This window comes from Lissotriton helveticus, unplaced genomic scaffold (genome assembly GCF_964261635.1).
Source record: "Lissotriton helveticus unplaced genomic scaffold, aLisHel1.1 SCAFFOLD_575, whole genome shotgun sequence".
NCBI lineage: Eukaryota > Metazoa > Chordata > Amphibia > Caudata > Salamandridae > Lissotriton > Lissotriton helveticus.
Window position 1 is genome coordinate 7,325 of NW_027611986.1, and position 288,358 is coordinate 295,682.

A 288,358-nucleotide genomic window follows, 5' to 3' on the forward strand; every position below is an offset into this window, starting at 1 on the left:
AAATAAGTATTTTCCATTTACTCTTCATGGTGCCATACGAGCGACGTCATCAGTGACGCCACCGACTTAGCAACCGTGGTGATTTTTTTCTATGTATATTTGTGCAAAGTCAATAAGGACACTGGGGCTTGTGCCAGTTTATGTTGTTTTTATGCTGACTCAAAGATGTTGATGTTTATCACATGGTGGTAAGATCCACCCTTTAATGATTTTAACAAATCAAATAAAGTATTATATCACCATGGTGATTTAGTCCCTGTTGACTTAGACCCCTTCTAAAAAAGTTTTTGCAGAAAAAGGAAAACATTGTGGCTCTCTGTAAAGATTCTAATTGTGAAGGATATTGTTAAGCACTTCTGCATTAACATCATCAGAAAAAAACATTGGATTGAGCGCTCTAGAAGGAACTGATAGCATGATCGTAGTTGTGCCAAAGGTTGGTATTGCTGCTCTTGGATTTATATACCATCCCGCTCACACTCAGTGCCTGAGACTTTTCTCTCCTTTCCTAATTCCATAGGTATGAGGATTCGGATTGTAACATAATTGAGTTCTCTTCACCCTGGTTGAGTCCAGACCAAGTTGGAAGAGTCTGAGTGATCCACTGTACTGCAAGGCGTCTAGAACTTAAATTATGAGAAACTGACCATCTCTGCCCCAGTGGAAGGGTTCCTCCATAAGAGTGTAGTGTAGTTCCTATATTCCCAATAGGCTCTGCGCATTGGAATAATATAAACAGCAGTGTAGACGTAGGACGGAGGTTGACTAGGTCTCTACTGACTATATTAGACTTAATTAGTTTTGCCAGCTAGCTCAGAGGTCACTAGAAACGTTCTCGAATAAACAAGGAGGAGTTTAACTTCCCTGGATAGACAAGAAGGGATTAGCTTCTGACAACCATAAACATGACAACTTTGCTCCCTCAGAATAAGAGTGTATCTCTATAGTCGTGTGAAAAAAATAGACCGCTATTTTACTCAGTCAATCGTGCATACTTAGTTTCACCAGAGTGCAGAGAATAGAGACGGGCGTTTTCAATAAAAGGTGTTATTTATTGAGCAGTCTTCTTTCTCATGCAGGAAAAATGAATTGCCACAATTGCAATACTTAGTATAAAGTAAAGTGCGTACAGTTAAAGGAGTATTATAAAATAATACTGTAAAAGCATTGATATGGTTTCTTAGCCATATGATACTTTAAAATAGATAGAATATATACATACATAAATACTTTGACTAACGTACTCAACTGGTGCTTCTAAATACGCCTACCCCGGTGTACCTGACCTAAGCCTAATACGTGGGAAGGAGTAAGTAAGTAGCAGTTTAAGTTAAGTTTCTTTTTGCCAAGAATCTGAAGCAAGAATTTTCTTTAAGGGTTTAGTCAGCTCCGTACCTGGGTAATAGAAAGCAGGAGGTCTGGTATCTCTTTCTCAGGACTCGATATCCCAGCAACCCGCAAGGGCGGCTGAAAACACCGGAGCTGGATTTCTCGGCTGGAGAAAAGACAGCGTCTCTCTCAGTGCGTCAAAAGGAAGGGGCGGCGTCCGTGGGCTCTCGCATCAGCTGGGCTCTCGGGCAAGTAGATAGCTGCTCTGCTCCAAACCACTGTGTGTTTGCTTAAGGCAACGTTGGTATATTTATACCTGAAAGGTGCCGGGTTTGACGTAAGGTTGGACATAAGACGTCAATAAAGATGTCACTAAGAACTGGCCGTTCTTTCAGTGCTCACAGGAGTTCTAGGACAAATCAAAACAAAAGCAAGGGGAATTCCCAGGTTGCTCGAGGTTTGGTTTGTTTAAAGAACGCGTTGTACTTTCTAGGAGTCTAGGGGAGTAGCCTTGCCGTATTTGGACTGCATGGGCTATTACTAAATGTGGATATGATTTTTATGCCTTTATAAGCATATTATTTATTATAGCCATATAAGGGCATAAATCAGGAATATTGAATTAGGGTCCTAGATAGAAATACAACAAGAGTTCTCCATGGTCAATCTTCTCAGTGCTGTTGCTGGGTCCCGATAGCTTTTGAAGAACAGCTGGTAATGGAAGTTGGCAGTGGTGTTACCACTCTTAGTTTATTTGATCGCTGATCAGCATTTCACATAGTCTGCCGTGTCATTCTTCTAGGCAGGTGCCAGTAAGCAGATGTAGGAAAAATGGCAGACTGGTGAAGCTCTTTGTGAGATGAGTGAGACACAAGGTTGTTTTTTTCTTTTCTCCTTGATGCACTTCATGGCATTGTTATGGGGTACCTCAGGGTGCATCACTGACTTCCTGTGTGTTCAATATCTATAATATGGGCCTAGCAAATGTTATATAGGGTCCTGGACGTGCACACCTGGAGCGCACACGTGCTGTATTGCATAGCAGTAATTATGTTCTACTTGACAGAGTTGACGTTGATCAAATAGAAGCTGTGAGGGATAAATTCACTATAGTCAGGGTAAACCATAAATAATTTGCACCTTGTAAGTAAGTACCTATTGCAAAGGGGAAATGGTTGTGTGTTTGTCCAGGATACCACTTCAGCAACCTTCTGCTTTTTATGAACCTTAACGATATCCAAATCTGCTTACATTTGGATTGGTACGATGGTCAAGGTTTTCATCTGCAGAAGTGCGTGCGTAAGGTGTTGGAATGGATGGACCCGATTGGCTGCGGTTCAGATGGAGAAAACAGAGGTTCTGCTTGTGGATGGCCATAGCAACCTTTGGCCCTTCGATGGCCGTAACCACCTCCAACCCTTGGATTTGGGCCTTTCCAACAGTGTTTTTGAGTACCTATGCATTCAATTTAACATATTTATTATTATTATATTATTATTTAGCGATTTATAAAGCGCCTGGTGACCCGGAGGCATCCCCGCGCTAATGATACAAGTGGAGACCAGAGGGGGAAGGGGAGCTTATTTGGGGAAAAGCAGAGTTTTCAGTTTTTTACGGAAGAGGAGGTGGCAGGGTTCCAGTCGCAGGAAGCGGGGGAGTGAGTTCCATCCTGCAGACGCTTTTACTGCGAACCGTCTACCGCCAGTGCGTGCCTTCCTGAATCTCGGGACGGTGGCCAGGCGTTCGTTGTCAGAGCGTAGGAGTCTAGGGGCCTTGTAGGGGGTGACCATGTCTCTCAGGATAGAAGGGCCAAGACCATTGAGGAGTTTGTGGGCAGTGCACATCGCCTTGAATTCTACCCTCTGCCGCACTGGAAGCCAATGTAGGGCCTTCAGCGCTGGTCTGGCAGAGGTTCTGGAAGGGAGGTCCATAAGGAGCCGGGCTTGATAGACTTGACCATGGCAGCACAGCGCGATATAATTAGCTCTGCTTGCTTTTTTCATAGGAAATAACTGAGACCTACATTCCTTTTTTTACTCTAAATGGGAGGAAAACAGCTGTCTCTTCTGTTGTTAGGTAGCGACTGGATAACAGGACCTCCCTTTACCTGGGCTTATGCAGGGATTTGATTACTCATCTCTGGTCTATGCTAGTACTGCAGCCAGAATGACACTTGGTGCCCAGCAGTCCTGCTATGCCACACTTTTGCCATATTCCTATCCTTATTAGCTTCCTGTTGAGGACAGAGTCAGGTCAAAATTATAGAACTGGTGCATACATGTGTAAGTGGACTGGCTCCTTTTCTCAAGAAATCACTGGGAAGAACACACCTGCTCCCCATTGTCATTCAGCTGGTGTAAAGCTCAATGCAGTTCTGATGCCAAAGACCATGGGTCTCTGCCTCAGTGCACAAACCTAGCAAGAAGGGCAATGTAGCGATGCTGTATCCATTCTCACTGCCTGCATATGATTGGAGTGTACCTAATGTCTAGGGGTGAATGTGGACTGTTACAGCATCATGATATAGTTCTGTTTAAAAAGGTGAGTTCTGAACTCTTTCCTAAATCTGAGCAGTGTTTTCTAGATGATGACTCACTGAAGAGGACTGCCTGTTTCCTTGGCGGGCACAGCGGTTCTCTTTAAAATGATGGCTCTTCCCCCGACTATTATATATAGTTCAAAATACACCATTTCGGATACCGGAGACATTCTTCATCTCTGTTGAATCCGAACAACGCACGCTGCTGTGGGAGGTGGCAGCCCCAGGATTGCGCTCAAGAAACTCCAGCGATGGATATATGATGGGGGTTTGGCAGTTCCTAATATTAGACACTATTACTGGGCCTCCCAACTCATTAATATTAATGGTTGGGCTTGAGGGGCCGGCGTACAGAGTGGACCGGCTATCAATGGCCAATGGTAACTATCGGGCGGAATTGTACCGGAAACGCAGAAGTAACCCACTCCTTCCGGTACACACCTGCACAGTTATTGAAGTATGGCATAAGGCGAATAAAATGACCGGGTGGGAGACTAAGCTTAAGGAACAGACCCCTCTATGGGATGGAGACTACTTGGGCGAGCTGCGGAGACTAAAGGGCTCTCGGAAATGGAGCTTCATTGGGATTGATTTATTGGGAGATGTCTGGAAAAGAGGCAAAATTATGGATTTTGACACATTGAGGGAGGAGTTCCAAATGGGGAGGGGGGAGTTCCTCCGATACCGACAGCTTAGAATCGCACTTCACCATCACTTGAAGGTGGGCACCCTGATACCAGAGTATTCGCCACTGGAGGACCGCCTCCTTTTAGATCCCATGATTGACAAGGCTACATCTCTCACGTATACGAAGCTTATGTACAATTCCCCAGACTGCTTGGGCCCCCTATGTGAGGCCTGGGAGTCGGACGTGGGCCTGCTCGAGGACGATGATTGGGCGCCGAAGCTTTACAGAGCCCCAGAGAAATAGCCATTCGGGCACGCTTTAGGCTTGACCAGCTCCGTATTCTTCACAGATGATATGCCTTACGTATGGTTTTCATACGCGTGGGTAAATGTACAACAGATGAATGTGTCCGAGGTTGTGGCGAATCTGGGTCCTTCTTTCATATCTTGTGGACCTGTCTCAAAATCCAAACATCCTGGGAGGGTATTACCCGAGTGATGGCGAAGGTGGTGGGAGGGGACGTCCCGCTTAAGCTGAGGTGGCATATTCTGGGAGTAAGGGGAGATACGACCTGGCCACAATGGGCTAAGACTTGGTTGGCCTTGGCTGGGAGGGTGGCCAAGAGAAACAGTGTTCAGGCGTGGGGGGCAGTGACAACCCCCACACTGGCAGCCTGGAAAAAAGATCTGGATTAGTGTCAGGGTGCGGAGCGGGTAATATACCAGTCGGGGCTGCCCACGTGAAGGTGAAAAGATATGGGGGGAGTGGGCAAAATATTGAGGCCAGTGGGCCGTGCCCTAGGGGGTATGCTTGCAATTGCCAAGAGGTGAGATGTTTCTATGTTCATAGATGGCAAGGATTATATCAGCAAGCAAGTGTAAATGTTCTTTGCCATGTTGTGGGACGCCTGTAATAATGCTTATGCTATACTACAAACATGTAATTGATGATGATCTGAAGCTTGTTTTTATGGTCAATAAAAAGATTTTTTTTTTAAATCGGGGCAGTGTTGGTGCAGCCCTGTGGGTTTTGGGATGTCATTCGAGATCCTGGGTGTATAAACTGAGATGGACAGTTACCTTATTTTCTCTTTTTTTGTACTTCGTCTCCAGTCTGATGGTGTTATGGCTGCAGGTTTGCCAATATCCTCTGGAGATGGTACTTGTCAGCCAGATAGGCAGTGGTGCCAGTTGTAATTGCTTCTTCGTGCGGGCTGGCAAGGACAGCCAGTGGAGATCAGTTAAGGTTGGCGATGATCTGGTCTTATATTTCAAGCCCTGGAGGAGGCATGGTGCTGCATGCAAAATGAAATTACATGGGCCATTGTGTAGTCTCGGAGAGCGTGAAATAGGACATTGCCACCACCCAGATGTGAAAATAAGAGGGTTCAACAGCAGTTCTAAAGTTGCTTTCTGAGAGGAATGGTTTCACTTCCTTTGGTAGAAAGGCAACATTGTTTTAGAGGGTTCTGGAAGTGCTGCATATACAGCTTTTTGGGTTATTCTGCTGCTGAAGGAAGACGACCGATTGTTCAGTAGTTGGCAAGGTCCTCAAGGCCTAGTGTGGGTTTCTTCATGAATGGGAGGACCTGGTCTGTCTTGAGAGCTTTATGGAAGCGCCTGAGGGAAGGAGGGGTGAATGTGGGTGATAGAACTTTTTCAGAGAGCTTTAAAGAAGGATAATGGTAAAAAACATCATCTTCACAGGTGGCTTTGAGACAAAGGCGGATGTTGGTGAGGTCTTTGAAAAGATGAGCATTGTAGGATGCAGTGTTGAGAAGTGGTTGGTGAGTGGAGAGGTACAGGGCACTCTATTATTATCCAGTAACATGGAGTATTATATTATTAAAGAGAAGCACGTAACCATATATTAACAACTAGCTATATTATCTATAGCACTGTCCTGATATGCAGAAAATATAACTTGCACATTTATCCCACCTAGTAATGTGTACAGTAATTAAAACCCAGTAACACGGTGTGCTATATTAATATCCAGTGACAGTCCATGATCACATACCTGCAACACAGAGTACTATATTTGTACCCAAAATATCACTTCCAGCAATATAATAATACCGAATAATATTGCACGTGACACCATCCCACCCATGAAAATATACATATATGCCTATATATATATATATATATATATATATATATATATATATATATTGTGTGTTCTGGTTTTATTATCTCCGGGGATATTAAAGTGCTGTACAGAGGGAAGTGTGGAGCGAGGAGAAACATTTCTACAACAACACATGGGCAGTAAAGTATACTTTAGTGGAGAATAACTGTACGCAGCCCTATGCACTGTATATAGTTGTATAGCGCTTCTAATTCTCCGGCGGATTTAAGCACACTAAGTATACATAGATGCTTACTCCGGTTATTTATAGGAAACGGGACCAGAGGGCTCACCTTCCGGGGTGGGGGCAGGGGTTTCCCTGCCCTTTGCTCCTCCTGGATGCTGATCCTAATAGGCTTAGAGGATCACAGGTCTGCTCCCCCTGAGGGGATAGGAGGTGTTGAATGGGGACACCCCCTGCCAGCAGGGACACTTGGTATATCTCGGCCAGGCAATGCCCTGCCCCTGCTAAGTGCGGGTGAGTGGCAGCCCACTAGGGGCGTGGCTTTGACTTGTGACGTCACAGTCACCAACCAGCAGCCGTCTGTGGGTCATTGGAAGGTGAAGGGGGCGTGCGCGGGGAGGGTTCAGCGAGAGTTCACCCGCATCTCATTAGGCAAATGAGGCTGGAGCAGAAGAAAAATCCCACAGTGGGGGGTTGAAGGGAGAAGGAAGGCGGGGGAGATCCCACCTCCGAGAGAGAGAGAGAGCGAGGGAGATCAGAGAGGAGGCTCGGATACCAACAGTTCAACACTTGATCCCGGCTCAGGCTCTTCGCACGGAGGGCAGTGCACTGAGCTCCTGCCGCCTGACTCTACCGACCGACCGACCGACTGACTGACTGCCCGACTGCCCGGCCCCGTGCCTCCACTGCCCGTGCTGTGCCTCTTGCACACCCCTCCACCCAGGCTCCAGGAGCGGCCGGACCCGGCGCTCCCCCTCGCCCGTGGAAGGGTTCATTCCTGCGCGGGGGCGACGGTGAGTGTCCGCAGTCGGATCCAGCTGCTGCCGCCTGTCAGCGGAGGGTCTTGGTCGGAGGAGGGTCTGCTGGAGGAGGCTGCCCCTGGGCGCCCGCTGTCCCTCTGCTGCAGGAGGCTGCCCGTTGCAGGACTCAGCCCGTGCAAGAAGGCTCTTATTACCGGGGTGCAGGAGTGCCAACCCCTGTCCCCAGGGTTAAAGACCACCACCCAGGTCCTTAGAGTGACTACCCCCCTGCCCTTGTGGTAGGGAGCCCCGGTTTGCAGGGGACAAGAGGGCCCCCCTCTTCATATTACAAACCAGAACCCCGGGTTTACAAAAAAAAACAAGAGTATTTTATATTTCCCCCAGTTTTCGGAAAGATGCGGAGGGCCACTGGGGGGAAGCGGATCGGCCCTCCTCGGCAGGGAATGGAAGGCCCTTCTCCTTGAAAGTAAGGAAATTAGCTTGGATTGTCCGGATATCCGGGGACTGGAAATCCACAATAATCTGAATGGATTCGACACTGGATTTGAAAGAGAAAACACAAGCCGACCGGGGCCCACAGGACTGCTTTCGATTTTTTGGGTTGGCGCCGCTGTGGAAGGTTCTGTTTTTTGGACTCTCCTTTCCCTGAAAGGTCCCTCCCGAGGGCCAGGACGCCCGCACCCCCCTCCCCCCGGAAGGGCTCGGGGGCTCTGAGGATGTACGACAGCGTGGATGTGTCGAGCCCCAGCCCGTACATCATGATCGACTTCTACAGCCAGAACCGGGCCTGCCTGATGGCCGACAAGGGGATGGGACACCCCGTGCCCTTCGGGTCCCCCATTCGGAACCCGCACTGGAGCAGCTCCAGCCACTGTGAGTACCGGGGTAACTGGGAGGCGGGTGGGCACATGTGTGCTGGTGCCATGTGAGTACATCTTATTTGAAGCACCGTAGTGCTTGTCAGCGCCTCATAGTGTGAGTACCGCAGTTCCTGTGATCATGTCAATCATTGTGAGTACTGGTGACGTTTGGTGCTGATGGCCGTGTGAGTATCTCGCTGTCCGTGTGAGCATGGCTGCCACTGTAAGATCTAATGACGTTGACTATCTCGTATTGTGCGTACCCGTTAACAGATTTGCCAGTGTGTGTACTGATGGGCAGCGAGTAGCTCTCAATTGTCACCGAGTATTGAATACTCGTTGAGTACCTCCCTATCCTGTTTATGTGTGAGCTAGCCTTCTCCCATTGATGGGGCGACTGCATTCGGTGTTTCCCCTCAGTGTAGGGCCCATGATGATGGGTGAGTGCCCATATGCCACCCCATCTACAGTGTACCCCGTGCGCCTCCCGGGTTTCATTCTACATCGCAGCGCATTTTGTGCCTTACAAACGCCTGAAAGAATGTGTATAAGTGTAGGCTTGGTGAGTGTGTGGACAGAGGGCCCTGGGGTTTAGAGACATTCGTAGCTACCCCCTCCTCACTCTGTCCTGGGGCGTGCGCAAACTGCCCATCGGTATCTCTCACCACTGTTCACCTCTGACTGCTTTTCACTAGTGCCTGCTTCTCACACCGGTATCTCTGCCACTGCTCACCTCCGCATGCTGCTGACCCATAGAATGTGTATAAGTGTAGGCTTGGTGAGTGTGTGGACAGAGGGCCCTGGGGTTTAGAGACATTCGTAGCGTACCCCCTCCTCACGCTGTCCTGGGGCGGTGCGCAAACTGCCCATCGGTATCTCTCACCACTGTTCACCTCTGACTGCTTTTCACTAGTGCCTGCTTCTCACACCGGTATCTCTGCCACTGCTCACCTCCGCATGCTGCTGACCCATAGAATGTGTATAAGTGTAGGCTTGGTGAGTGTGTGGACAGAGGGCCCTGGGGTTTAGAGACATTCGTAGCGTACCCCCTCCTCACTCTGTCCTGGGGCGTGCGCAAACTGCCCATCGGTATCTCTCACCACTGTTCACCTCTGACTGCTTTTCACTAGTGCCTGCTTCTCACACCGGTATCTCTGCCACTGCTCACCTCCGCATGCTGCTGACCCATAGAATGTGTATAAGTGTAGGCTTGGTGAGTGTGTGGACAGAGGGCCCTGGGGTTTAGAGACATTCGTAGCGTACCCCCTCCTCACTCTGTCCTGGGGCGGTGCGCAAACTGCCCATCGGTATCTCTCACCACTGTTCACCTCTGACTGCTTTTCACTAGTGCCTGCTTCTCACACCGGTATCTCTGCCACTGCTCACCTCCGCATGCTGCTGACCCATAGAATGTGTATAAGTGTAGGCTTGGTGAGTGTGTGGACAGAGGGCCCTGGGGTTTAGAGACATTCGTAGCGTACCCCCTCCTCACTCTGTCCTGGGGCGTGCGCAAACTGCCCATCGGTATCTCTCACCACTGTTCACCTCTGACTGCTTTTCACTAGTGCCTGCTTCTCACACCGGTATCTCTGCCACTGCTCACCTCCGCATGCTGCTGACCGTGCCGCTGTGTATGTACCCCTTGTCCAGCGTCTCCTCGGGCAGCTCACACAGGGCACATGCTCACACTGCCTACAGTGGCAGTTTGAAATTGTAAAGTCATGATGTGTGTGTGTGCGTATAGGTGCATGGGAGACGCTGCAGGCACCGTTTCTAGTGATATGAGGGAGCATAGCAGTGGAAACCTGCTTACCAGACTAGACGGCCTAGGCGCTCCTCCATCAGCCTGGTTTCCATGTCACCCTTCTCAGCGTGTCCCCACTTTGCTATCCTCGGTCTGCCTCTCATTGCCCTCAGTGTCTCGTCGCCACATTCTACCCACCAACATTTGCTTCTCACTAGTTCCTCCCACGTCTCCTCACACGGCCCACCTCAGACTGTCTCACACGTCTAACAGCCGCCCTCACCGTACACCGCACACCAGTGCCTTTCTCACGCTCGAACCAACATCTGCACTTACTACTGTTAACCACTGTCTGTTCCACTGTCTCCTCGCACGTCACGCCGGGCTTCTCTGCCAGGCCCCACAACTGCCCATCTCTGCCTGCTTCTCCCTCTGCCCTCTAGTGTCTGCTTCTCACACTGCCATCGCTGCCCGTCGTCTGCTTCTTCTCACACACACACACCAGTGTCCGAAAGTCCGTCTCTTGCACTTTCCGCAGCGTCTGCCTCTTAAATCGCCCACCCTCCCTTTATTTTCACACTGCCCTCCAAAGCCCGCTTCTAACTTTGCCCGCAAGTGCTTGCGGAATGTAAACTCTGCATTAGTTGTGTATATCACTTATCAGGTGGAGGTCGTGGCTGGCGGTATGGACCCTCTGCTTGCAGGCTTTCGGGCAGCGGGTACCTACACGTGCGTGTGCTTGTATTGCACGTGGGCTTCAGGAGTTCTATATGGACACATAGTTACTGAACCCAAGAGCCTTAGAGTAGGTGTGAATGTGGAAGGGGAGCAGCACAGTAAGTGTTAGAAATAGAAGTGCGTGGCGGAAGTGGAGGCTGCCTGACTCCTCGCACGCACCCATTCAGTGGTTGGTCTCTCAGCTGAGTCTGCCAACAACAGTAAAGCCATTTATGTTAGGTAGGGTATTGTGTGTGAGGAAGACACCCCCTCCCTCCCGTGGCCACAGTTTCCCTCAGGTCTAGGTAGGGTCTTGGGGTCTGACTAGATCGTACCTCCCCCTCCACATCTGCCCTTGGGTCAGATGAGCTCAAAGGTCCCTCAATATAAGAGGCAGGGCGCTCTCTTGCTCTGTCCACGGAAGGACATGCCTTGCGGAGGAAGGGAGTGTGTTTGGGGAGGGGGCAGTTTGCCTCCATAGAAAGTGCCATTCAGTGGTAGTCCGTATTGTCTTATGCCCGTGTGTAATAATAATGCATAATATTTAGGGGTGCATTTAGCGGCTGACATGTGCTACCTTAGCACCGAGCAGAGGCCATGCTTTGGCCCGGGACGGTGTTGCACCCCCGGGAGGAAGGGAAACTGGAATGTACGGTACCGCGCCACATTCAGTAACATTTTCGACAAAAAAGGTATTGGGCGTCTAGTGTGTGGCAGGTTCCCGGGGTCCCACGGTCTTTGTGTGTGTGTGTGTGTGGGGGGGGGGGGGGGGGGGGGGGGGTTCAAGAGGGAGGGAGAGGGGGTGGAGCTGACACCAGGGCCCTTTTGCGAGACGGGAGGGCCTTTTCCCGCTAGTGACTCGTATGGTATCTCGGGACGTGGGCTTCCCGGTCACTATACTATGTCCATGCGCATGCTGTCAGTGCTGGTAGTATTTGCTGCTTGGTGCTGGCAGTAACAGCAGGAGTTTGCTGCTCAGTGCTGACGTTATGGCTAGTGTGTTTATCGCTCAGTTTCGTCAGCATTTCCAGTATGTTTACTGTACATGGCTGACTATTAGGAGCATGTTTACTGTCAGTGCAGGCCGAGTTCTTGCTGTTCCGCGCAGGCAAGACAGCAGTATGTTTACTGCTCAGTTCCATCAATATTCGTATTATGTTTGCTGCTCAGGCCTGGCAGTATTAGCAGCGTGTTTACTGTCAGTGCAGGCAGTACTAGCAGTGTGCTTACTGCTCGATGCAGGCAGTACTAGCAGTGTGCTTACTGCTCGATGCAGGCAGTACTAGCAGTGTGCTTACTCCTCGGTGCAGGCAGTACTAGCAGTGTGCTTACTGCAGATAGTACTAGCAGTGTGCTTACTCCTCGGTGCATACAGTACTAGCAGTGTGCATACTGCTCGGTGCAGGCAGTAATAGCCGGGTGCTTACTCCTCGGTGCATGCAGTACTAGCAGTGTGCATACTGCTCGGTGCAGGCAGTACTAGCCGGGTGCTTACTGCTCGGTGCAGGCAGTACTAGCCGGGTGCTTACTGCTCGGAGCAGGCAGTACTAGCCGGGTGCTTACTGCTCGGTGCAGGCAGTACTAGCCGGGTGCTTACTGTTCGGTGCAGGCAGTACTAGCTGGATGCTTACTGTTCGGTGCAGGCAGTACTAGCAGTGTGCTTACTGCTCGGTGCAGGCAGTACTAGCAGTGTGCTTACTGCTCGGTGCAGGCAGTAGTAGCAGTGTGCTTACTGCAGGCAGTACTAGCAGTGTGTTTTGCTGCTTGGTGCTGTATCAGCAATAAGTTCACTGCCCAGTGCTGACCGTTTGTCACAGTGCGTGTGTTTTGTGCTCGTTGGTGTGGTTACTTAACATACTTAGCAGTAAAGAGTTATGCTTGCCTGTTGGCGCTGACCGCGTTAGGAGTCTGTTTTCCTCCTGTATTGGCAGTGTATTTACTGCTTAGAGCTAGTCGTATTAGTAGGGTGCCTACTTCTCGGCACTTTACATTAGTAGCAGTCCTCTGCACTTTGCTCACAGTGTATTTACTGCTCAGGGCTAGAAGTATTAGCATTGTTTTTATTCCCTAGGGCATGCTGTATTAGCAGTGTGTTTACTGTTTAGAACTAGCAGTATTAGTAGTATTTACTACTCAGGGCTAACAGTGTTAATCAGCGTGTTTATTGCTGAGTACTAGAAGTATTTGCACTATAGTTAGTGTTCATTGGTTGCCATGTTAGCAGGTTGTTTCCTACTCACTTCCGGCGGTATTTCCAATGTCACAGTATGTATTTCCTGCTCAGTGAAGCCAGTATTATCATTGTTTACTGCTGAAGGCTATACTAGTATTAGTAGTGTGTTTATTGCTAGGTGCTAGCAGTATTTGCATTGTGAATCATGTTCATTGAATCAATGTTTGGACAGGGGGCTTATTTCACGAAAACCCTAATTTTAATTGAAATTGATTTTATATTATTTGGGCATTGCTTGATAAATTGCTTTATTAAATGCAATATGTTAACAATACGTCGTGAGAGCATGTTGAGCTAGCTTCTTACATCCTTTGTCTGAAATATTGCAGCAGAAAAATATTAGACCGTTTTCTTAGATTTATTTATCAGAATTGCTGACCTTTGACCTAGAGATCTCTGCCAACTTAACAAAAGTTGTGTAATAGTGCAAAGAATCACTGAAATTGCAAAACGTTTCATGTAGTTGTGCAGAGTAAAAAATAAACTTTGATTGACATATTGCAGAACTCTTGCCTAATGTACACAGTTGTATCTGCCCCTTGTTCAACAAGGGGGGCATGCTTAATGAATATGAATACAATATTTATTAGCCACAGATGAAGAAATGGTGTTCAGTCAACTCATTGAGTACATCTAACTTCAAGTCTGTTTCATAGAGTGATGTATTCATTGGTTTTGTTTCTTTAAAGTTACGTTTTTATAGGCTATGTGGGGAAATAAATCAAAATAAAAAAGGGATTCAATTTGAAAGCCTAACAGGACCGCCCCTCTCCCACTGAAAGTATTAGTCCATTGCATAGATACTAAGAGCAGTTCTAAGTAGCAATGGCCTCTGTGAAAGTAATGTTAGTTTTGTACCTAAATTGTTTTCTTGATTGGTGGCCTTACCACAAAACAGCGAACTCTGCTGGCAGTGAGAAAAATTGTTACTTATTTTCTCATGGTAGAAATTAAAATTCATAATTTTCTGTTGTGAGAGTGGGGAAAGTTAATCCTGCCCCATAGGACCACGTTTCCAGTGTCAACGTTCTCAGGCCAGGTCTCACAGATTTTTACTTTCTTACAGCCATTATTAGTTGGATAGTTTAACACTCGAGCTTCTGTAATCATAAAGCTGAGGCCAAATATGGTTGGGTCCCGGGCTCCTGTCTACAAGTTGTGTTTGATGGTCAAATGTGCACGAAGGAGTCTGCCTGAAGTACTGTCATGCACTGGTAATGGTGGTATTCAATTATAAAATTCAGCATTCTTTGTTCGGTAAATACAGATCATAAAAGACAAGTACACATAAATACCAATATTATCATTAAAACATTGTGCAACACTGACAATGCTATACATTGAATTGAAGTAATGGTAGTAGTTTGAGCACGTGTAAAAAAACAAGAAGATTTGAAAGGAGGGTCTAAGGGAATCTTTAAAGACCTGAACACAGTTATAGCCCCCCTAAACAGAACATATAACTACAAAAGAGTAACTGTGGGTCTAAGCAAACAACCGTCTAATATGCCTAAGTGTGTCCTGACTTGTTGCCTGTGTGCATCCTATGTCTTATCCTGTTGTATACCATATTGACACATAGGATGCACACAGGCAACCAGTCAGGACATACTTAGGCATATTAGACATATTAGACAGTTGTTTGCTTAGACCCACAGTTACTCTTTTGTAGTTAGTAGTTTGAGCACTACTTGTAGAAGTTCTTGGTTTGGCAGTACTATCTCTAATAGAGGAACTAGTAACACCAGTAGTAATAATAATGAAGCTACTCCTAATGGTAATACTAGTGGCAGCAGTAGTACTTTACTACTCGATTTGGGGTGCCGCTCGATCAGAGAGCAGGCACAAATCCGACCGCTCCTACTATGGGCTCGGTTATGGCGAGTCCCAGAATTAGCAAAGTATGCGGATGGGCTAATGGAAGTAATGTCGATGTCGGGTTGGTCCAAAATCAGGTGGCTCAAAGATGTTAAATTTTTGCATGGCGAGCTGGGCCTTGGGGATGCCTGGGAAACGAGATCCGCTCCCCCCAAAGCGGTCTTGAAGAATCTTTATTGGAGTTGGGTATCCAGTAAAAACAGTTCGGACTCTAAACATGGCAGAGCAACTGTTGACTTTCTGAGGATCAAGGATGTGGCAGTTCGGGAACCCTACCTTGATATTATTTTGAAGCCCACTGACAGGGCTTTGTATTTTAAATTCAGGGTTGGAATCCTTCCAGTACGTGAACTGACTTCACGCTGGAAAGTTCCGTTTCAAACCTTACCCTTTTGCCAAATCTGCGAATCCTGATGTCAGATACTCGGTCACTGTATGTATGTGGACTGTCAAAATTTTTAAGATGGGCTTGGTCCATTAGATCAAAAAGGCTTAATGTAATTATTTAATTAGTGACTTTATATCCAATTTTATGCAGTCTTTTTATTCTAATTGTATAGTATTTCTAACTAAATTGTAAACTGAGTATTGTATCATTTGTTATCAAATTACTGTATAATGTTATGCTTTTAAGATATGTTTTTATCGAAAGAAAGCCTTCTACCTACTTACCTACCTACCTGCCTACCTAGTACTTTACTCTTACTAAGTTAGGGGTGCAAGCTTTAGCAAAAGTAGTTACGGTGTGGTTGATAGTGGTGTTTCAGAACTTTTAAATTAACTCTTCAGGTTTAAGACAAAAGGGAGTAGATAAAATGGACTGACTGTGTTTGGAGCAGATTTATTTTTGTTCGTTGAGAATTTTTCTTAATTTATTCAACAGCTGTAATTAAGATAACATTTCTGTCAGCAACCCTGTTGTGGAAAGTATACAGAGACCTCCCAATCAAAGTGTCCTTCATTTTGGGTAGAAACCCTAAGAAAAAAGAAGAGCAATAAAGAAATAGAAACGCAAGATAGAAAGAAGGGTAACAGTCAACGTTGTGATATCTTGAGAATTGTAAGTGAATCCGGTTTACCTACGGAATCTTGTCAGTCTCTGACCTTAGTGGCCTGTCTGAAACTATGGGCATTCTGTATGTTAAGGTGATAGTGTCTAGGAGGGGAAAAGACAAGAGTGTACCCAGCCAATCCAGGCTCAGTATTCTATGCAAATTCTGGGGAAGGGGGTGTGACATTCCCATCAGAAATTGTGGGTTTCGTCCTCCTTTTGGGGAATTGGATGAAGACTCCCCTGTGCAAAACACATCTTTTTTTTCTTTTCTCTATGGGGAATTATTTTCCTACGATTCAGAAACCACCTTCCTCTCCACCTTCACCAGATTTGTGGGTGATTCGTTCCCCTTCTCACCCTGGGATGGGATTCACGCCAGCCATTGGCTGAAGTAAAAATCCGACCCTTTGCAGGGTAGCAATGGGGAATGGTAGGTGTTTGTGTATGCCACCTAACGTATTTGTATCTTGGTCTACAGCAACTTTCAAGGTTAACCAGACATTGGAATGCCTTAAAATGCCCATTTTCACACCACTTCAGTGGGGTTTATGGGTGCGGAGTACTCCTTGTGAGTTCCTGTCATTGTGTTGTAAATGTACATTTATGACCAAATTTACCTTTTGTGAGAAGGGCCCAAAATTGTTAGGGGCCTAGATGCAAGTCTAATCCTGTATCTTTGATCTTGCCCTTCTCATCCTATAAGATTGAGAACCATGGCCCACCTTATGCTTTTACGGAGCATACCTGGCAGGGGCTCCAGGGATAGTAAAAAGAGAAGACGGAAGCGGAGGCATCAGTGCCGCGTGCCTTGTGAAGCTGTGCGCAGAGGAACAACCGTTTACTCGAATGAAGGCCTCCAGGGAATCATCTAGCGCCATTCACACATGGAGAGCTAATTAGAATTCCTCCATCGCGGATTGAAAGAAAGGCTTTGACACATTGTCAAACATCTCTCTGTGTCAAAACAATCACAGCACAAGGGACTGTGGAGCAACATTGTTTAATACTTGGAAGAGTGTTGTGTTATCATTTGATAGTCTGGTCTCAACACCGCCTGTTCGCAGTGAATGAGAAGACGATTGGATGTCGCAAAATGCACAGATTTGGTAAAATGTTTCAGTTGTATTTAGATATTACTATAACTCCCTTCGGCTGCAGTTCTATAATTCACCGTTTTCATATATATTGCTGAAATAGTGGCAATTCCTGGTCTTTTGATTAGGGGGGTCACTTACATTTTTTGAGAGCAGAGTAGGGGGCCCTTCTGATACCAGATTCCGCCAGGTCCATTATGTCTGAGTCTTTAAGATTTAGCTGAATGTGATTGGGGTGATCCGTCACAAAGGTTTGCGCAATGATTCCTTGAAACAATGATTGTTTCTTCACTAGGTTGTCCGGAAATCAATAAGATCGCTCACGTTCTTATACTTACATACATTTTTTATTCCATTGATAATTTCATCATTACTTCATGATTAAATTCGCTTCAATCCATTTTACATAATTATGCGGACAAATGAAATTTTTACTACACCCAATGCATTTCAGGTCGTGCGTAGGACCCTTCTTCAGGGGTATGGACATTGGTGCTTAATGATTAAACTGGGAATAAGGATGAGATGAAGTAAATATTTAGAAACATTGTGCTATAATTTGAAGGAAGGTGCTTAGCCTCGGACTTTCTGATTTGTTCCTAAAATGTAAGTCTATTTTTGCATGGACCCATTTGCAGTCTCCTTTTACTGGTTGATCTGCTGCTTTTTAAATGACGTTGAGTCTAAATGTGATCTCGGTGAAATTTCAGTGCATTCATTTTCTGTGAAACACAGACGTCTAGGCTCAATGTTTTTTCTGTTATAGACCAGGATAATTTTGGTGCAGGTAAGAGTAAAGATACATTTTTGACCAGTTGGGTTATGAATTTCCCTACTTCAAGGGTGAGGCTTTACAGAGTGAATGAAAGTCTTTTGAATTTGTTTGGTCACTTGGCTGTCTATTCCGAGTGGCTTGTAAGTCTAGATGAGGGGTCTGGAGTATCCTGAGATCTTGATGAGTGTCTTTTCACTTTCATTCCAGAAAACTCAAAAATCAGAAACTTTTGTAGATCTTAAAAATGTATCTACTTTCTACTGACCAATTGATCAATTTTCCTCCTTCAGTAGAAAGTAGGATAGGACCTCCTTCAGTAGAAAGTAGGATAGGACCTATCTTCGTAAATTTTCAATAATTTCACTCCCTTTCAGGCAGGAACAGTAGTGCAGGATTTTCTTATGTTTCACTTGATGGCTAGGGCTCTTAACATTAAAGGATACAGTCTTCAACCAAGAAGAGGATTAGAAATTCACAGAAGTGGGGAATTACATAGGATTATAGAAAATGTCACATAGATAACCCCTCCTGTAATTGCTGGGGCACAGTATGCTTCTAAGAGTGATGTTGGCATTAACAAGCCTACGCCGGTTAATCCTGGGGAAAAAGGGATAGAGGGGTCCATTTGGAGCCCCCATTTGTATCTCCCGAGCTCCACTGACCAAACGTTTTGAGGCGGAGTAAGGTAATTGGAAAGTAGGGAGCCCATCCGGCGACTATTCTGCTTCCCTGTGTTCTGAAATGAATGTCAACTGTTTGGATACAGGCCCCAAATATGATTGATAGATTTTAGATCTATATTTATAAACCTATTGATGCCTCACATTGAGATGGGAGATCCTCGCACAGTTGGCATGGCTCAATGACGTCTGGCTCACAATAATAGGTCACCAATGCGATGTCAGGAGTTGGAGAAGGCTGCATGTTTACAACAGAAAGTTTTTGTGGTATCTATCAAACTTTACCGATCAGAAAATCTGTGGGTGAAGCAGTTGTGTTAGCCCGTAAAACGAAAGACGTTTTTATCTTCTCCATCCCACAAATGAACACTCAAATATTGTGAGGAAAGTTCTCTTTCATTGAACCAAGGGAAGAATTAAAATATATGGCGAATCAATAGCCAAGGAAGATGGTAATAATAAAAGTGATGTTATTACACCCTGAGAACTGAAAATATTTGGTTTTTTTTCTGCTAATCCTTGTTGTGGTAGTAGTGAAATTATGAGGTTGGATGTAGTGTGCACCTCAGTTTTCTACATTGAAAGAGAAGCGGCAGTATAAACACATTAATGGGGATGCGTGCCTTTTTTGAAGCCACGGTGGAAGGATGAGCCATAGTTTCGCACTGCGAAATTACCATGATTTAAACCACGAGTTTCAAATCTCAGGTTGGGAGGAGGTTTTATCTTGAGTTTATGATTGTGGGATCTGGTAGACTTAGGGGATCTGGTACTTGGTGATCGCTTGGAAGGGCCCTTTAACACCATCCGCGCTAAGCGTTTTCCCGCTGTGCGCTAAAGATTCGCAAAACCCGCGGTTCATGACGAGCTCAGCTCGTCATGAGCGTACGACAGGCGTACCTCGTCATGATCGCCGAAGGGGTTAATATGTGGGTGTGTTTGGGCACTTTTTCTTTCAATCTTGTATGGACTCAGACTCGCTGAGTGATACATTATTTGTGATGCAAACCCCATTTGTATTATTCTCGGCCTGATCTCAAGATGGCCGCTAAAGAAGACCTCAGATCTCTTTACTTGCCGTGGCCCTTGGGTGATGTCAGTGTGCCCTGCCCGCACAAAGCCGCCCTCACTAAAAACCGAGGCACAGCTGGATGCGTTTTTTTCACACCTCTCCTTACTTGGGCCAACATGATGTTCTGGTAGTCTCTTCCGGTGGCCCCCCACCCCACATTCTATTGCTTAGCAGTGAATTCGCTGCCCATACTGTAGGCCTCAAGTACTGTCCGGTTTTGAATGATTATTGTTGGTTTACTTTCTGCAATCACAGCCATCTGAGCAAATAATTACTTCACGCAGTATTTATCTTGCCAACATATATACACATTTGTGTTCCACACACACAGACTTTCAAGGCACCCCATCTCCCCCCCAGCCCCCCATCTCCCCCTCCCTCCCGAGCTGTTGGTTTTATTCCCTCTGAATGTTTATAGGTTCGTTGCTGCTTGTTGTACTTTCTGCGTGTGCAGGGGCCCGTGCTAGGGAGTACAGTTCCTGTTGGGTACAGGAAATGTGCCCTCCCTCCTGTAGAAGAAAAACCGGAGGGGTTTTCCAGTGTATTCGATTGGGGGCGTGGTTAAGCAGTGACCCCTGTTATTCCCCTCTGGCCTATTCACAGGAGGCGCGCGCTGTAGAGAGCATTTGGCGATGCAGAGACAGTCTTACTCTTGCAGGTCACCCATTCACTGCGATGGATGTCAATCCAAGAGATACCCCAATGGTGGACGGCACTAGCATTTACATATTTGTTCTCCTTTGCCTGGTCTACTGCATCTGCCCTGTGTCATTTGACATGGAATTTTGAGGACGTGACCTACATAAACATGTAACGTTGAACCCTGGACACCAGTGCATTTTTGTGCGCTCTAAGTGGGATTTGCAGATGGCGTCCAGTGCGAATTTACCGGAGTCAAAACTCGATAGATATTCGAAAGACTTTAAAATCATCCATTTTGGCCTCAGTTAGGTTTTCAAGTGCATGCACCGAGATGCAGAAATGCTTGTGCGTGTTGGTTTCTGGTGACACGGTATGCAGCAATGATGGCTTTTGTTCTGGCAAGAAAGGTGTACTATGCATCCGTCTGCAGTTTATAATCGCATCGTTGAGCCCGACGTTATCTAACGTCTACATGAGACCGCTGGCTGAGATTGTCCATCCATATGGGATTAAGATCATTACCTATGCGGACGATACTCAGCTGGTGGTCTCTATGGCCCAAGAGAACGGCTCCTCAGCCAGGGTGGACCTGGCGGGTTGCCTGGAGAAAGTCAAAAGCTGGATGACCAAGTCTTGTCTCAAACTCAATGGAGACGAGACTGAGCTCATGTTGCTGGGCCGATGTGCTCCAGCCTCTATCAACTCGATCTGGCCATCCTGTCTGGGTCCATCACCGGCTCCGAAGGATACCATCAAGAGCCTCGGAATGTGGTTAGATAGGTCTCTGACTTTTGACTATCAAGCAACTAAATTGTCTGCCATCTGCTTTGGTCTCCTTCGGCATACTTAAAGTTCTCCGAAAGGTGTTGGATCTCCTTCCCACCGAAGCCAGAAAAACCATAGTCCATGCTCTGGTGACACCCCATTTGGACTATGGGAATGCCCTCCTGATTGGGCTCAGTCAGAAGGGCTTACATCAATTACAATGCGTGCAGAATGCTGCCGCACGACTGGTGCTCGGACTTCCAAGAAGAACCTCTGTTAAGGCTGCCCTGTTCAAACTCCACTGGCTTCCAGTCAAGGAGAGAATTAAGTTTAAAACCCTCTGCTATGCCCATCGCATTGCGCAGGATAAAGGCCCTGAATACCTAAAAAATCTCCTTACTATACATCGCCCGATCCGGAATCTAAGATCATCTGGCATGATGCTATTCAAACTCCCCCGAATCATCAGAGCCAAAATGGGAGGAAAATCCTTTAGGTATTTAGCCTCCCATCACTGGAACGCGCTCCCGCTCCACCTGCGAATGGAACCATCCGAATTGAGATTTAGGACAAAACTAAAAACTTATTTGTTCCCCAACATGTAATCTCACTCTGAGCTCTTTTGCCATAGCTCTTCTGGATTCCAGTTTTGTATTAGCAGTTAGCGCGGGGACACAGTTTTGTGCAGCCAGGCGCTTTATAAATGTTTTATTATTATTATTCTCCTTAGAATTATTAGAAAGATCCTTCCCTTGTTACCTTTTGAAGCAAAACAAACTGTGATACAGGGCCTGATCCAATCCCGTCTGGACTTCGGGAATGCCCTGTATCTAGAAGCCCCTGATTTTACCTTGCGTAAATTACAAATAATTCAAAACTGTGCTGCCCGGACGCTCCTGCAAATCCCTCGTAGGCTATCTGTTAAGCCCGGGCTGAAAAGCCTACATTGGCTCCCTGTTAGGAGGAGAATTAGTTTTAAGTCCCTCTGTCTCGCCCATCAGGCATTCTGGGATACTGGCCCGGCAATCAACCTCTCTCTAATCACCCCTTATCACCCTAGTAGACAGTTGCGTTCAACTCACGCCATTTTGGCAATTGTGCCCAAAATTAAGAGAATTAGAGCAGGAGGACGCTCTTTCTCCTTTAATGTGGCCAAGATGTGGAATGCCCTCCCCCAATATCTAAGGTCCAACTCGGAACTGACCTCTTTCCGTAAGCAATTGAAAACGTTCCTGTTTAACAAGTAGAACTCCTTCCTGGCCTATATTGTCTCATCTAAATAGCACTTCAGTCTCAGCGCTTGGACGCCTCAGGGCAGCTATGTGCGCTTTATAAAAACCATTTTCATTTCATGCATATAGCGCCTCCGAACATGTATCTGTTCGCAGTTGTCTCACCTGGGCTCAGTAGCTGCTTGTAGTGATGTTTGGTGATGGTGAGCCGCAGAGGAGCAGCCTGGTTTGTATTGTGTTGGAGACGGGTTCACACACTGCGCCGCCTGTCTTGCTTTGAGTGTTAAATGGTGATTACATCTTCCCCACTCCCTGCTCTCATGCCTCATGTAGGCTCAATCTGTCAACAAAAATTACACACTACTAACTTTCGCACTTCTTTCTGCAACTTTTCTTTGGCTTGGTAGTCCAGCCACAGTGTTGCTTTGTATAATAGACACAGTGTTAGCTTTTTGGCCAAGGCCGCTCCCCTGCACCAGACAGACTCGTGCTGGACTTTGAAAAGACTCGGTTTTCACACCTCGGTACCCTGCACTTTATCAGTATTGCTTGCTTCTCTTACACTATTTTGCGGCCACATCTGAAGCCGTGTATGTGTGCAGTGTCTAGGGAGGAGTATACATCTGTATATCAAGACGCACGTTTGTCTATAGGGAGTTTGTGGTGAAAATTCAGTAGAATGTATGTCTCTTTTGAGATGTTTTGATGAGTCGATTTCCAAATATACCGAAATGCATTTCTGACCGTGAATGCTACGCGCCTTCATGTTTGCATGTAACAGCTCCCATGTGATGGTCTGTGTAATATTACAGTTGCTCTCCGATTTTCGCAGCATCATTCTTACTGTATGAGGATTAATGCAGCATCGTAAGATACGCGTGCGTTGCTTCCTAGCCCTGCATACGCATCAATAGTTTCCTTGTGGCCTGAGTTCCAGTGATGAATCGGTCAGCAGCTCCATCATTTATAAAAGGACCTTGCTTAGAAATCTTGAGCTCTTGAAGGGTGTTTCCGTCTCCTGGTGCTCCTAACCCAGAACCTGCGATCACAGCAGATATTAAAGGCGACATGAAATCCGATTTAACATGGTGGGCTCTGAAAGTAAAGCTAGAAGGCAGTTTCAAGCAAACTATTGCAACATTTTCTTGTTGGAGGAGTAGAAAAAGCAGTTTTCTCCCAAAGCCGTGCATTTGGCTGAAAGATAGCCCCAAATTGGCTCTGTCTGCATCCCTTCAAATCGCTCCCAGTGGAAATGTTTACTTTTGTGAGTCCTTGGGGAGTCGCTGAAGGCTTTTAGCGTGGTTTTTTTTTGCAGAGTCTCGGCCCATGAGGCTTATTTGAAGCTGCTGTTCGCCAAATGGAGGTTATCTGCTCCCAGCCCAGCGTGGAATGTGAAACATGTGAGGCCACTAAGAGAAAAAGATCCTTATCTGACCCAAAACATTTGGAGATCTTCCGATCTCGCTACCCCTCCCACGGCCCCAGCCGGGCTCCATCCATCTTTAGTCGTGTTTTCTTTCGCTCTCGCTCCATCACTGTCTAGAAATATCTATCCCCCGCCTCCCCAGGCTTCCCCCTTCCTTGTTTGTGTCTCCTGCTCTGCCTTGGTAGCGCTCCGGGGGTCCATGAAAAAATATCAGGCGGGGGCTACTGGACAGACTGCTGGACCCCAGGGGTTTGCAGAACCAAGGCACGTTGTTGACAGACATATAATAAAGATATGTATGTTGTCTTTCGGGGCGGTCATAGCAGTCCGTTATCTGGGTGCATTAACAGAGGTACACTTTGAATGTTGGGTTTAGGGAGAGGTGACTGTACCTATAATGAAAAGGGGGTGCGCTGCAAGAGCGGCCTCTTGTGGCGACCTGGGGTAGCGCCAATGACCAGTTACTTAGTTGATGCTAATCTCACTTAGTCCAGCAGACGTCAACACCATTATATAATTTACAAAAATATTAAGAGCAGAATACGAACTGACTTTTTTTTACCAACTACAATTATATATTCTCCTCACAACAGAGGGACCAGCAGTCTGATCGACTGTATACATAAAGCATTGAGAGAACACTGCACATGCAAACTGAATTATTTGTGTAATTATGTTGATAGTATCTTTTCGCCCCACAAGGACACTCGTTTTATTGCATTTAAGGTGGGTAAAATGCTAAGTAGCCTGTGCCAGGATTCAAACCCCTAAATGTGCGGTATTTATTTATTTGTTTATTTATGCGTTTTTATGTAGCGCGGACTTTACCCGAAGGCGTCGGAGCGCTTCACAATAGGAACAGTAATGATACATGAGTAGAAAATTACAAGTGAACAAATTACAAAAGCAGACGTTAAGTTACATGAGGTAAAAGTGACAATTGTTGGCAAACAAAATACATGAGGTAGCAAACAGTGCATTACAGGAGGAAAAAGTGACAAGTGTGCAGGTTACAAAAGAAAACAAAGTATAATTAGAGGTATAATACTGCAATATATGCTAGACACTTGGGCACAAGAGCAAACGTTACGTAGGCAATGGTGGCACCTGTGCAGGTGTCAAAAGCCAACAAAATGTGAGAGGTAGCAGACAGTGTGTTACAAGAGAAAAGTGGCATGTGCATGTTACAAAAGAGTACCAAATACGGGTACAAGGATAATAGTGCAATAAATGGCAAACACCCCAACCACAAGAACACACTGGGAAGGCACTTCCATAGTCATGGAGAATAGAATTTTCAATAATGGGAGGTCTTCCTTCAGATAATAGAGAGGGCGTGAAATTACTTTTGGAGGTGTCTTTAGAGGAGGAGAACTTTGAGGTCCGTTTTGAAGGCCTGGGGGGAGGTGGTGGTCCGGAGCTGAGGCGGAAGGGAGTTCCAGATTCTCACCGCGTTGCCCGAAAAGGATTGGGCCATCGATCTTTCCTTCTTGAAAGTGGGAGGTTCAAGCAGTAGATTTTACGCATTACGTGATGGTCTAGAGCCTCCAGAGAGTTTCAGTTTATTCGCCAGGTAGCGAGGAGAGGAGGAGTGCAATGCTTTGTGGGTGATACAGGCAGTCTTGTAGATAGCTCTAGCCTCGATGGGAAGCCAGCGGAGGGTGGATAACATCGGTGTGATGTGGTCGCTTCTTTTGGCCACTTAAATGAAACAAGCTGCTGAATGGAGAACAGATTTAAGGGGGGACAAGTGGGATTTGGGGAGGCCAGTAAGAAGAGAATTGCAGTTGTCCAGTCTGGAGAGGACCAGCGATTGCACCAGGGTTTTAAGGTCCTGTTCCGGGAAGAAGCAGCGAATTCCCCAAAGAAGGCGCAGTTGGTATCGAGCAGACTTTGCAGTGGAATTGATGTGGGAGATTAGATTGAGTTTTTTGTCGAGTATGACACCAAGGGATTTTGCGCTGTCGACAACAATGGGTTTATTGTTAAGTAGATTCATCTGATCCATCCAAGATTGAACCGGGGGAGGAGAGAGTGAAGAGGAGAGGAGGAGGAATTCAGTTTTGGAGGGATTCAGAATCAGTTGATGAGTTGACATCCAGTTTTGAATGGAGTCGAGAATGGAGCTTAGAATGGATAGATCGTGAGTGGAGGCAACCTTGAGGTAGATTTGAGTGTCGTCTGCATAGAGATGATAGTGGATCCCGGATTTACTTAGGAGATTTCCCAGTGGTTCTAAATAGAGATTGAACAATGTGGGTGCAAGTATAGAGCCTTGAGGGACACCTTGAACTACCGCCACAGGAGATGAAAGACTGTTCGCTATTTTGATCATTTGGGATCTATCGGAGAGGAAGGAGGCAAACCATTTAAGCACAGTGCCCTACAAGTCCATTCTCTGTTGAAGAGTGTTGAGGATTGTGTTGTGATTGACAATGTCAAAGGCTACAGGTGGCTACGTCACTGAGCTTTCTTAACCAAGCAGTTGCACATGGCCACGTTTTTTGCGTTGTACAAAACAAGTAAGATGAAGGAGAAAGAGGAGCCTTTAGCTTGGGTGTAAGCCAGGTGCATCCAGGAGAAGTGAAAAGTCTCAAGTTGGCGCTTTCTAGAGGGTCTGACTCCTCTATATAAGCCCAGTAGAACTGGGCACACGTCAGACATGCCAGGTGAGGTTACTGACATCAGGCTGAGACTCAACCTGAAGTCTCTTTCGACACTCCTCGTGAGGTGGACACCTAGCAATAGAAAGTCTACTCACACCTTTTTAGACATTTGTTTACATATTGTCAGTTCCATAAAGTTTAATTAGTTAGATGACAATTTGTACACGCCACATCTACACACATTTAAGGTTATTGTGGAAATAAGGAGTGTTAGAAAGGCAAATCTGAAATATCTTCACTGGGTAAGTACTCATCCCCATAGTTAATTCTTGGTGTATCATTAAGAAGTGTGACATCTCAAACTTTGCGCGACTTTCAGTTGGCGATATTTAATCAGTCATCTTAACCACCCAGTTCAAGTTATAGCAAGTTCCTTGGGAGACCTCTTGCAGACACACTACACATTTTCAATGGATTTGGAGCAGGCATCTGAAAAGATCACTGAAGGGTACTTACCCTTTTGTTTCTTAGATGTTTTTTCCTGTGGAAAAGAGTCACCTTTCATCATGACTATGAGCCAATCTCTGCTTTCTTTCAGAAAACGGCAGGTTTTCCTCCAGGGTATTGTAATTGCCCTTATGTAGCGCCCACTGCCACTGACGAGGCATTGTAGTTCTTTGTGGTGGCCCGGAACCCAAGGGGTTAGAGCAAGTTTGGTAGAAAATAATTTGTTTTTTTTCCTCATTCACTGAAGGTTAATTGGGCTGTGTCTGTGCTCTCGAGACATTCCGTATTTACTCCAGTTTTATGACAGAAGAGGACTAGTAGAAGTAAAAATAACAGTGGAAATGCAAGTCATTAGTGGAAAAGGGTGATATCTGTCCATGTTAGTAGTAGTAGATATACTAGGAAAGGTTTGAAACTAGTTCTAAGAGTTTGAAAAGCTTAGGATGAGCTAAAGAGAGGAGAAAGTGAGATTTGGGATCTAAGAATGAGAGCGGATGCAAAACGTAGGCCGCGATCAGGAGGGTGGTGGACTGTGTGTGTGTTTGTGTGTATGTAGGTAGGTATATGTGTGTGTATGTATATGTGTGTATGTGTGTGTGTGTATATGTATGTGTATATATATATATAATGTGTGTGTACGCGCACACACAGATGTACCTACTTACACAGTATTTACATATCCAGACACACATATCCTTGGTGCACAAATATGCATACATGCCATGTGCTGCCATATACAATGTTTATGTATGCAAACACAGGTATATTTCGGTAGAGAGAACTGTGCGCTCTTTTAGTGAAACTCAGTCTGTTGAAGTCTCTGGGTGTTTTACTTTGGGTGTTCCTCTGAGATTGACTGGATCACCTACAACTGGAGTTACCTCTTCTGGGATACATGGTTTGTTGTGGCCTGTAGCTTAAGCTGAAGGGTTCTGCTTTTTTTGTATCTTGGTCTCTGTACTGCTGTAAGTTGTTCTTGTTGAGCCCTATTATGTAGGAAAAAGACAGCGCTTAACCAGACAGTCCTCCCTGGTGACCATGAGTTATTATTTGCAACAATATTGATGAGCAGCTGCTCTATTAAAGTATTTTAAAACCCATCACCATGCCTGAGTTTTGGATTTAAAACGCATTTTGAATTTCAATATGTGTGCCTCTGTTCCGTCAGTGACGCTGCCGAAAAGACCTGAAAGACATAAAATTGGATCATTGGACATTCAAAGTTGTTCGGAACAGGGGCCCCAAAATCCTTAAGATGTCCCTGCACTCAGTCCTCAGTGCTGCCGTACACTGTCATGTGGTGCACGCTCCGAGGGGTATTCAAGGTCATTCATGTTTGTTACACCCTTTGTCAGAGAGATGTGCCGTCCTCGATTTTCTTCTTCACTGTGAAAGGTCGTTCCTGGTCATGGTTGCGTGTTTGCCCTGAGATGCCCTACCCAGCATGTGGAATGTAGAAGAACTGCTGAATTTATCATTCAACCATTTAGATCACCGCCTTTTTACAAAGGTGGAGGCTTTTTTTTCTCTCCTAAAGAGGATTGGTTTAGTTTGAGCTAATTTAATATTGCCGCGTAAAGTGGGTGGGCTCTAATCCTATCAACCCATGTAATTTTTAGGCACATTTTGTAAAAATAGAAAAGGTTGGTGTATACGTGCAGATAACTGGATTTATTTGCCTGCATTTTAATTTGAGGATATAACGCTATGAATGTTTGCATTTTTGAAAAATGATTCAGACATTTTGTAGGCAACTACATTTGGCCAAGGTGTGTACATTGTTCCCGGTACACTGCAAGCATGGCATATGGCCATGGACTGTACATTGGCTTTCGACAGACCCCCTCCTTGATGGAATGGAACCTGCACCCCCCCAACTCCCCCCCCACACCCCTAGCGCCTTGAGACCCTTACGGGTGAGTAGTCGCGCTTTAACAAACTCCTGATTGATTGATTGATTGGCTAGGTATGCTGCGAGTACTACATGTGGCCATAGACTACACACTGACACCAGTACGCTACAAGCGGTTGTATGACATTACAACGCATGCTAATACATCGCATGCCATTACATCGCGGTTTTTTACAACGCAAGTCGTTACAACGACGCGTTGGAGGGCGCTGGACTTATGAGTAGTATAATTTACTATTCCAACTCCAGTCTACATACAGTAGGGAAGGTGTTGGATAGTAAATTATACGATTCCTTGTCCTAGAGCGCCATCCAGCGCAAGTCGTTGTAACGACTTGCGTTCTAAAAACCGCGATGTAACGACCGTGTTGTAAACGATGTTTCCCGCTACAAGCACTGCTTGAAGCCACAGACTGTACTTCGTACGCCGCTAGTACCACATGTGTCCACATGCTACTGGTCCAGGTACACTGCAAACACTGCATGTGGCTATGAGCTGTACACTGGTCCAGGTACACCACCTGTACTGCATGTGGCCGGGCACACCAACAGTACTGCAGGGGATAATGAACTGTACACTGGTCCAGGTACACTGCTAGCACTGCATGTGTCCATGAACTGTACACTGGTCCAGGTACACTGCAAGCACCGCATGTGTCCATGAACTGTACACTGCAAGCACCGCATGTGTCCATGAACTGTACACTGCAAGCACCGCATGTGTCCATGAACTGTACACTGCAAGCACCGCATTTGTCCATGAACTGTACACTGGTCCAGGTACACCGCAAGCACCGCATGTGTCCATGAATTGTACACTGGTCCAGGTACACTGCAAGCACTAATAAACTATAAACTGCAAGCACTGTATGTGTCAATTAGCTTTACACTGGTACAAGTACACTGCAAGCACTGCAGGTGTCCATGAACTGTACACAGTACTTGGCAGTGGTCTGTGCACTGACTGAGAAACCCTGCTATAGTTCCAGTACCGTTGCTTGCCTCCTGCCCACAGCTTTGCTGTACTGCTCCTATACGGTGTTCCTGTTAGTCTGTCGCATTGGTAGTCTTGTCACCAGCTCTGAAGCTTGGGGGCCGGAGTGGGCACAGCATAGCGAAGCCGGAAGTGGACTGAAGATGGTGGTGTGGATGCGGTACCCCAGTCTCTTAGTACTTACGGACAGTTAGTACTGGTTTCACTTTTAACTGTTTGAATGATACATTTTAGCACGCTTCCCTACAATAGTTTTAGCACCGATGCACCAGCAAAGTTCAACCCACAAGTATTGTTGTTGTATTATTTGAGCTGCCAGGAAAAGATGAGCCTTTGCGCAGCCACATCTAATACGAGGCAGGGCAAAGGGCACAAGCCGCCTTCGCTTTGCCCACGTACCCCGGCAGCATTTCCCCCCCAGTGCATCTCAGAGGTTGAGCTCCGGACAGAAAGGCTGGTGTTTCCGGAGAAATGATCCCTCGGGCCCTTCTGCTCTCTCCCTCCCCCACGTACCCACCTGATAGACGTAGAATTGTCCCCTTGTCTCGGGCCACACAAGCTGCCCTGAAACCGCATCTCAGAGCTGACACTGAGATCCCTTGAATACGTAACACGACGTAGGGTAACCTAAGTAGGCTTTATCTACAGTGGAGGAACCCAAACTGAGAGGAACAAAGCCGCCCGGACAAACCAATAAATATCTGGGCGTCCTTGAAGCAGAGTGCCTCTGCCTCGAGCAGCCTTGTGCACGCTGGTCTTTTTTGTATGAACGCTTCCATTGTGTTGCCTTTAGTAGTATAAAGGGAAGTAATTTGGGATTTTTAATTATTGGCGGCACTTGCATAGTCCAAAATTCACTCTCCTGGGAAGGCCTGAAAATATAATTCAACTAGCGTCAATAATCCGATTAATTTAGGCTGCAGTGGTATTCGGGTAAACTTCAAAATGTATAATTCAGTTATGCCCCAAACTGTAATTTTGGCGGCTCAGAACCTGCAATCCGGGTAGGCCTGAAAATCTGATCTGTGGGTGGATCTCAGTCTGCTGTGCTGGTAAGTCTGGGTGTGCTATGTGGGTAGGTGTGTGTTGTGCAGGTAGAGCTCAAGCTACTCTACTAGAAGACCTAACTCGGAGAATAGGATAGGTCTTAACATCTGTTTTTGGTAGGCCCCAAAGTGTGTTTTTTGGGGGAAACGTCAGCGTAAGTGTTTTGTGAATTTTTTTTTTCTTTTTTTTTTCTTTGGTAGGCTTCGGCCTGTGTGTTTTTAGTAGGCCTTCTTCTTGCTTAGGCGTCTGCCTCTGTTCCGTGTTTATGGAAGCCATCAGGCTGAGTTTAGGTTGTGCCTCAGTCTTCGTTTAGGGTAGACTTCAGTCTTCGTTTTGAGTAGGCCTCAATGTATGTTTTGAGTAGGCCTCAGTCAGTATTTAGGGTAGGCCTCAGGCTGTTTTATCTTGGCCTCAGTACTTGGTGCAGCCTGTATCTTGGTTAGCCCTCAAAATGTGCTTCGAATAGGCCTTTATCTGTCTTGGGCAGGCCTCGATCGGTGTTCTTCATACGCCACGATCTGGGTTCTGGCTTAGCCTCTGTCTGAGATCGGCGTAGGCCGTAATCATGTATTTACGAGCCTTTTGTGATGGTGGCATGTGGGTGAGGTGTGAGTAAACAAAAGAAAGTAAGAGGGTTCCAAGAACGGGGCGGCAGGAAGGAGCGGCTAGGCAGCAAGACAATGGCGTGAAAATCCTTGAAGAATCCGCGGCTGGCTCTCACTCCTCTCCTCCCCAGCACCAAGGAAGTTCTTAAATTATATAGAAGAAAGGCGGTAAATTATAGAAGGCGTCCGCTCCTTCACTTTAATGGCTCCTTTACCACAAGTGCAGCCTCTAATTTATTCAGCATGGCCGCCCGGGGGGATATTATGGCGTGCTTTCTGCTTCATGCCTGTCACTTGTTAAAAATGCCAGCGCTCTGTCATCGGCGCAGGGTGTCTCCCAGTGTGCTCCTGGCACCGGCCCTGCCTACTGCCGCCTGCTGGCATCGGGAACCCACTCCGGCCCTGGGAGCCCACCTCTCCCGCCCGCTCCTTTTATCATCGCATTCCTCTCTCTGCCAGCTACAGAGATTAGGCACCGCAGGCTCTGGGAGGGGAGAGAGGGTCGGGGTGATCGGTATACGTGTTCCTTGCAGCCCTCTGTGTCCTGGGAGCTCCGGCGGTCCGGCTCTGGGTGCCAATGCTGCCATTTTCTTGCATACCAGCTCAGATGAACACCGCCCCGGCCTGCACCTACGTGCTGGTACTAGGGTGGTACACCTGTTCCTTGCAGGCCTTTCCGTGTCTCGTCGGCTTCAAAGGGCACCCGTGCCGGCCTGCTCTTGCCCGCTGGCACTAGGTGCCCATACATGGCAGCTCCAGAGGGGCAGCTGCCTAGACTGTTTGCAACCTGCGATGGCGCTCTCTGGAGTATCCATCTGTGTCAAGTTGTCCTATTTATAATACGTGGGAGCCTGTAATGACAATATATAAGCTTCCAACTTCCGTATTACAGGTGAGTTGTGAGGTCTCTATTCACCGTAATAAGAAAATGACGTAGCTGCTCAAATGTAATGACTTATTACAGGTGAGTTGTGACATCCTAATACCAGCAGCCAAGTTAAATGTCCGGTTATGGAGCATTGTTGCAGCTATAATTTAAAGCGAGAATACGAGAACTGCGTTTTCATATTGATGATCTGTTTTTTCTAAAATGAGCAGTGATCAGCAGAAAGGGTGGATTTAGGCCAGCATGTTTATTTTTTGCACATTGTTCAGGAAAGAAAGATCCTCAATATAGGACTATTCGTTTTGAGCTTTTTATCAGATTCACTTTAAACCGATTTGAAAGTTTTAGCAACAAAATACTCCTTTTCAGTGTCTTTCATTTTGCACTAGATTCTTCTTTTACTCTTCGTGTCTTGGACCATACTCTTTCTTTCATATGAAGGAGTAACACCCAAGGATTTGAGAGGTTTGTGCGGAGAGTGATCCTGTGACCATGTAATATACGCAATAAAATACCATCTGCTGGCCTTTCAATGGAATTGCAAATAACCTCCAAGATTTAGGACCTCACAAAGGAACCTCGCCTTTAGCCGTGGTACTGTATATGGTCAGGGCACTCCTCAGTGTCATGCAACATCTTAATTCATGGCAAGGGTTCTCATATGTCCTAAGTCTCCTGGGGTGTCAGAGTGTCTCAAAATATTGAAAGAAAATGTACACTCGGTTCTGTATCGATGGCTGGAGAGTTAAGAGAACCATCGAGATATGTAACAGGAAGAAATGTACAAAATAGTGCACAGGTTTAACATCCAGGTTAATCACACAGCATTTTTTCAGAATTTTCATTTTGCTAGATGCAAAAATTGTATAACTCAAACTTGTATATTTCATTCTAAATAAACTGTCATGGTTCGTGTTTTGGAGAATCATTCAAGGTGTCCGGTCCGTTTCAGGAACTCTAGTTTAGTGAATAGGAGTTCCGGAAACTTATAGGATAATCATTAGTGGAATCCTATTAAAACAATATGGCTCTTTAATAATTTTGAAAGTCAGAAGTTGGATTTTCCCCATGTCTTTTTACTCCTTCCAGTAAATTGAATACCATTACATATTGCAACAGTAATATCTGTTAAACAGCAGAAGTGTGATGTGACATTCTGTGTATATTAAAAAAAGATAATTATACCTATGGCACATCTCACCACCACCCTCATACTGCTCACTTCTCCACAGCCTTCCACCCGCTCACCTGTTCTATGCTGTCCTCCTGCCCACTTGTCCAGAATCCTCATGTCGTCCACTGGAATTACCTCACATGCCTGCATAACGAGCATTGGCAAAACCAGTAGGCCTGGCTTGGGCTGCTGACCTTTTGAGTCCTACAGTGCTTACTCTGTGTGTGAATGTTTTTGTGTGACACAAAAGAAGCCTGGTAGCAGCGTAGGGAAAGCTGCGGGCCCTAAGTTAAAGCAAGCATTGGCTAAAAAACAAGATCTACTTTGAAATGAAGGAGCACACAGTGCTCAAGTAATCCAGGGGAGTGAATATTTGCAGATGGTGCTAGAGCAGAATGCAGTAATTGGCGGTCAGTTTTTTGATTTTGGAAAAGGTGATGGACAGAGTTTCTGAATGATGCAGAATACTCTTACCAAGTCAATAGATCATGGTTTTAATCCATCACTGTTTTTTAGCTCACTGCACCATCCCAGCTCAGAACCTGGCTATATGCAAATTAGTCTGTTCCTGTCCCAGTGCATGATGGGAACAGGGCAAACCAAACTACCAAGCCAATTCTTATACTGGGAAGGAAACAAGCTTCCGGGGACCGGTTTCTGGCATCACAGCCTTCTTCGCCCGGCTTGCTTGAATCCTGATGGTGCAATGAGCAAGGGACTCACGTCTGAGTATACCCTCCCACACATAGTGTGGATAAAATCGATTTTGGAAAAGGTGATGGACAGAGTTTCTGAATGATGCAGAATACTCTTACCAAGTCAATAGATCATGGTTTTAATCCATCACTGTTTTTTAGCTCACTGCACCATCCCAGCTCAGAACCTGGCTATATGCAAATTAGTCTGTTCCTGTCCCAGTGCATGATGGGAACAGGGCAAACCAAACTACCAAGCCAATTCTTATACTGGGAAGGAAACAAGCTTCCGGGGACCGGTTTCTGGCATCACAGCCTTCTTCGGCCCGGCTTGCTTGAATCCTGATGGTGCAATGAGCAAGGGACTCACGTCTGAGTATACCCTCCCACACATAGTGTGGATAAAATCGATTTTGGAAAAGGTGATGGACAGAGTTTCTGAATGATGCAGAATACTCTTACCAAGTCAATAGATCATGGTTTTAATCCATCACTGTTTTTTAGCTCACTGCACCATCCCAGCTCAGAACCTGGCTATATGCAAATTAGTCTGTTCCTGTCCCAGTGCATGATGGGAACAGGGCAAACCAAACTACCAAGCCAATTCTTATACTGGGAAGGAAACAAGCTTCCGGGGACCGGTTTCTGGCATCACAGCCTTCTTCGGCCCGGCTTGCTTGAATCCTGATGGTGCAATGAGCAAGGGACTCACGTCTGAGTATACCCTCCCACACATAGTGTGGATAAAATCGATTTTGGAAAAGGTGATGGACAGAGTTTCTGAATGATGCAGAATACTCTTACCAAGTCAATAGATCATGGTTTTAATCCATCACTGTTTTTTAGCTCACCGCACTGCACAGCAGAAGTGTGATGTGACATTCTGTGTATATTAAAAAAAGATAATTATACCTATGGCACATCTCACCACCACCCTCATACTGCTCACTTCTCCACAGCCTTCCACCCGCTCACCTGTTCTATGCTGTCCTCCTGCCCACGTGTCCAGAATCCTCATGTCGTCCACTGGAATTACCTCACATGCCTCCTCACTGCATAACGAGCATTGGCAAAACCAGTAGGCCTGGCTTGGGCTGCTGACCTTTTGAGTCCTACAGTGCTTACTCTGTGTGTGAATGTTTTTGTGTGACACAAAAGAAGCCTGGTAGCAGCGTAGGGAAAGCTGCGGGCCCTAAGTTAAAGCAAGCATTGGCTAAAAAACAAGATCTACTTTGAAATGAAGGAGCACACAGTGCTCAAGTAATCCACGGGAGTGAATATTTGCAGATGGTGCTAGAGCAGAATGCAGTAATTGGCGGTCAGATAAGCCAATGGCTGAAGTGGGCTGACCCTGCCCCTCGTTTTGTACACTGTTGTGGGTAGAAGCACATGTGAATGACACAGCAGCAAAGGAGGAAGGGGGCAGAATGAAAGCAAGCCCTTGTAAGTTTGTAAAATATATTCCTATGAAAAACTAAAGGTCTTGGCTAAGGCCAGAATGAAAATGGAGGTCTCTTCATTCAGGCTTGCTCTGTGTGATAGTTCTGCCCCTGCCTCAGTTTGCCTTTGAAGCAGGATGAGCAACGTGTAGAGAAGTCTTTTTTACATTCGTAGATAATATCACATTCCTCTGGCGGTGCTCAGAGCTGCATTACATTCCGCAATATCGATGCTGGCTGCCTTTTAGCTGCTTGTTATGACGCGATGTCGCAATGTGTTTTCTGTCCCCTAGTTACCTCGCGCTAGTCAGGCCCAGGGGAAAGGTGCCAAGAAGCCGGAAGTGATCGTCATCAGCCCCTGGGCACTTGTTCGAGACAAAGAAAGAGTGCACTTGTGGGTCTTTTAATAATTGGCACAAAGCAATGTGCGAGATAGCTCAGCGTGCTATAGTGTGGCGGCAGGGGTCAGCGGGGTGGTCCGAAACCGACCTGCTTTGTTTGTAAATTGGGACCATTCACATTAGGAGAGCCCTTGAACTGATGTCTGACATGACTGTCGCTGTCTCAGTTCTGCTGGCCTTTCAGAGACTTAGTCCCATTCAGTTTATATAAGCCATGAGTACCTTTTCTGACAAAGGGGGAGGAGATGCAGGAAAGGTAATGGGGCCAGGCCAGCGGATCTCCATATTGTCGACACCAATTTCTTGCCAAATTGTAATTAAGAGGAAGAAGCTTTTTTTGCAAAAAATATCCACCCAAGCCACATTTAGGAGAATTTCTCATTCTTCGGAGCCAATGACGTGATATTGGGCCTGCCAGTTCCCTTGGTTTCCTAGATCTCAGCATCCATGTCGGAATTTTGTATGATGTATAGAAAAGGAAGTCGTTTTGTACGCAGGGGTTGTCCTGAAAATCTGTCTTGGGCGGGATTTTCCTTGGCCCACCAGGCAGGGGCCCCCGGCGTCCCACTAGAGAGGCAGCGGAGAGCGGTGTGAGGAGGCGCTGCTGCAAGCGGTTGTTTCCTTCCTCAAAGTTAATAGAGTCGTTCAGATTCGGGAGCCGGCCAGGAAATGGCGTGTGGCTTGGATCCCGCCTCCCGTCGTCCGGAAGAAAGATGTCCGATTCTGTGATCCCTCTCCCCCTCCCTGCGCAGTGCCGCAAGGTTGCCTGCATTTACAGTTCAACGCAGAGATGCCTCCCAGGCGGGGCGGCGCATGGACCCTTCTCGTCCTTACCAGACACCCACAGGCACTCCCACCCCTGTTGGAGCCCATAGACGCCTTCCCGGACCCTGCAGCCACTTCATCTTTTCGCTGTGCCATGCAGACACCTAACAGCCCTGTGCCCATAGCAGCCAAGTTACCCAGGTCCGTCTGTGATGTACTTCTCAATCTCAAGTCCAGATTTTTGTCCTTTAATTCTAGGACACATACTCTTGTTTAATCCATTATAAAACAGGACAACAAGCCCCAGAAATCAAAGGAAAAACACCTGGACCGGATAAGCATATCAGACATGGACCTCGACAACTTGTCAGCTATGCACAGTGCCACACAGTCAAAGAAAGCAATGACGGACTATGTATATTTGGATCAGCGTGACAATCGCTCATTTCTTCGTGTCAGGAAGAAACTTAAACTTCTCAATAAATACCCCCCCCCTCCCCTCCCCCACCAACATCTTGGTTGGCATGATGCTGTTCCCCCACACCCTCCATGTAAATTTGAGCATCGTTGCCTCGGGGAAAAACTGTGCCTCTGCTCTTCCCACCCGTGTAACTCTCTATCGTTTACATACCCTACTATCTTATCATATACTCCTTTTATATATTGTTACTATGTATTCGTTTACTCTTTATGTAACTCGAATAATTGCTGCGATTTCATTTACATATTCCACTGCATATCGTTTCCTTCTTTTTATAATGTTTCAATGTAATTTTATTTACTCTTTATAGAGCCTGTGTAATTGCCGTTGTACTAACTCTACAAAAGCGTTCTGAAACCCTCGAGTCAAGTTTGCGCTCTACAAACTCGATAAATACATCTTTGTATTTGGATCTTGGTCTTTGTGTGCAGTGGGATGGGGACTATTGGCAGTGCTGCTGTTAAACAGACCTATTTCTTCACTGTTGGTAGATGGGGCTTGAGTCCACCCCTTTCAACCATTCGCCTTCTTTGATTAGCATCTTCCAGTCGTTAGCTTGAACGTTTGCCAATCGTGTCTTGGCCCGGCACTGTGGATTATTCATTTCACCTGATGTTGTTGGCTGTTGGGTGTATCCTACTACCTCAGTCTGACTGCCTGCTTGCATTTCTTTTTATGAGGGACGGCCTTAATTATTGTCCACTGTCTGCTCCTGCTGACTCCCTCCCATCTGTCTCGCTTTAATGCAATAATGCTGCATGTTCAAAAACAAGTCTTGGCAAAGCCAATAGGTTTGGGTTTAGAGGTGTTGGGCGTCCTGAACATGAATGTATTGAAGGTGTTGGGGAAAGGGAGGCAAACAGTAGCATTCCTGCCGATTATGATAATGGCGGATTTGAGAAATATGGATAGCCTGTTGTTTATGGCTTTTATTTTGGAAAGTGTTGAGCGCCCCTGGATGATTGATCCTTATTCCCTTTGAGAAATGTTGCTGTTTCAGTTGAGAGCAAACCCTCCCCCACCTCCCAACCCCCCAAGGGTGATTATTTTGTGTCGACTTGAGAGACCTGGGGGAGATGTTGAATTGCTCCCTTCAGGATGGTTAGTTTTAGAGGAATTGACAACCGTCACTGGTGTTTTTTTGTTGTTTTTTTGCTTTTGAGAGGTGTTGAGCACCCATTGATCCTTAGGAGATGGACTTCACGGTTAGTGGTGGTAGTTTTGTTGGCTGCTACGGTGCCACTCTGTCAGTGGTGGTCATTTCTTTTGGAAGTTGCAGCTATTCTATACTCTGGGTTACTGTCAATTCTTCTATAATGGTATTTTAACCTGCTCACCACACGCATGGAGAGAATTTAAGGTCCTACTCGTTAGCTCTTCTTAATCTTCCCCGACACACTTACATTCCCTCCCTACTTTAGCTACTTGTACCCAAACGTCTTGCGTTGAAGGTGCTTGACCTTCTACAACCGTCCCACCTCCAAACTTCCCATTACTCCACGCTCCTCCTGAATAACTGTGCTTGCTGAGGCTGGTGGTGGAAGTGGGCAGGATTTATGGGGAACGGCGTGCCTATCAAGGCTTTAAGTGGGCCGGGTCTCACCGTTGCTGAGCACCGGCAGTTTTTAAAAGGAGGCCTTAAAACTGGTCTCTATCGGGCTCTTGTTTTGTGCCCTGGCACGGGCGGCCCGTTTTTTTCCGGACTGCAATGACAGCTGGCACATCTATGTGCGCCTGCTCACCTCTCACTAGTGGAGAAGTTATGGCATGATGTCATTGCAGGTGAGAATTGTGGGGGAAGGAAATCATTTAAAGAGCCATTTTCTCTCTGGATTTCCCTTCTCTTTTTGAAACTCCGAAGCAGCAACATTGTCGTGGTCCTATATACAAGCCATAGTTGTTTCTTATTTATCCTATGCAACTAACAACCTATTGGCCAAACAAAGACCAAGCCAATAGTCCAAACTTGTAGGTATGATGATACTTGTATCATATATTTAGAAACAATGACAGAAACAGCAGAATACAAGTCGGATGGCACACTAAACTAAGCACTGATTTTTAGCTGACGTGTTTTTAAGCTGACGTGTTTTTAAGCCACGCCCTTAATTACATAAGCCACGTGGCGCCCCTTTGAGAGACCTCCCAGTATTTTCATCCCACTTAAAGCCCTGGTGCCTGTTCTTTTTTTTTCTTAAGAAAAACAGTTCTCCTTTTTTGTATAAATACAACTGTCCCGGGATAGTCGATTCCTAGAGTTGGAATGCTTTATATGTGAAACCAAGGGAGGGGCAGCCAGCTAAATAAGTCTTCTTGAACAGGGTGCCTGCTTGCCTGAAAGAAATGTAGCTGTACACAACTGGTTAACTGCAAGTGTAAACATTACTTGGTATTAGTTTTAATTTATGGAACCACTTCAAGCTTCCTGATGATACAGATGTATTCTTTTTGATTGGCATTGCAAGGGAGTTACCAGGTGAGCTGTGAAGTGTGCTTTTAAAGGACAGTTACAAGAATGGCTCTATGTACAGTCTGGGTATTAAATCTATATTTTGGAAGCACTTTTTACCCTAAATCTTCTTGGGCATTTCTCAGAAGCCTATTTTATACTGTTAATGAAAGTTTAAAATAATGACTTGCATGTTCACAGTGCTTTCTGTCACAGACTGACTCCTCGTCGCACTTAACATACACAAGTTCCTATTCTCCACTGCACCAACCCGGATTCAATTCTGTGGCTCTCTGTTTACAGACACAGACCTCTGCAGTGCATTAGCTAATAGACATTTTCCCACTGATTGGCTTAACTACACCTAAAATAAGGCATAACTACACCTAAAATAAGGCAAGTTATCTGAAGGTAAAAGACCGAAGAAAGTAATAGAATATTTTGTTTTTTTGTAGCCACGCCTTTGACCCCGCCCCCATTCTCACTCACCCCTTCCATTGCGCACAGCATCACAGTTCCCATACATTTCCTTTTTTTTGCATTTTTGCACTTTGACTACTGGCTGAGGCGAACGGGGACGCACAACGCTGCCTGGTGATGTGTCTGAGCTGCTTCTCTCCCCACCACTCTTTCCGGAGTCGGCCAATCCGTCATACCCCGTTCGAAGCTCTTGCTCGCTCCTCGAGTGTCTACAGATCAGCCTCCCTCCTAGACACAGACTGCAAAGAATGGGGAGAGGGCGGGGGCAGGGTTAGAAGGGCACTTGAAAAGGTCGTCTGGTAGGGCAAAAACATCCAAATAGGAAAGGTCATCTTGTGGGACAAAAACATTCAAATACTTCGCCCCCTGACCTTTCCCTCCTTTCTAAGCCGTTCTCCAGGGCAGGGCCTAGAGTAGCAAAGGGCAGGGAGTTTGCCTCAAGGAGGAATTGTTTTCATAAACCACAAATTGGTGCGCTAACATTCCGACAAGGCCTAGTGTGGGGGCAGCGACATTCACACCATGCCCTGGTGTATCGAAGGTACATTCCCCCGATTCAAGGAAACACGGCTCCCAGGACCTCTTTCGCCGCAATGTTACTGCTTCCGGGTCGAGCACGGCTGACGTGTTGCCGTCTTCACGTCAGGCCGTCTTGGAATGTTAACTTCGCCCGAGTCAGGGCCGTTTCAAAGGCGAGTTTAACCGATGGAGTTACAACGCCCGTCTGCGCCATTTGTTCCTTCAGCCCACTTAATTTTTCATAATGGGGAGGACAGGCGCGGTGGGGGCCAAGCCCTCCCCCTTCCATTGCTCCTCTCCAGCCTCCTGGAAACGTTAACATGACAAAGGGCCTTTATGCAGCCTGCTCCCTTTGTGCGTCCTTCTTTAATGCCCTGTGCCCCCACGCCGCGCCCCCTCCCGTCCCCTGTGACAGCTGTTGCACCACCCTCCCTTGGCCCTCCTGCCTTGGACTTGGGAAGTCTCACTTGTGCTGGGGGTGGTGGGGATAACGCTTGTTAGGTGTCTTATAGAATATCAATTTGCCTACGGCTGTTCCCTTCAGAGATCGGGTCCTTCGACCCCAGCGGCTCCCTCACATCATTTAAAATGGGCACTTCTTTCCACTGTGTCATGCCTGGAAAATTACTATCCTCCTAGTGAGGTAACTGTCTTCCCACTCCCTCCCTATAGCTGAAAAAAGCAATAATAATTTATTTTAGAAGTTTACTATGCCCACCTCCTGAAAAGTGTATCATAGATCGGCGTGGGGCCTGGGGGTAGCATACTTTCATACTTATGAATGTGGCTGCCAGACACTCAAATATAGTGAAAGAATGGGCAGATTCCCATAGTGATTTGTGTTAGGCAAACTTCCTTCCACACTCTTGCTCCAGTCATAAAAGTCACATTGTACCCCATTCCAAACCTATGCCAGTTGTTAACTTTATTAGCCGGAGCTGGTGGCTTGGTCCTTGAAGCGGTTTAAAGGGCCCTTAATATCCGTTACAGCCCGAGGAAAATGCTCTCTAATGCTATATTATATATTGCGCTAATGCTAGCTGAGCGAGCCCCACTTCGCTGAAAGCGCTAACGTTTTAGGGACTGTTTCTATTGTATATCTTATTATAGTATGATGGGATTCAAGTTTGTTTTAGTGTAATAAATGTACTTTGTGCAGTTTTCTCTTTTTAACCTGTGATATTTCTGCTTCATAGAGCAATCAAATTGTCTCTCCTGTCTGCCTAGGTTGGATTCTATTCTATATTTTTTGGAGTGCCTGTAGTGAGGGGCTTTGCACAGTAGGCCTAAAGAGTACGCCAAATCTGGCATGGCCATTGATTGAAATGTTAATATTTCTGGATAGAGGCTCTGGGCCATCCTGAAGGAGGTGTCGGCCGATAATAAGAGACCCCCCCATCATGAAGCAAGCAAACAAGTTTCTCTTTTTGCTGTTGACCTCCATACTGTGGATTTTGTGGACCTTGCCCTGGCTTGAACTTTTGTCTTCAATTTAAGGGAAGGGCTTCTGGAATTATGCGATTGTGCGGCAGCGGCGATTTTCTCATACTCATAAATATGCTGATGATGCTACATAATCCATCATCTGCCACAAAATCTGCAGATTTTAACAAAAAAATGTGTTTCTAGCTCCACCAGTTGAAAAGTTACTATAAATGCAACAACACCTTGCTGTGCAGTGCGAGGACCTTTCCAAAGCTGGACTGGTCACATTTCTGTTACTTATTGATTTATTTAAGTGTTAAATTGGTACTAATGTAATGCATCTAAGGCCCAGAAAGTGTTACAAAGTGTAAACAATGATAAAAAAAATGAGGTAAAACTGTTACAAAATGTGCCGCATTATGTTGCATAATTTGGCTTTTCTTGCCTCATAATTTACTCAACCCTGCCACATAATTTTGCCCACTCGTGCTGAATAATTTCAGTGGCCCTGTTTATGGGGTTACTCCTGAATGGCCCTTCTGTGTTTGCACGCAGTTGGCGAATAAGAAAGTATTGCCATAAGTTTGGGTCGTAGGACTGTCTGAGCAGCCCCTCACCCTAATCCTAGTCTCTGGGGAGACTTGAATAGCCCCCAGGCCTCTCCAGGCTGCCCAGTCCCCTTACTTACCAAGGCACACAGCAGTGGACTTCAGCTTTGCCAGTGTTTACCCAGTACCCTCTGTCATGTTCTCTTTATAGGTTGTTCTGCAGGGACTTGGGCTAGGTATTATATAAGATGTGACCAATACTGAGGAAAGGAACCCTCTAATTGTTTTGACGAGTTTTAGGTCAGTGTGTTTAGAATGATTGAAAATGTGGTTTTATACCTTTTTGCCCAGACTGATTTTTGTTAAACCGGAACATCTCCGCAGTTCTGACCAGCGCGTGATAGGGCCTTGAATCTGTTGAGAAAAGGCGGAACGCTCAGCGGGATTCGAACCTGTGTCCTGTAGGTGGCATAATATTGCGACTAGGGATGATATCCCGCCAAAACCATAGAAGGGTGCAGCAAGTAGCAGCCTTTTTCTGAAGGGCATCCTAATTATGTGACCGCCCTCTGACCTACAACTCGAGGTCACCCCGGACAAAATGCGCGAACTTTGACCGATTCCAAATCCTTTCACTCATTGTTTTTTGTTGTTCAGCAACTGCCGACCTTTGACCTCAGTGACAGCCTCGCCCTTTGGGCTCCATGATCCTCCGTGTTTTGAGTTGCCTCTGGACACTTAGGAGAAATTAGGGCGTGAATTTGGTGCCCGTGAAAAACGCCAGTTTGGACGGAGGCCTTCGTAGCAGTGGGAACTCCTCAAACTTTTCACCAGTGTTGACTCCCGGCACTGCCAGCCAGTGGCTGCTTGCCCCTCTGCCGACCAGCGCCTGCTTCACGCAGTACCACTGCCTTTCACGCTGCTCAGAAATACCGTTCCCCTCCCACTGCTCGTGATACTTCTCCCAAATCCTGACCCTGCTACCACCCCTCCCACCCTTGCCAGCACCCCCTAATGTCGCACTGCTAAAGGGGGGAGGGGGGGGGTGTGTGTGTGTGTAATAATAATAATAATAATATGGAACCCTGCAAAAAACACCTTTGCTTTCCATATTGCATACAACTTCAGCCAAGGCTCCACCCGCGCAGGAGTGCAGTGCTTGCCACATTTCCTAAGTATTTCAGAGACCTAGAGAAGATGGTAGAGGACTGTAGGCCATGACTCCTTTGAAGCCGTACACTGCACTGGCTTGTGGATATTTGACCGCAGGATCGCGGTGCAGTGCTGGACTCTTAAGACATCTAAGACTACCATCTAAGGCGTTCTGACTTAAATATTCCTATGATTGACAGCAGCGAATTGCAGTAAACTTTTTGGGAATTTGTTTCCTTGTGCCTTACGAGTGTGTGGCGAACCGGTGGATTTACAATCTTGCCCCGATTAAGCCTTTTTAAGGTGAAACGCGTTGGCTGCGTGCTTATAGTGTGGTTGAAGAAACGTAAATAAAGAAGAAAAACTACCACTGTGACAAGGAGCTAGGAGTTTTTGATTTATGCAGACTGTTTCTCCATACTCAGTTGTGTTTGTGCCTTTCTTTAACCCCGCCCCAACCTCTTCTGGCTATAGATTCAGTCCAAACCCGCTCTGTCACAAGCATCAGTCTTCTGCAGATTTATGAGCCTGGTAATGACAACCAAATACAATCATTAAAAAATGGCGCGAGTGCTGCTTAATTGAGGACAACCCTTTGTAATGGAGTCCGACATCCTGCTTGGCTGAAAGTCGACCCTGTGGCATCTTCTGGTGCACATTTGGCACTGGAGCCTCTTCCGGGTAATCCAAGGATGCTGGGAAGAATCCTTTTCTTGTCGGCAGTGGCATCGGGTCACCCAGACTGTGCATGCAGCCATTCCTCCTTCCGGAATTAACAGAGGCGCGCGGCAAGGGCTGTGTGGACAGTTCGCCCATTGAGGCTTGATCAGTGGGCCCATTGTAGCTCAGCAGGGCTGGAATTTGTCTCTTGGGTGGAGTTTGGGCCACAGAGGGCACGGCATCACTTAGCGCTCCGTCTGCAGCACCCCTCCTCCCAGCACTACAGACAGAAGTGGTCATCGAAGAACACTTGAAGCTGCAGTGTTGTGAGGAGGGCAGAGCCAAGGGATTCTGCCCGGGCTGGTCTTTACGCTGATTGGATGAGCGCCTTGTACAGTAGATGCCCTCACTTGATGAGCGAACAGCCGATGCATTGAATCGATTATTCGAGTGGTTTGTATCACATTGCAAGACTTCAGGACTTCAGAAGATGACCATTAAAACATAGATTGTAGTCTGGTTTTCCCCTTGCTTCTCGATGCCCATCTTTGTCATTTTGAACAGTTGGCTGTAGTGCTTAGAAGTTCGTTTGGCCGGCATCAAAATCGAATGATGTGATCGATTCTGGCCGTGTCATTTTTTGCCATATCACGCCCAGTATTGTAGATATATGGCGCATTCCCAAATCTAAGGATCTTGGATGGCCTTACGGTTCTGGGATTCTGATCTGAAGTGACCTGTGGGTATGTTTTGTTCATGTTTCGCATAGTTTACAAGTGCATCGTGTTGGGTTGGGGTACGCAAGGTTGGAGTTAATGAATTTTATTGTGTAGTTCAGGAATATGTTGTACAGTGGACGGCTAGATCCACTTCTGGGCCTGTGCGGCGTGTTACGTTCATAGATGCATATGCTGAAGGGCATTCCTGTTGGTTTAATTTTGCTGGGGTTCAGGGTTGTCTATTGCTCGGCATCAGGGGGTGGGCTTATGGGCAGAGTGTTGTCTTAAGGTATTTGTATTGTGTGCGTGTAACAGGAGTGGAATTACGGTTGAGATTATATATGTATTCGCTAAACGTATAGCTTCGTGCCATGCGATGAGTCGCCCCTAGGGAAACCGAATATCCTGCACAGCGAGATGTGCTATAGCCACTATGTGCCTCAAGACCATAGCCTATTAAACAGTCCATATCCAATGAGATGGGAAGAATAAAAACATTGATGGGTGAAATGCTTGCATTAATCAGAGCCACCAGTAAGTGCTCGGAGATGTATCCAAGGCCATCCGTTTTTGTTTGCCCACCATGTCACTTCACACCGGAACCAGCCGTATGTAAACTAGCCTTGAGGTTGTTCCGGTATGAACAATGCAGCACGAATTGCCAGGCTAGGCCATCTCTGAGCGAGAACATATCCAGGCCGGCTTCAGCCTAGATAAGCCTCGCCAGGGAGGAACAGCTGCAGTCCTCTGGTACAGTGGGCACGGTATGCCCGTGTCACTTAGGGCGTTGCTGTGAGAAAAGCAAAAAAACGATGATTGTAATGAAATGCCACCACACCTTGGCGTAGGCGCCATATTAATTTATGGCTAATGGAACATTAGAATTACTTTGACACTCCTAAACGGAAGGCATGCACTGTGGGCGCAGCACCATAGCTGACGGTGCCATGCCCAGGGAATGCAGCTCTCTGGTACCCACGAGATGTGCTGTGGCCCCAGTGGAAAGTGCTGAACCCAATTGAATAGGACGGTAGAGCAGGACACATGGTAATCTGTAGTTACCGACACACCATGCCCTATGAGATGTGCTGTGTCCAGGGGGACAAGCCATGTCCTCACTAGATACTGATGTGACGCTTTCTGCCCAGGTGTCATAATGCCGTGCCCACGGTGCCATCCCACGCATGGGCAGGAGAGGCTGCACCGCTCTTGTTTATCAAAGAGGATAGATCTTGAAACTGGTGTAACCTGAGGGTCTGGGTGGGGCCTGACCTCGCATAGTTGCATAGATTTAATATCCTTCTGGAATGGTTCGCTTCAGGCGCCACTCATCCGCCATCTCTTTGAGCTTTTAAATCAAACCAGAAGTTGTGCATCCTGAGGCACCTTTAACCCATTCCTTCCCCGAGACCCTAAGCATTTCTAGGTTCCCATCTGCAGTTTTGTGTTTTGTAGCGAGTTTAATTGCAACAGTTCTGAGAACAGAAGAAAGAAAACACTTTTTACAATGATAACCTGTTATATCAGAACATTCTTACACTTTTAGAAAAGGAGGAGAACAAGGCGGGCATACCAGACCTGGTAAATGATGGATTATGTAGCAAATTATGCAGATCCATAAATATGCGGGTGAAAATGCGGCCGCAGAATTGCATAATTTAAGTGGGCCGGACTTTGACAGACGATTGTTCTCACAACATATAGAAAACCATCATATAACGAAAGGCATGGGGAGAATTGGCTACAATCTGCCTTCTTGGGAAGGGGGAGAAGATCGAATGTGTTTAGCAAATCAGAAATTACCAATGAAGATATATATATATATATATATATATATATATATATATATATATATATATATATATATATATATATGTACATACACGCAAAATCCGAGCTTAGGACAGTTTGCATTGAAGTGAACAGAAGGATGGTTTCAGAGATTTAGTTACGGTGACTATAGTGGAAAGTAATCTTCCAGTAATAGGCTTTTCAGCTGGTTTGAGACTAAATCGTTGGAAGGGACAGTCATGATGTCTGAAGGTAGAGCGCTCCCATACAAATATTGTTTGTGTTCTAGATTCCTTCAGGGTTGGGATTTCGACGCAGAGAGTGCCTGTGGTTCTCAGTTGGCGCTGCCCTCCAGTGAACAGGAGTTTGTTTGAAGTAGTTTGGGGAATTCCCATGTAGTGCCTTATGAGTGTTTACAGACATGTTTGAATACGTTCTTGCTTCAGTGGGAAGCAGATTCCTGGCGATACAAATGGGCGAGATGTGCACAACCTGTATAAAATTAGGTTCTGGGATGTATTGCTTCACCCCTCATAGGAGTTTGAGCTGGTACTGGGCTCCTTTTGCGCGGTTATTGATATGTTGTCGGTATAGGTGTTTGTCTCGGAAGAAGTCCATAGATTTGATTCTGAACTGTTTGGGTTGCTTTGGAGTATTTTTTCTTTGATCAGATATGTGACAGTTAAGGGGGTGGCCATTGGAGGATTTAGCTTGAGATGGTGTTGAGTCATCTAGGGTTTCGTTTCGTTGGGGAATTTGCTAAACCAGTACATAATCTTATCATTAGAGATGACGTTTTCCGATAGAGCTGATTGTCACCAGCGTAGAAGGATAGACAATGCTCGACTGATTAACAACGGAAGCATGTGGTTCAAAAGTATATATCGACTAAAGTGAGCAAGAGTTTGATGCTACGTGGGACTTGATGTAGTTTAGTTGTGTGTCTGAAGTTGCCATCTTTAAATATTTGACCACGGTTTTAGGAGCGAATAGGAGGTAAACCTACTAAGCACTGCCATTTAGGCCAATTCATACCTTAATCGTTTTCAAGCACGAGGTGTTATTCAGTATGTCATGGGCTGCTCATAAGTCCAGGAGGATGAGAACATACAAATCTCTGGTATCCAGGAATTTTGAGGCAGCATAATTTAATTTCAAGATTCAGGTTTCAGTGCAGTGGCCTACACTATAACTAGATTGAAGTTTATCTAGCGGATCATTATCTTCAAAGTCTACTTTGAGTTGAGATTCCACACAGCTTTCCAGAATTTGGGCAAGGGATGGTAAATTAAAGATTGGCTAGTCCACTTGAACAATCTCCAGGTTTTTTTTTTAGCCAGTCCGGGGCTGCTGAAGTCTCCATGGAGATTTGTCTGCAGTACAACCAATAGAGCAGCACTGATTTACTTACCTTCTTGTGTAGAGCGGATGGGATGGACTGTTGAGAAGAGAGTGGAAGGCCTTGTCTTGGCGATGGCCTTGATTAGGCTTCTTCTGTAACAAAATTAAATGTGGACCACAACGTTTTTGACTTAAATATAAGGGTTGTGTGCTTCAGGTCCTTTGGTCGTGGAGATAGGAATAACTATGTTTTGACTGTTCGTGAAGAAGGAGAAATCCTTGCTTTTTGTATGACTTTGCGTTCGCTTTTAAATCTGGCATTGTGGATTTTTAAACTATTCCAAATAGTTTTTTCATCCAATTCTTGGCTACATTTACTTCAGACATGTTTCTTGAACTTTTCTGTTTATCCTGAGTATTATAATAATAATTATTATTATTATTATTATTATTATTCTTTTTTTATTTTTTTTATTTTTTTATTGTTTGATTAATTAAAATCTTACAATGAGGCAATATACATAATCAACTATAATAATCCAATACATAAATGTAGAATAGATATAAACAAGAATAAACAGTGCAGTATTTTTAACTGAGTCAAGTTTGATAAAATCTATTTCATATTGCTATTTACATTTTAATATATATCATACAGTACTTATTGATTTTAATGTGTGCTCTTCTAATTTTGATCCTATTCTTACAAAAAACTTTGCAAAAGCAGAATTCATTAGTATATCATCGAAGTGTAGACATATTATCAAAGCGTGCCTACATGTCTGTACTCCTTGAGCATTGAAAAGTTTCCGGAGTATGATTTTTCTTTCAATTTTCAGTTCTGGGCAGAGACATAGTAGTTGAATAATGTTCTCCTCTCCTGATCTACATAGCCTAGTTCAAGTTCGGATATTTGTATAGCGCACTGCTCACCCAGAGGGTCTCAAGGCGCTTGGGTAAGGGGTTCATTATTTGTCGAATAGCCAGGTTTTCAGTTCTTTTCTGAAGGAGATGTGGTTCTGAGTAAGGTGGAGGTGAGTGGGGAGTGAGTTCCAGGTCTTGGCAGCAAGGAAGGAGAAGGATCTGGCACCCATGGTGGATTTTCGGATGCGCGGGACAGCGGCGAGGGCTTGATTGGGCGATCTTAGTTGGCGGGTGGGATTGTGGAAGGACAGTCGAGTGTTGAGGCATTCGGGTCCTAGATTGTAGAGGGCCTTGTGTGCGTGGGTGAGAAGGCGGAATGTAATTCTTTTGTTGACGGGGAGCCAGTGGAGGTCTTTTAGGTGTCCGGTGATGTGATCTTGGCGGGGGATGTCTAATATGAGTCTCGCTGATGCGTTTTGGATGCGTTGTAGTTTTTTCTGTAATTTTGCTGTGATTCCAGCATATAGTGTGTTACCATAGTCCAGTCGACTTGTGACCAGCGCGTGGGTGACAGTCTTTCTTGTCTCGAGGGGGATCCAACGGAAGATCTTTTTGAGGATGCGAAGTACGTTGAAGCAGGAGGATGAGACTGCGTTGACTTGTCTGGACATCGAGAGAGAGGAGTCTAGGATGAAGCCATGGTTACGTGCATGGTCTGTGGGTGCTGTGCCCAGAGCGGAAGGCCACCAAGAGTCGTCCCAGGCAGAGGGGGAGGATCCCAGGATGAGCACCTCCGTTTTGTCTGAGTTGTTTTAGGCGGCTGTGTTTCATCCAATCGGCTACTTCTTTCATGCCTTCGTGAAGATTGGTTTTGGCGGTGTTAGGGTCCTTGGTGAGGGAAAGGATCAACTGGGTGTCGTCGGCGTAAGAGATGATGTTAAGGTTGTGTCGACGCGCGATGGAGGCGAGTGGACTCATTCATGTAAACGTTGAAGAGGGTGGGACTAAGTGAAGAACCTTGTGGTACGCCACAGATGACTTCAGTGGCTTCAGAGTTGAATGGGGTAAGTCGGACTCTTTGAGTTCTCCCAGCAAGGAATGAGGTGATCCAGCCCAAGGCTTTTCCTTGTATTCCGATGTTGCTGAGGCGTTGTATAAAGGTGCTGTGGCAGACTGTGTCGAAAGCGGCGGAGAGGTCGAGTAAAATGAGGGCCACTGTTTCACCGTTGTCCAGTAGTGTTCGGATGTCGTCAGTCGCTGCAATGAGGGCGGTTTCGGTGCTGTGTTTGGCTCGAAACCCGGATTGAGATGGATCGAGGGAGTTGTTGGATTCAAGGAAGAGCGCGAGCTGGTTGTTGACGGCTTTCTCGATGACTTTGGCCGGGAATGGGAGGTAGTTTTTAAGTTCAGAGGGGTCTGCTGTGGGTTTCTTCAGAAGGGCGCTGAGTTCGGCGTGTTTCCAGCTTTCTGGAAAGGTGGCAGAGTTGAACGAGCAGTTGATGACATCACGGAGATGGGGTGCGATGATGGAGTCTGCTTTGTTGAAGATGTGGTGGGGGCAGGGGTCAGTTGGCGAGCCAGAGTGGATGGAGTTCATTAGGCGGATGGTATCTTCAGTGGTGATTGGGTTCCAAACGGTAAGGTTGTTGGTTGGCGGAGTAGGATCTGAGGTGGGTGGGGAGGGTTGAACGCTGGGGGTATTCTCGAAGCTGTTGTGGATGTCGGCAATTTTGTTGTAGAAGAAGGAGGATAACGCATCGCAGAGGTCTTGGGAGGGAGTGATGTCGTTAGATGCTGCGGTGGGGTTGGTGAATTCTTTGACGATGTTGAAAAGTTCCTTGCTGTTGTGAGTGTTGTTGTCGAGACGATCCTTGAATGCTGATTTCTTGGCGGATCGAATTAGTTGGTGGTGTTTGCGGGTGGCTGCCTTGAAGGTGGACATGTTGTCGGTGGTTGGGTTTTTTCTCCATGTTTTCTCCAGGGTGCGGCATAGCTTCTTGGATTTTTTTAAGGTCATCATTGAACCAGGGGGCCTTTTTGCTGGCTGATTTGATGTGGTGTTTTTTCAGGGGTGCTAATTCGTCAGCACTGTGGGTGATCCATTGCTTGAGATTGGTGGCTGCTTGGTTTGGGTCCAATGAGAGGGTGGGAGGGTTTTGGTTGAGTGATGTGAGGAGTTGGTCGGAGGTGATTTTGTTCCAGTTTCTCCGAGGAATAGGTTGTGGGCGGTTGTGGGTCAGGGTGGTTTTGTAGCTGAAATGAACACAGCTGTGATCCGTCCAGTGGAGAGCTGTGGTGCGATCGAAGGAGATGTGATTGCTGGAGGTGAAGATAGGGTCGAGCGTGTGTCCGGCTACGTGGGTGGGGGTGTCAACAAGTTGTTTGAGTCCGAGATTGGCCAGGTTGTCCAGAAGGGTTGTGGTGTTGCTGTCGTGTTTATTTTCAAGGTGGTAGTTGAAGTCCCCTAAAAGAATGTAGTTCTCGGAGGCGAGGGCATGTGGGCTGACGAAGTCGGTGATGTCATCGCTGAATTGACTGCGGGTACCTGGAGGTCTGTAGATGAGGGTGCCTCTAAGTGTGGTCCTAGGGTCGGTGTGGATCTGAAAGTGGAGATGTTCAGCGGTTGCAAGATTATCATCAGAGCTGGTCGTGATTTTGATGGTGTTCTTATGGATGATGGCGATGCCTCCTCCTGTTTGATTGGTGCGGTCTTTACGGGTAATCTTGTAAGCGTCCGGTATGGCTATGGCGGGTGCTGATGATGTGTTCATCCATGTTTCTGTAAGGAAGGCGATGTCCGGTGACGCAGAGTCGAGTAGGTCCCAGAGTTCCGTTGCGTGTCTGTGGACCGAGCGGGTGTTGAGTAGGATGCACTTCAGGTGGTTAGAGTCGGGGCTGTGTGTGGAGGGAGTGGATTTGGTGAGGGTCCTGAAGCAGTTGTACTTGCAGGAGAGGCAGGCGAATGGGCCATGGGTACGTCCTGGGGTGGCTTCGCAGCATTGTGGTGCGCGTCCGGGGTTGAGGGCGAGGAGAGTTGCGGCATCATATGTGACTCTAGTGGGCTGGGTACGGCGGGGGTCAGGGGGTCTGGCGCTGGGCGCGGTCCAGGCACGGATGGGCGTAGACGGGCTTACCTTTGGCACACCTTCGGCGCGCATGGGGCGCGACCGCTGCGCGGAAAGACATCAGTCATATATAGATGGGGGGGGGGAGGGGCGAGGGCGGAGCAGCTGGGAGGCGGAAGGCGGGGTGGATATCCGGGGAGGGAAGGCTAAACAACAACAAGATACTAAACAAGATGGCAGTCGGCCAAATTCTATGCAGTGTTGGGGCACAGAGAATCAATAACACGCTAAAATACTTGTATTGGGGCACACAGAATCAAAATAGTGAAATGCAAGGCACCACAGACAAAGCTCAGCGTTACAGCGCGCTATTGAGGGCTAGCGCTATGCTGGTATGCTAATTGGTACGATTGGGACTAGCGCTACGCTGCTAATACAAACTGCACAACTACTAAGGGGATGGAGCGCTATGTAAATAAATTATTCTGCAATTCGGGCGCAGCTCAAAGCAGGTCACGATACCGCAGTGAGGTCGGGGAGGCAGCTTGAAGAGGAGCGACCGCTTCTGACGAGTCAGGACGGTCGCCTACATAATGTATCCTCTTCTGACTTTATCCATGGCGTGAGATTACATAGGCCCGGTAATACGGCAAAACAAGCTTTTTTGAAGATTTGTTTATTTTTCAACAACCATGGAGTTTCTAAGTATGCTTGTACCTTCTGTTTTTGAAAACCCATTCATTATTGGCTACTCGTGGTTTTTTCTTTTTGTTAGTATGTCTTTATGCCTTACCAGCGAGATGATTTGTTATTTTATTGATTGTTTTTTTATGATTCTGGGGTTATTGTAGTTCCCCAGATTGGAATCACAGCAAATTATTCTAACACTGCATTTAAGTATTTCCAGGCCTGTGATTTCCTGTTTTCACTTATTTCCTGCAATAATAATTAAGACATTTGGTTTTCATGGTCATTTTTTATTCTATTCCATACTTTAATAAATTGTCCTTTTCTCGCATACAGCTGGTTAGTTAGTCCAAACTCCAGCCTTACTTGTGCTGAGGATGCATTATTAGGCAAATGAAGGAGGGTTTTAAAAGTTTTTGAGACCGCATTATTAATGGTCACAGCGTCTTTCCCACTTGGAGCCACACTACCATTTGTTAAGGTAGGCAGCAATTTTGCTGATATATATCCTTTAAGAACCGCGGTAAGTCAGATTATCCTGAGTAGTGATAGGGTTAGTGGTGCAGGGTTCTGCCACCAGATCCTTTCTCTCTGAGGGTTTTCTTTTCCTAGTCGAGGTCCTTCGAAACCGATTGGTAAGATATTTTTAAAATTTCTGTATCTTTCAGGTTTTTGAGGCAGTCTTGTTCATGGTCTCTGACAGGGTCTCTGTGTAATAATTTGTGAGATCATTGATCTTGTGTGTTGGGTGGTGTTAAATAGCCTATGGCCACATCGGTGGTTGGATTGATTTTTGTCTAGGTTTCTGAACTTCTTGACCCAATATGTGGTTGGCCGTGGGTTGTAATTTTCATAGAGGGGAGCGAGAAGAGGATGATGGAATGGTGTGTACACTGTCCTGGAAGTATGGATCAATCTCTTAAGCTATCAAAGGATCCAATGCTGATTCATTTGTGTGCATAGGATTCAAGCAGAGTTGAGTGAGATGTTACCGAAGTATGAGGTGGGAAGAGAAACCGGTGGGTCGTTCTGATCACATGGGTATAGGTTGAAGTCAAAAAGGAATGTGTTATCAGCTGCAATCTCTTTTTCCCAGCACTTAAGTAAATTGTTCAGTGAAAGTCTTGTTTTTCCCCGAGGAATGTAAGTAAAAAATTGGAGCGGTGGAATGCGGAGTAAAGTTTAAGAAGCAGTGCTGAGTTGAAAAGATAAACAAGCAGACAAAAGATAAAAATGGGAAACCGAGAGGGGGAAAGTTTGAGAAGAGCAGAATATTAAACGAGAAAGAAAATCTGAATTAATGAATGTGGTAATAATAAGGAGAAATTTATTAGAAACCAGCACAAAGTAAAAGGCAATAGAGAAAGTTACCTTGAACAAATATTTTTTTTAAAAAAGAGTGCTGGGATACAGGGAGAGGAAAAGAGTAAAAGAATAAAAAGATTAAGAGCGTAAATTGAGAGTAATGTAAAAAGCTAAGTGAAAAGTTGCATTAAAAGGAGGAGAAACGTAAAACTAAATGAAAGGGTTGCACTGACACATGAAAAGTATTTTGAAATACTGCTGTTGGAATAACCTATTGATCCAAGACTAAGCGGTGAGGGCTTAGCACATGTGTGCACTGGTAAGTGTTCTTTATTGTCCAATTCAAAATATGCTCAATCCTTAGATCACGCTCTACTTTCCTTTGGTGAACCGCTATTTAACCACCATAGTTACACAAAATACCAATTGAGAGAAGGAGCGTCATATGACTCGTTGTAGTCAATCAATTATTGAATTCTTAAAGGTCCAGTCCAGACGCAAGAATTCAATAATTGAATACAACTAGTAGTAATGTGACGCTCCTTCTCTCAATTAGCATTTTTGTTGGAATAACCTTTGTTTCTGCATGCTGTGATCTCTTGGGATTGCTCACAGCGGTTGGAAAGCAGGAAGGCTGTATATGAGCTGCTTCCCCGGGGCACGCTTGTGCAGCAAGTGCCCACTGCACCACCTGAGCCTGCCTCGCTGGACACAGCCACAGCCACCCGGGGCTTCGGACCCTTCTGGCGGGAGTCACGGAGCTAATCCCGGGAGTGCTCTGGCGGCCTTCCTGACCATGCCCAGGCCCAAGGCTGTTCGGGTGGTCTGTCTGGCCCCACCAATACAGGCACCCCGAGCCGCGCTCATCGAGGGCCCTCTCTGGCCGTACCTGCCCTGTGGGAATAGCTTATCGAGTGCCCTCTCGGGGCCCACCTCCCCAAGCACTCCGAGTAGGGCTCGTTGTCTACCCTCTCTTGCCCCAACCCCCCATGCTGCCTCGATCAGGGTTCCTCGAATGCCCTCACTGGCCACAACACCTCAGGCAAGGCTCAAAGCGCACACTCTACGGAACCACCACTCCCGGGAGCCTCCGGGGGGGGGGGGGGGGGCTGCTCGAGTGCGTTCTCGGGCTCCACCGCTCCACGCACCTCGGGCAGGGCTTGTTGCTTGCTCTCACTCGCCTCCCCGCTCCTGGCCGGCTCTGGGAGGGTTCCTCTAGGACACGCTGTGAAAGCGTCACTTCCGGGTAACTCTGACAGGGCCATTAGAATCCCATCGCTGCCGGCACTGTACCTTGTCTAAACAGGGCCCCTCCCCGGAAGTGCTCGGGGTGGCACCTCCTACAAGGTCCCTCTCCATCCCGTGCCCTTGGTCACCATAGAGAGCTCCTGCAAGGCATTCTCCATTTGCATCCAGTTAAAACTGACGGATTACCAAGCGTCATAGGCCCTCTTTGGCCTCATTATGTACACCTAGTCATCTCTAGGCCCTAGCAAAGGCGTTTTGACTGTCGCTCGCCACCTCACTCACCACTCTGTTGCTTACCTCTTGCCATAGCTCATTGAGCGCCCTCTCCAGACCGTGTCCGTCATCTTTGGACCCGGCTGTCCAGTCGCACCTCGGAGCAGCGCGAGGCTTTATCCAATGACCTGACCATTTAAGCAGTCACCAGTGAGCGCTCTAGGCAGAATGGTCGGATTTTAGGCACTTTGCTTGCAATTGCTGGTTTCAACTTCAAGTGAAAGGAGTCATGGGCCAAAATTATAATAAAATATATTTTAAGGGTTCGTGAAATCTGGAGTGTGCAGTGTAGGGCATTGCAAGAGTTTGACACCTGACCAGCCTGTTGTTAGGGGCCATCTTTGTGTGATGCTGGACATGGATCGGGACGTTTTCTGTTGACAGGAACACAATCACGTCTGAATCAAACAAAGACGGTTCGGTTTGATTCTGGTTTTCACCAACAACCAGTGTACGTTTCTTGGTAGCATAATGTATATGGCTACTCTCCATTCCGGCTTATGCCCTCGCCAGTTTACTTTTTTTCCTGCCGATTTGCTGTGTACTCAAACCTACTTATCTGCAGCGTAATACATTGACACTGTTTAACCCCTACTGCCCACTCTCCTGGATTCCTTTCTATGGCTATTTTTAGACATAAGATTATTGTGTAATTTCCAAAGACTTTAGAGTCGAGCCGCCAGGGATCTGTCGGGGATTACCTAGGACCACGTGAATTACTCTTTGTGACAAGTGGTGTAGTGTTTTGGGAGCCTTGGGTCGTCTGAGGATAATGAGTGATTTTATCAAGATGCACAGTGTTTTTTTCACATAGCAAGCTAGAGTTACTTCCGGTTTGGGTGTGGTACTGATATGAGAAGCGTTGCTCGGAACACGGCTGCGGAAGACAACAAGCCTTGAGGTGCAGCCAAATGTGGCACAAGACCTATTCTGTGTCCAAATGGCAGGGTTGTCTCATGGGTCAGCCGCTGTGCTTTAAGAGAATGTGGGACTCCCTGGAGTCGGATTGAGAAAGAGAAGCAAGCTGTGTCTGGGAAGGGAGGGGGGGGGGTGGAGACACCCTTTGTTAGGCAGATAATTCCTTAATTCCTAGTGAATTCATTCACGGGTGACTCACTATCTGTGTTCGTGCAAATTCTTTAACTCTAATGATTAGTGTATCTCCATCCACGCCTAGCAAGAGCATAACATGCACATTCAACAACATTCCAGATAATTCTTGCAGTTGATGAATTAATAAAAAGCCATCAAGCTAACATGGACAAAGAGGAAGTGATTCTTGGCATGTTTTGCTCACATTTGTGGTCACCAGAGGAGTATCGTTCTCACATGATCAAGAAGACACTAGACACGCTTTAGCAGTGAAACCAAAACGCTCTGAGCTTAGTAGTGCACTGCATAAGCAAAACAGAGAGGAGCTCTGTATTAATGTAGGGTAAACTTTGCTGTGAAGCTGTGGAGGCCTAAACATATAAAAGGATTGATTCTGCATAACATACATAATAAATGTCTTTTTAAACCTGTATTCACCATAATCACTCATTGTCTGACCGCATTCTTTTTTTTGCACCAGGGCTGTCCGCAATACTTCCCTCTATATCATGTGTAATTAAAGGTTGTGCACCTCGTATCTACTTAGACAATATTTCTCAGTGTAGTGGGACTATACATAGTCTATACTAACAGCACATCACATTCTCCTTTTCTACCATCTCTTGGGCATTTCTGACACTCATCAGAATTCGACATTGGATTGCCCTCAGGTACCCTTTTGTGCTCCTCCAAATTGGAGATAACGTGCTTTTCACCCACTTCTGCACACATTGTCTAACCTAGTTGTCTCCACTTCCCTACTGAGATCTTGAAATATATATTTATACTTAAAAAATTCCACGTGGATGCAATTGTTTTACTACCATCGTCTCTGCAGTTCAGTACCAATGAAGATTTAAAAAAAATCGTAACGCCATGTCACATATCCCAAACCAGTAGGACACACATTTTATAGTAATTAGTCTATTGGATTATTGCAACAGACTGCCTGCGGGCCTCAATTTGTATTCCCTGCTTGACGATATGCGGAAGTTTGCTACCAATACTTTGCTCTACTTTCAAAGACTATCAACAACATTTTGTCTCAAAACTGGGTGTCTCACAGCTTAAAAACGGATGTTTTTTTTAAAAACGGAGCGTCTAACAGTTGTTGATTCCGTGCTCAAAGTGGTTCATGGCACATACGCTCCCTTGCCTGCCTTGACTTTCTACTCGTTAACCAGGAATCAGCTGTCCTCAAACAGAACTTGCTGGCCACGTTTAAACTACTTAGTGCGGTGTCCAGCCTCCTGTCACTCGTCTTTGCTTTATCTGTCCACTCGTCACAAAACTGCATCTTTGTACAATACTTCTAGGCCCACTCTTGTTTGTTTACCCATATGCCTATGCTCTCTACTGCTTGGTGTCCTTCTGTACGACATTACTGTGTGAAATATTAGACCTTACATGTCGAACAAATGGCGCATTGTTTTTTTATATTTTTTATTGAAGTTCACAGGATTAGAGCATTACATTATCTACAATACTTCTATATCTCTGACAACAGTACATATCATAAGAGCATTATCCCCAAGTCCCTCACCTCCCCGACGCTGCTCATACTTTATTACAGGAACATTTCTGCTATATGTATTTTTAGGTCTCGCCTAGCGACGCATCGCATGCGCTGATTGCCTTCGCGATATCTATTGTCGTGGATTTCTGTTCGGAAGGGGGACAGGAAATGTACACGCATACGGACAGGTGATGTGCATGCGGCGATTCAACACAGCGCGCGCCTGGCACGCTTTCACTTTGCATGCTGCGTTTCAACACAGCGCGCGCCCGACATGGTTTCACTTTGCACGCAGCGTTTCAACACAGCGCGCTCATGGCGCACTTTCACTTTCCAGCGCTCGCATGGCGCGCTTTCACTTTTCCTCCCTCGCCAATTCAGCACAGCGTGCGCATGGTGCGCTTTCACTTTCCCTCCTTCCATCAGGGATCCTCCCCGAAGCTCCCTGGGACCATGCACCGGTCAGTAGTCTCGGAGTCGGCTCCCCATTCTTTGATTCTGGGCACGTCACTAATCCCCGTCTCTTGTGTTTTTGTTGTGTATCGGAGCTTTATTCTGAGTGCCATTAACACAAGTATAATCTTACTTTGGTTGCTTTGTTTGGTTTTAAAACAAACATGTTACATGTTTTTTCAAGCGTCCTATGGTGTTTGATTCTAACAGGTTCGGGGTTACTTATGAGATCTCTGCGTGCATGCAGTTGTAGTTTGTTTAAGGCTGCAGGAATGGAGAATCGCCACCTTCCTTGAGGTCATGTGTTCTGTGAGAAGGCTTCAGAATTCAAAATTTGCAAACATACGTGACAAGAATTCTCAATTCTATTAAGGACAAGGAGGCGAGGATTATGCTTTCTCATTTCTTTAATGAAATGCTCAGCAGCCAATAAAAGTAACTAAAAACTACATTTCCCATGAACATTAGGGAATGACCATAGAGACTACAGTATAAAGGGTCCCAACATTAGTCCTTCTTCCTCTTTCTTTGGGGAAACAGTTCAAGGTCAAAGTACAATCCAATGTAGAATAACAAGAACAACTCCAAACACGCCGCAGAAATCCAAAGGATCTGGAAGCAGGCAGTAGAAGAACTCTGGGTCCGTGAACCAGGAACAAAATGAAACTCAGGAGGAAGTCGGCAACCTCTACTTCGGGTCTGAACCTGAAAGAGACACAGAGCCGTAACATCCAAAAATTCAAGAGAGTCAAAAGCAATCCAGGGGGGGGGGAAACAAGGAGCAATAGATTTGCAGTAACATCAATCAGATTGCAGAAGATAACCATGCAAATCAAATACAATGGGTGGGATAATCCTCGCCTCCTTGTCCTTAATAGAATTGAAAATTCTTGTCACGTATGTTTGCAAATTTTGAATTCTATGTCAGGACAGGAGGCTCCGATTTATGCTTGTTCAAAGCTGTTCCACCACCACAGACGCAACACTATCAATAGGTTTATAATAAAACGTTTTGAAAACTGAATCAGAAGACCAATCTGCGGCCTTCATAATGTCGAAAAGAGTAACACCCATGGAAAAGGCTTTAGAAGCCATAGCTCCCCGTGCAGAATGCGCACCAAATACAGAAACATCAATGCCCGCTTCGGACATAAGCCAACGCACCCAGCGCGCCAGAGTAGCTGGAGTGACAGGGCGAAACGGCTTCTGTAAGGCAATTAACAATTGACCTTGCATATCTGAACGTAAAGAAGCAGTACTTACCTCATAATCCTTGAGGCATTGCACAACACAAAGATTGGGATGTGCGGGAAAAGACGGGTAAGTAATGAAAGCAGTATTAGACTTAGTCCGTCCGGAAAGGCGAAAAGAAACACCCTCAGGCGTGAAACTGCGACCCGCAAGATCTAAAGCGCGGACATCCGACACATGCTTACAAGAGATGAGGCATAGCAACCTGGTCAACTTAGCGGACAATTGTTTACGGTATAAAGACGGATTGGAAGGCCAGGCCTCCAAGAACCGCAGGACAATGGAAACATCCCATAGAGACACATACTTAGGAGTAGGAGGCTTCGAGAGACGAATACCTTTAAGCAATTTGGAAATGAAGGGGTGCTCACCAGCAGGCTTGCCATCAATCTGGAGGTGGCCAGCTGAAATAGCGGAACGAAAATTGACTGTCCTATAAGCCAGACCTGAAGAAGCCAAGGACGCCAAAAAGTTAATGATCAAACAGATATCCGCTGAAACTGGATCAACCTCCCGTTGAGCACACCAATCACACCATCGCTTCCAAGCACCTTTGTATCGTTTGTGAGTATTGGGAGACCATGCCTCACTAATGAATTTGGAAGCGTCGCTAGAAATGCCCGGGAGCGTCCAGCGATCCCCGAGATTCGCCACGCCAGCAGCTGGAGAGAGCCAGACAGAATTAGGGGACGCGGATCTTCGAGAGGATCCAGCAAAAGATTCCACTTCTGGGGAAGAAGGAGGGGAGGTTCGCAACACATTTCCAGGAGAACCGGGAACCACGCTTGAGCCCTCCAGAGCGGAGCAATCAGAATCAGATCCGCTCGAAACCGTTTGGTGTAAGCCAGGACTCTGGGGAGCATCATGAATGGAGGAAACGCTAAGCACAGAGTCGACGGCCAAACCTGGAGAAAGGCATCCGTGGCCAGAGCCAACGGATCCGGTCTCCAACTGTAAAATCGCGGAAGTTGCGTGTTGAGGCGAGAGGCAAACAGGTCTATGTGACACTGACCCCAACGCCGAAGAATGGAACGGAACACTCGAGGATGCAGCCTCCAGTCGCTGAAATCCCGAAGATGTCTCGAGTGCCAATCCGCTATCTGATTGTGTCGACCCGGAAGGTACTCCGCAATACCAGTGATCCTCTGCTGCAGACAAAAATGCCAAAAATCCTTGGCTATCTCCGCCAACACTTTGGACCGAGTCCCGCCCAGCTTGTTGACATAGCGGACTGCGGACACGTTGTCCATCCGGAGAAGAAGGCAGCAACTGATCTGAAGCGGAGAGAAACACTTGATCGCAAAGGAACCCGCTAGAAGTTCCAGACAGTTTATGTGGAGAGACAACTCCTGAGGGGACCAACGACCCCCCGTCGAGACAGGCCCGCAACGGGCTCCCCAACCCCACCGACTGGCATCGGATTCTATCACGAGTTCCGGCGACGCACCGAATAGGGCCCGACCATTCCAGGCCTCCATGTGGTCCAGCCACCATTGCATCTCCCATCTCACTTCCTCTGTCAGAGGAATCTGATCCGAGTACCCGAGACCTCTCCGGAGATGTTGGATCTTTAGACGCTGCATCGCTCTGTAATGTAGAGGACCTGGAAAGATCGCCTGAATGGAAGACGCCAACAGACCGACCACACGTGCCAACGACCTCAATGACACAGTCTGTCTGGAAATAATAGATGTCAATTCCCTCTTGATATAACGAACCTTTTGGCCGGGCAAGAGGAGTTGGCAAGCAACGGAGTCTATCTTGAATCCCAGAAAATCTATAGACTGAGTGGGAGTCAAAACCAACTTCGGAACGTTGATCAGAAACCCGAGAGACTGCAAAAGACCTATGGACCACTCCAGATGCTGCAGCAGTCGGATCGGACAATCCGCCATAAGGAGAATATCGTCTAAGTAAATAATCAGTCGGACTCCCCGAGCTCGCAGATGTTCCACAACTGGTCTCAGCAGTTTCGTGAAGCACCATGGTGCTGACGAAAGGCCGAACGGGAGAACCTGATACTCTTACCAAACTCCCTGCCACCGAAATTGAAGAAAACGACGATGAGGCTTGAAGATCGGAATGGACAGATATGCGTCCTTGAGATCCAAGCGGACCATCCAGTCTCCTTCGCGCAGGAGATCTCGCAAGAGATGGATGCCCTCCATCTTGAAGTGCCTGTAGACCACTCCGCTGTTGAAGTCTTTCAGGTTGAGAACCAGGCGAGATCCGCCTCCTTTCTTCTCAACCAGAAAGACTGAACTGGCAAACCCTGTCGGATGACGGTCGGTTGGGAGAATTGCCCCTTTATGGAGAAGAACATTTATTTCCTGGGAGAGACAATCCCGATCGTGAAGGGAAAAACTTAAACAAGGGGGAGGACGGGTCTGATGCATAGGGTGATAGAACTCTATTTTGAACCCTTGTACAGTTTCTAGCACCCATGCATCGTTGGAGATCATACGCCAATTGTCGAGGAAAAACTGTATCCTGCCCCCCAAAATCACATCGCAAGAAGGAATCAGGCTCACCTGCAGAGTTGGAGTCCTGGTAATGACTCTGTTGTCCTCCGGAACGACCTTTACCATACTGTCCTTTTCCTTTACGGGAAGGGTAGAAGTTTGCTCTGGTGGAGTAGCCGGAGTCGCGTCCACCACCACGCTGAGGGGAAGCACCCCGCTGGGACTGTTGTTGTGACCCACGGCCGAACGAGCGTCCACGATTTCGTCCGGCCCTGGCAAAAACCGGACGCATAGCCCGGCGTAAGGAAGCTTGCGCCTTGTCAATGCCACTAAAGGTGGAGACAAACTTTGTAAGTTCCTTCAGGAAGGGCTGGCCGAATAAAAGACCCTGTGCATCAGGGCCAGACTCAGAGCTGGAAAGTTCCGCAAGTTTCGGGTCCAATTTTAACAGAATGGAGCGACGCCGCTCAGCTGAAACCGCACAATTTGCGTTACCTAATTGGCAGATAGCCCTCTGCGCCCATTCTATCAGTTCGTCAGGATCAACAAGTGCCGAAGCCTCTTTTGCTTGAAAACCTAGATCCAAATTTTTTGTTAGAGGACCAAGCATATCCAATAACTTGTCTTGGCAAGACCTCCAAGACCGGTCAAGCCCCTTTTTCGGGTCTTTCGCATACTTTTTTTAAGTAGGTGACCATCATGGGGTCAACTTCCGGTGTTTCCGCTAAATGATCCGCGAGGTCAGGCCTTGGGCACTCAGAGCGGAGTCTGGCTCTAACCGCGGCATCAAATGGCTGACGGACATGAGCCTGGACATAAGCCGCAACAGCAGGTGAGGGCAACCATGAAGATGAATTTGGGTGGACTATATCAGCCGGCTCAAAATTCAAAACCGACGGACGTTCAGGGGCGTCAACAAAATGCTCCTTGCGAGCACGCTTTTTGGGAGGAGGAGAATCCTTTTCCGAAACAGAAGTATGACCATCATCCGAAACGTCGGTGTCCTGTGGCGCAGAAGACTTCGAAGCCTGAGCCGCCAATGTTTTCGCCAATTTCTGGACGTCAGATTTGTGGGGATTAGAAGGTGATTTGGAGGATTTCTTGGTCGAAGGCAACCAACCCTGTTGTTGCGCATACTGATTTAAATGACGCTTAAGTGGGTTAATGGCACGAACTAAAGCCCTATTAACAGAATGTTGGACACCCTTGTCCAATTCCTCCACCAAATTATGCTCCAAGGAATCGTCGTCCTCATCCCCATAGTAATAGTCATCATCTGCGTCATAGTAGTCCGCCATAATACACAAGTGTATATAATTAGTGCCCACAAGATGACTAATGAAAGAATATGGAGTGTCAAAGACACAATGCAAGGGGGAGCGTGAGAACCCCACAGCAGGCCAAAAGCAGGTTGAAGAACCAGTCACTATAGATAATAAAGCGTGGAGGGAGATTAGCCTGCTAAGCAAAAAACACGCTCTAGGCAGAGCCTATGCTTGAAGTTACTACCGAAGCCCTTTCCCAGACTCCAGCGTCACACGGGGTTAATTTTTCAGCAGGCTGTGGGCATGGGCGTGAACTACACGACCTTTCAATTAAACCGGCGCTGAAGAAAACGAAGAGCCGGAAATGAAGCAGCGCGCATGCGCGAGACTGCTGCCTGCGAAAGTCTGCCGGCTCGAGAGCGCTCGCGCTCTCCGCGTGAGCCAGGAACCCCTACTCCCGCTCCACAACCGTTCAAGGGCAACACACCGGCGCCCGAACCAAAGGAGGTGCACACACGCTCCAGACAATGAAAGGGAAAACGAACGGCCAAAAGTAAAGCGAAGCGCAATGCAGACTGGCCGGAGCCTCGTAAAGCAAAACGCAATACAGACCGGCCGGAGCCGGAGCGCAGCACAGAAGCAGCGAACACAGTGCGCAATACAAAGCAACAAACACAAGTAAGCGCTACCACTGTAATATAAAAGTAGCAAATATACAGCATATATAAGGCAAACAGAGAAAGTCACTTAACTGGCTGCGGAGCAGCAAAGAAAGAGGAAGGACTAATGTTGGGACCCTTTATACTGTAGTCTCTATGGTCATTCCCTAATGTTCATGGGAAATGTAGTTTTTAGTTACTTTTATTGGCTGCTGAGCATTTCATTAAAGAAATGAGAAAGCATAATCGGAGCCTCCTGTCCTGACATAGAATCAGAAGTCACGTAGTGCTACGTGCAGTTCCCCGACAAACTAAGTGACCCTTTTCAATGGCAGTGTTTGATTCCTTAAGGTCGTTAATGTTTTCTTAAGCTCATTTGATTTATCTGATATTTGTTGCTGTTTACAGCTGAAGGTAAGTGGGTGTGTTCTCAACAAATGGTGGTTAGTTTAGTGTTTTGTGGGATCCTCAAAGCTAGAATTAGTCTGCCTGCTGTAGTTGTTGACTTCAGTTTACGTGGTTATGTTTCTCTAATGTTTCAAGTCCTGTGGTTGTTTCCTGGTACGTGTTCGGGGCCTATTTGTGTTTCTGGGGTGTGCGTGTGTGTGTAGTTTCAGGTGCCTCTCTGCCAGGTTCTGTCTGCCTGTGTCTAACGATTCTGTTTGCACAAGGCCTTGATCTGGCAGCCCTGTGATTTCTTGACACCTACCCCACCCCTCTTCAGGAATAACCCAGTCGCGTCCACTGTCATTCAAGGGAGTCGTATGTTAGGTTTGGTATCCTGGAACATAGTACTTCATGTAGTAGAGGCTCCTATTTTGTTACATACTTTCTGCTTTGCCAAAACTCTTCGAATTTGGTATAATCAGTCTCTTATTTGAAACATGAAAAGCCGCACCTGATAGGGAGTTTTATTGAAACGTGTTAACCATTCCAGTTTGTTTTACTATATTTGCCTTACCTTAACTTTTCCCACTTTATTAAAAAATGTGGGATTGACGTTTAGGATGGAGATAAACTATGACAGAAACAGAAAATCTCTGCAAGAGAGACTGAGCCGGTTTACTGACACTACATGCCTAGGTGTAAGAAGAGATTGTTCAAAATAGCCGTAAAACGAACTCCGCTTTAAAGACTCTACCTGCCAGCAATCTGTTTAGGAAACGTGGTGACTGCCCTTTCTGTGTTTGATTTAGCCCAGAAGCACTGACCTTTAATGTTGTTCTGAAGTTAATATTACAAACCTGAGTACTATTCATTTTGTGGAGCAAGTATCTCAACTTCTCCCAGAACATAATACCTCTGCCCACCCCTCCTTTTCCCCCTCAATTCTCAGGTAAAACATCCATGATGCATTTCAAACGCCCCTTTGTGATCAAATCACACCCACATCTCTCTCTGGTATAAGCTATATGGTGGAATTCTTTTTTTTTTTTTTTTTTTTTTTTTAATCCCCACCACCACCAAGATTTTAGCAGGAATTTACAACCTAAAATGAAGGATGGCTGATTTACTTTGTAAGTGCCATGCTGAAAAAATATTCAGCAGGAACTATTTATTGCAGTAGTCTACACACTAAAGCTACTAAATGCTCTTGCCACCATCACAACCTGCAACATAAGTTATACATCCACATACCTACTACACACATACATACCAGTACTTACATGTCAAATACATATACTATCCACAAAACAACACCATTAAGCAACATTACATTTCACCACCAATAATTGCATTTATATAGCGCTTACTACCCCTGACGAGGCGTCAAAGCGCTTTTTCGGTGAATAGCACGCTACTCCGGGACTCATAGAGGATAAGGGTTTAATTAGTATAGTGAAACATACAAATACATTTTAAGTGGTGGATAGGTTAGTCAGTTATTTGGAATGATAGCAGAAGGATAGAGGAAGACAAAGGTTTGTATTTATATAGCACTTGTTGACGCACGCTATTCAGGAAGCCTACAAAGAGCATATGTCTCATACCGTACGCACACCATTTCTCAGTTTACTATTCCCTTGACTTGGCTTCTTCGGCTGTTGTGGCAGGCAGGTCAGACAGCATCTGTGCCCATGCAGCCAAACCATCTCCCAGACGCTCATCTCTCCTCACATGTTTCATTCTGACTTCTTCCGCCACCGCCCACTTGAGCACATCGCGCAGCCCGTCGGCATAACTGAGGGACTGCGGTCCCATCCATTTCAGAGAAATACCCCATTTTGCAAGCACAAGCCCAACAGTAAGTAAGTTTCTTTTTCAAATTGGACAGAATCAGTCCCACCAGTACCTACTGCCTGTGGGGTGTGTGGCACCTCCTCCAAGTAGGGCGCTAACGAAGATCAGCTTCACACCACATGTACAAAATCCACAGCAGGAGCTTCACATCTAGCACACTGGTCTGATTGTGTGGTGTATATGTTGTATAGTCTTGGGTGAGAAATACGCCTGGTGGGTGTAGTTATATTGTATCAGTTTGAAGTGTGGGTTGGAGCATGGTGCGCACACCCATGTGGACCTTCTCCAAATCCCGCGGGGACACAGTCTCACTTAACACTTCCTCCCCTTTCCCATGGGCACTATCCTTGGCAAGTCCTCTCTCAGCGCGCAATAGAAGTGCGATATCTGTCTGCGACCTCCTGGCATCACCAGTAGTGTTAGCGCCTGCGAGGTTGTTATCTGCTCTTCCAGAAAAACAAATAGCGCTTGAAATTGCATTTGTTTGCAATTTCTACACCTTATATTTAACAGATGTTACTGGTACCAAGTGTGGTGATACTCCACAGACCTCAAAAGCCTACAATTCAGCTTCAGCTTTGCTGGCATCACAAACCGGATTTACAGATTAGACTTAATGTCAACATATCAGAATGTCAATGTTGATCCATTTAATAAGAACATATTGTGTTGGGAGAAGTAACCTCTCCTGTGCTCGAAGACGGATACTTTAAGGGTTTTCCTTAATGAAATATTCTTTTGTTTTTTCGTGTTTTTTAATGTAATATGGGGAGGGGTGTGCTAGGTACATGGTGAGATGCCGTTCCAGATTATTGATGCCTAGTTTGAGAAAGCCTTACCTACAAATTTTTTGACATTACTGTCAGTATTTTGGTGTTTTTTGGGCGGTCTTGACATTATTTGTTTTTATGTCAGATGTAGAAGGACAGTGGCCGCTAGAGTCTTCTTGTGGGGGATGCAGCCCGCCTTGAAGATGTTGCACTCTTTCAGCCACAGTGTATTTTGTTGCCAGTGGAGGGATTGAACATGCCAAGAGCATTGGCGTGATGGCGAGAGTGAAATGAGCTTTGAGGTTTATGGACGTCCGACCAGCAGCAAATGCAGAGTCACGCGAGGGCATTATTTATTCACTGGCGCTATTTTCGAGCTACGGGATTTGTGCGGGATGAGCCACCGTAGTGGCCCATGGCCGCTTGTCCGTCATCGCTGATCATTTTTTCCCCTGCTGTAGGTTCGACAGGGAGCAACCTGCCCCGTGCCACGCTGTCTGAACCATTCCACGCGAGGGCCTTTACCTGTAATCGGTGAGCTGTCAGCCCAGCAGTCGCCCGACTGTTTACATTGCCACTCCCCCAGATTTACTTGACTTTTGAGATTTAGAGACCACTGCCCTGTCCCTTTGCCACCGTGGCGTGCTTATAACCTTCGCAAACCAATAAGACGAACATTTATATTTCGTTATTAGGTAGTTAATATATTGTTTATTGACCGACGAGCATTTGTGAACGCATTCAATATTTTTTGTGAAGAGGTCACATTGGGGACTGCCACGAGCTCTTGGCTCTGCGCGATTTACGCTTGTTTTGAGCATTTTGAATCCTGTTGACGGAGTAGTCTTATTTTTTTTCTTTTACTAGACACGGACATTGTTTAGTTAACAGGGTTATACCGATTTCTCGTAGAGCACATTAAGCTAAAAACAGACCCTACTTTTGTATACTGGTTTTGGCACGACGTCGCCATTTTAACAGCACGCATGGACGCATCCGTATACTCTACTAGATAGATGACCATGATGTAGCCACTTTACTACAGTAATGTCCGAAATCCTTGTAATCTGCTGCTGGTGTCACACAGTTTTGACTTCTCCTAACTCAGAGCGCTAGAGCTTGCCTGCAGCGCCACATAGCTGAAAACGCGGGTAACGCGTGCTCTTTCTCAGTTTCTAGATAATCATAGTAACTTTCCCCCCTTCTAATTAGAGCTTTATGACGGTCACTTGTGACAACGCACCGCTGTAATGTTAAGTGTTAATATTGCTCCCCCTCAATTATACAATTTAATTGATCTCAAAAGGTGTTTTGGTAGGATGTTTGTACTGCCGTGGGCAAGCTTTTCTGTATATTTTTCTTTTATTTGTATTTATCTAGTACTTGTAGAGCGCAAACCAGACCAAAACAAAAAGGCGCCACCGTGTTTTACTATTTAAAGACCGACAAGTAAAACATTATCAGCAAATGTAGGCATAATAGAAATCAGTTCTTTATTAGTAAACAAATTGCATTATAGTGAAGGTAAATCAAATAATAGTTTTGGTAAGGCGGAAAGCGTGACCAGATCAAAGCACTTACCAGCAAATATGGCCTGGGAGAGTGGTTATCTACATTTTTGACAATGCTGATGTCAACGAAATAATTCTTATTCATTATAGAAATCATGTTAAAGAGAACAGTCTCATCGGAGTAGTTCTGGAGTATACGAGAAGCGTAGTATGCAGCTGGTGTCGATTATATTATGTAGTAATAAGTGGTTGTGAAACGTTTTGAACGGGAAAGAATTGAGAAAGCTTAACGCGAGTTGTTTGCGTTTCCATGAGACTTCCGCTGCTTTCCATTCCTGTATGTGTTCTATCTGTTTAATGAAAACCATTGAACTTGCGAAGGACGCTTTTAAGAAGAAATTCTAGTTTTGCATTCCCCCCCATTTTCCTTTCATTATTTACCTGTACCTTCAACCTAAAATGTGCCTTCTAATGAAGCATTCCACTTACACTTTTGTAGGCCTCTGGCTGGTAGTCAGGCACTTTGATGTTATAATAGGTTGGTCCTTTATTTTGATGCTGGTCAAAAAAGGTTTCTTAACATATACCAAGGCAAAGTGTCCTGCAGATGTTTACCAGCATGTATAAAAATTATAGATTTCTAGATGGCGTAGTGCATCGGATGAATAATAGGCCTTGGGTAAAGTCACTAACAAGCAGATAGATCCACTGGCCCTAATGGCTCCTGTCTTTCAAAGGGAAGTTCCTTTCGAGAAATGTATCCCCAACCATGCCTCTATTGTAGGAAGAATAATTGTGACGTTTGTCGTAATAAAACTCCAGTTGCGGGTGTTCGGCATGTACCCAAAGAGTTCCTTCTACTCTGTCGCTGCAAATTGTCACAGAAGATATCTCTCAACCAGGAAGCCATCCGTCGACCCAGAAGGTGGGTTTTGGCACAGAGACCACACCACACCGGTAGGACATCTGTTATCATAGAAAGCTATTGTAGACCAAGATCACCTTACTTGGCCTAGAAGTTCTCAGTTGTCTACAGAAGCTTCGGTTGTTACGCACAAGAGTGTTCTTTCGAAGGCCTCCCTCAGCCAGGAAGACCTCTGCGGGATAGAAGACGTTAACCTTTGACAACCACCAAATAGGAAGTCTTCTTTTGGCCGGGAACTAATACATCAGTTGCAGAAGTGTTTGATGGCCTTGCAAGTCTTCGTTGACCACTGTGACCTCTTTTAGCCCAGGCAACACCAGTGTCCTCAAAGATATCCTCCATTTGACATTCATTGTGAGTAAAGACCTGCATTAGCCATTTTGAGACTGTGCTCACTCCAAAATCCAGGGACCTCAAGGATTCTTTATTGAACACATTCCAAACCGTTTTGACTTTGAACACTTCTGAGTGTTGGTTCTTGTGGATCGATAGCAAGCCTGAAGCTGTGTTTTCCACTAACCAGTCTTCTAGTAAGTTACTTTTTTGCCATCCTGCTGTCGTTTCAGCCCCAAAAGATTGTACTTGATAGCCCCAAAACTTCTGTGTAGTGAAAGACTCTTCACTAGTTGTCTCCTTGCCTCAGCTCTTGGACACCCCTCGTGGACTGACTAGAGGAACATATGACGTTACAACGCATGCAATTACAATACATGCTTTTACAACTGAGCCTTTACATCGCAACTACCATTACATTGCATGATTTTACAATGCATGCCATTACAAAGCATTTTTAAAAACTACCATTACAACGCATAATACTTTTAGGGCAACAGTAGGGTAAGTGTTGGATAGTGTAGGGGTAAAAATTACTATTCCCTCTCCAATGAGTGCAACAGTAGGGAAAGTGATGGATAGTGTAGGGGTAAAAATGACTGTTCCCATGTACACCAAACCCATACCTATCCTAATACTAAAAAAATCTCTATTACTTACCTTATAATGCGTTGTAGTGGTATGCATTGTAGTGACATGCAATGTAAAGGCAGTTGCGTTGTAAAGGTAGGTTGTTGTAATGGATATTTCCCTGCTTTAGGATGTGCCACAATCTATGTAAATGCAACAAGTTCTTTACCACATATTAAGCAGGTATGTTAACACACCTGATCTATAGTCTGTACTGATTCACAATAACTACTATCGCAGGACAGCATTTCAATCACAAGTCCATAACTAGGGCGAAACCGGTTCTGGATTGCTTGTGTTCAGGTTCAGGGAGGACCTCGCTTGGCAGTTTGGGCTGGATCGTTCCTATTGGAGCAGGGTCAAGACTGATTTGCATACAGCTTGGTCCATTCTGAGGTGGCATGGTTTGCAAAATAACAATGGATTGGGATGCGGATCGAATAATTACCAGTGGCTGAGATTAATTTAAGCAGTCCATCCATCACTGTTTTATTTATAGTATTTTAATCATGGTAATTAATGCCTATGGACTTAACTGCGTTGTGAGGAACAGTATCACTTCTTTCACTGGATTATCATTCAGATCTTGAACAAGAATAGTTGTATTTGCTGTTGCCGCCATTTTGACTTGGGCAGTACTGTTATTGTGCTTGAGGAATGCAGTATTTGGCACCTCTTGTTGCGTATGGTGTTTTTTTCCTCTGATTGATTTACCACAGGAGAAAATTAGTGCACATATACTACTACTAGGCATATGTAAAACTGGCCTAGTTTACATTATCTTAATTTAGTGAAAAATGACCGCAAAATTATGTGTAACTGCACAAAATGTGCCTCACACGCAAACAATTGCCCGAATGGTCCGTATAGTTAAAACAAACTTGACAATGTAATTTCGAGTTCGTCACTTGTGTTAAAAATGCTGCTGCTTGGGTTCAGATGTGTAGGTTTGTGCAAAAAAATTACCTAAAGGGTCTGCTCGTGTAAAAAAATCGTTTTGTAATGTTTGTTGACCATGCATGTTAACCCATTTACCGCGGCGGACATTCTGCCGCGGTGCGGGCGTTCTAATGGGTGGGTGGGGCAGCATCGGCCAACGGTCGTGTGCTGCACCCCGAAGGTAGTGCTCGCGTCGGCCCGAGCACGGAACGGGTTAAAAGAACTGCTGCTCGCATTGAAAGTACAGCAGTTTGCATTTGAATTAATAGGTTTTCACTCAAAAAATAACCGAATGGATAAAAAAAACTACTTAAGATGCTGCTCGCATACATTTTTTTTCTTCTGATTGCTACGTTTATTGTTAAAAAATGTCCCCAAAATGACACGGTGTGGCATAATGGGTGTAATCTCGATAATTTAGTGATAATTTTGCTATGCCCAGGCCTAGCGACTGACCACCCCTAAAACATAAAATATCTTTATGCAGTAATTCAGTCTGTTCTGCAGTTTTTAGGTTTCGCCTGGCGTCCGCTGCGCAGCAGCGTTCGCGCTGGCGAAATCTGTTGATCTACACTATGTGGCAATGCCCCGCCTTAGTCTACCATTGGCTAGCTCCATAAATGGAGGCTAGCCATTGGCAGACATTGTTGTCCGTCACTCTTTCCCCCGTCCGGACGCGAATCGGGGGCGTTCCCGTGCCTTTTTTAAAGTCCCGCCCCCTTGTTTCGTCACCCGCCCCTTTTTTCGTCACGGCTTTCGTCACCCGCCCCTTTTTTCGTCATTGCTTCTTTTCACTCGATTTCCCGCTGTAACGTTTTCCTTGGCACGTACGATGGATGCTGTAGGCTTTCGTTGTTTTTCGTGAAACCGCCATGGGTTTTTAGTTGAACCACCCAGTGCGCTGTGATTGGTTCTCCCGGCGATGCGTCATAGCGAGGACGCGCTGTGGTTGGCTGCCGTCGGGAAGACCCCGCTGACATCACTGGGGGCTCGCCGAGAGAGCCGCGACCTGATTGGTCCTCGTCACCCGGGTCGTTTCTCAGAAGCTGCCGGAGCCTCGTCCAAAGAAGATTGCGGGGAGAGGAGACCGAGTCATCGATGACCCGACCCCGCCGAGGGATCTCCAAGTGAGTTGCGCACCCCTGGCCTGCCGTCCCAAATGCAGAGAAGCGCACCAGCTTCCCGGCGCTCGCTGGGGGTGCTTGGCGCTTCTGTGCCTCAAGTGGTGCATTAAAGGCTGGTGCATGGAGTTGTCGTGCTGCTTCGACACGGCACCCTGTCCGATCCTGCTGAGATGGTGCTCCCTCCATCTTACGTTGCTTTCATACATATTGCATAGATCTGGTCGCCTTGTACGCTCTCCGTACCAGATGCCATGTAGCGTATGCAAGGGGTAGAGATCTGTTTTGATTATTGTAAATACACCAGGCAAAATTATACCCACCCCTCACAGACTCCGACGAGCCGGATGTCCACACGTGGCTGAGAGTGGCCGGCGCGGCTACCAAAGGGAGTTCAATTGGATTTTGGCTAAAACAATGTTGACTTTGCTGGGTAACCATAATAAAGAGTTCCCAGCCCTGTGGACAGGCTAGACTGCTTTACTGGCAGCACGGTAATATGCAAATTAAGCGCTGGGTGCGAGGCTCCTTTTCGGAGAGCACTGTGATCAACAAAGATGTCAGAGAGCTCTGCATGTGTGACTAAGTACTTTCATGCGGTGATCCTGGGCAAATCACTCCTTTCCCCTCTTTTCTTATTGACAAAAGCCAACAGTGCTTAGAAATCTGGCAGGCTGTATGAAGAACTATGTAAAACATACGGGAGAGATCACTCCGTTCAGGCTGGAGGAGCTGTAGGTAGCTGCAGTGTGTTATGATTATCTGATAGAGCCTTCTATCGCTAGTAAGGCTTCGAAAAGCTTTCTTAGCGTGATCGCTGTTTTCATGCTATTTACGGATTCAATGAAAACTATGCTGCACCGGCCTATCTATAAAGCTGCAGGGTGTTGTTTAAGGGAATGGCGGGGTGCAAAAGCAGAAAACGCATTATTTTAGTGATTTCATTTAGAGTTGTGTTATGGTGCAAAGTACTCACTCACACACACTCTCACTCACTCATTCACTCGCATACTCACTCACACACACACACTCACACACACTCACACACACTCACACACACACACACACACACACACACACACACACACTCACTCACTCACTCACTCACTCACTCACTCACTCACTCACTCACTCACTCACTCACTCACTCACTCACTCACTCACTCTCTCTTTCTTTCTCACTGCTTGGAGTAGTCCAACAGTGTTAATGGGAGCAGGGGAAGTGACAATTCCCCCAAAGAGTGGGTCACTTTGGGGAGTGGGCTCAGGAGAGACCCCAATGCCGTGGGCTTCCAGTTTGTCAAGCTTTGCGCCCGGGCTGTGTGGGTGTGTGGGGGAGGCTCTGTGTGGGTGGGGCTCTGTGGGGGGCTCTCTGTGGGTGTGTGTGTTTAGCATTTGCGAGAGATTATGCTATTGGTATTGTAAATAACAATGCCATTTATTTATCTGTTTTCAAAACCAACACATAAATTAAAATATTGTCATTTACAATGCCAATAGCTCTAACTTTTGTAAAGGCGAAACCGTTGCATTGTAAATGCTTGTTTTCATTACTTTTGTACTTTAAACGAGGACACATCTACGGTCTGAACACTATTACAACATGAAGTTTACCTGGCATTTCTTTTATTTACATTCTAGAAACCCAGGCTCCGTGCCAATGTTTTCGCCATTACACCTACCATAATTATGTCTTGGTTGTACACTAAGCATTTAATTATAGCATGCGAGGTTACTGTGTGGTATTTGAGGAGTAGAGCCATTCAGCCACTCTCTTCCAGTAAAACGTTTCCCACTGTTATGACTGGAGTCTGGTTTGTGGCTTTGTCGTCTGTTCATGTATCTACATACACTCCAGGCATGTACGAGATGCCCATTTGCTACATCCACGTTGAGACCTTGTCCTCCCCCTCTTCCTGCACTGCAAAGTGCCCCGATGCACTGCTCTGCAGCGCTATATATAATGAGCTTGTAAGTAACTAAATCTCTCCTTTTCCTTGCAGCCGCCTCCTGAGCCGAAGCTCAGAGAGAGGCCTCGAGCCGGGGAGCAGCAGAACTGGGTCAGGCTGAAAGCCGATAGTGCTGGCACAGCTGCGGCTCCCAGGCTGCCTCTACAAAGAGCATTATGCAGCCTGCTTGCCTCTGATATAATTTCCCCCCTCATTATTATTAGCAGGGTTTGTTTGTATTTTCGGGGATGGGAAAAGCTTCTTCCAGGCTCTGGATTTAGCCCAAGACGAGTCCCTGGAATGAAGTTGCTTGGACGTCTTGCATCACAGTTGAAGCTATTGGGGAAGACACCTATTCCAAACCCCACGCCCGCCCCATCCTCTCCTGATTTTTTTTGAGAGCGAGAGTAGTTCGTGACCATTCAGTGCTTGACCTCTTAATGAAGTTGTGGTTTTTAGAGGTTCCGCCCACCTCCTCACTCCAGGTCATTAGGAACACACGACCTCCGGTCCTGAACGTTTCACACACGAAACCTTGATTTCAAGTCCACAACACCCAGAGTGCATTAGTGTAGCCCACTAAAGTCTAGAACTTGAAAAAGTGTCGATAATGACCCCGAGAGAGGTGTTCCTCCTTATTGACATTAACATCTCTCTATCATCATTTCAGGCCCTGGCCTCTCTTTAGGGATCCCCACTGACGGAAGAGTCTTTTTAGGAGTCTGTTTATTCATTCCCGAATGCCTCCTCACTGTAGACGCTGCGTTTCGTTTTTTTCAGTTTTTTTTTTTTAATTAGGATAAGGTATTTTCCTGATGGGTACCCTCTTCTCCCGCTCCATGTGCTCCCTGTCTCCGCTATCAACATTATGGCCTGTTGAACAAACCCCATCAGGACCTCTGTAGATCGTGTCTAACTACCCAATAGAGTGGAGAGTTATGGATTTGATAGAGGTTAAGTAGGGTAGTTGTCGCGGAGTGTTACCCCCCTCCACGCAACACTCCATTCCCTCCATCCTGTCACTACAGCAGATACTGCTTGAAGTAGGCATCACAAATTAATGTTACCTAGTAACTCCTAGACCTCCTGGCATCGGGCTGGACTGGGAACCAGAAGCAGCCCTGGCCATTTTGTTGGACCAGCCCTAGGAGGGGGGTGGGGGAGGGTTGATGTGTGAAGCACTGCTGCTTTTGTTACTGGGGGTCAGTACAAATGAGGATGGTCTGAGTATGACAGATTTAATATACATATATATATAAATTCAGATAGGACCATGTTCACCTTAAAATTTAAACCAATCAAAAAGAGAATTTGATTATTTGTATTTCTTTCAGGCGTTTTATTCATTCATAGTCAAAATAGTGTCGAGCAATTTATGATAAAGACATGTAATTGTATCATCATTACATACTGTATTCGAAATCGGTGCTCTCTGTGAAAAGGGAAGGGTAGGTGAATAAGTGAGGGGGACAGAGTAAAGGTGTTGTGACATAAATAGTTGCATCCAAGTTAAAAATGAAAAAAACCTCTACAACCAAGCTAATGGGCAAAGGTTCCCAATTTAACATCACACATAGATATATGAGAATACATCTCTCAATTTTGCTCCTATGGTGTGTCAAGGAAAAACGGCGTATTTCTACGTTTCGACCCCTGATACGCAAGAAGGGTGATTCACAGCCTCATGTTGGGGTCTTCGTCAGGAAGAGGAAAGAGAGCCTATGAGGTAAGTAAATACATAAATCAGAATTTTGCAAGCGTGAACAGGCATGGTGATAATTGTCAAAATGGTGATGTGGATGGTTACCTACATCAGCCGACGGTCAATGAATGTGCCGTCTGCAGGAGGGGCTTTCAAATGCTCCAAGGGAACTGAAATATAATAGAATAGGTGCCGTCAGGGCCCTATATTTTACTAATTAAAAAAAATTTGTAACGGGGGCGAGTGAATAAAGGAACTTACTTGGTGTGCCGGCGAAAACTAGGCACAGGTAGATCAGTCCTCGATGGGGGTGATTTATCTAAAAACAGAAGGGGAGGGTGTTTTGAGCATGGGATTGCCGTGATGTTAAAACCGGTCTATGGCCAATATGCACTAAATAATAAACAATTGGTAATATATCAATTACCTTACAGGGTTGGAATGTCAATGCCACCCTGTTATCCCAAACGCGTGTTCACTCGCGGTGGGGTTCTCAGTGCCGGTACGTTTTACTAAAAGTAAATATAAAGCGGTACTCGGTTAGAATTATAAGATCCGCTATTCCGGAGCTGCAGTGAGTGTGGCCGATCAAGTGAGTGGCCCGTTTGGGCAGTACATACCTTTTTAATGTGAGCACGCATCAGCGCTATTACTTCCCGGCAGCCTGCATCCGAAGAGACTCGCGGTGCAGGCGCTCAATGCCAGTGAAGGCTAGATGCAGAGGGGGCTCGGCCCGGCGGTCCAATGGGATCGTGGCTGGGTTCGCGCGTTTCCAGAGGCTTTCTTAAAGGGGTAGTGTCCCTTTCTGTGGAAGAGAACTGGCTGTTCGTCATCGGATCGAAGGCGAACATGCCAGGGGAGGGGAAAAGGGCTCCAATGATGTCGCAGGGTAATTCCTGGCATGTTGGGGTGTGGCATTACCATCAGTGCGCGCCGTTCTACATATGTGTTAACCAGTCACGGGGCAGAGAGATTGCGTCTAATTGCATAGCCTGATATTAAACAATGGATCACCAAGCATTTAGCTCCATCAAATTAACATGTTTAAGACCAGACATTATGTACAAAGATATTAATGCCGGGAAGTAATAGCGCTGATGCGTGCTCACATTAAAAAGGTATGTACTGCCCAAACGGGCCACTCACTTGATCGGCCACACTCACTGCAGCTCCGGAATAGCGGATCTTATAATTCTAACCGAGTACCGCTTTATATTTACTTTTAGTAAAACGTACCGGCACTGAGAACCCCACCGCGAGTGAACACGCGTTTGGGATAACAGGGTGGCATTGACATTCCAACCCTGTAAGGTAATTGATATATTACCAATTGTTTATTATTTAGTGCATATTGGCCATAGACCGGTTTTAACATCACGGCAATCCCATGCTCAAAACACCCTCCCCTTCTGTTTTTAGATAAATCACCCCCATCGAGGACTGATCTACCTGTGCCTAGTTTTCGCCGGCACACCAAGTAAGTTCCTTTATTCACTCGCCCCCGTTACAAATTTTTTTTAATTAGTAAAATATAGGGCCCTGACGGCACCTATTCTATTATATTTCAGTTCCCTTGGAGCATTTGAAAGCCCCTCCTGCAGACGGCACATTCATTGACCGTCGGCTGATGTAGGTAACCATCCACATCACCATTTTGACAATTATCACCATGCCTGTTCACGCTTGCAAAATTCTGATTTATGTATTTACTTACCTCATAGGCTCTCTTTCCTCTTCCTGACGAAGACCCCAACATGAGGCTGTGAATCACCCTTCTTGCGTATCAGGGGTCGAAACGTAGAAATACGCCGTTTTTCCTTGACACACCATAGGAGCAAAATTGAGAGATGTATTCTCATATATCTATGTGTGATGTTAAATTGGGAACCTTTGCCCATTAGCTTGGTTGTAGAGGTTTTTTTCATTTTTAACTTGGATGCAACTATTTATGTCACAACACCTTTACTCTGTCCCCCTCACTTATTCACCTACCCTTCCCTTTTCACAGAGAGCACCGATTTCGAATACAGTATGTAATGATGATACAATTACATGTCTTTATCATAAATTGCTCGACACTATTTTGACTATGAATGAATAAAACGCCTGAAAGAAATACAAATAATCAAATTCTCTTTTTGATTGGTTTAAATTTTAAGGTGAACATGGTCCTATCTGAATTTATATATATATGTATATTAAATCTGTCATACTCAGACCATCCTCATTTGTACTGACCAACGGACCCAGGTCCTGAGTTTTAAGGGCCTACCCCTTTCATACTCACATTTGTTACTGGGGGGGCAATATTACAGCACTGTTGCAAAACCGGCCCCACCTTTCCAGCCTCCTGGGTAAACACCCAACGCCCGCCGTGACCAATCCGGCCCTGACTGACATGGTGGATATCTTACAGTAGATGTGGTAATAATAAATCACAACTTTTGCAGTATGTGTGTGTTGATGTAGATGGTGTGTGTGTGTGTGTGTGTGTGTGTGTGTGTGTGTGTATATATATATATATATATCTATATATCTACCTTTTGTATAAGTAACCTTTTGGCCTTTTGTCTCCTCAGCAATAGAGACTCAGAGTACGAGCTCGGAAGAGATTGTGCCCAGCCCCCCGTCGCCTCCCCCTCTACCCCGCATCTACAAACCCTGCTTTGTGTGCCAGGACAAGTCATCTGGGTACCATTATGGAGTCAGTGCCTGCGAAGGGTGCAAGGTAAGTGATGCCATTTGGCCAGTGCTTAAGTGGGATGAAAAGTGAGGGGACGGGGTCTCTAAAAAGGACTTGTACAAAGAAGTATAACTGGACATCCTATCAAAGAGGGCATAGCTTACTACATATAAACTCAAATCCTGTGCTTCACAAAGGGTGCATGCTACCTTACCAGTATTCAGGTGCCCCTGAATTTCCTGTTATTGCATCCAGATCCACTGCAGAACAACAAACATACGCATAAAACAAGCCCGACATATTGACTTTGCCAATGCTTCTTAGGGGTATCGGCTAAATAGGTAACAGCAATGACTTTAATGTGAATAATTAAAATGTTTAAGTTCTGAAAATTTGAATTAAACATTGCCAAGATCTGTGTACTGGGTAGTGGCCTACCCACTGTCTTAATCGCTGCCAATCATATCATTCTGTAAGACACTTACACCCTCCTCCTCTAAACACCTTTTTGACATCCTTCTTCTGAATATCTTGCGTCATTTCCTTGACTTCATCACTCTGTTCTTCTGCATGTACTTCCCTGTGTTGACTCCCCTTCTCTATGCCCCCTCTCTCTCACAAGCACACACTTGCTCTCTTTCCTCACCTGTAAACAGCATTTTTGTTTCTCTTGACACTGGCAGTATTTCAACCACTGTGGCCAAGGATCGGATATGTATGTAGTTTGAATGCCTTGGTGACCCACTGGCATACATAGTGAGAAGCTTGCATTGCTTTCAGCCTCAACTGCAAAAAAGGGTTGGGCAGAACTCAGAGAATTTTACTCTTCGGAATTCTGCGAGGATACATAACAACTTCGTGAGATTCAGCGGAGTTCCGCGAGCGGCGGAATTCCAGTCTGTCGCCTACTCATGCTCACTTTTAGCATTGAGAGCTAATACTGCCCTGTAAAATCGGCGCATACTGCACCAGGCGGTGCACCAGAGGGCTCTGCTCTTTCTGCCACTTGAGTAGGTTTTCTTCTCGAGCGGTGGCTTACGCAGGATGAGCAGCAACTTTCTTAGCGCAAGCGGTATTGGCCTGCTGCGACTGACTGCCCGCATTAAGAAGTCTCGCTGGGAAGCGGTCTAGTGCTCGTATTTTCTTGCTCGTGCGCACCAACTTAATGCTGACGAGCCGTGCGCAAGAAAAACTTCACTATGCAGCAGTTGGCAGAGTTTTTGCCGAACTCCGCGCTCTAAGCTGAGCGCTGAGTGGGTAAAACTCTGCGAAGTCTGCTGGCGGAGTGGAGTATTCCGCCCACCCCTAGAGCTCTCAGCTTGCCCCAGCATGAACACCCACCCACAATCTGAATGGAGGCCACCAAGAGGTCTCTCAGTTCACTGTATGCTCGGTTTAGGAGTCCTATTTTGCATGAAATAAAGCTCTAGAAATATATAATCTGGAAAGAAAGCAAATCCTCTTAGGGACTGCAAGATGAAGTAAAACATGACTTGTAAACAAGAACTGCTTAATGACATGAATTACCCTGTATGTTTTTACTTAATATTTGAGGAGTCAATAGTTTCTGTAAAGTTAAAAACGTGAATGTAGTGCCTGGTAGAGACTCGTTCCATTGTAATTCTTTAAGTACTGAGTGTGAAACATGGCCCTTTCCATCCCCTCCAAATCCCCTGTCAGTGCACCTCTCTTGTCTTGTGGGAGCCTGTAGTAGAAACGCGACTGTACTGCCCCAGCTAGAAACGAGCGTTCCTATGTCTGACCAGTGTCTGCTATAGAGCAGGACCGGATGCGGACCAGAGTTGTTTTTATAGAGCAGCTGAAGTCATGGCTGAAAGAGGAGTCTGGCTGTTAGGTAGCAGTCCGAGGTGCCTGCTTGAGTTAGATGCAAGTAGATGTGCTTACACAGGTATGGACTCAGCCTGAGACACTGAGGTGGCTGGCAGAGATGCCTGCACAGGTGAGGTCGCAGCTAGAGACATCTGAGCAGGTGAGGTACCAGAATGAGATGCTGGCACAGGTTTAGCCACAGCATCTAGCATCTGTGCCGGTGAGGTGACTGACAGATGTCTTGACTTCACTTGTGGATTTAAAGCTAGAGACACCTCAGCAGGTGAGGTGACAGAAAGAGATGCCGGCAAATGTTTGCCACAGCAAGGAACATCTGTGCAGGGGAGGTGAGAGAGACATGCCTGCACTAATGAATGTGCAGCTAAAGACACCTGCGCAGGTGAGGTGGCATCTGTCGATACCTGTGCATGAAAGAATAATGTTGAAGGTAACATTCGTAGGTGTGAGAGTTCAAGCTGATACCTGCACAGGTTTTCTGGCCACAGCTGTGCATGCTGCTCGGGTGATCAGGCCACAGCTGTAGATGCTACACAGCTGATTTGGCCACAGCTGTAAATGCTGCATTGGCGACCGTGCCACTGCTGTAGATGCTGCACAGGTGATCTGGCCACAGCTGTAGATGCTGCTCGGGTGATCTGGCCTCAGCTGTAGATGCTGCTCGGGTGATTTGCCTCAGCTGTAGATGCTGCTCGGGTGATCTGGCCTCAGCTGTAGATGCTACACAGCTGATTTGGCCACAGCTGTAAATGCTGCATTGGCGACCGTGCCACTGCTGTAGATGCTGCACAGGTGATCGGGCCACTGCTGTAGATGCTGCTCGGGTGATCTGGCCTCAGCTGTAGATGCTGCTCGGGTGATCTGGCCACTGCTGTAGATGCTGCTCGGGTGATCTGGCCACTGCTGTAGATGCTGCACAGGTGATCGGGCCACTGCTGTAGATGCTGCACAGGTGATCTGGCCACTGCTGTAGATGCTGCTCGGGTGATCTGGCCACTGCTGTAGATGCTGCACAGGTGATCGGGCCACTGCTGTAGATGCTGCTCGGGTGATCTGGCCTCAGCTGTAGATGCTGCTCGGGTGATCTGGCCACTGCTGTAGATGCTGCTCGGGTGATCTGGCCACTGCTGTAGATGCTGCTCTGGTGATCTGGCCACTGCTGTAGATGCTGCACAGGTGATCTGGCCACTGCTGTAGATGCTGCTCGGGTGATCTGGCCACTGCTGTAGATGCTGCTCTGGTGATCTGGCCACTGCTGTAGATGCTGCTCGGGTGATCTGGCCACAGCTGTAGATGCTGCTCGGGTGATCTGGCCTCAGCTGTAGATGCTGCTCGGGTGATTTGCCTCAGCTGTAGATGCTGCTCGGGTGATCTGGCCTCAGCTGTAGATGCTACACAGCTGATTTGGCCACAGCTGTAAATGCTGCATTGGCGACCGTGCCACTGCTGTAGATGCTGCACAGGTGATCTGGCCACAGCTGTAGATGCTGCTCGGGTGATCTGGCCTCAGCTGTAGATGCTGCTCGGGTGATTTGCCTCAGCTGTAGATGCTGCTCGGGTGATTTGCCTCAGCTGTAGATGCTGCTCGGGTGATTTGCCTCAGCTGTAGATGCTGCTCGGGTGATCTGGCCACTGCTGTAGATGCTGCTCGGGTGATCTGGCCACTGCTGTAGATGCTGCTCGGGTGATCTGGCCACTGCTGTAGATGCTGCACAGGTGATCTGGCCACAGCTGTAGATGCTGCTCGGGTGATCTGGCCTCAGCTGTAGATGCTGCTCGGGTGATTTGCCTCAGCTGTAGATGCTGCTCGGGTGATTTGCCTCAGCTGTAGATGCTGCTCGGGTGATCTGGCCTCAGCTGTAGATGCTACACAGCTGATTTGGCCACAGCTGTAAATGCTGCATTGGCGACCGTGCCACTGCTGTAGATGCTGCACAGGTGATCGGGCCACTGCTGTAGATGCTGCTCGGGTGATCTGGCCTCAGCTGTAGATGGTGCTCGGGTGATCTGGCCTCAGCTGTAGATGGTGCTCGGGTGATCTGGCCTCAGCTGTAGATGGTGCTCGGGTGATCTGGCCACTGCTGTAGATGGTGCTCGGGTTTTCTGGCCACTGCTGTAGATGCTGCTCGGGTGATCTGGCCACTGCTGTAGATGCTGCACAGGTGATCTGGCCACAGCTGTAGATGCTGCTCGGGTGATCTGGCCTCAGCTGTAGATGCTGCTCGGGTGATTTGCCTCAGCTGTAGATGCTGCTCGGGTGATCTGGCCTCAGCTGTAGATACTACACAGCTGATTTAGCCACAGCTGTAGATGCTGCATTGGCGACCGTGCCACTGCTGTAGATGCTGCACAGGTGATCGGGCCACTGCTGTAGATGCTGCTCGGGTGATCTGGCCACTGCTGTAGATGCTGCTCGGGTGATCTGGCCACTGCTGTAGATGCTGCTCGGGTGATCTGGCCACTGCTGTAGATGCTGCTCTGGTGATCTGGCCACTGATGTAGATGCTGCTCGGGTGATCTGGCCTCAGCTGTAGATGCTGCTCGGGTGATCTGGCCTCAGCTGTAGATGCTGCTCGGGTGATCTGGCCTCAGCTGTAGATGCTGCTCGGGTTTTCTGGCCACTGCTGTAGATGCTGCTCGGGTTTTCTGGCCACTGCTGTAGATGCTGCACAGGTGATCTGGCCACAGCTGTAGATGCTGCTCGGGTGATCTGGCCTCAGCTGTAGATGCTGCTCGGGTGATCTGGCCTCAGCTGTAGATGCTGCTCGGGTGATTTGCCTCAGCTGTAGATGCTGCTCTGGTGATCTGGCCACTGCTGTAGATGCTGCTCTGGTGATCTGGCCACTGCTGTAGATGCTGCTCTGGTGATCTGGCCACTGCTGTAGATGCTGCACAGGTGATCTAGCCACTGCTGTAGATGCTGCACAGGTGATCTGGCCACTGCTGTGCACCTGCACTATTAACATTTGGAGACCGCTGCACAAGTGATAGTGTTGCAGATTGTCAGATCTGATCATGTGACAAGATCACACCTGTAAATCCCTTTACATGCTAGAAGTCATAGCTGAAAACACGTGCATTAGTGAAAGTCTCAGTGCTGAAGATTGCTGAACAGCCGGCATAACTGCTACCGGATACCTGTGCATGTAGGAAAATCACACTGGCAGATCTCTGCATAGGCAGAGGGTCAGACCTCGAGACCGATGCGTGTCGCTGCTAAAGACACTTGAACATGTGAGAGGCACTGCACATGCGAGAAGCTGGTGCAAGGATGCAGTGTTCGGATAAAGGTAGTGCCCCTCCCCTGGAGCAATGCAGTCCAGTGCTGTAACTGTAACTGTATTTATATAGTGCTTACTACCCCAGACAAGGCGTCTAAGCGCTTTTCGGCGAGTACCACACTACTCCGGAACCCAAAAAGGATTAGTGGTGGATTAGTATAGGGAAATAGGATTTCATTTGAGTGGTGGAAATGAGTCTGTTAGTTGGATTGAAAAGGATAGTGGAGGGATAGAAGAGAGAAGAGTCTAGAAAGTGGTTACTGGGCGATCATAGTAGTAAGAGGAGATTATGGATGGGTAAATGAGATATGAAGGTGGGAAGAGTATCTAGAAATGGATTAGGGAGATTGTAGTAAGATGAGCTTTGGGATAAGTCTAAGGAGGCATACACGAGGGAAGCATTTAGGAAGGGTTGTTTGGGAGATCATAGTAGTAAATGAGGTTTGGAGTGAGCCAAGGAGGGATAGAAGAGGGAAGAGTCTAGAAAGGGTTATTTTGAAGATCATAGTGGTAGAATGATGTTTGGAATGAGTCAGAGTGGAGCTAGATGATATATTAAGAGAGATCCAGGGTGAAACATAGGGTAGCGCAATGGAGAGACTCAGTTTTTTTTTCTTTTCAGGAGGATGAAAGTAATAAATATATGGATACATAAATACATAGAGGGTATATCTGTATAAAGAAAGAAATATTTCAATAATGAAGTTGTATTTAATAAACCCAGACTTTCAATAGTGAAGCAATTGTAGATAAAATAGTTATAAATAAGCGGAGAACCATAAGTATCTAATCAAGTTACTTATATAAAAACTATACAGTGACATATACATGTTAAGCACTATGTAAATTTGTTGAGCAGGCCTCAAATTTCATTAAAATGTTGTAGGCCTAAGGGTCTCGTGACTTAAATATTCTTCTCAACCTCATTGTAAAACTCTTGACCTACAAACTGGTTTCAAATGATGTGATCGTGGACATATATTTTAATTAATTGAGCTGCCATGTTCTTCATTTTCACATATGAAAGCACCTTCAAATATTAGACTTCAACATGTACAAAAACGCTTTTGTTTGATTTAGTAGACTAAACTTTTGCTCCATACAGATTACACATGACCCCTGACTTGCCTCTAAATTCATTAACAGCATTGTCATAAGGGCAGGGGCAGGAATGTTTCACGAATCATGTTTGAAAACTAACTTTTAATAAAAACATAACTAAAGCATGAAGTGGTAGCACACTGTAATTTGCAGCCTGCATATTTTACATTAAAATGGCCATAGAATTTTTCACTGGCATGCAGTTTAACTGATATAAATATATAGTGTACAAACAACGTTTGGCAATCAAGTTTTTGCCAATGTGTCATTGCACACCACCAAGTAAAGTGTTCTGATTTATTTTGCTCCTATTTAAATCTTTGTTTGCATCACACTTCTAAATCACAAAAAAGTGTCCTTTTGTAATTCCTGATAAATGTTGTACTATTCACTTACAAGCTATTAAATGTTATGTGTTTGAAAAAAAACTGACATCTTCAAATAGCTCACTTGACAAAAACCTCTAAAACTCAATTTTCCAAGCAACAATTAATAAAAAGACAAACTAATATTTGACCTCTTTCCTTGAACTGACCGCAATTGTCGAGATAAAAACAAGATTCAGTGGCATCTTTAGTGCTCCTTTACTTTCTGAATGAACAGAACTTACTTTCCAGTTTAAGTACCCCCCATCATAAGTAGGTTTTTGGAGGCCTGCTAAAGAATATCTATATATTTAAAACCTAATTATTATACATATTTATACAAATAAATACACCTGTGTAGATACATACATATAATCAAATGTTCATAAACCAGGGATATGCTGTACATTTGTGTTTGAGTATGGTAGTTATGTAGGAAAGAGTCAACTCTTGAGTAGTCTTTCGAAAGGGGGTAATGAGTTCCATAGTTTGGTTGCTTTGTCAGAAAAGGATGTGGCACCTATGGTTTTTTTTTTCTTGTATGGTGGGATTTTGAGGCGAGGTGCCGATCTGAACACGAGGTTCCTTTGAATGTACCTGATGAAAAGTGGTCATGTTCCATGTATTGCTATATGGGTGATACAAAGCAGCTTGAATGTGGATCTTCTGGCAATCGGTAACCAATGTAGGGCTCTCAAGGCAGGGGTGATGTGGGCTTGTGGCTGTACATATAGGAGTAGTCTAGCAGCAGAGTTTTAAATCTGTTGTAGTCTTTTCATAAAGATGATCCGTGGTAGAGGCCATTGGCGTAATCAATTTTAGACCGTACAAGAGCATAGTAGTCTTTTCCTTTTTTGGAAATCCCAGGTGGGGGAAGATGCACTGTGGAGTTTTCCTAGTTATGAAGCTTGATCTTGTTAATTTGTCCACTTGGGCGTTCATTAAAAGCTTGGAGTCCATGGTAATTCATTAGTTTCTTAGATACTTTAGGAGGTTGTCTCAGATTGTCAGGCTAGGTGCTGAGCAGGTCATCATTTTTCCAGTTGCCACATGTATTCCTGTTTTGGGAGCATTCAATTTGAGATTACTCCATGTCATCCACCAATCAGCAGCTTTAAGGCAACTGAAGATTTTGGAGTTTTCAATGTCTTTTGGGCTTTCTAGTTTAAGGAGTATTTGTGTGTCGTCTGCATAGTTCTAGCGTGTGAGCTGGAATTCATTGATCATTGCCGGTAATTACTTAATGTAGATGTTGAAAAGCATTGGGCGAGATGATAGAGCCTTGAGGGACTTCTCCTTTTGTGAAGTACTGTTTGGATGAAAAAGGTGGCGTATAGACGACATTAGTCCTGCTTTGAAGGTAGCATGTAATCCAGTTGAGATCAGTCTCCTCTATGCCAACTCCATAGAGTCTTTGTATTAGAATGTCATGGTCAACTGTGTCGAAGTGAGCTAAGAGGTCCAAGTAGTGCAGTGACCCTATTGCAGTCTCTGGTGTTTTTAAGGTCCCCCCAGATGGCGGTGGGCAGATGCTGTGCCTCTTCAGGGCAGAAACCGACTTGGACGTCTAAAAGTATGGTTATCTTCAATGAATTGTGACATCTGGTTGAATGCCGCTCTGTTTGCCCAAGAAAGGCCCATTTGTAATTGGTCTGTAGTTGTCGGGCTCATGTAGGTCCAGGTATGTGTTTTTTTTTTTTGTTGTGTTTTTTTTTTTAATAATGGGCATATGCATGTCTTTTTAAAGGCTTTCAGGAAATATTTCTATAGTTAATTAATTATGTATGATTCTTTTTACTGGTGTGGCAGCTGAGGTACTTAAAAGAATGTTCATGAATATTTGTGGTGGACAAGGTCCGGAAGGGCAACCGGCTGGCCCGCTTGCTTTGATCAGATCTATAAATTCAGTTTGAGATATTTGTTTGAAGGAATGCAGAGTTATGGATAACTTACTCGTTGAGGGGATTTTGGGAAATGGGTTTGTGCTGGTGGTTTTCCTTTGTTTTAAATAGGAGTCCAATGTGTTTACCTTGGTTGTGTAATGATTAGCCAAATTGTCAGTGATTTCTTGAGTAATGGGATATGTTCCTTCTGTGGATTTAGGTTTATGAAATTCGTGCGGATTTTGTAAAATTCTTTATTTGTACATTTAGCAATTGAATTTTGTCTCAATAGTACCCTTTTTGATTGTTGACTTGTATAATCTGTTAAGTTTCTGTAGGTGAAGTTTGTCTCGATTGTTGTTTGTTTTGAGCTAGGTGTGTTGCAGCCAATTTGCTGTTTTATCTTTTTTAGTTCTGTATTTCTCCAAGGTGCCTGTTTTCTTTTGTTCTGTTTTGCTGTTCTGACTGGTACTAGGATATGAAAAGCTTCCTGCAGCCACTCCGTTTTTTATCAGTTTTTATTGTGTCTAGATCTGTGTTGGATGTTAGTTGTGTTTCTAAGTATTCAAAATTGAGTTTGTTCCATTGGCGATAGGTGGATGTATGTAAGGTGATTGTGTTGCTTTATGGTGTTTTTATGTTGGAAAGCTAGCAAATGGTGGTCTGAGCTTGTGACTGGAGAACCTTTGAAAAGGTAACTGGTTCCGGATTTGCAAAAATGGCATCTAGAATGTGTCCAGCGATGCCTGTGTGTGCATATATGGTATCTTCTTGCAGGTGTGGCATTTGGAATGTGACCTTGTCATGGTTCCTTTAGGATTTCTTGCTAGCTTTTGGGTAATGAAAATCATGGGTAATTATGGGCTACAGCGATAGAAATAATGTAAGTTTAAGTACTGGAAAACCACAATTTGCAGTTGAAATAAAGCAAGAGTGATTGAAGGCTACACGCGGCAGTCAGCCAGCTCGTAGTTAAGATACGTAGATCACACTTGGGGCCTATTTTAATTATGTCTACAAAAACTCACTGCACAGATTTAAGTTTTTGCCCAGGATTTTCTAATCAGTGTCCAAATCAATATATACATGCAGTTATATTTACCTCTGGCATGAGAAGAACTTGAACTAACATTGATTACGTGAGCTGCCCCCACCCTCCTGTTTGCTTCTGCGTTAGTGCACACAGACGGCCCTCGGGGACGGCTTGAAATAGAAGCCGACCACTACCGTGAGATGCAAGCACAAACAAGCCTGGTACTGCATTAGCGAACTTTAAATTCTGCCAGCAAAACAGCAGGCTGGCTTTCGCCTGTATCCCATGGGCCCGTCTTATATCTCATACCCAAGGCGTAAGAGATTGCATAGAGGTAGCTGTATGCCTTTGAAGCAATGAATAACTTGCCTTTAGGAAAATGGATGTATTTAGTGGCAAGTCTTTTAATCCGAAAGGTCTGCTGGGCTGGTGTATAGTCCATGTCATCACACACTACCCAAGATGAGTTCAGATGTGGCACAATCTTCACAAGCCCTTCAGAGGTAGCGTCCTGAGCGAAAATCTTCCTCCACTACACTCCTTGACCTTATATTGATTTGTCCCCCGTCTCTTTGTTGAATTGGCCAGGTCTTCTGCTTGCTGATTTTACTTGGCTCTGTGCTGTAGAGACTGGAAGTGTTGCCTTGCTCTGAAAGTGTCGTTTCATAGGGGAAGCTGATAATCCTCAGAGGTGAACTCTGAAGCATAAAGTGAAATCGCCCATTAATCTTAAGTGTTTTCCATGTGGCCAATCTTAGATCCCTGTATTTGTTGATTGTTTGCGTTCCTCAATCGGTCTTTATTCTTGTTTTCCTTTTTTTTGTACCAACTTAATGCTACTTTGGTTGTTGACGATTTGATTTGTATTTGTCTGATTTTGTTGCGGTCACCATCTTATTCGAATCTCTGCTTTAGTTGTTAATGACTCCACCTAGGGACTTTGCCTAATTTTTTTTGTGTGCCTTTGTTATTGACCTTATTAGGGGGTTCTTAATTAAATTCGAGCCAATTAACGTTATATGCTGATCGCTTTGGTTGACCACAGACCGTCTGCAATAAACGCAACTTTGTTGACCATTTTAGGCCTTACCTAAGCTCTACCAGGCATTCTCAACAGAAGACTTGACCGGATTTGACATACAGTAACAGGAATTAGGCAGTCCAAGGACTTCCACCCAATCCTCCTGCTCTTTCCCCCCAAGTTTGTGCTATGTCACTGCGGTGTGTTCTGTGTGGGTGATGGGCATCTTGGAATACCCCATCTGCATGCCTTGAAAGAATTCATTATCGGCATACGAGCACGCAATACACACTGAAGCTGGAAGTGATAAAAGAGTACATTGTTCTAGAAGTATGAATAAACCATAAAATGGTACACTCCAGTGAAGCGAAAGTATTCCACAGGAAGCCTAGTCTGGAAAGCTTATAAAGGATTCCGTTTGGAACATAGTCCTGCAATGACTGGTTATCAAATTAATTTAGTAGGTGTCATTCTGGGTGGTGTGTAAGGTCTGATTTGCCAGGATTGGAAATGGAGGAAAGTGGAAGGGAAATGATGGCATATTTATTAGGGTTTGAATAAGTGAAGTTCATTGAATGGATTAAAAGTGGGAGTTAAGCTGGAAGCCAATGTTGTGCTATTGCCATTTGTGTAACCCAATGTTATCCCATTGACAAGGCATCACTTTTGCTAATTAGTTGATTACTCCATAAATCGTACTGAAGTATGTGTTGGCCTATTGAAGCCACTCCTATTGGTGTTGCTTTTGTTTGATTATCAGTCTGTTTTGGGCGCTCCAGCAGGCAAAATATGAGTGTCAAACTGTTTAATTTGAGCCGGTGGTTTCCGGTGCTCTATACCAGTACTTATGACAGTATGCCGCATGGTTGCGGTGTTAGCCTAATTTAGAGATGAGCACAACCGCAGTGGTTTATTAATTTAATATACATTAAAAATAGCTAATACCTGCCACCTGATAAATTCTTACAGCTTTGGAGCCTTGGAATAGTCTGAATTATCACACTTGTGAAAGCGTGATGGTTAGTTGTTCCGTTGGTGCTGTCATTGACAGCACTAGCAAGGGCAATCCGTGGTACAAGCTGCAGTGGCCGCCTGACGAGGGCCCTGGCATTTTTACAAATCCGGCCCTGGCCCCAACTAAACCATTTAAAAAAGCCTCCTGCAGTTAACTAAAGAAAACAAAAAATATATTTTCTGTGTACATTGCATGTATGACCTAAAGAATTTAAAGTGTGATAATGTTGTGTACTTATGTTTTACATTGCAAGCAATATGTAGGAGGTGGAATAATAAAATAAATATTTAATAGCACGAGGTAAGAGAGAAATAGGCTTTGGGTGTGACCAAAGTCCACTTTAAAACAACTCTAGTGTGCACTTCTTTCGCCGTACATGTAAAAAAATGATTTTGTAGCAGACCTAGTCTTGTGAAAATCAGCGAGTCTTCTAAGACCCCCCAATGCTGCCCGGTGCAGGGTTCACTTTTTAATTCACTTTGGGTTCGCTATCAAAATAATGCGGCAAGTGCTCGAAACTGGAAGACAAGAAAAAGGTTTATTTCTCATGAGGAGACCACGTTAACTGCAGACACCGGGATGTCTGAGGGAGGTGTTCTGCTGGCATCTCTTTTGGCTCTTCCTTTTATACAGGTTTTACACAATGCATTTGTTTCATCAACATGGTTACACAAGCTTGGAGTCCCCACCCTGGGCAGGTTTCCACACAAGCCCATCACTAATTCTCTTCCCACCGAAGTCAAACAGACAATCTTATCTTGCAGCTGGACCGTGCTTCAGGGTCTAAAACATGTGAGACCAGCCAGATCTAAGAGTCCGTTCTGTTGATAAAAACAGGTCCCATTGTTGGTAAAAACAATTCTCGCTGTTTGTAGTGCAATAAATCATGTTTGCATGGGTCATTTTAGTGTCTAGAACCGGTTTGAGTAACTAGGGGCGGTGAGGGGTAGATTGTTCAAAGGTTTGCCTGAAAACAGAGATGAACGGAAAAACGAGTTTGTGGCAGCAAGTGGCGCTGAGGTTTGCTGTGACAATAGGGTTTATAGCCCCAGCACACATATCTGGTTTGGTCAGAGGGTCCGATGGATGCTAGTAAGGGCAGGGTGAAACAAAGGTGACCAACAGAGTACAAAATGGCTGTGATAGATACAATGGCTGCAGCTTATGTGCACATAGAAATTTCCACTAAACAAGATGGCGCAGGCAATGTTCGCGATTGTCATTTTACTTTTAACAGTCCCACCGTTCCCTTTAAGCAAAACTCCCCTTCGTATGGTGTAAATGCAGCCAGAGTAAAGCCAAGTCAGTGGAGGCCACTTTCGCCAAGGTGCAGAATGCACCCTGGAGCCGGTCCATGCTGCGGGAAGTCTCTGGGGGTTGACCGACCCCTTGTTGGGTCTGGCAGTTCCTAAGTAGGAGTTTGACAATGTATCCTAGCCCTGGCCCAAGTTGGGCCCTCACAAGCCTTGTCTGCTGCCAGTATTCATTTCCTTGCGAGTCCGTTTTTGTTGTTGTTGTTGTTGTACTAGTTACTTTTTTCTCAATTATTTGCCCTCGTCGGTGAAGAATACAAGCAGACTGCATGGGGAGGAAATGCCGTTCTGTTTCCTTCGAGAGGATGTTGGACTCCAGCTGCCTCTGGAGTGGAAAAGCTGCAGTTCACTGTATATTGGCCTCCCATGCTGGTGTCGGCACTAGTGTACTGTGACTCCTGCACCCCCCTGCATGACGCTTCCTGTATTTATAAATCCGTCGCAGTCATGCTGGGTGTTTTTATACAAACTCTGCCCCATCGGCGTCACTACGACTGTTGATGATTATTTAATTCAAAAACTCATCCAGTCGACTTAAAAATGCAGACATTTGTAAAGTATGGCAGAATCCCCTTTTGTGTTATTCTTGCTTTAATTCAGTTGTATCCACTTTCTTTTAATTCCACTTTAACTTTTTTCTCATTTATTTCCCTTTTGTCAACCTGCCTGGGTTTTCTTCTGCTTGGTCCTACTTATTTTTCTTTCTTGGCTGTTGATTTTTCTTTTTCCTGTACTTTTCTTCCTGCTGCTTTTTTTTCTTCTTCCCACTTTTTCTCTACCATGGTCCTATTTCCTTCCTTTTATAACCGCCCCTTTCCTCCCCATTTCCTTCTCACAGAGCTCAGTACATGGGAATGAGGGGTCCCTTGAGGGCAGGGGAGAAGCTTGTGAGCAGCCCATAACAAATAGTACCGTGTGATGTGAATGCTCATTAATGTACGGCACACTACAACCTGATTGGGGCCCTACTGCTTTAGGTGTGGGTGTTACTATTGAACCTCTCTTTGGTACTTATTTTAGTTCATTCAGAAGGAATGAAAGGTTGAGTCTGCCCAGTGAGATTCATACCTTTGGCCTTCAAGCTGCACACTTATCACCTACAGCAAGTGCATTTTTCCACCAAGCTACGATTTAAAAAAATCTCCGAGTGATTCTTCCACATCTCCTATTCTTTAATTGATTACCTTTATTAGGGCAGTTGGAAATAAAGTAATCCATTCTTTAATCGGGAAACTGTTTGCACTCTTGTGTTAATTAACCAGAAGAACCTTTCTTGTACTTCCCATTGTCCTTCCAGGTGTGCCCATGACTGGGAGTCCCCGTGTGTCTGGGTTAGTTGTTCAAACATTAACAAACTTCCAGTCTAGTCCACATAATACATTTTTTGCAGCTTGAGACTATCCTGGATGTGCATGCTAGCCATGATATCGCCATCTAGTGGCTGATATCTTGAATAACATCTTATAAAATGCAAATTTAAAAATGTGGGCAGTGATAATAAGCTTAAGTCCGTTGGGCTCTGTAAGCCCACAACGCCGCACAGTGTGACCTGTTTCTTCAAATTCAGTTTTCTGCAATCCGGTTTGTAAGATTGTCAAAGTTATTTTTCTTCTTCTATTAACACCGTACTGCATGGCCATGCAGCAAGCAACACAAATGTTGATTTTTACACCTTGGGTTGGTTCCTTGATCTTGGGGTCTGAAAACCTCGATATAAAGAGAAGTGTTTGGTGTGCACTGGTTCCCTCGCATCTGCCGTCTGAGTAAACACTCCTGTGTCCTCCATTTAGGGCTTCTTCCGGAGAAGCATCCAGAAGAACATGGTATACACCTGCCACCGGGACAAGACGTGCATCATCAACAAGGTGACGCGGAACCGCTGCCAGTACTGCCGGCTGCAGAAGTGCTTCGAAGTGGGCATGTCCAAAGAGTGTAAGTGAAGACTGTGGGCACAGCAGATTTTAGCCATGTGGGAGACCAGGTGCAAAAGTGCATAAGAACCTGTGGAGCTACATATGGAGGCTGGGTGATCAGGGGTGCTGGGTGTCAAATCATTATGGGGGTGACTGGTAATCTGCATGCGAGTGTAGTGGACCATTGGATCCTTGTTAGAGGAGTCTCTTTGATTTTGGGGTTTTCCTGGATCAGTGTGTGAAAGTGATTTCATGGGCCTGAGATCAGGCTTTGAGGGCCCTGAGCATCTCCTGGATCTGCTGGGATACCCCCGAAGTTGATAGTTGAGGGTCAGGTGTGAGTACCCTAACGTGCTCCCTTGCTTCTCTATATGTGAAGGTACTTGGGGTGCAAAGATGCCAGAGGTCCCTTGGATCGGTTTGTGATGGCAGTTCATTGGATCATCACATAAGAGCAATTGTGAGTATCCTTTAGATCAGGGCGCATGGATGCAGGGGGACCGTTGGATCAGTGTAAGAGGGCACAGGGGTTGAATTTGTGCACTTTGTGCACTCCAGAGCTATCTTGTTGTTATCCAAGGCAACGATTATCCTCTCACACCACCCCAACAAACCCTCCCAACAGTATACATGTTCTCTCATCATGATAACTTTACAGACCGCTGAAGGATGGATGGCGGAAGGCGGGATCCTCGGGTATTGAATTGCAGGCGTTGCCATGGAAACTGTTGATGGATGATGTCAGAGATAAATGACGCTGACAGGTCCCTGGCGCTTGGTTGTCGCGGAGTGAGCACGAGAAGTCTTGGCGCTAATGACCACGTCGCCGGGGGTTATATTAATAACGTGAGACGTAGTTATAAAGGGGGCTGTGGGTTAAATCGATTTTTGTTAGCATTGATAGCAGACAGAGGCCCGCGCAACCAATTCCATATCGACCGCCTAGCGCTTGGGGTGGGGCGGTGGGAACACTAAGGGTGCACATTTGGTCCTGTAGCTCGATGGTACACAGTGGCTCAGTGGTATACCTGGTTTCACATTACAGCTCTTTTTGTTCATCACAAGCATGGCTGTGGCTGATACACACCAAGAGGTACGAAATACCCTCCTCCTGCTACAGGAGCAAATTCTACACACTCTGAGTGATTCTGCATCCAGGATTAGTCTCTGTGGCGTCCACCTGTAGGGTCAGATAAAAGTGGGTTGGAGGAACATCCCCAGGCCCGGCAGGACTGGGAACCTAAAGCGGACCTGGCAATTTACTCGCTGCCTGGCTTCGGGACACTGAAAATGCTTGCTTGCTGCTTTTGTTACTGGGGGCCACGATTGCAGCACTGCTGCAAAACTGATTTCCACAGCAGCAAAGCCGGCCCCCACCCTTTCAGCCTCCCGGGGAAACACCCGATGCCTACATACCTCCCCTCTGGAGTAACGGAGATGCCTTTGCTGTGCAGTTATAGGCATCCATGTTGAATTGTATATCCAAGGACATAACCGGATACATTTGAAAAATTGCTGCTTTAATTTGTTTCTTCCGGAACTATTTTTATAAGTGCAGAACGTTCTTCCTGTCCACCATCCTGCATCTTTCTCTGAAAGATACTGGTTATCCTTTGGGGGGTGAGGGGTGGCTCTGTTTGTTAACTGGTGACCCTGTCACCTGTTAGATGAATCCTAATGCACTCTGTAAATATGTCACTTGTTCAACCTCATGAGGCCTTTAGGGTCAGAGACCTGCTGATTGGTCCTATAGAACTGTGGAAACATTCTGCTTACATTGCCTTTTCTGTGCCTTTTCTACACTTTGCAACATAAATATTTTCTAGAATAACGTGCGGTACATTAGTCTACTATCTATTGAATGGGTCCAGAAGACTTGTAATGACAGTAATGAAGTGTGTAATTACTATTCTAACTCCGTGTTCTTTGATAGTCGGGTAGGTTAAACAGCAGTGGCTGCTCCCTAGAAGCAGCAGTGAGGTGAAGAGGGTTAAAAACAAAAAAATGTACTTACCTGCCGGCCGCCACCTCTCCTCCGTCCCCTTCTTGGCTTCTTCTGTGCAAACAGGAAGCACCCAGGATCCCCATAGCCAATCACAACACTGCAATGCAGCATTATGATTGGTCAGATTGCTGTAGTTCCGTGCTCAGCCAGGGAAGGAGAGCCAGGGCATGTTCTCCACAGAGGCTGTAATGCAGCCTGGGGGAAGAACATGCAAAGGACGCATGACTGTTTGGCCGCGCCGACAGGGCCGGCCAATCAGTCATTGCCCACCACTCCTCCCCTCTGCTCTGAGAGCAGAGCAGAGCCACCTCACCCCTACAAGATGCGGCAGCAGGAAAAAATGATAATAACATTGTTATTATCATTTTATTTTTCCTTTCTTTACACTGCGAAAAGAAGTGGGGCGACGCTACTCCGCCTTAGCCGAGGAGCCACCACTGGTTATAAAGCACGCCGAAGTAAGTCTAACTGCACTTCTAGGTTTTTTTTATATACACTTTCTCGAAAGTACCTAAACACATTAGTGGGATGGGTCCTCATAACGCACCTGTCCTCATTGAGATAGTCTTTGTCTGGTTCTGTCAAGGTTAATCCACTCTGCGAATGGTGCCAGTCCCCACAGGTTATACACACTTGCACACACACACACACTTTCCCCAGTGCATCCACTGGGATTTAAATCCCTGACCATCCGGTTACACCCACAGACGTCTGAAATAATCACATTAACCAAATGAGCTGTCCTACCAGAAAAATGCATTTCCACAGATAAACTTAAGCTGCATTTATGTGTATGTTAAGGTTTGTGTATTGTATACATTTTATCTGTAGGTGAAAAGCCACCATAAAAATTACATCATATTTTTTGTTATTTTTAGCCATGACTGTGATCCCGCCTCTACACTCGCTGACCACACCCCATTGTCCTCAGCAACACATCTCCCATGAATTTTTTTTATGCACTTTTACTGCTGATCCTATCCCAGTGTCACCTTCCTCTTAGTTCTTCCCCCTCACACAGCCTGCTACCCTTACTACTCAGACATCCAGCCATCCTACCTACCCTTACACCGTGCTATCATATGTTCTGCCTCCAAGTAATGTATTGCCATCTGCGCCGTTTTCGCATACATTCTGCCTCCTCCACCCAGGGTACATTCTGCCATCTTATTCGGATGCCCCTCCCCTCTCCAGTCAGCCCTTCCTGATGTAGTGTGCCCCTCATACAGTCTGCCACCCTTGTCTCCCAGCACTCTGTGGCCCGCCTCTCTGATTCTAACACCCCCCCCCCCCCCCCCCGCACTCCGCTGCGACTCCCTTGCATTCCTCCTGCCCGCCTTACGCTCGTCCTTCTCTCCTCCCGCACTCTGCCCGCCAGAACCTTCCACAGTGCCCGGCGGGCTCCGCGCTTATTAGCTGAGACGGGCCCGGTGGCGCTTCACGCTGTGCGCGTTATATTAATACGGCCTCATTAGGAGCCCTCCCCGCACCCTCTTCCCCGGTGACTGGGCGAGGAGATTGGATTTCAGCTCCCGAGGGGCCTGCAGCGATATGTGAAGGAATAAAGCCCTGTGACTGAATGTTTCCGCGCCGAGCCCGGCCGTCTGCCAAGGCGATTACCTTCCGCCGCCTCCTTGTGCCGGGGGAGTGCGCGCGGGGTCCCTTCCACATCTGCGCATGCAATAGCGCGCGCGCGCGCGCGCGGAAGGGGGGCGGGGTACTTCCCATTTCTGTGCATGCGGAATTACACTCGCGGAACCCCGCCAAATCTGTGCATGCAGAAGTGCCCTCGGAGAGCTCTACCCAACTCTGTGCATGCAGAAGTGCCCTCGGAGAGCTCTACCCAACTCTGTGCATGCAAGAGTGCACGTGGGAGCCCTACGAACATTGCAGCAAAAGTACTCCTGCCCCACCCAGATCTCTAGGTGTAGTGCTACCTGCATCGGAGTTGCCTTCTTTCACGTGGTATACCCTAGCATCTCAGTGCATGTAAGAGTGCACGCAGGGAGCCGTAGCACCTCTGTGCATGCAACATCTCTGTGCATGCAACAGTGCACACGGGGAGCCCTTCTATCTGTGCATGCTAGGGTGCACGCGGGGAGCCCTGCCATCTTTGTTTCAAAGTGCACCTGCATTACTTACCTCCATCTCTGATGGTAGTGAGACCTACAGCTGTGATGCCTATGTGCATGTGGCGAACCATACTACTCAGTGCACGTGGGGATCCCTACTGTCTGTGCATAAGGGGAGCCCTACCATCTCTGCTGAAAAATTGTACCTGATGAACCTCCCATTCCAGTCTCTGGCCTCAGTGAGACCTACATTTCTGTGTTGCTTTTGTGCCCGCAGTGAACCCTACCATCTCTTTGCATTTAAGAGTGCACACAAGTGAGTCCTCCCATCTCATTCCGGTGCATGCAAAAGTGAACATGAGGCACCCTACCATCTCTGTGCATGCAAGAGTGCCCTACCATCCATACACATGCAAGAGTGCTAGAATAGTGCAAGTTGTACATACTTGAGTGAGCACTCGCATCTTTGTGCTAAAAAGTGTACTCTAGGTAGAGCGCTGTCAAGTGATCGCTCTCTTCTCTGTGGCACTATGCTGCAAGATAACACTTGTGTGCTTTCTCATTCCTGCAGGCAAAGTGCACTGGAACGAGCGCACCCTTTGGGCAAGTAAATCGCGTGGGGGTGAGCTTTTTGCTCTCTTCTGGGCGATTTTTCTTAAACTAGTTCCCTCCTGAAACTCCATGCTCTGATTTTCCCGATCTGTAGTAGTAGGAGTGCACTCGGGCAAGCTATCACCCTGTGCTGAAAGAGAGCAAGCTACTGCACGAGTGCACTCTATGCTAGGACGTGGGCCTCTTTCTACTGGCCGAGCGCTCAGCTGCTCTCTTTTATCTTACTTTCCTTTCCCCCCACTCCCCGCGCTGGTAGAGTGCACTTCGAGAAAATTCTTCCTCTGTGCTGCTATAAAACGCCTACTGCCGAAGTCGAATATCAGACTTTACAAAGCATTGACCTTTACTTACTAAGCGTTGTTTTACGTCGTTGTACCTTTACTACGCATTTGTTGTTGTAAAGGATTAGATTTTTGGTTCCGCACTAATCCCCATTTTACTTACACACACGCTCACACTCTTTCTAACCTGCTATTTACCCCAGCCTGAACCTTAAAACCCCCTAAAATCATGTGTCCTTACCCATTACTAAACCCTAAAGTCCTTTCCTACTCTATATCCTTACCCATCCCTGAAACCCTAAATATGCCTTACAACCCTGTGCCGTTACCTATTCTAAAACCCCATACTACTCTGTACTCTTACCTTTCCTGAACCTTAAACCCCCCCACTTACTTGCCCCTGCTCTGTCCCTAAACCCTTAAACACTCTGGAAAACTTTACTGCCCTGTACCTTTACACATCCTCGAACTCTTAAAATTACTTGCACCTCTTATTTTTCCTAACACATAATATCTTAAAATGCTGACCCTTGTGCTTAATTAGTTAAAAATACATACATAAATGCAAGGGTCTCTGTCAGAAGGCCACTTCTGCTTGCACTGTCCCTTTGCTGTGGTCAACACTGCCAATTACAACTGCAAACCATCACACTCCTACAAGTGTGACAATCCGAACTATTCCAGGACCTAGAAGTTCTAAGAATGGCTTTGGCAGCAGGTATGTCATTTTTAATGTATATTGACTTAATAAACAACTGTTGTTGTTCTTGTCTCTAAATTAGGCAAACGGCTCCACCATGTGGCAGACTGCCATTAGTGTAGGTGTTGACAATTAAGTGCCGAGCACCGGAAGCTACTGTCTCAAGTTAAGCACTGACTTTCCTGCTTTGTAGAACACTGAAGAAGGCCCCTGGGCTGTAAAGACTTGGGTTGTAACGTCCATCGTGGATAAAACCGCGTTGTAAACGTTCCATACCGCTATGGCTAGCTTTCTATACCCTCAAACAAAATTCCTTGGTCCTCGTCCTCCCACTCCTAGGGGTCTCCGCCCCTCTTGTTTTCTTACTAAACTAGTGACTGTACCCCGCCTGTCTTGCATAGGCCTCTGCCTAGTTCCCTGTGCCCCTCACAGCACACTTGGGCTGTGAGCATGTGGGTCTAGGCCGCCGAAGCATGTGCCCATCTCCTACCAGATTCATACCAGGCATTGTGCCCATCGCTCCTTGGTGTCAGGATAGGGCACCGTGCTGTGATGCTGCACGCTTGAATGTTTGTACTTGCAGTAACCCGACCTCACCTCATTTGCAATGGCGTAGCCCTCCTTTCCCTGCTGGCAGCATCCAGACAATAATAGTATCCAGGAAAGTCGCTGGGTGACGCGCCTGCCAGCCTCCCCGCCCCCTTCCTAGGACCGCCTTCTTGTCTCACTTCTTTCCTTAACCCTGGCCTGGCGGCTTTCAGCATTTCTCATTTTTCCTGTGCTTACCCCATTACCCCCTCCTTTTTATCCTGCTTCATTTTTCTTGGTTTCAATAGAATTAAAGCTCCCTCCTCCCCCGCCTCCACCCGATTGACGGATGTCTTGTCACGGCTGCAATTTTCCATTCCCGAATTATCATTGCATTTTTTTCCTCTCCCCTTTATTGAATTTGCAGAGAGGACATGAGTGATTTCTGAATTATTCCAGCCTGCCTGCCTCTCCTACCCTCTCCCCCCTCTTCCTCGATCTCTTTCTTTTCTCTGTTATTAAATTTTCCGGGCCGCGAGTGACTGATTACGCGTCTGGAGTAATGGTTTAGTAATAGCTTCATCCCTTCTTTAACGGAGAGCGCTCTGCGGCTCCAGCTCGGGTAATCTCGTCCCCTCAAGGGGGCTGGGGGTGAAGCCCCAGCCTCCCCCATCACTGTGGCCCCAGAACAGCGCCCCTGTGCCCGTCTCAGTTCACCAGCGGCACAACGGCGACTTTGTGTGGGGAACTAAAGGTACGTTTCTGCTCAGGACGGGACTTGCTGCCTGGAGAACTGCTATAACAGCGTCTAGGGTGACGGGCCCGGTATGCCTCCGCACTGATCGCAGCGTGCCTTTTTATACTTTTTTATTTTTAATAAAGGATGTGACGTGTTGGCTCTCCATTGGGAGAGCAGAGCAACAGAGGGGCATATTAATTAAAAGTTCACGCAGGGGGGCAAGCTCATGTGTTGCACTGTTCCATGAATGGGAGAGCGCTGAACAGTGCCATATCTCCTAAGCTATGACGCTCTTCAGCTCTCTACCTGCCCTATGGTGCAAAGATGCCTGTGCTACGGGCAGGGTTGTGTTTGTATAGTAAGGGCTGGCTGCCTTCCTGCACAAAAACACGCCAAGAGGCAATTTCCGCTATGTGATGTGGAGTGCATCACTCATTGAAAGAGGAAGTAACAAGGAGAAATGAACCGAATTCTCCTCATTACGCCATTTTTAAGGTGGTCTACTGTTTTGGCTCAATTCCAGGTTTGCTGATTTCAGTACATCTGGGGTTGCATCAAATTACATTGGTGGATGCCTGGAAATGCCATGGAACGTCTACCACTAACCACTGCGTTGCATTTCTTTGCAAAGTCACACAGGTCTGCGCACATCGCCCCTTCCATGGCTTTGTAAATCTTACTAAAGTCTTTGTGGCGCTAGGGCAATGCAAAGGCTTAGTAAATCCGGGCCAGCATGTGAGCAGTGAAGAGCAATATGTGTCTAGCTCACTCTGTCACAGACCTACCGGTGTGTAGCAAAATTCTTGAATTTCCTGTGTCCAGTCCGTCGCTGCCCTCAAAAATGGTGTCCGTTGTGGGATTTCGGGAGTAACATAGTTCTATTGCATTGATGGGAACTGGCCTTTCAGATAGGCTAGTTTGATTCCAATCTCACAAATTGGTGTAAGAAATGGAGTATCTTCTCCATGCCTGGAAAAAGTGGCACGATTTGAGAAGGTCAGACCGACTGTGCCCAGCAGCCCCCAGGAAGTATGTTTCTCTCTCTCTCTCAAATCCAGTAGGTCTGTCTCACTCCCACATCTTTCTCCCCACCCTCCCCTTGCCTTCCCACTTTATTAATGCTGCTGTTTGGCTCCAGCTTGTCAGAGTTATTAACAGCCACTGCAGCGAGCTCTGCACAGCCATGTGGAGTATTTCATTTACCACCTTAATTTCGGCATCTCTGCCCTTAGACATTAGCATCTGTCTTTGGAAAGCTGTGGGGGAGCGGGTGGATCAAGGGCGAGGTTGATTTACAGTAAGCGGCTCGGGCACAGTTGTTCCCAGAGATGAGATGTGTTCGCTGCAAGGGGTAGGTAGGCTCAGGTGGGTTGCCACTGTCCTGATGGGAACCTGGCAGTAAAACATCAGGGTTACTGTGGACAGCTTGTCCTAGTCATCAGGATGTCTGATGCTCCTTCCCATCCTATAGATCTAAACAAAAATTCTCCCCATTGCAAAGTTGGTGCATCATGCTGTGCCTTCTGGTGCTGCACCTGTCTGGCTACTGGGCCTTTCAAAGTTAGACAGATACCTATAGTTTCCTTCACTTTGCTTCGGCGAAGTAGTCAAGTTCTCCTAGGCGGTGGTGCGAACATTAGTATCAGATACAATACATTGCATAGTTTGGCTGCTTGAGTCTGCTGGGGATTAACATGATGGTCAATACCCAACCACGAGGTGGTGCAATAAGGCACAACATGCTGATAAAATTAAGTGTTTGAGTTGGCCATCATCCTGATTTTCTGCTTCAGGGTAGGGATATGATTTTCCATTGTCCAAGTTAGTGAAAGTCAGAGATAGATTAGTTACTTACCTGTAATCCTAGTTCTCTTCCAGTGGTATACTCATTAAAGTCATAAGCACTGAATAATCTCCGCCCATGAGCGGGAACCCGGAACACATAATAAAATATATATATGTGTAAATATATAACAATAGTACATAGTACTAAACAAATTATACACATATATATGTATAAACCAAGAATATGCAGCCCAACATAACCCATAGGCTAATAAAGCCATCTTTACATATTTTCTGCAGTATGAAAATAAACTATATAAACAATGCAATAAACAGGCATGAGCCTAAAAAGCATTCCATAATCTGCAAAAAACCTTTTATTTTCATCAAAGAATTTGTAATAAAAGGCAATTAGCCTAAGAAGGCTGCATACAGAAAAACTATCCCTGTACAGAAAATCAGACTGACACCTCGCCTTTAAGGCCTCAGAGAATCTGAACACTTTGCCTTTAAGGCCTCCAGGGGAACTCTGTTCCCATCATGCACCACAGGTGACAGTTAGGTCAGTTCTTTTGTACGGTACAGTAAACTTAGCAGGTATCTGCATCCAGAAATACATTATTACTATATTCAAAAAACCATAAAGCTACTGCTCGCCCTGGGAGGCGGGAGGGTGCTTATGACTTTAATGAGTATACCCCTGGAAAAGAACTAGGATTACAGGTAAGTAACTAATCCTGCTCTTCCAGGGGATACTCATTAATAGTCATAAGCACTGAATAGAGTAGCAAGCTCGTACCCACAAAACGCGGGCGAACAGAAAAAATAATAACAGCTGTAACACACAGATCTCAGCTAGAATTAGCAAATACATTTCTGAGAGATGCTTGCCCAACTTGTGCATCTGCCTGTGTGTCTGAGTCAAGGCAATAATGGTGAGTAAAAGTATGCACTGAACGCCAAGTAGCTGCCTTACAAATTTATGCCATAGAAATGTTTCTAAGGAGAGCTATGGTAGAAGCTTTCCCTCTTGTAGAATGCGCCTTTGGTCTTACTGACAAAGACCTATTTGACAACTGATAAGCTAGAAGAATACAAGAAACAATCCATCTAGCAATGGACCTCTTAGATGCCCCAGAGCCTGTATTAAAAGGACCATAGTTAATGAACAAATGGTCTGATTGTCTCAAAGTCTTTGTTCTATCCAAGTAAAACTTAAGGACCCTCTTCAGATCTAAGGAGTGAAGAGCTCTTTCAGCAGGACCGGTAGGATTTGGGAAAAAGGTAGGCAAGGTTATGGCCTGATTAATATGAAAATCTGACACTACCTTGGGCAGAAAAGCAGGATGTGTCCCGAGTACCAATCTATTAGAATGAAACACAGTAAACGGTTCTTTGCAACACACAGCCTGAATCTCGCTCACTCTACGAGCAGAAGTAATAGCTACCAGGAACGCTACCTTCCAATTTAAGTGTTGCAAGGAAGTAATATGTATATGTTCAAAAGGAGCACCCATTAACTTAGTTAACACCACATTAAGCGCTCACGGTGGAGAAGGAGACCTGACTGGCAGATACACCTTTCTCAAACCTTCCAGAAAATCCTTTACTACAGGCATCCTAAAGAAGGAGGCCTGAGTAGGCGATTTTCTGTAGGCTGTGATCGCAGCAAGGTGGACTTTAATAGAATTAAATTGAAGACCAGATCTTGCTAAGTGTAAGAGATAGGGCAAAATCACCTGTTCCTGACCATGGATAGGATCAAAACCATTACTCTCACACCACAGATAAAATCGTTTCCACTTAAATCCATAGGATTTCCTTGTAGAAGGCCGTTTCGCCTCCTAAGGATGTGCATACAGTCAGAATTCAACTGCAAGTCTCCATACTGGATGACTTTAGGAGCCATGCTGCCAGGCGCAGGGAGGACAGATTGGGGTGGAACACTCTCCCCTTCTGCTTGGACAGAAGATACGGGCGACACAGCAATATCCTGTGTGGCACTTCCGACAACTGAAAGAGATCTGGAAACCACCATTGGCGTGGCCTTGTAGAAGGCCGTTTCGCCTCCTTAAGGATGTGCATACAGTCAGAATTCAACTGCAAGTCTCCATACTGGATGACTTTAGGAGCCATGCTGCCAGGCGCAGGGAGGACAGATTGGGGTGGAACACTCTCCCCTTCTGCTTGGACAGAAGATCCGGGCGACACGGCAATATCCTGTGTGGCACTTCCGACAACTGAAAGAGATCTGGAAACCACCATTGGCGTGGCCACTCGGGGGCAATCGGAATCATCCTGGAGTCGGTTCTGTACATCCTGTTGATTACTGTTGGTATCAACGGGGTCGGTGGAAAAGCGTACAGTAAGTTCTGACACCAGTCTATCAAAAGGGCATTACCTTGAGACCCGTTCTGGGGAAACCTGGACGTGAAGACGGGGCATTTTGCGTTTTCCGCATCTGCCAACAGATCGATATCTGGTGTCCCCATGCCTGGAATATACTGTTTGTGACTTCCTAGTTGAGAACCCAATCGTGAGCCTCGACGAAGTCTCTGCTTAGGAAATCCGCCTGCGAGTTGAGAGTTCCCGGCAGATGCACAGCTGTTATCAACAAGTCTCTCGCTAGTAACCAATTCCAGATGTTCTGGGCTTCTATGGTCATAGTCCTGGACCGGGTACCCCCCTGCTTCTTTAAATAATACATTGTCGTTGTATTGTCTGTTTGCACCAGGAGGGACCGAGACTGGAATGATGGAAACAGGGACTTGAGGGCTATATGAACAAGCCGTAGCTCCAGCAGGTTGATGTGATAGCCCTTCTCGGAGTCGGACCATAGCCCTTGTACTTGCAGAGGGCCCATATGAGCACCCCAACCCTGGAGTGAAGCGTCTGTGATCAGAGTCTAAACAGGAGGGTCTTGATGAAACGGAACACCTCATCAAGTGTGATCTCTTCATCCACCACCTGATGGAGTCCTTGGCGGACTGATGAAGAAGAATTCGATCCTCCCAGCATCCCGTCGTCTGACTCCACTGATCCTCTAGACACTGTTGCAGAGGACGCATGTGCAATCTTGCGTTTGGAAGTATGAAGATGCACAATGCCATGGATCCCAGAAGAGAAGATACTTGACGAACTGTCGGATAAGTGGATTGATGAAGCAGTTGACACTGACCTGATTGATAACCACCTCTCCTCCGAAGGACACACGTTCTCTTTCTGTGTCCAGAAGAGCTCCCAGGCAGTGGATCCGCTGAGTAGGGTTCATAATCGATTTCTTGACATTGACCTGGAGACCCAACTTGTGCATGAGATGAAGACATATGGACAGATGATCTTCCAACAGAGATTGGGATGAACTTTTTAGGAGCTAGTCGTCCAAGTAAGGATAAATGAAAATTCTGTTTCCGAAGGAAGGCAGCAACCACCGCCATACACTTGGAAAACGTTCGGGGAGCTGACTTTAGCCCGAATGGAAGTACTGCATACTGGTAGTGATGAACAGACACTTGAAACCTGAGAAATCTGCGATGCCTTTTGGAGTTTGGAACATGAAAATATGCATCCTTCAGGTCGATGGAACACATCCAGTCCCCCTGATGTAACTGAGGGAATATTTGATGGAGCGCTAACATTCGAAACTTCTCCTTTCGAATGAATCTGTTCAACAGTCTCAGATCCAGTATGGGCCTGAATTCTGCTTTAGGACCTTTCTTTTTCACCAGGAAAAAAACTGGAGTACAGACCTTGGTTTAGCTGTGGACGAGGAACTTTCTCTATTGCTTTCTTGCACAGAAGGATGTTTGCTTCTTTTTGCAAAAGCTTTAGATTGTGATGAAACATTGTCTTCGGACTGATAATGGGAGGAGGTTTCTTGAATTTTAGGAGGTAGCCATTTTGGATAATGCCGTTGACCCACCTGTCTTTTGTTAATCTTCTCCACTCATCCCAAGTATGACGCAATGCTTCCTCCTACCGGAGTGGACCACGGCTGCGGAGGAAGTTTCTTCTCATTGCTTCTGAGGCTGTTTTGCAGCAGAGGACTGTTGTCTGTTTCCTCCCCTGCCTCGCCCAGGTCTGCGCTGTTGAAACTGAGACCTCTGTTGGTTCTGGCCTTGATTTTGCGAAGACCAGTTTGACGATTGCCCATGTTGCTGAAACGACCTCTTGTCGTAAGGACGAAAATTAGAAAGCGGCGGAAGTCTTTCTTCTTCTCCAGGCCCACTGCCTTCAGAGTGTCCCGCTCCGACTTCATCTTGGACATCTCATCATCCGCATGAGATCCAAATAATGTCGACCCGTTGAAGGGTAGATTAACTATTTTTCTTTGGGCATCCGGCTTAAGACCCGTGAGACGTAGCCAAGCCGATCTTCTGGAGCATATGCCGTGGGCATAACCGTGCGCTGCAAGATCAGCCGAATCCGCAGCCGCACTTATACTTTGATTTGCCACCAATCCACAATCTCCAGGAAATCTTTCAACAATCTCCAGGAAATCTTTCTCATCTTCCTTTGGAAGTCTTTCCGCAAACGTCGCCATAGAGTCCCATAACAGGCGATCATAGCGACCCAGCAAAGCCTCAGCACTGGCCACTCTCATGACAGAACCAGCTGTGTTACACATCTTTTGGCCCAAGGAATCCATATTTTTACTGTCTTTCTCCGGTGGAGCAGATGAGACAGACGTAGCCGAATGGGCCTTCCTGGCTGCCGCCACTATGAGTGAATCTGGTGGCGGATCTGTGCGCAGGAACAGGGGGTCTTGAGCAGGTGCCTTATATTTTTTTGCAATTCTTGAGGGCCCTTATCCCACTGTCGCTGGCGTCAAGAATGTCTTCATTGCCGGTTCCAACAAACCAGGCACCAGTGGAAGAAGAGGCCTAGCAGAGGACTTATGATGTAAAGTCTCAAATGTGACAGAAGACTTCACCTGAGGCACTGTCATAGTAATGTTGAATTTGCTAGCCCCACGACACAATACTTCATTGAAGGTTCCTAAATCATCCACAGGCGAAACCCTAGAGGGTGGCGTTGATGAGATCGTGGGCGAATAGTCTCTGTAAGAAGACCTTGTTGGAGAGGAAGAAGCAGGAGATCTAAGTCTTCTCTCAGGGGTAGTAGATCGATGCCTACTGCGCTCCCTAGAGCGCGAACGCCTTCTCACTGGAGATCTGGATCTCCTTGGAGACCCACCAGCCGGTGGTCTGGAAGCCTCCATAGTAAGTGGTCTTTGATTAGGCCTTGGCTGCATTTTCCAATGACGGATGCTCTCTAGCCATCTTGGAGACATACGTGCAGGTGGTGTTTTACGCACCGGAGAGCCCTCCGGGGAAACCTGCACAATTTGCATTCCCAGTGAAGAGGAAGAAGCAGATGAGGAAGAACTCCGAATTGAATGTGGAGACCCAGAAGCTGGAGACTGCACCTCTCTGGAAACCAACTGTCTTTCTCCTGACCTGACTTTCTTGACATCGAGTCAGAATGCGCCACCACTGAAGAATCTTGGTGTGGCGAGGCTCCGACCACTGGAGATCTGTCCACCGATGCCCTTGACTTCAGGCCGTGTGAAGCAGACCTTGGAGGGTCATCCAGCACCCTCGAAGCTGATTCAGACCTCGACAAAGACCTATGAGCGGTCCGAGAGGCAGATCTAGAATGCCTCGTCGCCGCCCGTGAGACAGGTGGCGGAGGCCTCGACTTCCTCGACGTCGGACATTTTCTCGACGTCGACTGGTCTTTCTCAAGCCTCGAGCCCGAGGCATGCCTCGACGTCGAACCATGTCTCGACGGCGATCTGGATAATCTTCTCTTTTCAGGTCTCGACGTCGTACCTTCGTCTCTCGACGTCGATCTCACTCTTCCTCTTGATGTCGACCGCACTCTCTCTCTCTCGACGTCTAACGCCTTGCTCTCGACGTCGTCCTCACAGCAACCGACACCAGATGTATCGACGTCGATACGCTTCTCGACGGTGACCTCTATCTCCGCTTCGACGCCGACTTATGCCTCACCGGCGATGTCTTCGACGTCGATGCAGTTTTCTCTGGTCTCGACGTAGACGGTGATCTTGATTTCGACGTCACACTTACTTACTTTCTTCGACGTCGACGCTTCCTGATGTCGTTTTTTCTTGCTTTTACCTTCAGGAGAAGCAGATCTTCGACGTTTTGACTGAGAAGGGGACCTTGCAGATGACAATACACTCTTTGCCCCCTTTTCACGACGTCCTTCTCTCTCCATAAGCCCCAAAAGCCGAACCTTTTCTCTTTCCTTCAAAGTTCTGCTAGAAAGCTTGAGGCAATGGTAACATTTTTCCACATCATGTGTGGAAGGCAGACAAACCACACAAACAGAATGAGGATCTGTTTTGGACATCTTCTTCCCAGAGTTCCCCTGGAGGCCTTAAAGGCGAGGTGTCAGTCTGATTTTCTGTACAGGGATAGTTTTTCTGTATGCAGCCTTCTTAGGCTAATTGCCTTTTATTACAAATTCTTTGATGAAATAAAAGGTTTTTTGCTGATTATGGAATGCTTTTTAGGCTCATGCCTGTTTATTGCATTGTTTTTATAGTTTATTTTCATACTGCAGAAAATATGTAATGATGGCGTTATTAGCCTATGTGTTATGTTGGGCTGCATATTATTGGTTTATACATATATATGTGTATAATTTGTTTAGTACTATGTAATATTGTTATATATTTACACATATATATATATATATATATATATATATATATATATATATATATATATATATATATATTTATTATGTGTTCCGGGTTCCCGTTCATGGGCGGAGATTATTCAGTGCTTATGACTATTAATGAGTATCCCCTGGAAGAGAACTCTAGCCTAAAGAGTTCACACAGTATGACCCCAAACATATAGCAAAGATGATGCCACCACCTATTAAACATAAGGGGGCAATGTTTACTTGGGGACAGATTTTGTCGTTGTGCAGGTCTTTCCTCTACTGATGATTCACTCTGCGCAATACATGGCTCCACAGAAATCCGCCCCACTTCCTATGTTCTAGTGCCAGCTGCTGTAGCAAGAGATGAAACCAAGGTGTTGTGTAATGTTGCACTGCTTGCACAACCTTCTTTTGAAGAAGTAGCAGTTTGGGAATCCATTACTATGAAAGTTTGTTTATGATGAAATGGTTGTGGTTTTATGCAGCCCCAGAAGGTAGCATTGGACAACTAAAGCTTGTCTGTATCCTCTTTCTAGCTGTTTGTGATAGAGCTTTCGTGTTCTTTGTATGATCTCCAGACCTTTCACACTTCATATGGAGATTTAGAAACATATACCTCAGTGTAACATTTATAATAAGTACAATGCATATACTACAATAGCCACATACACTAACACATACAACATACATTTGCATGGGATTAGGTGATAAAACTGAGTATAAATGTGACTGCGCATTGACGAGACACTCGGCCAGTGCCAAATAATTCTTATTTAGTGAGCGAGGGGAAACCTTTATTTATGGAATAGTGAGACTTTTTTTCTGCGCCAAATCCCCTTGTGCAGTGTACAAACCCTGTACCCAGGGTGGGATACAACAGACTGTTTAAAAGGGCTGCCCTAGGCTTGTCACACAATAGGCTAGCGCTTTTAATGTTTCTTTAAATGATGTGTACACTCAGAATCACAAGGTTATGCTGCTCCCTTATCCCCCGGATATGGAGCTCTGTTTATAATGTTTCTTTATACAGCGTACATCCTTCTTTCAATAGTTTACAACACTTGACTGCTTGCAATCTCAGAAAGATCCCACAAACCCAGCTACATTGCTAAAACCCTGCATGAAAAATTGACCATGATTTACTTGTTGGATTCCTCGCTTTTCTTTCTTCAGTTACTCTTCTAACCTTCCATCCTCTGCATGCCTTCTATATCTGAGGATAGCCTCCTCAAAGTCTTGTTAGTGCCTTAATCCTTCTTATTGTAATTCTGAAATTGGCTGATACCTCATTTCATAGATCACAATCTCTCCTCTTTAAAACCCTATACCAAGAGCCACTAGAATTATGTGATTGTGGCGATTTTCGCATAGTTATAGATTTGCCACTTAATCTATCATCTGCTACATAGTCTGCAGATTCTAACCAAAAAAATGTTGTTTTAAGCTCAAATTGTTAAAAAGTTACAAAAAATATAGCGACAAGTGTTGCCGCATGTTGGAAGGCCCTTTACAAAACTGGAATGGTTACCTTTCTGTTGCTTATTGCTATATTTGAGTCACTGGTACTAATGAGGGGCAATCAATGCCCGGACAGTGTTGCCAAGTTTAGAAATCACTAAATAATGAAGTTAAACTACTACAAAATGTGCTGCATTAGGCCGCATAATTTGCCTTTTTCTAGCTGTATAATTTACTCAAACCAGCCCCATAATTTGGCCCTTTCCTGCTGCATAATTCCAGTGGCCCTGCCTATACCTGTAAACTAACATTACCTAATCTCCACCATCCCATCTGTGTCACCAATCGTTTACCAGAAACCAAGTAGCCCCACTAATGATCACACCTAATGGGAATGAATATATCACAAAGTAACTGGAGTAAATGCATGCAGTTTTTCTTAAAAGCACAAGACTAATCACAATAGAAACTATATTTTTAATTAATTGATTCACTATACTCCTTTTGCGCTAAAAACACACGTATTGGGTAGCTCTCTCGCGTGTTATAAGGCAGTACCACCTTGATTCAGACGACTACTGACCAGTCACCACTGAGCTGCGTGAGCGAATACGATCTCGCTAAGTAACGAGCGGCACTACAGCCAGGGCTTTAAGTGGGCCGGGTCTCAAGGGGTCTGAGCACCGGCAGTTTTTTAAAGGGGGCCTGGAAACGGGTCTCTATCGGGCTCTGTTTTGAGCCCTGGCACAGGTGGTCCGTTTTTTTTTTAGGACTGCAGTGACAGCACTTTGCAGTCAGGAAAAAAAGTGCCATGGCGCAAAACAGCCCGATAGAGACCCATTTCGAGACAGCAAGCACATAGATGTGCGCGTGCCCGCACTGCTCACTTCTCACTAGTGGAGAAGTTACGGCATAACGTCATGCCAGGAGACCGTTGTAGGGGAAGGGAAATCCTTTAAAAAGAGTCATTTTCTTTCTGGATTTCTCTTCTCCTTTTGAAACTCAGGAGCAGCAACATTGTGGTAGGGTCACCAGGGTTTTAATTGGAAGCGTTTTCAATATTATATGTAACAAGCCATAGTTGCAGCATATTTATTTTATGCAACTAATAACCATTGACAAAGCCAATAGTCCTGTCTTGTTGTAGGTATGATGTTACTTGTTGTAATCACATATCTGGATGCAATGACAGAAACAGCAAAATACAAGTTGGGCGGCACACTATGCTAAACACAGATTTTTAGCGTGTTTTAAAGGCACGCCCCTAATTACACTGGCCACGCCCCTTTGAGAGGCCCCCCCCCCCCAGTTTTTTCATCCCACTTAAAGCCCTGGCAGTCCTCTCGGGCCTCCCTGTGGGCGGCATCCTAAGTAGGTAGATTTGGCCCCCTACGGCTGTATGGGCTGCTGGGGATGCAGCCGAGAGTAGGTTACCTTTTGTGGGTGGTTTATGAAAAAACACAAGCGGGAACAACTTGGGCCTGACTGTGCACTAGCGCGGATGTGTGGGTGTGCGTATTATTAAGGAAATCACTGCATGCAACAGGCACTTGGTCTGAAGTAACGAGATGCCTGACTCTTGTGCGTGACAGAATCCTTTAATGTTTTAATTTAGTTTGTACTATTTCAAGATCAGGTATTATTTAAAACTTTTTTCTTTTCCAAAACAAAATGTGCGTGTTTGCTTATTAAAAAAATGTCCAGTATGTTTAATTGGGTGTAAAAATGCTGCACGCTGTAGTTGAACTGCATGAAACTTAAAAATTCAACGCGCATAAGATTGGTCTGTTCAACCCCATCTCCTTTTCCGGACCAAGACTCGTCCTGCAGTTTCACATTTGTTCTTTTGTCCTTCTTTCATGTCGTCGTTTAGTTAAATGTGCGAAGGGGGGTCTTGTAAAGGGCAGGGAGGAAGGGCTATTCTTCATTGTCGTCTATCAGCAGATCGCTGAGTGAAGCCTTTGTAATTCTAGTGCTTTTTCCAGCCGTTAGGAACGACCGGAACAAGAAGAAGAAGCAGGAGGCCCCAAAGCAGGAGTGCACCGAGAGCTACATCATCACCCCGGAGGTGGAGGATCTTGTGGAGAAAGTGCGCAAGGCTCACCAGGAAACCTTCCCAGCGCTCTGCCAGCTCGGGAAATACACTACAGTGAGTTGGCTGTAGCACTAGCCTTGCTTTAGTCACTTTGTTCTCATTCTTCACTTCCTCACTGTTCCCATTCTGGACACTTAAAGCTGTCCCGCTGGTTGTTTACTCACTGATATGCTTCTGTTTGTTTCTTCCCTTCCACCATTTGTACCGTCCATTTCCCCATAGTCGGCCTGAATACTTGGCTTATTAAACCCCTTGGCCCCTCCATTCATTTAGTAGTAAAGCCTCTCTTTTTGCTTACAAAGGTGGCGGCCATCTTGGAAAGGTAACGTTTTCTCTCCTTCTTAATAGAATCTCCTCAATAAAACAAAAATACTAGTGCCTATCACTAAGAATGTTTTCGATTTTAACGAACAAGTGTAGCAGCTACAAAACTCTAGTGCATGCCTTTAAAAAGCACGGCCCATTTCAACCGTATTGGCAACGTTTAAAACGACTCCAGTTAGTCATATTTTGCGAAGTGTACTTAGAAAAAAGCCCACTAAAGCTAGCTCCGTGTCCTACTGGCACAATGAATGGTTGGCTTTCCATATTTAACCTTGTTCCACAATTTTAACGATGGGTCCTTGTCAGATCATGATGGATGCAATATGTGTTGCCTGTCTGCCCATGTTCATTACAGTCCTCCAGAATTCGAATACCTATTATTCAACTGTGGCAGCCTCATTTACCGGGCATGGGCCGTTTCCTAGAAAATTGGACACTTTTTGTGCTCCGCATTCCATACCCTCTTTTCCTGTAATCCTTCTAACCCTTTGATGCCTCCCTGCTTTCCTGTTGTCGTCCTGGTACCTGCATAGTTAGTCTCTGAAGCCTGCTGACCGTCTATCTATCCCTGCTTGATTTCCTTTCAGAATAACAGTGCGGAAGAGCGGGTGTCTCTGGACATCGACCTCTGGGACAAGTTCAGTGAACTGTCAACCAAGTGCATCATCAAGACGGTGGAGTTTGCAAAACAACTACCCGGCTTCACCACACTCACCATCGCCGACCAAATCACCCTCCTCAAAGCCGCCTGCCTCGACATCCTGGTATGTGTCAGCCTGGTTTCCCTATTTCACTTGTGTTGTAAAATACTGGTTGTTTAAGAGGTGAGCGGTGCGGTGCATCGGGCAGCTCCTGCTAATACAGGTGCACTTAATTTTTCCACAAATGTCACCAAAAGGAACCTTTCCATGGAAAACCCGTACAGGAAAGTGAATCAGGCAAGCACAAAACCTGCTATTGGAGCATGGCCCTCCTTGGATTTGTAAAGCTTTGCTCATCGGTTCCTGGTCTGTGCTTAACCTCTTGATTTTAAATGGCCAGGAAGTGTACACTAAGATTTTGCCTCTCTGGGGACATGCATAAAATATCTTGGTCCTCCTCACCTGGCACTTATGGGCTGCCCAAAGTTTCACCTGACAGTGCCTGTCACAGAATAATCACCCAGTGGCCATTGGCTTTGAGGCATATTACAAGAGCTAAGTCCTAGCCAGTCATTTACTCTAAAATTTGATCAAATGTTTCTTTTTTGCTACCATATTGTATTGATTTGAGGCCTACCTCCGCATGGCTAAGTAGTGGCCCCACTGAGTTGTAACAAGCTGCGGCTTCTCTATGTTGTGCTGATTCCTGGCTCTGAGATGCATGTGGGTTGCGGCTCCACTCCTCTGAGGTGCAGAGTATGTTTTGCCGAGTAAAAGTTCTTCAGAGGTATGCTTCGACTTCTCAGAGTCATGCTAGACCATGCTTTACAGGTTTAATGTGCAGTCACAGCTGCCCAAGTTATGCTTCCCCCTATACTTGCAATGATTCTATCTGTATCCACCTTTAGATTCTGCGAATCTGCACACGGTATACGCCTGACCAGGACACGATGACCTTCTCAGATGGGCTTACGCTGAATCGCACTCAGATGCACAATGCCGGCTTTGGGCCACTGACGGACCTGGTCTTCGCCTTTGCCAATCAGCTGCTACCACTAGAAATGGATGACGCAGAGACGGGTCTTCTCAGCGCCATCTGTTTGATCTGTGGAGGTGCGTATAGGGGCACATATATGTAATGTGGTGATATGTTGCATGAGCAAAGGCTGGAAAGATGCTATGCTCCTTATTGTGACAATGAGATCTTGTAATTAGTTTTTGTACTTTGGAGACAAAATGGTGTTAGGGAAATTGAGGGGTTTCCCAGTAGGTAATTGCCTCTAAAATACAATAGATCAGGTGCTGCACCAATCAAATGTTAGGGGCACATTCAAGTTGCTGTTTATATACAAGGTTTCTCACCATGGCATCTGCTGTTTGTTGCGCAAGGTATGGCTTGTAAGATGGTGGATGTTTTCCCAGAAATCACTGTAATTTATGGGTCTGATCTGTCTGTATAGGATGAATTCAAGACCCAAATTCTCAGTCCAGGTTCAGAGACGCGAAAGGAGTTGATCTCTCTCTGTGCTTTTTCGTCCAAATATGCAATCTCCTCTAAGCCAATCATAAAAATGAGTGATACCTTCTCTAGATTTTTCTAGAGACACAGAGGTCGGTTATCTAGCCCCCCTGCCACTAAGGACTTAGGCCTAGATGTAGGTAACTTGGAAATACCGATTCCTAAATACCGAATTTTACCGATTCGGTATTTAGGAATTGGTATTACAGATGTAGGTAAGAATTCGGTAAAAATACCAAATTCTTAATATTCGTTATTACCAAATCGGTAATTGAGATTCGGTAATAACGAATACCTACGCATTCATTCCTTTGCCCATAGGAATGAATGTGAAGACATTCTGTATTACCGATTCGGTAATACCGGGAGGTATTTTAAGGGTGCCAGTGTGTCCAAAGGACACCCTGTTGCACCCCTGAAATGTACATGTGGCACACATGCATGCCCTAAGGGCATGGATGTGTGCCACATGGCACGTTTCAAAAAGTAAAAAAGTGTTTTTTGAAAGGAAATCGCTATTTACCACCAACTTGGAGTTGGTGGTAAATAGCGATTCCTTAAGGCTGAGGTGCACTGTTTTAAGTGCTACCTACATTGCATTTACAGAATCGGTATTACCGGTTCCTTAAATGCAAGGCCATAAGGAATCGGTATTAAGGAATCGGTATTTACTGATTCCTTAATACCGAATCCTCCCTACATCTCAAATGCCTAAATACCGGTCGGTAACGGTGAAATTTAACGAATTTCACCGTTACCAGCCCGTATTGGGCCACCTACATTTGGCCCTTAGTCTCTTAGTTAATGTGCCAATCTGAATTAGAAAACCAGTTTTACTGCTACCATTCCACAACACACTGAGCAATATTTGTGGGAGATGTGTTCTAGGGAACAGTCAATGACATGAGATGTTATGGGGACAAGTGGAGGAACCCAAAAGACACAAAGGATACATTTAAAGTATTTATTTTAACATAAAAATCCCAGTCAAGTGAACATTATATGAATTGTAACCACTACAAAGACAAATAATATGGTAGTAGCAATGGTTATGAAAAGCGTAAATAATAGATTCCACTCTAATATGATTGCTTTTATTAATCTATATGTTATGTTACGAGTTTTTGTATAGCGCTCGGCTGCCCCAGCTAAGGGGCGTCCCGGCGCTTATTAACAGTAAGAAGGGGCTACCGCCAGCGTAATCTAGTAGGCCCTAACACAACATTGGCTATGATTTTAATCCAAGGGAAAGAGATGAGTCTTAATGGCTTTCCTGAAAGGCAAAAGATCGTTTAGTCCACACAGTTGAGCCGGTAAGACGTTCCACAGTTTGGCCGCCAAATAACAAAAAGAACGGCCTCCCATGCGCGAACGCTTCATTCTGGGTACCACTGCCAGATCTTTGCCCTCACACCGCAAGGATTGACGAGGAACGTATGGAGTCAACAAAGAACAGAGCATGGGCGGGGTTGCGAGCTTCAAGATCTTAAAGGCTAGACATAGGACCTTGAATTGGATCCGATTGGCCACCGGAAGCCAATGGAGCCTCTTCAAGGTATCTGCTACCTGATGGAAGCGGGGGAGACCTATCAAGGTTCTTACAGCGGCGTTTTGCACACGCTGCAGTCTTCCAACCTCCGCCTGGTTGGCCCCCAGGAGCAAAGAGCTCGCATAGTCCAGGCGCGAGAGGATGGTTGACTGCACAATGAGCTGACGTGTAGACGAATCAAAACAATTTTAAAATGGGTTTAAGGTTGCGTAGGATTCCAAAACAGGTGGCTGCCACTTTTCTAGTGTGAGTAGTGAAGTTAAGCAAGGAGTCAATCCAGACTCCAAGGTTTTTTACTTCTGATTTATGCTCAGGGACGGTCCCCAGACTCTCCGGCCACCAGTCTTCTCCCCATTCCGACGCATTTTTTCCCACCAGTAGGACCTCGGTCTTGCTGGCATTTAGTTGTAGATAGTTCGGATTCTTCCAGCTGGCTACGGCCGTAAAGGCCATGCTTGAACTTGGACACACTCAAAGCGACAGGCTCACTCAGGGCTACCACTAGCTGAGTATCGTCAGCATATGAGATCATTGAAAGGTCCCATTGCTTGGCGATCTCAGCCAGTGGTTGAAAGTAAATGTTAAATAACGTAGGGCTAAGTGCCGAGCCCTGGGGTACTCCTTGCTCGATAGATCGTTCGTTTGGACAAAAATGGTGGGGTGGAGACCCAGAAGGATCTTCCGGTCAGGAAGGCCCGAAACCACTCCAATGCGGTACCATCAATACCGGCCCCCTTCAGCCTGTGCAACAGGACCTCACGTGAGACCGTGTCAAAGGCGGCACTGAGATCCAATAGGATCAGTGCCGCCGTTTGACCTTCATCCAGTATGGTCCTGAGATGTTCTGTCATACACAGCAGTGCTGTTTCGGTGCTGTGGCCAGCTCTGAAGCCATGTTGTGAGGCGTCCAAGATTTCATTTGCACAGAGAAATTTTGTCAAGATGTTATTGACGTGTGTTTCTGCCACCTTCGCAGGCCAGGGAAGCAGAGAGATCGGCCTGAAATTCTCAGGCTTAGCAGGGTCCAGTGTGGCCTTTTTAATGATGGGGGACACCCATGCCTGTTTCCATTTGACTGGTATTACGGCAGATGCAAAGGAGGCATTAATTATTTGGCGATGGGGGTCGAGCACCAGAGCGGGTGCCTCTCTGAATTGAGCAGGTCTTAACGGGTCCGCTGGCGAGCCTTATTTAATTTTGCCACACAGTTTAAGAAAATCGTCCTGAGTCATTTCTGGAATGCTCAGGAGTTTCTGGGTTGGCTCTGCGTTACAAGGGGCAAGACCAGGTGTGGAGATGAAGGAACCGTAGATCGTCCGGATTTTCTCCACGAAGAAGGAGGCCAAGTTTTCACAGTGTGTTTCGGAAGCAACCATCTCTGTTGATGCTTTTTTGGAGCTAAGATCCTTTTAGAATTTTAAAAATAGATTTGGAAGGATTTGGACTAAGCCTAATCTCCTTCGCATAGTAAGCCGCACGTGTCTTACATATTGCTCTGTGATAATTTTATTGTGCTGTGATGTATTGTCTTTTTGTTTCTAGATCATACGATTTCCTCCACTTTCGTTCGAATTTTTTTACAATTTTTCTTTAGGCTAGTTAACGACTCAATGTACCATGGGTTCGGTTCTTGGGAACGGCCTAAAATCCAGCTAGCCGGGATTAGGGAGTCCAAAGCTCGTGTTAACCAGGAATAGAACTGTTCATATCCCCCCTCCGTGTTGTCAGAGAACAGGAGGGTCTGCTTTCAGTAAGGCATAGAAGTCTTTAAGGCATAGCTTCTGCCAGGGTCGTTTATATACCATTTGATTATTATTTGTGCCTGAAGAATTTTTTAATGGCACAGACATGATAATCAACATATGGTCCCACTTCTTCCATGTTTGAAAAAACGGGATCTAATAGATGTCCTCCAGTATGCGTGGGGCTAGTGACTCGTTGATACATTTGAAATGCTGCTAGATCGGCTAACAGGCCAGTTATTTTTTTTATCCGAGGTGAGATCAAAATGGAGGTTAAAGTCCCCGAAAATATGAAAATTAGCAGTTCTGATTGCCAGAGCACCTACTATATGCAGGAGAGCCCTTGTGAAGCCGCTATCCTGACCTGGAGGTCTATAAATCAAGATGCCGGATAGAGTTAGATGATGGTTAATTAGAATGCTGAAACGCGCACATTCGCACCCGGCTATATCAGCTTTCATGAAAGTGCATTGATAATAAGATTTAAGTATTACAGCAATGCCACCGCCTCTAGTCTGTCTGTTTACCGTATGTATTGAGTACCCTTCAGGTACAGCCAGATTAAGAGCAGAGATCATGTCATCCTGCAGCCATGTCTCCGTAAGGAACAGGATGTCCAGTGCGTGATCCCCAATAAGATCATGAACTTCAGCATGATGTTTTACTAGCGATCTAATATTCAGCTGTGCAATTCGTAGCTTTAATTGCTGGCAAGTAGTGGTGAATTGCAAGATGGCTATAGGTTTAGGCAATGCGAACCCACAGATGCATTGCATAGGGCCATTCAAAAGTTCTAGTTGGGTTTTAGTACACGCACTAGATGATGTATTGAAGCTTAGAAGGGCTTACCTGCTATACATGTTACCTACCAGCTCGTCTTGGCCAGGATTCCTGGCGAGAGGCGACGTACTGGCGCGGACGGGCTTGCCTTTGGCGCGCCTTCGGCGCACCGTCGGCGCGTCCGCTGCGCACGTCCGCTGCGCGTCCTGGTAGCCATCTCTTTAAATTCCTAAGGGCCGTCTATCTAAGCCGGATGTACTCTGGAAGTCTACTCACTTCCGGCGTACTCGGCAACCCGACCTCCCTCCACAACAATCTGACGTGAAGTCAGTGGTGGACCGGGGAAGCGGCGAGAAGTTATAAGAGCAAAGTGAAAAATGCACAAATAAACGTGAGGTTTAAAAAATATACTGCCCAGTTGCAGCCCTTCGCGCTAAGCAGGTCTCCTTACTGTAGGTGAAGCAGTCAGACCCTCATTTTCTGCTTCTAAGGTCTAACCTAATTCTAGGAAAGAGTTTCAGAGATAATACACACCTGCATAACTGTTTGAAAAGTGGAGTTCTATGTTCGATTAAAAACAAAAAGTCTGCTATTCTCGTTTCACAAGGCCAGCTGCACTGATAAGTCAGTGAGCAAAGGCTTAATGTCTCTGTAGCCTTCAAACTGTTTTGGCTTGTGATTTACTGTGGAATGACCATGGCAGGAAATCTATTTTATCTATCAGGTCTCTTTCGCGAACCTAGTTTTATCTCCTAACAATAGCTATTGGGCAGGTGAGTCATAGTTGAATGTTGAAAGTGAAGCCTTTTCTGTTGGCATGAAATGAGTCCTATAGCACCACTTTGCTTGGCGAGCATTCTTCAGCGTACGTGTAGAGATGCCCGTAAATGTGCAGTGCAAAACTAGTGCATCTTGCTAAAGGTGTAATGTGTCTTGCATCTCCATTCAGTGCAGCCAGGTGCTCCTCTGTGGTTTACACTCGCACTATGGGTTTGCCCCTTTCATAGTTCTTTTGCACTTTAAAGTTTAGCTGGTGTAGTACCCCAGTGCTGAGGGTTTTTGTGCAGAAAGATTGTGTTCTGCCTGTCTAGGACCGAAGCATCCCCTAAAATCAATCCATATGTATGTATTTGCTGTTTGATTTTCAAAGCACAAATAGTAAATGAACATTTAATTTCATTTCATACATTCAAATATTTTTTTCAAAAAACCTTTACACCACACCTTCCCTCGCATCATATACAAAAATTAAGTGCACTAGTCACTGTTTTGGTAATGTTACTATTGACGTATTAAGAATACAGGAAAAAACATGGTTGTGTATCGACATGATTAACAAAGTAGATGACATCTCAGCACACAATATTATTAGCAGCTCTCCCCCCCCCCTTACCTAGCACTGACAATAGCTGAATTTGATCCCAAATAACCATACGTAGATCTTTCCATAGCATCCAGAGGAAAAGAATCACAGATAAAACTCGATGTTCGTTCCAACGCCCCAACATTTTAGCCCATTTCTGTGGGCAGCCAGGGCCCTCGTAAACCACCCTTTCAGCCTGCATACACTAGTCTGTCTTTCTGCCAGCCTGAGTTGCGGCACCTGGTCCACCCGCCAGAGTCGTGCAATGTTTCTTTTGACTACACTCGGCACAAAGGTAACCCATGTCCCCTCCATGCGATTAAGGTCTGACTCTCCCCAAATATTGATTAAACACCATTTAGCAGAGGTGGTAACTATGCTACTGCATAGGGAACTCATGCATCCCACAATCCGGATCCAAACCCATTGTATCAGTGGGCATTTCCAGACAGTGTGGGAAAAGATGCTGATCTGCTCACAGCCACGCCTACAACACTCATCAGTTGATCTACCCATTTTGAACATAGAGCTGTAGTATTTTTAGTTGGACATGGCGGAACTTCACCCATATGGCCACCTCTCTTGGGTATGCTAGGGCCTCCCCTCCACTCGTCCTCTTCCAGGCCTCCGAATCTGGAGTCCACCTATACCTTAAATACAACAGGGCATCAGGGACATTGTTGATCAACTTTTTATATGTGACGAATGTGGCTTTACGCAGCATATGTTCATCTAGCAGTCTGTCTTCTAGGGGTGAAGATTTAGGGAGTTCCGTCCCTCTCGGCAGCCAAGTGTGTGCGGTATTTGCAGGTAACGAAAGTTCTCCAAGGGGGCCAATTTGTAATATTGTTGGTCTAAAAAGGGAATGACATCTCCTCGATTCCATAAATCGCCAATCCGGGATAAGATCCCACTCGTCAAAACCTGGTTGTCTCCCCAGGGAACCCAACACCACTGTGTTTCAGCGAGGTGTTGCTTGTGTGATCTTGCCTTTCCAGCCCAGGCCGTTGGAGCTACTGCTCTACCTAACCAGCCACAGCTACTCTCCCCCACAGCAAAAAGGAGCTCATCTGTGCCACCTCCCATTTCCTGGGATGGTTTAAATGGGTGTCCAGCTGTGTATCGGAGTAAGCTGTCAATTTCCAGATTACCCAGCTTTTTTTGCCTCCTCATTGTGTGGCCGCCTGGAGCCATGATACTGCGTATCACACAACAGCATAGTGTGATTTTGAAGGCACTTTGATGTGAATCAAAATTACAGCTACCAGACTACGTTAGGGTGTAAAATAAAATAGAGAGGGGTTGGCCTAACGGCTAAGGCGCTCGACCTCGGACCTGGGGAACTGGGTTCGAGTCTCGGTAACGACGCCAATAACCCCTGTGATTCTGGGCAAATCACTTAATCTCCCTGTGCCTAAAAAAAAAAAAATGAAAGTGTAACTGGTTCTATGTAAAGCGCTCTGATAACTGATTCGGTTCGGTTCTAGTTCGCGCTATATAAAACTCAAAAAAAAAAAAAAAACCTTGAGGCATCTGGTCGCCCACCCCTTCTGTATCAGCCCCTCCCCCGTCTGCATCATTCATTATGTTACCCAACCTTTGTAAACCCATGTGGCCGTCTACCTCTTCACAAGCCTATACCCTGCACCTTTTTTGCCACTGTTTTCCTGCCATTTCACTCCATATTTCCTTACCCTATTTTTTTCCATATTATGCTAATTATTATCGTGCCATGTAAACTTGCACACATTCCTTCTTTTGCAGGTTCTGTGCATTTCGTAGGTCTAACATTAGCCAAGACCTTTTGATTTCACAAAAAATAAATATTTATATTCATAGTCTTTCAGCCGGCCCTCTTAATCTATTGTTTGTTATATCATTCACATGCATACAGCATGGGCCAATGGTTCAGCCCACTTTAGCCATTGGCTGTCTTCACAAGGAGCTCATCTCCACAGTATTCTGATAGATATCGCTAACCACAGATTCCTCATCGTGCGAGTATCCATAAACGCAAGACTGGATCCGAAAACTCAAAAAATAGTACGACTCAGTGCCGACTTTATTCCACCCAGGAAGTGACAACGGAACCGCATACAAATGCCACCCATGCGCTGTGACATTTTCTTTCTTTCTAGGCCTCCACTCGCAGATCCTGAGTTCTGCAATTTTTCTTCATTCATTAATTTTTTTCTCCAGACTTCTTGCTTGATTTTTTTTTTCTACCAAAAATTTCCCAGTGTGCAAGTTACCATGTAACCTCCTAAAACTTGTAGGGACCCTGTCCTGTTTTGTAATACGGATGGAATACTCTGCTTCTATTGCTTAATAAAATATTGTTTAAAAAAAACAAAACTTGTAGGGACAGTCACAAACAGATGTATTTCACAGATCCCGAAGAGCTGTGCCTCTGGTGTTTCGGTCCGGCTCACAACTTTAAGCCTTGTGAGAACTGTGCTCACCTGAAGGCCATCCGAGAACGCAAGACAAGGCTCTTCGTAGGGAAGCACTGCAAAACTCCATGCGGGTCCTGCTTCTGGTTGAAGACAAGAATGAGAACTTACTCTCACTCCTCAAGTCATTCCCACAGCAGATCTTCATCTTGGTTGAAGGGTATGGGGAAAGTCCAGGTCTAAGAAAAAACGTAAGTCTTAGTGGGACTCCGCCTCTTCTGCAACTCTTTTATCTCCAGAGAAGGCGCAAGAACGCCACCATGCCACTAGGTCTTGCTCCCGTTCTACCAGGGAGCTGATTTAAGAAATGTCTGATGGTTCATTTCCGCCAGAGCCAAGGCTGTTCCCACTGCTTTGGTTCACGTAGTGCCTGTGATCTGTCAGGATGCTATGTGACACACATTCATGAAGCATTATGACCTTGACAGTCAGATTCGTCGAGATGGGCATTTTGCCCATTTGGTCCTGCAGAACCTTTTGATCTGAGCCATCCCACAAACCTGTCCACCTTGGGAGGTACTGATTTGGTATCTCTTCACAAGGTGAGGAATCTGCAGTTAGAAGTCCATCAAAAGAACACATTACTTTCCTTTGGTAGTGCTCTTTAGAGTGGATACTCGCTCTAACTGCAGATCCCTCACTGCCCTTCCACCTGGTCTCCTTTACCCATCTAAAAAAGGTGCCAGTTTAGGAATCTGCATTCTGGTACTTGAGTTTTCTGTTGGACTCCACATCTAAAGGTACTTAAAAGCTTATGAAAGAAACTGATGTCCGTGCGTTTGGATGGCACGTTTTTGCTGCTCGGTCACTTCCAGTGTCCACGCACAGTCCGCCTGGAGTCGCACGGCACCATCTATCGGCGCACAGCCTGGCGCCTCGGGATATTCGCATGGTGAGGAATCTGCAGTTAGATAGAATATCAACCAGAAAGAGCACTACCAAAGGGAATTAGCGTGTTTGTTTATTTCCTTTCAGTGCCAGGATCAACTACAGCAACTTGTGCTTTTTGAGATCAAAAAGGTTTTGCTTTCAGCCAGTTTAAAAAAAAAAATGTTTTTTTTTTTTTTTTTAAATATTGCTGTGGGCCAAGCAGCCATCCCAATACCATATCAAAACCAGTATTGACTAGACCGAAGGGTGGCTTCCAATGCAAGATCTATTGGCTTTGCAACTGGTTGTCTGGCCGGTGTTCACGTGTGACTCAGTATTGCGCTCGTTCTCTCCTTTCCCCTCCCTGGCTTGAGAAAGCCTCCCCGTCCCCTTGGTCTCGGAAAGGCTGGCTTGGGAAAGGTACACCTCGTTTCTGAGCTCCGAGATGAAAGGGCCTGGAACAAGAGGGAGGATTGTCTGAGGATGAAAGGAAACTGATCCCGAGCTTTTCTACTGAGTTACAAAACAATGCACAAGGCCAGTGGGAGGGAGGCCCAGAGACAGTGGGAGGGAGGCCCAGAGAAACCGAGCGAGAGGAGCGTGTGTACAAGGCTAGGGCGACACCCGGTGGCCAGCCGAGGAGTATTCCTGTTCTGCCTTGCTGCCAGTTCACATTTGCAGACCAAGGGAGTTAATGGTTCTCGTTGACTAATGTGAAAGTGAAATGAGTTCGATCTTGCTGAATAACCTTACAGTGTGTTTCCGCCTCCTTTGCCGTGAGTGAGGCATTGATGTTTTAAACCACTTTTGTTTTCGTCCCTCTCCCTATAGACCGCCAGGACCTGGAGCAGCCTGACAAGGTGGACAAGCTGCAGGAGCCACTGCTGGAGGCGCTAAAAATCTACGTCCGGAAAAGGAGACCGAACAAGCCTCACATGTTCCCCAAGATGCTAATGAAGATCACAGACCTCCGCAGCATCAGCGCCAAGGGTGTGTCCCTTTTTTGTAAAAATAAAAAAGTATCTCGAGTTGCACAGCCATTCTTTTTCTTCAGTCGTTTCATCTCGTCTGTGGCAATATTTCTTAAAGGGGAGGGCTTTGGTGAGGATTTTCCAATGTATCTGCAAATTGTTTGGTGAATAGATTTGCGTCATTACAAAAACTAGCAGAGGGTGTAATGTTCTCAGCAGAGATACATTGAAAGAGACACTTTGGCATGTTGGTGATGAAGGCCTAAACCAGCCGTTGTTGGCCCTCTGGTACTCCATTGTCTTCAGCCGAGCTCCCTCTAGAGATGTGCTGGAAAACATCTGGTACATGAGAAATCAGACCAACATTAATGAACTTTGGGGGGTCGTTTCTGGAATGAAAATCAGAAAAGTGTTTCATCAGAAGTAACATTCATTCAGTGAGCTCTGACAAGCTTCTCAGGTCCAGGTTTTTAAAAAAATATATATAAAATTGGAATCTTTCTTATTCTATTATAAAAGAGGACCAATAGTCCCAGAATCCAAACAAAAAAGTGGCCTGGGGCAGCTCCCAGGGAAACCTGGCAGCTATGCATTCCCTCATTCGTGTGGTGTGAACTTTGTAAGAGCCTCGTATTGAAGCCATGTATGCACAGCCATTTTGCCCCATACTGAGTCTCTTTCGTGTCTTTTCTTCCGCTGCAGGTGCCGAACGGGTTATCACGCTCAAGATGGAGATCCCGGGCTCCATGCCGCCGCTCATCCAGGAAATGCTGGAGAACTCTGAGGGTCTGGACAGTTTGACGGGGCAGGCGCCCCGTGCCAGTAGCCTGGCGCCCCCTCCAGGCAGTTGCAGCCCCAGTCTGTCCCCCAGCTCCAACAGAAGCAGCCCCACGAGCCATTCCCCCTGACGCTCGCTGCGTGGTTCCCACCGAAGGACACGAGGGCCCGGCACAGCGGCTCAGACAGCATTTCCTTGACCCCAGTCTCCTCCGCAGGACAGACCGGGACACAGTGTTGGGGGTGAAGTGACGGTCGGTCCGGGCGAGCGAAAGAAACTGGAGCCGGTGTCAAAAGCACTGCACGGCAAACGGAAACTGGGCGGTCTTAGGGCGCTGTGAATGAGGGAGTGGAGCTCCTACGTTTTCAATGCACAACATCCGGCATTTCAAACTCCTGACCTAGATATTTGGCTACAGGGTTATGCTTTGGACTTGCGACATACAGTTGGTTGGTGGCTTGGAATGGACGCTGGCACAATCCAGAATGTTCCTCTCTTCTCGTTTTCTGAGGAGAGGGAAATCTGCTGCTCCCTGCCGAGGCATGCCTGGCAGGAGAGCGCCCCCACGCGACCACAGACAGACTGCTGCAGCTTGAGTAGCCAGGACAACGCACTGTGCTCCACTGAAGACATTGCCATTTTTTCTAATATCAGTTTTTCCCTTCAATAAATTGGCTGCATAGAATAACGGTAATGACCGACAGGACAGTGTCTTCCTGTTTGTTAATGGCATTGGGACCCTCAAGTCCCCAAGCAGGTCATTACCGGACAGTAACAGACTGCCCCGTCAGTTTCTGTTTCCTAATTGGATCTGGTGCTGTGTAGGGAGGGGGTTGCCTCTGATTTATCTGTGGACTGTGCTGCGTATTCCCTTTCTAGTATTTGCTGTAGGGATAGAGAGAAGCAAAATATCGACAGAATCGTTCAGAGACACCTTGGCCCCAGAACAATATATATATTTTTTGTTATAACCACTTACATAAACATTTCTAAAATTAGAACAAGCTTTCCTGGTCACTATTTCTCTCAGCTTCTGCATTGTCCTAGGGTACCCACCGCCGGGTAGCGTGTTAATGTGGAGAGATTCTGTACTCCAAGGACCACACAGATAAATGCTTCAGATTTTCCAACCCACAGTGTGTAAACATAAACTTAGATTTTCCTGGGTTTACCTGAAATTGAACGAAAGACCTTCAAAATGTGACGCCCACTCTTGCTACACTTTGAGCCCACTTTCAGAAGAATGTAATGTTTTGTCTGCATTGATCTGCAACTGATTTTTCGCGAACTAGCAACAATAAATATTAGCAACGAAGCCTAACACAGACACACGAGTCTTTGAGGCAGGTTTGTACTCCAGTGTCCCACATCTGGAGGGAGGATCGTGACAAGAGGGGTCATGGTGCGTTAAATGTTACCAAAAACCAGTTGCTTTTAGCACACACCTCTCAATCTCGAACTCACCTCGCAAGCCACACTGAACATTCACTTCACACGCCCGTAACCTCTTAATTTTGTATAATGGAACGGGTGTTCTTAAAGGGGCTGCCACTTTGAGATCCTCTAATGCACTTTCTTTTTTGTTGTAACAATTCCCCCTGGTCTTGCATGGAGCTCATTTCAGTCTCTCCTATCTGAGATCAGGGAATCATCTCAGATCGGGGAAGCCTGTATTTTATCAGCTCTTTTCCTCCCGAAACCCCTTTTGCCAGAGAGAGCTCCTGATTAACGAGACACTTGTCATTTCAGCACATTGTTCTCAATGTAAGCATTTCTCTCTTACCTCCCAACGAGAGTACATTCGGGACTACTCTGCTATTCTGTGAAACGTTTGTAGCTGGCTTGTGCTTTGTCTGACGGATTAGTCCACTCGGGGCAGAGTTTTCAGGATATCCGTGGCTGATGTTCAGCCTCTTAATACACCATGGTTAAAAAAAAAAAAACCAGGGTCTAATGTCGGAAACTGGATTTTTATGCACAGTGCTCCATATAAGCAAAGCAGTAATACAAATATTTTTAACTGTAAAGTATTCAAGTTATGGGTAGTAAATATTTCTTGGAAACCTCCCGGTATGCTTCAGGGATTTTCCATAGTGGGTCTGTGGTCTTGTGGTAATCTGTAAACTGCTCCCCAACTTCAAAAGTCCAAAGTATATCGTACTTTAAAATTATCAAACTGTGCCAGTAGAAAAGAAAAAAAGTAATTTCATCTCGTCATCTGGAACACTGTCTGTCTATCTCTTTTCTATTTGGGTGGCCAAATTAATTCTTGGTCTCATGCAAGCATTAATTTGAGCAATAACAGATTTTTGTTTTCTTATAGAGGTAGGGACTACTTTCAACTGAATTAGAAAGAAACAGTTTAAAGAAAAAATTTAGTACAGGTTACAAAAAAACTGCCATCAAATGTGATTCTTTTTGAACCGCATCGAGGACATTTACATTGAGGACTAAAACAAAAGCCAAGAGAAATTAAGTGACATCAGGAAAGCTTTTAAAAAATGATCAAGTAAGATAAAATGGGCTCTTCGGCAAACATGGCAAAAAGGATATCGGGGTAAAGGAGCTAGGGTATTCCACACCACTCCACCTACACAAAATATGGAAAACTCCCTTCCCAGACGTTTCTAGCTCAAAGACCTGTGAATGAACGTACTTTAAGGAAAATATGAACAGTTTCTGTCGACTTTACATTTCAGTATGTTTTTTTTTTTAAGTTCTCATGAGGAAAGAAATTGTACTGTTTGCAGCCCTGAAGGCCGCCATAATCTTTGACAACCGAACAATGAGAAGAACCACACATAGACACAATCACCAGCAAAACCACTTCACGTTTGTTTCTTGTTTTTTCAAGTTGAATAAAATAAATGAAAATGTTCGTTTTTTCAGAAAATGTTGGAAAGGTTTTTACAAAGCTTGTTGAGGTTGGCATCTTTTCTGGAGTCTGGGTTTCACTGAATTTTAGAAAGTTTTTTTTCTTTTTCTGGAAGACTTTAATGCCCAGACCCCATGAACAGTAATGGACTGACTGCGTGATGTCAATGATGTATATAAAATGTATTGTTTCCTATAAAGTTTGGAGAGTTTAAGGCTCCACTTGTTATATGCCTTTTCTTTTCATAAGATGTTATTTTTTGTTCTGTTCTGTTCTCGGCGCATCACTGAAGGATTTGTGCTGCACACCAAGATGGCCGCTCGGATGCACGTGTATGAGCTGAGGGGGATGAGGTTAGGGTAGAGAGGAATCGTGGGGCACATGCATTGGCAAAATGAATGCACATAAAGAGCACCTAAAATCAAATTCTTGCAAACAAGTTCAAACTGGCATACTTTTTCTCCTTGGTGAACGATGTAAGGTTGAAAATTGAGCAAGAGCTTTGTCATTGCTGGCACTCAGGGACTTTTTATCTCTGCTTTTGATCTTCCACATCTTATGCACTTCTATTGGATTTGGTTCCTGGTTCATAATATTTTGACCCAACGATCATGTTGGATGAAAAGTTTGGGTATTGTGTCGCTGGCCAGCAGCTAAGTCTCACTAGCCGTTTCCCATCAATTTTAGATAAGTGTCCGCCCTTTGTTGACAAGTGAGTAATTGGTAAAGAGGGCCACTATCTCTGCACGTGAGGACCAGTAGGCAGCCCAAAGTTTCACATCACAGTGCCAAGGAGATGATACATTGACAGTCGCATTAGCCCTTATATGCGGTTTGTTCAGTTTCTTCATTGACATTTGCGGAGAAAACATTGCCCAGTCTATACATTAACCTGACTGGTGTAAGAGGTAGGCTGTGCAGTTCGTTGTTCAGTAGATAGCGTACAATGCCAGTAGGGCTGGAAAGGTCAGCCACATATTGGTTGTGCTTTCATGTCCTCTACCTGAGAAAGTCACATAAGTACACGTAAGTACTTGCTCCATCTCCTGCCAAGTGCCCTATAAAGTACAGTGTTCAGGATAGCAATAAGTCCTATCTGAAGTTGAGTGAAAACATAAGTGTCCAAGTTTGTTTTTCTGTTTGAAAATGTTGCCACCTTTTGCTGTCCCTGACGGCTGTGGTTCTTTTGCCATTTGCGCTATCTGCACTAAATAGCCCCTCTGCTTGTTCATCGAGAGAGTTTTCAAAGAATGCCAGTTTGTTTCAAAATAAGCAATGGAGTCCACACCCCTAGAGCAAACCTCTGCTCTATGTGCCCCCAATCCTCCCCTATGTATTTGTCCCTTTCAAAGTGTTGTGTTCAAAGCATCCACTCAAAATTATACTATGAAACTGTTTCCAAGCATTCAGTGAGGCTTTGTATGTGCAAAAGTTACTGTTTGACTTTTCATGAACTCTATTGGCTAAAGAATAAAGTTATATTTATTCTAGAACTTTGGTTTCTGGTGGTTCATTTCGGGAGCCAGTTGCATTGCCTGGGTGAGAACTGGGCAACATCTCAAGATCAGCTCCTGGAAAAAACCTATTACTTCAGTAACAATACATTTGTAGCATGTGGTGCTTCAGCTCACATGCTCTGCATATTGAATGAATGACACTTTTATAAAGTGCATGTATGCCGAGCCGTCATAGTGCTAGGGCTTTGTTTGATATCAAGCAGAGGGACAAACACAGGCTTAGGTACAAACAACCATGTTTTCCAAGATTTTCTCAACATATTCCTGCCATCTGCAGTGTTTGCACCCAACCCTGATGTTTTCTTCAGAGAAGTCTTGAGCCTCAAGATGACAGCTCCTTGCTCAAACCCACGATGCACTTAGACAATTAATTTACAGTAGACTATTTTTATCCCCTCCTTCTCATGCTCTGGGACAATCGGTAGCCTTTCTACACCACGGATCGAAATCTTCAGCTGCAGCATCGAAAAACTCCTCTTCATCAATTTAATGCTTTTATTTCGAACCCGAGCCGGAGTGGTTTTGTAGACCAGGTCGAACGAGAAGGACTCAGGGTGGGGTCATTTATGGAGAACACTCCGTTTTTTCCTTAGTGCTGTTCAGAGTTGCTTCTTTGCTGATCCTGGGACCACAAGGGTGTCAAACTGTTCAACCTCCCAAAAGCAAGAAATCAGTTTGCTACAGATGTACGCATTGTAAAACGAAATGCCAAGAATCATAAGAGCAGGCGCCAGTCTTCAGACCTCAAGGTGGCTTACTATGAAGGTAAATCAGCATTACTGGCAGATCATCGCAACACTCCCTTCTCGGATGGCTATGATGTTTAGGAGGAAGAAATGCCTGAGACTCCACAAAAGTATGCACCCATGACAAAGGATACACTAAGGACTCTGATAACTCATCTACCACCTTAAGCTTGACTCACTGGGATTAATCGTCACAAAATGTTTCTCATGGAGCTGAGCACAGCTCGTGAGGGAACCTGGTATTGCACCTCAAGACTGTGTGATGCAGTCTGCTTTAGCCACTGCCCCCAAGCTCACTTTGCGACTAGAGCCCACATTCCCTCACAGAAGCCTCAAGCCATGGGCACTGAGCATTGACACCAAGACACACATAAAGACATTAAAAAAATAATAAATGATACACAAAATCAATGTGATAAATTGCTGTACACACCAAATAGACAACTATACAATGCCGCAAATTACTTCATTCTAAGGCACCAGTCCTTCATATTACATATATATACAGACATGCGGACATTACATTTATTGCAAAAGCCTGCTTGTCTTGCTGAGCCAGAGACTGTGCTTCTCATTGGTGCCCTACTTCTAGGGGATAGTGAGAGTGGTATTTTTTTTGGTGCCCTAGAAGCGCCCCTTCTTTTTTGCTCTGGCTCAGAGTCCGGTTTTGTTTATCATGTATTATTTTTTGAATGTCTTTATGTGTTAATAACTGTGTGACAATTGTTCTCTTTCTATGACATATGAAATGATCCCCTAAAAAGTTTTTATAAAGTATAAATGACTAAATCAAATAGTCGTCCAACCTAGAATTTTTTTGCTAGGCGTGGTATAGTGCGAAATAGAACCTGTCTGGCCATTGTTTCTGTTTAATAACTTTGAGTGGTCTAGGCCAGTCAGTGACAGGACCCAAGCCTTCCCCTTTGCCCCTGATCCCAGACAAGAAGGCAGTTCCTACCCATGATCCCAAGTGTGCTGGACCAAGGAACCTTCTGTGTGCAAAGCAGTAACTCCAAGGACTGAAAAGAAATACAAGCACTCATCTAAGGACCCTATGAATATTAAGGGATCAGTACCAGCGGATTCAATCATAACATCCATGGCTAGGAAAAGGGCCAATATACCCACAAATACAGGACCACCTCCAGACAAGGAAAGCAGGAGAATGGACCTAATGGGGAGGAAACTGGAAAGGAGTGCGGCGATCCAATGGCGCATCATTAATTTTAATGCTCTCATCAACAGGCACGCATAACAGCACTGTGAGGAAGTGGGCGAACGCTTAAAAAATCTGCCAGAGCAATACCAAAGAAGGGCGAGCCATCTGGTAGAGGAAGGAAAGAGCATGGTTAATACATGTTTGAAGTCGGCCCTGGATGCAGCGGAGACATCCAGCAGGCAGATGTTGCTTTGGGAAAGAAGGCATGCCTGGCTAATAATTTCAGGCTTCAAGACGGAAGTGCAAAACAACATCCTTAACACACCCTTCACTAGGGAACAGCTTTTCGGTGCTCCAGTTGATGAAAAACTCAATCCGCTCAAGAAGGAAAATGAAACAGCAAGGTCCATGGGGGCAGTGCAGTTCAGAGGAATGAGAAGAGGAACACCCTCAAGAAGACCAGCAGGTAGGGGGAGCCACCAACCTGTGGCACCACACCAAACCTTCCAACAGGGTTATCGAGGTAACCAGGGCCAACAGCAGGGACAGCAGCAGCAAAACTAGCAGTACCAGCCCCGAGGGCAATCCTTTCGTGGGCGCACACTAGGACGAGGAAACGCACAGAGAGGGGGTCAACAACCCTCCTCCAAGTGACTTCCCTGTAAGACCAATGCAAACCCAGTCAACATCTCTAGGGGTTCAGCAAACAATAAGACAAGAACAAAAACGAATTCCAAACGAACAACAGTTCCTCCTGCATATAACACCAGTAGGAGGCAGGATAAAACACTTCTGTAGTAGGGGATCTCTGTGTATAGTCATAAGCTAGTGAATAGTCCCACCCATGTACGTGAACCCCTGAGCAATCAAAAATAATCTCTTAAGTTGTTCTCGGTGCAGTTCTGCATAGACACTTAAGAGAAAATTAAAGACAATAATGCAGCCTATACCTGCAAGGCTACACTGTCCAGTACTTCAACTAGAAATGCAAAGGATATTCCACCAACATCACCTTTTAACACAGTCTGTTAAGTTTCACCCATAGAGAAACTTCCCCTTCACAAAATCCTTGGAATGATAGAGAGGAAGGGATGGACAGACCAGCCCCCACAGGCTGCCATTATGTATCTGGAAAAGGGATACCGTGCCTTAAGGAAATCTCCAGAGGCCCTCTGTATCCCATGATGCACAGCAAACTCCTTTTACTTTCAGTTCTTTTTTCCGGCTCCTGCTAGCAGGACCCTGGAGCATTGAGCTCTCCCTTTTTGGGTATTTTTCAATTTTTGGGCAATTTTAAAGTGTTTGGAGTGTTTCACTCAACATCTGACTGCTACTTCTACCTGTTTCTGGAGTTTTTGCCCAGTTTTGCCCACTCTTTTGTCGAATATGCCAGCCTTGTTCGACAAGTGCCCGGAGTGTGCCAGGAAGAAGGCAAAGTCAGACCCTCACAGGGTGTGTATCCTCTGTCTCCCATCCTCTCATGTCCCTGAAGACTGTGAGATTTGCCAACAATTCTCCAGGAGGACCCTGAAGGACAGAGAGAAGATCTGGCTCCAAGGACTGGCGCTTAGGAGACAGCAAGACCAAGGTGGGTCTGGGCATGGAGGGACTTCGTCCTATGCCTGTGCTTCGGCCTCTGGGGGGCTCCCCAGTCAAGACAAGGCCAGAAAACGGCACAGATCTCCATCGACTCCGATAGCCTCAACGTCCCCATCGAGGGGGTTGACCACCATCTGTTCACAGTCGAACCAAGGCTCTGGGTCGAAGCGACGTCGAGGGGACCGATGTCGAGACCTCAGACGAGGTCGAGGGATGTATCGACGTCGAGACAGAGGTCAACGTCGAGGAAAGAGAAGTCGAGGTCCAGGGGACGTTCAAGGGGCAGGACTGTGTCCCATGACTCGGTAGTCACCCTGTCCTCGGCGTCCACGAGCCCACGGTCGCGGCGGCGCTCGTCTAAGAAGAGATCGGCCTCTAGAGCATCCTCATCAAGGCCTGCTCAGGAAAAGAAGAGAAGAGTGGTGCGGTCTGCGGACTATGATCATTCTCAGACCTACTCGCCGTCTAGGCCCAGGACGCCTACGCCTCCTCTGTTTCCTAAGGATCCTCCTCCTACTCTGTTGCCTAAGGATCCTCCTCCTCGTAATCCTCTACTTCCTCCACCTCCTCCGCCTCCTCTTCCTCCTCCACCTCCTCTTCCTCCTCCTCTTCCTCTTCCTCCTCCACCTCCTCTTCCTCCTCCTCCACCACCGCCTCCTCCACGGTCTGTATCATTGCCGCGCCTTCCATCACCGCCTAAGGGGCCTCCACAACCTAGGCTTCCGGTTCGGCCTCCGCGGCTTACCCCTCCAGTACGACCAGTGGATCGGCCTAGGAGGTCAAGGTCACAGTCCAGGCGGAGACACCGTGACCGTCGCTCTTCAACGTGGTCCAGACACAGTCACCGAAGGGACAGGTCCAGGTCCCGTCACACGGACTCTTCCAGTGCCCGCGACTACTCGCCCACCTTATCGGATTCACCGCTTACAAGGGTGTCACGGGTGGATGACATCGTGTCGTTCCAAGAGGCGTTGTTGAGAGGGTCGGCAAAGCTGGGAATTACGCTGACGGTCCCCACACCTTCTACGTCAGTGATTTTCGAGACCCTGCATGAGAGGCAGTTGTCTTTGTGCCAGGGCTGGAGGAGCCGGCTATGGAGCTCTTCCTGACTCCGGCGTCGACGAAATCTGCTCCTTCTCGGCTGCAGAAAAAATACAGACTCCGATCCGGTGTTCCTTAGATCGGACCCGGTGCCGGATTCATTGATCGTCACGGCGGCTAGGAAGCAGCACGCTACTGCCTTGTCCTCTACGGTGCCTCTGAACAAGGAGAGCCGTATGATGGATTCCGCTGGAAGAAAGGTGTGTGGTACGGCAGCAATGTCCATGAAAGCCGCTAGTGCCACGGCTCTCCTGGGTCGGTATGACCGGTCTTTATGGGACTACCTACAACAGTTTCTGGAGCACCTTCCTAGGGACAAGAGGGAGGATTTTCAGGATATCCTCAACGAGGGCATGATGGTATCCAACCAGGTGATCAGCTCGGCTGCAGATTCCTTTCTCCTGGCGGCTCATGGCTACTGCCACGGGATTAATCTGAGGCGTCCTGCTTGGTTGCGCCTGACCACGCTAAAACCGGAGGCGCAGCAGAGTGTCGCCAACCTGCCGTTCTCTGGTGCTTCGCTATTTGGAAAGCATGAGGAGATGGCCCGCATGAAGGCGGAGGCTGAAACCCTGACGGCCGTTGGGTTAGAAAAGCCGCAAGAGAAGAAGACCTTCTGCCCCTTCCAGAGACGTTTTGGTGCCCAGGGAAGAGGGCAAGGTGGGCAGCAGCAACACCAGCAGCAGTACAAGCGGCGTCCATTCCAGAAACGCCAGAGGGGTAGAGGCGGCCAGCAGTCCTCCTCGACGCCTAAAGGCCCAGCCGGGTCTAGGCCCTGAGGTGCTACTACCCCCTCGTCCGTTACCCGCTCCGGTGGGGGGAAGCATACAAAATTACTTGGCAGAGTGGAGAAAAATTACTCAGGGCAAGTTATCCATTGCAAATAATATTCAGTACCCAGTCTGCGTTTCGTCAGCCCGCCTCCAGCGATTCCACCGATTTGCTCGCAGTTCAAGTGGAGGCAGATACCCTGTTAAGAAAAAGGGCGATCGAGACATCTCTGCTAAGGTTGTGATGTGTACTCACCCTAAGTTCCTTCCTAAGGTGATCTCTGATTTTCATGTTAATCAGACTATAACTTTACCTACGTTTTTCCAGAATCCTTCCACTCCAGCGGAAAGATCTCTTAATTCCCTGGATGTGAGAAGGGTATTGAAATTCTATCTGGATAAGACCAAGGACATTCGTAGGTCTGACCAACTGTTTGTCAACTAAGTGTTGTTCAGGACTGGTCTTGCTACCACGAAACAGTCCATCTCTAGGTGGATTGTGTCCTGTATCCAGTTATGTTACCAGAAGGCTAATAAGACCTTAGGAGGTAAGCCTAAGGCTCATTCCCCCAGGGGCAAAGCGGCTAAAACGGCTTTGCTACGTAATGTTCCATTGCAGAGATCTGCAGGGCTGCCACGTGGAAGTCGGTCCATACCTTTGCTAAGCATTACTGTCTGGACTTTGATGCCAGAGCAGATGCTCAGGTGGGGCAGGCGTCGTTAAGGAATCTGTTTGCATAGTAGTGTTGTCTTTTTCTCCTGATATATAAGAAAGGGACCCCCTGAAACTAGTGGCAAGTTCCTAGGTCAGGGCACAATATTTATAAAAATAGCAAATCCTAGGCAACTATGGGGTCCTGAAGGATGTCAGGTACAATAACACAACAGATATAAAAGCACAGCAGATATGGGCTAATGCAGTGACAGGAAAAATTAACAATGAAAACAAATAAAAGATAAGTGTTCATTTATTATCCAAAATATACATCACGTCAGTTAAAAATACAAGACTCATTAATATTATTACAATTGTTGACAAGGATTTCAACATATATGTTCAAAAATGTAATAAATCATTATCATACATAAATGGTAAAAACATATACAATTATAAAAACAACCAAGTGGGTTAGTTAATAATCTCTACGCGCGTTTCGGCGTGACACACGCCTTCTTCGGGAGAACCACTTGAAGATTCTAAAAAGGAATAATATACGTATTACATAAAGGATAGTCCAGTACACTGCAATAATTCACAAATGCTACATAGAATAAAGTAGAGGCTAACATTCATGTATCAAAGCTGGCGAGTGCTGAAGTGAGGGAAAGAGTCCAACCACAGAGTTTAAGGATTTAAAAATTAGGTGAAACTGGGAGGACAAGAGATGTGCCTAGTATAGAGAAAGTGATGCTAAATGAAAAAAGATAAACTTGGACATACATGGAGTGCCAAAGTATGATTGTGGTATGAATTAAAATTCAAAAGGACACCTGTGGGGCAATGTCAAGAATTAATCAAGGAGCCCTTACCTAAAAATTCGAAGAAATACGAATTAAATTACAGGAAATAGATGACGATACTCATTATGCGTGGAAGGAACAGCGTCCTTAAGAAAATAAGAAAAACAGGGATATGTTATTACTGTGGGGGTGAGCAGACTAAATGCTATGCTGTAGCAAACTTGCATGACCTACAGTGTTACCTGTAAGTAAGCTGCTCTTTAAGGAGCTGGGATTGATTCCCGGTCTAACAGTGCAAAACCGAAGAATAGTTGGCGACGGCACAGTCAAAAGGAAGCGGTGAAATTACTCTCCGCTCCTAGGTCAGGATGATGACTGCGGGAGAGATGGTAAAATACACGCAGGATGTTCAAAAACATATATTATGAGCCATAGTTTTAGGCGCAAAGCTAACTTTGGAGTACCGGGTTTACCTGGTTAATTATCCACACCTAGACTGCCAGAGGATGGTAGATTTAGCTACTTGTGAAGCTAGAGTAAAGTAGATATAATATAGTAAAAAAAGGTTTATAAACACGTGCCGGGCAACGTTATAAAATTGCCTCAGAAGGACTTGTCAAAAAAAGGAAGGATAACATCAGGGATCTATTGAGGTACCACTCGATAATGATATAAGGGATAGGATACAACGTTACCTTAACAGGATAAAGATCCTAATACTGCGTCATGGATATGTTCAGGGCATGGATAGCCACTAAAATCCAATGTGGATAACTGTGAAGAAAATCAAACCGGGAGTTACGTGTAGATGTGTTTACTTAACCGCATGCGGGCTAGCGGTTTTCCCGCTGTGCGCTGCGTTTTTGTAAATACCGCGTTACATGACGAGCTCAGCTCGTCATGAGCGTACGAGCGGCGTAACTCATGACGAGCTGAGCTCGTCATGAGCGCGGAAGGGGTTAAAATGCCTGTTGCATGCTCTCTGTTATTGCAAATCAGGACTATTAGAACGGGCAATATATGGCAATGAGACAATATTGCGGGCCCATTTGGAAGTGCAACTCTAGGCAGATTGGCAAACACATTAATGTTGCAAGAAATGGACGGAAAAGGGGAGCGTCCATAATAGTTGCATTCACTCGTAGTTTTTCTAAGATAAGTGCAGGACATATCGAATACAAATAAAAGAATTATTGTGCTCACTGGCACCGAAGGGGAGAATACTACGGATGATAACAGGAGAACTTACTTGCCGCCTGAAGCGCACGAAGCGTCTGGAGGGGTTCCGATAGAAATGCTGATGGCGGCACCATGCCGCATTATATAGCCGGTGTGAGAACGCCGTCCTGCTGCTCACTGCGGCGTTGTCTCAGGTGGATGATGTCACATACAAGGGCCAGGGTGTGACAAATGGGAAACAACTAGACTGGAAAAAAAAACGGAGGCTCGAGCATGGACATAAATAATGGACTTCTGGTTATTTTATATTGTATTTGATGGCATTCTCCCACTGTATTTCATTATTTAAACCTTTGGGATATGCAGCCAGACTGAAAATCCAAAAAACTTCTCGTTTTTTGCGCATGTGTTCCATATCGATGGTATTTGCATAATTACAATATTCTATGATAAACCATCGGATATCTGTGGGTTTATGCTTATGTTCAAGATAATGCTTCACTAAGGGAGCACTGATTTTGGACATTCGGATGGCTGAACGATGTTCAGTCAGCCTGGTACAAAAAGATCTTGCCTTCTCTCCAACATACCCTAGCCAACAGGGGCATAGGAGTAAATAGATAATGTTTTTTGATTTGCAATTGGACATTTGAGTCGGGCGTATAGTGAAGCCTTGATAGGTGAAACTAGGGCCTACTATTGCTGATTTGCACGCCACACAGGTATTACAGGTATATGTGCCGGTAACTGGGGAACTGCCATCAATGGTTTTCTGAATTATTATTATTATTATTTAGAAGTTTGTAGAGCGCACAGCTACCTCCAACGGAGGTGTCCCGGCGCTGAAGACAGTATCTCAAATGATTCAGAGGTTCAGCGAGAAATATTAGGGAATGGGAAAGTTAAATAAGGGTAAAGAGCCAAGTCTTAAGTTTTTTTCGAAATTGGGACTCAGAGGTCAGGAATCTCAGTTCTGTGGGTAGGAGGTTCCACAGTTTAGAGGTGGCTACTGCAAAGGCCCTGCCTCTCGTTCGTACAAGACGAAACCGGGGGCAGATCATCAGTCGGAGATGGTTTGATCTAAGATTACGGGGTGATTGTGACAAGTTTATCCGGCGACGTAAATAGGTGGGGCCTAGATCATTAAGAGCTCTAAAAGCCAGGATTAAGGCTTTAAATTGAATGCGCAATCTTACTGGGAGCCAGTGAGGTTTGATTAAATGGGGTGAGATGGAATGTCGGTAAGGAATGTTGCAGATCAACCTGGCAGCTGCGTTCTGAACTGTCTGTAGTTGTTTTATGAGATACGCTGGGGCTCCGATATACAAACTATTTGCGTAGTCCAAATGAGCGGTGATAAGGGCGTGGACTACTGTTTTACGTGAGTCTAACAGAAGATAAGTAATGATTTTGTTTTAGCATACGGAGCTTTCCGAAGCAAGAAGAAGTGACTTTATTAATTTGAGTCATGCAGGAAAGAGCAGTATCAAATTGAAAGCCTAAGTTACGTGCAGCTTGGACTGGTATCGGGGGTGGATAAGGGCTGATTTTCTTTAAATCTAGAGTGGGTAACAAGGTCCTTGATATTCCTGTTCCTTCTGTGTGCGAACATGGGCTTGGGTATTATATCATGGTCTTCTGCGTCACTATTCAGAATGTGCCAATTTGTGGTCACAATATGTCTGACAATATTGTTCATGGTGGAGTGCCAAGTGACACAGACCAGTTGGTCTTTGATCTGTTTTGTTTTGGGTTCAAGTAGAACATCCTGATCATAAAAACAAGCCTGTTTGTATGATGTACGCACCAACCTATGGGGGTATCCATGTGCCAAGAACTTAGTTTTTAATGCACTCGCTTGTATGTCGTAGTCAGAAATATTTGAACAGTTGCGCCGGAGGCGAAGAAATTGGCTGAAGGGGATTCCTTCTTTTTGTGCTCGGGGATGGTAACTATCAAAGTGCAACAAGGTGTTGCGGGCTGTGGGCTTGATAAACAGGTCTACTTCAAGTGCACCGTTATTGTGCCTAATCAGTAAATCCAAAAATTCTACCTGATGGATGCTGGAATGTGACGTGAACCGAAGGTTATTGTCACATAGATTTAACCATTCTAAAAATTCAACTAGTTTTTGTTCAGTATCTGTCCAGATGAAGAAAATGTCATCAATGAATCTGGCCCATGATGATACAGACTCAAAGAACAGCGCTATTTAATTAAAAACATGAAATGATTAAAAATGAGACATATAGATATTAGCTACTGACGGGGCCACAGAGGCCCCCATACTAACACCTTTGGTTTGTTTGTATAAGTTAGTTCCAAATTCAAAGGTGTTCTCCGTTAGTACTAGTTCCAAACATTGGAGGAGGAAAGTTTTGGGACAGGGAACTTGATATGTGTCTATAAACCAATCCACCGCAAGGATAGCTTTATCTTGAGGAATGTTACTATATAGAGCCTCCACATCTAATGTAACTAAGATATTGGTGGCCTGATTGAAGGGTAGATGCTCCACTTTATTAATGATAGCTATGGTATCCCTGATGTATGCAGGAGTTTGAGGGATAAAGGGTCTTAAAAGAGCATCAATGTATTTGGAGAGAGGTTCCGTTAAGGACCCAATGGTGGATACAATTGGCCGATAAGGGGGATCAAGTGAATCCTTGTGGATTTTAGGAATACCATAGATACACGGCATAATGGGGTTGGTCGGATTGAGATAGTCCTGTTCTTTGGAACTGATATGGCCTTCATCCAGAGCAAGTTTAGTTAAATTTTGAATCTTCACTTGGACTTGAGGGATCGGATTTTTATAGAGGCGAGAGTAGAACTGGGTGTCATTCAAAAGGGACAACATTTTTGCTTTATATGTGGAGGTATCTAGGACTACGATGCCGCCTCCCTTGTCACAACTTTCTCCACCATCGGTTAGATTATTCGGATGGGCTTGCCATTCTATTCACTAGATTATGACTATACACAGAGATCCCCTACTACAGAAGGAGTAGTTTCTTACCTGTAACTCCAGTTCTGTAGTAGGGGTATCTCTGTTATAGTCATAAGCGCCCGCCCTCCTCCCCGGTGGAGAAAATGGTACTGTAATGTATGCTACAGGCCTTTCTTTATACACCTTCAAAAAGAACTGAAAGTAAAAGGAGTTTGCTGTGCATCATGGGATACAGAGGGTCTCTGGAGAGTTCCTTAAAGGCACGGTATCCCTTTTCCAGACACATAATGGCAGCCTGTGGGGGCTTATCTGTCCATCCCTTCCTCTCTATCATTCCAAGGATTTTGTGAAGGGGAAGTTTCTCTGTGGGTGAAACTTAACAGACTGTTAAATGTGATGTTGGTGGAATATCCTTTGCATTTCTAGTTGAATTACTGGACAGTGTAGCCTTGCAGGTATAGGCTACATTATTGTCTTTAATTTTCTCTTAAGTGTCTATGCAGGACGGCACTGAGGACAACTTGAGAGATTATTTTTGATTGCTCCGGGGTCCACGCACATGGGCGGGACTATTTACTAGATTATGACTATAACAGATACCCCTACTACAGAACTGGAGTTACAGGTAAGAAACTACTACTCCTTCCAGGAGTGGAGGAAGATCACATCAGACAAATGGATACTAAACCTCATACAATATGGTTACTGTATAGAGCTAGAAAAACAACCACCAAACAAGAGATCGAACAGCAGGGTACACTCTGCAAAGGAGCATTCTCATTTGCTACAAGAAGCACAGGAACTTCTAAACAAAAGGGCCATAGAAGGAGTACCATACAAGGAACGGAACATGAGTGTCTTCTCCACCTACTTATTCATACCAAAGGTGGACAAAACCTTACGACCAATTCTGGATCTAAGGTTCTTAAACAAGTTCATAAAACTCAAAGATTCAAAATGACATCTCTTCAAGAGGTAATACCCCAGATACAGGCAGGGGATTACATGGCAACTATCGACTTAAAAGACGCTTACTTACACATCCTCCTCAACAACAAACATCTACTAAGATTTGTGATCAACAAGACTCACTACCAGTTCACAGTGCTGGCATTCGGACTCCAGTCCGGTTCAAGGATTTTCACAAAATGCCTTGCAGCAGTAGCAGCACACTTAAGGAGGCAAGGAATACATGTATACCCATACCTCGACGACTGTCTGGTAAAAGCAAGCTCATACAACCTATGCAAGCGGCACATTCAAGAGGTCATACAGACACTAGCCCAACTAGGGTTTTCAATCCATTGGGGAAAATCATCAATAGAACCAGAATAGGTGAAGATATTCTTAGGGGCGGAGATCAACACCATGCAGGGCAAGGTGTTTCCGAGCACGAAAAGAACATTTGGCATTATTGAAGGAGACATGTCTTTACCACAAGGGGCAAGCTCCGACAGTGGGCAAACTGATGGGAATGATGGCGTCATGCATACATTTGGTTCCAAATATTCGCCTCCACATGAGACCATTCCAAGAATGGATCCAACAACAATGGTCACAGGCAAGAGGGTGTTGGGAAGATCTAGTGGCTGTCACACAAGCAGTACATCAAGAAATAGCATGGTGAAACAAGAAGATTACACGAGGGAAACCATTCACACAACCAACTCCTACAGTGACCATCACAACAGATGCCTCCCAGCTTGGGTGGGGAGCACACAAACACCTTCAAGGTAAAGGGATTGTGGTCACAACAGAATGCGATAAAACACATCAACTGCCTAGAGCTGAAGACAGTGTTCCTAGCCTTAAAAGTCTTTCAGAAGCAACTGTACGGAAGCCGAGTACTAATCCAAACAGACAATACAACCGCCATGTTCTACATCAACAAACAAGGAGGAACACAATCTGTGATACTATCAGTGCTAGCACAGGAAATATGGAGATGGGCAATTCCAAGGCAAATAGACTTGCTAGCACTACATCTACCATGAAAGGACAACGTGGAAGCAGACCGGCTCAACAGACAGACGTCCGCATCCCACAAATGGGAGATCGGTCAACAAGAAATCCAGAAGATATTCGACAAATGGGGAACTCTGCAAACAGACCTATTTACAACATCCCCAAAAGGCAAAATGGCAAAACTTCGCATCCAGACAACCGTGCAAACGGTCTCTAAGGAATGTGCTATGGATAAGCTGGTCAGGGACATTTGCCTACCCTTTTCCACAGGGTACTAAACAATTGCAGAATCAGCTACATGACGCTAATACTGTTAGAACCTCAGTGGGCCAGAGAAACCTGGTTCTCACTGATAATGGAGATGGCACAAGCACCTGCACACAGGTTCCCCCAAAGAAAGGACCTGTTAACGATACAAAACGGAAGGGTGCTACACCCAGAGCCAGAGAGCCTCAGCCTAGCAGCATGAGTCCTGAAGACTTAGTTTGCACACCTCAAACTACCAGCAAGCACATTGGCAGTGCTAAGAGGCAAGGAGGCCTACCACAAGTAAGTGCTATGTAGCAAAGTGGAAAAGATTCTCTGAATGGTGCATTAAGGAGAAACTACAGAGAAGGATTACAAAGGAATCAACAGTACTGAAGTACTTGACACATCTACTAAGAAATAAACAAAGCTACACATCACTAAGAGTGCAGTTGGCGACAATAGTGGCTTACACAAGAGGAGAAACGGGGAAAAGTTCCTTTACTTCCCAGGTAGTAAAGACGTTTCTAGAAGGAGCTAAAAGGATCGCACCTCCAACCCAGAATGCCACCTCCAGTATGCAACCTCAATGTAGTGCTGATTCAATTGATGAAGACACCATTTGGGCCTATTCATAAAGTAACACTGCATATTCTCATGCTAAAGATAACCTTCCCAGTGGCTATTGCATCACTACGAAGAGTAAGCAAATTACAAGCGCTAACACTGCAAGAGCCCTACCTACAAAAACACAATGACAGGATCGTAATGAGGAATGACCCACATTTCATGCCAAAGGTGGTGCCCAGGTCCACATAAACCAGACCATACAAATACCAGTTTTTTTCCAAAAACCAAGCACAGAAAGAGCGTTACACACACTGGACGCCAGGAGGGCAGTAATGCACTATGTAGAAAGAACAAAAGAAAGCTGGAGCAATTCTTTGTGTCTTTTGAAGACAGTTTTCTGGGACGACCAGTTATCAAAAATACCATTGCAAGATGGATTGCACAAACAATACAATTCTGCCACAAACAGCAGGGCAAGAATTACAAGGAGCAACACATGCTCACTCAACCAGGAAGAACGGAGCAACAATTGCGCTTCTAGCAAATTCACCTATTCAAGACCTTGCCAAGCAGCAACATGGTCTTTAGTGCACACGTTCACAAAGCACTACTGCGTAGATATTCAGATGAACAAGGAAGCACAAGTGTGACAGAAGGTCTTACAACACCTATTCAGTAATCAACGCTCATCTTCCACCCAGCCACCACAAACCTAGCTAACCGCTACAAAGTCTGTGCACAGCAAAGTGAATCCAGAAAGATTCACGCTGGAAAATGTATAGTTTCTTACCTGTCGGGGTAGTTTTGCAGCTTGAAGACTTTCTGGATTTAATAGCGATCCCACCCTCCTCCGCCAGAAAGATGAGACAGGAGGAAGACTATTAAAGTGCGTCAACGTCACTAAGAGGTACCAAATGGTGGTATGTCGATGCCCACTTAGACGCTATACAATTTGCGCAATTGAGTAATCCTGCCTATCCTGTATATTGCAAGAATTAAATGTGCCCGGGATTGGCGGTTTGAAATTAAGATACTCGATGTGCATAGTCTTAATGACAAATCATATTGTCTTTTTGTTTGTCTCTCTTTCGTGTTGTGATTTTAATTGATAAATCATGTGGCACTGTTAGTTATGGTTTAAATTGGTATCTCATGTAGACAAACTTTGTTTGATTTAACACTGTGAAAAAAATTTTTTTAGTATTAATTGTGACTTGGTACAATTATTTTTATTGTGTGAGATTTCTCTATGTTTTTAACACAAGAATAAATTTGATACAAGTTTTTAAATATATACATGTTTTGTCGTATTTCGTAAATGTCCAAAATTAACATGTGGGCTTGATTAGCTAATCCTGCCAAGGGAAACTTCTACTTCACTGTTGAGAGGTACCCTATTCCACTTGTTGAGGGAGTCTCTCTCTTTCCAATTCAGACGCCCACTTAGGCCATGAAAAGGAAAAAAAACTGTAAGAAATAAGACCATTCCGTATCCAACCACTAGATTGCGGAATAATGCACAGCATAGTGAATCAAGAAAGTCTTCAAGCTGCAAAACTACACCGACCGGTAAGAAACTATACACTATTGAGCTTGCAGAGGTGCCTGATGCCATGAAACGCACGTTTATACACCCACGTAACCACAGGGAAGATCCTGTTAGATGTGCATAACAGGAGTCAGACCCTACACTCCTCAAAAACATTAGACTTACCTTTGAGGAGGAAATTGCGGAGGAGCGCAACATTTATTCTATCCCTAAAAACCAGAGGTAGCAACATGTAGCCCAGATCTTCCACTTCTACCGAACCCCACTTCTGCAACACCACAGTCACAACATCACCTTCACCATAGGATTCAGTTCACAGACAGAGAGCTACCCTCAGTCCCTTTTTAGGGCTCGGGCCTACGTCACACTGCGTAGCAGTGTGGGCGGAGCCCAAGAGTCCTGTAGTTAGCGTCTCCGAAAAGCTACCTAAAAAATTCCTGGCTGCTCGTGATTTTTCGTCCTTTATTTTGCCAGCTGCATGGCAATTGGGCTTCGCATGCGTGTGTTTTTGCAAGAGAGCACGCAATAGGCCATAGGCGTTAGAGTATCTCCGCCTAGTGCATATTCCGTGCGGACACGCGCAGCAGAAGGGCATATTTCTTCAATTACCAGCTGCCAGGGGCCGCGGTAATTGAAGACAGATGCTGGGAGCATGTTTCTTTTTTTTTTTTATCCATATTACGCAGCTCTCCCTGTCAGCGCCTCTTTTCTATGTGTACGCTTTCCCCATCGCGTAAGAGAGAGGGACGCTCGGGACCACGTTATGACAGACTGTGGGTTCCATCTGTGAGAATGTAAATGCATACATTTAACACACTTTGTTCAGTTTTATGATTATAGCCTGGTAGACTGAGCCGAAGAACGAGGGGGTGCATTAACGATAATTCAGAGAAACAAGTCGACCCTCCGTAATAAGCGCTGCAAAAATAAATGAATAACGTGATGTTATTTATTACGAACCTAACTAAAGCCGTTGTTGGGACCCTTTTAATGACATTGTTTATTAATTGCCGTTTGTATGTTCTAACGCCCAGAGGCCGGCTGCTCGCGCGCCTCGGCAGGAATAGGTGCGTGTGTCCTGGTAGTGCTGGGTGCGCAAAGCAGCCTTTGCCTTCCTGCAGTGAGTCCGTATTTACAAACCTGTGAGTTCTGCACTGGTGGGCGTGTGGAAGGGTGTCACGCAGATCTCTTTATATGGAAAACTACACACATTTTAAAACAGATAATTCGGGGCCCTGCTTCAAACTGTGGCAGAGTTGGCTGGTATGTAACTGTAGCTTCTTTCCATGTATGTGCATCACGTGCGCTCTGCATCTCCTCTCTGAGCCCGGGGCGTCCCAGTAGTTGCGCAGCTCTGGATTTCATTAGAGCAGTCTACACCAAACCATCGAAAAATGCCTGCTCAGCAGTTCACGTCTACTGGCACACATGGCACCCGCTGGGAACACTGCTTTTTAGACAGCAGCAGCACACGTATGATACTTACACAACTGCTCCCTTCTTTCAGAGGAGCCGAGGCCGATGTACCCCACCGCAGACGCCCCCCCCCTAAGTCAGTAGGGCCCACTTCGTATATTCTTCTTTACTCACAGACACAACAAAGATGCGTGCTTTTAGATGCAGATCTTATACCTACAGCCACCCAGGATGCAGACTGACAGACACGTATTCTTACACATACATGCACATGGACCGACAAACATACAATCACGCATACGCAAAAATCAACACATATCCAGATGCATAAACACAGTTCAACATGCATGATGCATATATGCAGATGTGTACACAGACAACACACAGATGCACATTTACACATAAACAGCACACATGCACACAGTCGCAGACAACACACCGGCACACACTTACAGACAGACTGGAGAGTGCGGAGTGAAAGTGAGTGCGAGAGTGACAGTGAGTGCAGAGTGAGTGCGAGAGTGACGGTGAGAGTGCAGAGTGACAGTGAGTGCAGAGTGAGTGCAGAATGACAGTGAGTGCAGAGTGAGTGCAGAGTGACAGTGAGTGCAGAGTGAGTGACAGTGAGTGCGAGAGCGACAGTGAGTGCAGAGTGAGTGTGAGTGCAGAGTGAGTGTGTGCAGAGTGAGTGCAAGAGCAACAGTGAGTGCAGAGTGAGTGTGAGAGTGACAGTGAGTGCAGAGTAAGTGCGAGAGTGACAGTGAGTGCAGAGTGAGTGCAAGAGTGACAGTGAGTGCAAGAGTGACAGTGAGAGTGCAGAGTGACAGTGAGTGCAGAGTGAGTGCAGAGTGAGTGCAGAGTGACTGAGTGCAGAGTGAGTGCGAGAGTGACAGTGAGTGCAGAGTGAGTGCGAGAGTGACTGAGTGCAGAGTGAGTGTGAGAGCAACTGAGTGCAGAGTGAGTGCGAGAGTGACAGTGAGTGCAGTGTAAGTGCGAGAGTGACAGTGAGTGCAAGAGTGACTGAGTGCAGAGTGAGTGCCAGATTGACAGTGAGTGCAGAGTGAGTGCCAGAGTGACAGTGAGTGCAGAGTGACAGTGAGTGCAGAGTGAGTGCGAGAGTGACAGTGAGTGCAGAGTGAGTGCAGAGTGACAGTGAGTGCAGAGTGAGTGCGAGAGTGACACTAAGTGCGAGAGTGACAGTGAGTGCAGAGTGAGTGCAGAATGACAGTGAGTGCAGAGTGACAGTGCAGAGTGACAGTGAGTGCAGAGTGAGTACGCGTGACAGTGTGTTAGAAGGGGCAATCTCCGAGGGCCAGGTTGTGCTCACCCAGACACCCCAAGATCCACCTCTCCCACAGAACTTGCCGAGTCTTGATTGTGAGGTCCTCGCCGGGGAGGCCTTTGGGATTGGGATCGTACACACTGAGCTCACACCACACTACGAACAGACACCACACCGTTGGGTTTTAGGAACAAGTTCTTTATATAAGCAAATAATGAAGGAAGCACTCTTATATACACAGTGGCAACAGGACCACAAAGTCTCTGAGGATTCGGGAAGGGGGAAGCGGGACAGTCTTTTAGTCTCTGGGTCAGTACGAGGCGTACCCCACGCACAGCTCTCAATCCTCGAGCCGGGGGTTACGGGATGGTGGTCGTACTGGCTGCCTCACCTTCGTCGAGTCGGCCCGGTCGTGATGGTGGTCTCGATGGTCCAGCCGGACCAGAGTACTCCTCGAGCCGCGACGAGGTCAGCAGGGCTTGATCTGGAGAAGTTCGTGAGAGCCGCAACAGCGTCAGCAGGGCTCGGATGGTCTTAGAGGTCGAGCCGCGACAGCGTCAGCAGGGCTCGGATGGTTGCAAGTTCAGCTCGAGCCGCGACAGCGTCAGCAGGGCTCTGATGGTCTTAGATGTCGAGCCGCGACAGCGTCAGCAGGGCTCCGGTGGTCTTTAGAGATCGAGCCGCGTCAGCAGGGCTCCGGTGGTCTTTAGAGATCGAGCCGCGACAGCGTCAGCAGGGCTCCGGTGGTTCAGTTCCTTAAGGCGAAGAAGGAGCCGCGACAGCGTCAGCAGGGCTCAGAGGTTCCAGGTGAGTCTTCTTAGGATCAGCCGCGATCAGATCAGCAGGCTTCAGGTCCAAGATACAACTGCCCGCTAGTTGTCAGGCGGGCCCAGTTATAGTCCTTCTACTCTTTGATCTCCGGACCCTCGCAGGCAGAGGTCTCCGGCCCTGGGGGCTGGTCGTCGGCGAGGTCCGGCGGTTGGCTCTTTGATCCCTTTGAAAGATGGGTCCGGGAATTCCCAGACGCCCAGCGGGTCTGGAGCCAGCCCTCGGGGAGGCCAGAGGGGTGATCGAAACTGGCCCACAGGGGAGGGCCAAAGGTGTGACAGAAACCAGCCCCTCAGGGGAGGCCGGAGGTGCCATCGAAACTCCCTGGCTTATCTCACTCGGGGAGCCCTTTACCCCCCAGCCGGGACTGGCGCGCCTTTGGAGTCTGGGCTTCGCTGGGGCCGGGGTCACGCTAGGCCTAGGGAGACAGGGATGTCGGGAAGGGAAGATGGCGTCCGGGCCTTGTGGGGCATGCATGGTTAGGCGCTCGGAGCCGGGCGAGGAGCGGGAAAGACAGGCCTGGTCAAGGGTCTCGGGGGATCTAGGCGTCACTGGGTAGGACGACCAGGCTCGGGTTGCAGGCTACACTAACGGGGTGGCTGCGCAGGGGACTCTGGGTACAGGCCTACGCACACAGGGTGTGGAGGGACAGAGGTGAACCACGCCACGAGGCCGGGTCCAACACGCGTCCCCCCCAGCTGAAGGCGGGGAGAACTACCCATCCTCTTGGGGGTTCTCTTCGCTGAGGCGAAAGAATCGGGACAGGCCGTCAGCGTTGGCGTGGTCCGCGCCCGGCCGGTGTTCGACAGTGAAGTCCATCCCCTGGAGGGAGATGGACCAGCGCAGCAATTTGGGATTCTCCCCTCTCATCTGCATTAGCCACCGGAGAGGTCGGTGGTCGGTCTGGACCCGGAAGTGAGTACCGAACAGGTAGGGCCTCAGCTTCTTCAGGGCCCAAACTACCGCGAAGGCCTCCCGCTCGATGGTGCTCCACCTTTGTTCTCGAGGGAGTAGCCTCCGGCTAATGAATGCCACTGGTTGGTCTAGGCCGTTCTCATTCACCTGGGACTGGACGGCCCCGATGCCATGCTCGGACGCGTCCGTCTGGACTACAAACTCTCGTGAGTAGTCGGGGGCCTGCAAGATGGGGGCAGTGCACATGGCGTCTTTTAACGTTTCGAACGCCTCTTGGCAGGCGGGGGTCCAGCTGACTTTCTTCGGCTGGTTTTTGGAGGTTAACTCCGTGAGGGGGGCTACGATGCTGCCGTAACTCTTGATGAACCGGCGGTAGTACCCCGTGAGCCCTAGAAACGCCCGCACTTCCGTCTGGGTCGTGGGGGCCTCCCAGGCCACGATGGCATCAATCTTGGGCTGGAGGGGGGCTACGAGGCCGCTTCCGACCTGGTGCCCGAGGTAGATTACGGACCCTTGTCCGATCTGGCACTTGCTTGCCTTAATGGTGAGACCAGCCCTTCTCAGGGCCGTCAGCACCGCCCAGAGGTGCTGGAGGTGCTCGGGCCAGTGGGAACTGTACACTGCGATATCGTCCAGATACGCAGCGCTGAACTCCTCCAACCCCGCCAATACCTGGTTCACCAGCCTCTGGAAGGTGGCGGGGGCGTTCTTCATCCCGAAGGGCATCACCCGGAAATGGTAGTGACCATCCGGGGTGGAAAAAGCGGATCTTTCCTTTGCTCCCTCGGTGAGGGCGATCTGCCAGTATCCACTGGTCAGGTCGAACGTGCTAAGGAAGCGAGCAGCCCCGAGGCGATCGATAAGCTCGTCGGCTCGGGGGATGGGATGAGCATCGGTTCTGGTGACTGCGTTGAGCCCGCGGTAGTCAACGCAGAACCTTAGCTCGGGAACAGCACCGGGGGCGGCTGCCTTCGGAACCAGGACCACGGGACTAGCCCATGGGCTGTCAGAGGCTTCGACCACCCCGAGAGCTAGCATCTTTGATACCTCGGCCTTGATACAGGCCCGGACTCGGTCAGGGACGCGGTAGGCTCGGTGCCGTACCGGTGGGCTGTCCCCGGTGTCCACATCGTGGACGCACCAGTTGGTGACGCCGGGGGTGAGGGAGAAGAGGTCCGAGAACTGTCCCAACAACTGGCGACAGTCCTCGCGCTGCTCGGGAGAGAGGGAGGAGGAGAGACTCACCCCCTCTACGGAGCCATCTTTTTCTTTCACGCACAGGAGATCGGGGAGAGGCTCCGTTTCTTCTTCTTCCCCATCGTCCGTGGCGAGGAGCAAGCTCAACTCGGACCGGGCGAAGTGGGGCTTGAGGCGGTTCACGTGAAGGACCCGCAAGGGGTTCCTGGGGGACTCTACATCGATGAGGTAGGTCACCCGACTCTTGCGCTCTACCACCTTGAAGGGCCCTGTCCACTTGTCTTGCAGGGCACAGGGCTCTACGGGGGCCATAACCCAGACCTGCTGTCCGGGCTGAAACTCGACCAGAGTGGCATTTTGGTCATACCACCGTTTCATTTCTTCTTGGCTGGCTTCGAGGTTTGCCTCGGCCAGCTCTCGGAACTTCCTCGTCTGGTTCCGGAGGGCCAAAATGTATCGAAACACATCGGGAAGGGGCTCAGGGGGCGCCGTCTCCCACCCTTCCTTGACCAGGGTGAGGGGTCCCCGGACGGGGTGCCCGTAGAGCAGTTCGAAGGGGCTGAACCCCAGGGATTTCTGGGGGACTTTGCGGTACGCGAAGAGGAGACAGGGAAGGAGGACGTCCCACTTAAGTCTCAGGGGCTCTTCGAGTCCCATGATCATTCCCTTGAGGGTCCGGTTGAAGCGTTCCACCAGACCGTTACCCTGGGGGTGGTATGGGGTGGTGAACTTGTACGTCACCCCACATTGTTGCCAAAGGGACTTCATGTATTTCGAGATGAAGTTGGTCCCTCGGTCACTGACGACCTCTCGAGGGAATCCCACCCGGGAGAAGATGGCCATGAGGGCCCGCCCCACTACGGGGGCGGTCACCGTTCGGAGGGGAACGGCTTCGGGGTATCGGGTGGCATGGTCTACCAGCACCAGGATAAAGCGGTGCCCCAAGGAGGTTCGGGGGTCGAGTGGGCCCACAATGTCGATTCCCACCCTCTCAAAGGGGGTACTGACCACGGGGAAGGGTTGGAGAGGAGCCTTGCGCTTCCCTCCGCTCTTTCCGCTGGACTGACAAGTGGGGCAGGATTTACAGTGGGCCTCCACATCGGAGCGCATGCCCGGCCAGTAGAAGTGGGTGACCAGGCGCTGGTACGTTTTGTCTTGTCCTAAGTGTCCCGCCAGGGGCACGTCATGGGCCAGGTTCAGGAGAAAGCCGCGGAAGCGTAGGGGGACCACCAGCACTCGGCCGGACCCTAGCTCGGCGGACTTTTGCTCGCTGTATAATAGGCCGTTTTCCCAATAGATAAAGTGGGAGCCGGACTGGTCACCGGCGGCCTGGGAGGCGGCCTGCTGCCGCGGCCCCACCAGGGATGGGCAGGATGTCTGCTCTAGGCAGAACTCTTCTCGGGACGGTCCCCCTTCCTGGCGCCATTGGGCCAGCTCAGGAAGGTCGCCCAAGCTCGGGGTTGGTTCGAAGTCGGGGCCGAGGGGCCCTGCGTCGAGGGGGAAGCTCTCCCCGGGGAATAGCTCAGGGGTCTCAAAGGGTTCAGGGACCTCGGGGTCCTCGGGGGTCGCCGGGGCCGCCTCTAAGGTCACCCCTTCGGGGGCGGTCCTTCGGGCGGTCATCGACCGGGTACTCACACAGGCCCACTCGGGTAGGCCCACCATCTCTAAGTGGGTCCTTTTCTCAACCCGCTGCCATGGGGAGCTCTCTAGATCGTTGCCGAGCAGGCAGTCCACCGGCATGTTGGAGCGGACCGCCACTCGTAACTCTCCAGAGACGCCCCCCCACTCGAACGGGACTTGAGCTATCCGGCAGGTGCGGACAGAGTTATCGGCTGCGATCACCCTGCAGGAGATGTGGGGAACAATCTGGGCTTCGGTGACGAGGTGCCGTTTGACGGCGGTGATACTGGCCCCAGTGTCTCGGAGCGCCCCTATGTGATGGCCATTGATAGTCACCTGCTGCCGGTACTTCTCTGTGTTGTCGGGTAGGGGAGCTCCGGGGACCATCTCCCTATCACCCAAGGAGACTAACATCATAGCTGCGGGTTCAGCTCCCTCGAACTCTTCCTCCCCCTCCTCTTCTAGGGCTACGGAGGTGATGTGGCGCACTGGGGGCCCTGCAGCGGCAGGCTTCTGGAACAAGGGGCAGCGGGGGTCATTGACATAGTGCCCGGGTTTCTGGCAATGGTAGCAGGCTTGGCTGACCCGGGGCCCTGGCCTAGCTGGGGGAAACCCTGCGCGCGCTGTGGGAGGCGAGGTACCTGGCTGGTTTCTGGGGGGACTGCGCGGGGACCCTACCTGGGAACCCCTCTGTCTATTCTGACCCCCTCCTCCCCTCAGGCGGGATGGTCCTTGTTCGTTCCGGCCAGTGTCCCCCCCGGGCCCCCGGGGTACTCTGGTGCTCACCCAGCGATCGGCCTCGACGGCCAGCTTCCGGGGGTCGGCCAACTTGCTGTCCAGGAGGTGCTGTCGGAGTTCCACAAAGCAATTCAGGGACAAGTGCTCATACGCAATGAGGTCGATGAGCCCCTCGAAGGTGGATACTTTGCTGCCCTTGATCCACCCTTCCAGGGCCCGGCTGTAGAAATTGACATATTCTACCCACGTGGTGCCGGGGATCTTCTTGCATTCTCGGAAGCGTTGGCGGTACATTTCTGGAGTGAGCCCGTACCTTGTGAGGAGGGCCTCTTTCATGTGGCTGTAGGAGGTCTGTTCGGCAGACGGTAGGTCGAGTAGGGTGTCTCTCCCCTCACTCAGGAATTGACCCCACAGCCCGGCTCCCCAATCTTTCTGTGGAACTTGGTGTGAGGTCATAGCTACCTCGTAGGCCTTGAACCATTGCTGGATGTCATTGTTTTTATAATATTCTTTGACTACATCCTTGGGGATGTGGACCTTGGGTTCCACTGGGGGACCAGACTCTCGGGTCGCTGCTGTTTTGTTGCCTTCGTTCCGGGCCTTTAGTTCGATTTCCAATATGCTGCGCTCGTGCTCCAGCTGGAGCTTCTTTCCGTCATGTTCTCGCTGGAGCTTCTTCTCCTCCAGTTCTCCTTGCAGCCGCAGCTGCTCGATGGCTAGCTTCTTCTCGGCCAGCTTGAGTTCTCCTTCCATTTTCAAACGGGCTAGTTCTAGCTCGTGGTTTCGGTTGCACTCTCGGTCGGTCATCTCTTCTCGAGACAGACCTCTCTCAGGGCTGTAAGTCCGCGTCGGGGACTTTGCTCTTTCTTGCTCTGGGGCGTGGGTTTCGATCAGGGGTGCTCCCCCTCCATCGGCTTCCGTCGGTGCTGGAGGTTGGGCTCCGGTCTCCACCCAGGCTGTTAGAGCTTGTTGGAAGTCCTCTCTGGTGTTTAATCCCATTGACGGGATATGGAGATCTTTGCAGAATTGCTTGAGCTCACGGTGCGAATAGTCTCCCAGAAGCTCCATCTGGAAGGTGGTCTTGTCGGTAGTGACGGTCATGGCTGCTCTTTGTTCGGGTAGTGTGTCAGTACTGTACGATCCCTAGACGTAGGTTCTTATCGCGACGCTGCCACCAATGTTAGAAGGGGCAATCTCCGAGGGCCAGGTTGTGCTCACCCAGACACCCCAAGATCCACCTCTCCCACAGAACTTGCCGAGTCTTGATTGTGAGGTCCTCGCCGGGGAGGCCTTTGGGTTTGGGATCGTACACACTGAGCTCACACCACACTACGAACAGACACCACACCGTTGGGTTTTAGGAACAAGTTCTTTATATAAGCAAATAATGAAGGAAGCACTCTTATATACACAGTGGCAACAGGACCACAAAGTCTCTGAGGATTCGGGAAGGGGGAAGCGGGACAGTCTTTTAGTCTCTGGGTCAGTACGAGGCGTACCCCACGCACAGCTCTCAATCCTCGAGCCGGGGGTTACGGGATGGTGGTCGTACTGGCTGCCTCACCTTCGTCGAGTCGGCCCGGTCGTGATGGTGGTCTCGATGGTCCAGCCGGACCAGAGTACTCCTCGAGCCGCGACGAGGTCAGCAGGGCTTGATCTGGAGAAGTTCGTGAGAGCCGCGACAGCGTCAGCAGGGCTCGGATGGTCTTAGAGGTCGAGGCGCGACAGTGTCAGCAGGGCTCGGATGGTTGCAAGTTCAGCTCGAGCCGCGACAGCGTCAGCAGGGCTCCGATGGTCTTAGATGTCGAGCCGCGACAGCGTCAGCAGGGCTCCGGTGGTCTTTAGAGATCGAGCCGCGACAGCGTCAGCAGGGCTCCAGTGGTCTTTAGAGATCGAGCCGCGACAGCGTCAGCAGGGCTCCGGTGGTTCAGTTCCTTAAGGCGAAGAAGGAGCAGCGACAGCGTCAGCAGGGCTCAGAGGTTCCAGGTGAGTCTTCTTAGGGTCAGCCGCGATCAGATCAGCAGGCTTTAGGTCCAAGATACAACTGCCCGCTAGTTGTCAGGCGGGCCCAGTTATAGTCCTTCTACTCTTTGATCTCCGGACCCTCGCAGGCAGAGGTCTCCGGCCCTGGGGGCTGGTCGTCGGCAAGGTCCGGCGGTTGGCTCTTTGATCCCTTTGAAAGATGGGTCCGGGAATTCCCAGACGCCCAGCGGGTCTGGAGCCAGCCCTCGGGGAGGCCAGAGGGGTGATCGAAACTGGCCCACAGGGGAGGGCCAAAGGTGTGACAGAAACCAGCCCCTCAGGGGAGGCCGGAGGTGCCATCGAAACTCCCTGGCTTATCTCACTCGGGGAGCCCTTTACCCCCCAGCCGGGACTGGCGCGCCTTTGGAGTCTGGGCTTCGCTGGGGCCGGGGTCACGCTAGGCCTAGGGAGACAGGGATGTCGGGAAGGGAAGATGGCGTCCGGGCCTTGTGGGGCATGCATGGTTAGGCGCTCGGAGCCGGGCGAGGAGCGGGAAAGGCAGGCCTGGTCAAGGGTCTCGGGGGATCTAGGCGTCACTGGGTAGGACGACCAGGCTCGGGTTGCAGGCTACACTAACGGGGTGGCTGCGCAGGGGACTCGGGGTACAGGCCTACGCTCACAGGGTGTGGAGGGACAGAGGTGAACCACGCCACGAGGCCGGGTCCAACACAGTGAGTGCGAGAGTGACAGTGAATGCAGAGTGAGTGCAGTGACAGTGAGTGCAGAGTGAGTGCAGAGTGACAGTGAGTGCAGAGTGAGTGCAGAGTGACAGTGAGTGCAGAGTGAGTACGAGAGTGTCAGTGAGTGCAGAGTGAGTGCGAGAGTGACAGTGAGTGCAGTGTGAGTGCAGAGTGAGTGTGAGTGCAGAGTGAGTGCGAGAGCAACAGTGAGTGCAGAGTGAGTGCGAGAGCGACTGTGAGTGCAGAGTGAGTGCGAGAGCGACAGTGAGTGCAGAGTGAGTGCAAGAGTGAGTGCAGAGTGAGTGCAAGAGTGACTGAGTGCAGAGTGAGTGCCACATTGACAGTGAGTGCAGAGTGACAGTGAGTGCAGAGTGAGTGCGAGAGTGACTGTGAGTGCAGAGTAAGTGCGAGAGTGACTGTGAGTGCAGAGTGAGTGCGAGAGTGACTGAGTGCAGAGTGAGTGCGAGAGTGAGTGCGAGAGTGACAGTGAGTGCAGAGTGAGTGCAAGAGTGACTGTGAGTGCAGAGTGAGTGCAAGAGTGACTGAGTGCAGAGTGAGTGCCAGATTGACAGTGAGTGCAGAGTGACAGTGAGTGCAGAGTGAGTGCGAGAGTGACTGTGAGTGCAGAGTAAGTGCGAGAGTGACTGTGAGTGCAGAGTGAGTGCGAGAGTGACTGAGTGCAGAGTGAGTGCGAGAGTGACAGTGAGTGCAGAGTGAGTGCGAGAGTGACAGTGAGTGCAGAGTGAGTGCGAAAGTTAGTGCGAGAGTGACAGTGAGTGCAGAGTGAGTGCGAGAGTGACAGTGAGTGCAGAGTGAGTGCCAGAGTGACAGTGAGTGCAGTGACAGTGAGTGCAGAGTGAGTGCAGAGTGACAGTGAGTGCAGAGTGAGTGCAGAGTGACAATGAGTGCAGAGTGAGTGCGAGAGTGACTGTGAGTGCAGAGTGAGTGCGAGAGTGACTGTGAGTGCAGATTGAGTGCGAGAGTGACTGAGTGCAGAGTGAGTGCGAGAGTGACAGTGAGTGCAGAGTGAGTGCGAGAGTGACAGTGAGTGCAGAGTGAGTGCGAGAGTGACAGTGAGTGCAGAGTGAGTGCGAGAGTGAGTGCAAGAGTGACAGTGAGTGCAGAGTGAGTGCGAGAGTGACAGTGAGTGCAGAGTGAGTACAAGAGTGACTGTGAGTGCAGAGTGAGTGCCAGAGTGACAGTGAGTGCAGAGTGAGTGCAGAGTGACAATGAGTGCAGAGTGAGTGCGAGAGTGACTGTGAGTGCAGAGTGAGTGCCAGAGTGACTGAGTGCAGAGTGAGTGTGAGAGCGACAGTGAGTGCAGAGTGAGTGCGAGAGTGACAGTGAGTGCAGAGTGAGTGCGAGAGTGACAGTGAGTGCAGAGTGAGTGCAGAATGACAGTGAGTGCAGAGTGAGTGCAGAGTGACAGTGAGTGTAGAGTGAGTGCGAGTGACAGTGGAGTGGTGTGGCTCACTGGTTAGAGGCGGCAGACCCGGAAGTAGAAGACGGCCCGGGACCAGGGTTCAATTCCCGACGCGGCAGGGTCGTGGACCAGGGTCAGCGGACTCGATAATTCTTGCTTCGGTGCCTACTCTAACCAGGGATCACACTCGGCAACTCTGGGCATTAGCTTGCCTCATCTCCACAACGGCCCCCCACATACACCGGGGATGCCTGGTTTCACCTTGGAGATACCCAGCAGGGATCATCTCACAGGGAAAGCCAGGGCGGGTTCCCCAGTGGTCTACAGCGCTGGGACACCACATTGCTGGGGTAGCCATGCGCTTTACAAGACAACCTAACATAACATAAAAGTGAGTGCGAGAGTGACAGTGAGTGCAGAGTGACAGTGAGTGCAGAGTGACAGTGAGTGCAGAGTGAGTACGAGAGTGTCAGTGAGTGCAGAGTGAGTGTGAGAGCGACAGTGAGTGCAGAGTAGAGTGAGTGCAGAGTGCGAGAGCGACAGTGAGTGCAGAGTGAGTGTGAATGCAGAGTGAGTGTGAGTGCAGAGTGAGTGCGTGAGCAACAGTGAGTGCAGAATGAGTGCAAGAGCAACTGTGAGTGCAGAGTGAGTGCGAGAGCGACTGTGAGTGCAGAGTGAGTGCAAGAGCGACTGTGAGTGCAGAGTGAGTGCGAGAGTGACAGTGAGTGCAGAGTGAGTGCAAGAGCAACAGTGAGTGCAGAGTGAGTGCAAGAGTGACAGTGAGTGCAGAGTGAGTGCAAGAGTGACTGTGAGTGCAGAGTGAGTGCAAGAGTGACTGAGTGCAGAGTGAGTGCCAGATTGACAGTGAATGCAGAGTGAGTGCAGAGTGAGTGCGAGAGTGACTGTGAGTGCAGAGTGAGTACGAGAGTGTCAGTGAGTGCAGAGCAAGTGCAGAGTGAGTGCAAGAGTGACAGTGAGTGCAGAGTGAGTGCAGAGTGACAGTGAGTGCAGAGTGACAATGAGTGCAGAGTGAGTGCGAGAGTGACTGTGAGTGCAGAGTGAGTGCAGAGTGCCAGAGTGACTGCATACAGAGTGACTGTGAGTTCAGAGTGAGTGCCAGAGTGACTGTGAGTGCAGAGTGACAGTGAGTGCAGAGTGAGTGCGAGAGTGACAGTGAGTGCGAGAGTGACAGTGAGTGCAGAGTGACAGTGAGTGCAGAGTAAGTGCAGAGTGACAGTGAGTGCAGAGTGACAGTGAGTGCAGAGTGACAGTGAGTGCAGAGTGAGTAAGAGAGTGACAGTGAGTGCAGAGTGCGTATGAGAGCAACAGTGAGTGCAGAGTAGAGTGAGTGCAGAGTGAGTGCGAGAGCAACAGTGAGTGCAGAGTGTGTGAATGCAGAGTGAGTGAGAGCAGAGTGAGTGCGAGAGTGACAGTGAGAGTGCAGAGTGACAGTGAGTGCAGAGTGAGTGCAGAGTGACAGTGAGTGCAGAGTGAGTGCAAAATGAGTGAGTGCAGAGTGAGTGCGAGAGTGACAGTGAGTGCAGAGTGAGTGTGAGAGTGACTGAGTGCAGTAGTGAGTGTGAGAGTGACAGTGAGTGCAGAGAGTGCGAGAGCGACTGTGAGTGCAGAGTGAGTGCGAGAATGACAGTGAGTGCAGAGTGAGTGCGAGAGTGACAGTGAGTGCAGAGTGAGTGCGAGAGTGACTGTGAGTGCAGAGTGAGTGCCAGAATGACAGTGAGTGCAGAGTCACAGTGAGTGCAGAGTGAGTGTGAGTGCAGAGTGAGTGCAGAGTAAGTGTGAGAGTGACTGTGAGTGCAGAGTAAGTGCGAGAGTGAATCAGAAGCACAGGTGCACCATAAAACCAACAGTTTTTCAATAGTAACTAAGTAAATATAAATGTCCAGCAAGTCCGTTTTGTTCAAGATGATTTATTTTTCAACAAAGTGAAAATAGAACAGCCGACGCGTTTCGTCCCAGCCGGGACTTCTTCAGGGCAATAGAAAATTCAATGTCCAGAATGTGATGACAAAAACCAGCAAAAGTTGTTGGAACCAGCTGTGTGGCAGACCGCTCTGTCAATCCCTATCTGCAATAAGAATGGTCAGTATCCATATGGATGTTCAAGAGATGGTTCAAGCATGAGGGGTCATGTATACACGGGGTCTTGGTACCACAAACTATAAACCTACTATCCAGGTCTAGAGGATGAACTGAATAAGTGTCCAATTCTTCATATGTTAATGAATGTCCAGTGCACCAAACATATGATGTGCACTGAAATCTCTGGTTGACCAAGTACCCCTTATAGCGGATATCCTGCCATCAAAAGAAGTATCTTCATGGTTCCACCTCCGTAATTCTCGGAGAAAAGAGATGTAGCGGACAATAACCGCCCAACCGAAAGGTCCCCTCAGTGTGAATGACGCCACTGCAGTGACTGCAGAGTAGAGTGAGTGCGAGTGACAGTGAGTGCGAGAGCGACAGTGAGTGCAGAGTGAGTGGGAGTGCAGAGTGAGTGCGAGAGCGACAGTGAGTGCGAGAGTGACAGTAAGTGCAGAGTGAGTGCGAGAGTGACAGTGAGTGCAGAGTGAGTGCGACAGTGACTGAGTGCAGAGTGAGTGCGAGAGTGAGTGCGAGAGTGACAGTGAGTGCAGAGTGAGTGCGAGAGTGACAGTGAGTGCAGAGTGAGTGCGAGAGTGACAGTGAGTGCAGAGTGAGTGCGAGAGTGAGTGCAGAGTGAGTGCAAGAGTGACTGTGAGTGCAGAGTGAGTGCCAGAGTGACAGTAAGTGCAGAGTGACAGTGAGTGCAGAGTGAGTGCAGAGTGACAGTGAGTGCAGAGTGAGTGCGAGAGTGACTGTGAGTGCAGAGTGAGTGCCAAAGTGACTGTGAGTGCAGAGTGAGTGCAAGAGTTACTGTGAGTGCAGAGTGAGTGCGAGAGTGACTGTGTGCCAAGTGAGTGCGAAAGTGACAGTGAGTGCAGAGTGAGAGTGACAGTGAGTGCAGAGTGAGTGCGAGAGTGACAGTGAGTGCAGAGTGAGTGCGAGAGTGACTGTGAGTGCAGAGTGAGTGCCAGAGTGACAGTGAGTGCAGAGTCATAGTGAGTGCAGAGTGACAGTGAGTGCAGAGTGAGTGCAGAGTGACAGTGAGTGCAGAGTGAGTGCAGAGTGAGTGCCAGAGTGTCAGTGAGTGCAGAGTCAAAGTTAGTGCAGAGTGAGTGCATAGTGACAGTGAGTGCAGAGCGAGTGCAGAGTGACAGTGAGTGCAGAGTGACTGTGAGAGCGACAGTGACTGCAGAGTAGAGTGAGTGCGAGTGACAGTGAGTGCGAGAGCGACAGTGAGTGCAGAGTGAGTGGGAGTGCAGAGTGAGTGCGAGAGCGACAGTGAGTGCGAGAGTGACAGTAAGTGCAGAGTGAGTGCGAGAGTGACAGTGAGTGCAGAGTGAGTGCGACAGTGACTGAGTGCAGAGTGAGTGCGAGAGTGAGTGCGAGAGTGACAGTGAGGGCAGAGTGAGTGCGAGAGTGACAGTGAGTGCAGAGTGAGTGCGAGAGTGAGTGCGAGAGTGACAGTGAGTGCAGAGTGAGTGCGAGAGTGACAGTGAGTGCAGAGTGAGTGCAAGAGTGACTGTGAGTGCAGAGTGAGTGCCAGAGTGACAGTAAGTGCAGAGTGACAGTGAGTGCAGAGTGACAGTGAGTGCAGAGTGAGTGCGAGAGTGACAATGAGTGCAGAGTGAGTGCGAGAGTGACTGTGAGTGCAGAGTGAGTGCGAGAGTGACTGTGAGTGCAGAGTGAGTGCGAGTGACTGAGTGCAGAGTGAGTGTGAGAGTGAGTGTGAGAGTGACAGTGAGTGCAGAGTGAGTGCGAGAGTGACAGTGAGTGCAGAGTGAGTGCGAGAGTGAGTGCAAGAGTGACAGTGAGTGCAGAGTGAGTGCGAGAGTGACAGTGAGTGCAAGAGTGACTGTGAGTGCAGAGTGAGTGCCAGAGTGACAGTGAGTGCAGAGTGAGTGCGAGAGTGACAGTGAGTGCAGAGTGAGTGCGAGAGTGAGTGCAAGAGTGACAGTGAGTGCAGAGTGAGTGCGAGAGTGACAGTGAGTGCAAGAGTGACTGTGAGTGCAGAGTGAGTGCGAGAGTGACAGTGAGTGCAAGAGTGACTGTGAGTGCAGAGTGAGTGCGAGAGTGACTGTGAGTGCAGAGTGAGTGCCAGAGTGACTGAGTGCAGAGTGAGTGCAAGAGTGACAGTGAGTGCAGAGTGAGTGCGAGAGTGAGTGCAGAGTGAGTGCAGAATGACAGTGAGTGCAGAGTGACAGTGAGTGTAGAGTGAGTGCGAGTGACAGTGGAGTGGTGTGGCTCACTGGTTAGAGGCGGCAGACCCGGAAGTAGAAGACGGCCCGGGACCAGGGTTCAATTCCCGACACGGCAGGGTCGTGGACCAGGGTGAGCGGACTCGATAATTCTTGCTTCGGTGCCTACTCTAACCAGGGATTACACTCGGCAACTCTGGGCATTAGCTTGCCTCATCTCCACAACGGCCCCCCACATACACCGGGGATGCCTGGTTTCACCTTGGAGATACCCAGCAGTGATCATCTCACAGGGAAAGCCAGGGCGGGTTCCCCAGTGGTCTACAGCGCTGGGACACCCCATTGCTGGGGTAGCCATGCGCTTTACAAGACAACCTAACATAACATAAAAGTGAGTGCGAGAGTGACAGTGAGTGCAGAGTGACAGTGAGTGCAGAGTGAGTACGAGAGTGTCAGTGAGTGCAGAGTGAGTGTGAGAGCGACAGTGAGTGCAGAGTAGAGTGAGTGCAGAGTGAGTGCGAGAGCGACAGTGAGTGCAGAGTGAGTGTGAATGCAGAGTGAGTGTGAGTGCAGAGTGAGTGCGTGAGCAACAGTGATTGCAGAATGAGTGCAAGAGCGACTGTGAGTGCAGAGTGAGTGCGAGAGCGACTGTGAGTGCAGAGTGAGTGCGAGAGCGACTGTGAGTGCAGAGTGAGTGCGAGAGTGACAGTGAGTGCAGAGTGAGTGCAAGAGCGACAGTGAGTGCAGAGTGAGTGCGAGAGTGACAGTGAGTGCAGAGTGAGTGCAAGAGTGACTGTGAGTGCAGAGTGAGTGCAAGAGTGACTGAGTGCAGAGTGAGTGCCAGATTGACAGTGAATGCAGAGTGAGTGCAGAGTGAGTGCGAGAGTGACTGTGAGTGCAGAGTGAGTACGAGAGTGTCAGTGAGTGCAGAGTGACAGTGAGTGCAGAGCAAGTGCAGAGTGAGTGCAAGAGTGACAGTGAGTGCAGAGTGACAGTGAGTGCAGAGTGAGTGCAGAGTGACAGTGAGTGCAGAGTGAGTGCGAGAGTGACTGTGAGTGCAGAGTGAGTGCAGAGTGCCAGAGTGACTGCATACAGAGTGACTGTGAGTTCAGAGTGAGTGCCAGAGTGACTGTGAGTGCAGAGTGAGTGCAGAGTGAGTGCGAGAGTGACAGTGAGTGCAAGAGTGACAGTGAGTGCAGAGTGAGTGCGAGAGTGACTGTGAGTGCGAGAGTGACTGTGAGTGCGAGAGTGACTGCGAGTGCGAGAGTGACTGCGAGAGTGACTGTGAGTGCAGAGTGAGTGCAGAGTGAGTGCAAGAGCGACAGTGAGTGCAGAGTGAGTGCGAGACCAGGGTTCAATTCCCGACACGGCAGGGTCGTGGACCAGGGTGAGCGGACTCGATAATTCTTGCTTCGGTGCCTACTCTAACCAGGGATCACACTCGGCAACTCTGGGCATTAGCTTGCCTCATCTCCACAACGGCCCCCCACATACACCGGGGATGCCTGGTTTCACCTTGGAGATACCCAGCAGGGATCATCTCACAGGGAAAGCCAGGGCGGGTTCCCCAGTGGTCTACAGCGCTGGGACACCCCATTGCTGGGGTAGCCAGGCGCTTTACAAGACAACCTAACATAACATAAAAGTGAGTGCGAGAGTGACAGTGAGTGCAGAGTGACAGTGAGTGCAGAGTGAGTACGAGAGTGTCAGTGAGTGCAGAGTGAGTGTGAGAGCGACAGTGAGTGCAGAGTAGAGTGAGTGCAGAGTGAGTGCGAGAGCGACAGTGAGTGCAGAGTGAGTGTGAATGCAGAGTGAGTGTGAGTGCAGAGTGAGTGCGTGAGCAACAGTGATTGCAGAATGAGTGCAAGAGCGACTGTGAGTGCAGAGTGAGTGCGAGAGCGACTGTGAGTGCAGAGTGAGTGCGAGAGCGACTGTGAGTGCAGAGTGAGTGCGAGAGTGACAGTGAGTGCAGAGTGAGTGCAAGAGCGACAGTGAGTGCAGAGTGAGTGCGAGAGTGACAGTGAGTGCAGAGTGAGTGCAAGAGTGACTGTGAGTGCAGAGTGAGTGCAAGAGTGACTGAGTGCAGAGTGAGTGCCAGATTGACAGTGAATGCAGAGTGAGTGCAGAGTGAGTGCGAGAGTGACTGTGAGTGCAGAGTGAGTACGAGAGTGTCAGTGAGTGCAGAGCAGGTGCAGAGTGAGTGCAAGAGTGACAGTGAGTGCAGAGTGACAGTGAGTGCAGAGTGAGTGCAGAGTGACAGTGAGTGCAGAGTGACAATGAGTGCAGAGTGAGTGCGAGAGTGACTGTGAGTGCAGAGTGAGTGCAGAGTGCCAGAGTGACTGCATACAGAGTGACTGTGAGTTCAGAGTGAGTGCCAGAGTGACTGTGAGTGCAGAGTGAGTGCGAGAGTGACAGTGAGTGCAGAGTGACAGTGAGTGCAGAGTGACAGTGAGTGCAGAGTAAGTGCAGAGTGACAGTGAGTGCAGAGTGACAGTGAGTGCAGAGTGACAGTGAGTGCAGAGTGAGTAAGAGAGTGACAGTGAGTGCAGAATGAGTATGAGAGCAACAGTGAGTGCAGAGTAGAGTGAGTGCAGAGTGAGTGCGAGAGCAACAGTGAGTGCAGAGTGTGTGAATGCAGAGTGAGTGAGAGCAGAGTGAGTGCGAGAGTGAGAGTGCAGAGTGACAGTGAGTGCAGAGTGACAGTGAGTGCAGAGTGACAGTGAGTGCAGAGTGAGTGAGTGCAGAGTGAGTGCGAGAGTGACAGTGAGTGCAGAGTGAGTGTGAGAGTGACTGAGTGCAGTAGTGAGTGTGAGAGTGACAGTGAGTGCAGAGTGAGTGCGAGAGCGACTGTGAGTGCAGAGTGAGTGCGAGAATGACAGTGAGTGCAGAGTGAGTGCGAGAGTGACAGTGAGTGCAGAGTGAGTGTGACTGTGAGTGCAGAGTGAGTGCAGAGTGAGTGCCAGAATGACAGTGAGTGCAGAGTGAGTGTGAGTGCAGAGTGAGTGCAGAGTGAGTGCGAGTGTGACTGTGAGTGCAGAGTAAGTGCGAGAGTGACTGTGAGTGCAGAGTGAGTGCCAGAGTGACTGTGAGTGCAGAGTGAGTGCAGAGTGAGTGCGAGAGTGACAGTGAGTGCAAGAGTGACAGTGAGTGCAGAGTGAGTGCGAGTGTGACTGTGAGTGCAGAGTAAGTGCGAGAGTGACTGTGAGTGCAGAGTGAGTGCCAGAGTGACTGTGAGTGCAGAGTGAGTGCAGAGTGAGTGCGAGAGTGACAGTGAGTGCAAGAGTGACAGTGAGTGCAGAGTGAGTGCGAGAGTGACTGTGAGTGCGAGAGTGACTGTGAGTGCGAGAGTGACTGCGAGAGTGACTGTGAGTGCAGAGTGAGTGCAGAGTGAGTGCAAGAGCGACAGTGAGTGCAGAGTGAGTGCGAGAGTGACAGTGAGTGCAGAGTGAGTGCGAGAGTGAGAATGAGTGCAGAGTGAGTGCGAGAGCAACAGTGAGTGCAGAGTGTGTGAATGCAGAGTGAGTGAGAGCAGAGTGAGTGCGAGAGTGAGAGTGCAGAGTGACAGTGAGTGCAGAGTGACAGTGAGTGCAGAGTGAGTGCAGAGTGAGTGAGTGCAGAGTGAGTGCAGAGTGAGTGAGTGCAGAGTGAGTGTGAGAATGACAGTGAGTGCAGAGTGAGTGCAGAGTGAGTGCGAGAGCGACAGTGAGTGCAGAGTGAGTGCGAGAGTGACAGTGAGTGCAGAGTGAGTGCGAGAGTGAGAGTGAGTGCAGAGTGAGTGCGAGAATGACAGTGAGTGCAGAGTGAGTGCGAGAGTGACAGTGAGTGCAGAGTGAGTGCGAGAGTGACTGTGAGTGCAGAGTGAGTGCAGAGTGAGTGCCAGAATGACAGTGAGTGCAGAGTCACAGTGAGTGCAGAGTGAGTGTGAGTGCAGAGTGAGTGCGAGAGTGACTGTGAGTGCAGAGTAAGTGTGAGAGTGACTGTGAGTGCAGAGTGAGTGCCAGAGTGACTGTGAGTGCAGAGTGACTGTGAGTTCAGAGTGAGTGCCAGAGTCACTGTGAGTGCAGAGTGAGTGCAGAGTGAGTGCAGAGTGAGTGCGAGAGTTACTGTGAGTGCAGAGTGAGTGCGAGAGTGACTGTGTGCCGAGTGAGTGCGAAAGTGACAGTGAGTGCAGAGTGAGAGTGACAGTGAGTGCAGAGTGAGTGCGAGAGTGACAGTGAGTGCAGAGTGAGTGCGAGAGTGACTGTGAGTGCAGAGTGAGTGCCAGAGTGACAGTGAGTGCAGAGTCATAGTGAGTGCAGAGTGAGTGCAGAGTGACAGTGAGTGCAGAGTGACAGTGAGTGCAGAGTGAGTGCAGAGTGAGTGCAGAGTGAGTGCAGAGTGACAGTGAGTGCAGAGTGAATGCAGAGTGACAGTGAGTGCAGAGTGACTGTGAGAGCGACAGTGACTGCAGAGTAGAGTGAGAGCGAGTGACAGTGAGTGCGAGAGCGACAGTGAGTGCAGAGTGAATGGGAGTGCAGAGTGAGTGAGAGAGCGACAGTGAGTGCAGAGTGAGTGCGAGAGTGACAGTGAGTGCAGAGTGAGTGCGAGAGTGACAGTGAGTGCAGAGTGAGTGCGACAGTGACTGTGAGTGCGAGAGTGACTGTGAGTGCAGAGTGAGTGCAGAGTGAGTGCGAGAGTGACTGTGAGTGCGAGAGTGACTGAGTGCAGAGTGAGTGCGAGAGTGACTATGAGTGCGAGAGTGACTGTGAGTGCAGAGTGAGTGCAGAGTGAGTGCAAGAGTGACAGTGAGTGCAGAGTGAGTGCGAGAGTGACTGTGAGTGCAGAGTGAGTGCAGAGTGAGTGCGAGAGTGAGTGAGTGCAGAGTGAGTGCGAGAGTGACAGTGAGTGCAGAGTGAGTGCGAGAGTGACTATGAGTGCGAGAGTGACTGTGAGTGCAGAGTGAGTGCAGAGTGAGTGCAAGAGTGACAGTGAGTGCAGAGTGAGTGCGAGAGTGACTGTGAGTGCAGAGTGAGTGCAGAGTGAGTGCGAGAGTGAGTGCAGAGTGAGTGCGAGAGTGACTGTGAGTGCAGAGTGAGTGCCAGAGTGACGTTGAGTGCAGAGAGAGTGCCAGAGTGACAGTGAGTGCAAAGTCACAGTGAGTGCAGAGTGACAGTGAGTGCAGAGTGCAGAGTGACAGTGAGTGCAGAGTGAGTGCGAGAGTGACTGTGAGTGCCAGAGTGACTGTGAGTGCGAGAGTGACTGTGAGTGCAGAGTGAGTGCAGAGTGAGTGCGAGAGTGACAGTGAGTGCAAGAGTGACTGTGAGTGCGAGAGTGACTGTGAGTGCGAGAGTGACTGTGAGTGCGAGAGTGACTGTGAGTGCGAGAGTGACTGTGAGTGCGAGAGTGACTGTGAGTGCGAGAGTGACTGTGAGTGCAGAGTGAGTGCAGAGTGAGTGCGAGAGTGACAGTGAGTGCAGAGTGAGTGCGAGAGTGACTGTGAGTGCAGAGTGAGTGCGAGAGTGACTGTGAGTGCAGAGTGAAGAGTGAGTGCGAGAGTGAGTGCAGAGTGAGTGCGAGAGTGACTGTGAGTGCAGAGTGAGTGCCAGAGTGACTGTGAGTGCAGAGAGAGTGCCAGAGTGACAGTGAGTGCAAAGTCACAGTGAGTGCAGAGTGACAGTGAGTGCAGAGTGAGTGCAGAGTGACAGTGAGTGCAGAGTGAGTGCGAAAGTGACTGTGAGTGCAAGAGTGACTGTGAGTGCCAGAGTGACTGTGAGTGCAGAGTGAGTGCAGAGTGAGTGCGAGAGTGACTGTGAGTGCAGAGTGAGTGCGAGAGTGACTGTGAGTGCAGATTGAGTGCCAGAGTGACTGTGAGGGCAGAGTGAGTGCAGAGTGAGGGCGAGTGCAGAGTGAGGGCAAGTGCAGAGTGAGGGCGAGTGCAGAGTGAGAGTGAGTGCAGAGTGAGTGCAGAGAGAGCAGGGTATGCTTGTGCGCTTATACTGTGCATTGACACACAGGAGCTAAAACAAAGAACAGCTGAACACATGTCTTGGGAGCTTCATGGAGGCAGCCGGCCCACTGTGAGGGGAGCAGCAAGGAGGGGACGCCCCAACCAATCAAGCGCAACTACTCACAACCTATTGTACGATTACAACACAGGCCAAAGGGCAGAGCTAGGTCTTTTCGCATTACGTAGGGTGAGCGGTGTGTGAGCGTGCAGGGTGAACAGTGTGGGAGCGTGCAGGCTGAGCAGTGTGTGAGCATGCAGGGTGAACAGTGTGTGAGTATGCAGGGTGAACAGTGTGTGAGTATGCAGGGTGAGCAGTGTGAGAGCGTGCAGGGTTAACAGTGTGTGAGTGTGTAGGGTGAGCATTGTGAGTGTGTAGGGTGAGCAGTGTGTAGGGTGAGCAGTGTGTGAGTGTGTAGAGTGAACAGTGTGTGAGTGTGCAGGGTGAGCAGTGTGTGAGTGTGCAGGGTGAGCAGTGTGAGAGTGTGCGGTGAACAGTGTGAGTGTGTAGGGTGAACAGTGTGTGAGTGTGCAGGTGAACATTGGGTGAGTGTGTAGGGTGAACAGTGTGTGAGTGTGCAGGGTACGAAAACTCGAACTAAGTCCACCACACACACACACATAAGACCCCACACATAAGACCCTACATATAAGACCCCACACACTCATCACCACACACTCACCGCCACACACTCATCACCACACACAACCACACACGCAACCACACACGCAAGCACGTACATACACAACCACATCGTCAGTGCAAACTTTCTCCAGACACAGACACCATAAGTCGTCTGTGCAGGCTTCCACCAGGCACACACCACCAATGGAGCCATGCCTTAGCTGGTCCGGCATCGGCCTCGCCCTATTCTCCTGGAGAGCACGTGGTGGCAGGAGTCTGCCCGGTGCCACGGAGGCCCATTCCGGCGCTGGTCGATGCTGATCAGGCGCCGATGGCAGACTCCACGGAGCCGCGCCCGGTTCTGGATTAGTCTCCTGAGGTCCGTCATCTGTTGGTGTGTTCCCGGAGACAGGGCGCCGTGTAGTTGCCTTTTCACCGGCATCTTCCAGGGAAGGCTCTTTGACATCCCCATGGCCAAAATTCTCGTATCCTTCTTTCCGTGGCTCGCGGCTGGCTTCTCCACCGACCTCTCCACCTTCCCCTGAGGCCCCTCAGGTCCCTCATTCTTCTCTGGATCCCCCTCTATGCCGGGGCTGGCCGTGCCCCCCTGGACTTGGTGACTTGGGGATGGGCGGCTCAGTCTGCAACCATCACCCACGGAGGAATTGCTTTCACCTCCACGGTGCCCTACTGAGGCCAGTGTTGCCTTTGTTCGGGCTATTTCCACGGCTGCTGGTATTCTGAGGATGGGTGAACCTGTTACTCCATTTCCTACAGACAACCTCTTGGAGATTTTCCACCAGGGCTCTGGTGGACGGGAGTTGTTCCTTCCTTTTGAAGTGTCACTCCATAATTCTCTTATGGGGGCTTGGGGGCACCCTGCCATGGGCGATCCGGTGCCTCAGGCACTACTGCACTGCCATTGCCCTGTTCCGCACAACCCGGTCTGTCTTTCATTCCACCCTTCTACTCAAGATGCTCTACTGCGAAATGCCTTTCCGTGTTTGCCTGTGGTGTTGTTCCCTCTGTCTCGGGAGGCCCGGTGGTTAGATTCATAGGGACTTTATGTCTTTGCTTCTTCCAGTGCTGCCTTGAGGGCGCTTAACACTTTGTGTGTGCTGACCAGGGCTACTTCTAGCCTGTGGGATTCTGTGGAGTCCCTTTCTCATGTCTCTCATGAGGGTGCCCGTGCTGATCTGCGGTGCCATGTGTTGGATGGTAGAGAGTTGGCCGCGTTTATTTTTCGTCCTGCTTTGGATGTTGCCGATGCTATTGGCCGTGCTATGGCCACTTCTGTGGCTCTCCGTCACCATGCTTGGCTACGCGATGCTGTTTTTCCTGAAAATATCTGAGAGCATATGGTCGACCTCCCTTTTGACAGGGTCCTGCTGTTTAATACTCATGCAGACTCCGCCATTCAGCGTCTTCTTGCGAGGATCCGTCCTCCTCCTCCTCCTCCTCCTAAGTAAGTTGGTTTGCTGATCCTCCGGATCTTGGTGGGAGGCGTTATCCCACTTGCTCCAGGTATTTGGTTTTTGGAGTGGCTGTTACACTTTCTTGGTTGGCCCCGCTCTTCAGTTGGCTGCTGGTCCAGCCCCCCTTTGTTGGTAAGCCTGTGCTTTCTGGCTGATTACTAAACCTTCTGTGGTTTCTGCCGCAGGTCTATGATTGTGTCCTCTGATGCGGGGTTGTTTTTTCCCTAAGAGTGGTTCCCATGCTTTCTTGGGACGTGTCCTACCCTATGTGCGGTACATGTAGCTATTGTATAGCCCTGTCTTAGGCAGGGAGGGTGTGGACTCCTCCTTGCGGGTTCGTCGCCCTTCCTGGTGTGGCTGTATTACGATGGTGCGGTCTTTGGCTCTTACTGGGGCATGGCTTGGCCGTCTACGGAGTTGTGCCGCGGTGTTTTGCCCTTTGCTTTCCGTTTCCAGTGTTGACGGCCTGGTCCGTCCTACTTGTTTCTCCTCTTCTCTTCTAGCTGATCACACTGCTTCGTGGATCAGTTCTGTCCGGGGCGGTCCACTTTAGGGGCCGTTCAGGACGGTTTACTGGCCTTGCCTGTGTTCTGAGCCCGACGTGGTCTGGACGTTTAGTTTCGTAGCGTTGTCAGCCGCTGGCTGCCCCGCCTGCTCTTCTGTTCTGTGGCCGGAGGCCTTGGCATGTGCCCTGGCTCTCCTGCTTCTGTCCTGCGGGGCCATTGTGAGATTACGTTCTTATTCTTCCGCCTCCCTTATTGACGAGGCGCCGTTCTATCTTGTCTTCAGGCTGTGATGGGCTCGGCTACCCTCGCCATTGGGTATGTTTCCTGGTGGAGGGCTTTGCCGTGCTTCTGCTTCTTCTCCTCTTCTCCTTGGAGTCTGTATGTGGCTCTTCTTCCTCTGCATTGTCAATACCTTGGGGCTTCCGGTGGAGGTCCCTGGTACGTTGACTGAGCTTGAATGGTTTTGGCCTCCTTCGTATTACCCTTGCTTCTTTTGTTGGTGAAGGCTGGGTTGCCCTTTTGTGTTGTTCTAATACATCCCCTGTTGGGCAGGTATTCCTCCACGATGCTGAGGTTCTCTTCGGCTTAGGGCCTGTGACTCATCCCCTGTTGTGGTGGACGGGGCTATTTTTCCCTGTCCCCGTGACTGGTCCCCTGCTGGGGGTCTTGTGCTCGTCTGAGCTGGAGAGGTCTTCTCGCAGACCCTCCTCCCCTTTGGGTATGGCTAGGGTATCTATTCTACGTTAAGGAATCTGCGGCTAGTAGTCTCTATCAGATGTACGTATTACCTTTGGCAACAATGTATCTGGTAGAGACGATTCTAGCCGCAGATTCCTTCGCGACCCGCCCTTCCTTCCAGTTTCTGCGAGGACCCTTCTCGGTCTTCTGCACTCGCCTGCTTCAGGACGGCGTTCCTCTGCGAGTGCCTTTTTCTTACTCCCTCACTAGGAGGATGGTCGCCTGGTTGCTGTTGTTGCTCCAGTCCTTCTTTCTGGTGATTGGGTGACGAATGCCTTGGTGCTTCGGTGCCCATGAATTTGGTCTCCAATGTAGGGTTCGTTTATGCCCTGCTTCCTTGTGTTGCTTGCACTTCTGACTCTTACAGTCCTTGGGGTTGAGGTCCCCTGGCTGTGTCTCGACACTTGGTTTTTTTAGGGGATCCCCCCTGCTGGTGCTGTTGGGGGATGGCTTGTCATTGCTCTTCCATTCTGGCCTTGGACCCCCTCTTGGCTCCGGGCGGTTGATGCAGACTTATTCGTCTGCTGTGCCCTTTTTCACATGCTTTCTGTGTTCTATTCTTTCATTCCATGACTTGGTGCCTTAGTGCCTGGCACTATTCTGGGGATGGTGCTGTTCCTCACCTTTCATTTCTTTCCCTTCTGTATAGTTGGGTTTTCGCACACTGTTCCTCACAGTTTTGTTTGTGATGGCTCCGCGTTGTGGCGTGGAAAAGTTCTCTGAAGAAAACTGACGTAGGCGTGTCGGGGTGGGACTTATGTATCCTCGCTAACTTCACGAATGTGGACGACGCCAGGGCGGAGTCACATGGTGCCGTCCCCCGGCGCGCAGGGATGCTGTGGCAGAAAAAGTTGTCCGGATCCAGTCTCATGCCTGGGGATAATTCTGCGTTAAGGAATCTGTGGCTAGAATCGTCTCTACCAGATACATTGTTACTGAAGGTAAGTAACTCGTACTATATGTAGACAAAAACAGAAATTTGTTTTGTAGCGATTCTGAATGCTGTCCGTCATGACTGTCAAAACCGATCCAGCTTCATTTTTTCACAAAACACAAAATAAATTTGGATAAACACAATGAAAATATCAGAAAAGTAAGTACCATGAGCTCTAATTATAATCCACAGTCTAGAACCCACAGAAATTAAGCAGCTATGATTAAGTTAAGCAATCATGATTACACCCAGCAGTAAAATGCTCATGCAATATCATAGCTGGAATCACAAATTACATCAGCTATTGCATCACTGCTGATATTATCAGTGCATCCTAATGTGTAAAAAGCGTACATGGGAGTCATTTTGCAGGATGCCCTATATGCATATATAGGCTCACGCTCATTACCGTGCTCCGGCCATTGACTGCACACACAACAAATACGGGCACTGAGCACACAATGCTGCAGCCGCCTTTGTGCAACAACAAGAATTGTGCAAAAATACTTTCTTCCTCAATACCTTAAGCAATATTGCTAATATTTTTATAGTTATTTGTTTTACAAGTGATTTTATTGAAGGTTGTAAGTTTGTGCTACACTACTGCTACACTTCTGCTTTCACTTCCACTCCAGTATCTACGTGTCTGTGTGGGATTTCAAAACAGTTCCAAATAAACATAACATTAAGTTAGTCAGCAAAGTACATAAAGTGACCAAGTTTTAGAAGGAAACACAGTACTTAAGATACACAATGCCTTAACCATGGAAAATGCATTGCATTTCAATGCAAGTCATCCCAGTATAACTGTTGGACCCGGCCTCGTGGCGTGGTCCTACCCCTCCCGCATGGCGGGCCCCGGACGACATCGGCCCTCCATCCAGCCTGGGTCGGCCTCGGGCACACCTCTGCACGCCCTCCAAACCACCAGATCCGCCACCCGGCGGCCCACAACCACTGACACGGCACACTCGGGCCGCCCCAGCATTACCGGTCCGGTGCCCACCCCGGACCCTCATTCCAGGCCCGACGCCATCTTGGGCCCATCACGTCACAGACACGTGGTCCCGGACCAGCCGCGGCCACGGCCCCAGCGAGCCCGCCATCGAGGCACCAAGAACCCTCCGGGTGGTAGAGTGGCCACTCAACCAGAGACAAGGAGAGGGGAGTTTCGATGGCTCTCCAACCGTCCCCGGATGCCTGGTTTCGATCGGCCTCCGGCCTCCCTGAACGCTGGCCCCACCCCCTGCTGGGTGTCTGGACACCATCATCCCGGCCCCTCTGACCCCCAGGCGAGAGGGTCCGGACATCAAAGGACTCCAGACCTATATCTGGGCCAGCCCCGGAGTAGGACGGCAGTTGTATCCCGGAGTCGAGAAGCCCTGCTGACGCTGTCGCGGCTGACCCTGAGACAAACTCCCCTTGCTGCTCTACCTGGAACCTGCTGGCGCTGCCGCGGTCCATCTTCGCTGTAACCACCTTGGAACCTGCTGGCGCTGCCGCGGTCCATCTTCGCTGTAACCACCTTGGGGCCTGCTGGCGCTGCCGCGGTCCACACTCGCTGAACCATCTCTGAACCTGCTGGCGCTGCCGCGGTCCACACTCGCTGAACCATCTAGGAACCTGCTGGCGCTGCCGCTGTCCACACTCGCTGAATCATCTTGAAACCTGCTGGCTCTGCCGCGGTCCACACTCGCTGAACCATCTTGGAACCTGCCGGCGCTGCCGCGGTCCACACTCGCTGAACCATCTTGGAGCCTGCTGGCGCTGCCGCGGCCCAACCTTCCGGAACCCCCCAGCTCGAGGATTGAGAGCTGTGCGTAGAGTCTCCTTGCAACCGACCATCTATAACACTGTCCCGCTACCTTGCCCCTTGCCACGAGACTTTCCAGATCTCGGGATCTGCTGTATATATTGAAACGATACTTATTGCCAGATAAAGATTGAAAACTCTATCTACGTGTGGTGTATATTTGTAGTGGTGTGGTTACTCTGCTGTACGATTCTAGGAGAGGGCCCTCCCGTCGGAGGCCTCTCGACATCGCTCGGTCCCTTCTCTGAAGGAGGGGTAGACCTAGGGGTGGTCAGTCAGACACCTTCTGCCTCCCCCGGGTTCGCCTTTCTAACATTGGTGGCAGCGGTGGGATCCGAGCCAACGCAAAATCGTACAGAGAGTGATCTACCCGCTACGACAGAAAAACACACAGAGACCATGACGACCCAAGGAACCAACCTACCTGCCGAATTCCAGAAAGAGAAGATAGAAGAATACAGCCACAAAGAACAAAAACAATTCTGTAAAGACATGGGTATCGCTACCACTGGCCTGAGCACAAAAGAGGACTTCAAATCGGCCCTACAAGCCTGGGTGGAAACCCGAGACAGACCACCCCAAGAGGAGAATGGCCCGAACGGGCAACAGGAAACCAGCGCACCCCCGACGGGGGAAAGAACCGCAACACTAAACGCGGACCTCATCTATGAAGACGCTCGAGAATGAGAGCGCAACCGGCTACACGAATTGGAGCTTGCACGACTCCGGCTAGACGGAGAACTCCAGCTAGCGGAGAAAAAGATAGCCCTCGAGCAACTACGGCTGGAGGGGGATCTAGAAGAGAAACGGAGACAACGTGACCTCGAAGAAAAACGACTAGCATATGAACACGAACGAGGCCTGAGAGAACTAGAAATCAAGGCCAAGATCAACGAAGATAGCGCGGCCGGGGCCAAGACCTCGGCCCCTCCCGTGGACACCAAGGTTCACCTACCGAAAGATGTAGTCAAAGAATACTACAAGAAGGATGATATCCAGCAATGGTTCAAAGCCTACGAGGTGGCCATGACCGCCCATCGGGTGCCCCTGAAGGATTGGGGCGCCGGCCTGTGGGGAAAGTTCGTCAACGAAGGGAGGGACGCCCTGCTGGAACTCCCTGACACCGAAATGACCTCCTATGAACACATGAAAACGGCCCTACTCACGCGCTATGGACTCACGCCCCAAAATGTACCGGCAGAGGTTCCGAGACTGTAAAAAAATCCCCGGTACCACTTGGGTAGAATATGTGAACTTTTTTAGCAGAGCCTTCGAGGGGTGGGTCAAAGGCAGTCAGGTCACTACCTACCAGCAGTTGGTCGACCTTATGTTATGGGAGCACCTCTCCAACAACTGCTTCATTGAACTACGACAGCACCTCCTCGACAGCAAGTTGACCGAGCCGCGAAAGCTAGCGGTCGAAGCAGATCGGCGGGCGAGCAACCGCGTCCACCGGAACACCACAGGAGAATACGGACGAGGGTCCCCGGGGAACCACCGGCCGCGAGGTGGCGGGTCTAGCATCAGCCGAGGCCGAGACCTCCCGCCGGGGTCTTCGCCCGCCTCCTCTACACCAGCCTCCAGCCCGAGGGGGGCCCATCCAGCCCGACCGGGGCCACGCCCCAATGTCACGTGCCACAGATGCCAGCGGCTGGGTCACTATGCCAATGATCCTCTCTGCCCCATGAACCAGCGGCCCGGCACCACCGGGCCCCCCGGTCGACAAATCACTGCAGCTGCTCTGAGCGAAGAAAAGGATGAAGAAGAAGAGGTCCCTATGGAACCAGAAGAATGGGAGTCCGCGGCCATGTGCCTCGCCTTCCTGGGCGACAAAGACATGATCCCCCGAGACCAGATTCCGATCAACACCCAGAAGTACCGCCAGTGGGTCACCATCAACGGACGCCGGGCCAAGGCTCTCCGTGACACAGGGGCCAGCATAACCGCCGTCCGCTGCCATCTGGTGACCCCAGAACAAATCTTGCCTCACGTTCTGTGCCCTGTCCGGTCAGCGGACAATTCCGAGAGCCTGTGCCAGATGGCTCGCATCCCCTTCGAGTGGGGAGGAGTGTCCGGCATGCTGAAAGTCACCGTCCGAGACGATGCCCCGGTGGACTGCCTACTAGGGAACGACCTGGAAAGTTCCCCCTGGGCACAGATCGAGCGAAGAGAGCATCTGGGGATGCTAGGCCTTCCTGAATGGGTTTGCGTAACGACCCGATCCATGTCCACCCGGTATGCCGTCCCAACCGAAGACAATCTGCCCGAAGAACCTGAATGGCCGGCACCTCCGCCACCCGCCACTGCCACGGCCGAACCCGAACTGGGGCCGCAGGGCCCCAGCCATGAAGAACTTCCCGAGCTCGGGCCCCTTCCCGAACTAGCCCAGTGGCGCCAAGAAGGGGGCCCCACCCGCGAGCAGTTCCGTCGGGAACACAAGACATGTCCTTCCTTTGAGGGACTCCGACAACAAGCCGCCACGCAAGCCACAGGAGACTCCTCGGGGTCCCACTGGATCTATTGGGACCAGGACCTCCTGTACAGTGAACAAAAGATCGCCGAGCTGGGGGCCGGCCGAGTGCTAGTCGTCCCCCTCCACTTCAGAGACTTTCTCTTAAACCTGGCACATGATGTGCCCCTCGCCGGGCACCTGGGGCAGGACAAAACCTACAGCCGCCTGGTGACCCACTTTTATTGGCCGAAGATGCGCTGTGATGTGTACAACCACTGCCGAACCTGTCCGACCTGCCAAGCCAGCGGAAAGAGTGGGGGGAAAATCAAGGCCCCACTCCAACCGTTTCCCGTGGTGACCACTCCCTTCGAGAGAGTAGGGATCGACATCGTGGGGCCCCTGGATCCTCCAACCTCTCAGGGGCACCGCTTCATCCTCGTCCTGGTGGACCATGCCACCCGCTACCCAGAAGCTATCCCCCTCCGGACTATCACAGCCCCCGTAGTGGGTCGGGCGCTAATGGGGATCTTTTCCAGAGTCGGCTTCCCCCGAGAGGTCGTCAGTGATCGGGGCACAAACTTTATATCAAAATATATGCGGTCCCTGTGGCAACAGTGCGGGGTCGCGTATAAGTTCACCACCCCGTATCACCCTCAAGGGAATGGACTAGTGGAGCGATTTAATAGGACCCTGAAAGGAATGATCAAGGGCCTAGAAGAGCCCCTCCGGCGCAAATGGGACGTTCTGCTGCCATGCCTCCTGTTCGCCTACCGGGAGGTACCCCAGAAGTCCCTGGGGTTCAGCCCCTTTGAACTATTATATGGACACCCGGTGCGAGGCCCCCTCAGCCTGGTCAAGGAAGGCTGGGAGCTGGCCGCCTCCGATACTCCGCCCGATGTTTTCCGATACCTCTTGACTCTCCGCAACCAGACTCGGAAGTTCCGGGAACTGGCCGAAACCAACCTGAAGGCCAGTCAAGAGGAGATGAAGCGCTGGTATGATGAAAATGCCTCGTCCATTGAATTCGAGCCGGGCCAGCAGGTCTGGGTCATGTCCCCGGTCGACCCCGGCGCCCTCCAGGACAAATGGACGGGGCCCTTCAACGTGGTGGAGCGCAAGAGCCCCGTCACCTACCTAGTGGACATGGAGTCCCCCCGGAACCCCCTCCGGGTCCTACACGCCAACCGGCTCAAGCCCCACTTTGTCCGCACCGAACTGAGCCTGTTGTTGGCTACCGATGACGGAGCAGAGGACGACTCCGAGCCTCTACCAGACCTCCTGAGCACCTCCGAGAAAGATGGCTCCGTCGAGGGAGTCTCCCTCTCTCCCGCGCTGACACCCAAACAGCGCCAGGACTGCCAGCAACTGCTGGGTCAATTTGCGAACTTATTTTCCCTCACCCCCGGAGTCACCCAGTGGTGTGTTCACGACGTCGACACCGGGGACAGTCCGCCCGTGCGGCACCGAGCCTACTGAGTCCCCGACCGAGTCCGGGCCTGCCTCCGAGCCGAAGTTTCCAAGATGCTAGCCCTAGGGGTAGTCGAGCCCTCAGACAGTCCATGGGCCAGTCCCGTCATCCTGGTCCCTAAGGCCGCCGCCCCCGGGGTGCTCCCGGAGCTGCGGTTCTGTGTCGACTACCGGGGACTGAATGCCGTCACCAGGACCGACGCCCATCCCATTCCCCGAGCGGATGAACTGATCGATTGCCTGGGAGCCGCCAGGTACCTCAGCACCTTCGACCTCACGGCCGGATACTGGCAAATCGGCCTCACGCCAGGGGCACAAGAACGATCCGCTTTCTCGACCCCCGATGGCCACTTCCACTTCAACGTGATGCCCTTCGGCATGAAGAATGCTCCGGCCACCTTCCAGAGACTAGTGAATCGGGTGCTGGCAGGGCTGGAAGAGTTCAGTGCCGCCTATCTGGACGATATTGCGGTGTACAGCCTCTGTTGGGACGAGCACCTGACCCACCTCTGGAAGGTCCTGACGGCCCTCCAACGGGCCGGACTAACAATAAAAGCCAGCAAGTGCCAGATCGGTCAAGGGTCCGTGACCTATCTGGGACACCAAGTGGGGAGCGGCCAAGTGGCTCCCCTTCAACCCAAGATCGACGCCATCCAGGCCTGGGAGCCCCCCGTCACCCAGACCGCCGTCCGAGCCTTCCTGGGGCTCACTGGATACTATCGGCGGTTCATAAAGGACTATGGGAGCATTGTGGGGCCCCTCACAGAACTAACCTCCAAGAGACTACCCCCGAAGGTGCAATTGACCCCCGAGTGCCAAGGAGCCTTTGAGACACTAAAGACTGCCATGTGCACCGCCCCGGTGCTCCAGGCCCCCGACTACAGCCGAGAGTTCATCGTCCAAACTGACACCTCGGAACACGGCATTGGGGCCATACTGTCCCAAATGAACTCTGACGGAGTTGACCTTCCTGTGGCCTTCATCAGCCGGCGCCTGCTGCCCCGAGAACAACGATGGAGCACCATCGAGAGGGAAGCATTCGCCGTCGTATGGGCCCTAAAGAAGCTCCGGCCCTACCTCTTCGGCACCCACTTCCGAGTACAGACCGACCACCGGCCCCTGCGGTGGTTGATGCAGATGCGGGGCGAGAACCCGAAGTTGCTACGTTGGTCCATCTCCCTCCAAGGGATGAACTTCACCGTGGAGCATCGCCCTGGCAACGACCACGCCAACGCTGACGGCCTCTCCAGATTCTTCCGCCTTGGCGAGGAGAATCCCCAAGAAGATGGGTGACTCTCCCCTGCCTTCAGCTGGAGGGGACGTGTGTTGGACCCGGCCTCGTGGCGTGGTCCTACCCCTGCCGCATGGCGGGCCCCGGACGACATCGGCCCTCCATCCAGCCCGGGTCGGCCTCGGGCACACCTCTGCACGCCCTCCAAACCACCAGATCCGCCACCCGGCGGCCCACAACCACTGACACGGCACACTCGGGCCGCCCCAGCATTACCGGTCCGGTGCCCACCCCGGACCCTCATTCCAGGCCCGACGCCATCTTGGGCCCATCACGTCACAGACACGTGGTCCCGGACCAGCCGCGGCCACGGCCCCAGCGAGCCCGCCATCGAGGCACCAAGAACCCTTCGGGTGGTAGAGTGGCCACTCAACCAGAGACAAGGAGAGGGGAGTTTCGATGGCTCTCCAACCGTCCCCGGATGCCTGGTTTCGATCGGCCTCCGGCCTCCCTGAACGCTGGCCCCACCCCCTGCTGGGTGTCTGGACACCATCATCCCGGCCCCTCTCACCCCCAGGCGAGAGGGTCCAGACATCAAAGGACTCCAGACCTATATCTGGGCCAGCCCTGGAGTAGGACGGCAGTTGTATCCCGGAGTCGAGAAGCCCTGCTGACGCTGTCGCGGCTGACCCTGAGACGAACTCCCCTTGCTGCTCTACCTGGAACCTGCTGGCGCTGCCGCGGTCCATCTTCGCTGTAACCACCTTGGAACCTGCTGCCGCGGTCCATCTTCGCTTTAACCACACTCGCTGAACCATCACGGAACCTGCTGGCGCTGCCGCGGTCCACACTCGCTGAACCATCTTGGAACCTGCTGGCGCTGCCGCGGTCCACACTCGCTGAATCATCTTGGAACCTGCTAGCGCTGCCGCGGTCCACACTCGCTGTACCATCTTGGAACCTGCCGGCGCTGCCGCGGTCCACACTCGCTGAACCATCTTGGAGCCTGCTGGCGCTGCCGCGGCCCAACCTTCCGGAACCCCCCAGCTCGAGGATTGAGAGCTGTGCGTAGAGTCTCCTTGCAACCGACCATCTATAAGACTGTCCCGCTACCTTGCCCCTTGCCACGAGACTTTCCAGATCTCAGGATCTGCTGTATATATTGAAACGATACTTATTGCCAGATAAAGATTGAAAACTCTATCTACGTGTGGTGTATATTTGTAGTGGTGTGGTTACTCTGCTGTACGATTCTAGGAGAGGGCCCTCCCGTCGGAGGCCTCTCGACATCGCTCGGTCCCTTCTCTGAAGGAGGGGTAGACCTAGGGGTGGTCAGTCAGACACCTTCTGCCTCCCCCGGGTTCGCCTTTCTAACAATAACCATTAGACCAAGCACTGTAAATGAATGGAATTGCCCACTAGCAGTTGGGAAATTGGAAAAGGCGTTAAACTCAGAGTGGCCTCTCCACCTGGGGCAACCTGTTTTGAATTATGTTAGCGGCCGGGCTCGGTCGCGAGGATGGCCCGCCGCAGAGATGCGGATCCTGTCACCTGGATACTCCGGGTGTTGGAAGGAGCAGAGTTTGTCAACACGAGGGGTTGCTTAAACCGACTGTCTCACCTCTCTGCTTCCCCCGGACCCACTGGGGATTTTAATGATGGAATTACGAACTTGGCGCAATCCACTGGGGTAACACTTTTTTGGAGCTGAACTGCAAGTACCAGAAGGCACTCTGTTGCCGAAGCCGAGTTAGGCTCAAAGACACGCCCATGTTGGCGGACTTGATTAAATAAATGCAGGTGTTCTAACTCCATGCGGCCATGTTCTTTATTTCTGGAGGCTCGTGATCAAGGGCAGTGGCCCGAAACATGTTGAGCTGCATTTGCCGATGGAAGGCTGTTTTATGCGTCTGTTGGGGCCCTCGCTGAAAGGCGTTAAACTTTGAGTGGCCTCTTCACCTGGGGCAACCTGTTTTGAATTATATTAGCGGCCGGCCTCGGTCGCGAAGATGGCCCGCCGCAGAGATGCGGATCCTGTCACCTGGATACTCTGGGTGTTGGAAGGAGCAGAGTTTGTCAACACGAGGGGTTGCTAAATCCGAAGGACTCACCTTTCTGCTTCCCCCGGATCCACTGGGGATTTTAATGATGGAATTACGAACTTGGCGCAACCCACTGGGGTAACACATTTTTGGAGCTGAACTGCAAGTACCAGAAGGCACTCTGTTGCCGAAGCCGAGTTAGGCTCAAAGACACGCCCATGTAGGCGGACTTGATTAAATAAATGCAGGTATTCTAACTCCATGCGGCCATGTTCTTTATTTCTGGAGGCTTGTGATGAAAGGCGGTGGCCCGAAACATGTTGAGCTGCATTTGCCGATGGAAGGCTGTTTGGTGCGTCTGTTGGGGCCCTCGCTGAAAGGCGTTAAACTTTGAGTGGCCTCTTCACCTGGGGCAACCTGTTTTTAATTATATTAGCGTCCGGGCTCGGTCGCTAGGATGGCCCGCCGCAGAGATGCGGATCCTGTCACCTGGATACTCCGGGTGTTGGAAGGAGCAGAGTTTGTCAACACGAGGGGTTGCTTAATCCGACGGACTCACCTTTCTGCTTCCCCCGGACCCACTGGGGATTTTAATGATGGAATTACGAACTTGGCGCAACCCACTGGGATAACACATTTTTGGAGCTGAACTGCAAGTACCAGAAGGCACTCTGTTGCCGAAGCCGAGTTAGGCTCAAAGACACACCCATGTAGGCGGACTTGATTAAATAAATACAGGTGTTCGAACTCAATGCGGCCTTGTTCTTTATTTCTGGAGGCTCGTGATCAAGGGGGCGGTGGCCCGAAACATGTTGAGCTGCTTTTGCCGATGGAAGGCTGTTTTGTTAGTAAAGCATGGTGCAGGGCAGATTGTGTGCTTTTGTTCAAGTATTCATGTTAACCACAGCTTGTGAAGGGGCTGTAATTAACATGAATACTTAAACAAAAGCCCACATTCTGCCCCGTACCGAGCTTTGCTAACAAAAAAGTACAGCAAGTGCCAACAGCCCCAAGCCCGCCTTACCTGCACTCCCGACTCTTCCTCTGGCACACCACATCCAGGAAGTACCTGTTTTTATGCGCTGCTCCCTTTTTTAAAGCGGCGGCACAAACTCTCTTGCGGGATGTCGGAGTGTACGCGCTCCACACATGGCAGTGAGTGCTCGCGGGAAGAAAGGTGCGCACGCACCTTAAAGGGAACAGTGGTCCCAGTGGGGGGTAGAGTGAGGCACAGAGGACTGCTGCTGCCTATTTCCCCATCTCCCTCTCCCGTAGGTAAAGTAACTTTCACAACATGCTGAAAAGTAAGTGAAAGACTCAGAGGGAGTAGAGTGTCACTGCCAAAATGAGGACAAATTTTGCGAAATTAGTACATTACCAGAATGTCAGCTGCTGCTGGGGAGGGTTCAGGAGCTGCTGGAAGGACCAACCCAGGCAAGAAAAACCGCATCTTGGGTATTTTTGCCGGAATGCATTGCGTAAGGAAATCAGAAACCGGTAAAGTAACTTCAAATTGAATTTATTCAGTAGTCAACAGGACATAACATAAGCGATCCGACGCTCAATTAAACACCTTGCAACTGACCCAGAACCCCCGCTCCTCAATATTCCTTCCATTGTCTTGACATGCAGGGGTTCCAGATGTCCAGAGAATGGAAGGGAAAACCAATAATCTTTCCCCTTAACAATAAAAATGTAAATCCAACAAATAGCAATAAAGTATACAGAGTAAGGAGGCGCTAGGTGGCGCTAGTCCGTGATGGCTGCTCTAGTGTAGAGCTCTCGTCTCGCCGGGACAAAAAACAACATAACCCCCATCCTGCCTTCATGTAAAGAGCTGCAAACATCACCGACGTGAAGACCACGGCCCGCTGCACGATCGGTGCAATTCTTGAATCGGAAGCGGTATCCACGGGCCTGATATCGGCGGGGAAAGTTGCTGCGGCACACGGCGGATGCGTGAGCTGATCCCCTGGGCGTGCTAGTGAACCACGAGAGGCCGGGGAGGTGAGGGCCTGCGAGACGCCGCACTTCGGAATTTCGGTGTGAAAACGTTCCTCCTTGCTACGGACTCGCCGACTCCCTACCGGGTGCGCTGCCGCCCCTCCCAAATTTTGCTGTGGTGCCGGATCGGAGGTGAGTGGCGGCTGCCCCCCTCCCCCCACCGTTGACGGCCGTCCTGGCTGGTCACAACAGGAGAGACTGCAGAACATCCTTGCAGTGCCCCCACACTACTCGGGAGGGGCAGGTTGGACTAGAGGACTGTGTAAGGAATCCAGTGGCTAAGAAACACTTGCTGGGGGCCATAGCTGGACTTACTGTGCCCTACGCTGTTCAGCATACCACCATCTTGGCTCTGACTCACCCAGGCCGCCGGCATATCACTGTGCAACCAAAAACTGCCCACTCTGCGCCCTCATACCCTAAACGGACCGCCGTCGCAGCCATGGTCTGGTGACAGTTGAGAAGCAGATAGTCTACGTGCTCATCTAAATACCGCGACCAGCACGATTCCCTGCCGCCATCTTGCATCACGCCGAGACACGTGCACAGCGTCTCTGGCTCCATAGCTCGCCTCACGGACATACCTGCGCTACTCCGTGTGCCTTACACATGAGAAGGCCCGCACACTCCTAGAGAGTTTTGCCGCCACTTAAGGGGGGACGCATCAAATGACTAGCCACGAGGCATACTGCGCCGTACTCCTCTTCCCTGGCTGAACACTTCTCGACATTGACCCTTCCCTTCTTCGCATTGAGTGGAAGACTGCATTATATTGAGATCAGCTGCGGCTGTAGAGAATTAGGGGCGACTAGTGTTATTTGGTAAGCCCTCGCTGGCTGGGCATATGACATCGGTCTGGGACTAAAGCGCCCCCCCCCTCTCCCCCCTCGGTGGCTAGACGCAACTAGGTAACGAAGACCCATGGGAACTGGCTCGTGGGAAAACCCCTCGAATACCTTCCTAACCTAGACCTGCGACGGCAGCCAGGGGGCCGCGCCGGGGCCTCTCACTCACCTCCCTCACCGCGGTCGGACACCACGCGGCCTGCCAAGATGGGCAAAACGGAACCACGGCAGTCAAAATTACTCTTTGACGGGCGCAAGACACCCGGCGCAAACTCCAGAACCCAAGGGGAAGACGCCCCGCCAGAAACGCGAGATGAAGGATGAAAGACCCTCCTAGTAAGCATGCAACAGAGTCTCACCTCTATAGATTCCAAAATAGACTCCATGAATCAACGGTTGGACAATGTTGTGGCGAAACTAGACGGCCACGAGGAACGCCTTAAGGAGGCTGAGCAGAGAGTCTCCGACCTGGAAGATGGAGCCACTTCTACTCAGAAACAAATGGCTCATATGGACAAACTATTAAAGGTAATAGCAGATAAAAATGAAGAGTTGGAAGCCCGCTCCCGAAGAAACAATGTTCGTGTGCTTGGCCTGGCAGAAACAACCAACACGGGCCGCCTAGAAGACTATATGGAATGCATGCTATGTGATCTCTTTGGTCGTGACTCTTTTTCGGCGCAGCTAGTCATCGAGAGAGCACACCGCTCCCTGGCACCTAAGCCTCCTCCGGGAGCTACGCCACGCCCGATCATCATGAAATTCCTCAATTATCGAGACCGAGATACTCTGCTATGGCTGGCGAGGGAGAAGGGAGAAGTACAGTTCGAAAACATAACCTTGTCATTTTATCCCGACTTCACCCAGATGGTGCAGGATGCCCGGCGGAAATTCCTCGCGGTGAAGAAGCAACTTCAGTCACGCAGCATCCAGTATGCGATGCGCTACCCTGCCAGACTACGGATTCACCATCGTGGCAGACAGCATATTTTTCAGACACCCCAGCAGGCTGAGAAGTATTCGAAGCGCGACAGGAGATCATCCTCACGAGTGGTGGCTGAAGGCCGTTGCTCTCGCTCCCACTCTCCACTGTCGGAGCCTTCCTGAGAAAAGACCTCTACGTGGCGGTAAACTGGAACTGTGGGTCTCCCTGGTGACATGCTGCAATTCCGTTGACTGGTGATGTATACTACTTATATTGACTTTAAGGCATTTACTGACTCCCGGCCGCTCACCTCCGTCCCATTAGTACGTCCCCTGTGACCCAGGGGGTGTAGATTGGTGAAATAAGGAGGTGTAGTGAAATGGACTTGAGCCCCTAGTTGCCCCACTGAAGGGCATTACCCATCGTTACTTAATGAATGTTATAATTTGGGACTTTCTAGCCTGGGTGCAGCAACTCAGCGAACTGTTTCGGGAGGGGAGGGAGATATTTGCCTGGTGAGTTGGGGTTGCCAGTGTGGGTGAGGGGGGGGGTTAACGGGAGACTTTTGCACTGAAATTTCATTGATATTTGTATGGTATCTAGAAGGTAGGGCGCTCTCCTCATTGCTCTACTTACTTTGGTTTCCGACCTCACTGGACCCGTCGCCTCTTGTCCTGTACACCTATGTTTTAAATGACCAGTCCTAAAACGGGCCAGATTATCAAGTTAACCTCTTGGAATGTCAGAGGCCTCAATGACCCCAGAAAGCGTAGACAGATTTTGGGATATCTAGATAGGCATGAGATAAATGTAGCTCTCCTACAGGAGACACACCTCGCTCCCGGGCACACCACCCACTTCGCTGCCAGATGGGCCGCCAGTCGGATTTTTTCGCACTATTCTAACTATGCTAGAGGTGTTACGGTCCTGATAAAAAAAGGGGTGCCTTTTACGCCTACGGGTTTCGACAACGATAGAGGGGGTAGATTTTGTTTGGTTTGGGGGCGCTTGTATACGCATGATGTCTTGTTTGCTAATTTCTAGGGCCCCAATGTGGATGATCCTTCCGCCTTGCTTACATTATGGAGTAAGATTCAAACGCTTGGCGTTACACCCGTCATTTGTGGATGATCCTTCCGCCTTGCTTACATTATGGAGTAAGATTCAAACGCTTGGCGTTACACACGTCATTTGGGGTGGTGACTTTAATACGGTGCTGCGGCCCGCTTGTGATAGATCTAAACCGCTCCCCGCACACTACACAAACACCCAACGCACACTCTGCGACATAGTTGAAGATAATCTATTGACAGATGCTTGGCGACACGTACATCCTTCATTACGAGAAGGAACACACTATTCCTCCGTGCACTCCACCTGGGCCCGCTTGGACTATATCTTTGTTTCTACCGGGGTGACTCCCTGGGTGACTCCCTGGGTACGGCATGCTACCCACCTGGCACGCACATTCTCAGATCATTCACCAGTCCTTCTAGAATTGCAAATTCCACTGATTAGTTCCCCTTACCTGTCCTGGCGACTCAACCACGCACATCTCCGTGACGCTGCCTTCAAAGCCGAAATGGAAAACGACATTCGAGACTTTTTTGAACGCAACATCTCATCTCTAGATAGCATTGTAACCGTATGGGAAGCCTTTAAGGTGACCGTTAGAGGCTGGTGTATTGCCAGAGGAGGCGGTGTCTTAAAATCCTTACGCACTGATCTGCATAATTTTGAACTAGAACTGAGAGATTTGGAAAGGTCCATTGCCCGTTGCCCTCTAGATCTCGAGCTCCATGCACGTATGCGAGATAAACACTCCGAGTATACACAGGCAGCTGACAAAGAAAGCAAATTCCTTGGGCGCCCTTACATGGTACGTATATACGGTGAGGGAAATAGACCCGGGAAAGCATTAGCTAATGCGGTTAGACCCCCTAGATTTGCCAATTACATTGCGGAAATCCAAGATGAGGTTGGCAACATACATAGGAACCTCCCTGACCAGGTTTGCATTTTCCGGGACCACTACCAGGCACTATATTCCTCACACAGAACGGACCCCCTAGATCTTCCCACATACTTTGCTGATGTTGCGCTAGCATGGTTAGGGGATGCTCAGCAGAAATTCCTCCATGCAGCCCTAGAATTGGATGAAATTACTGAAGCTATTATGGGCATGAAATCAGGCAAAGCCCCAGGGTCCGATGGCCTTCCTATTGACTTTTACAAACTCTTTGCTCCCATCCTGGCCCCCATTCTGAAACAGGTTTACTACACGGCACTCGAGGAAGGCAGCCTGCCCCGCACTATGCGTGAGGCCTTGATCACTTCTCTGCTGAAACCTGGCAAGCCCCCCCCTCACACTGTGACTCCTATCGCCCGTTATCCCTCTTAAATTGTGACACCAAGATCCTAGCCAAGGTGCTGGCTACGCGACTCAACCTCCTTATGGAGCGTCTGGTACTGCCAGACCAGGCCGGGTTCGTGCCCAATCGTGCCACCTCCCATAATCTCCGTACCCTACATGCCGTGCTGCAGGACCTCAACCCCAAATGCGACGCCGTGGCTGTATTCCTAGACGCCACTAAGGCCTTTGACTCGCTCGAGTGGGACTACCTACTTGGCACCTTACAACATATGGGAATTCCTTTTAGCTTCCTAGATTGGGTGAAACTACTCTATCACAAGCCCACAGCCACAGTGCTACTCAATGGTTCCAGGTCTGCTCCGTTTACTGTTCAGAGGAGAACCCGCCAAGGTTGCCCCTTATCCCCCATCCTTTTTGCTATTGCAATCGAGCCCCTGGCCGCTATCCTTCGACAGAAGCATAATCATCGCTCCCTCATTTATCGGACTCGGCCGCTCCTAATATCGCTTTACGCGGATGATATGACGCTGTATATTGAAAAACCCTGTGATAATTTAAATCCGGTCCTACGCGAAATCACGAAGTTCGGAGGTATTGCCGGAGTGCACATAAACTGGGCCAAATCTGCAATCTTCCCGCTCACGACTAATACAGACCTGATACCTCTTGACTACCCACTCGTGTGGAAGCAAGACGACTTAAAGTACCTCGGCATTCATATCCACAGGGACAAGGAGGCACTGATGCGAGCCAACTATGGCACTGCACTGGACAAAATCACGGACAATGTTACTAAATGGCTACATCTCCCTCTTTCGATGGCAGGCCGCATTGCATTAATTAAAATGACGCTCCTGCCCAAATTGTTATATCTATTTATAAACATCCCTTATAACCCCGGCACCTTCTTTTTTAGGTCCCTCAGGTCCCAGATCACACGGTTAATTTGGGGTGGGAAACAAGCACGCCTCAGTCTTGACACCCTTATGCTTCCCTTTCATCTTGGTGGGTTTGAAGTGCCCAACTTTGAGAGATGTTACGACTGTGCCCAAGCACATTTTACCGCATACTGGTTTCATCCACCACCTGAGGGACTGGGTTCTTTAAGGCCCAGCGGTGCCAGGGAACAACACCTGAAACCTTCGTGGGTTACCTGCTCTGGCGTACAAGTGACAGAGACACAGGATACTTCCTTCGGCGTCAAAGATCAGCGTTTATTACTGCAGGGATACAGAAATCGCAAGAAGTACAACATAGTGTAGGTTCTGAGAGTCTGCTTCGAATTGCAAAAGGGAATCGCTCCTTTTAAACACATTTTCGTCATTGCTCGACATAACGAACAAAAGGTTACAACTCAGTTCCCACAGTAAACTTCAAAAGGATTGCATTCATGTTTTCAGAAGCCCGGAACATGATTATAGTAACATTGCCGGTTCCCAACTGTAAAAGCACATCATCTCGCCATAAGGCACATTCCACTCTAGTTGTAAACAGGCGAAAGAAAGAGACAGGAACAGGTGCAAGAAAGACAGACAACCGTAACAGAAGAGTGTGGGGGCAATATCGGAAGCGTGATCACAGGATCAAAGGACTCAAACCTAACATATGTAAAGCTGAAGCAATAGACCAACACGACAGAATAAGCCTCAAGCTGAGCCATCTGCCTTTTCCGTGTCATTCCCCTGGTCGTAAAGACGACCCCAAAGAATATTCATCTTCCGCCAGAGCTTGGGAATCCCAGGGTCACGAAGCGGACATTGTCCCTTCGCTGGCTACGTGAGGGCAAGAAACAAAATGGATGCCGTATCTAAAATGGAACCCGAGGGTTCAGATGGAAAAACCCGTAAAGAAGACGAACCCTTCTAAGTAGTGTAGCGTAAACGCATACACCTACTAATCTCGTCATTTACGGTTCATAGATACCAAACTCGTCCATATCCGGGCATGCCCAAAACGTCGTAATAATTCTCACGGAACCTCAGACGCTCCTTTTGCCCTCAGGTAGGCAAGCACTAGTCGAAATCAGAATCAATTTCGATATTCATCAGATCATTCAGGTGTTGTTGAAACATCATCCTATCCATCAATGTCTCTTTGATCACAGATGGCCTTCTTATACACTTTGTAGCACAAAGGCCACATAAGGCAGGACCACACTGCACACAAAGACAACACGTGAACAGAAACGCTACAACGACTCCTATGATCATCAGAAGCTTCCAACCCCAAGTCGACATCAGACCCCAAAACCATCCTAGAAGCGTCCAATCTCCCTCGTCCACGTGTATGGACTCCGAGATTTTATGCAACTTTGAGATGGCTTGATAAACAGTTGGAGCATTATCAGGGATGAAAATGCAGCAGCTCGAATGGATTACCTTGCACACACCACCTCTATCTGCAAGTACAACGTCTAGAACCATACGGTTCTGTAGCGTCATAAGTCTATCCGCTTGAAGCTCTGCTGTCAGGTTACCAAGTGCACTTGCAGTGATATTAGCAGTCAATTCCACCACACGAGTCAACTGTCTCAAGTTCCTACTATTAACCATAGGACCCCAAAACGGTAGGAAACCCTTAAAGAAGTCTCCTGCCTCTTGACTGGCAGTGTCCTCTTTACTAACGACGCCTCTCACAACTCTAGTCTTGTGATAGTTTGAGGCAACCGTAAAAGTTGGTGGTAAAAGATTCGCGATATAGCAGGTACCTGAAAAGTCACGAGGCAACCACGTATAAGCACGATCGTAACACACAAAATAAGTACCCTTGGCAGTCAGGAAGACAGGGGAAGAGAGCATCGGTAAGACATACGTCTCAGTACAAGCACTCTTCCCAAGCTGAGCTCTTGGATTTCGACCAAGGCCTTGCAGACAGAAATGGCCGAGATGAGGTACGATCCAAATCGGAGATGAGCTTTTACGCTGTCTATCACTTACTAACATACTATACTCAACCTCACTCAGATCCTTGTAAGCTCGCACCTCTTCCTCTGCGATAATTGTTGCATCAAAAATATATTTATCTAAATCAGCAATCGCTATCGCCAAAGGCTTGTGGTACGGGCCGGGACTAAGGTCTGTGGAGCGATGCTCTCGACGAGGGTAGGAATCTAGTGCACTACGGAACATAGTTTGAAATGCTCGAGCTGACCCCTGGGTGCTGTAAGGAAGAACCAAATACGGAATACCTTTATCCATAGTATGTGGCATTAACCCACACACCCAACAATTGGTAGTATTCATCACCAACTGATGCTGATGCAGGAGTTGGACAAAGGAATTGTTCATAAATTCCGCACGTCTGGCCTGTTCATGTTGAGGCAGAAGATGAAAGGAATGTGGTGAAATAGTGGAAACAGAATTTAGGTCAAGTGAGAAGGAAACGGGTGAAATGGAAGGCAATAATAATTGAATCCCAAAGTACACTCCACCCACTAGCAGCATAGAAACAGTCAGGAACAACATAAAAACCTGAAACAGAAAACATTTTGTTCGAAACATCTTATGCAATTTGGATCTTTGTACCGCCATTTTGTCTATGTCCGACAGCTTAGAAAACTCCATCCTCTAAAAACCGTCCGTGACGTTCTTGACGCACTTCGTTCTGAGTAGCGATTATCAATTCCCAGGAGTTCCCAGAAATTGACAAAAGGCAATCGACCTAGTGTCAGAAACCTGCTAAACAGAAGGAGGTACCCGCACGGCCCTACGGTCAACCCAGATGGTAGGTCTAATCAATTTATCTTTTAATTAACATAAGTCTCCTAGCTGCAAGGAAAAAAAAAAGTACATACACAATATGCAAAATCATAGCATTCATGGCAACTGTAAGGGGTAACGTGAATTCAAAAATAAACAAATGCATTAGTCTTTATTGCGCGATCGAAGAAAATATCGAGTTTTTCCCGGTCGAGTTTGCTCTTCAAATAACGGTTCTGATGGCAAAACAGTGTTCGATTGTTCAGGTAACAGTTCAGAACTTGAACTCTCCAATGCTGATGATAACGGTATTGTTTTCGATGATTCGACAGGGATATCTGATTGAACTAAATCGTTCCCTACAGGCTGGGCATCACTAAATGGTACATAGTACAAAGGGGTCTCTGTTTCAGTCGAGGCGACTCCTTTCTTCATCCATGTGTCTACTGGCAAAGGAAGCGGAACCTTCTTGGTGTGGGTGGCATGCACCCAGTGCTTTCTTCCTTCCAGTCGAACTGCAGTCCTCGTCGCCAGTAACACCTGGTGGGGTCCCACGAATCTTGGCTCAAGATTGCGTTTTCGTCCAAAATTTCGGGTAACGACCCAGTCACCAGGTTGGAGCCGATGACCAGGACCTTCTGTTTGTGCCGGTAGAGCCTCGTAAACCTGCTGGTGAATCAAACTCAATTTAGCAGTCAGATCATGAAGATAGTCAATCAACATTGGATATTCAAGTCTGTTAAATTCCTTAGGCCTTGGGACTCCCCAAATGTTCGCAGGACGGCCGAACACAATCTCATATGGGCTAAGCCCTACTCGAGAGTGCACAGTCGCTCTGGTCGATAAGAGGGCTAGAGGCAAAGCATCTGGCCATGATAAACCAGTCGTGGCCTGGATTTTGGCAAGTTTCAGTTTCAGGGTACCATTGTATCCTTCCACCAAACCCGCCGACTGAGGATGATTAGCACTATGGTATTTTTGATGAATACCAAGGCCACTGCATACACTTTTCATCACACTTCCCACAAACTCACTTCCGTTATCCGACCATACAATCCGTGGCATGCCATACCTAGGGAAATACTCTTTGAGCAACACTTTTGCTGTAGATAGGGCAGTATTATATTTAAGGGGGTAAGCCTCAATCCATCTACAGAATGCACAAACTACAACCAAGACATACTTCAGGTTGTTGCATCTCTCCATATGGATGAAATACAACTGAATAATTTCAAAGGGACATGTAGGAGGGGCAAAATGACCAGGTGGAGTAGGAGTGCCCTTGCCAGGATTGTACATCAAACATATCATGCAATTCTTAACCACTCTCTCCGCACACTTAGTAATTCCCTCATTCTTCCATACTGGGGACAACAACTTACATATGCCTTTTGCGCTAATATGTGACGTGCCATGAGCCATGGTAACAACGGCAAGCACATATGCATCCGGTAACATCCATCTCTGCCTTTCTGACAAATCAACCCAACATCCATTCTCATCTAACTTCCCCGTGCTTTCTTTCCACTGAGTCTTTTCCATCTCGGTAGCCTCATTCTGTATCTCTTTCACACTCTCAACTGTGTCTTCACACATACCAGTCTCTGCTGGCCATCTTACTGAACTCGTAACGTACATTCGATTTGTCAGATCTCTAGCTGTCTCCTTAGCAATCTCATCCGCAAACGCATTACCGCGGCCAACATCATCTGTCACTTTCCGATGCGCACTGCATTTGATTATTGCCACCTGTTTAGGCAATGTAAGTGCATCCAAAAGGTAATTCACAAGTTGTCCATGCTGTATCTTTGTGCCATGCGACGTGAAAAACCCTTGTTCTCTCCACAATCGACCAAAACTGTGCGCTACGCCAAATGCATACTGACTATCGGTAAACACATTCACCCGCTTTCCTCTAGACAACACACACGCTCTCGTCAACGCGATCAATTCAGCTGCTTGGGCCGAATTCTGACTCAATCTCGCAGTTTCCACAACCGTACTCAACGTCACTACAGCATACGCAGTCGTCGTATCACCATTTGGCAACTTGAAGCATGAGCCATCAACATACAAAGTACCATCGGGATCTATCAATGGAGTGTTTTTCAGGTCAATGCGACCCTTCGTCTCTTCTTCAGTTCTCAAGTAACAATCATGTGGTGCTACATCATCTGATTCCATGTTGATCGGCAACAATGTTGCTGGGTTCAACACATTACAACGCTTTATCCGTATATGACTTGCCAAAAGTGTCAGCTCATACCCAGACAACCTTGCGCTCGTCAGGTGTTGAGTTTTCGTTCGGTTCAGAAGAGTGTCAACTGCATGCGGAACCATCACCGTAAGCATATTATCCATGACCAAACCTGCGGACTGTCGAATGGACACCGCAGCTGCTGCTGTTCCTTTCAGACAACTCGGTAATGCTCTAGCTACTGGGTCTAAGGTTGAGGAAAAATACGCACATGGGCGTTGTTTATCGCCAAATTGTTGCGTCAAGACACTCAACCCACAACCATCCCTCTCGTGAACGTACAGTGTGAACGGCTTACTGTAATCGGGAGTACCTAACACAGGAGCCGAACACAACGCATCGCGTAAGTGAGAAAAACTTTGCTGACACTCTTCAGTCCAAGGCAAAGGAGTCGAAACATCCTTGCACGTGAGAGCTAACAATGGCTTCGCTAATAATGAAAAATTTGGAATCCATTGTCTGCAGTATGACGTAATACCTAGAAAGGCACGCACATCTCTCTGAGTTATTGGCACAGTCATTCGCGCAATCGCTGCAATTCTTTCTGGGGTCAACCTTCTCCCTTCTTTTGACAATAAGTGACCCAAATAGGTTACTTCTTGACAACAATATTGCAGCTTAGAAGGTGACACCTTGTGATGTAAGTCACATAAATGCTGCAACAATGACACTGTAGTGGTTCTGCAAATTACCTCGGTATCAGCAGCCACTAATAAGTCATCAACGTACTGAATCAAAGCTGCACCCGTCGGTAATACAAATGCATCCAGTTGACTTTTAAGGGCTTGACTGTAGATCGATGGACTCTCACAATAGCCCTGTGGTGCGCGTTTAAATCTAAAACTGCGACCACCTAGTGAGAATCCGAATAGATCTCTGCTTTCCTCAGCAATCGGAATGCTAAAGAAAGCATTCTTTAGGTCAATCACCGTGAACCAGGAGGCAGAAGCTGGAATTAAGGCCAACAAGGCCGTGATATCTGGCACCACAGGAAATTGTGGGACCACGATCTTATTCACCTCCCTTAAATCAATTACAAAACGGTACACAGGAGGTTTAGATGGATCAGTTCGTTTCAGGATGGGTAACACAGGACTATTACACACATTTCCCCAAGTTTCTTCAATGACACCCTTTTCGATCAGGTCATAAACGATCGCTAATAGCGCTCGCTCACCATCAAGAGAAATACGATACTGAGGTATACGTGGTAATCGCACATTTGATTTCAACTGGACCACATAAGGTGGAATGTCCAACAAACCCACATCATTGGGGCCCGTGGCCCATAGTGACGCAGGAAGGGAACTCAGTTCCGGTGGGAACCTATCGATCGATAAGTACATAGGAGAGATTATTCTCTGACCTAATGTAAGCTCCACTCCCGCAGGAGAGCAGTACAAAGTCGCATATAATCGTTTTAACAAATCCAAACCCAAAAGATTCTCGCCACAACCAGTGGAGAGAATCAAGGGAGCCTCCAGCTCACGAGGACCAATCGTAAGGGGTAAAAGGCTGGAGACAGGATTGCTAACAGGGGCGCCAGAGAATCCAACGGAAACATTCGTTAAGCCAGATAAAGGTGCGCCAGGGAGTTTTGAATGCATGATGGAACTTTTTGCTGCACCAGTGTCCAACAGAAAAGGCTCAACTACGCCAGACGTAGCAACTGCGACGTAAGGCCCTCTCTGATCAACAGGAACTGACACTACTCCCTCTCTTTGTCAGTGGCTGTCCCAGTAACGATCACCTGCCTCAATCTCATGTCCAATGTAATAATCATCCACATGGTACTGTGCCGATCTATCGGACCTCGCATTCCGCTGATCAAAACAATTATTCGCATCCAACGAAGTAGGAGAGCGCTCATTCTGATTCTGAGAGTTACCACGACCTCTACCTCGAAATGCCTGTTGGGGACCACCACGTCCCCCTCGAGCCAAAACATGATTATAGCGATCACGTAAAGTGGGACAATTAAATTTGATATGTCCCTCTCCCCTACAATATGCACACTGATTATATCCAAGCATAGATCTAAAGTCAGAGGAGTCAGAGCGTGACTGCATCCTGGAAGACTGTGCCTGTGGCCGATACTGCGGTTGCGAATCATTTTGATTCGAACGCGGAGGATACGCTTGTTGCAACAAAACCTTCGTTTTAAGCTCCTTCGTTTTCTTATCTGAACGATCACTTTCTTCTTTTTCCCTATTTTCGTAGTATTGAGCCGTCGCTAGTATTTGAGCAGTGGTTGAAACGGCCCATGCACTTTCTGAATTTTTCAATTTGTTGCATAGTTCAGGCAACAAATTTAACACAAACTTATCAACAAACAACGGCTGTCCTCCCTCCGTACTCATGTCCTGACCACTATGATCAATGAATGCTTCCTCAAATCTAGTAAAGAAATCGGAGACACTTTTGTCTTTCTTTTGCTTACAAGCCGACAATTTGTCCCAATTCACCCTCATCGCTGGCATAAGCGTTTTCATGAGCGTAATGATTCTTCGGGGCAAATCCGTAATTAACTGCTCGGGCTTAGCCCCACCAATTTGTCGTCCATCAGCCGCTAATAGCGTAGCCCAATCACCACCTTACTCAGCTAAATGATTCTCCTGGCGGATTTTTGCCCAAATCGGTTGCGGTACAATATTACCAAACAACATGTCGATGTCAGCAAGGTTCATAATAGAAGCATCCACCAGTTGGGATAACTCCTTATAATAACCTGCCGGATTTTTGCGTGGATCAGGCAAGGATTGCTTCACCTGTAAGACTTCTGATCGCTTCCATGGGAGGTGTATCCAAACCCTTTGGAAATACGGCAGAACCACAGGATTAGCGTTCGGATCCCCTGGCATCCAAACTGGCGGAACCTCTCTCATAGGATACTGACCGGAGTTCGCTTTTGGAGTATCGGAATCGTCATCAAACGACAACCGAGAAGGCACTGTAGACCTAAAGGCTAATAATCGCTCTAATGCACGTCGTACATCTGCACCTACGATCATACCATTCAAAAAACGACTCTGAAGTTCGGTCATCTCGGGCGGTACATCATCTAAGTCATCATTATCCCACTCTTCCCTCAAGGAGTTGCACATTTCTTCAAACACAAATCTCTGTGTTGGCTCATTGAACTGAGAAAATGTATCGAAAACTATGCGTGAGGTGTATTTAGCAGGGTGTCTAATCCATCTACGCGCCATAGTTTCTAACGTCGCTCTCTCTCTTCCACCAGGGATTTGACTTCGTCTCTGGGGAGTTTCAGAGACATCGGATTGACGTAACGATCCGGAAAGTGGGGAGTAGAGGGTAGCAACAGAGTTAGGGATACGATTACGAACGGAAGGAGAAGAGGAAAAAAGAACAGGAGCAACAGCATTAGAAGTGGTTGTAGGATCAGTGGGGGTAGCAAGAACAATAGACTGAGAAGGTACAGGCAAAGAAGCAGTAGGAAGAGGAACAGGTAGAGGAGCAAGAACAGGACCAACAACAGGCTGACCAGCAGCCGCCAAAACAACAGGAGGGGGAACAGGAGGAACTACAGGAGCCGTAGCACCCTGTGCATAAGGAGGTGGTGATTTCATTAAATACGCTAACAAAGGATCCTCTTTCGAGTCTTCTTCCTTTTTATCGAGATTTGACGATAACACCGGATAACATTTATCCGCCCACATGTGATGCAGTCTAACTGAAACTTCCGTTTCTTTATCTGCTTTATCTTGATGGTGACGTTCTGCATCTTGCATTATCGTAATGATACTACTTTCTTTCTTATTTTTCTTTAACTGTTTGATTTCTTTCTGCCTGGCCTCTTTGCGCCATAACCGAAAGGAATCGAACATAGCCGGCCTAGATTTTCTTTTAAACAGTTTCGCTTCGAGATTATCTAAAATTTTAGTGTCGAAACTTCCATGTGATGGCCAACTAAGGTCACCGTCATTTTTCGTATAACGAATCCAATATTCATTATACATAATAGGGCTCACACCATGTCGACTATAGAGCTCATATATCGGAGTTCCAACTGGAGGTATCGGACACGAGTCCTCCAACCGGGAGTCCATACTGTGACATTTAAAGAAACCAAGGAAACCACTATGGCCAGGCATCTTGCACGCTAACCTAGTATCAAACTTCAAGGGTTATCGAAGTACAAAATCTTCGTGAAATACAAAACCCTCGGTTTTTGGCAATTGCAACTGTCAAATAACAACTAAGAACCAACAACTAAGAACCACAAATGCAATGGAACCATGCAATACGACTAAGCACCAACAACAACCAAGGATACTGGGAGCGACCCACAAATACTTAACCGAGAGCTCAATGGCGTCACCAGAAAGGCCCGTCTGTCGTCTCGCCGTACAAAGGACTACGCCAGGCGCCAAAACAGGTCGACAGTCAGAGCATCGGTCCGTCGCAACCGTCAGGAGGCGGGGATCTTCGCAGGAAAAGTCTTCGGACCACTTATTTCGACAACAGGATCGATGAAGCGGGGTGCACCTTTCCTCGGAGATTTCACACAAAGTTCCTCACGATCGTCAGGTTTTGGACCGGTACCGCTGATGTCGCCCCACGTTGGGCGCCAACTGAAGGACTGGGTTCTTTAAGGCCCAGCGGTGCCAGGGAACAACACCTGAAACCTTCGTGGGTTACCTGCTCTGGCGTACAAGTGACAGAGACACGGGACCCTTCCTTCGGCGTCAAAGATCAGCATTTATTACTGCAGGGATACAGAAATCGCAAGAAGTACAACATAGTGTAGGTTCTGAGAGTCTGCTTCGAATTGCAAAAGGGAATCGCTCCTTTTAAACACATTTTCGTCATTGCTCGACATAACGAACAAAAGGTTACAACTCAGTTCCCACAGTAAACTTCAAAAGGATTGCATTCATGTTTTCAGAAGCCCGGAACATGATTATAGTAACATTGCCGGTTCCCAACTGTAAAAGCACATCATCTCGCCATAAGGCACATTCCACTCTAGTTGTAAACAGGCGAAAGAAAGAGACAGGAACAGGTGCAAGAAAGACAGACAACCGTAACAGAAGAGTGTGGGGGCAATATCGGAAGCGTGATCACAGGATCAAAGGACTCAAACCTAACATATGTAAAGCTGAAGCAATAGACCAACACGACAGAATAAGCCTCAAGCTGAGCCATCTGCCTTTTCCGTGTCATTCCCCCGGTCGTAAAGATGACCCCAAAGAATATTCATCTTCCGCCAGAGCTTGGGAATCCCAGGGTCACGAAGCGGACATTGTCCCTTCGCTGGCTACGTGAGGGCAAGAAACAAAATGGATGCCGTATCTAAAATGGAACCCGAGGGTTCAGATGGAAAAACCCGTAAAGAAGACGAACCCTTCTAAGTAGTGTAGCGTAAACGCATACACCTACTAATCTCGTCATTTACGGTTCATAGATACCAAACTCGTCCATATGTGAGCATGCCCAAAACGTCGTAATAATTCTCACGGAACCTCACACCTTATATGGCACATTTGGCTGTCGAGGATGGCTATATGGCTCCCACTGTCCCAGCGGGTTACATTCATACTTCTGTAAGCCAAAAAAGTCGAGATCCCTCCACGGTAGATTGTACAGTACAGGCCTGGGATCGATTGGCAAGAACCCTGTAATGCCCATTTGTCTACTCGACACGCCTCCCCTTACTAAATGATCCAAGACTACAAGTCACCTGCGAAGTCATATGCCACAAACTGCTACGGACGCTGGGAATAAGTTACTGGGGGGGACTTATACGTGCACGGCACTTTCCGAACAACGGAACAGTTTTTCGGGGAGTTGACCCCATCTGGCATGGACACCTTTCTTTTTACTAGACTGAGACAGAGTGTCCGAGCCCTTACCCCGTCATTCCCCAAAGAACCAGACACATTTGCTCCACTACACGCTATAGTACAATCAGAAACCCCACGACACGTAGTATCCATGCTTTACAGACATGCACAGACTGCATCCAGTGTCGCTCACATTAGGGCCAGAACGGAGTGGGATGGCGACCTTGAGGCACCACTTACAGACGAACAGTGGGAACTTAGTTGCACCCAAACACACGCAATTACAGGCAATAACAGGCTGCGGCTACTACATTACAAATTCCTCCATCGCATATATCACACGCCTGCCAGATTGAAAAAACTTCATCTGCGCGACTCAGATTGCTGTCTCCGATGTGGGGCTGCTGGTGCAGATTTTATACACCTTGCGTGGACCTGTCCCCAGGTTGCCAGATTTTGGGAACAGGTTTTTGAGGGCCTTGCGAGCATGCTCGGAGTGGAAATGACCCCATGTCCATTAAAGGCACTGTTGGGTTTGACGCAGTCAGTTGTCACTATACACAAACGATTCCTAGCTCTCAGTCTCTTACTTGCCAAACGCCTAATTGCCTGCCGTTGGGGCAGGGGTCGAGCTCCAAAGTTTAAATGCTGGATTCGTGCTCTGTCCACATGGCAAGAGAGGCTACATGACTACGCAGAACTCTTACCCTCTCAGTCACAGCCTAGGGATGTATGGGCGCCTTTCACGGCGTATCTCCTTAGGCAAAGGGCAGAAAAGGAAGATTAACGGGTGGGTGCAGATATAACTCCTTTGAACGTATCTCAAGCTCTGTCTATGTAATACCACACTCTGCAGGCCTGTCATAACCGTCCAATGGCTAGTTACTATCTACTTGAATAGCCCTTGGTACATCCTACTGTGCTGCCGCGGCCCTCTGGCGGACCTCTATCCCAGCCATTATATGTATGTTATGCCTACTGAACTGTCTTACGAATCTGCTCTATTTGAGATGTGGTGGCCTTTCCCTCCAAGAGTTTTTTTTGGGGGATTTGCCTTTGCTTTTTGTTTCTCATTTCAGATACTCGTCTATTGTTATATTACAAGACCCTCGGGTGGGTGGTTAGTTGAGGGGCATTTGTTGAACATCATCCTCAGCAATCAGTTATTGTTTTACGCCACTTTGCATGGGAAGATGCCATTGTATTGTTGAACTACACTATGTATACATGTCTGATGCCATTGCATTGATGTACCATACTTTCAAGATTCAATAAAGGTTTTTGAACTTTAAAAAAAAAAAAAGTATACAGAGTAAAGATAAAATTAACATTTAGGAAAAATCATAAAAGTTATTACAAAATAAGATCATGAAACTTGGACAAAATATGATCATGAAACTTGGAAGATAACTTGACGATCACATTGTATATGAATAATAAGAGTGATTGCAAAATGTAATCATGAAACTTAGAAGGTAATTTAACGATCCTGGAAGACGGAGAACAAAAAGTGGAATTAGTGTCAATGTTAATATTTCTGTTAGGTTGAACACCCAAACCCGTTTTGAACACAGCAATCTTCCCTTTGTTCCACCATTTACCATCATCCAATTTGACAGCGCCTTTATTAACCTTTACCACCTTCTTAAGAACAGAACATTTGGATTCCCCCTTGGGTAACATCCTAGAACACTTCACCCTCACCATGTCCCCCACACAAACATTCAATTGCTTAGGAACAGGAAAGGACAGTGTCTGATCATATTTGTTTTGAGCAACAACACGTTTTCTGCTAACATCATCAATCTTGTCCTTGGACACAACAAACTCTTTATCGCCCATCCACCTTCTCAAAAGCTTAGAGGTAGGTATGCGACCTCTCAACAAAACAAATGGAGGCACATTAGTGTCCGAATTGGGAGTAGTGCGAATAGCCCATTGGAGTTTTTCAATTTCTGCTTTGCAATTCAATCCGCTAGCTTTAGCTAATTGTACATTCTGTATAATGACCCTGTTAAAACGCTCCACAAGGCCATTGCTCCTTGGATGATAAAGTGAGGTTTTACCATGTTTGATACCAACAGAACGTATGAATTCTTTAAATTGAATTGAAACAAATTGGGGCCATTATTAGTGAGGAGCTCCTCCGTGACAGACTCTCTGCTGAAAAGTAACTTTAGAAATTTAATGATAGCAGAGGAAAGCGCAGATTTTACCCACTTGATTTCTAGCCAACGACTATGAAAATCCATAAGAACAATGCCATACTCAGGTAAATTGGCAGACAAATTTAAAGGGCCAATAATGTCAACAGTAGCCTTAAACCAAGGTTTGTCAGGGACTTCTATGGCTTCATTAGGAGAAGGACAGGTTACTTGTGATTTGTCACTAATAGCACATTCCATGCAATCCCTAACAAAATGCTCCACCTGGCTGTCTAAAGCCGGCCACCAAAAGTTTTCACTTATTCTTCTTTTCATGTCACACATGGAGGGAGAGGTGTGGCGCCGCGGCCAGGGCGACTGACGCTGGAATCTGGGGACCACGGTTCGATCCCCGGCTCCGGCGGCAGGTCAGCCCAGCACCATGTGACTCTGGGCAATAGCTCGCTTAATCTTCCCGACGGCCCCCAGCGCCTAGAGACCCTTACGGGTGATTGTGCGCTTTACAAATGTGGACTTTATGTGGCCTTCATGGGCCACGTAAGAACTTTGTTTCTCATGACTTCATGAACAACTAATAATGATGATCTATATAAAAGACCATTGACTGTGAATAAGTCATCAAAAACATGCTTGTACTTGCAGGCACAATTATGTTTGTTAATCTTGTGAGGCCATCCTTGACATAAAAAACTTTAACATTTCCTTAAACTCCAGATCACATTCAGAAGCTTCTCTCCACTCTCTCTCTGAAATAACATTCTCAGATTGATCAATAACACAACACACCAATTCAAAATCGTTAAGAGTATCATTAGTTTCAACCAACATGTTGTTGTCAGACGTTAACCTAGATAGACAATCAGCAAGTAGATGGTACATATTCAATGTTAAAGTTGTGTTCTATAAGTCTAAATTGCCATCTTGCAATTCTAGGAGTTGCTTTCCCTCCCCCTTTAGTAGTGAACAGATCAATAAGTGGTTTATGGTCGACCCGTGCCACGAAATTTGAACCATACAAATAATGCTTGAAATGAGTGATGCCCACCAAAAAGCAAGAGTTTCACGCTCAATTGCAGAATAAGAAGATTCAGCTCCATGCAAACTCCTTGAAGCAAATGCAATCACTTCATCTTTGCCATCCATAATTATGGTTTTGTCACAAGGATCAAATGCTTTAAGGGAAATGGCATGAGCTACTTCACACTTGAATAAATTAAATTCCTTAGTGCATGCATCACTCCAAGAGAACAGAACGTTTTTCTTGAGGAGAGATCTAATGTTGAAAGTTTTGGACGCACAATTAGGAATAAAACGGGAATAAAATGTAATGAGGATCATAAAAGACCTTAATTGTTCCTTGTCACTTGGAATTTTGAAATCTTCAATAGCCTTAACCAGGCTGTGCTTTGGTTGCACACCATCAGCAGATAACTTGTACCCTAAGTAGTCCACAGTGGTGCAATTAGGTTTACATGTGTCAATATAAGGGTGACACCCTTTGATTTCAATCAAGATAACACTTGGCACAATCTGTTATTATGCAGATTCTGGTCTTCACCATACACCAATATGTCATCTTGAAAGGACATGACTCCGGGCATGCCTTTAAACATACTTTCAACTACTCTCTGAAAAACGGCAGAGGCCAGACCAAAAGGCATAGGCTTAAATTGGAAAAGGCCCTCCGGAGTGATAAAAACAGTAAGGTGTCTTGATTCAGCATGTAATTCAATCTCATGATATATAGATGACATATCTAATAAGCTGAAGAATTTAGCACATTTGAGAGTAGATTTCATCTGCATGATGTTGGGCAGGGTATGCTGATGAATCCAGAAATTCTTATTTAGATCACGTAAATTCACACACATGCGTAGATTGCCATTGGCCTTTTTTAGCCAGAACCACAGGAGACACCCAATCAGAGGATTCAATCGGTTCAATTACATCACAGGAACACAATCTGTTTAATTTTTTCTTTAAGTCAGATTATAGAGCTAGAGGTACCTTTCTTACCTTGTGTAACATAGGTTGAGCATCACTAGATAATTTAATCATGTGTTCGAAACCTTTGAAAAGACCCAAGTCTTTTGTAAATCTTTCTTCAACATTACCTGTTGTGCATTATTTGGATCAAGTATGATACCAAAATTACCTTGGTCTCCCCACCGGAGAAGGCATGCTTTGTCCTTTGCCACATATAAAACGCCTTTGGACTTACTACCCCGAAATACAAAATCAGCATTAAATTCGCCAATTACATCAATAATTGTTCCACCATAACCAATGGGATGTACACTTGAAAAATTGAGAATTTGCTCTGGAAAATACTTTTTCCAGAGTGATTCACTTATTAAAGTGAATGGAGATCCAGAATCTGCCAACATTTGTACATTTACACCATTCACTGTAATTGTACACAGAGGTCTCTTCAGACCTTGGGAATTGACACCCCAAAATACCATTTGAACAGTCCAGGTCCACAATAGTGAGAATTTTATCTTCTTCGCTAGAGGAACAATTGTCTTCTGCTAAAGATTCAACATTGTGTACTTTCTTGAATGGTGTGTTCCTTTTAGAGTGACAAACAGCAACAAAATGCCCTTTCTTGGAGCATTTGATACATATGTTATCAATGGCAGGGCACGATATAGCATTAGCAAGGTGAGTAGTACTACCACATATGTAACACATCAGTGTTTTCCTTGACGTAGTGTTGGTACTTTTTTATCTGGTTTAACTTTTAGATCCTTAGACTTCTTATATTTTGATTTAACTGTACACACTTTTTGGTTATTGCTGTCGGTTAAAGACATTTGTCCATGTACGAAGAAGTGCTTTCAATCCTTGTTGCGATCTCTAAAGCCTTTTGTACGGTCAAGTCAGATTTTGATGGAAGTGCTCTTGAACCTTTTTATTGTTGTTTTTTTTGGACTGGTCTTTGAACATATCCTCTTCGAAAGCTTGGTATCCACAAGAAGAAGCAAGAATGCGCAAAGCACCAACGTATGATGAAGCGGCTTCACCTTGTAATTGAACTCTCATAGAACTTATGTCCTTCCAAAGTAATGTTTTTGCATGCTTTGAAACGATTATCCATTGCTCTCATGGCAGTAGCATATTTATCCACCATGTTGTCACCCTCCCCATTACCAACAATGATAGTCTCCTTCGGAATGTGTTGTAATATATTGCGACCTTCGGTGCCTAAACAATATCTTAAAACAGCATATTTCTTTTTACAAGTAAAAGATTCTCCATCAAGGGCTTCAAGATATGCTTCAAACCCTTCTTTCTATTTTTCCCAATCAATTTCTGGAGAAGCAGAATTGGGTATGAAAGGTGCTATGGAGAAATAGATTGTAACATTGAAAAAGAATAAAAATGATATCTTTGCAAAATAGTAATATTTTGTTTACTTTTATAGTTTGATAAAATATTTAGACGGAAAGAAGGAATAATAATATCTGGTGTGTGGGTCACCGAGATCAGCACTTGTAATGCTAATTTAAAGAAATAGTGCAGATCATTGAAATTGGCCCTTCACGTCTGGCAACATTATTGTTAAATTGTTGCGGGAAATGCTTGAAATGATTAATTTTGAAGAGGTGTGCAGATCACCAAGATCGGCACTGATGAAAATTTTGCCTGACTGAATCAAACATTGCAGGCTATGGAGAAATGCCTGATCTAAAGATGGCCGCTGTCATAAACGTTGTGACGTCACGCGTAAGCGTAAACATCTTGACACTTGTGTGAGGAGATGAGCGCTAGCGCACGCCAGCGAGGAAAGGAGCGCTCTCGTGAGCAAGAATGACGGTTGGAAGGCAACATAAATTCAGGCAGAATGTCACATAAAGAAAAATCCTGGGAGTGCCGCACCGCCTATGCGCCTTACCGCCAGTGAAAGGAAATCAGGAACCGGTAAAGTAACTTCAAGTTGAATTTATTCAGTAGTCAACAGGACATAACAAAAGCGATCCGGCGCTCAATCGAACACCTTGCAACTGACCCCGAACACCCGCTCCACAATATTCCTTCCATTCTCTTGACGTGCAGGAATTCCAGATGTCCAGAGAATGGAAGGGAAACCCAACACATTGCGAACATTATTTTAATCGACAAAGATGCACTTGGATTGCCATAATAATCAGCGTTCTGGTAATAGCGTACTGTAGTTTTCTGTTTACTTGGCTTCTAAAGGGGTGTGTCTTTTTTGATGAGCCTTTAAAGAACGTGTTCCCCTGAGATTTTACTTGACAATGTTTACATTGTAAAAAAGATAGCCAGCAGTGGTGTTTCTGGACGGCACCGGTCAAACCAATCTTATAGTTCTCTTATGCCTACTCCTGGAGTTCTGACTTCTGTCAAAACTCAATCCTTGGTAAATGCTTTCAGAATATTAGGAGATCAACCTAATTTCCTTGTTCACATTGAACTTTCCAAATGAATTGCATGCATCTGTATTCACTCTTTTGTTTTCAATTACTTTCCAAATCTCGTTTTTCCATAAAGTTCTTTTTATTAAGTATCCAAATCCATTACATTTAAAAACGACCCAGCCAACGCGTTTCATCCCTTATAGGGACTTCTTCAGGGCATAAACACATTAAAAAAAAACATGTAATCAATAATTTTCACTCATTAAAATCAATAACTCTTGTTCTTATTTTTACACAGTTTCCTACATTTTTCGATTTTATATATGTGTGTGTGTAATGTTTAATCTAATATAAAACCACTTCCATTTCAAGGAGTGTATCGATCCAAATTTCTGTTCCACGTCTTGTCAGGTATACAGACGAATATTTACACACCTTCTCCAAAAATTAAATTAATCTGTTTATTTCTTAAACAAAAAGACACCAACTTTCTAAAGAGTGATTGCAGTTACCAAGTGCGTACTGCCGAACTAACACCTCTAAGACTCCTTAAATGCGCATACAAGAAGATCACTACTTTACTTATAATTTGATTGATCCTTCTCAAAATTCTTCTTTTCCATTCATTCCCCATTTAAATGTCTGGGCTCCTATTGTCATGAAAACCGTGTTGAGTCAATAAGCCTATAGTCTTTCCATCTCTTCCTCTTGTTCCTTAAGTAACGGTTCTCCTTGTTTCTTTTTTGCCTACTTGATGCAGTGAAAGTGAGCTATCCCCTGATTAACTTCCAACCCCTATATTGCGGGCAGAACTAGAATTCCCCTTCTCTCATATCCAGAATCACTTCTCCAACATATCATTAAATTATACTAGCATCATCATATACAGTCTCTTCAGACCCCATATTCCTCGTTCTGGTCTTTGTCTCTCCCCATGAGATTAACTCACCTATCTCCCAAGGACTCTTAACTTTCGAGCAGCCTTTTGGCGTGTGTGTGTCTTAGTTCTATATGATCGATCTGTCTTAGGTGCACTTGTCCTGCCTCTTAAATATCCCTCCAATTTCAGTAACCGGTTTCAGCTCTGCCCTCCCAGAGTCTCGACTGCCAACCCATTATTTCATGGCAGCCATCTTGAAAGTTCTTTGTACTATATAATTATCCTCCATAATCACATTCCCGAATCCTGACACTCTACCCTACCGTTCCTTTCTTTCATAAACCGAGCGTGTATTTCATGCCTATACTGTCCGTGCATATATTTGCTGTATTTTTTAGATGCCGGAACCCCCGCTTCCGATATATATACATGGTCGCCATCTTGTAATGACTACCCCGAGTCCCGACTGCCAATCCGTCACTCAATGGCAGCCATCTTAAAAGTTCTTCCTAGCGTATTTGTCCTCCATAATTTTTCAAGCATCTTGAAGCACTATCCTATCACTCCCTTCCTTTCATAAACTGAGCATTTACCTCAGTCTGATACTAAACGTTAATATATTTGCTGTGATTTTATAAATGCCTGTTGTGCTGTAATTTTCACCCCTGAAGCCTTGCCACGTCCACTCTCTCCCTCCCTTGCCTGAGGTGGGCCCCTGCACACGAAGACAAGCTGCACACACCCACCTTATCTTCCCTCATCCCCCTCTGTTCACTAAAACAACATGTGCGGACAATCGATCTGTGGCTCCATGTGCGTCATAAGAAACGACCTCCAGCTGATTGCATTATCTGGACATTGCAGAGGCTCCTGAGTCATCTGCCTTACAGCCTTGAGAGACCACCCCCGGTTGATTGCGTGCATTATCTGGACAATGTCAGAAGCCCCTGAGTCATCTGCCTTGCAGCCTCGGCCCACCACAGCCCAAGACACAGTGACGCCTCAAACCTGATAAGGCGAACTCCACATCCTATAAAGACTGCTGCATGCCCTGGAGAAGCAGACAGCCTCCGTAGACTCACCTAGGTGACTCTGGGACTCTGTCCGATAACTCGAGTTATACTCTGTATATTAAAATATCTTGTTTCCCTCCTCACTCTAGAGTCTGCCTCCCTTCTTTGGTAAGAGAAACTTCTGCGGACCCGTAAATTTTAAGGCGAAGCCCTCCACTGCTGGGGGTTCCTTTGGAACCCAGTTCTACACTTGGCGCCTGAACAGGGACTCCATCAGAGGTCAGTGTCCAGCCCGGGAGGCTTCAGGGGGCCAGCGAGTGGAACCCCGAAGGGAGTGCACCTATGCGAATTTGAAAACCCTTGTCTGCATAGCCCGACTGACTTCTGACGCTGTTCCTCCTCCTGCTTTTGGGCCCTTCGATGCTGACCCTGACTGGAGTCCCAAGTTCTGGTTTCTAGATTCCTGTTATACAGAGGCAGATCTCTTTGTGAGGACGGATACAGATTATCTGGTAAGGTCGAACTTTCGACACCCATATTTCTGTTAGCAGTAGTCAGTAGTTCTGTATATTCGTTCTTTGCAAAGTCCGAAAGTGGGTATATAGAATCAGTACTAAATTGTACATAGAAGTAAAAAGGTGTAATATTTCGCTGTTGGTTTTCTGTCTTCAAAAATGCCCGCTTTCAGTAAATTTAGGATGTTTTGTTGCTGTTGCTGTCGACCCGACCTCTATGCCTTGGCAGAAAGTCAGCCGGCTCCTCCGGAAGGTACCCCTTCTAAAGAAATGTATGTAAAATATAACCTGACAGCGGTAATGTTCAATTCCCTATGGCACCGTTACACAAAAAAGGAAAAGGAACTGCAGTGGCCTGTGTGGGGCTCTTTTGAGCCCGCTAAACTCGAAGCCCTTGAGCGTAAATTAGACAAACTTCATCCTCGTGCTTCCATGTGGGAGGCTTTCAGTCTCTGGAAAAAAGAAATACAGCAGAGAAAAAAGAGGGAGGAAGCTAGGGAAAGAAAAGGCCTTAATAACACGACCTACTCTGAAAAAACACATAAACTTCACCTCCAGGCCCACAAAACAAATGTAGAACGAGCTGACCGACAAAATCGTCTAGAAATGACGGGTCAGTATCCTGTCCTTCCTCAGAAAGACCCCCATGACTATCTAGATGATGAGCTTCTCCTTTCCCGACCTAATCCACCACCTCCCTATATAATGATGCCCTTATTATCTACCCCCAATCTAGACATCGACTACCAAGCATTTCCACCTCCTCCACCTCAAATCCCTGACCCATTTGGAGCGGCACCAGCCCAGGGTTCGGCCCCCATACTGAACGATATCCAAACCACCCACGTGTTACCTAGTTTTTCTCCCGAAGGCAGACTGCCCCATCTAACGTCCACCGAAAAAACCCGTCTAGACCTAAAAGCCCAAACATTGATCGTGCCAGGTTTTACCAGAGCGGCCCTAATTAAGGCTTTAGGTAAACAACCCATGCACCTCCGCCACCATCTTCTTCAACAGGTTGCCTACCACACATTAGCCCGACTGGAAAAGGAAAGACCCGACCTTAGTACGCAGCGCCTTCAGACTAACCCTGGGCGTAGTATGCGTAGTGAGGCTACGCGAAGCTACGCAAAGTGGGCGAGAAACTACGCCCACCTACGCACTTCGCGTAGCCCCACTACGCGCCGCCTGCCCCCCTCCCCTCCATACCTAATTTTTGAAAATATCAAAATAAAAGTAAATAAAAAGGCACTTACCTTGTGCGCTGCGTCCCGGGGCTCCCTCTGCTCGTTCGCGCCGCCGTCGCCGCCATCTTGGATGCCAATGCGCATGCGCGGCCGCCCGCGCATGCGCATTTCTCACGAGAAATGCGCATACGCGGGCTGCCGCGCATGCGCATTGGTATGCAAGACTATTTACAACAAGGGGTGGTGATGGACAGAGTCTCTGAATTAAGCAGAGTACTCTCACCCAGTCAAGAGATCAGGGCTAGATCCAACACCGTTTTTTAGCTCATTGCACCATCCCAGTTTCAGAACCTGGCTGTATGCAAATTAGTCTGTCCCTGGCCCAGTGCATCATGGGAACAGGGCAGACCAGACTACAAAAGCCAATTCTTACACTGGGAAGGAAACAAGCTTCCGGGGACCGGTTTCTGCCATTTCAGGCGTCTTCGGCCCGGCTTGCTTGAATCCTGATGGTGCTGAGAGAGCACAAGTTTGAAAAAATGTATAAGTGCACCATATTTACAAGCACGTAGTTAGTTAACATGTACTTTGCACCAGAGTGTTTATATTTAGAAGTGAAATACACAGAGTGTCTTATATTCAGTGGTGAAATGCATAGAATGTTTAAGTAGAGTAACAATAATCATAACTGTGTGAGACTAATGTAGAAATGTTTGGGATGAATATGAAAACCTCATGTTCTCATGTTAAAGGAATCATGTTAGAGTTGAATAGAGCTTTACAAAACCAGTATAATGTGTAGGCCTCATGGCAATTCACAGAAAATCTAAACGTGCTGCTAAAATAATGTGAGATAAGGTTGACGTGGTTCTTCCAAATGTATTATTGAACTTAGGGTTGAAGTATATGCTTTATAGATGTGTTATTTTAGAAACGTATGCTAGTTAAGAATGTTTGCTGTTTAAATCAAGTTAATGTTTTAAGAGTGCAGGGACCTGCTTCATGTAAATCAAGTAGGCCTGAACAGATAATGTCATATCGTTTGAACTACCATGTGCTCGTTAAGGAAGAAGTCGAGAGGTGTCCAGCACCGAGCTTTGAGTGTGTTTTACGACCTAAAGATATGGTGGAGTCTGGAATTTGAGGCCCACTGCAGGACGAACTGTATGCAGGTGCGAGGGTCTTAATCAGCTCGAATGAAAGGGGCTTTGTTCAGTGGCGCTTGGCGCAGGCCTGTAGGAGTTTCCAGGAATTTCAGGGGGTATCAGCGCACTGGAGAAGAAGCCTGGGAACCAAGGTCAACTATAACGAGGGTCTTGAAGAGTACCATCATGGAGTTTACCGCGCAAAGATGTACCACGTGAGGGGCGTCCCAAGGGGTGTTTCTATTGGAAATGTGATTTGGTATTAGGGAAAGTGACCCGGGAGGAGAGCAGAGCAGATGATTTTGGGAGCCTAAGGAAGCGGATGGGTAGGCAGATAGGCTGATCAGGAGAGACCCATTATCAGAGAAGAGACAAAGAGAAGTGCGTGATCTTCTTAGGAAGTCACCACGGCTGACACCTAGAGGGGTAAAGATCTTGTTAAGTAGGGATGTCACTTAGTGTAGTGTAGGGATAGACTAACCTTAATTTTCTTTTCTGTAATGACTTTGAGGTTGCAACTTGTATCCATTTTGGCAACCCTTATGGTTTTCGAGCTTGTACTTATTATTTTGTTTTTCAGACTCAGACTACTCAAGAAGTTCATGTTCATAGTGATACCAATTTATCTTTTGAATCTCATTTTGAGAAGTTTGTATCTTCAGTTATCTTTGACTTTATATTAAATCTTTGAAACTTAAAATTTGGTCAGTGGTCATTTAGAGTGGTGTAAGTTCTTAAATTGATTGATTTATTGTAAGATTACCTTTTACTCAATGACAGGTACCAACGATTCAGTCGACATAGTTTGGGATTTGGTAAGGTAACTAGTAACCAGAAATCCCGCGTTAGCAGTGCAATGAGCAAGGGACTCGCATCTGAGTATACCCTTCCACGCTTAGGGTGGACAAAATTATTTACAACAAGGGGTGGTGATGGACAGAGTCTCTGAATTAAGCAGAGTACTCTCACCCAGTCAAGAGATCAGGGCTAGATCCAACACCGTTTTTTAGCTCATTGCACCATCCCAGTTTCAGAACCTGGCTGTATGCAAATTAGTCTGTCCCTGGCCCAGTGCATCATGGGAACAGGGCAGACCAGACTACAAAAGCCAATTCTTACACTGGGAAGGAAACAAGCTTCCGGGGACCGGTTTCTGCCATTTCAGGCGTCTTCGGCCCGGCTTGCTTGAATCCTGATGGTGCAATGAGCAAGGGACTCACATCTGAGTATACCCTTCCACGCTTAGGGTGGACAAAATTATTTACAACAAGGGGTGGTGATGGACAGAGTCTCTGAATTAAGCAGAGTACTCTCACCCAGTCAAGAGATGAGGGCTAGATCCAACACCGTTTTTTAGCTCATTGCACCATCCCAGTTTCAGAACCTGGCTGTATGAGTCCCTTTTGTAGTTTGGTTTGCCCTGTTCCCATCATGCACTGGGACAGGAACAGACTAATTTGCATACAGCCAGGTTCTGAAACTGGGATGGTGCAATGAGCTAAAAAACGGTGTTGGATCTAGCCCTGATCTCTTGACTGGGTGAGAGTATTCTGCTTAATTCAGAGAGACTGTCCCTCACCACCCCTTGTTGTAAATAATTTTGTCCACCCTAAGCGTGGAAGGGTATACTCAGACATGAGTCCCTTGCTCATTGCACCATCAGGATTCAAGCAAGCCGGGCCGAAGACGGCTGTAATGCCAGAAACCGGTCCCCGGAAGCTTGTTTCCTTTCCAGTGTAAGAATTGGCTTTTGTAGTTTGGTTTGCCCTGTTCCCATCATGCACTGGGACAGGAACAGACTAATTTGCATACAGCCAGGTTCTGAAACTGGGATGGTGCAATGAGCTAAAAAACGGTGTTGGATCTAGCCCTGATCTCTTGACTGGGTGAGAGTATTCTGCTTAATTCAGAGACTCTGTCCCTCACCACCCCTTGTTGTAAATTGGTATGCAAGACGGCGGCGACCGTGGCGCGAACGAGCAGAGGGAGCCCCGGGACGCAGCGCACAAGGTAAGTGCCTTTTTATTTACTTTTATGTCAATATTTTCAAAAATTAGGTATGGAGGGGAGGGCGGGAGGGAGGCGGGTGGCAGGCAACTTCGCTACGCCCACGGGGTGGGTGTAGTGTTGCCTGCTATGCCTACTTTACAAAGGGCGAAGTAGGCAACACTAAACCCACTCTGTGGGCGTAGCGAAGTACTTCACCCAGGGTTACTTCAGACCCTTTTCACTAAATCGACCCAGGGTTCCTCCACCACAGTTAACCTAGAAACCCTGTGTACGTACTGTATCGAGCATCTACACCTTTTCGAACAGGGTTCTCATCCTGGCCACGAGTTGGACGGTTCTGAAAACACAAAAGAAGGGTTGTTAAGCAGCACCAACATGCCTGTACGGAAAGATGCCCCATCTATGTTCCGGCCAGGGGGGACGGCACGAGGACTGATGACGCTAATATCCGTAAAAAATGACTGTATAACTAGGTATATACCCCTTGGACTCGCACTGAGGTCATGACCCTGAAGTCAGGGATCCCTGACCTCCGTTCGAATCCAACAGGATTTTATAAAGAGATGCGACAGATACTGGACACCTACGACTTAACGCTACAAGACACCCTACAGATATTTGGCAGTGTAGTACCCCCCGAGATAGGGCACTCAATTAGACACACCGACTTCACCCTAAACCTAGGAGATTCATGGGCTAACTTGCGCACCCACGACACTTAGCGTAAGCCAGGGGAAAAACCACACGCATCGGTTTTAGAATTACCAAACAAATTATTAACTGAACTACAAACAATTGTCCCTGAACGCAAGGTTGATTGGCACATGTTGACATCCTGCAAACAAAAGAGTGACAAGTCTGTAGCCGTTTTTTTCTCTCAGTTAAATAAAGCTTTCTCTGATTACAGCGGCCAAGACATAACATCTGAGACAGGTCGACACTTGTTAGTTCAAACCTTTGTTGACAACCTTTTGCCGACTATTCAGAATAAACTCCGGGCTAGCGAAAGTACCTGGCAGGCAGCAAATCCCCAGACTATTTTATTGACAGCCCAGTATTACGAGAGCTTTAAGAACAAGGTCGAGGAAAATAAGGAAAAGCGCAGACGGGAGCGTAAGGAATCTGTTCTTCTCAGCCAAGCGGCAGACGCGCGATACACCAATACCCGTGCCCCGCCCCATTCGCGCAGACCTGACCCTGGCCCTACACCGCCGCCCCAACACACTCATCGGCAGTATGGAGATAACTGCAATTATTGTAAAAAGCCCGGCCACTACAAAAATGAGTGCCCTGTGCTAGCAGACAATATCCGTTCAGGAAAACCAATTCCCAGAGACAATTACAAGGGCCCCCAGAATCGCCCAGCACAACCGTTCCAACCCCGCTCTGCTAAAACCTTTGATAACAGACAACGGAATGTTCAAGACTTCACATCTGACTTCTCAGAGACCACGGACCGATTCTTTTCATAGGGCTGTCAAGGGAGGGGTTCCGGACCACTTGAAGTACCTGTCGATCCTCGGGGTCCCTACGTATCCGCCTACTTGGCGGGCATCATGGCGACTTTCTTGGTTGACACCGAGGCCTCTTGGAGCGCCCTGGCGGGTATTTTGGTCCATCGGGCTGCCCCTTCTGGCAAAAGAATAACATCGACCGGTTTCGATGGTAAGCCCTCACATAACGCTTTATCACTTCCAACTACGTTCACTTTGGGGGGAAACAGCACTGAATCTTAATTTCTCTTGTCCCCTGCCTGCCCCGACAATCTTATAGGAATTGATCTTCTGAAACATTTTAGGGCCACTATTTGTTGTTCCCCTGATAATATTCGAGTGATTCTTTTTGACAATACAACGGGTACTAATCAGCTGCCCGTCACCATCCAAGACACCATTGACCTTTCCGGCCTCCCGTCCTGCCTAAGGTCCCAAAACTACACTGATGTTGGCACCATGAACATTGAACCGGTCCACATCACTGTCCGTCAAAACGCTCCCTTACCTCGCCTTCCACAATATAAAATATCCCATGAAGGAGAACAAGCACTATTGAACATCATAAATGACCTGATTGCAGTCGGAGTGGTTCAGCACTCCTCTAGCAACATCTAGCAACAGCCCTATCCTTCCTGTCCCAAAGAAGGGTGCAATGGGAGAAAAGATCTATCGATTTGTTATTGACCTTCGAGAAATTAACAAAATAGTAATTCCCCAGTACCCAGTGGTCTCAGAAATTACTACCCTACTGACTATGATCCCACCAACGGCCTGTGTGTTTACAGTCATCGACTTGAAAAGTGCTTTCTTTTCTATCCCCATCCATCAGGACTCATGTTACCTTTTCGGATTTACTATCCGGAATAGATCATATCAATTCTGTCGGGCTCCTCAAGGTTACATCGAGAACCCTAGCATCTACAGTCAGGCCCTCAAGAAAGAACTAGATGAGCACACTTTTCCCCCTGGTGTGGCCCTTATCCAGTATGTAGATGATCCCCTTATCCAGTATGTAGATGATCTCCTCCTGGCCGCGGATTCTATGCCTCTCTGTACCTCTGCCACTTTGTCCCTGCTACATTTCTTGGCCCTCAAGGGCCACAAGGTCTCCCGTTCCAAACTTCAATGTTGTAGACCGCAGGTGACCTATTTGGGCCACCTGCTGTCTAAGGAGGGGCGATCCTTGACACCTGACAAAATACACACTTTGCGCACTTCCCCTGTACCACGCACACAGAAGGATGTCCGGGCTTTGATGGGTCTCACTTCTTTTTGCAGACAATGGATCCCCGCCTTCTCCCAGCTCCTCAAACCCCTCCTTTCTCTTCTCACCAATGATACTCCCTACGCCCTCCCGTGGACAGAAGAGCACACCACGATTTTTCACACCCTCATTCAGGCCCTGTGCTCGGCCCGTTTTAGGAACCCCTGATTACACAAAACCTTTTTTTCTTTTTTGTCACGAACAGGGTGGTTGCGCCTCTTCCGTCCTTTGCCAGACGCATGGGCTCTCGAAAAAACCCTGTGCCTACTTCTCTGCCATCCTTGACCCAGTCGCATGTGGTTTACCACCTTGTTTGCGCGCTGTGGCAGCTGCGGCTGTTTCCATTCAGCAATCAGAAGGGATAGTCTTGGGCCATGACCCTGTGCTGTTCGTTCCCCACTCTGTCGACATTCTACTTAACAGAACACGCACTCAACACCACCGTAGTGCGCCACTTACTGGATATGAGTTGACCCTCCTCTCTTCCTACATTACTATCAAACGATGCACTACCCTTAACCCTGCCACTCTGTTGCCACAACCTTCTGGGGAGGGTGACCCGCCCTTACATGACTGCATTTTGCAAACTGAAGCTGACACTAAAAGCAGGGTTGATCTCACAGACACTGCCTTATCAGACACTGACGGCCAGCTCTGGGTCGACGGGTCCTGTTTGAAGAGACAGGACGGCACCACTTCTGCTGCCTATGCTGTAACTACGACCACCACAGTGATTGAAATGGCCCGGATTGTACAGACTTCTGCGCAAGCTGTGGAACTTGTGGCTCTCACTAGAGCCTGCATCCTCGCTACAGATCTCAAAGTAAACATATATACTGACAGTCAGTATCTTTCGGACTGGTTCATAGTTTTGGTAAACTCTGGAAGGAGAGAGGATTCCTTACTTCCCATGGTACGGCCATAAAACATGCTCTTCTTATATCTCAACTGTTGGAAGCCATTACACTCCCTAGCAAATTGGCAGTGATTAAGTGCGCTGCCCATAAACGAGTTACTGATGATGTGGGCAATGGCAATGCTTTAGCAGACGAAACAGCCAGGCTCACCGCCATGACTGCTGAAGCCACTGTCTATGTCACCAGGTCACAGACAGAAAAATGGAGCGACAGAAGGTCACATATTCGGGAGATACAGAGCATGGCCACGTATGAGGAAAAACAAAGGTGGGAAAAGGAGGGGTTGAGAGACGAGGAGGACTGCTGGCAGTCAAGGGATGGAACAAAATGGAAGTTACCAGCCGCCTACCTCCTTCCGGTGGTACAATCGGTACATTTGCCTGCCCATTTAGGGCCAGGTGCCATGATCTCCCTTTTAACACCTGTCTGGGACAACCCTAAGTTAAGACCAGTAATGAAGCATTACACCGCAAACTGCCTGGTCTGCCTCTGACTTAACATTGGAAAGGGAGTAAAATGTCCCCAGGCTGGTTTCGCCACTCCTGTGGCACCTTTTGAAGTCCTCCAAATGGATTACATCCAGATGGAGAGGTGTTGAGGGATAAAGTACGTCCTAGTGGTGGTATGTGCTTTCTCTCGTTGGATAGAGGCTTACCCTGTCAAAAACAATACTGCCATCACCACAGCAAAGGTATTACTTAAGGAATTCTTTCCCTGGTCCGGGCTCTGAAAACTTCTGTGGAGCGACAGTGGGAGTCATTTTATCGGACAGGTCATCAAACACATTCTGGAAGGCCTGGGAGTTAAACAAAAATTCCATGCAGTTTTTCACCCACAGTCTGCCGAGTTGGTGGAATGTTACAATGGCATCCTCAAGAATAAAATAGCAAAAATAACTGATCACACTGGCCTCAAGTGGCCGGATGCCCTCCCTCTAGCCCTGCTGTCAATCAGATCAGTTCCACATTCCCGAACTCAGCTGACTCCCTATTAGATAGTGTTCGGACGACCTATGAACATATGGACTGCCCCTAGCCCTGAGAAATTAACAGATGTCCCAGAAGTTGTATTGAGCGATTATCTGAATGTTTTAACTCATACTCTTGCTTCTCTCCACGATCAGGTCTCTGCCGCCATCCCTGACAAATCCGAAGGTCCGGGCCATGCCATCAGAGCCGGTGACAATGTCTTCGTGAAAAACTTCTCCAGGGGAGCGACACTCGAGCCAAGGTGGAAGGGGCCAGCTCTGGTGTTATTGACGACCCGCACCGCAGTTCGTGTGGAGGGAAGAATCAATTGGATCCACATCTCACACTGCAAAAGACCGTCCAAACTGAATGAAGACCAACTAAAAACACAGCAAGACATTCTGACCCTGGACAGGCCTGTCGAAGAGGAGGTGGATCCTGAACCACAACTGGACCTGATCAACGAACCAGAAGGGGGCTACAATCTCCATCCCCCATTGAAGAAATAAACCTGACACTTTATCTTTGCCCACCTCTAGTGTGCCCCCCCCCCCCATTTTCGCCTGTACGCTGTGATATTGTCTGGAGCAGCGGACCAGTGAATGCCAATAGGGGTGCTGGAATCATTGCCCAGTGAAGCAACCACCAGTCACAGACAGCACCTAAGGAGGGGGGGGGGCTCGTGGAGTACGCAAACATGAGCACAATCAACAAGAAAATGGGACAAGACGAAACACCTAAGACACTTTGCGGTGGGCGGACTGTCCTGCTGTTCGTACTTTTGACAATATTTTTCTTATCCACTATCATTTTTCGGACAATTGAGTTGACATCCCATGGGGCAATGCCACCTACAGTTTCCCCTATTGAACACAAATTCGCTTCACTACCTCCGTATGTGCAGAATAGGCGTAGGGAATTTTGGAACAATACCTTCGTGCAGCTGTTGCCCCAGCATCACCTGGCAATGAACACAACAAACTGTTGGATATGTGACCTCATGTCTCATTCTTCCGAAAGAGCAATTCCTTTCATCCCGTTCCATTTTCTATTCACGGGTCGTGCTTGGCCTGGAAGATGTTGATAACACAAGCACACAATGACAATACTATTTCCGATGACACTCACTCCCAATTTACTGATGAATTTTGGCGTAACAAGAGTGGAAATAACACTTATCCCTTCTGTCCACACGTGCATATCAACGACACATTGCAGCTAGACATCCCTGAGCAAGAACGAGAAGAAATGCGAATTTACAATAAAAGGGGAAAAACAATATTTTCTGCACTAAAGACAAGAGTGGCCGAAAGACGGACAGTGGTCCTGTCAGTCGTCAATGTCCATGAACACGTCTGTGTGGAAGGTAAAGGTAGAAAGGACGTGGGCATCAGCTACTGCACTATCATCCGTGCTCTGAATAGCACCAGTCCACCGTCCCTTGTGGTCTCACCTAACACTTATTTTGTGTGTGGAACAAACGCCTATACTTGGTTACCAGCAGGATGGAGCGGGGTCTGCTACCATGCCCTTATCTTGCCATCCACCTACACTGCTCACCCAGATCATCATCGAAGCAAAATGTCACTGGAGGTGGACCAAACAGACACTTTTGCTGAACAATTTCTGGATGCTATGAAGGGCGTAATTCCTCTGTGGGGCCCAATGATTAACATCCGGGCTATAAGAGACCTGTCCCGGGCTGTGGAAGCTACAATTAACATCACCGCTGGCGTACTGACCAACAACACAGCTGAACTACAAGCGGTCTGGTTGGTGACGCTCCAAAACCGGATGGTGCTGGACGTTGTCCTGGCAGACCGTGGAGGAGTGTGCCGCCTGATCGGGACCAGCTGCTGCATCTACATTCCTGACTATGCCCCCACAGTCTTCAAGGCTATCGAGCGCCTACATTGAGTGTCCTCCGAGATTCACGAAGAAACAAGCAACTGGTCCCTTACCAACTGGTTTTGGGGCCTGATGGCCACCTGGGGCTGGAAGATACTGGCTGGCCTCTGCATCATCACTGGTCTACTGTTCTCGTGCTGCCTTTGCATCCAATGTGGCCTGGCCCTCTGCTCCATGTGCCTGTCAGCCATTAGGCCAGTCTCAGTGACCCAACAGTTCGAGAACGAGAAAATAATGTTGCAAATAGAAATAGACTATATGATGAACATTGACATTGATTAAAAGAAACTGAAAAAGTTGCCATGGCAAAAGGAGGGACTGTTGAGCTGTAATTTTCACCCCTGAAGCCTTGCCACGTCAACTCTCTCCCTCCCTTGCCTGAAGTGGGCCCCTGCACACGAAGACAAGCTGCACACACCCACCTTATCTTCCCTCATCCCCCTCTGTTGACTAAAACAACATGTGCGGACAATCGATCTGTGGCTCCATGTGCGTCATAAGAAACGACCTCCAGCTGATTGCATTATCTGGACATTGCAGAGGCTCCTGAGTCATCTGCCTTACAGCCTTGAGAGACCACCCCCCGGTTGATTGCATTATCTGGACAATGTCAGAAGCCCCTGAGTCATCTGCCTTGCAGCCTCGGCCCACCACAGCCCAAGACACAGAGACACCTCAAACCTGATAAGGCAAACTCTACATCCTATAAATACTGCTGCATGCCCTGGAGAAGCAGACAGCCTCCGTAGACTCCCTAGGGGACTCTGGGACTCTGTCCGATAACTCGAGTTATACTCTGTATATTAAAATATCTTGTTTCCCTCCTCATTCTAGAGTCTGCCTCCCTTCTTTGGTAAGAGAAACTTCAGTGGACCCGTAGATTTTAAGGTGAAGCCCTCCACCGCTGGGGGTCCCTTTGGAACCCAGTTCTACATGCCGGACCCCCGATTATGATACTTATACGTAGCCGCCATTTTAAAATGTCTATCTCTACTTTAAAGAATAGCCGCCATCTCTAATATTGTAAAAGAATGAACATGTTTATGTTTTGTGTCCTCCTGAGCCCAGTTCCGGATCGTGATGGACGATATGTTCACATAATGGAACCAAACAAAAAGAAATGATAGGCACAGTGAATAGAATTGTTGTCATACCTTGTTGACCATGCAATATATTTAATTTATCAGGCCTCAGACTTGTATTTTTGCTTTAGCAGGGAGCTGTTTATTTATATACAGAAACACACATATCTGACGTCATTTTAGATGTTTTCAAAGGGCGGTAATATGTTAAATGTGCAAGGGGTTATTAAAAATCCAATATTCCAGCAACGGCGCAAAGCATCCGTTAGGGGATTGTAACAACATCCTGGCACAAATATTCAAAACGGGCCTAGCATACTGAAGAAATCTTTTTATTTTAACAAAACTTAATCTGACACGCCCATCTCTTTCTGACGCGGTCAAAGGCAAGCATGCCTTTGAGTGCTCGACAATCTATGCCACGGCCTGACTATTATATCTGGAGAGAAGCTTGGCTGGCTCTTCAGCTGAAACAGTGGGTATAAGGACAGATGTATCAGGTCAGTGTAGCACTACTGGCAAAGCGATGCTGAGGCTGTCATTACCAGTAAGCATGACCCGGTATAAGCCTTTCTCAGCACTCGGAATAAGAAAAAACAGCAGAAATGCGTGGGCAATGACATTCAATTGCATCTTCCAGAACACATTGCCCAAGAAACACAGGGGCATATTAGCAACAAATAGCGATATTTATTTCTAAACGTGCTTAGCGCATTTTTTTTATCGCCGTCTATCGCCGGCTATTATCGCAGAGATAACATGCTATTAGCAACGTTTATCTCTAATGCGATAAAATATCCGGCGATAGCGGCTCAGTGCGTGAATATCGCTGGAAATCCAGCGATATTCAGGCATTAAAGCTAATGGGAACTTAACCTTAATATCCACCTCCCATTGGATATACAGGTTAAGTCATGGTCTGAGCAGGCTTTAGGTTCTGGCGATAATCGTGCTTAGCGCAACTTTTTTAATCGCACAGCCTGCCTTGCTAATAGGCAATAGCTGTGTTAGCGACTGCTTTCAGTCGCTAACAGGTTGGGTACGCCCACTTTGCATGTTATTAGCGATAAATATCGCTGACATGCAAAGTGGGTCTCAAACTGGTCGCTATCGCTGAAAAGCTGTCGCTAACTGCTGTTAGCGGCAGCTTGCTAATAGGGCGATAAAGTTATCGCCGCTTTAGCGGCAAAAAGTCCTGCTAAAGCGTCGATAGTGCCCTTGCTAATATGCCCCCCAGTTGCTAAAACAACTGGCGAACAGGTCTAGGTTGCAATGGCCCTTTTGATTGAAGTTGTGACACAGCTGATCCGGATTGTGTTCCCTCTACTGCCAGGTCGAAAGAGAGCGGCTGAGAGCATCCACATGCTCATTCTGGACTGCTGCCATGTGTGCCACAGAGATGTCCATTTTCTTTGAGATGGCCCAGTCCCATAGTATCTGAGATTTCTATGCCAGGCTGACAGACCTTGTTTGGTTTTGTGATACATAGAGGTTGTCACACGGCTTGATTAAGTGGACATTCATGCCCTTCCGCAAGCTCCAGTTGGGTCCTTAGTACTATATTTCAACATTTTCTTCGTCTACTTATTAGCCACTGCTTTAAAGGGCAGTACGCAGCTTTACAATCTATGCAGAGCATGTTATACAGTAGAGCACGCTATGTACAGAAGACCTTACTCTGTAGGTATCAGATTGTAGCTTGTAGTGCTGTAGATTCAAATGCTCCCTCCTGCCCCACGGATGTGAGCATGATTCAAATGGTTTCTCATGTTATACTTTCATTTACAATGCACCTGTACACACTTCTTGTCTTACGTCGCTGTACTCCACTTCACTCACCTTTTGGGAGGAAGGGGAGCACAATCTAAGGAGTAGTCTTTGTCCTGGTGCATTTTGGGTTTCAGGAAAGAGTCACGAGTATCAGGAGACCGAAGACTCCTTGGAAATAAAATAACAAATTGCAACATCTGTGCCTAACACTTTAGTGCGCAAGGTGTTGAGGATGGGGTCCAGCGATATAAAAATTTACTATCCGTGCACTGACCACGTTTTGGACTCGACTGCAAGCAGCGTCAAACTTCCAATGGATCATACTGAGAGTGACTTGGTTGACCCATCAAAGCCAGAAGTGTCCCTTTTCCAATGACAATCTTTGGGTATGCATGTGATGCCCGTTTATGCAATGGGCTGGACAGCGTTGTGCTAATTGTTTCATGGGCAGACAATGTGTGGCAGAATGCAGGCTTGTGGGTGGTGGTATAATGCTCTCCTTGCAGTATTGTGATTTGTGGGCAGCAATGTAAGCAGGGCCAGCATACATGGTGAGTGGATTTGTAAGGCAAAGCTCTTATAAGTGGCCCCACGCGCAATGCTGCTCAGAGATGGAACACAATGCAAAGCAGCACAGCATAGCTGGTGGAAGACAGCGGAGAGCAAAGATGGTTTATGTGCCAGTGCAAGGCAACGTAACTTGATGAAGGCAGTGCCGAGTTGCCATTGCCTTGCAGATGGAAGCGGTAAGAAGCCCTGTGCGTCTAAACAGGCCACGCTGCCTTGTGGATCGAAGAGCTCCCTACAACAGAGCTGTGGATGTAGTCGGAGCAGGTAAAAGAAGTTCCTGTTAAACACAATTTAAAGGAGTTCCTGGCATGTCATGAAAGTAATTTCACAAATTGCGCAAACGTTCACTTGTTCACCATTGCCTATTACCATGGCATGAAAATGTGCGTGTTCGTCCATCTTCGAATCTAGGTCATTTTGTGTAACGCTGCATGAAGTGATGTAAAACTAAAGAGTTCTTTGAACATAACTAAGTGAACTAAGTGACTTAATAGATGATTTCGGAGATGTCTGTCCTCCGAGTACTGTAGAACCAAACATTGCGTTTGATGGCACAATTAAACGTTACCCATTTTGGCACAGAAGGTAGCACATTTCAAGTCACCCTAATCATACTCTGATACTTGCAGTACAGAGTAATGGGCGCTTTGTGCACCATTGATTGTGACTAGTGGACGCAGCCGGCCGTGTCTGAAAGTGTTACTAGACTCAGTGTATAATAGGCACTGCATGGTGGTAAGTGAATACAGTGCGGCATCTGATTTGGACAAAAGGACATGGCTGCACCAAATCGTGATGATGACCTGTACCGAACGATCATGATGCTACTAAATGGAACACAGAAACTTGGTTCCGAGGTTCTCTGTTCTCGATAGATTACTTCAAACTACAAGTGGTCAGTCTGTGCCAAATGTCAATCAACGTGACATGGTATGGTAGAGCAAGTTGTGGTAAATATCGCACACAACGCCTGGCCCATTGTAGGGTGGGCGCAGACTGCCATGTAACAAGCTCTCCTGCTTCCGGTGTAATTTCGTGCAGCTGGTGTGCCAGTGCAAGGTAAAGAGCCCGGTCAGTGAAGGGAACCCTTGGGGTGTTAAGAGACCTGTGGATTTTAGAGCGTTGGGTAACTAGCAAGCAATTTCTGCACCATGCGCCAGCATTGTGCAATGCAGCATGCAGTTTATTGTTGCAGGCCAGTGTCCTCTCAGTACAGAGTGCGACAGGCCTGGCAGCGCTGCAGTGTGGCATGAAGGCATCGGTGCCTTTGTGTGGTCTGTTATAATCACGGTTTTGTTGCGCTATGCAATGCTCAAGTAAGTGACTGCAAGAGTGTAGTTTAGGAGCAGAGTTTCCAGCGGTTGCAGTTACTTGTGTGACCTGGGCCAGATGCTGTGGTTTCTGTTAGGCAGTACGACAGCCGATTGAGAAGTGCCTTGTGTACCTACTATGTCTGGGGAAAATGAAACGAATACCTAGGCATAGCAGTCAGCATTGCTGCAGCAGGCAGTGTGTTAGTGTGCCGAACAATTGCGTGTGAGTGAAGTTTGGCCTGTGCGTGTCAATATGCCACATGGCAATATGTGTGTTTTGTGACATTGTCGGAATGTGCAAGGCAGAACCTCTTGATTAGTGCGACGCATCCTGTGTGCAAAGTGGTATGGTTTGTGCATGCATTATTTTAGGGGGGTGCCGTCTGATAAGACAGGCAAAAAATTACTCATGCTCCCTGTGGCAGGCGGTGTGTCCTGCAGCACACTTTGTCAGTGCATGGTGGAGAGTGTCTTAGGCACAGAGTCCCAAGCGGATCTCAGGGTTACTTTTGCGAGGTCGCTCGTGACACTTGCTCTATGTCAGTGCATGGCAGTGTGCCGTGGGGCAGAATCCAATATGGCTGGCAGTTACAAGTGGGCCCTTTCGCAAGAAGTGTGGTTTGTGGAATACAAAGGCCAGCGCACAACCCCTTCAATTACCTTGCCGCTGACTCAGCGTCGCTGGCCTGGATGTCCCTGTACACGGCCCGCACCAGCTCGGCCGTCTCCTTTTTAGGTCGAGCTGGACAAAAGCAATGCGAAGCATTGCGTCCAGCTCGACAACTTATGTCGCCCGTCTCCTGGGATTCTGAGACAGGGGATGTGCACGCGGCGATTTCACTTCGTGGGCGCGCACGCCCAGCCCGTCGCCGTGCACATCTCCTGTGTCAGATTCACAGCCTGCCAGCCTCTCGCCACTCGCGCACACACATAGCCACACTCACGCATGCGCACACACACACACACATACACCCACGCAGGCACAATGCATCAGGACGCACGCACATCCCCACAGCCCCACATATACACACGCACAGCTAACAGACACACAGCCACACATATACATACACACGCGCACACACACAGCTACACCCACACACGTGCACCCCCCCCCACACCCCACTCACCGGGCTCTTCTTGCTTCCTCGCACCGTTATGCCTTTCCTGCTCTCTCCGGAGAACCGCATCACTCCCGGAATCCCTGCTTTCTTCGCCCGGAATCCCTGCTTGCTTGTGAACTCCCTCTGCCTCCAAGGTGCCGCGCTCCGGACGAGCTACATCACCGCTACCCTGCTACAGAGGCGGGGAATCTGCCGGAACTTCGCAGGCTCCTGCCTATCGAAGTAGAGCCCGCCTCTCTTGCCTGCGTTCCATGCCTCGGAAGTTTGGCATCCTGGTCCCAAGCTCGCCGACCCTTGTTCTTTAAAGTGTGCTTTCTGCTGGTATTAATACTAGCACACGGAGAGCAATGATTGCCTTTCGTGTTTCTTAGACGTAGTGTCTACAACTTATACTCTAACATGTACGTTTTCGGAGTTAATGTACGGGCTAGTTTCCTTAGTACAGAATGAGTGTACAGGAAAGCTAGAGCCTCCAAAGCTGACTCCCGAGTAGTTTGTCACGCAATCTTTTGGACGTCCATTCGGTTTTACTTATATCAAATTTTGGTGCCCATGCGCAGGCATTCATATGAGAAAAACAAGGCCCCCCTGATGAGGATGAGGTTCCTGGGTCAGGGCAAACAATTTATGGCAAATAAACAACCCAGGCAACACACACATGCTGGCAAAGTTTAAGTAACAAAATAACAATAAATAACAAAGCACTGAAATAGCACAAAGAGTTCAATTTAATGGATTTGATAAAAGTGTCATGAAAATGATCATAGGCATAATGATTAATTAAAAAATACAATAAAAAATTTCTTTCAATAAATATGCAACAGATATACGTTATTTGTATACATAATGTTCCCAATGATATAGAGGGGAGATGGTTTCCATCTACGCGTTTCGACACACTGACAGTGTCTTCATCAGGACACTACCATCTTGTTTCCAAAAATAAATAAACAGTGTGACGGAACTGCACCAATTTGAGAGACTATGATACACAATCTGCTATAATGAAGAAGAAATTCCTTGAACGAGGCTATCCACATCGCCTCCTCAGGGTAGCATACAAAAGAGCACGTTTTTACGATCGAGACGCACTATTCAAGTCTCAAAAAGAAAAGCAGGACCAAAGTTGGTGTGCATAACTAAGCATTCCACATTGGATGCCACTGTTAGACAAGTCATTAATGCGAACTGGCACCTTTTAAATGTGGATCAGACACAAAAAAAGCTAGGAAAACCAATGTTTGCACACCGTCGCAATAAGAATTTGAAAGATCGGATAGTTCGATCGCGCTATACTACACCTACAAACAACTCCCCATTCATACAGAAATCAATAGACGGGACCAACCATGTAAGAGGCACCTCTCGCTGTGGCTCATGTCAGTCGTGTGACAGCATTCTCATAGGAGATTCTTTTGTTTTTAATCAATTCAATATCCAAGTCAAAGAACTATGGACGTGTAATACACGTAACATAGTATATTTAATTATATGTCCATGCAATTTGGGCTATGTAGGGGAAACCTCACGAGCAATGAAAACGCGGCTAACGGAGCATAGGTCTGCAATTAGAACGCTAAAACACACAGCTTCATTGGTTAGCCGTTTCTCTGAATTTAAACATTCCCCCGTAGATATCAAATGGCGGATTTTGGAGAAAATTCACATTCCAAACAGCAATGGTGGAGATAAAATCCGAAAGAAAAAAGAGGTATTCTGGATATTTTCCCTAGGTACCTTTACCCATGGGTTAAATAACGAATTACCCTGGGAAAATGCTATCATATAAAGCCATGAATTATGTGGATCTTTTACTTTAACTGTAGAATACTATTTGGCTGCAATGCTCTACCGAAACATGCAACATAAGAACAAAGTCCCCCATGTAAAATAATAATGGTTTCTGTTTATTGAACATCTCTCGGCCATATACAAAAACTTCAGCTATAGGCATGCGTTTTTTTTTTCGAATCCTGCGCAGCAACTGTATACTACTTTAAAAGGCGGAGCCGACAGGCCCTGCGACCTATAACATTGCGGGGTATATAAACGAATCATTTTCGCTGTATCGGATCCGATCAACCTAATGAGGTACTAGACGCCACTCCGGTCAGCAACGCGGGTTTTAAAACACAGGTAACGGCCGCGCGTTTATTTTTTTTACGTGACAAAACCGTAGAAACCCGATGTATGAGTTAGTTGCATTGTTTTATACCGATTCTTTTCTTTATCTTTAGACAGTCGGTAACCAGATCCTTCTTTACTTCGACTGGCCAATAACGGTCTTCAATATTACAAACGCTCCACGAATAGCTGATTTGTCTGCAACGCATCGTCAGGTAAAGGGGATGATCCTCTCCTCCTGCGCTTGTAACTAGGTCAGAACGCAATTAGCTTCTTGTATAATAATGTTAGTATTAATACAATACATGCATTTGTCCACAGCATCTGAACACGTTTAAAATCCTTATTCCGCCACAGAACGCACGGCTCCGACCCTGTTATTTCGATGTGTGGAACGTCTTTAATTGGCAACCGGATTCAACCTGAAAGCAGGTACACGGCAAACATGTTTTTGAAAACAGCCCATGCTCGCACCGTGTATTATTAGGGGAGCTATTAATTTAATAACACTTATCTTTGTCCTTCCAGCGATTGAAGATGTTTTTATTATAATCCGGCCCACCGCGGTATACGCCGATTCTACATTTCGGCACAAGGAGTGATAACATTGTTTATTAATCTAATTTCAGGTATTTTGCATCAAACAATGGCCCATATCCAATGAATACGCCAAAGCACCTACACTGTTAAATTCTTTTAGCGCAATCAGGCGCCATTTATATATAAGTCGGTCTCTGCATACAAGCGTAAGCCATTATCTGTACAATCATGTGCACGACCGATTTCTCTGTCAAATCACAGCTACAACTAGTGATCGGAGACATTTAAACTAATGGACTTTTTGATGCAGTCATTGTGCACATTGTTCAGCTGTCGTTAACTGTAACCCTGTTTTACCGTACATTTTGTTTTTTGTTTTTGGTCTTTTTGTATAGCTGCAAACAGATAAAGAGGTCCTATCTATAGACCTTATCTGGACCCATTATCGCGGTCTGTTTTCTTCATTATCCGAAGACATACATTTTGGTAAGCATTTTATATTAATTCCATGCCACATAATAGAGTTAACCAACATGGAATTTTCCTGGTATTAGCTAAACCCCCATAATGTCTGCTTCAAAATATTCTTAGGGTAGTCATTTAAGATACATTCTAAATAGGCCAGAATACAATCCCTTACAAATTTAAAGAGGTACGCACATGTTTAGAACTACGCTTGGAGAAACATCAACTTTTTTTCTTTCAAGTATCTATGTACTAATTTAACTCTTCCTTTGACCTTTGTGAATTTTGTTCTGTTTTCATTATGTCTTTTTACTTGATGAGACGATAAATGTATGTTGAAACTGTATTACATCTTGTCAACAGTTTCTCTTTAGACATGAAAAAATAATGAACTGTAGTAAAGCGGTATATCATGTCATGTTACCAGATTTCTGGCTTTAATGTTCAAGAAAAATGTACTGATTATTATGCACTGTTTGGCATAGAGGTAAAACATTTTTTTTTAAATAAATACAAAAAAATAAAATAAATACTGTTTATTTATTTTTAGACACAAGATGGTAGTGTCCTGATGAAGACACTGTCAATGTGTCGAAACGCGTAGACGGAAACCATCTCCCCTCTATATCATTGGGAACATTATGTATACAAATAACGTATAATGATTAATTAAAAAATGATTATTTTTATATAACGTACAATGATTATTGTTATTTTGTTACTTGAACTTTGCCAGCATTTGTGTGTTGCCTGGGTTGTTTATTTGCCATAAAAAAACATGCGCAGACATTCACCTGCTACTCGCCTCCAGACCACAAATTGGGCTGTGGCAGAATGAAAGCAAATGTTCAGTGGTAGAACGAGTTTGCTGATATCTATTCATTCAGTCAGCACTACAGCTCCCTTAAGTCTGACTGAAAGACGAATCGTATTGTTGTGGGAACAGAGAAATAAATGCAGCATTTTGCGAAGCACGAGTGTTCGTTTTGCCTGTTGACATATCGTATGAGACCTCTGTCGCAACATAGTTCTCAGTGTATTGTGACGCTCACAACTGATTCCGCAGGAAGGGGAAACATCCCTTCGCAAATCACTTTCTTTCTTGCTTTGTTGCGAGAGAGAGGATGGGGCTAGACATTCCGGCTTTTGAGCGAGGGAACCAAGTCTCGGCGTTGGTTCAACACCCTGTGATTCTGGGCAAATCACTTAATCTCCATGTGCCTCAGCAAAAATGAATGTGTCCTTGTCTGGTATAACCGGTACTCTAGTAAAGATCTCCAGTACCGTCCCGCAATGTAAAATTGCAAAAATTAAATAAAGTGCAGCAAAGATGTGCTTCCTCGCACCAGAAAGGGGCAGTTGAGTTTCTAAAAAGCACGTGCCCTGCGTGCCAAACTGTGAAAATCCGCCAGCGACAGAATGAGGCCATTACCCCCAGGTCCCTTATGTCCTCGGCCCATTCATTACTAATGGAGATAACCATCTCCCGACAGAAATTAAAACAAGAGGAATGCTGGGATATCCCTACTGCCCCTCCCCCCGGGAGTATAAAGGTAGTACATACCCAGCAGCCCACCTGTTCTTTTTTTTCTGTCTGTCGACAGTTTTTGCTGATGATTGCTGGTGCTGCTCCTGCTGGGCTTGAGTAGCTTCTTCTCCTGTGGTTCCCCGACCGGCTGCCTGGCTGTGCGGTTGGGGTATCTGGCTCCTTGCCTCCCGGCCTGCTGGGCTTGCTGAGTGGCTTGGTCTTTGGCCGGCTCTTGTCTTTTCATGCTTTTGGATTTCGTGCCGGCCCTTTGCGGCTGGTGAGCCGGCCTCCCTGGAGTCCTTCCGGGTTGTTTTCTCGTCTCCCTGTGGCTTGGCAGGTTGGGAGTCGAGATGTTCCTGCCTTCCTGTTTTCCCCGGCCTTGTGGGGCTTCGTTTGCTGCTTTGATGGAGGCGGCTTCGTGTGGAAGGTGGAAGCGGGGGGGTGCCTTGTTGCTGTTGGCGCCCCCCGGGTAAGTGCCGCGTAGCGGTTATCATTTTTTACCGGTGGCTTCCTGTGGGTACGCTGGTGATTCCCCTCAGGATTCCCTTTTTGCTTTCACCGCGTTTGCTACGTTTCCTTTTCCCCCTGTTAATGTAGCCATCTCGGGCGTTGTTTTTTGTGGGACTTCGTTGGTGGCCGGGGTTCGTTTCCCTGAGCCGCTACGTGTGGGGAATTGAGTCCGGGGTGGGGTGCTTTCATTACTGCATGAGGGCGACTTCTACTCCGTGCACGGCCGACTTTGGTGCTGGGCTGCCAAGTTCGAGCCTGGATTGCACGTGCATATATGTGTATGGCTTTACAATATTTTGATGGATGTTCCCGTTTTACACATTTTGCATTCGTCGTTCCGTGTTGCCCCTGTCTGCGGTCTCGTTCGGGACGTCTGTTGGGCTGTGGGGGCCGTGTGGCGGGGTTCTGGGTCCGGCACCGCGGGGTCCGGGCCTTCTTCCCCTGGGCTGCTCGGCAGGCTCTTCCTTGAGTCCAGGCTTTGTTCCTTTGCCGGCCTGTCCTGTTGCTGGCACATGCGCTGTCTCCGTGGGTACTTTAGTTAGGTCCTTAGTCCCGCGCATTTCTTTTTTTTTGACATCTGTTTGTGTTGGTATGCACGTTAGGGGCCTCTTGGTTCGCAGGTCTGGCTCTGTGTTGCCTTCCGATGTCCTTGGCTTCTCGTGGTATGAGTCATATTGACCGCTTCAGACTTTGCTGTTTGAGTGCCGGTGCTGGTTTTGGCCTGGTTTTGTTGTGCATATTTCTTCATGTGCTGCTGCGTTGGACTGTTTTTCTATGCCTTGTGCTCGGCCACTGCCTGCCCGGATTGGATCCGTTGGTTTTTCGTATCCCAGCTGGTCCGCTCGGCCTTTCATCCTTCTGGGGATGTTCCGTTGTGTTGGTTGACTGTGGCCTTCTGTTGTTCAGCGCCTGGTTCCCTCTGGGTGTGCGTGCACTTTTGTGTTGCACTTGTGCTTCTGTGTCCATTGCTTGGGGCTTGTTGTGCGCTTTGCTGTACGTGGGTCTGTATGGGGCGCTGTGTGGGGAACGTCTCTTTGTTCCCGTTCCCTGCCTCTGTTCCTTGGCTCCTTTTGGGTGTGTGTGTTTCGTCCTCTTGGGGCTAGCTGGAATGCATCCTGGAGGCCTGCCCTCCTCCCTTTGCACCTTGTCGTGTTGGCGTGATTTTGCAGTGCTGTGTTTCTCCTGCGCCTTTGGTATTAGGTTTTCTGTAGCTGCTGTCTCGGGGTTCCGCGCTGCTTGTTTTCTGGCCTCCGGCCGGCCCCGGGTTCTTACGGTTCTCCGGTGGTGGGTGTTCCATGGGTCTGTTCGGCTCGGGTTGGCGTGGGTTCCGGTCGCCTCTGTGGGGGCTGGTTCTTTTTCATTGTTCCTGCCTTTGCTTGCTCGTGGGTTTCCCTGTGTTGTTGGGGTTTTCCTGCCTGCTTGCTTGAACCTTGCCCTCTGCTGCTCTTGTGCCGGGGTCGCTTCTTTTCTTCTGCTGCGGCGGCCTGTTGGTTTGCATTCTGTTCTGCCCCGCCTGGTTGTGGGTCGGTGTTCCTGCTCCTTGTGCCGCTGATGGAGTTGTGGGGGTCCTGCGGGCTCCTCTGGTTCCGGTTGACATGCCGTCCTGTTCTCCCTCGATGGCCTTGCCTCCGCCTTGCCTCCGCTGCGGCTGTTGTGGCCTCTGCTCCGCTTGGGGTTCTGGTTCTTCCCTTCCTGGCCTCTGTGTGGTTGGTCGGCATTTGGGGCTCCTGGTTCCTGGCCCTGTTCCTCCCTTCCTTTGGGCTGCGCCTGGTTCCTCTTGTGGCTGCTTGCCGGTGTTGTGCCGGTGGTTCTTTGGGGGTGCTCTGTCGCCCTATTCCTTGGGTGCGGCTGTTCTGTTCCTCCCTGCCTGCGTCTGTGGTTGGGTGTGGTGCCTGGTGGGGGCCTGCCTGGTTCTTTCTAGTACTGTGGCCATACTTTGCTCCTTCCGGGGGCTTCCGGTATTTCCCGCGGCTTTTTCTATGGGCCTGGCCAGGCTGCCTTTGCGCTGGCTCTCCCTGTGCTTGCCTTTGGCTTGGTTCTGTTGTTCCTGGCCTCCCCTTCTGTTTCTGGGGTGTTGCCTGCCATGGTTTGTTCCTGGCTGGGGCCTCCTGGCGGCTGCCGGGTTCTGTCTTGCCTCCTGTTCTCGGGGTTGGAGTGTTGTCCCCACGCTCAGTTGTCTGTTCGTTGGTTGTGCTGGGTCTGGCCGGGTTGGTTCCTGCCTGGCCTGGTTGCCTTGGCTTCTTCCTTCGGTTTTCCTCCCTGCCTCTTCTGGTTTTGGTGGTGGTGCTGGGTAGCCGTTGTTGTTGCCTCTCCTGGGCCTGTGGTGTTCTTCTCTCCCCTGGTTTGTGGGGGGGGGGAGGGTGCTGGCTCCGCTCTTTCAGGGGTTCTGTCGCTGGTGTTGTGCCTCAGCTTTCCCTATTCTCCTATTTTTCGGGAGGGGCTGTTTTTTGGTCGCTCCTGCTGGATCTGCCTCCCGGCCTGCCGGTTTTGCTGGGCGGCATGGATTCCTGCTGGCCGGTGTTCCGGATTTTTTCGGTCCTTTGTGGCTGGTGCCCCGCCTCCCGGTTCTTCCGGGTCGCTGTGAGCGTCTCCCCGCTGCTTGGTCGTGTGGGAGTCGCACTGCGCTGGGTGTTGGTGCTTGCGGTTGCTTCTGCTTGTCCTTCGGCGGTGGCTTTCTGTGGTTGCCTGTTGCCTTGGGCTTCCTCCCTATTGGCTCCTGTTCTGGGCTGGTCTGCTGTTTCTGTTTGGTCGGTCCTGTTCTGGGTTGCCTGGTTGAGCTCTTTCTGCGGTCCTGGGCTGCCTGATTGGGTCTCTGTTGGGGTTTCTTGTATGGCCTGGCACTCCTTTGCGGGTGTTCTGTCTGCCTGTGGGTTGGCTGGTCCCTCTGCTGTGGGGTTCCGGTTCCTTGTGGGTGTGGTGTGTTCCGGTCTGCTTCTTGGTTCTGGCCGTGGCTCTTACACTCTCTTGTTTTCCCTGCTTGCCTCTTCTTGGTTTCGTTGGGGCGTCCCAGGGGCTGTTGGCTCTCCGGCCTGTGCTCTGTTGGGGACTTCCCTTCTTTGGCCTTCCCCCGGTTTGGGTTAGGTTCTGCGGGTTGCTTGTGGCTTCGGCTTTGGCTTCCTGTCTGTATCCCCGGTTGCGGCTTTTCGCCGTGCGGGGTTCGTCCCCTGTGCTTGCCCTGCCTTGGGTCTTGCCAGGCTGTGGGGTGTGGTTTGCTTGTGCTTTCCTCCCTGGCTGCGGTTGCTTCTGTGAGGTCCTCTGGGGTGGTTTTGCCTCGGTCTCTCTGGCCTCTGGGTTTCTGCCCCGGTCCTTTGCTTGGGCTGTTTGGGGTCTTTGTGCCTGGCCTGTCTCTGGTTTTGCTTAGCTGTGGTTGTTGTGTCCTTCGTGGTTCCCTTGCTTCCGTCTTGGGTCCTCCGGGTACTTGGCCCGTCCGGTTGCACTCCTGCTTTGGTGTTCAGGTTTGCCTTCTTCGGGCTGTTGCTTCCTGCTCCCGTTTCCTCCGCTTTGGCTGGAGTTCTGTTTTTGGGTTCCTGGGGTTCCTTCGGTTCCCTTTTCCTCTTTTTCCGGGTCTCTTTGTCCTGGTTGGTTGCCCTTGTTGGTTCTTCCTGCTCGGGTTTCCTGGAGGTGCTGGTTCCCTTTGCCTTGTGTCCTCGTCTTGCGGGACCTGGTGGCTTGGCTTCCTGGGGTTTGCTCTTCGTTCCCTGGTGCCTGGGTTTTCTTTCTTTCCCTGTCCGTGGGCTCAGTCTTGCCTTCCGGGTTGGGTGCTGGTGGGCTTCCGCTGTTCTTCCCGGGGTTGGTTTTGTTGGACCTTTGGTTCCTCTGGTCCGCTTGTCTCCTGGCTGTTCTTGCCTGGGTTGTCTTCTTCTGCCCGTTTCTGCCTTGTTGGCCTGGTGGCTCTTGGCCTTTCTCTTTGTTTGGCCTCTCTTCTGCTGTTGTCCTCTTGCCTGTGGTGGCTTGGGTGTCTGTGCTCTCCCTGTCGCTGGTTGGCTGTGGGGTGTTCCTGCGGTGGGCTGGTTGGCCTCTGTGGTGGCCGGTCTGGTCGTCTGGCTATGCTCCCTTGGTTTTGTTGGGTGTGTGCTGGGCTGGTTGGAGTCCTCTGTTGTTGGGGGCTCTGCCTGTGTTTTCCCCGGTTCTTCCTTTTTCTTCCTGCGGTTGCTGCCTTGGTGTGGTTTCCGGGTTGGCTTCTGTTTGGTTTGGGAAGGCCGGCTTTTTCTGCTTTGGTATTTCTCCATTAGTAATGAATGGGCCGAGGACATAAGGGACCTGGGGGTAATCCTCTATTACTTACCGGTAATCTTCATTACTCCTGGTCCCGTTGTCCTCGGCCCATTCATACGCCCCTCCCTCCGTCCCGGGCGGCCGGCCTTCCTGTCTGGGCTTGTTAGTACAGGTGGGCTGCTGGGTATGTACTACCTTTATACTCCCGGGGGGAGGGGCAGTAGGGATATCCCAGCATTCCTCTTGTTTTAATTTCTGTCGGGAGATGGTTATCTCCATTAGGGTATACAACCGTTACGACGCAACTTTTACTCCGCACTACCATTACAACGCGGGCATTACAACGCATGACATTACAACGCATTGCGCTGGGGGGCGCTCTAGGATAAGAGGTAAGTTTAATTTACTATCCAACACCTTCCCTAGGGTCCACGGGGACTGGAGTTAGAATAGTAAATTATACTTACCACTATCCAGCACCCCAAAGCGCTATGCGTTGTAACGGTATTCGTTGTAAATACCGCGTTGTAATGGTACGCGGAGTAAAAGTATGCGTTGTAACGTCATACATCCCTCCATTAGTAATGAATGGGCCGAGGACAACGGGACCAGGAGTAATGAAGATTACCGGTAAGTAATAGAGCATTCGTCTGCCCACACATGAGAGCGGCACAAGACAGCGACTTGCCCACAGTCCTCGATATGAGGAAATGCGGCACCAGTTAGATTTACAGCCCACGGTATCCATCCCAAGGAAGGCGACCTGCTTGTTTTAGTGTGACAGCGCCTCAGAAAATAACAGCACCTGCCTGTTTCTTACTTTACGAACATGACAGAGTGCCAGACTCTTAGTTGTTATGTAATTCTTCTTCCTGCTAGCCCTAACACACACAATCCCATCTTCTAAAACACACACAGCACACTCGCCCCGCCGGTCGTCTCTGCGCAGTCACGAGGGGTACACCTACGATCGGGAGAGTGGCGCAGAAATGGTGCAACGACTCCTAACACAAGTCTGGAAAAGGGCACGTATTGCATTCGTTGGCTGTCCCCCCCCCCTTCCTGGAACATGGTGGAGAGGTGTCCTGTCAGACAGTTCTTTTACTGGAAATAAAAACATACAGGAACTCTCTATTTGGAGTACCCGTTAACTCCTAGGAAGCACCGGTACTCAGTACGGGACAGTACCTGACCATTTAAAGCACTGCTCTCAGTGGTGGCATGCCAGTGTAAACAAGGGTTTGATATTACCTAATTAAGTGCTTACATCCAGGGTTCACAAACACACACCAGAGGCAGACGCATACACAGACTGCCTGACATGCTTGGGAAGGCACAGATAGACATGCCCTTCCACAGCACAATCAAAGATGCTGTTGAACACTGGCAAACACAAAACTCTGTGAAGTAGGCACTCGCAATAATACACAGACATGCATCAAAGCTCACAGGCAAACATAAAGACACAATCAGTTGGCACATGAATTAGCAAATATTGGCAGAGAAACTGGTACATAAAATCACACACACACATATACAAGCATTTGCAATGCAATAGGTCTCGCATTTACGCCAGTTTAAGCTATTGGCATTTAAATGACAATGCCTTTTATTTATGTTTTTATAATGAAAACAAAAATAAAAGGTATTGTTACTTGCAATGCCAATAGCTCAATGCGAGACCTATTGCATTGCAAATGCTTGTTACTCTCTCTGGCTGCTGATGTCCCACAGCACCAGCACAGCCTGGCGCCGATCCAGCTCCAGGTCGAAGATCCTGCCCAGGCTGCCGCCGGCACCTGTCACCAGGCACAACTTGCCCGCCACGCTCTTCTCCCGGGGCCGCACCAGCCTGCAACCTACCGCCTGAGTGAAGGCCCATAGCACCTTTAGCAGCTCCAGCAGGATGTTCATTCTGACAGGCGGAGAGGGCAGACCACCTGAAGTACAGCAAACAGTGTACTGTTGGGGCGTGGAGAGAGATAGTATGAGCGTCATATGGCACCTTTGGTTTTTTTGAAAATTGCTTTTTTAAAAGAATTCGCAACTTACCACCAACTAAAAGTTGGTGGTAATTTGCTAATCCTTATGGCATTTTTGAAGTATTTTTTCTTTGATACATTGCATTTAAGGAATCGCAAAATTTGTGATTCCTTAAGTGCAATCGCAAAATAAGGAATAGCAAATTTTGCGATTCCTTATTTTGCAGCAAAAATGTTACATACATACCATTTACTAAATTAGCATTCGCAAAGGCCGAAATAGCTTGACATTGTTCTACATTCTGTCCATCAACTGTGTTTTTTGCAATTTTCACCCCGAGTGTGCTGGGGATGCTCAGACGTGAGTCCCAGGCTCTCCACACCACTGGAGTCAAGCTATCCAGGCTGAATGAAGGCTGATAGCCAGAAACCGGTCCTTGGATGCTTGATTCCGGTCTGGGAAAGACATGGCTTGGTAGTTCGGACTGGACTGTTCCCATGAGGCACAGGGTCAGAGCTGATTTGCATATAGCCAGTGTCTAACCCAGGGTGGTGTGGAGTGCAAAAAAACGATGGATTTAGGCCCAGATCCTTGTACTGGGGTGAATGTATGACATTGTTCTACATTCTGTCCATCAACTGTGTTTTTTGCAATTTTCACCCCGAGTGTGCTGGGGATGCTCAGACGTGAGTCCCAGGCTCTCCACACCACTGGAGTCAAGCTATCCAGGCTGAATGAAGGCTGATAGCCAGAAACCGGTCCTTGGATGCTTGATTCCGGTCTGGGAAAGACATGGCTTGGTAGTTCGGACTGGACTGTTCCCATGAGGCACAGGGTCAGAGCTGATTTGCATATAGCCAGTGTCTAACCCAGGGTGGTGTGGAGTGCATACAAACGATGGATTTAGGCCCAGATTCTTGTACTGGGGTGAATGTATGACATTGTTCTACATTCTGTCCATCAACTGTGTTTTTTGCAATTTTCACCCCGAGTGTGCTGGGGATGCTCAGCCGTGAGTCCCAGGCTCTCCACACCACTGGAGTCAAGCTATCCAGGCTGAATGAAGGCTGATAGCCAGAAACCGGTTGATTCCGGTCTGGGAAAGACATGGCTTGGTAGTTCGGACTGGACTGTTCCCATGAGGCACAGGGTCAGAGCTGATTTGCATATAGCCAGTGTCTAACCCAGGGTGGTGTGGAGTGCAAAAAAACGATGGATTTAGGCCCAGATCCTTGTACTGGGGTGAATGTATGACATTGTTCTACATTCTGTCCATCAACTGTGTTTTTTGCAATTTTCACCCCGAGTGTGCTGGGGATGCTCAGACGTGAGTCCCAGGCTCTCCACACCACTGGAGTCAAGCTATCCAGGCTGAATGAAGGCTGATAGCCAGAAACCGGTCCTTGGATGCTTGATTCCGGTCTGGGAAAGACATGGCTTGGTAGTTCGGACTGGACTGTTCCCATGAGGCACAGGGTCAGAGCTGATTTGCATATAGTCAGTGTCTAACCCAGGGTGGTGTGGAGTGCAAAAAAACGATGGATTTAGGCCCAGATCATTGTACTGGGGTGAATGTATGACATTGTTCTACATTCTGTCCATCGACTGTGTTTTTGCAATTTTCACCCCGAGTGTGCTGGGGATGCTCAGACGTGAGTCCCAGGCTCTCCACACCACTGGAGTCAAGCTATCCAGGCTGAATGAAGGCTGATAGCCAGAAACCGGTCCTTGGATGCTTGATTCCGGTCTGGGAAAGACATGGCTTGGTAGTTCGGACTGGACTGTTCCCATGAGGCACAGGGTCAGAGCTGATTTGCATATAGCCAGTGTCTAACCCAGGGTGGTGTGGAGTGCAAAAAAACGATGGATTTAGGCCCAGATCCTTGTACTGGGGTGAATGTATGACATTGTTCTACATTCTGTCCATCAACTGTGTTTTTTTGCAATTTTCACCCCGAGTGTGCTGGGGATGCTCAGACGTGAGTCCCAGGCTCTCCACACCACTGGAGTCAAGCTATCCAGGCTGAATGAAGACTGATAGCCAGAAACCGGTCCTTGGATGCTTGATTCCGGTCTGGGAAAGACATGGCTTGGTAGTTCGGACACGACTGTTCCCATGAGGCACAGGGTCAGAGCTGATTTGCATATAGCCAGTGTCTAACCCAGGGTGGTGTGGAGTGCAAAAAAACGATGGATTTAGGGCCCAGATCCTTGTACTGGGGTGAATGTATGACATTGTTCTACATTCTGTCCATCAACTGTGTTTTTTGCAATTTTCACCCCGAGTGTGCTGGGGATGCTCAGACGTGAGTCCCAGGCTCTCCACACCACTGGAGTCAAGCTATCCAGGCTGAATGAAGGCTGATAGCCAGAAACCGGTCCTTGGATGCTTGATTCCGGTCTGGGAAAGACATGGCTTGGTAGTTCGGACTGGACTTTTCCCATGAGGCACAGGGTCAGAGCTGATTTGCATATAGCCAGTGTCTAACCCAGGGTGGTGTGGAGTGCAAAAAAACGATGGATTTAGGCCCAGATCCTTGTACTGGGGTGAATGTATGACATTGTTCTACATTCTGTCCATCAACTGTGTTTTTTGCAATTTTCACCCCGAGTGTGCTGGGGATGCTCAGACGTGAGTCCCAGGTTCTCCACACCACTGGAGTCAAGCTATCCAGGCTGAATGGAGGCTGATAGCCAGAAACCGGTCCTTGGATGCTTGATTCCGGTCTGGGAAAGACATGGCTTGGTAGTTCGGACTGGACTGTTCCCATGAGGCACAGGGTCAGATCTGATTTGCATATAGCCAGTGTCTAACCCAGGGTGGTGTGGAGTGCAAAAAAACGATGGATTTAGGTCCAGATCCTTGTACTGGGGTGAATGTATGACATTGTTCTACATTCTGTCCATCAACTGTGTTTTTTGCATCATTCCCTTTTGTAGCATATCCACCTCTTTGTGTAAAAGAGACCAAACTAGGCATCAGCCAATCATAAGAGCCTCACCCCTTAGAACCCTCCTGAAGGAACCTCAGAGCCTCAGATTTTTGTAGCCGTTGTGTAACAGTCACCATGTCTGCTGAAAAATGAGCTTTCCCCGGGGAGGTGGGTGGGCGCATGGAAATCTATGAAAGTTACCAATACTGGTGAACTAAAGTTACAGGTAAATAACTTGTTTTCTTGCCCCAGTATTGGAACTTTCATAGATTCACATGCTTTTGTATCAGAGTAGCAAGCAGTTAGCAATAAAAAACACATTTGTGTCATAACAAACATTGCAATAGCCAACATGACATAAAGATACAAAATGTGCAAAATAACGGAAGGTGGGATAGAAAGGAAAGCTCACCAATTAGTGGAAGAGGTTCCTCAGGACTACTTGGCCCACTGCCGGATCTTCTTGTTGTAAGGATTCCAAACAGTAATGCTTAGTAAAGGTGTGGACGCTGCTCCAGGTAGCAGCTCTGCAAATGTCCTTAATCTGCACACCCGGGAAGAGGGCTGTTATAGAAGCCACTGATCTTGTGGAATGTGCTAGAACCCTGCCAGTCAGTGGTTTACCTGCTGCAGTATGGCAATGTAGAATGGCACTGGTAATCCATCTTGCAATCCCCTGCTTTGACCTAGGGAGACCCTTGCTCGGACCACCAAAAGCAACAAACAATTGGGAAGATTTCCGAAATCCTTTGGTGCGATCCAAATAGAATTTTAAACATCGTTGTACATCCAGAGAATGTAGCGACCTCTCCGCAGGTGAAGCCGGGTGAGGAAAGAAAGCCTTAAGAATAACCGGCTTGTTCAAGTGGAAGTGCGAGGGTACTTTGGGTATGAACTTTGGGTTAGTTCTCAAGATAACTGTGTTCCTTTTGAATTGCAGAAAAGGCTCTTGGAATGTGAGAGCCTGCAATTCCCCAATATGTCTTGCCGATGTGAGGGCAAGAAGGAGAGACAATTTCCATGAAAGGAACTTCATGTCTGATCGATGAATTGGTTCAAATGGGCTTTTCATCAGTTGAGTGAGGACTAGATTCATGTGCCAAGTAAGAGGCGGAGGCCTTACTGGTGGATAGACCCGGAACAAGCCTTTTAGAAATTGCTTAACAATCCTGGAAGACCACAACGAAGGTCCAGACTCAGACCGTCTGTACCTTGAAATTGCCGCCAAATTAACTTTTATAGATGAATGGGCCAGCCCCGACTTAGCCAAGGACAAGAGATAAGGCAGAAGCTGATGAGGTTTTGAAGAAAAGGGGTCAATTTTCTCTTTTGTGCACCAAAAGCAAAATCTCTTCCATTTGAGGCGGTAAGTCTTGTTCGTGGAAGGAGCTCTCGCCTGGGAGAGGACTTCTTTAATTTCGTTCGAGATGGGGAGATTCATAAATTCTCCCTGCTCAGGAGCCATGCTGTCAGGTGTAATGACTGTGGATCTAGATGCCAAATCTGTCCTTCAGACATTGTGAGAAGGTCTGGAATAGTCCGCAAGGGGAGCGGAGGAGGTAGCGACAACAGATGGAGCTCCGTGTACCAGAACTGTCTCGGCCAAGAAGGAGCTATCAAGATCATCCTGCATGGTTCCACTTTGATCTTCCTGATAAGCCTCGGGATCAGTGGGATGGGGGGAAAGGCGTAGACAAATGTCCTTGACCAGGCTATCGAAAGCGCATTCCCCAATGATCCTCGGTGGTGAAGCCTGCTTGCATAAGACCGGCATTTCTTGTTGGTCGGCGTGGCAAAGAGATCTATTGCAGGTCTGCCCCACTGGCGGAAGACCTCTTCTAGAACTCGCTGGTTTAGCTCCCACTCGTGACTGACTGAGGATAACCTGCTCAGTCTGTCTGCATACTCGTTTAGAATTCCTGGCAAGTGTTCAGCCTGCAGCGACATCCCGTGAAGGATCGCCCATTCCCAGATCTCTTGAGCTTCCTGCTACAACGGGAGAGACCTGGTTCCTCCTTCCTTGTTCACGTAATGCATGGCTGTGGTGTTGTCCGTCCTGATGAGAACTTGCGAACCTCTTAGGTGAGGGAGAAAGGCTTGTAGAGCCAGTTTTATTGCTCTTAGCTCCAAGAGATTGATGTGGAGCCGACGATCGTGAGGAGACCAATGGCCACTGACATGCAGGTCTTGCATCACCGCTCCCCAACCATCCAACAACGTATCAGTTGTCACTACTTGAGGAGACGGATCGCTTACGAAGGATAGACCTTGGGACAAGTTTCTCTGGTCTGTCCACCACAGGGCCGCTCTTTTCATTGTCGGAGTGATGGTCACCTTGTCGTCGAATGATCCGTGAATCTGTTTCCATTGGATGTCCAGTTGCTCCTGAAGAGGAAGCATTTGCAGTCTGCAGTGAGGAATCAGAGGTATGCATGACGAACTTACCCCCAGCAGAGATTTGTAGCGGCGTACTGAAAGACACCTTCTTTTTCGTAAGTCCAGAGCCATGGTCTGCAGTTTTTCCCCGCCTTTCTAGGGTTGGAAAAGCTTTTGAGAGTTTTGAGTTCAGGATGGCTCCCAGGAAACCAGAGATGATTTGTCCTTGTTTAAAGTGAGTCCTAGATTTTGAAACAGGTTTTACATGCCTGAACAGCATCCCGCACTGCTCCCCTTGACGGGGCCTTCAGCAACCAGTCGCCCAGGTAAGGGAAGACTTGAAAATGATTCCTTCGCAGGAATGCCGCTACTGGCGCCAGAACTTTCGTGAAGATCCTCGGGACTGAGCGAAGACCAAAGGGTAAAATCTTGAATTGAAAGTGGCTCTTGGCTACTGTAACTCGTAGAAACCTTCTGTGAGCTGGGTGAATCGATAAATGAAAGTACGCATCCTCGAGATAGAGCGTGGCCATGAAATCCCCCGGATTGATCAGCCGCAGGATGTCTTGAAGAGAGACCATCCGGAAAGACAGGGAGATGAGAAAGGTGTTGAGCTCCCTGAGATCTAAAATGGGGCGCCATTTCTCTAGCGTCTTCCTTACCAGGAAGAACCTGGAATAGAATCCCTGCCCTTTTTGGTCGGAGGGAACCGGCTCTATAGCCCCCTTCAGGGGCATTTTATGAACTTCGAGCCGCAGAAGATGCAGGCATTTTGATGGAATGGCTGCAGGGGGCTTGGGTGGTGGGATTTGAGTGAATTCTAAGGTATGGCCCTTTCGAATGATGTTGAGCACCCAACGGTCCGATGTTATCTTGGACCAATTCTGAAGGTATTGGGATACCCTGCCACCCACCGATGACTTCTTGGAGGAGGGTATAGTAGGAAGAGCCAGGAGGCCGCTATTGTCACTTGGACGTATCACGTCCCTGGCGAGCCTGCTTTCCTCTGTTAGGCCTGGAGTAATTGGAGGATTGGCCCTGCCTTTGTTGATAAGGCTGGCGGTATTGTTGCGAACCTGAGCCGTAGGAGGAGTATCTCTGTTGTTGGTAAGATCCTCTGTAGTTTGTACTTTTGCCTCTGGACCCTTTAAAAGGAGTTTTGCGGTACTGTAGCGTACCCAAAGATCTGGCGGTCTCAGTGTCCTTTTTGATGTCTTGGAGAGTGTCGTCAATCAATTTCCAGAATAGTGCTTCTCCATCAAAAGGAAGATCCAGGATCTTATTTTGGATCTCGGGTCGAAACCAGGTCACCTTCACCCACCCCTGGCGACGAAGGACCGCAGCTCCAGCCAAAGAACGAAAAACCATTGTGGCAATGTCCATGGCAGTCAATGACCTCCATTGATGTCCCCTTCTTGTAAGACCTTTTTTGCTTCTACTTTTGATTCTGGAGGAAGCTGATCCAGGAACAGTGCGACATCACACCATAGGACAAGGTTTCTACGCGGCTGCGTTAATCGCTGCAGCGCTCGCGCTTCACTTTTAAATTTCCCTCGTTTTGCTATTTGTGTTACTCTTTTGTTGTGCTTATTCCTTGTTTTTAAATAGGAGCCCCCTTACTGCACATAATTTTGTTAAACCACCGCCATTTGGGTGGATCCGGTTCCCGGGGCTGGTGTGCTGTGGGCGCCATCTTGGGTGAGGGCACGGACCATCGGTGAGCGCCATTTTGAGCGTTGTAGCGCTCTGGCAGCTTCGCGGGCCGCCTACTTAAAGTCGCTCCCCCCGCACAGCGGGGTCGCGCAGTAGGGGCACCGTCGCGTTGCCGGAGTCGTGCCTGAGTCCTGCCCGTCTGCGCCCGTCCGCGCTAAGGACGCGCGGGGCGCAGCGGGCTAGTTGGTCGTCTGAGGTAAATTCCCTTTGTGTACCGCGATGCTCACCTACTCTAGAGAGAGCCTTTGGTCTATTGGGCAGATCGTCCCAAGGTGTGAGCTAGCACCTATCCATCCTCTATGCGGCCCTTACCATTGTGCCTGCAAGAGATGGATGCTCGACTCCCCTGTGCCTATTCGCCAGAGGGATATTATATCTGTCCCTCGGAGCAATTGCAATTGCTCCGTGCGTACGCTTCGGGTGTTGAATCTGAATGCCAGGTCCGTGGTGAAACACCACCAAGTCATCCATGACCTTATTAAGGACGAATCTCCTGATATACTTACCATCACAGAAACCTGGCTTCAGGAGGCCGATGTGGCCATTATCAACTTGGCCTGTCCCCCTGAGTATTCTATTTACACCTTGAATCGGCCTACTAGAGGTGGTGTCATTGCCCTCATAGTTAGGTCTTGTTTTACCTGTAATTGGAATGGCCTTAACATCGCTGGTTGCGAAAGTGCCTCTTTTAAGATCTTAATCAGCCCCCAGTTTACGTTTTCTGGGATGGTTGTCTACTGACCTCCGGGTAGCGATGTAGCGTTCAGAGAAGCCTTTCCAGACGCCGTTAGTGCGTTAGCTATGGGCTGTGCCAATTTTTCCATCTTGGGTGATCTGAACCTTCATTTTGATAACCAGAACATCCCGGCGGTTAGTAGTATTTTAGCTGATCTAGAGGCCCTTCAGCTATTCCAACAGGTATCTCAGCCTACCCATGTAGGGGGCCACATTTTGGACCCTTTTTTTACAAACTTAGCTGAGGCTAGTGTCCTGTCCATCTCCCCATTAGGGTGGACGGATCATTTCTTGGTGTCCATTCGGTACCCTCTGCCTGAGACCCCTTCCATTCCATCTGTCAGACGGGTCCTTAAGCGGCACTGGAATAAACTTAGGCTGGATGACCTGCATCGCATTCTGGTGGAAGAGCCGTTAGGCCCCCTGGATAACGTGGAAACGGGCTACGATCAGTTCTGTAGGTGGATCTCCAGGGCGCTGGACTCTCTGATTCCCATCACTTTGAGCAAACTGAGCTCTAGAGAGTCGAGTCCCTGGTATGATAGTGCCTTACGTGCTATGAAGGGTTCTTGTAGACGGGCGGAAAGAGCATGGCGGAAGTCCTATGAGGTCGATAAGAAAGCCGCATATGTTGCTTCCGTTAAGCTCTACCATCGAGCCATCTGTAGAGCTCGCGCGGCGTTCTATGCCTTGGAATTCCGCAACAGTTTGAACCCGTCTAAAACTATCTTTAAAGCTGTTAAAGACCTTTTGGCGAAAAGGACTGCCTCCCTGGCAACCGGTTCCATCTCTCATTGTGAGGCTCTGGCATCCTTTTTTCTGGAGAAGGTCCAGGTTATCTACCAGGCCTTCCCTAGTATTGGGCCAGTTCCGGGAGCCCTTGATTGCGCTCAAGGTCACACCATCCTGCACTCTTTCCCCCCGTAATTACCTGAGGGGTTCAACAAACTGGCCCGCAAATTAAGTCTGGCTCTCCTTCGGATCCATTAAGACCTGCTCTCTTCAGAGACCAGTCCTTTCTGGGACGCTCTACGGTGTGTTCCCTAGTCAACCTTTCGCTGGCCTCTGGTATGGTACCAACCAAATGGAAGCAGGCGGTGGTCTCTCCTATTCTGAAGAAGTCTTCTTTGGATCCTTTGAAACCCAAGAACTACCGCCCTATTTCATTACTCCCTTGGCCGGCGAAAGTCACGGAGGCCCATGTTAATCTGGCCCTTTCAAACCACCTTACTCGGGCCAATGTCCTGGACCCCACGCAGAACGGCTTCCGTGCTGGTCACAGCACGGAGACGGCCCTTCTCGCCATGGTGGAGCATTTGCGTGCGGTGTTGGATGCTGATCAGACGGCGGCGCTTGTACTATTAGACCTTAGCGCCGCCTTTGACACCGTCTCTCATCGCATTCTGCTGCACCGTTTGGAGGAGATTGGCATCGGGGGGCTTGCTCTGCAGTGGTTCCGCTCCTTCCTCGACAACCGCTCTTTCTGCTTGGCCATCCCACCCTATCAGTCCAAATTCCATCCTCTGGCCATGGGGGTTCCGCAGGGATCCTAGCTGAGTCCCACGTTATTCAACATCTACGTGAGACCGCTGGCTGAGGTCGTAAAGCAGTGGGGCCTGACTATGGTTTCATATGCCGACGACACTCAGCTGGCGGTTACTCTCAGTGGGGATGCGGAGCTGGATGCCCCTAGGTTCCAGGATGGACTGAAGGCGGTGGCCAGCTGGATGACTGCGAACTGTCTCCAGCTTAACGCAAGAAAGACAGAAATCATGATTGTCGGTAAGAGAGCGGAGCTCTGGGGGGACAGGTGGTGGCCTTCGGAATTGGGACCATCTCCGATTCCGGTCTCGGAACTAAGAAACCTGGGAGTTTGACTAGACTCTAGCCTTAACTTTGTGGGCCATACAAAGAAAACCGCGGCGTGCTGCTTCGTGTTCTTCGGGGCTTAAGACCTGTCCTCAAATTCTTCGATGCCCCGACCAGGCAGCTGGTGATTCAGGCGACGGTAATCTCCCGGCTTGATTACGCCAGCTCTCTCCTGGTGGGGGCTAACCAGGCAGAATTTACTCGCCTGCAGCGTGTCCAAAATGCTGCCGCTAGAGCGATAGTTAGCTTGACCAGATTTTGCCCCGTTTCTAACACCCTTCGCTCCCTACATTGGTTGCCGGTGAGGATTAGAATCCATTTTAAGGTCTTATGTTTGGCCTTTAAAATTTTGAAAGGCACTGCCCCCCAGATCCTGACCAATCTCTTATCTTTGTATGTCCCGACACGCTCTCTCCGATCCCTGGGCCAGGCTCTTGCCGTGGTTCCCCGGTTCAAGCTTTGTCGTGCCGGGGGCCGATCTTTTCGAGTGAGAGCTGCGGCTATCTGGAACTCTCTTCCGGTTGAGATCCGTTTGTTGGAGGATCTTCTGCAGTTTCGTAAAGCTATCAAAACCTTCCTATTTTAACTCTACCCCACAGTTGCTCTTTTTCTGTTCTTACTTTTTAGCAGTGTTGTGTTTTACCTTGTCATGCGCCAGGACGCTCCTTTGCTGGAGCAGCTGTGCGCACGATAAATGCCTGTAACATAACATAACATAACATAACATAACATAACATAACATAACATAGTTGGCGGTCGTATCTGCCCAATATTGCTAGGGCATTAGCTGCCCGCATCAGAAGACTCGCCATTGAAGAGAATCTCTTCCCCGCATTGTCCAATCTCCTTCCTTCCTTGTCTGGAGGAGTTGTTAAAGGAGCAGAGGGGTTGCAGGATTTTCTCTGCGCCGCTTGAGAAATTACCGAGTCCGGTCTTGGGTGGCCCGTCACGGCAGCTGGACCATCCTCAGGCGCTTTGTACTTTTTATCTAGACGCGGTAGTACAGGGATCACCGTCGCTGGATTTTTCTTTGCCTTAAGGCCTTCATCCCACAGATGCAGCACTATTGGTATGGACCTTGTCGTCTTCCTATAAGGTTCCTTGAAATCATACAAGAAACATTCAGAGGCCACCGCAGGCATTGCCAACGTGAATCTGCCAGTCGCTCTTTCCATCAGCTGATGAAATCCTCCTATATCCGCTGGCTGGGAATCCACCGGATCTGGACATGGAGATGGAGGGTCCGGAATGATGTACTCATCCCATTCAGAAGCTTGATCAGCTCCATCGTCCGAATTATGATCCTCATCCGAGGAGTAATCATGGGTGTCTGCTGGTCTGGAAGGCTCTTGTGGAATTGATGCCTGTGGCTGAGGGGACACCTGAACTGGTATTTCAGGAACAGCCGTTGAGGCAGGCGCCGGGACAGGCATGGCTTGCGCAACTGGAGCCGGAGCAGGCTCTGCAGCTTTAGATTTGTAATCCTGCAGCATCCTGTGCAGGTCCTGCAGGAAAGAAGATGGTACCGAAACCATGTCTTGACCTGAATATTGCTGTGGTTGGGCAGAATGATGATGATAACCACCTTCTTGGTCATACCCTCCTTAAGAATCTGTCTCCTGGCACTTGACCAGAAGTTGAGAAGGACTGTCAGCGTACCCATATGAGTCCTGATCATCCTCTTCTGACTCATCCTCATCAAACTGATTCAGAAAAGGGGGTGGTGATGAACAGAGTGTCTGAATTAAGCAGACCACTCTTACCCAATCCAAAGATCAGGGCTTGATCTATCACCGTTATTTAGCTCACTGCCCCATCCCAGCGCAGAACCTGGCTATATGCAAATTAGTCTGTCCCTGGCCCAGTGCATCATGGGAACAGGGCAGACCAAACTACCAAGCCAATTCTTCACCAGAAAGGAGACAAGCTTCCGGGGACCGGTTTCTGCCATTCCAGGCGTCGTCGGCCCGGCTTGGTTGAATCCTGATGGAGCAGTGAGCAAGGGACTCATGTCTGAGTATACCCTTCCACGCTTATGGTGGACAAAATGATTAACTCGGCTTGCTTGAATCCTTATGTGAGTCCCTTGCTCATTGCACCATCAGGATTCAAGCAAGCCGGGCCGACGACGCCTGAAATGGCAGAAACCGGTCCCCGGAAGCTTGTTTCCTTCCCAGTATAAGAATTGGCTTGGTAGTTTGGTTTGCCCTGTTCCCATCATGCACTGGGACAGGAACAGACTAATTTGCATACAGCCAAGTTCTGAGCTGGGATGGGGCAGTGAGCTAAAAAACGGTGATGGATCAAGCCCTGATCTTTGGACTGGGTAAGAGTGGTCTGCTTAATTCAGGCCTTTTAGTATGAATCTTTCCATACTGTTTATGAATTAAATATGTTTACAAATTTCTCTTAAAAATACTGAATCGAAGTAATAACGTTAGAATTATAGCGTGTTGCAATTTTCTACCCATTCCATAGAAGTATAGGTTTCCCTAGTGTCTTTTCTCTCGAAATATGACCTAATGATAAAATCCTAAAACGTGCATAAAATTCCTAGCATTAGTACCCTCTCTCGAGTTTCATTTCCGTTATTTTCTGAATTCCCTCATTATAGGGTTAGATGGTTACCTGTATACTCTTCCTATATGGTTATGTGCTCTTCGTTATTCTGATTATAGATTGCCTCATTACTATAAACTGTATGATTGCAGAATCTGAAATTTAAGATAAACTTTTAAAACTTCTCAGTTGTCCGTGGTCATTTCATGAAATAAAGTATAAAAAGTTGGGTTTGTATTTTGCTGCCTTTCCTTTTACAGCTAGCTCCCTGACCCATCGTGGTCATAGGTACCCATAACGGTGGATGGTAAGTTGGGTACACTGGAAGTCATCGAAAGGGAATTCACAATTATTGGTAGTGGATTGCGTGGTCATCTGATCAATGTGTATGATAAAGTAAAGTATATGGGCCCGAAGCCAGAAGTGGCGAAATTATTGGTTGGGTGACCCGCGATCTCTAGCAGTAATTTTCTGGTAGCATCGAGGATGGTTAGGGAATAGCTAAAGGTTAGGTAGGACTAGTTAGTCTAGCTAAGTTGGATGCTGCTATAAGAGTAGACGCTTCAAGAGAATTGATCACTCACTTGAAAAATTGTTTACTTTGAAAAATTATGAAATGTTTTAATTTTGTTATTTTTGTTATTATATTGTTATATGTACTAATCCATTCGTATGTAAAACGCTTTCTATGTTGTCGGAAATCCCCGGGGAATTGAATAGCGAGTGGTGAATAGAATCCACTTGCTTTGAGGTCATTTGCTCTAAGGAAAGTTGGTGCAGGTTAGGCAGAACTGGAAGCACTAACTAGGGTTTTTCTGAATGTATGATTGAATAAATGTTAGTAACGAAGTTCATTGGCAAAATTCCTACTGTGGCATAACCTAGTGAGGGTCACACCGGAAGAGTAGCAGGTTCATCGGAGCTTGAGTGAAAGCAAAAGGGCTCGCTGGTGAAACTTTAGACTTGGATATATCCCGGAAAGGTGGATGAGTCTAGGGAAGTAGCAGGTGCCCCAATGCTAGTGTGAAGGGTAGGCAGAAGAGATCTACTCGTAGAGTGTGAAAAGTAAATGGAAGTAGTTTACTTGCAGCGAAAATAATTTCTTTCCTGTCTAGACACTTGAGCACAGTGGCGAATGTGTATTCGTTGTTAAATAACCAAGCACTAAGCACTTTTAGAAAGAAAGAAAGTTTCCGTTACCTTGGCTTTTCCGTTAGATGGAACATTTAACAGTAGGATTCTATTCAATCTTAGAACCCGAATGAATGACTTACATCCCAGACCTAGGTTAACGCAGTATGAAGCACTAGAGGAATGGGAAATCGAGGCTTTTGAAAGGGATAAGCCCCGAATGGATAAAGGGTTAACTAAATTTTATCCAAAATTGAAGCAGGAAGCACGAGCTAAAAAGATGAAACAGTGGAGGCAGAACATGATAGTGGAGGGATTGTTTCCCATGATGCCAGCAGATGATCCTTCTGGGGGGAAGAAACGGTTGGAAAAATCTAAACATTGGGTACCCATCGGAGAGTCGGATGATGAATTATTAGATGACCTGTGTATGAGAAGTCCGCCTCCTTATAATGAAGGACATCGACCTTCCAGTGCAGGAGATATTTCCCGAAGACTTCCTCCCTAGGAAGAAGTTAGGTCCGCAAGTGTAGGAGGGGGTTACCAAATACCTCCCTATACCGAGAGTCTAGGACCAGTGGATACCAGGAACATTTACCCCAGAATGTCAGCTAGTGGGGAGATAGGATATTCCCGTGAAGGAGATTTTTGTTCTCGACCTCCCTACGGAGGCGAGATGAGACCCTCAAGTTCAGGAATGCCGTTATTACAGCCACAGTATGAGGAAGAACGAAGATCCCTAGGTACAGGAAGTTTGTTCCCAAGACCAAATTATGGTGAAGGACCTAGTGAGACTCATCCCACTGCCCCGAGTTATGCTCCCACTCTGACCCCACAGGTGTTACATGACAAATCAGTAGAGAGATTGCTGGAAGAAAAGGAGCGAGAAATTCTAGCAAAACAAAGGGCTGAAATAATTCAGAAAATCTCCCAGTTAAATACCAGTCCTGAAGCATTGACAATCCCAGTAACAATCGGACCCGTGGTTCCATTGTACGGGGATCGGCATGAAAGTCCAAAACCTCCTGTCATTACTCCCGTCATAGCACAGCCCAGATCAGAACCCTTAATTGTAGATGAACAGACGAGTGAGTGTGAATCTGAGGTCTCACTGATGGATCTGCCCATTAGAAATACAGGGAAAAGGATGCAGAAAAGACATAATCCTTTCAATGCGAGGGAGATTCAAATGGAATCGACTTCGGGTACTAGAAGTGTCACTTTGGTCACACCTGAGGAAATCGAAAGATGGAGTCAATAATTAGAGAAACAAACTTCACAAACGAAACCTTTAGACCTCTACAAACTGAGAGTAAAAATAGAAGAATTAATGGCAGGAAACGTAGGATTAGACAGATTAAATACCTACTCTGAAGAAGAGCTGTTGTTTATGTGCAAAAGTCTTACCCGCAATGTCCGAGTACTTCATGAAAAATTGACAGATACTGCTGCTAGTATGGGAATAGACATTTCAAAATCGAAACCCTTGCAGAAACCATACCGAGCAGAATTTTCAGACAAAGATTTGGAAAACCTGAATATATCAGGGAAAAAGGCACAGGTCAAGGAACTATTGACAGTATTACAGAAATGGGGAGAAGTAGAAAAATGAAAAGCCAGATGGGCTAGGAAAAAGGATGAGGCCAGGTCTAAGCAAGTAACTCCCGAATTTGTCCTAAAGGAAGCAGACAAACCAGAACAGTTATGCCCTATGCGCGAAGTGCCAGGTGGAAAGTATGTACACGTTCCATGGTCCCGGCAGGATATTGTGTCCTTTACCAATGACTTCCCAAAATTAAGAGAAAAGCCAGTCGATTGGTACCGGCAGGTAGAAAGATTCGTAAAAGTGCAGAAATGCCTATGGAAAGACCTGGATGGGTTCTTCGACATAGTGGTCCCTGTAGATCTGTGGACTGAGTGTAAGATAGCCATAGCCTGGCCTAGTGAGGAATACCCAAGAGATGAAAAAACAGGGGAGCCATCGAAGGAAGTGATGAGGAAGTATGAACAAGTAATTCAACATTTGAAATTAAAAGTGCCTGCAAAGGAAACTGATTGGACCAAGATAGATAGAACCACGCAAGAAAGAGATGAGACAGTGCACTCCTTTTATGAAAGGCTGTTGCAGGTATTTAAAACATACAGTGGTATAGATAACATCGAGATGAAGGACATGACCCACTTCATTTACAGGTTTGTAAACGGTTTAAGACCCGAAATTTGTCAGTGGATAAAGGATAATAAAATCTGTTGGCATACCAAAAAGATGGATGAGGTCCTACGGTACGCAAAGTACTGTGAGGACGAAATGGCAGAAAAGAAAAAAGCCCTGAAGGAGAAGGTGATGTGGGCTCAAGTAAAGCTCGCAGAACAGCAGGAAAAGCAATTGAGTAAGTTAAACAAAACTACTCAGAACCAAGGCCCTGGGGGTGGGGGTGGAGGAAAGCCCCGAGCTAAAATGAGTAGAGAGGAAGCGAAAAAGAAATTTCCCTGCCATCAGTGCAGAGAAATTGGACATTGGAGAGACGAGTGTCCCTATTTGCAGTCTGATAATGCCCAAACACCTGATTTAATTCCACAGACGCAGAATGAAAAACAAAGAAAGACCCAGCAGCAGGTAAAAACGGATCAAGTGCCCCGAGCGCCAAAACCTATTTTTAAAGGGAAGTCACCACAGGGTGATGATGTAGAAATCTGGGGAGGCAATGAGGATAGAAATACAGCAACTTCGCAGTATTTGTTGAACGACACCTTTTTCAGTGATGACCAGTACTGACGGGGCCTGAGAGGGGAGGACGAGGAGTGCGTACTTGGCGCCTCTTTGCCGGTAGACTAGTCAGGGCCATACATTGAAGGAAAGGTTGATGGAAATAATGTCACCTTTCTATTGGACACTGGTGCTACCCGTTCTACTGTGAGAACAGTGGACGTTCCAAACCTACCCCTCTCGGGAGAAGCAATCCAAGTAGTAGGAGTATCTAATCAATTGATTAGTACACCTGTTACCGAACCTATGGAGATTTCAATTGGAAATTTTAAACAAATGCACAGATTTGTTGTCTGTGATACCAGTCCGGTAAATTTACTGGGACGTGATTTGCTGTGCAAAATGAATTGTACCATCTTTTGCACACCAAAGGTGTCGAAATTCAAACCCCAGATGAGGATGGTATTTATAAGCTAATGTTAATTAGACCTGACTCAGAAATAAAACGAATGACTATACAGGACTTACCTGAAGAACTCCAGCAGACAGTGAAACAAGAAGTGTGGGACTTTACAGGAAAGGATGTGGGATTAATGAAAAACATAGACCCCATACAAATAGCCATGAGGGAAAATGCAGTATACCCCAATACCAAGCCTTACAGAATGAGTGCAGAAGTGAGAGCAGGTGTTGCCATTGAAATACAGAAATTGCTAGAAGCAAACATCATACAGGAAGTAATGAGTAGCCCGTGCAACTCACCCATTATGGGCATCAAAAAGCCTAATGGCAAGTACAGAGTAGTTCAGGACCTGAGAAAGGTAAACAAGATAGTGGTCCCTTGCTGCCCTATTGTCCCGAACCCAGCAGTGATTCTGTATCAGATCCCCTGGGATGCTGAATGGTTCACTGTGATAGACCTATGTCATGCTTTCTTTTCAATCCCATTGCATCCAGATAGCAAATTTCTTTTCTCATTTGCTTTCAACAGTAACGTGTATGTCTGGAACAGGGTCCCCCAGGGGTACACAGAAAGCCCCTCTATCTTTAATCAGATCTTGAAAAAATGCCTTGAAACTTTAGTCTTACCTGGAAAATCTGTTTTGGTACAGTACATTGACGACCTATTGGTGGCGTCTAAAAGCCATAGGGATTGCGTGGTTGACACCATTGCCCTACTGAATCACCTGAGTGAAAAGGGACATAAAGTGGCCCCAGAGAAATTACAGTTCTGTTCAAAATCAGTGAAATATCTGGGACACCAGATAGAAAAAGGTATCAGAAAAGTCACCTCAGAGAGAGTCAGAATAATTCAGAATATGCAGTTACCCCGTACTCAGAAAGAAATCAGAATGTTGCTCGGAGTTGTAGGTTATTGCCGGCAATGGATTGTGGGATTCGCAGTCCTTGCAAAGCCTTTGATACAAATGACAAAGAAAGGAGCAAAGGACCCAGTTGAATGGAATGACGAGAGCTTAACAGCTTTCACACAGTTGCGAAATTGCCTGTGTACAGCCCCTGCTCTGGGAATGCCTGACTACTCCAAGGAGTTTGGCTTATTCTGTGACACTCGTGACAATTGTGCATTGTCAGTCCTGACTCAGGAGCATGGTTTGACCAGAAGGCCTGTGGCATATTTTTCTGCCACTTTGGATCCAGTGGCTGCTGGACTACCTGGATGTCTAAAAGCAGTAGCTGCAACTTGCACCAGTTTAGAACAAAGTGAGTCAATTATTATGGGACATCCTGTAACTGTGTATGTTCCACATGCAGTTGTGATCCTATTGACTAGTACAAAAACTCAGTATCTCACCCCTAGTCGGCTGACTAAATATGAGAGGATTCTCATGGGTGCCGCAAATATAGTCATTACCCGATGTAACATTTTAAACCCTGCCACTCTACTCCCTGACTCAATGGTAATGGAAGATAAGGGAGATAATGAGCATGACTGCATCGACCTGACAGAGTTCAGTACTAAACCTCGCCCAGACATTAAAGAAACTCCTTTGCCTGTACATGATGAGGAATGGTTCGTGGATGGTTCATGCCTAAGGCATGAACTCGGAGGCCTAAGTGCTGCCTATGCTGTGGTCACGTTAAACAAAATTGAAGAAGCATCTTATCTATTTGGAGTAAAGTCTGCACAAGTAGCCGAATTGATCGCCCTGATAAGAGCTTGCAAATTGGGAAAAGACAAAAAGGTAACAGTGTATACTGATAGTCAGTACTGTTACGGGGTTGTGCATGACTTTGGCCAATTATGGCTACAAAGAGAATTCCTGACTTCTTCAGGTACCCCCATTCGGAATGGAAAAGTTGTCCAAGACCTTTTAGAGGCAATCCAATTACCAAAAGAATTGGCAGTGGTCAAATGTGTTGCTCATAAAAAGGGCCTTGACCCTGTATCTTTGGGAAATGATTTTGCTGATCGGGTGGCAAAACAATGTGCTATGGAACAAATGAGAATAAATCCCAGGCGGGGTGGGGTTGGAAACAGCTGCCAACTTAGAATGTTTGAAGAAGTGCCTACATGGGATGAAGTGAGAGAATGGCAGCATGTGACGCCCTGGGAAGAGAAAGAGAAATGGAAAGAACAAGGTTGTAAACCGAGACGTGAGGATGGTGTCATTGTGGGCCCAAATGGTATGCCTGTGTTACCCAGACACCTACTTGCCCCAATGGCTCGATTGATACATGAGGGATCACACATTGGGAGGGACGCCATGGTTCTGGTATTTCAACAGACTTGGTACAACAAGAAATTCAGGAAGGTAGCAGAATCTCTCTGCCAGAGGTGCTTGACCTGTCAGCAGTTCAACGCTGGCAAAAGAACAGTAGTTGAACTGATGAAAATTGGGAGATCAGGGGGTCCCTTTGTGAGAATACAAATTGATTTCATTACCATGCCTCGTTGTGAGGGAAAAAGGTCTGTCCTTGTCATTGTCTGCCTATTTTCAAAGTGGGTGGAAGCTTACCCTGCCACACAGAATGACGCCATAACAGTAGCTAAGCTCCTACTAAAAGAATTGATACCTAGATTCGGGGTTCCAGTCTTTATTGACTCAGATAGAGGCGGACATTTTCAGAATGAAATTTTGGCCCAGCTTTGCAAAGCATTCGGGATCACACAAAAGCTGCACTGTGCATATCATCCAGAGGCTTCTGGAGTGGTAGAACAAATAAATGGCACTATAAAAAATAGATTGGCAAAAATGTGTGATTCTACTGGCTTGAACTGGATAAATGCCTTGCCTCTTGTTCTGATGGGACTCAGAAGCATTCCAGATCGAAGAACAGGCCTGAGCCCCCATGAGATATTGATGGGAAGAGTGATGAGACAAGCGTGGGTACCAGGATACAAACTGTTAAGCATTTCTGATGATTTGGTACTTGAATACTGCAAGCAACTGGGTGACCAAGTGCGTTCTATCTCTCGCCAGATTGGGGCAGACGCCGTCGCCAACCCGACAACCCCAGTTCACAAATTGGTTCCTGGTGACTGGGTTAAGATAAAGAAGCATACTCGTTCAAGTTGCCTTGAGCCAAGGTGGGGAAAAAAGCGCCAAGTAATCCTAGTAACAACGACCGCTGTGAAGTGTGCAGGCGTGCCCAAGTGGATCCATGCCAGCCATACCCAGAAGGTGATACCCGACGAGGAACCTGGAGCCGAAGGTTGTTCAGCTGAGGGGTCTACAGACGTTGGTCCTGAAGTAGCTGATATCAGACGGCCGAGCACCAGTCCCGTTGAGGGTCCTGTAAGCGTTGGTCCAGAGGTAGCCGATGACGTATGGCCAAGCACTAGTACTGCTGAGGATCGCACAGATGTTGGTCCGAAAGTAGCTGATGACGAGCTGCAGAGGATTTGGCCAGAAGATTGGATACCCATAATCGACCTTCCTGGAGACCCACTCAGAACAAGAGAGCGAATAAGAGAAGACAGAGAGTGGAATAGAGAGGTCGAGCAAGGCACAGGTGAAGACCCTCAGATCATTGAGATTCACATCAAATCTGAGGACGAAGAAGAAGGTCAGACAGGGACAGAACAAGTGATCGATACTCCTCCACTGACTCCTGATATCGAAAAGGGACAGACTAGACATAGTGTAATAGTTCGAGCAGAAGAAAATCAAGGGATCGAAGTGCTCGAGCAGGATCAGGCAGAACTAGGAGAACATGTTCAGGACATAGAAACAGAGACATTTGAAAGCGAAACGCAAAATATACCTGAACAAGGCCAGCTTAGTAACCAGGCAGAAGAAATAGATACAAGACCTGGGACTAGTCAGGCAGAAAGGGAGAAGGCCGAAATCGAAGTGCCACAAACAAGTGAAAATAAAAGGACATTAGAAGAAAGCCAAATAACAGTGCCAGCTAAAAGACTCAAGAAAAAGAAGCACATTGAGCCAAGGTATATTAAGAGACTAAAATTAAGAATAAAAACAGTCCAAGAGAAGCTTGCAGACATAAGAAGAAGTCCCCGAATTGCAGAAATACCTGAAGATAGCTCCAAGAGAAGGAGTGAGCGAATAAAAAGACAAAACGAAAAATACAAGGATCCGGAGTGGACCTACTTAATCTTGGAAAACTTTGAGGATCTTGATATTACTGACGAAAGCGACGGAGAACAGATTACTGATTACTCTGCAGAGGAAGAGGAAGAACCGCCGTGAAATTGCTCAGCATAAAAATACCTGGGCAAAGCCACAAAGAGGGGTTAAAATTTTCTTCTGAGCCAAAATGTCTGATTCAAACGTGAGTGGTAGACCTAGCCGCAGTTGTTGCAAAACATGCTGCAAGGTGTGTATATGTAGTATAGTTATAGTAATATTAATTTGGATAGGATTAAAAGTTTTCATTCCTTTTATGGTAAGCAAAAATACTAATATTGACCCTACCCAGACTACTGACACTGAAGAACTGACAACACGAAGTGCAGAAAGACGTGAAAAAGCACTCAGACAGACAAAACGAGACTTAGAAGCATCAGATGAGGAAGGACTACATTACCACGGAGTTAGAAACAAGACTCATTTAAATGTTTTCGCAAATCTGTTAGTGCATTATGTAGAAACTATGGAAATAGAAGATTGCTATGTCTGCATGAAGCTACCTACTTCTGTGGCTGAAGGCGTGACATATCATCATCTACCTCTGACCTATGGAATCTCCTGTAGTATTTTAGCAAGCTTATTTTACAAAAGAGGACCGTTACAGTACTATTACTCTAACAATGACGTGATCTTTTCTGAACTTCCTATACGTGGAAATCTGAATCCTGTACATACTAGAAGTGACGTTACACGCTATATGGGAGAATACTTTCTGACTATAGGTACAATAGATTTAAATGAAGCACACAGAGACAACTTGACCTGTTCATTACATGAACAAGAAAAGATATTTTTGAACATGGCAGAGAAGAGAAGGGAGAGTTTCCAAAGGAAGGCAAATGACAAAAGGCAGAAAACACCTAAATGGGCTGAGAACATGGAAAGCACCTCAAATGGCGGGGCAGGGCCTGCTTTGTTGCTGGATTTCGAGAAGAAAGGGAAACTCTGTCTTCATCGCGAGAAGACTAGTTATTATAATAACATTTTCATTGGTTCCAGTCAATGTGAGCACAATTACAAGGTAATTGGAGGTTGGGGATTCAAAAATGGGTCAGAGCCTGTGTTTCCTGGAATTTATTATATATGTGGAAACAAGGCTTATTTCAAATTGCCGGATCACTGGTATGGAAGCTGCTACTTTGGCATTGTTTTCCCGAGAATATACCATGTGAATGAAATTGCTGGAAGCAGTGAAAACACTAATGGCTTAGTGCGTAGCAAAAGAGAAAGCGTAGGTGAAATAATGGGTAGTATTTTTAGTGCACTGATACCTGGAGTGGGAGTGGTTCTGAACACTCACAGAATTTGCAAATTGTCTACAATAGTGGATGTGTTGTCTACTGACACGGCTCATGGATTTCTGCTGGTCAATACCGAAATGGTTGCGATCAGATCAATGATTTTGCAGAACAGACTTGCTCTTGACACCTTATTAGCAAAAGAGGGCGGAGTCTGCCGGATGTTGAAGGCGCAACATTGTTGCACTTACATTCCGGACAAAAGCGTACAGCTCAAAAGATATGTGAAAAACATTACTAATTTGGAAAAGGAACTCAAACCACTCGAGGTTGACAGTGCCTGGAAGAGACTAGTTGATGGTCTCTCCAATGTAGGTCATTGGTTTGCTAGTTTAGGTAAAGGCTTACTACTTAAGGTACTGATGCCAATTGGAGTGATAGGTCTTATCCTATTTCTCATATTCGTCTGTTGCAAATGTCGCAAACACACAAAGAAATACCAAGTGAATGCGAGAGGAGTGAAACGGAGTGCGGATGAGCTTGAATTGGAAGAAATGAATAATCAGATTTATAAAAAGGTGAAAAATTCTCACCCTACCAAAAATGAGAAAGAGAAACTGAATCGACTGTTGGAAGAGATAGAAATGTACAAAGTGTGAAAGAAAGTTGGCATCTGGTTCCATTTTTTGTGATGATAGTAAATATCATCAAAGAGGGGATTGATAGAGCAAGATTTCGCATCGCGACTTGCTCGAGTCAAGAACCTCGAAAATCTATTATAATCTCGTAACTTCAATTGTTTGTTTTACTAATTTTATGTATTTTGAATGTGCATGGGTATCATAGAGATGCTTGCCTATGTGTTTTACTAAAACGATTAATCCTTGTTCCTAAAATGGCCGCTGCTTGACTTTCCTCTTCTGCGCATGCGTCAGTCACACTCACGTGACTTTGCGTAGAGATAGTTTTGGAGGGAAAGGGTGCGCATGCGTAATAGCCACAAGATGGCATTTCCCTGTATTAACGTGTTAAAGCTTGTGCTGTTGCTCTCGTGTCGTTATATATTGCACTAATATTTAAATTGCATAGTATATTTTTATGATGATAAACGTGAAGTACGAAAATATGACATATAATGCCTTCGTTTATTTCCATGTACTAATTTGTTTTCGCTTACTTTTCATGTATCCTCGGCACTGAGGGGTGATGGGGCTAGGGAGTCCATCTTGGAGGGCACTACTGCGCCGAATCAGTCGATGGTGCGGTGGCATTGAAACCAAGCCAAAGAAGGTTGATGCCAGAGCCTGCATGGGAAGATGCACCTTCACCCAGCGAGAAAGCCTAACTTGTACCCTATTTGAATACATTGTATATCTTTCCATTGTATTCCCTGCGACTTCTCGTGGGAACCCAAAATCTTGCTAGGCGGCACCTTAGGATGCAAAGTAGGCCTTAGAATAGTCTGTTCTGATTGGTGTGTTAACCAAATCCTCCCTTAGGACCAATCCAAATTGGGCATTCTGATACTTTGCAACATTTGGGGGGTGGTACCCTGTCCCAAAACAGTATATCTAGCCTAGGTTTAGCTAGATAAATTGTCTGACTTGTCTGAATAGCTGACCTGTCACTGACCCAACGCACTCAATAGGTGACTTGATACAGAGGTGCTGCGGAGCTCTCTGTCCGAATTTGACCATAGACTCTGAAGGTTTTACTGAACCTTAAGTGCTGGCGGAGCACTTTGCTGGGGAATTCGCTGACCCAATCGGGGTTCTGATCGATAGCTGCAGAGAGGGTGGAGCGCAGGCGTTGCTTCCGAACTGCGGGTGCTGGTCGTGTCCTGGTGGTCCTGTCCTGATCCGAATCTGGGTTACCTGTCCTGTCCTGGGGTGTCCATTCTGCACCTGCTGTCCCACTGAGGGTTATCCTTCCTTGAGGGTTTTCCTGTCCTTAACTGACCCGTGGCCAGGGTTGGTTTTCACACCAGTCTAGGTAAATATCGCTCTGAGTTCTTAAACTGCACCTTTCTATTTTTCTGTCTTTGCTTCAATAAAGACATACCCTTTGCATATGTTAATTTTCCATGTTTTCTCTGCAAATCATTGCATCTCATTGAAGTCATTTACAGTTTGCATTTCATAGTATGTTCCTATTGTTCCCCTGCCTTTTAGTATGAATCTTTCCATACTGTTTATGAATTAAATATGTTTACAAATTTCTCTTAAAAATACTGAATCGAAGTAATAACGTTAGAATTATAGCGTGTTGCAATTTTCTACCCATTCCATAGAAGTATAGGTTTCCCTAGTGTCTTTTCTCTCGAAATATGACCTAATGATAAAATCCTAAAACGTGTATAAAATTCCTAGCATTAGTACCCTCTTCTCGAGTTTCATTCCCGTTATTTTATGAATTCCCTCATTATAGGGTTAGATGGTTACCTGTATACTCTTCCTATATGGTTATGTGCTCTTCGTTATTCTGATTATAGATTGCCTCATTACTATAAACTGTATGATTGCAGAATCTGAAATTTAAGATAAACTTTTAAAACTTCTCAGTTGTCCGTGGTCATTTCATGAAATAAAGTATAAAAAGTTGGGTTTGTATTTTGCTGCCTTTCCTTTTACAGCTAGCTCCCTGACCCATCGGGGTCATAGGTACCCATAACAGTGGATGGTAAGTTGGGTACACTGGAAGTCATCGAAAGGGAATTCACAATTATTGGTAGTGGATTGCGTGGTTGTTAGACGGGGACCCTGAGGGTCGGCCGGATACTGAGGGAGAGATCCCCGAGGGGGACCGTCTCCGGTGATCGTACAGACAAGTTACCTCCCTCCCCACAAACAGGCACCACACCAAGTCGAGTTCAATGCTTTATATAAGGTTCTTAAGGCAAGGATATCAGCGATACAGGATATCTCGGACCCGGGGGTCCTCTCACTTCTAGTCTCTGTAGGGAAAGGGGGTAGCGGGACAGTCTTGGTACCGGATCGGTACAGGTAGTGGTAAGGGGCAAGCTCACAATCCTCGAGCTGGAGGGTCTGTGGATCGGGCCGCGGCAGCGCCAGCAGGCCAAAATGGTAGTCTCACAAGGCAGAGGGCCGCGGCAGCGCCAGCAGGCCAAGTCGATGGTTTCACGAGGCAGAGGGCCGCGGCAGCGCCAGCAGGCCAAGATGGTAGTCTCACAAGGCAGAGGGCCGCGGCAGCGCCAGCAGGCCAAGTCGATGGTTTCACGAGGCAGAGGGCCGCGGCAGCGCCAGCAGGCCAAGTCGATGGTTTCACGAGGCAGAGGGCCGCGGCAGCGCCAGCAGGCCAAGATGGTGGTTTCACGAGGCAGAGGGCCGCGGCAGCGCCAGCAGGCCAGTCACGGATGAGTTCTTCTCGGGTCTCTCGACTCCAGGATACAACTGCCTTCCTGGTCTGGCACTGCCCCAGTTATAGGTCTGGTCCCCCTTGATGTCCGGACCCTCGCGCCTGGGGGCCGGGAGGTCCGGGATGAGGGAGTCCAGACACCCAGCAGGGGGGTGGAGCCAGCGCCCAAGGCGGCCGGGGGTGATCGACACCTGGCGGAGGGGAGCCGTTGACGATTCCTTCTCCCATTGATTTGCCAAGTGGTCACTCTGCCTCCTGGGGGGAGGTTGGTGCCCCGATGTCGGGGCCGGCCGGGCCCAGGGTTAGGGTCGAGTTGAGGCCACGCGGCCTCGTGCTGCAGTGCCCCAAGATGGCGGCCGGTTCGATGTCGTGGTGTGGATGGTGACCCGGGCCAGCTGGGTCCGGGGCTGGTGTCTTGTAGTGGAGGGATTGCAGGGTACTTCGGGTGGTCGTTTAGGGACTCTGGCTGGGGGTGCAGGGAGAGCCAGGGTCCAGGTCCTACTGCGGGGAGGGGGGGCAGCCCGACCATGCGGCCTGTCCAACATGCGTCCCCCCCAGCTGAAGGCGGGGAGAGTCAGCCATCTTCCTGGGGACTCTCCTCGCTGAGGCGGAAAAAGCGTGACAGGCCGTCGGCGTTGGCGTGGTCCTGGCCTGGACGATGTTCCACCGTGAAGTCCATCCCCTGCAGGGAGATGGACCAGCGCAACAGCTTCGGGTTTTCCCCCCGCATTTGCATCAGCCATTGCAGGGGTCGGTGGTCTGTTTGCACCCGGAAGTGGGTGCCGAAGAGGTATGGCCGGAGCTTCTTGAGTGCCCAGACTACGGCGAAGGCCTCTCTCTCAATGGTGCTCCAGCGCTGTTCTCGGGGCAAGAGGCGTCTGCTGATGAAGACCACCGGATGGTCGACCCCTTCGGCGTTGAGTTGGGAGAGGACGGCCCCCACACCATGATCGGAGGCGTCCGTCTGCACAATGAATTCCCGGCTGTAGTCGGGAGCCTGGAGCACGGGGGCCGTGCACATGGCGGTCTTTAGTTTCTCGAAGGCCGATTGGCAGTCCAGGGTCCAGTTGACGGTTTTGGGGCCCTTTTTGGAGGTGAGCTCTGTGAGGGGCCCCACGATGCTGCCATAGTCCTTCACGAACCGCCGGTAGTATCCGGTGAGCCCCAGGAAGGCCCGGACCTCCGTTTGGGTCGTAGGGGGTTGCCAGGCCTGGATGGCAGCAATCTTGAGTTGGAGAGGAGCCACTAGCCCGCTTCCCACTTGGTGTCCCAGGTAGGTCACAGACCCTTGGCCAACCTGGCACTTGCTGGCCTTGATGGTGAGCCCGGCTTGCTGGAGGGCGTGTAGAACCTCCCGCAGGTGGCGGAGGTGGTCGGTCCACTGGTGGCTGTACACAGCAATGTCGTCCAGGTAGGCGGCGCTGAAGTCTTCCAGGCCCGCCAGTACCTGGTTTACCAGCCGTTGGAACGTGGCCGGGGCGTTTTTCATGCCGAAGGGCATGACTTTAAAGTGGTAGTGCCCGTCTGGGGTAGAGAAGGCGGATCGTTCTTGGGCCCGAGGGGTGAGGCCGATCTGCCAGTAGCCCGCTGTTAGGTCGAAGATGCTCAGGTAGCGGGCGGCCCCCATCCGGTCAATTAGCTCGTCGGCCCGGGGGATGGGATGAGCGTCGGTCCTGGTAACTGCATTCAGCCCCCGATAGTCCACGCAGAACCGGAGCTCAGGGGCAACGCCCGGGGCGGCCGCCTTGGGAACCAGGACGACTGGGCTTGCCCAGGGGCTGTCTGAGGGTTCGATCACTCCCAGGGTCAGCATTTTGGACACCTCGGTCTGGATGCAGGCTCGTACCCGGTCTGGTACGCGGTATGCCCGGTGTCGGATAGGAGGGCTGTCCCCGGTGTCCACATCGTGGAGGCACCAGGGGGTGACTCCGGGGGTGAGGGAGAACAGGGAGGCGAACCGCCTCAGGAGCGTTTGGCAGTCTTGGCGTTGCTCCGGGGACAGGGCCTCGGAGAGCTGGACCCCTTCCACTGAGCCATCCTGCTCGAAGGCCCTCAGTAAGTCCGGAAGGGGTTCGGAGTCTTCTTCTGTCCCATTATCGGTAGCCATCAGGAGGCTGAGCTCGGATCGCACAAAATGGGGTTTTAGCCTGTTGGCATGGAGGACCCGTAGGGGGTTCCGGGCAGTCTCCATGTCGATTAAATAGGTGACGGGCCCTTTGCGTTCGATTACCTTGAAGGGCCCGGACCATCGGTCTTGGAGTGCACAGGGTTCAACCGGGGACATCACCCAGACCTGTTGTCCCGGTTCGAACTCAATGGAGGACGCGTGCTGATCGTACCACCTCTTCATGTCCTCCTGACTGGCCTCGAGATTGGCTTTGGCGGTGTCTCGGAACTGCCGGGTCTGGTTGCGGAGAGCCAGGAGGAACCTGTAGATGTCCGGGGGAGTTTTCTGGGGAGGCTGCTCCCAACCTTCCTTGACTAGGCTGAGGGGGCCCCGGACGGGGTGCCCGTACAGGAGTTCAAATGGGCTGAAGCCGAGGGACTTCTGCGGGACCTCCCGATAGGCAAACAGGAGGCAGGGAAGTAGCACGTCCCACTGGCGTCGAAGGGGTTCTTCTAGGCCCATAATCATCCCCTTGAGGGTGCGGTTGAACCTCTCGACCAGTCCGTTTCCTTGCGGGTGATAGGGGGTCGTGAATTTGTAGGTGACCCCGCATTGTTGCCAAAGAGACTTCATATATCTGGAGATAAAGTTCGTGCCCCTGTCACTGACGACCTCCCGGGGGAACCCCACCCGGGAGAAGATCCCCATCAGGGCCCGGCCCACCACGGGGGCCGTCACCGTCCGAAGAGGGATGGCCTCGGGATAGCGAGTGGCGTGGTCTACGAGGACCAGGATGAACCGGTGTCCTTGGGCTGTTCGAGGGTCGAGGGGCCCCACAATGTCTATTCCCACTCGTTCAAACGGGGTGGTGACGACAGGAAAGAGTTGCAATGGTGCTTTGATTTTTCGGCCACTTTTTCCGCTGGCCTGGCAGGTGGGGCAGGCCTTGCAGTGGTTGGTGACATCCTTTCGCATGTGGGGCCAGAAAAAATGGGTCACCAGGCGGTCGTAGGTTTTATCCTGCCCCAGGTGTCCGGCAAGGGGGACATCGTGGGCTAAGTTCAGGAGGAAGTCTCGGAAGCGAAGGGGCACCACCAGCACCCGACTGGCCCCTAGTTCCGCCACTTTCTGCTCGCTGTAGAGCAGGTCTTGGTCCCAGTAGATCCAGTGGGCCCCCGAGGTATCCCCGGTGCTCTGGGCCAGGGCTTGCTGCCGGAGTCCTTCGAGAGAGGGACAGGTTTTCTGTTCGGCCCGGAATTGTTCCTGCGTGGGGCCTCCCTCCTGTCGCCATTGTGCCAGGTCAGGGACGTCCCGAAGCTGGTCGGATCCTTCTTCGGTTTGGGTCAATGGACTGGCTCCTGGGGCGGCCTCCTCTGGGATGAGCGCGGGAGGAGGTTCTGGCCACTCGGGCTCTTCTGGGCTGGGGACCGCGCGGGCGGTCATGGACCGGGTCGTGACGCAGACCCATTCGGGGAGGCCAAGCATCCCCAGGTGCTCCCTCCGTTCGACAGCTGCCCATGGAGAGCTTTCAAGGTCGTTTCCTAGGAGGCAGTCCACGGGGGCATCATCGCGGACAGTTACTTTTAACATCCCTGTTACTCCTCCCCACTCGAAGGGGACGCAGGCCATGTGGCATAGGCTTTCGGAGTTGTCGGCTGATCGGACAGGGCAAAGGATGTTCGGCAAGATTTGGTCGGGAGTGACGAGGTGGCGTCGGACCGCCGTTACACTGGCCCCGGTGTCGCGGAGGGCTTCCGCCCGGCGGCCATTAATGTTGACCCATTGACCGTACTTCTGGGTGTTGGCGGGAAGGGGGGCCCGCGGAATCATGTCTCTCTCCCCTAAGCAGACCAGTGCCATGGCGGCGGGCGCCCATTCAGAGGGATCGGTCTCGTACTCTTCTTGGTCTTCCGGGATTAGTTCTTCCCCTAGGGCCGCCGCTGCAACTTGGCGGGGGGTAGTGTTCGGATTCTTTGGGCAGTTGGGATCACTGGCGTAGTGGCCGGGTCGCTGGCACCTGTGGCACGTAATGTTGGCCCGGAAACCGGCCCGGACGGCAGGGCTTCCTCGGCCAACCGGGGTCGAGGGGTTTCTGGGGGGTGACGAGGGGCCGGGGTCTCTCCCCCGACCCTGACTCCCTCCTCCCCCTCGGGGGCGATACGGTCTGGATAATTCGCTGGGTGCGTTCCGGCCAACTCGGGTGCTTTCCCACCGGTCGGCTTCGACGGCGAGTTGTCGAGGGTCGGTTAGCTTACTGTCCAGGAGGTGTTGCCGGAGCTCCACGAAGCAGTTGTTCGACAGGTGTTCCCATACGATAAGGTCAAAGAGTTGTTCGTAGGTGGTTACTTTGTTGCCCTTGATCCACCCCTCGAAGGCTCGGCTAAAAAAGTTCACGTACTCCACCCAAGTTGTACCCGGAATCCGTTTGCAGTCGCGGAACCGTTGGCGGTACATCTCAGGTGTGAGCCCGTATCGAGTGAGGAGGGCGGCCTTCATGTGGTCGTAGGAGGTCATCAGCTGGTCCGGGAGTTGCAGCAGGGCGTCCCGCCCTTCGTTGACAAACCTCCCCCATAATCCGGCTCCCCAATCGCTTCGGGGAATCCGGTGGGAGGTCATTGCCACCTCATAGGCTTTAAACCACTGCTGTATATCATCGTTCTTGTGGTATTCCCGGATGACATCTTTGGGGATGTGAACCTTGGGTTCGGTCGAGGCAGACGGGGTCGGTCGTTCGGGGAGCCCGAGGTCTTTATTCTGTTTCTGGATCTCCAGTGCTTTGAGATCGCGCTCATGTTCGTACTCTAGTTTCTTTTCCTCTAGCTCTCTCTGTCTTTGCTTGTCTTCTCGCTCTTCCTTGAGCCGTAAGTGTTCCAGGGTTATTTTTTGTTCGGCCAGCTTGAGTTCTCCATCCAAGCGAAGTCGGGCTAGTTCTAATTCGTGGAGTCTGGTTTTTTCTCTTTCTCGGATCTCTTCCAGGGAGAGACCCGCTCTTTCTTTAGTTGGTGCGGGGCTCGTTTCGGTCGTTTGTGTTCGGGGTACGGCCGTACCCGTTTCCGCCCAGGCTTCTAGGGCTCGTTTGAAGTCTTCCTTCGTACTCAGACCCGTGGTTGGGAGACCAAGTTCCATGCAATATTGCTTCAGTTCTCGGTGGTTGTAGTCTTCCAATTTTTCCATCTGGAATTTCTCCGTTGTTCCGCTCTCTGTTGTCATGGTGGTCGTGTGTCGTGGGTCGGGTGACTTTCTGTACGATTATGCGTAGGTTCGGATCCCGTCGCTGGCCACCAATGTTAGACGGGGACCCTGAGGGTCGGCCGGATACTGAGGGAGAGATCCCCGAGGGGGACCGTCTCCGGTGATCGTACAGACAAGTTACCTCCCTCCCCACAAACAGGCACCACACCAAGTCGAGTTCAATGCTTTATATAAGGTTCTTAAGGCAAGGATATCAGCGATACAGGATATCTCGGACCCGGGGGTCCTCTCACTTCTAGTCTCTGTAGGGAAAGGGGGTAGCGGGACAGTCTTGGTACCGGATCGGTACAGGTAGTGGTAAGGGGCAAGCTCACAATCCTCGAGCTGGAGGGTCTGTGGATCGGGCCGCGGCAGCGCCAGCAGGCCAAAATGGTAGTCTCACAAGGCAGAGGGCCGCGGCAGCGCCAGCAGGCCAAGTCGATGGTTTCACGAGGCAGAGGGCCGCGGCAGCGCCAGCAGGCCAAGATGGTAGTCTCACAAGGCAGAGGGCCGCGGCAGCGCCAGCAGGCCAAGTCGATGGTTTCACGAGGCAGAGGGCCGCGGCAGCGCCAGCAGGCCAAGTCGATGGTTTCACGAGGCAGAGGGCCGCGGCAGCGCCAGCAGGCCAAGATGGTGGTTTCACGAGGCAGAGGGCCGCGGCAGCGCCAGCAGGCCAGTCACGGATGAGTTCTTCTCGGGTCTCTCGACTCCAGGATACAACTGCCTTCCTGGTCTGGCACTGCCCCAGTTATAGGTCTGGTCCCCCTTGATGTCCGGACCCTCGCGCCTGGGGGCCGGGAGGTCCGGGATGAGGGAGTCCAGACACCCAGCAGGGGGGTGGAGCCAGCGCCCAGGGCGGCCGGGGGTGATCGACACCTGGCGGAGGGGAGCCGTTGACGATTCCTTCTCCCATTGATTTGCCAAGTGGTCACTCTGCCTCCTGGGGGGAGGTTGGTGCCCCGATGTCGGGGCCGGCCGGGCCCAGGGTTAGGGTCGAGTTGAGGCCACGCGGCCTCGTGCTGCAGTGCCCCAAGATGGCGGCCGGTTCGATGTCGTGGTGTGGATGGTGACCCGGGCCAGCTGGGTCCGGGGCTGGTGTCTTGTAGTGGAGGGATTGCAGGGTACTTCGGGTGGTCGTTTAGGGACTCTGGCTGGGGGTGCAGGGAGAGCCAGGGTCCAGGTCCTACTGCGGGGAGGGGGGGCAGCCCGACCATGCGGCCTGTCCAACAGTGGTCATCTGATCAATGTGTATGATAAAGTAAAGTATATGGGCCCGAAGCCAGAAGTGGCGAAATTATTGGTTGGGTGACCCGCGATCTCTAGCATTTTCACCCCTAATGAGTCACTCAAGTGTCAATACCTGCCCTGTGAGCCCCTCATCCCAGGTCTGTTGTGCAAGCAAGATGTCCGCCAGTCTGAGCGAAACTGCAGTGCCCAACTCCCCCCACTTCCCCCTCCACACACACACACACACACACACACACGGCCGCACTGTCAGTCAGGAGGTGCGAAAGGGCGGCCTGAGGCCAATAAACCAAAGGGAACGGAAACAAAAAACACACGCACGCACTGGCAAAAACCAATAGGTTTCGCCTAACTTAAAAGTGCTTAAATTCTAATCCTACCGTTACTCTTGGCGGGCCTGGGGATACAGTCGACACACACGACACACACTGCCGGCTGAACTGAATACTGCCTTGTGTCTTTGCTTCCTAAGTATGTACGGTACTGCAATAGATTAGGCTGCGGCGGAGGACTGGAGGTGCTGGCCTGCAGTGATTATGCTTGGCCGTGGCAACTGGTGTAGGCAAAGTGAAAGAAATGTTTGCGCGCTCTCGCGTGCACAGCCCCTACCCCCATCAGAACCTCCAGCCCGGCCCCTACTCTCCGCCCAAGGCGCCCAAATACCTAGTGTGTCTCGAGCCGATTCCGAACTTCCGCTGCAGGCTGCCTGCTGGCTGCTGCATGCTAAGTCAAATGACACTCGGCAGGATATGTGTAAAATACACTGCGTGGCTGCACCGAGTACAACAAAAAGGTACATTTAAAAAAACATCAATATGGGCATGCACAGCAGATGCGTAGACCCAGCCCTCATAATTAAGTGCCGGTGCTAAGCACCGGAAAGCACCGGCACAAATTAAGCACTGCGTCGTCGGCGACTCCCTCGTCGACGCTGTTGTAGCTGTCGTCGACGATTCCATCCTCGTCGACGATCCCGTCGTCGTCGATTGTCCCGTCTACGAGCCCGTCGACGGAACCAGTTTCAGTTTAGGCTTCTTTTTCTGCCTTCATCGTCGACGACTTGGAACTTCTGTCAGACTTTCCAGAAGATGGGAAAGAGGGTTTCTTGAAGGCTGGATCAGTCTTCAAACCCTTAGAAGGCGTAAATGGTCCTACCCTCTCCTTTTCACCATAGTGAGGAGATTCGCCTGGACCCTGGCTCTCAGACTCCCTGGGGGTCTTTTTTGAGGCCTTAGAAGGATGCTCCACAGAAGGAGAAGGGGAACACCTACCCCTTTTGACTGACCTTCTTGTTGAAGACGCAGATGCAGAGTCCTCACTGTCACTGGAGACAGTATCCTTCCTGGACTTCAACTTCTGGAGCCATATCAGAAGCCAACCCTCACGGTCCCGGAGGGTCTTGGTTGAAAAGGTGCAGAGATCTTACAGTCCGCAGCCTTGTGATCAGGATAGAGGCAATAGATGCAGTCTTTATGCTTATCCTCAATGAATAGTCTTTTCTTGCCACAGGTGGAACATGGCTTGAAAAGGGCCTTCTTCTTTTCCTTGTCAGACATCCTGGAAGGATCAACTAAGAATCTGAAGAAACAACCTGAAGAAAAACTTCTGAAGAGTAGATGTTGAGCAGAGCTCAAATGAGACTCCCTAGCACAACGTGCGGTAGAAAATCTGAAGCTCTGAGGTTCCTTCAGGAGGGTTCTAAGGGGTGAGGCTCTTCTGATTGGCTGATGCCTAGTTTGGTCTCTTTTACACAAAGAGGTGGATATGCTACAAAAGGGAATGAGGCCTAGGCCTTTTTCTTTCTCTTTTGTACCTACTGCTATGTTATTTTTGTTACCGAGACTCCCATTCCGACGACGGGGAATGATACAAAAGCATGGGAAACTATGAAAGTTCCAATACTGGGGCAACTGCATTTTCCCCTCTGTGACCACCACTTAGTGGAGGTACTGCTTTACAGGCTATGCAAAGCATGTATGTCTACAGCAACACATGCTAAGAACAGAGATGTTACTTACCCTGTAGCCAGGTGTGAGAGAATCCAATATTATTTCATTTATAGTACCGTCTCAAAACATAGCAGACATTTGTTTCCTCTCTTACCTTACTACACTACTAACTTTACTCACCCCCATGGCGAAAACAATCTGAAGTCTTTTTCCTGGTGCACTGTGAGCAGGGTTTGGACATAACTCGTGGAGTTGTACTCTGTGGAATTCCACTGAGTCACCTAAAAACTACGCTTGATTTCACAGAGTTCCACCCACCATGTGAAGTTCCTGTATTGCTAATTATGCCCACTCATAAAACATAATTTCTTGCGATGTCGTTCCTAGAACATAATGTGGTGTGGAATCTTTCTCATAATTGGCCCTAGCTCTTCCGTACCTGCACATTGTAGAGCTGCATTTGAAATTTATTACGGGGCCATGCTCCTCTGGGAAGCAACTAAATCTAAAGAAAAAAAAGCATCACTTCATATTCAAAGCAATTGGAGAGATAAACTAAGTTTAAACAACCTTTCAACTCACATATCTCTGTACTGCTCTGCTCAACTCAGAACGTCCCCTCGTTGCCTCTTCAGACAGCTACTTTCATGATATCACCCCATCTCTCACCTTAACCTACCTGCAAACCTCTGCACTTCACATACATTCAGCTTACATCTCACATCTTCTGTAGTTCTGTAGTATTGTGAGTTTTCAATACTGTCCTGGAATATAGCGGGTTATGAGCGACAGCTAAAAAAGGCCGGGAGAAAATGATGAGCTTTTTACAAGATCAATGTGGAATATGTTTGCAGGAAACGTGGCATTCCGGGAATTTAAATATACAAAATGTTATTACACACAAAATCCAGGCAAAAAAAACGCCTTTGGAAGAGCAAGCGGAGGATTGTCAATTTCAATAAGTACTAAATTATGTCTGATAAGTAAAAAACTCAAAACATCATCAAAATATTTATTGCCAGTTGTTTTAACACATCGAAACCTTACTAATTGCTTGATAATTAACATTTATTTCCCTCCTCAACTTGTTAAAAATAGGTGTAGCTATCAAGCGACACTGAACGAATTGGAAAAAATAATGGCAATGAATGAACACATGGTAGTCATACTAACGGGAGGTTTTAATCAGACTTTGTTGCCCCTGGCGGATAATCTAGTAACCGGGGATGAACCAGATATGGCTTACAATATTCAGCAAGTAGTATTTCCTTCACAAAATAAGGTAAAAAAGATTGGTACCTCCTCTAGAGACCAATATGTTTTGCTCACTGATCTAGGATATAGAGTTCTCAAAGGAAGACTAAAAGATGATCAGCCAGCTTCCGTTACGTTTCGTGGGCCGATGGGGTCTTCCATTATAGATTTTACATTTATCCATTATGCCCATTCCTACTTATGTAAAAAGTATGCCATAATACCTAGAGCTGAGAGTGACCATGGCCCTCAAAGGTTAGTCATCAGCATTAAGCACAACCATTGGGAGACTCATACAACGGCCAATAGTAGAAGATTGACCGCTGTAAATGGGAAAAAGACTTATTTGGAACAACAAACTACAAATGAAGGCATCGAAACTGTAAACCAACATGACAGCCTGAAAGACAAGATTGTATTAAAGTCTGGGGATAACTGGTCGAATGCCTGGCAATCTATTTTAAAAAATATACTATCTAGTCTTGTGTCAAGTATTCAAGAGCAGCGATTAAATGTTAATGTAACAAAGAAGTCAAAATGAAAGGAATCAAAGAGAATCTATCGTAAGGAGATGCGTTATATCTCAAAACTTCCAATTTCGAATGAGAGGAATATGAAAATACAAGATATAAAGAAAGTATTTAAGAAGAGGAACTGGCAAATAAAGCGTGATAGTGTAGATACAGCTTATGCTAAATTATATCATGCTATTCTGACGAGGAATGAGCGAGCTTTTTGGTCCCTGGTGGGACCCGGTACAAAGTTGCATAAACAGCCGGATGATTTTTTTGTCTCAAGGTACAAGTGGGAAAATCATATTAACTCTTTATACAAATCATCTGTTAAAAGTGAATATATGATAACTACTGCGGAGGGTTCACTTGCAGAAATAACTGAAGATGAAATTATCAAATTAATAGAGAGTTCTCGCTCATCTAAGGCAGCAGGATCCAATGGTATCCCTATTGGCTTGGTAAAATGTAACATACCATTTTGGAATTTAATGCTGAAACAGTTGTTCCGACAGGTAATTAAATGCGGAATGATACCATCTTCCTGGAAAGGAGTGATTATACACCCGATTTACAAGCGAGGGCCAAAAGATGATCCGTCCATTTATAGATTAATAGCATTGTTGGATTTTGAAGGGAAACTGTTTGCAAAGCACCTGCAGAATAAACTAAGGGCTGGGTGGAGGAAAATTCATTAATTCCAATAACGCAAACTGGATAATGCTTAGGGTGTTCGACCCTTGAAAACATTGTTTCACTGGTAATGATTGGAAAAAAGGCAAAATGCGGAAAATAACATTATATGCCTGCTTTGTGGATTATTCCACAGCATTCGATAAGGTCAAGAGGCAAAGTTTGTGGAATAAATTATCAGCATGGAAGGTCAATTTAAACCTTTTAAACTTTATTATTGTCCTGCACTCAGATACATGGGTCAGGGTGAAGCTGGCTCATGATAATACACTATCTCCAAAAATGGATAACACTAACGGTCTTAGACAAGGCTGTGTCCTTGCACCTTTATTATTCTCCCTGTACATTGCAGATATCGATTCGGTGTTAAATTCAGATATGGGTGTGGCACCTAAATTAGGGGACAAAAAAATACCATATGTAGCATATGCTGAATATTTAGTAATTTTATCCTTAACTCCTAACGGATTACAGCATCAACTGAACCAATTAGACACATACAACAAAGTGAATGGTTTGATAGCCAACCTATCTAAAAAAAAAATTGTTACGTTTGGACGGTCTACATAACCTAAAACGTGGTCTCTAGGAGATAATCCAATAGAGGTAGTGGATCAATATAACTACCTCGGTATAACATTGGACAAAAAATTATCATGGCTAACCCATACGGTCTGTAAAAGTGTAAAATCGATAACTATTACAAAATCAATTGCGAGATTTATGAAACTGTGCGGAGGGAATGCAATTATTCCATCTCTAAAAGCTTTATAGATGAAAATGATTCTGTTTTATTTGTACGCATCTCCCACCATGAACAAGAAAGTCATTTTTGATTTTGATAAATGTGTTATGAAATGCGTTCGCACCATACTCCATTACGACAGGCTACTCCACATAGTATGATGCAGTTGGAATTTGTCCTAAAGTCTCTGGAAACGCTGCACAAGATCAGTTGTGCTAACTGCATTATCGATTGTGCTAAAGCCGATTTATGTACATTGAAACATCTAATAATGGCAGAACTTCGGAGTAAAAAAGTAAGTGATCTGCAATTTTCTACTATAATGATGTAAATAGACTCTTATGAACTGCCTGATACTCAGGAGATGGGATGAATGACCAGGGATGTGCGGAAAAATCTAATAGGTAAAACATTAAAGCTAACACAGTGGAATTTAGATCGCCTACAAGCTGGGAAATATAAACACACTGTCCTACTAATTGATACATATACCTTGCAGGCTCAGGAATACTTGAGATGGAATTTGACCAGCTACACTAAATGGAAATACGTAAGGTTCAGACTATTCTATATTCCGATAAGGGAGTTTGAAGGGAATTGGAATAAAGCCCTTAAAGATACTCAGGGATGTCGGCTTTTTGGAACCGGCAAGGAAACTCTTGAACATTTAATATGCATTTGCCAGAGACTATTGACCACACAGAGGTTATATTTACGCCCCATGTTTAATGATGCAAAAATAAGAACAACTACAGAGGTTATACGTTATTGTTTTAGGCTCACAGGGGAAAGAGCAATCAGTAGGATGGTACTGTTTTTAGAACAGGCTTATAAAACATCAATTGACTAAGTTTTTTTTATCGGATCTGTGTATAGCTGTAACGATAGGTATTACAACCTATGTATATCTTCTTTTATGATACTAGGTATGGTAAATATGTGATTGTTTTATTTTATTTTTTCGCCTGCTTATTTTCTATTTATTGTAATCAAATGATTAATGCAATAAAGTATTTTTTTACTACTTCTGTAGTCCACACTACACCTCATCAATACTTTATCGACTCCATCCGGCTTCCAGTTTATGCTAGTCTTTCTTCTTATTAACTAGCTGAGTCGCCTCCTATCTACCGCTTAGCCCCAGCCCTCCCACCTCTCTCTGTAGCAGTGTCTGGCTCAGCTCATACCCCGTCCCTGCTTAGTCTCTGTGCCTGTGAAGAAATTTCACATCTCTCCAGTGACACCACAGTGTGAGTAGGTGCCCCCTCGCTCCTCTGCGGTCATTCACCCTAGCAGGTAAGAAGAGCTGTGGGTGCATGTGTCAGCTCACGATTAGAGGTAGGGTATCTACCAGAAATTAAAATAATGTATGAAATAAAGCGCACAGAACCCAGTGTTTCCCGGCACAGTCATTATTGTGTGTAACCTGATTATAGTAAACAGAGAGAGCATCTACGAGCGAGAATGAATGTTATCAGTAATTATAACTTTCACAAGCTTGTAGAGGGGGCACAACATTAATCATTAAAGTTGCAGACTTAATAATCTGGGTGGGAAGTAAACTCAGCCACGCAGCGGGAGGCAGAGCTTTTACCAAACTCCGTGCTCCAAGTGGAGCACAGAGTGGCAAAACTCCATGACAGGCGGAGCAGAGTTTACTGCCCATCCCTAATTTAGGTTTCTTGTGACTCAAAACATGTCTGACGAAAAACAACTTGCAAACATCTGCACCCATCACTCGATGGCAGGAGTGTGCAAAGCATTTCAATCTACAGCACTACAACTTACGAACAGGCCGTTACAGGGTGAATAAAAGTTTCCTTTATTTTGGGGAAGAGCCCAAATGACTCATGATGACGTCAACAGTTAGCTTGCTATACGCAGTACGACACCTGTTGAGATTTCTTTTTTGCGTTTTCTAAAGATTCAGCCCTTAATAACGTTGACATAAAAATCGGTCACCATTTTAACCTCCAAACAACATTGCTGGACATCCTTTGCCAACGTACATGGAACCTTGACCCCAGCCATGACTCCAGTGCATGCGGCACCTGTTGACAGGTGCACCCAAAAGTAAGTTGGGAAAGGGTACCAAAAAACTCCCTGAAAGAGGGTCACATTCTTACTTCCCATTTCTTACTGAAAAAGCAATTGTGGGCCATGTGTCCCGGTTTGTTGCCACCCCTACCTAATTATGCTGGGCGGGCACACCCCTACCTAATTATGCTGGGCGGGCACAGAGCCACATTCCTCCAAATTTCAGTATTGCACTAGTCTCTTCTGCTCTAGACGAGGTCAGCAGTTTTGTGAGGCTTTCTTTTCATTCCTGCTTCTCATACATCATCTCTACTTCTCGTCCATCATCCCTAATTCTTATTCCTCCTCACTGCTCTTATCCCTACTTCTCATCCATCATCCCTACTCCTCATCCATAGTCCCTACTTTTCATCCCTATTTCTCTTTCATCATCCCTGTTTCTCATCCCTACTTCCCATCTATCATCTGTACTTTTCATCCATCATACCTACTTCTCAGCCTACTTCTCTTCCATCATCCCCACTTCTCGTCCACATTCCCTACTTCTCATCCTACTTCTCATTCATCATACCTTCTTTTCATCCCTACTTCTCATTCATCACCCCTACTTCCCTTTCATCATCTTTCTCATCCCATATCCCATACCACTTCTCGTCCATCATCCCTACTTCTCGTCCATCGTACCTATTTCTTGTCCCTCATCCCTGCTTCTCATCCCTACTTCTAATCCCTCATTGTTGCTTCTCACCCCTCATCCCTGCTTCTGATCCCTACTTCTCATCCATATTCCCTACTTTTCAGTCCTACTTCTAATCCATCATCCCTATTTTTCATCCATAATCTCCACTTTCCATCCCTCTTTCTCATCCCTACTTTTGATATATTATCTGTACTTCTCATCTATCATCCGTACTTCTCATCCCTCTTTCTCACCCCTATTTCTCTTCAATCATCCCTACTTATCTTCTATCATCCCTACTTCCCATCGGCATTCCCCATTTCTCATCCCTGCTTCTCATCCACATTCCTTACTTCTCATCCATCACCCCTGATTCTCATCCCTACTTCTCATTCATCATCCCTACTTCTGTTCCATCATCCCTACTTCTCCTCCCATCCACTTCTCATCCACTTCTCATCCATTAATCTTACTTCTGTTTCATCATCCCTACTTCTCATCCCTACTTTTCATCCATCATCCCTACTCCTCATCCCTGACTTCTAATCCATCATCCCTACTTCTCATCCCTCATCCTTGCTTCTCATCCCTTCTCCCTATTTCTCATCCATCATCACTACTTCTCTTCGATCACCCCTACTTCTTATCCCTATTTCTCATCAATCATTCATCATTCCGAGTTCTTATCCCTACTCCTCGTGAAACAGCCATACTTCTCATCCCCACTTCTCATACCTCACCCATCATCCCTACTTCTCATTTCTCTTCCCTCAGTCATACCACCACACTTTCACTGTTGTGAAGCACACCTTCACACTGGTTGGTTGGCAACAGCCAATCAGATTTAAGATAGAGGGCTGCGTTCTATTGGTCTAGCCATTGAAAGAAACAGCTTCTCATTCCACACTGCAGTTTGCGTCGAGAAGATCTAAGGTTGTATACCATTTCATTATATTTATATGTTTTTCTGTTTATACACACCTTAGCATCAAAGCTCAAAAGGTTTGGCAAATACATGGGTCCTCGCTTGAACCATAAATCAACACTTGGAGATGGGGTGGGTATACAGGTCATCAGAAATCTTGCCTGGTTTCAGTTTAATATTTTAACAAAGAAAATGTTTAAAATCAACCCTTTGAGACAGGGTAATACATTTTATCAGAAGCCTTTTCTGGTTTTAGTTTTTTTTATAGCAAAGAAAATGTTTTAGTCTGAGGCTGCCTTTAGCCCTGAAAACTGTCTTTTTTTCTTTCTTTGCAGTTTGCAGATTTCAGGGGCTGGGCTTCAGTTGTGTAGGAAACCAGGAAGAGCAAAGCCTGGACAGAGTTGTTGCATAATAATAATAATAATAATAACCTTGAATTTGTAAAGCGGACAGCTACCTCCGAAGTGGTTTCCCAGCGCTTGGGCCCTCGGGAAGGGCTAAGCGAGCTATTGCCCAGAGTCACATCGTGCTGGGCTGACCTGCCGCCGGCACTGGGGATCGAACCGCGAACCACATGGTCCGGAGTCAGGCACCTTGGCCGCTTCGCCGCACCTCTTCCACAATGTTTGCATATGAAACTGAAACCAAAAAGATTTGGATGAACCGTGTAGCCTTCTCTCAGATGTTGATGTATGGCCCAGGTGGGCTGCCTTGTATTCCCCAAATCATCAGAGCTTTTCACAGAGGCCTGTGCAAACAGAAAATCACTTACTTAAATGAAAAAAATGCTGTACAGCCTTTGAGTCACTGAAAGCAAATACCAGTTGTATTTCCTCTCCTCAACCAGCATGTCCAATGAGAAGGCTGTTTTTTCAGTGGCTAAACCAATAGAATGTAACCATATTGCTTAATGCTGATTGGCTGTTTCACAACATTGAAATTGTGTTGGTATGACTGAGGGATGAGGAATGAGAAGTAGGGATGATAGATAAAGGGTAGGGATGAAAAGTAGTGAAAGGGGGATGAGAAGGAATGGTGATGGATGAGAAATAGGGAGGAGACGTAGGGGTAATGGATGAGAAGTAGGGATTCTGCATGAGAAGTAGGGATTCTGGATGAGAAGTAGGGATTCTGGGTGAGAAATAGGGATGATGGATAATAAATTGGGACGATGGATGAGAAGGAGGGGATAGGAAGCAGGGATGAGGGCTGAGAAGTAGGGATGATGGGAGAGAAGTTGAGACGATGGATGAGAAGTAGGGATGACAAATGAAACGTGGGGATGAGAAGCAGGGATGAGAAGTATGTATGAGGGAAGAGAAGTAGGGATAATGGATGAGAAGTAGGGATGAGAAGCAAGGATGAGGTATGAAAAGTAGGGGTGATCGATGAGCAGTAGGGATAAAAAGCAGGGATGAGGAATGACAAGTAGGGACGATGGAAGATAAGTATAGACAATGGATAAAAAGGGATGATGGATGAGAAGTAGAGCTGATGGATGCGAAGTAGAGATGATGGATGTAAAGTAGGGATGAGAAGTAGGGATAATAGATGAGAAGGAATGAGGATGTCCTAAAATAGATTATGTTCACAAGTAACGTCTAGGCACAGAACAGTCGCAGGTATCTCTTTGTCATGTGAGGAGAGACTGCCAAGCTTTTCTGGTTTAGGTCCAGTTTATACCTCTACTCTGTTTCAAAAATCCATTTGCAGTAGAACTGGGAACACTAATACCTGCCCCAAAAGGATCAGCTAGTATTCAGAAAGAGTGGTTGGGGGCTCAACCCTTGTGGCTGCTAAAAGTCAAAGCTGTGCACAACCATTTGAAGGGAACAAATACCTACTAGATAAATCATACTGTAGTTTTTTCAAGCTCCATGGATATCAGGTTCTCAAAGGAGCTCAGTCAATTGGTATCCTTGAAGATGAAGGCACCCTGTAATGTCCAATGGATATCTGTACCAGACTGATGGATTTATGTGGCAAGTGCGCCAAATTCATATTCATGCAAAATATGGTGCAGTTGTGCAAACACGTTTACCAGTGACCCTTCCTATTATGTCCCAATACATCAGACTGTCAAATGTCACCAGAACAACATCAGGAGCAAAGCCATCAAACTACACATCTGGAGAACAACATTCTTCTGGACCCCTCGCAATCTGGCTTCAGAGCAAACCACAGCACTGAGACAGCTCTAGTTGCAGCCATGGACGACATTAGAATGCTGATAGATTGCGGAGAGACCACCACCCTCATCCTCCTCGACCTCTCAGCAACCTTCGACACCGTATCCCACCACACACTGATCAACAGACTCCACCAAATAGGAATCCAAGCAGCATCCCTCAATTGTTTCGCATCCTACCGCACAGGATGAACACAGAAGATCAACCTCCCTCCCTCCTCCGAAGAACATCACTGTGGTGTACGTCAAGGCTCATCCCTCAGCCTGACCCTGTTCAACATGTACATGACACCCTGGCCAGCATAGTCAGGAGCCACAGACTCAACATCATCTCCGTTGCCGACAACATCCAATTTATCCTCTCCCTGACTAACAACCCAAAGATGATCATTCCAAAGATGCATTACAGATGTGGCTGTCTGGATGACCAACAACTCTCCCAAACTCAACACAGAAGTTCTCATCTTCAGAAAAGGAAAATACACCCTCTGGAACAAAGAATGATGGCCATCTGATTTGGGCAAAACCCACCAAAAATTACCGTAACCTCGGCATCATTCTTGACAGCCAGCTTTCCATGAAGAAGAAGGTCAGCGCCATCTCCTCCCATAGCTTCCTCACCCTCTGTATGCTCAGGAAGGTCTTCGGATGGCTCCCACCCAACACCAGGAACACCATCACGCAAGCTCTCTTCACCAGCAGACTCGACTACTCCCTCTATGTAGGAATCATTGTCCAACTCATGAGGAAACTCCAGACCATCCAGAACACAGCAGCCAGAATCATCCTCGACTTCCCCAGACACCCCCGCCTCAGGAAACGCCACAGGCTACCAGTCACGAAGAGAGGCCAGTTCAAGCTTATAAAGCACTACACAATGAAGGGCAGCACACCTCACCAAACAAGTGAATATCTACCTAATCCACCAGACCCAACGCATCTGCCAGGCAAACATCAGAGGCCGCTCCTTCTCCAACCTGACGGCCAAGACCTGGAATACCCTCCCACTGGACCTCAGAGCCTCACCTTCACTCCAGCAGTTCAAGAAGAACCTCAATACCTGGTAGTTCAACCAACAGTAACAGGCAGTGCGATCCCACAGCATAATCCCACAGTGCCTCAAGACCCTCACAAGTGAAGCAGCCATGCTTTACAAATCCTGATTGATTGAACTGCAGTCTGTCCACTTTGCTTTCTTTGGTCCTTATTTGGGGATTTGTCAGCAAGAAGCGAGGTTTGTATTGCTTGAAAGCAACTTAGTGAGTTTACAGACAATGTAGGAGGGAGGAGTGTTTTTATCTTCACTATTTTCTGGTACTTAAGGAAGGTGGTGACTGGAGAGCCATCTTGGATATGTGTTTACTGAACAAGGTCTTGAAAAAGAAAAATTATGACCCTGAAAACCTTACAAATAGAAAGAGTTGATTCCTTACCTTGATTTTATGGACCGTTATTTCCAAAGCCCCGTTATAGGGGCCATACAAAATATGTTTAGCTTTGTGGTGGCAGGAGAACTTTTTCAGTCCACTGCCCTTCATCTCCGTATTACATCCACTCCAAGGGGCCTATTCACAAAGGGTAAATAAGACCCAAATCAGAGGATGCAGCCTCATACTACTAGTGACTTAGTACATGTAGATGGAAAAAAAACACTACAGTGGCGAATATCACACTATGGGAGAATATAGGAACTTTTTAGACTTTTTATTAATATTTAAAAAGTATTAAACATAGTTGAATGTAAAATATAAATGTAAAATAATTCTAAATATTTATTTTTAACCTAGAAATGTTACAACATTTTCTCTCATCAAATGTATATTAAATTATTATTTTAATTTATAAATATTTTTAAAGTAATTAAATATCACCCTCACTACCATTTTAATAGTTTCCTAATAGATATTAATGTGTTTTCAAAAGTGTTTAATTAATTGAAATTATTTGTAATTATAAATAAATTTTAACTTTAATTTTTTTTAATTCTATACAATTATATATATATATACATATATATATATATATATATATATATATATATATATATAAATATATATAAATATATATATATATATATATATATATATATATATATATATATATATATATATATATATTTGTCTAAATTACATAATTCATTTATTATTAGTTGATTTCCCGGTCTTCATTGTTTTCTATGGGAGTATGTTGCAGTGTCTGTGAGCGGCCATGACTTCCTCCAAGACTTGGCTGCAGTGCATATGCACCTGTTTTGACACTTTTAGGTCTGTAGTGACTTTAGAAGTGTAGTTTGTGAATAGTAGTAGTTGTACTGTTTTGTGGGTACAATTCAATTCAATAAGCTTTATTCGGCTATGATAAAACAAACCATAAAAGCACATATAAAACATTGTTATAAAGCCTGTACAATTCATTTAATTAATGGTATTCAATCATGACCATAAAAACTATTTAAAACTGCAAACCTTTCCTTACATCAATTGATCGTAAAATATATGTTGCAGTAAAGAAACAGATATCTGGCTCTCGCAATGTAAACAACAGACTCATAGCAGCATTCGTAGTTAAAGTGCGATATTTTTTGAACAAGGGTTTGAGGAAAGCAATACGAAGGTGCAAATACAAATCGCATATAAGGAGAAAGTGCAAAGTGCTCTGTTTTGTAAGTCCATCACATGGGAAAGGGGAAGCGGGATACTTTTTTACACAAGGGAATGCTACCAGGTGATGGACGATACCTAATCTCATTCTGGTGAGAACAAATCGATGTGATGATCTAGTTACCTGGCCTAAATATTGTTGGAATCCCTTAATTTCCAAATATGAATTATAGAACTTACTGGTTGTTAAATGCCCATTAATTTGTTGGCGTTCATATTTTCTCTTCCTTAGAACCGTATTTTTCATTTCACATTTAGGAATATCAGATGCTCAATTGGGGTTTTCCATAATATTTATATTAAATAGATCTTTAAATGTTGATACTATATATTTGAGCCAAGGGATCTTTAAACAATTATCTAATTAAAGGCAGTCTTTAATAATACTTCTGTTAAATAAAGTTTCTTCCTTCAACCAGATGGATCTCCATGCAAACAGTGGTCTTAACCCAATTAGATCCGTCAGGTAATTAAGCCCCACTTCCCTATGTATTAAATCAGAAGATGCAGAAGTGGGTAGACAGAGTAGCTTTTTAAGAAACCTGTTTTCCTCTGTTTGCAAATCTTCATGGTGATAATGGCCCCATACCTCCGCACCGTAAAGTCCTATTGAAGTACATCTAGATTGATAAATGTGCAACATATCATGGATTCGGCGGTCCCTTAGTTTGGCAGCAAACCTGAAAACCCTGTGTGCACTTTTAACCAGCTTAGACCTAATGTTCATCATTTCCTGTGACCATTTACCATTGCCAGTAAAGGTTATCCCTAGGTAACAGAACTTATCAACTGTTAGTGTTTTCTGACGTTCTACATAAAAAGATTTTGTTCTCCCAGGCCTCGAACCACAGATCATAGTATACGTTTTTGTTTTATTAATCTGCAACTTTGTACCCTTAATAAAATCAGTAAACTTATCTATTAACCTCTGTAGACCTATAGGTGTCCTTGATAAAGGTACGGCATCATCTGCATAAAGCAGAACCGGCACATCTTGACCCTCCACCTGGGGTGCATCCGACTTTACAGATTTAAGTGCTGCGCATACTTCATTTATAAAAAGGGTAAAAAGAAGTGGAGCAAGGACGCAGCCTTGCCGGATGCCTAATTTAACCTCAAATTTAGGGGTGCACTCACCCCTCTGGCCATACCGCACAGATGTTAATAATTTTTCATAAAGCCTTGCCAAAAAGAATATAATAGACTTCGGGGCACCAAGACCAAATTAAATCGGCCATAGCAGGGCATGGTCCACTAAATCAAATGCGCTGCTAAGGTCAGCGAAGCATAGGAAAAGGTCCCCTTGCTTAGTGCAAGTATATTTGCCAATTATTAAATCCAAATTAATACATTGTTCAAGGGTTCCCCGCCCTTTCCTAAAACCATATTGGGACTGCGTTAAAATCCCATTTTCCCTAGCCCACTCCTCTAACCTAACAAGTAGAACCCTGCTCATAATTTTAATTGACGAATCTAAAAGAGAGATCGGCCAATAATTTTTGGCTTCAGATCTATATGGGAATTATTATAGATTCACCCCATGTTGAGGGTGCTCCTTTCATTACGGCAGCATTAAAAACTCTGTTTAATATGAGGCCCCAGAGTGCAGGTGTGGCTTTATACACACCTACTGGTACACCGTCCGGGTCGGTTGCTTTCCCTCCCTTGCTACTGTTAATTCCTTGCTCTACCTCTGCAAGCGTGATATTTAGAGGTAGGATTGGCCAGATATCTGGATCCCTAGAATCTGTTCTAGTTCCATCTCCTGGATTAAAAATACTGGTAAAATGTGCAACCCATGCATCACTACTAACATGAGATGTCATTTCGGGAGCCTCGTCGTTTTTTAAAAAGGGTGAATTAACTGTTTCCCAGAACAACTGGCTCTTGGATGTATCCATAGCCATTGTTAGTTTGTCCCAGGCCTCCTCTTGTAGCTCCCTCTGTCTCCGTTTTAATTGTAATTTGTAAGCCAGTCTTAAATTCTTAACAAGCATCATGTCCCTATTACTAGTAGACAGGGCTTGATTAAGCTGGTTCAAGGAGTGAGTACATGCGTGGTCAAACCACCCTCTATTCTGCACAGATTTTTTATTTGAGGTCGTAGTCATGATACTGTTGATATTTCCATTTATTTTACAAAATTGTGTTAAAATCAACATTGGTTCGACATTATCATCCAAGCTCTCGAGAATCTCAGTGTGACAAACTGTAACAATGTTTTTAATACCTTTTCCGGGTTCGCCCCTTTCCACTTTATCCTAGTACCATTAGGTCTACATGGAGTTATATTGCCAATCATAGTTTGAATTTCTTGGCATCTATTGCCCCAAATAGTTAGAGACATAGTGATACAATTATGATCGCTTAATAATAGGTCTTCTATCCCCGGGGTGGTACAGGAAGATGCAATATTTACAGATGCCAGTACATGATCTATAATAGTATTGGCATTTCTACCTGTGAATGTTGGTATAATATTTCCATTTCCATCTCTTGCACACTGCAATACATCCAAGTCGAATTTAGCTATAAATGAATTTAAAATCTCGCCATACGAATTATGTGGAAAGTGGAGACAATCGTCTACTGTATCATTCCTAAACCCGCATACCTTAATAGGTTAATGGATCTAATCCTTTTTTCTGCCTCTGTATCTTTCTCTATCCTGTTTAAGGGTACCTGTATAGCCTCCTTGTTCATCAAACCTTGGCTTACTGTCTTTCCGGGGAGACTATTACCAGGTATATCCTTTCTCTGTCCTAAAGTGGCTAAATCCCCCGCTATACTTGGTGCTCCTCGGGTAGGGCTTGCCGATGGTCCAGCCCTTCTAGTCCTTGGGGAAATGACCCCATTCCCAGGGCCAGGTGCAGTTCCTATACCTTGTATTCATTCATGCTGCCTATTTATATTATCTTTATAAGATTTTTCAAAAGTAGTAAATATCCCCTTAAGTCTAACAACCTCACCATTGAGTTTATCTATTCTACCTTCCAAAGGTTTGAGGTACACATCTACTGGTACACCGTCCTGGTCGGGTGCTTTCCCTCCCTTGCTACTGTTATTTCCTTGCTCTGTCTCTGCAAGCGTGATATTTAGAGGTAGGATTGGCCAGATATCTGGAGCCCTAGAATCTGTTCTAGTTCCATCTCCTGGATTAAAAATACTGGTAAAATGTGCAACCCATGCATCACTACTAACATGAGATGTCATTTCGGGAGCCTTGTCGTTTTTTAAAAAGGGTGAATTAACTGTTTCCCAGATCAACTAGCTCTTAGATGTATCCATAGCCATTGTTAGTTTGTCCCAGGCCTCCTCTTGTAGCTCCCTCTGTCTCCGTTTTAATTGTAATTTGTAAGCCAGTCTTAAATTCTTAACAAGCATCATGTCCCTATTACTACTAGACAGGGCTTGTTTAAGCTGGTTCAAGGAGTGAGTACATGCGTGGTCAAACCACCCTCTATTCTTCACAGATTTTTTATTTGAGGTCGTAGTCATGATACTGTTGATATTTCCATTTATTTTACAAAATTGTGTTAAAATCAACACTGGTTCGACATTATCATCCAAACTCTCGAGAATCTCAGTGTGACAAACCGTAACAATGTTTTTTAATACCTTTTCCGAGTTCACCCCTTTCCACTTTATCCTAGTACCATTAGGTCTACATGGAGTTATATTGCCAATCATAGTTTGAATTTCTTGGCATCTATTGCCGCAAATAGTTAGAGACATAGTGATACAATTATGATCGCTTAATAATAGGTCTATCCCCGGGGTGGTACAGGAAGATGCAATATTTACAGATGCCAGTACATGATCTATAATAGTATTGGCATTTCTACCTGTGAATGCTGGTATAATATTTCCATTTCCATCTCTTGCACACTGCAATACATCCGAGTCGAATTTAGCTATAAATGAATTTAAAATCTCGCCATACGAATTATGTCGAAAGTGGAGACAATCGTCTACTGTATCATTCCTAAACCCGCAAACCTTGGTTGCGGACAGGGGACATAGTGACGTATTAAAATCTCCCACCCAAATAATATCAAAATGAACACCTTCATCATTACCCAAATTGTCAATTACATTCTCCAATTCTGTAACCACTTTATAACGTGTGGAATCAAAAAAGTTATTATAAAAATTGATTTACAAAACTTCCCGTCCATTTTCATGGTGTAACCAAAGTAACTGAGAATGGCATCCAACATTAATGAATAATTTGACTTCTACAGGCAGTTTAATGGACATGAGTATTAGCAACCCCCCTTTTGCTCTACCAACTGTAGAGCGCAAAGCAGGTAACTTATAAGAGACAAACCCATCATGTTCCAGGCACCAAGTTCCCTGGAGACATATAACGTCGTGATTGTTAACAAAATCCTTCCATCCTTACATGTCTGTTTTCTTCATCAGTCCAGCTATATTCTATGTGGCTATACTATACCCGGGAATATTATCTCTCTCTATGGATTCGGCTACCTGGGTCAACATGGGCTGGTCGGCCCCAGTCACATTAGACATATTAGTCGCAGCCCAGGTCATTTGATCTACTACTATAGGTTCATTCACATAGCTCTCTCTAGTCTCCTTGCTCTTTACTCAGGCTCATACCTTCCGAAATACTTTTGTCCCCCTGAGGTCTAAAGTCCTTTCTAGGCAACAATTGTCCTTGAATACCCCTCTGCCCCTTGTTGATTTATACTTCTGGGGCCCGCCATTCCTTTATTGTGGCGGGCAGGGCTATGTCAATCATTCTCCTTAAGGGCTAAGTGGTGGAATATTCACTAATACTGCCACATACGGACAGCAATCCGGAGGCAGGTTAATAGATCTAATCCTTTTTTCCGCCTCTGGATCTTTCTCTATCCTGTTTATGGGTACCTGTATAGCCTCCTTGTTCATCAAACCTTGGCTGACTGCCTTTCCGGGGAGACTATTCCCAGGTATATCCTTTCTCTGTCCTAAAGTGGCTAAATCCCCCGCTATACTTGGTGCTCCTCGGGTAGAGCTTGCTGATGGTCCAGCCCTTCTAGTCCTTGGGGAAATGACCCCGTTCCCAGGGGCAGGTGCAGTTCCTATACCTTGTATTCCTTCATGCTGCCTATTTATATTATTTAACAAAATATTATCCTTATAGGATTTTTCAAAAGTAGTAAATATCCCCTTAAGTCTAACAACCTCACCATTGAGTTTTCTACCTACCAAAGGTTTGAAGTATGTTTCTAGTGTACAGGTTAAAGCAGCTATAAGAAATGTGTTACTTACCTGTAACTGCAGTTATCCAGTATTGGTGTCTTTCATAGATTCACATGCCTGAATCATTCCCCGTCGTCGAGATGGGAGTCCCCGGTACATAAATAAGCAATGTCCTATAGACATATATATATAATAGTAGGCCAAAAAGCCTCACATTAGTAGCCTATCTAGGTCCTTTTGTGAAAAAGATCAAAGTCAAGAGAATAGCCAATCAGCTCTCACCTCCCTCTAGAACCTTCCTGTCAGGAGCCTCAGTCCCTCAGATTTTCGTGCGCACTAAGCTAAGTAGGCGTGTCACTGAGAGAATCAGGTGAGTCCTTCCAGGGAAGGTGGGAGGGTTGATTGTGAATCTATGAAAGACACCAATACTGGATAACTGCAGTTACAGGTAAGTAACGCATTTCTTCTCCAGTATTATGGGTGTCTTTCATAGATTCACATGCCTGAATCAGAGTAGCAAGCAATGCCAGATGCACATTTCTGATGGAACGCATAAATACATCATTAGAAATACATATTATGCAACCATGAACCATCAAAAAACATCAACAATTAGCATTAGAAAAGAAATGTGCACATTAGAATAGGATGGAGGGACTGAGGAAGGCTCACCTTACTGAAATAGATGGCGTAACACTGCTTGTCCCACAGCTGCATCCTTCATCAGCTCTGTATCCAGGCAGTAGTGCCTAGTGAAGGTATGCGGCGACTTCCACGTTGCCGCCCTGCAAATGTCAATGAGTGGCACCCCTGCAAAGAGCACCATAGAAGTGGACACAGCTCTCGTGGAGTGCACTCTCACTTTGGAATGCAACGGCTGTCCAGCGTGGTCATGGCAGAAAGCAATGGCTGCAGAAATTCAACGGGAGATACTCTGCTGTAAGCTACGAATAGCTGATTATATCTTCTGAAAGCTTTCGTTTTGTCAATATAAAACTTCAAGCAACGCTTAAGATCCAAAGAATGGAGCGATCTTTCCGCTGCCGTGGGCGGGTTCGGAAAGAAGGAACGCAGGACTACTGGCTCATTTAGATGGAAATCCGACTGAACCTTTGGAATAAATCTAGGGTTGGTTCTCAGGATTACTCTGTCGTGTTTAAACTGGAGAAATGGGTCTTGAATAGAGAGTGCCTGTAGCTCACTCACTCTCCTCGCAGATGTGAGCGCTAGAAGGAGTGCTGTCTTCCACAAAATATACTTTAGGTCGGCTCTGTGAACTGGCTTAAACGGGTGCTTCATAAAT

The 288,358-nt window shown here is 47.5% G+C and overlaps 1 protein-coding gene across 2 annotated transcripts; it reads left to right on the forward strand.

The window, feature by feature from the left end:
• The first annotated feature begins 7,307 nt into the window (after positions 1-7,307).
• LOC144807486 (retinoic acid receptor alpha-like) lies at positions 7,308-130,388 on the forward strand. Of its 2 annotated transcripts, none has more exons than XM_078673125.1 (8): positions 7,308-8,444; positions 79,180-79,328; positions 93,934-94,075; positions 112,909-113,084; positions 113,942-114,118; positions 114,904-115,108; positions 125,103-125,261; positions 125,945-130,388. In XM_078673125.1, the coding sequence occupies exons 1-8, from the start codon at positions 8,288-8,290 to the stop codon at positions 126,148-126,150; spliced, it is 1,371 nt and encodes a 456-aa protein (XP_078529251.1). In that variant the 5' UTR covers positions 7,308-8,287; the 3' UTR covers positions 126,151-130,388. The 2 variants fall into 2 exon arrangements, with proteins under 2 accessions (XP_078529251.1, XP_078529252.1); XM_078673126.1 differs by having other exon boundaries at positions 7,310-8,444; positions 112,921-113,084.
• The last annotated feature ends 157,970 nt before the right edge of the window (positions 130,389-288,358 follow it).

What these genes read in the sequence shown, in the direction of transcription:
- LOC144807486 (XM_078673125.1), top strand. Translation starts at nt 8,288, where the DNA reads ATGTACGACAGCGTGGATGTGTCGAGCCCCAGCCCGTACATCATGATC. An exon ending in CCGCCTGCCTCGACATCCTG is followed by an intron (nt 114,119 to 114,903) that starts GTATGTGTCAGC and finishes ATCCACCTTTAG; the next exon opens with ATTCTGCGAATCTGCACACG. An exon ending in CCGCAGCATCAGCGCCAAGG is followed by an intron (nt 125,262 to 125,944) that starts GTGTGTCCCTTT and finishes CTTCCGCTGCAG; the next exon opens with GTGCCGAACGGGTTATCACG.